The sequence below is a fragment of the Heterodontus francisci genome, chromosome 17 (genome assembly GCF_036365525.1).
Source record: "Heterodontus francisci isolate sHetFra1 chromosome 17, sHetFra1.hap1, whole genome shotgun sequence".
Classification (NCBI taxonomy): Eukaryota; Metazoa; Chordata; class Chondrichthyes; order Heterodontiformes; family Heterodontidae; genus Heterodontus; species Heterodontus francisci.
The window spans coordinates 74332477-74620834 of NC_090387.1; the positions used below are offsets into that span (position 1 = coordinate 74332477).

The 288358-nt window shown below is 45.1% G+C and overlaps 1 protein-coding gene across 3 annotated transcripts; it reads left to right on the top strand.

Moving 5' to 3' along the window:
• Nucleotides 1-14797: 14797 nt before the first annotated feature.
• On the top strand, nt 14798-178232 carry LOC137379064 (matrix metalloproteinase-15-like). Of its 3 annotated transcripts, XR_010976731.1 has the most exons (11): nt 76219-76397; nt 125876-126024; nt 135106-135228; nt 135491-135798; nt 139425-139586; nt 141162-141397; nt 142789-142927; nt 167873-168023; nt 169166-169281; nt 172395-172876; nt 178167-178232. XR_010976731.1 is itself a non-coding variant. In XM_068049687.1 (10 exons), the coding sequence occupies exons 2-10, from the start codon at nt 125921-125923 to the stop codon at nt 172823-172825; spliced, it is 1770 nt and encodes a 589-aa protein (XP_067905788.1). In that variant the 5' UTR covers nt 14798-14836; nt 125876-125920; the 3' UTR covers nt 172826-177076. The 3 variants fall into 3 exon arrangements, 2 of the variants coding, with proteins under 2 accessions (XP_067905788.1, XP_067905787.1); XM_068049687.1 differs by lacking the exons at nt 76219-76397; nt 178167-178232 and adding an exon at nt 14798-14836 and having other exon boundaries at nt 172395-177076; XM_068049686.1 differs by lacking the exon at nt 178167-178232 and having other exon boundaries at nt 172395-177076.
• The last annotated feature ends 110126 nt before the right edge of the window (nt 178233-288358 follow it).

The following is a 288358-nucleotide window of genomic DNA, read 5'->3' on the forward strand; positions in this document are numbered from 1 at the left end:
TTCTCTGAACATTCTCCAATGAATTACACATAGGGCTGGATTTTTTGTGGCCCCATGAAACGGGATCAGAGGTGGGGGGGGGGGGCATGGAGTATTGCAATGGGTGGCAGGAGGGGCGGCAGGGTTCAGGGCCCATTGCCTCCCTGGCACCAAGTGATCTTCCCGAGGCGAGATAGGCCAACAACGGCCTTCCCTCCCAGAGGCCAATTGAGGCCCTTATGTGGCCTATTAGCAGCTAATTAAGGGCCTCTTCCTGCCGCTACTGGTATCTTACATAACATAAGGCGCCCTTGTAACATAAGGCACCTTCCCTGTGGGCTTGGGTGTGTCCCCTCCTCTGTGGGCAATTTGTGGTCCACAGAAGACCCCCACTGGGTACCAATTCACCCACTGAGACCCCCCTCCCCGTGACTGCCAGACCACCTTCCAACCCAACCTGCACCTCCCCCCACTTGCCAGGGCCTTCCGGACTGGCCCCAGTGACCCTGCCTCACCTCCAGGGTGTCAATGCTGGGCCTGGGTCTGAGGCCTCGGCAGTGCCGGCAGTTGGCACTGCTCCTGGTGGCGCAGTCAATACTGCTACCTGCCTGCCCTCTGATTAGTCAGCAGCTCATGGAGGTGGGATCCCCGTTTTTAAAGGGACAAGGATCCTACCTCCTGAAGGTTTCGTTTAAAAAGACCAAAGGATCGCTCCAGGGCTTGCGAAAAGTCAGAGGTGGGGTTCCATTGCCTTTTTGGCCTGGTGCTGGGAACCCCACCTCCAGCACAATTTCCTGCCCATAATGTTCAAATGTGATACTCTATTCATCGACACATATTTGGAATAACTTTGTTTTTACTTATAGGCAGATTTTTAAGATACAACCTTGAATTTGATTGGCCTTAATATTAACATTTTCATATTAGTGGGAAGCTTCCAATAAATAGTCAATAATCACAGCCAGAACTTTTCTTTTTACACCTTTGTTCATGGGCATTTCATGTTTAAGTATACATTATATTTGTTCATATGGATATTAATCTGTTATTGCTTAGCCTAACCCTTTGAATTTAACTATGTTTTCCTCATATTTGACACCTGGCCACACAGTTTCAACAACAAATTTTACGACTATACAATAAGTGATTCATGTGATTAATGAATAATTTAAAAAAAAACAAAGGGCTCAGAACAGACATATGCACAACTCTACTTGTTAGTCCTTTTACCATTTATTATTGCCTTCTAATTTCTATTATCAAGCTTATTTCCAATACAGCTAATAAGCCATTAATTTCTTGAGCCTTATCCTTATTTTGGAGCCTCACATGTGGAACTACATGAGCTGCTTCTGAAAATTCAAGTAGGTTACATTATTGCTCTTGGTTAACCTTCAACCATTAATTCAGTTACATCCTCAAAGAATTCAAGTAACTGGATCTGATCTATTCCTTATGGCTTCCGTGCTCTTAGATAAAACATTGATAGCATCTTGTGCATTTTCCCCTGTTAGTTTGTAATCTCGCCAATTTGTTGTTATCAATCAATCTAATCAATCAATCAGGATCAACTGAAACCAATAAAGGTGAATATGTTGAGTTTAATCCTACTTAAGGTGGAATATAATTAGCACCCTACCAAATTCACAGCTGTGAAAAATGCATCTGTGACATCTCAGCCATTTTGAACTTTGTGCATTTTACTGATTGACACAAGGGGGCTGAACTCACTTATTGCTGGGCATGTTGTCAATATTGCATGTTTTATTGATTGACACAGGCTCAACTTGCTGATTGGTAGATGAGGGAGGGCTTCCAGTGCAGTTTTGAGGGTAGCAATCTCAAGTATTAGGAGACAAGTGAGAATGCCTAAATGAGAAAATCAAAAATGGCCACAACTATTACTGCAGCACGTCAAGTGAAAGAATTAGGAAGACAAATTTTGCATGCCGATGGTGGTATACTGTTTTGTACTAGCTGCAATGTTTTGTTGGATCACACATGCCGGGCAATGGTTCAGCGCCACTTAGAGTCTGAAAGCCATCGCAGCAGAAAGAGAGCATCCAACACTGCATTGCTGGAAAGCAAACACGGAAAAAAACAAGCAATGATTTAATCTTATTAACAAGTTGACAGAGAGCTCAGAAAATTGTCAGTTGGTTACAATGGAATTTCTGGATGCTTTTGCAAGCGCTAACATACCATTGGAAAAACTTGATTACTCAAAGCTGCGGGTATTCATTCAACACAATGTGCAAAATAGTAGTTGCTTGCCAAATGCAAATACATTAAGACAGGACTTCCTACCAAAGGCTTTTGCTACACATCGTGAGGAGATGTAGTCTCAGATTAACGCATGTGAGTCTTTTGCAATTATTTGTGATGAGTTCACAAATGAGCAAGATAATTATGTGCTGCAGGGCAGAGGCAGGGAATGAAGAAAGAGACAGTTGCAGGTTGCTCCATGCTCACATTCAACCACTGACTTCAGTGAGTAAAGAATGTGACCTATTTCTAGTCAAGTTTTTTCAATAGTATTTGAGTATACAATAAATGCCATTTGAAACCAGAAACCCCCTTTGTCTTTTTTTTGTTTCAATTAGATCATTTTCATTGTTTGCTGCAACACCATGAAATCCACGATTTAAATATGTGAAATTGTGAAATTCACAACTTTTAAAATGCCGTGACTATGAAATTTATAAAATTTGACTGTGAATTAGATAGGGCGCTAAATATAACACATGAGTTATACAGCAAAAGCATAAGACTATAACAAGTAATGAATACTGACCCAGATCGGACAGAATGGCTGGCATATGCGAATAACGCTTTTTCCTCTTCTTGGTGCCTTGTTCCTTCTCGAAGACTTCTGAAATACCCAAGAGTGTTAGACAGAAACCATGTATCCACTCTTGAGAGTTTCTCTCCACCGCCTACTGCAATAGCTTCCTTTAAAAACTTATCTATTATACCCTTTTTCAGGGATGGATCTAGGTGTTATATTGACAGGACTTAATTGCCCTATAAAAGTTCTTCTTAGTATAAATTGTCCGATGGTGTGTCAAGTTCTTTGTTTAAACCATGGAGTAAAAGTCTACACTTACACTATCCTGTTTCCTTGAGCTTCTATAGACTCTGCATGTACCTTTTGTCCTTGATCAACCAGGGCTTTACATCATCCTCCCTTATCTCATCCTATGTTGTTCCCCATGATAAATTCCTTACCAGACTATTAAACCATAAGGTGATTCACTAAGGTAATGTCTATTCTATTTCCATCCACTAATTAAATTTCACATTCCAACAAGCATCTTAATTAAGCAAAGCTAACTGAAAATCCTAACATAGCTTTGAAGTATAGTTATTTGTTTTAAGTAGCTATCTAGTTGCTGTACCACTATTGCAGAGGCCTCATCTGACCATGGCTCCTTTTCAGGTTAGCTGCAGCTATCATCACCTCAGGATAATCATTCCACTACCTTTATTTCTAATGAACCAAAACTTTCAGCAGTTTCCAGTAAAAGGAAACTTACAGCACTAACCTAATCTTCTACCTATTTCAATCTGATTATATATGTGTGTGCATATGTACATATGGCTTTTTTTATTCGTTCGTGGAATGTGAGCATCGCTGGCAAGGCCAGCATTTGTTCCCCATCCCTAATTACCTTTGAGAAGGTGGTGGTGAGCTGTCTTCTTGAAACACTGCAGTCCTTGGGATGTAGCTACACCCACAGTGCTGTTAGGGAGGGAGTACCAAGATTTTGACACAGTGACAGTGAAGGAACAGTGATATAGTTCGAAGTCAGGATGGTGTGTGACTTGGAGGGGAACGCACTGGTGGTACGTCTGTTGTCCTTGTCCTTCTAGGTGGTGGATGTTGTGGGTTTGGCTGGTGCTGTTGAAGGAAACATGACAAGCTGCTGCAGTGCATCTTGTAGATGGGACACACGGCTGCCATTGTGTGCCAGTAGTGGAGAGAGTGACTGTTTAAAGTGGTGGATAGAATCAAAGCATTCTAGAAAATTTATGATGCAGAAGGAGGCCATTTGGCTCATCATGTCCATGCCAGTCAATGAAGAGCCATCCAGCCTAATCTTACCTTCCTGCACTAGGTCCATAGCGCTGCAGGTCATGGCTCTTCAAGTAATCATCCAAGTACTTTTTAAATGTGGTGAGAGTTTCTGCCTCTACCACCCTTTCAGGCAATAAGTCCAGGTCCTTACCACCATCTTGGTGAAAAATAGTTTCTCATCTCCCCTCTAATCCTTCTACCAATTACTTCAAATCTATGCCCTCTGGTTTTTGACCCCTCTGCTAAGGTGAATAGGTTGTCCCTAATTACTCTATTTAGTCCCTTCATAATGTTATACACTTTAACTAAGTCACCTCTGTTCTAAGGAAAACAGCCCCAGCCAATCTTTCCTAATAGCGGATGGGGTGGTGAACATGTGGGCTGTTTTGTCCTGGATGATGTCAAGCTTCTTGAGAGTTGTTGTAGCTATACTCATCCAGGCAAGTGGATAGTATTCCAACACACTCTTGACTTCTGCCTTGTAGATGGTGGACAGGCTTTGAGAAGTCAGTTACTCATCGCAGAATTCCCAGCCTCTGACCTGCCCTTGTAGCCACAGTATTTATATTGCTGGACCAGTTAAGTTCCTGGTCAAAGGTAACCCCCAGGATGTCGATGGTGAGAGATTCAGTTATGGTAATGTCATTGAAAGTCAAGGGGAGATGGCTAGCTTCTCTCTTGTTGAAGATGGTTATTTATTGAAGATGGTTATTGCCTGGTGTTTGTGTGGCATGAATGTTACTTGCCACCTATCAGCCAAAGCCTGAATGTTGTCCAGGTCTTGCTGCATGTGGGCATGGACTGCTTCAGTATCTTAGGAGTTGTAAATGGAACTGAGCACTGTGCAATCATCAAAAAACATCTACACTTCTGACCTTAAGATGGAGGGAAGGTCATTGATGAAGCAGCTGAAGATGGTTGGGCCTAGGACACTACCCTGAAGAACTCCTGCAGTGATGTCCTGGGTTTGAGATGAATGGTCTCCAACAATCACAATCATTTCCCTTTGTACTAGGTATGACTCCAACCAGTGGAGTTTTCTCCTGGATTCCCATTGACTTCAAATTTGCCTTGGCTCCTTGATGTCACACTCAGTCAAATGCTGCCTTGATGTCAACAGCAGTCAGTCTCACATTGCCTCTGGAATTCAGCTGTTTTGTACATCTTTGGATCAAGGCTGTAATAAGATCTGGAAGCAAGTGCTCCAGCAGAACCCAAACTGAGCATCGGTGAGCAGGTTATTGGTGAGTAACTGCCCCTATATAGCACTGACAAAGACACCTTTCATATCTGTGCTGATGATTGAGAGTAGACTGATGGGCTGATAGTTGGCTGGATTGGATTTGTCCTGCTTTTTGTGGACAAGATGTGCCTGGGCGAATTTCCACATTGTTGGGTAGATGCCAGTGTTGCAGCTGTACGGAAACAACTTGGATAAGGCGCGATTAGTTCTGGAGCACAAGTCTTCAGTACTACAACTGGGATGTTGTCAGGGCCTGTAGCCTTTGTTGTATCCAATGCCTTCAGCTGCCAGACCTGAGGAGTATTTCCAGCACTTTCTGTTTTTATAACTAGAGAAGTGTTTAGTTAAAAAAACTTAATATTACACCCCTCGTATTGTCAAAAATGACAGGAGACAGTGAAGTGCTTCTTTGTCTCCACTTCAGTAAGCACTATCATTTATCCAAGAACTAATGGCTGTTTGTGATTGTGCTGATGTTGGGTTGCCAAAACCATTGATGCCTGAACTGCAGGCAAATAGTTTACAGGTGGGAGGTGGGGGATTGGGGGGGGGGGGGGGTGGGGATATTTTGTGGAGATTGGAGCCCTAAGTAACACATTGAGCTTTTGTGATAAGAAGTGACAAAATTAACAAATATGTAAACGTTTGATGTAAAAACCTTTGGAAATAACAGTTTCCTGATATTCCACAGACATTGTGCAATGCTTCTACTTTGGAAAAATTCTGCCGTATTTAACCATTGTGTTATTGGCTAAATTCCAGCAATAGCCATTTTTCTACTGATGGAGCCAAAATATGAGAGACAGCCAACAACCAGCAGAAAGCAAAATGTTTAATAGTACCAGAGTGCCCTGATGCATCCCATGTTTAATCTCATGACCAGAAATGTAGATATATGAATTCTGGTATTTATTTGCAATATATGGCATTTAAATAAATAACAGTGAATTTAGATTGTAGTATATGATGTTATTTACAGTCTGGATAGTTCAGACAAGATAAATTCATAATCATGCTTTCACTAATCTTTAAGTAACTGTCCAGTCCAACTGGCCTCATCCATTTACACAGGACCAGCTCAAACCAGATCTTACAGTTGTAGGATCTCTTAGGACTGGTAGCTGACTCTGACCAAAGTATGGTTATTCTAGCTTTGAGTCACATGGCATAGTGGAGTGCTTCTACTTCTTTGAACTCAAAGTTTTTGTCTCTTGCTCAGGTGCTCACCACAATCTTAGCTCTCCTTCCCCAAGGCAGAGGCAAGTATCTAGAAGAGCCCTTGTTCGGCCTGTCCTTGTGATTGATGCAGTGATGGTTTCATAATCAGACTTTGTTAACCACTGCTGAGATCGGAGCACATCAAGGATGTGGTTCAGGCATCCCTCTGTCATAAATTTTATAAGGCACTTCTAACACTCTTTCAAAATTTGAATGAATGGAGTTTCCAACAATTCTAGATATACAATAGGACAAAATCAGATGTCAATCAATGTTGGGAAATAATGACAGGAGGTACAATGCAGTCAGAGCACTCATTGCAATCTGTGGATATTGATTTTTTTTATTTTATGTAAGAGAAATCAAAGGTTTTATTTCAAAATGATTTACTATAGTTTTATCTCAGTTCTCACAGTGAGCAGTGGTGTACACATGTAAAGGTACAGGTAATTGCAGAGCATATGCTTTAAACAGTGCTGTCTCATATAAGATAGCTGCTAATTGCCTCAACTTACATTATATCCCAGTATTATTCTTATAAGGGATCCTGTTATCGTACCACTCTAATGTTCATATTTTCATATTATTTGATATTACTGAGTAAAGAACTTATTACACATTTTTGTGCTGTCGCTCTCAGCCATTAGGAACTGGATGCTGAATGTTGTTGCTTAGCTATTAGCTCTTGGAAAGATATTCTACATTTCTGGTGTCTGATTGGAGCCATGCCTGTAGAGGTAGAAAGTTCAACCATAAAGTGCCATGTTATAAACAAATGAACATCAAAAGATAATTATATTTCTAAAGCATATTTCTTTAAATTTTAAATGCTTATTTGTGAATAATTATTTCTCCATTTCCTTCACTCTGCTAAACACTGGTAAATGGTCCCAAATCTGTAGTATATTAATGAAAATCAGTGTAAACATCTGTTGTTGCTATTAGTGAAATGATTATTTTATTTATATTTGTTCATTTATGGGATGTTGTCGATGGTGCCAAGGCCAGCATTTAATGCCCATCCATAGTTATTCTTGAGAAGATGCTGGTGAACCACCTTCTTGAACCATTGTAGTCCATGTGGCGAAGGTGCTTCCACAGTGCTATTCGGTAGGGAGTTCTAGGATTTTGACTCAGTGACTATGAAGGAATGGCAAATTATGTCCTAGTCAGAATAATATATAACTTGGAGGAACTTTTGGAGACAGTGATGTTCCCATGAGCCAGCTGCTGTCTTCCTTCTGGGTGGGAGAGGTTGCGGGTTTGGAAGTTACTGCCAGGTTGCTGCAGTGCATCTTGTAGATGGTACATATAGCAGCCATGGTGTGCTAGTGGTGGAGGGAGTGAATGTTTAAGGTAGGGAATGGGCTGTCGATCAAACGGGTGACTTTGTCCTGGATCATGTTGAGCTTCTTGAGTGTTGTGGAGTTGCACTCATCCAGGCAAGTGGAGATTGCCTCATGACACTCCTGATTTGTTCCTTGTAGATGGTGGAATGGCTTTAGGGAGTCAGGAGGTGTGTTACTCATTGAGGAATATCCATCCAATAAGCTGATTTTGTAGCCACAATATTTATGTGGCTGCTTGAGATAAATTTCTGGTAAATGGTGACCACCAAGATGTTGATGGTAGGGGATTCAATAATGCTAATGGCATTGAATATCAAGGGGAGGTGGTTAGGCTCTCCCTTGTGGAAATAATTATTGCCTGGTACTTCTGTGGCACAAATATTACTTGCCATTTTGAAATGATTGACCTCCAACAACCACAACCATCTTCCTTTGTACTAGCTTTGACTCCAACCAGTAGAGAGTTTTCCCTGATCCTCTGACTTTTCAGTTCTTTGCCACAGTGGGTCAAATGTTGCCTCGATGTCAAGGGATGTCATTCTCACCTTACCTCTAGAATTAAGCTCTTGTGTCCATCTTTGGAGCAAGGTTGTACTGAAGACTGGCAGAACCCAAACTGAACATCGGTGAGCGGGTTATTGGTGAGTAAGTGCCAGTTGATAGCAGTATTGACAACACCTTCCATCACTTTGCTGATGATTGGGAGTAAGCTGATAGGGCAGTAATTAGCCGGGTTGGATTTGTCCAGACATATCTGGGCAATTCACCACTTTGTCGGATTGATGCCAATGTATCTGTACTGGAATAGATTGTCTAGAGGCACCACTAGTTCTGGCACACAGGTCTTCAGCACTACAGCCAGAATGTTGTCAGGGACCATAGCCTTTGCTGTACGCAGTACACTCAGCAGTTTTTAGATATCATAGAAGGGTCACAGCAAAGAAAGAGGCCATTCGGGCAGGCCCTGGCAAAGGGCAGGTGGGTAGTCATTGAAGGGGGGGATGTTTTTGGAGGTGCGACCTTTGTTACTGGGGGCCCTCCTGCAAGTCCACAGGGAGGCTGCCTTGTTTTACACCCACTCCGCTGCTGGTGCAATTCTAGCAACAGTGGGAAGAGGCCATTAAGTGGCTAATAATTGTCCACTTAAGGGCCTCAATTGGTCTCTGGGTGGGAAGGCCGTTTTCAGCCTTTCCTGCCCCCGATGTCATCGCAGGGTGATGGACACTCCACACCCCGCCTTCCGTCACTATTTTATGGGGCTCCCTGCCTCTCATCCTGTCTCCCTGGGGCCCATAAAATTCTTCCCTAAGTCTAGGTCAACCACTTAACCTCATCAACCCTTTCTGTTATCTCATCAAAAGAATTCAATCAAATTAGTTAAATACAATTTGCCTTTAACAAATCCGTGCTGGCTTTCCCTAATTAATCCACACTTGTCCAAGCGGCTGTTAATTTTGTTCCAGATTATCGTCTCTAAAAGCTTTCCCACCACCGAAGTCAAACTGTCTGGCCTATAGTTTCTGGGTTTATCCTTGCACATTTTTTTGAATAAGGGTGTGACATTTGCAGTTCTCCTGTCCTCTGGCACTGCCCCTGCATCTAAAGCGGATTCAAAGATTATAGCCAGGACCTCTGCATTTTCCACCCTTACTTCCCTCAGCATCCTTGGATGCATCCAACTGGTCCTGGTGACTTATCAACTTTAAGTACAGCCTCCTCTTTATCAATTCTTAGCCCATCCAGTATCTCAACTACCTCCTCTTTCAATATGACTTGGGTAGCATCTTCCTCCTTAGTAAAGACAGAAGCAAAGTACTCATGCCTTCTGCCTCCATGCGTAGATCTCCTTTTTGGTCCCTTATTGGCCCACCCCTCCCCTTACTACCCTTTTACTATTTATATGCTTACAGAAGACTTTAGGATTCCCTTTTATGCTAGCTGCCAGTCTCTTTTCATACTCTTTCTTTGCCTCTCTGATTTCCTTTTCCCCTCTGAACTTTCTATATTTAGCCTGGCTGTCACTTGTATTATCAACCTGACATCTGTCATACGCCACCTTTTTCTGTTTCTCTTTTTCTCTTACTCTCTATCTCTTTTGTCATTCAGCAAGCTGGGGCTTTGGTTGCCTACCTTTTCCCTTCATGAGAATGTACCTCGACTGTACCTCAATTACCTCCTCTTTAGAGACAGCCCATTGTTCTAGCACAGTTTTGCCTGCCAATCTTTGATTCCAATTTACCTGGACCAGATCCATCCTCACTCCACAGAAAATGGCCCTCCTCCAATCCAGTATTTTTACTTTAGATTGTTCCTTGTCTTCTTCTATGTCTAACCTAAACCTTATGATACTAAGATCACTGTTGCATAAAAGTTTCCCAACTGACACTTGATCTACTTGACCCACCTTATTCCCCAGAAACAGATCTAGCAATGCCTTCTTCCTTGTTGGGCTGGAAACTTACTGATCACACTCCTGAATGTGGAGTGAATTAAATTGGCTGAAGACTGGCATCTGTGAGAAAGAGACTGAGATGCATCATCCGCTCAGCACCTCTGCCTAAAGGTGATTGTTTACCGGAAACAATTTTATTGCCAATCAGTGTGTATTACTAATACTGTAAAGGCATACAAAGGCTGAATAAACTAATAAGCAGTTGGACTAAACCAACATAGGAAATGCAGGAATAAAAACAAGAACTGCTGGAACCACTCAGCAGGTCTGGCAGCATCTGTGGAAAGAGAAGCAGAGTTAACGTTTCGGGTCAGTGACCCTTCTTCGGAACTAACAAATATTAGAAATGTCAAAGGTTATAAGCAAGTGAGCTGGGGGTGGGGCAAGTGATAACAAAGGAGAAGGTGTAGATTGGACAAGGCCACATAGCTGGCCAAGAGGACATGGAGCAAAGGCAAACAATATGTTAATGGTGTGTTGAAAGACAAAGCATTAGTACAGATAGGGTGTTAACGAACTGAGGATTGAACAGCAGCAAGTACAAACATGAAAAAAACAGTGGGTAAGCAAACTGAACAACCTACAATGAAATGAAATTAACAAAAGAAAAAACAATTGTAAAAAATGTTAAAAAAAAAAAAAAATAACTAAATAAAAGTAAAATGGGGGGCCCGTCATGCTCTGAAATTATTGAACTCAATGTTCAGTCCGGCAGGCTGTAGTGTGCCTAATCGAAAAATGAGATGCTGTTCCTCGAGCTTGCGTTGATGTTCAGTGGAACATTGCAGCAAGCCCAGGATACAGATGTGAGCATGAGAGCAGGGGGGAGTGTTGAAATGGCAAGCAACTGGAAGCTCGGGGTCCTGCTTGTGGACTGAGCGGAGGTGTTCCACAAAGCGGTCACCCAGTCTGCACTTGGTCTCCCCAATGTAGAGGAGACCACATTGTGAGCAGCGAATACAGTATACTACATTGAAAGAAGTACAAGTAAATCGCTGCTTCACCTGAAAGGAGTGTTGGGGCCTGGGATAGTGAGGAGAGAGGAGGTAAATGGGCAGGTATTACATCTCCTGCGATTGCAGGGGAAGGCGCCATGGGACGGGGACGAGGTGGTGGGGGTAATGGAGGAGTGGACCAGGGTGTCGCGGAGGGAACGATCCCTTCGGAATGCTGACAGGGGAAGGGAGGGGAAGATGCGTTTGGTAGTGGCATCACGCTGGAGGTGGTGGAAATGGCGGAGGATGATCCTTTGGATATGGAGGCAGGATTGTCTTCAAGTAGGATTCTTAATCATCCCTTGCCCCAGCCACCCTAGCAAAAGAACCATGCAACAATTCAACTGACAGGCATTCAGGTTCTACCTTTCCCCGACACTTTTAATTTGTGTTCACAGCAACAAGGTAGTTTCTGTAGTCAGACACAAAATTTAATGCTAACCTTACATCCTGTTTCATCCTGACTTGAAAAACTAATGTTCCAAAGTCTTTTTAGAATCTTTCAACGGAGTCTTTAAATAGTTATGTGGAGTCAGCCTTTGTCTCCAGAGAGTTTTTTTTCATTGCTGTGATGTGAAAAGAGATGGTTGGAATAAGTAAACCCAAGGTTATGAGCTATTGCAGGACCTTTGTGGCATAAAGAGGCCTTTCAACAGCAACTTGCATTTTATATTATCTTTAATGTAGAAAACATTAATTTCATTTGTGTTAATTTTGACAGTAGCTACAATCTTCCTTTCAAAATATTTTTCTGGTGAATCTGCTTTGATAGATAACAACTGTGCCTCTTCTTGCAGTGGTAGATTTGCATATAAATTACATATGAATGACCTGTGTTTGGAAGATCAGCTGGGTTAACAGGCCCAATATCACCAGCTGTTACTTCTCTGTAATGTATATTCACTCTTCAGACCCTAAGATGAAGAAGATCCTTTCAGAGTGGAGCTAATAAACGCTTATTAAAACACAAAGAGCATTTGCCAAGCTTTAGAATTACATATGAATGAGACATATAACAGAAATATTTTATAATAAGATGCAGGCCAGAGTTCTAATGCCTTTTCCTAACAGCGACTAGCTGTTTGGAAGTAAACATGGCATTAATGTTGATTCCAAGTGCTATGCCAAGGGATACTCACCACTTAAGGGATATTCAAATGTTTAGTGAAGGAATCCACAGTTGGATTCAACTGCTCTTCACAGACATCAATAGTTCAGTTTCAATCAATGGGTGGGAATTGGAGAGCTTTCTGAGGAAATCTGGAGTCAGGCAAGGCTCTCCTCTCTCCTCTGTCTTGCTCGTGTGTTGTATTGACCTGTTGCCAAGCCCATCAGGAAGGATGTGGGCATAAGAGGGGTGATGATCCCAGTCAGGGGAAGCACTCAGGTCGAAGCTTCCCTGCACATGGACAATGTTGCTGTCTTCTACTCGGATCTGCAGTCGGTTCACAGACTGATGATCATCTGTGACCAGATCAAACTGGCCTCGGGAGCCAAAGCAAATTGTGGCAAAAGCAAGGCAATGTTCTTTGGGAACTGAGCTGACCGATCCTTTTCCCCCTTCACCGTCAGGTCAGACTATCTGAAGGTGCAGGAGATATGGTTCAGAGGGCCCGGGGCATGCTTCAAAAACTGGAAGGATTGTATAGCCAAGGTCAAACAGAAACTGGGGCAGGTGGGAGCGATGTTCCCTCTCCATTGAGGATAAAAACCTGGTCATCAGGTGTGAGGTGCTGGCAGTATTGCTGTACTTGGCATAGGTCTGGCCCATACCCCGGTCCCGCATTGCAGTGGTCACCTGAGCCAACTTGTGCTTTATCTGGAGATCGGAAGTGGACCTGTCTGCAGGAACACCATGTACAAATCTCTAGATAAAGACATATCCAATGTCATCCTCATTCTGATAGCCATCTGTGTGTGGCTGTATCAAGCTGTGTCTAGACCCTTCAAACACCAAGGCTGGGATTTTATTTTGGTGACGGAGGTCTCGATATCAGGAAAATGTGACGCCAAGATCCCCCTACCCCCAGCCTCTTCTCCGGAAGGCCCACTGAATCTAGTGTCAGTCAGGTATTTAAGTGGACAGCAGCAGGCCTTCCACAGCATAAAGGACCCTGTCACTGGAAGGCACGCCTGGGAGAGCTGCTGGCCAAGCAGAGGCCGGCAGCTGTGGCGCCACCACAGAGGCAGTGGCTGCTGCTGGTAGAGCACCTACCAGAGGCTGTGGAGTGTCACTCAACCCAGGCCACAGGTAGGTCAAGGCAGGAGGGGTCTTGCGGGGTGGGGGTCATTCACAGGCCTTCCCGCCCCAGACTAAATTTTGGCAGAGGTGAGATGGTGGCGGGACCCCCCCCCCACCTCCTTTTATGCTCTCCCCACCTCCAAACTTGCTGCGGGGGAGAACATAAAATTCACCTCAAGTGTCAATATGTGCTGAGATTTTATCTGTCCCCAGAGTTGTGAAGGATGGGTCTGGCCACGTTGCCGTGGAATGCTTCATTCAGTTGGACCATGCCATACCCCCTATCCTTCATGGACAAACACCTTTGACCACAAGTCCATGAGGCAGTGGTCTGCGCGTAATGTCCCTGGGGCCTTGCAGGAAAAGGAAATGGTGGAATCTGTTGATGGTTCCCTGAGAAGACTGCAAAAATTATTTGGCAGAACTCATCACCAGAACTTTCAAACAAACACCAGACATAGCTTGGCTGGTGCTGAAAAGGGCCCTCTCTGTCAGCTCCTTCATGCATGCCCAAAGTCTCAGCGCCACCATACGCTCTCCTCAAAGTGGCTGCGGTGGGGAGGACACTGTCACCTACCTCTTTCTGGAATACACCTTTCCAAAGAAGGTGTGGAAAGAGATGCAGTGGCTTTTGTCAAGGTTCATCTCGAGCAGCTCTATAACGTGCTGTGCTGTTTGCTGTATGGGCTGTTCCCAGCGATGCACACTGAGACAAATATCAACTGCTGCTGGAGGACCATCAACTTGGTGAAAGACACTTTCTGGTCATGGGCATCATTGCTAGGGGTCCCCCTTGGTCTAAGTGGGAAGAGGTCATGAGGCCAGACAAAACAGCACCAGCTATTGCAGGAGAGAGGGACTGGAGGGTGAGGAGGAGGCACGGTGCAGCAAGTTGAAAATCTTTCCCACTTCATCTGTAAAATTGTTGCCAAACAACAAATGAAAAGATGAAATCATTTAATAATAGAGCCAGTTGCCAACATTATTGATAACCTACACTTAGTGCTACCAAGATGGCAATAATGAGCTTCAGGTTGCCCACAGTTTGTGCCTACTTTTATAATTTTTCTGTGCCCTGATTAGACAAATTTTCTTACTTAATATAGTGTGTTCTGATTGGCTTGTGTTGACACTGACATTTTGCTGAATGAGTGGTTTAACCTCTTTTTTAACCCCATTAGGTGGCACAGGTAAAGTTGCAAAAGCATGGATTGAAGTATGGGTGAGATGAGCTGGGAAGAGCCAAACCACAGATATTATGCCTAGGACTCAGAAAAGAGGTAAAATTTTAATAGTGATTATTAATTAAAATAATGGCATATGATTTACAAAATAGGGAAAGATCAAGAAGAGCAAAGTGAAATATCCAACCTTGGGTGAGGTAAATGATGGATAAGGATAAGCAGGGATAAAGGAGCATGTGAGGCTTCACATGATCTAGTTTTTTGTGTATGGAAGGTCTTTTTGCATGCAAGGAATCTTGTTTCTTTGCATGTCAAGAAGGGTCTCAGATTTTAATGTATGTGCTTTATATTTGTATGTAGGTGGGCTGCATTTTTACATTATTTTATGTAACCAACTCACATGCTTTGTGATATGTAACCAATCCTCTGCTTCCAAAGGTTGGAGATGCCTGGAATAATGGTTACCTGAGCTATAAACTGGAATATAATTAAGGGATTCAGATGCTTTATTTACAGAATTACATGGTTAGGATTGATAGACACCCCGGGCACAGTCCATTGTCTCCTGAGGTGGACAGATGCCATCACATGGTTAGGACTGCATTTTGATCTGGAGGGTAAGGAACACTTGGGAGAGAAGGCAGCTCATCTCATTTTGAGTGACAAAACAGAGATGATTGAGCAAGTTAAGGTTAAGAAACATCTTGGAAATAGTGACCATAACATAATTGAGTTGGCATTAGACTTGCCATTAATTAGAAAAATATAATAAAGATTCCTAATTTTAGGACGGTGGCATTTGAGGAAATGAAGAAGCAGTTCATGGAAGTGGACTGGAATAAATTGTTAGAAGGACAAAGCTTCATGGAGAGGTAGTATATCTTTAACTGCACAATTACAAAGTCAGCCCTGGGCATAGTGGTGGAGTGGTAGCATTCTCAGCTTTTGGTCAAAAGGTTGTGGATTCAAGCCCCATTCTAGAGAACTAATCACATCATCTCAGCTGACATTTCAGTGCAGTTTGGAGGGAGTACTGCACTATCAGAAGTGCTGTCTTTTGGATAAGATGTTGAACAAGATATACATGGAAAATCTTATGGCATGATTCAAAGAAAAGCAGGGAAGTTTTTCTGGTGCCCTGACCAACATTTACCCCTCAGCCAACACCACCAAATACATATTATCTGGTAATTTATTTTATTGCCATTTGTGGTACCTTGGTGTGGGCAAATGTACTGCAATGTTTTCCTACAAAACAACCATGACTACAGTTCAAAAGTACTAATAAAGTACATGGGGATATGGTAGTGTAGTGGCTAGGCTACTGGACTAGTAATCCAGAGGCCTGGGCTAATAATTCTGATAATGTAAGTTTGAGAATTTGAGTTCAATTGGTATTAATTTAAATGACCATGAAGCTGTCAGATCGTTGTAAAAACCCAAAAGGTTCACTAATATCCTTTAGGGAAGGAACTTGCTTCCCATAGCTGGTCTGATCTAAATGTGACTCCAGTTCCATACCAAGGACTTTTAACTGTCCTCTGAGTCTGTATAAGGCTAACTATGGATGGGCAATAAATGTTAGCAATTCCCATGTCCTGAGAATGAGAATAACAAAATAACACTTTGGGGTGTCCTGCAGATGTGAAATATGCTATATGACACAAGTCATTTCTTTCGATTTTGCAGAGTCAATTTATATCACTACCTAAGAAACACAACAGGAATAAAAGGAAACCTAACTGGGCAATAAAAGAAATAATGTAAGGAATATGAGCAAAAATGTAATGGTAGATGGGCAGGAGTATAAGGTAGGATGAAAAACTTGGCAGGCAGGCAAAAACAGACAACGAGACTAGGTTTGCATGCAACATAAAGAATGATATAAAGGCTGCTGTAAGTACATCCGTGTAAATCTAGAGTATTAGGGCCTTTGAAATCCATAGATGGGGATGTGGTATCAGAAACCAGGAAAAGGCAGGTATCTCAAACAATTTCTTTGCATCAATGAACACAGAAGAGACTGCTGACTTCAGAAGTGAGAGTTAACTATTCGAAAAATGAGGAGTAAATTTTTAAAGCAAATAGCAAAAAGAGGCAAAAAAAGTGAAGGAAACTTTGAAAGCAGTGAAGGAGGATATAAATCCATGTCTGAATGGCCTGCGTAAAAGGGTACTTAAGAGAGAGGGGCAAAGTTTAGAGGGGATGTGCGAGGCAAGTTCTTTACACAGAGAGTGGTGAGTGCCTGGAACTTGCTGCCGGGGGAGGTGGTGGAAGCAGGTACGATAGCGACGTTTAAGAGGCATCTTGACAAATACATAAATAGGATGGGAATAGAGGGATACGGTCCCCGGAAGTGCAGAAGGTTTTAGTTTAGGCAGGCATCAAGATCGGCGCAGGCTTGGAAGGCCAAATAGCCTGTTTCTGTGCTGTATTGTTCTTTGTTCGTTGTTCTTTGAAATGGCGAAATTAACTGGTTGTAAATTGCAAGGATTTTCATGGAATCATGAGAAATGGGATTTGTATCAAAGGACTGGAGCAAAGAGAACATGACAGCTATCATTTTTTTAAAAAAAAGGCCTGTTCTGGAAATACAAGCTGGGCATCCGCCGTGAATAAAACTTTAGAAGCTATCCTTGGATTGTCATCATGACTTTTGAGAGAGGGAGGAAAGTTCATGCTTGACAAATCTGTCAGGATTTTCTAGGGAGGTAATGAAGCTTGTGAATAAATGGGACTTCATGAACAGAGCCAGCACAGACATGACAGGCAGAATGGCCCCTTTCTGTGCTGTAACCATTCTAAGCCTTTGATATAATCCTGATTCGGAAGTTAATCAATCAAAATTATAGCTCAGTGCTATGGTGACTACTGCTTTACAGGTGCAGTGTGGACTCTGACACATTGTATGTTCTGTCATAATCTGTGATACCTGTTAGATAAACTCAATAATATTTCACATTGCAGGAAAAAATAATGTGATTGCGGATGCTTTCTTTAGAATCCCTTGTAATTTCCTTCTAATGCAGTGTCATACTTTTCTGTTGTGATGCATGTGACGGGAACCATTAACAGTCTAAGATATTTAAAGGTATTGAGGAACATTTTCTCTCGCGGTTCCCAGGGATTGGATTCCCATCAGACTCAACATTCTCTATCTGCAGATAAATCTTCTTATTAAGAGGTAGTTTGTGATAAACAGGCACCTGAAGACAGTACGGTGCGGCATCAGTCTAAGGCAATGAAACCTTGACGATTTCTATTCACAGTACTCTACATGAATGCTAACACTGTGCACTGCACTAAATGTTAATCTTTAACAAGCTTATACAATGATAACTCTATACAATAAATAATATTAAGCAACTATATAGTGTTACGACCGAGGTGGAGGAGTGTACTATCTTTTCTAGTTCCACTTCTCCACTGGTCACAACATATATATAAATGTTTACCCAGTTACTGATACGGTCAATCATAGACTACTCTTTATTCCAGAATAAAATACAACCAGGTTTCTTTAATAAAGAACAAGATTGTAATTTTATTATAAATCAAGACATAACCAGTAATGAAGCAAAGCATTAACTCATAGAGTGAAATATGAAGTTCCCTTTTACCTTAGACACACACACACACACACACACGCACACACAGCGGTTAATCGAAAAAATGGAGATTTTCTCTTTCGAGCTGTTACAAAAAAAGAGACAAAAAAGAATACTTTGACCAAATACTTGCTAATTCTTGAAGAAAAAAAGAGAAGATATGGAAAAATGCCAGTTGTCCCTTTTTGCTTTGGCGTCCCAAATACCCAGAGATGGCTGTCACTGGGATCCTTCTAGAACAATTCTTTTCAGGTGACATTGAAGATGAGTTTGGCAGGCTTTCCAGGAGAAATGTGGTAACCGGGGTTTCTAGCAGGCCTTTCAAGAGGAATGCAGCATCAATTTCTCAATTTCTTACACTTGCTTCTAAGAGCTTCCCAAAGAGATGGAAAAGGCTGAGCTGGGGTTTTGTCTTTGGCAGGTTGATTTAAAACTCCTTTCAAAACACTCCATACCCCAACTGACTGTCCAAAGTGAAACCAAAACAATATCACAAGAGTCAAGCCTCCTGACCCCCATAAATCTTGACCTGTCATTTCTCTGCAAATATCTCCCCCAAGTCTCAAAGCCCTTGCTGGGTGTTTATCTGAAGACAGGTGACTTCCAGTAAATGTTGTTTTCAAACAAGACCTTTCAGTGTCCCTTCAATGACCCCAGTGAAAAAAGCATCCATGGAATCCTTTTCAGTTTTCCCAAATAAAACAATGTCCATCATTCTAAAATGCACGAATCCTCAAAAAAAACTTAACAAAAATTTAGAAGCACCATCAAAACACCTCCATCCTTGGAGGAATGAAACATCATTTTCAAATGCGTTTCATTATAAAAAGTGGGGAAAAAACAGAAGATGAAAAATATTTAAAACACATTTTCACACTCATACTCATTCACTCTTTACCTGTAGCTAATACAGTTTTGCTTTGTACCTTCTTTGTACTCAGATAACTCAAAGCAAAGTTAGATTCTAATGTTGTACTTGCATTGTTCTTGGTAACACTTGTCCTTGCCCTACTATATTCCTGAGGTAGGTTACTCTCGCTTTTGTAAATTCACTTTTGGCAAGGTTTAACACTAAGTCAGGCGATTGCAATTTTCTAAACAGAGCTTCTAGTTGTTCCAAGTGGTCCTTCCAAGTGTCACTGTATACCAGCACATCATCAAGGTAAACCACACAGTTAGGAACACTGCCTACCATTTGATTCATTAGTCTCTGAAAAGTGGCTGGGGCAACTTGTAGCATGAATGGCATCACTAGGCATTGGAAAAGACCGTCTGATGTGATAAAGGCTGATATTTCTTTAGCTCGGGGTGTTAAAGGAACCTGCCAGTATCAAAGAACAAGGAACAAAGAACAGTACAGCACAGGAACAGGCAATTCGGCCCTCCAAGCCTGCGCCGATCTTGATGCCTGCCTAAACTAAAACCTTCTGCAGTTACGGGATCCGTATCCCTCTATTTCCATCCTATTCATGTATTTGTCAAGATGCCTCTTAAACGTCTCTATGGTACCTGCTTCCACCACCTCCCCCGGCAACAAGTTCCAGGCACTCACCACCCTCTGTGTAAAGAACTTGCCTCGCACATCCCCTCTAAACTTTGCCCCACTCACCTTAAACCTATGTCCCCTAGTAACTGACTCTTCCACCCTGGGAAAAAGCTTCTGACTATCCACACTGTCCATGCCGCTTATAACTTTGTAAACCTCTATCATGTCGCCTCTCCACCTTCGTCGTTCCAGTGAAAACAATCCGAGTTTATCCAACCTCTCCTCATAGCTAATGCCCTCCAGACCAGGCAACATCCTGGTAAACCTTTTCTGTACCCTCTCCAAAGCCTCCACGTCCTTCTGGTAGTGTGGCGACCAGAATTGCACGCAATATTCTAAGTGTGGCCTAACTAACGTTCTGTACAGCTGCAGCATGACTTGCCTATTTTTATACTCTATGCCCCGACCGATGAAGGCAAGCATGCCGTATGCCTTCTTGACTACCTTATCCACCTGCGTTGCCACTTTCAGTGACCTGTGCACCTGTACGCCCAGATCTTTCTGCCTGTCAATACTCATAAGGGTTCTGCCATTTACTGTATACTTCCCACCTGCATTAGAACTTCCAAAATGCATTACCTCTCATTTGTCCGGATTAAACTCCATCTGCCATTTCTCCGCCCAAGTCTCCAACCGATTTATATCCTGCTGTATCCTCTGACAATCCTCATCATTATCCGCAATCTTGCCAGCTCCCCTCTGATCCCATGTGACTTCACCTTTTGTACCAGTCTGCCATGAGGCATTTAACAAATCTATTTTTGTAAGGAACATGGCACTGTCCACTCTGTCAATACAGTCTTCCAAGTGAGATATAAGGTAGGAGTCTGCCTTTGTTACTGCATTAACCTTTCTGTAGTCTATGCAGAATCCAGTTGAACCATTAGGTTTAGGCAACAACACCACTGGGGAACTCCAGCTGCTTTGACTGGGTTCAGTTAGGTGGTTTTCCAGCATGTATTGGATTTCTGCTTTCACCTAGGCCAGTTTCTCCAGACTTAAGCAATAAGGAGGCTGTTTTTTAGGAAAGGATTCCCCTACATCTACATCATGTGTGGCTAAGGTTCTACATCCTGGTTTGTCCTTACAGACTCCTTTAAATGCTGTGAGTAGTCTTGTTAGTCTTCTCATTGTTCTGCATCTAAATATGAAAGCATAATGTCCAATCTTCCTAACAATTCAGTATTAGCTAACCTGATAGTAGGAGGTTCAATTTGAGAATTGTCTAGGTTTCCTTCTGCCTCATCCTCACTATCCCTTTCATCCTTCACTACCTACTACCTGACATACCCGTGCTTGCTGATCCTTCTCCTGGCGATGATATTGTTTCAACATATTGATATGACACAGCCGATTCTTTTTCCGGTGATCTGGGGTGCCAATCAAAGAATTTACTTTACCAATTCTTTTGACCATTTTATATGGACGACTGAACCATGCTTTCAGCAGTTCACCCTGTAAAGGCAGTAATACTAACACCTCATCCCCTGGTTGAAATGTTCAGGTCTTGGCATGCTTATCTGCCCATGTCTTCATAGTTGTTTGGGAAGCTTTCAGGTGTTCCACAGCCACTTTGCAGGCTCTTGTGAGGTGTTCCTGTAACATGGATACATAATCTAACACAGTTGATTTGTTCCTCTGTTCTAAAAATCTTTAATTAGTTTTAGAGGACATCTTATCTCATGTCCATAAACTAATTCAAAAAGACTAAAACCGGTAGACTCATTAAATGAATATTTCGTGGCAAACAAAATAAATTCTAGCTCTTTATCCCAATCATGGGGATATTCATGACAGTTTGCCCTGATCATCGTTTTGAGGGTCTGATGGGACCTTTCTAAAGCCCCTTGTATCTGTAGGTGGTATGCTGAAGACTTTAACTGTGTTATACCCAAATTACTCATAACTTCCTGAAAACTTTTAGACATAAAATTGGAATCTTGATCCGATTGAATCTCAATCAGTAATCCATATCTAGTGAAGAACTGGGTTAACCTCTCTACCACTACCTTAGCAAAAATTGTTCTCAAGGGAACGGCCTCTGGGAATCAAGTGGCCATATCCATGATAGTGAGTATATATTGGTGTCCCAGTTTTATTTTTGGTAAAGGTCCTACACTGTATACCAACACCCTGCTAGATGGTTCCCAAGAACTATTATGGGACTTAGACGTGCCAGTTTTAGGTCAGGTTGTGGTTTAACCACAAGCTGGCACGGGCACGTTTTACAAAACTGCACCATGTCCTTGAAAAAACCTGGTCAGTAAAAGTGCTGACCTATACGTGATTGGGTCTACTGGATCCCCACATATCCCACTATAGGAATTTCATGTGCTATCCTTAATATTTCCTGATGATACTTGAGTGTACCACTATCTGGTGAACTACTGTGCATTCTTTGTCCGCAGGTCAGTGAGGAAGTCTTCACTTCCTCTTGAGAATCCTATTTTTAATATAGTAGCCTTCTGGAACTCCCTTTGCCTCAGCTTCAGTTAAAAGCCGATTGTGCTACTTTATTTAACTCTGGATCGGCTTGCTGAGCCTTGATCAGAGAAGATCTATTGAACCTTTCCTTCGGATTTTCCAAATCCCCAAAGAAAGTTTCAGATATTCGACTGTGATGCCAATTTGACTTCCGACAATGGAACTTGCTTAGCCATTGCTTGGGTCATGACACATGAAGGAAAAATTCCTGGAACCTTTTCCTGTAACCGTTCTGTCTCTTTGACACCACTTGTTTTTTCCGTGACTACTGGAGAAGCTACTACCTTCGCTCCAGTCAAATCATTCCCCAGGAGTAGGTCAACTCCGTCTCCTGGCAAACTATAGTCAACTCTTACAGTTACTGTTCAAGACATTAGGTCAGACTCTAGGTACACCCGATACAAAGGTAAGGGTTTATACTCCCCGCCAATACCATTCACTAAAACCTTGGCATTCAGGGTGCTCTCTGGTGGAAAATATATGCCTTTCCCTAACAAAAGAGTTTGGGTGGCTCCTGTATCCCTAAGTATAACTATAGGTTGACCTGCCTCACTTGAGGGATAAGGAGTTACTTTTTCTTTTGACAAGAATTCCCTATAACTCTGAGGTGTCTTATTCACATCCCCTGCGCTCACAGCAGTTTTTGTACTTGACCTTATAGCTGCAGTCAGAGTGACTGCTTGATCTGTTGTACTCTCAGTCAGGGCCCCATTCTCTGCATTGGCTTTGTGCACCCCAATAAGTCCCATGGGTGTCCCTGCAACTTCCAGCATCCTGCATGATGGTGTCCCACCTTGTGGCAATGGTAACACTTAGGCTTGCGGACCTCACTTCCACCCTCAGCATCTTCCTTTCTGGCCTGAGGAGGGGATCCCGGGGCATTCACAGCTGTCTCTTCTTGTCGCTGGCTACTTGCCTTCCTATCATGCTCCCACCTTCTATCATACTTGGGTTTGTGGGGGTAATGGACAAAGGGTTTGGGCTTATAAACAAGCTCGTAATCATCAGTGATTTCCGCTGCCTGTCTGACTGTTGAAACTTTCTGGTTCTCTACATGTGTTCTTATTAATGGAGGGAGTGAATTTTTAAATTCTTCCAGGAGAATTAGTTTCTTAATGTTTTCAAATGTAGCCTCTGCCTTTAGTGCCTGCATCCAACAATCAAAATTAATTTATTTTCCCTCTCAAATTCTATATAAGTCTGCCCAGGCTCTCTCCATACGTTTCAAGATTTCTGCCTGTATGCTTCAGGGACCAATTCATAAGCAGCAAAAATAGCCTTTTTTGCCAGCTCATAATCTGCAGGAGCTTCCTCAGAAAGCATGGCATAAACTTCATAAGCTCTGCCCATCAACCTGCTTTGCATGAGCAGTGTCCAGCTTTCCTTTGGCCACTTCATCTGTTTGGCTATCCTTTCAAAAAAAATGACATGCCTCTATGCCCCTTTCCTCAAATTTTGGGAGGGTTTGTACAAATTTAAACAGTTCTCCACTGGGTCCTGGGCTGGTGACAGGTCTTTCCCCACCCGAATTTTTATCAGGGTCAAGGGCAGCTTCTTTTTTCCCCAGTTCCAGACTTCTAATCTGGTATTCCCTTTCTCTCTCTTTTTCCACTCTTTCTCTTGCCCTTTATCTCTCCTGCCACTCTGTTTGCTCCCTTTGAAATGCTGTCTCTTTTGCCTTTTCCTCAAGTTCAAGTTGCTTCATCTGCAACTGAATTTTAACTAATTCAACTGCACTACCATCTAGTTTGCCACCTTCTTCTTCTTCCAATTGCAAATGCTGTGCTATTGCTTCAATTATATCTGCTTTCTGAGCTCCTGGTTTTAACTCTAAAGCCAACAGGTATGTCAAATTCTTTAGTTAAGGTTAAGTTTCTCAAATCACTGAGGGATACATCCTTCTTTCCAGAAAGGTCGTAGCAACTAACAAAATCATTCTGGTACTGTAAACTTTACTCTAATGCACAAGAAAGCTGCTTTTTCTTATTTTTTTTTTCCCATTATTATAACCCCACGTAAAATTGCATGTTGTCGGTGTTGGGCTATCCCACACAGAGCCCCCAATTATATGTTTTTAAAAATTTGTTCATGGGATGTGGGCATTTCTAGCTAGGACAGCATTTATTGCCCATCCCTAATTGCCCTAGAGAAGATAGTGGTGAGCCATTCTCTTGAACCACTGCAGTCCATGTTGGATAGGTACACCCACAGTGCTGTTAGGAAGGGAGTTCCAGGATTTTGACCCAGCAACAGTGAAGGAACAGCGATATAGTTCCAAGTCAGGAGGTGTGTGACTTGGAGGGGAACTTGCAGGTGATGGTGTTCCCACATATCTGCTGCCCTTGTCCTTCTAGGTTGCAGAGGTCACGGGTTTGGAAGGTGCTATCTAAGGATCCTTGGTGCATTGCTGCAGTGCATCTTGTAGATGGTACACACTACTGCCACTGTGCTTCGATGGTGGAGGGAGTGAATGTCTGTGGATGGGTTGCCAATCAAGTGGGCTGCTTTGTCCTGGATGGTGTAGAGCTTCTTGAGTGCTGTTGGAGCGGCACCCATCCAGGCAAATGGAGAGTATTCCATCGCACTCCTGACTTGTGCCTTGTAGATGGTGGACAGGCCTTGGGGAGACAGGAGGTGAGTTACTCTACGCAGGATTCCCAGCCTCTGACCTGCTCTTGTACCCATGGTATTTATATGGCTATTCAAGTTCAGTTGCTGGTCAATGGTAACCCCCAGGATGTTGATAGTGAGGAATTCAGTGATCGTAATGCAATTGAATGTCAAGGGGAGATGGTTAGATTCTCTCTTGTTTGAGATAGTTATTGCCAGGCACTTGTGTGGCGCAAATGTTACTTGCCACTTACCAGCCCAAGCCTGGATATTGTCCAGGTCTTGCTGCATTTCTACACGGACTGCTTTAGTATCTGAGGAGTCACGAATGGTGCTGAACATTGTGCAATCATGAGCGAACATCCCCACATCTGACCTTATGATTGAAGAAAAGTCATTGATGAAGCAGCTGAAGATGGTTGGGCCTTGAATACTACCCTGAGGAACTCCTGCAGTGACGTTCTGGAGCCGAGATGATTGACCTCCAACAACCACAACCATCTTCCTTTGCAGTAGGTATGACTCCAACCAGTGGAGAGTTTTCCTCCTGACTACCATTTACTGCAGCTTTGTTAGGGCTCCTTGATGCCATATTCGGTCAAATGCTGCCTTGATGTCAAGGACCGTCACTCTCACCTCACCTCTTGAGTTCAGCTCTTTTGTCCATGTTTGAACCAAGGCTGTAATGAGGTCAGGAACTGAATAGTCCTGGCGGAACCAAACTATCACTGAGCAGGCTATTGCTAAGCAATTGCCACTTGATAGCACTGTCGATGACACCTTCCATCACTTTACTGTTGATAAAGAGTAGACTGATGGGGCAGTAATTGGCCAGGTTGAACTTCTTTCTTAACCTGAAGCATTAACTTTGCTTCTCTCTCCATAGATGCTGCCAGACCTGCTGAGTATTTCCAGCACTTTTTTGGTTTTATTTCAGATTTCCAACATCTACAGTATTTTGCTTTTGTTATTATGGCTGAAGACTGGCATCTGTGATGCTGGGCACTTCAGGAGGAGGCTGAGATGGATCATCCACTCGGCACTTCTGGCTGAAGGTTGTTGCAAATGCTTCAGCCTTATCTTTTTTGCTGATATGCTGGGCTCCCCCATCATTGAGAATGGGGATATTTGTGGAGCCACTTCCTCCAGATAGTTGTTTAATTGTCCACCAGCATTCATGACTGAATGTGGCAGGACTGCAGAGCTTAGATCTGATCGGTTAGTTGTGGCATCACTTTATTCTGTCTATCACATGCTGCTTACACTGTTTGGCATGACCCAATAGTCCTGGGTTGTATTTTCACTAGGTTGACACCTCATTTTGGAATATGCCTGGTGCTGCTCCTGGCATGCCCTCCTGCACTCTTCATTGAACCAGGATTGATCCCTGGCTTGATGGTAATGGTAGAATGGAGGATATGCCGGGCCATGAAGTTACAGATTGTGGTTGAGTACAATTCTGGTGCTGCTGATGGCCCACAGCACCTCATGGATGTCCAGTTTTGAATTGCTAGATCTGTTCAAAATCTATCCCATTTAGCATGGTGGTAGTACCACATAACATGATGGAGGGCATCCTTAATGTGAAGACGGGAATTATTCTCCACAAGGGCTGTGTGGTGGTGACTCCTACCAATACTGTTATGGACAGATGCATCTGCGGCAGGCAGATTGGTAAAGACAAGGTCAAGTATGTTTTTCCTTCTTGTTGGTTCCCTCACCACCTACCGCAGACCCAGTCTAGCAAGTATGTCCTTTAGGCCTCAGCCAGAACGGTCAGTAGTGGTGCTATCGAGCCACTCTTGGTGATGGACATTGAAGACCCCATCCAGAGTATATTCTCTGCCATTGCTACCCTTAGTGCTTCCTCCAAGTGGTGTTCAACATGGAAGAGTATTGATTCATCAGCTGTGGGGGGTGGCGCAGGAGGTTTCCTTGCCCATGTTTCACCTGATGCCATGAGACTTCATGGGGTCCACAGTCATTTTTGAGGACTCCCAGGGCAACTCCCTCCTGACTGTATACCATTGTGCCCCCACCTCTGCTGGGTCTGTCCTGCCAGTGGGACAGGACATACCCGGGGAAGGTGATAGCGGTGTCTGGGACATTGTCAGTAAGGTATGATTCGGTGAGTATGACCAGATGTTAGTAAGGCGGACTTTGCAGGATCGACAGGGCTGGGTTTGCCATTGTTGTTTCTGATGTCTTGGTCGATGTCAGGTGGTCCATCCTGTTTCATTCCTTATTGATTTTGTAGCAGTTTGATACAACTGAGTGGCTTGCTAGGCCATTTCAGAGGGCATTTAAGAGTCAACCACATTGCTGTGAGTCTGGAGTCACACTTAGGCCAGGCCAGGTAAAGACAGCAGATATCCTTCCCTAAAGGACATTATTGAACCAGATGGGTTTCTACGACAATTGACAATGGTTTCATGGCCATCATCAGACTCGCTTTTAGTTCTCGATTTATTAATTGAATTCAAATTCCACAATCTGCCATGGTGGGATTCGAACCCATGTACCCAGCAATACCCTGGGTTTCTGGGTTACAAGTCCAGTGACAATAAAACAACACCACTGCCTCCCCTTAATGACCAAGGTGGGAGATGTGCACTGTCTTTTCTAGTTCCACTTCTCCACTGGTCACAGCATTTATATAAATATTTACCCAGTTTTTGATATGGTCAATCATAGACTCTACCCTTTATCCCAGAATAAAATACACCAATAAACAACAAAATTATCAGTTTATTATAAAACAAGACATAACCAGTAACAAAGCAAAGCATTAATACACAGTGAAATATGAAAGTTCTCCTTTACCGTAGTCCCTAACACACACACACACACACACACTGTTCCAAAAAAAAAAGACAAAAAAGAATACTTTGGCCAAATACTTGTTAGTTCTTGAAGAAAAAAAGAGAAGATATGGAAAGATGTCAGTTGTCACTTTTTTGGTTTGATGTCCCAAATACCCATAGACCTTGTCAAAGGCTTTACTAAAGTCCATATAGATAACATCCACTGCCCTTCCTTCATCAATCATCTTCGTCACTCAATCAAATTAGTAAGACACGACCTCCCCTTCATGAAACCATGCTGTCTCTCGCTAATATGTTTGTTTGTTTCAAAATGGGGTAAATCCTGTCCCGAATAATCCTCTCTGATAGTTTCCCTACCGCTGACATAAGGCTCACCGGCCTATAATTTCCTGGATTATCCTTGCTACCCTTCTTAAACAAAGGAACAACATTGGCTATTCTCCAGTCCTCTGGGACCTCACCTGTAACCAATGAGGATGCAAAGATTTCTGTCAAGGCCCCAGCAATTTCTTCCCTTGCCTCCCTCAGTATTCTAGGGTAGATCCCATCAGGCTCTGGGGACTTATCTACCTTAATGCATTGCAAGACACCCAACACCTCCTCCTTATTGATAATGAGATGACTAAGTCTATCTGCACTCCCTTCCCTAGGCTCATCATTCACCAAGTCCTTCTCTTTGGTGAATACTGATGCAAAGTACTCATTTAGCACCTCGCCCATTTCCTCTGGCTCCACACATAGATTCCCATCTCTGTCCTTGAGTTGTCCAACCCTTTCTCTGGTTACCCTCTTGCTCTTTATATATGTATAAAAAGCCTTGGGATTTTCCTTAATCCTGTTTGCCAATGACTTTTCATGACCCCTTTTAGCCCTCCTAACTCCTTGCTTAAGTTCCTTCCTACTGTCTTTATATTCCTCAAGTGCTTCGTCTGGTCCTAGCCTTCCAGCCCTTACAAATGCTTCCTTTTTCTTTTTGACTAGGCTCACAATATCCCGTGTTAGCCAAGCTTCCCGAAACTTGCCAAACTTGTCTTTCTTCCTCACAGGAACATGCTGGTCCTGGATTCTAATCAGCTGACGTTTGAAAGACTCCCACATGTCAGATGTTGATTTATCCTCAAACAGCCACCCCCAATCTAAATTCTTCAGATCCTGCCTAATATTGTTAGAATTAGCCTTCCCCCAATTTAGCACCTTCACCCGAGGATTACTCTTATCCTTAACCACAAGTACCTTAAAACTTGTGGAATTATGGTCACTGTTCCCGAAATGCTCCCCCACTGAAACTTCGTCCACCTGGCCAGGCTCATTCCCCAATACCAGGTCCAGAATGGCCCCATCCCTAGTTGGACTATCTACATACTGTTTCAAGAAGCCCTCCTGGGTGCTCCTCACAAATTCTGCCCCTTCCAAGCCCCTAGCACTAAGCGAGTCCCAGTCAATATAGGGGAAGTTAAAATCACCCACCACCACAACCCTGTTACCTTTACATCTTTCCAAAATATGTCTACATATCTGCTCCTCTACCTCCCGCTGGCTGTTGGGAGGCCTGTAGTAAACCCCCAACATCGTGACTGCACCCTTCCTATTCCTGAGCTCCACCCATATTGCCTCGCTGCATGACCCTTCTGAGTTGTCCTCCCGCAGTACAGCTGTGATATTCTCCTTAACCAGTAATGCAACTCCCCCACCCCTTTCACATCCCCCTCTATCCCGCCTGAAGCTTCTAAAGCCTGGAACATTTAGCTGCCAATCCTGCCCTTCCCTCAACCAAGTCTCTGTAATAGCAACAACATCATATTTCCAAGTACTAATCCAAGCTCTAAGTTCATCTGCCTTACCTGTTATACTTCTCGCATTGAACATTCCGTACTGTCACCGGGCCCAAAACTAGGTCTCACTCCAAGTGCACCTGGTGTACAGGTAGAGGCATACATTGCCCTCCAATACCATTCACCACAATTCTGGTGTTCATTGCACACTCTGGGGGAAACGTCAGGCCTTTTCCCAGTAAAAGGGATCTATTGGCCCCTGTGTCCCTGAGAATTACTATGGGCTTGCTTGCCCCACTTGAGGGGTATGGAGTTACTGTCCCTTCAAACACAAAACCCTGATAGTGTTCAGGAATCCTATTAAATTTTCCTGCACTTGCAGTGGTAGACTTCCTAGGTCTCTCTTACTGCAGTTAAATCCACAACTTATTCTGCTGTCCTTTCCATAAGGGTCACTTCTTCACTGAGCAGGTGTGCCCTGATGAACCCTACAGGTTTTCCCTTTATTTTCCAGCAGTCAGCTTTTAGATGACCTGCCTTATTACAATGGAAGCACACAGGTCTCTGCGTCTCACTCCTGCTCACAGCACATTCCTTTTTGGCTAGAGTAGGGGCCCCCTTAGTCTCCTGCTTTTCTTTCTCTCCCAGGACTGCTTGGGCTTCTAAAACCTTCCCACCCTTTGTCTTTTTCGGATTTGTGGGGGTGATTAGGAAAGGTTTTCCCCTGGGAAACTGACTTATAAATTAAAGCAAAGTCATCAGCCAGAACAGCTGCTTGCCGGGCTCTCTGAACCCGCTGCTCCTCTGCATGGGTCTTTATGGAGAGTGGGAGAGTGTGTTTAAATTCCTCTAACAGAATTACTTCTCTGAGATTCTCATAGCTGAGCTGTACTTTCAGAGCCCTCAGCCACTGGTCAAAAGCCAGCTGCTTACTTCTTTCAAACTGCAGATAAGTTTGATTAGCTTGCTTCTTGAGGGTTCTAAACTTTTGGCGATAGGCTTAGGGTACTAATTCATATGCTCCGAGGATAGCATTTTTTGTCAGTTCATAATTTGGTGACCTTTCATCTGGCAACAGGGAATAAACCTCATCGGCTTTTCCAGTTAGCTTGCTTTGTAATAAAAGAGGCCAGGTCTCAGCTGGCCATTTTAGCTGCCTTGCCAGTTTCTCAAAAGATACAAAAAAACTCTTCCGCATCTTCCTCATTGAAGTTTGGGATTAGTTGAGTTAGTTTTAACAATCCTGTACCTAGCCCTGAATTTCACTCCTCCATATTGGCCATGCTTTCACTGGGCTCAAGCTGCCTTAGCTCTCTTTCTTCCTCTCTTTGTCTTCATGTTTATTTAGAGATACAGCACTGAAACAGGCCCTTTGGCCCACCGAGTCTGTGCCAACCAACAACCACCCATTTATACTAACCCTGCAGTAATCCCATATTCCCTACCACCTACCTAAACTAGGGGCAATTTACAATGGCCAATTTACCTATCAACCTGCAAGTCTTTGGCTGTGGGAGGAAACCGGAGCACCCGGCGAAAACCCACACGGTCACAGGGAGAACTTGCAAACTCTGCACAGGCAGTACCCAGAATTGAACCCGGGTCCCTAGAGCTGTGAGGCTGCGGTGCTAACCACTGCACCACTGTGCCGCCCTTCAGACTAGTTCGCCACTAGTCTTAGGAGTTCAGACTTTCTAGCCTTGCCACGTACAGTGGTCCCACACTGCTCCTTTGACAGTGCTTTTAACTTATCCTGAGTTACTTCACCTTGCCTTGGGGAGCTACTAGCTTCAGTTGCAGACATGTTAATATTCTAACACACACAACCACAAGAAAACTTGTATTGAAATCTTGCTCTTTTTTGATTGGGAACAATTTGGCTTCCCATTTTCAATTCCTCTTGTTTGTCTGTGGGTAAAATCCAGGACAGCAGCCCCAAAATTTCTGTTATGACCTGGTGAGAAAAGGTTCTAGGTTTCCCTCTCAGCCTTCACCTGTTCTTACTGTAACAGGGTTTAATTTTAAACACACTATGTTTTTCAGCTCCCCCTTGGTGAATCCTTGTTCACTGCTTTCCACTTATAAGGCAAAGAAACCAGTCCAAGCAGGTTTTTTTAGGTTTGAAGCGGAAAAGCTTGAAATTTATTAAACTTAAACTCTAATTTGGTTAACGCCCATGGATACATGACGTGCCCATGCTAGCATGCATATACGATAAACACATGCAGATAGAGACAGAAAACAGCAGAAGAAATAAAGTGGAAAAGTTTGAGGCAATATCTGAATAGGGTTTTAGTTACTGTTCTTTGAGCTCATTATAGAGTCCTTGATTGTAGGTAGGTCTTGCTTTTTGTTGGGGCCCAGTACTCTTCTTAAACCTTATTCGATGTAGGAGACTTTTCTCTCTTGGGGTTCACGTGTCTTCAGTGGATTTGGAGTTCCATGAGAAAGAGAGGGAGAGCCAGATAGGAGAGGCTGTGGTGAGCCAGCCAGGAGAGGTCTTTATAATCCAGGAGCAAACAGTCTCTCTGAGTTCAAACTGTTCGTACAATTCAAAAGAACCCTGGTTGCCCAGCAGGTTAGTCATGTGAAATCTTGTCCAATCTACACCTTCTCCTTTGTTATCTCTTGCCCCACCCCCACCTCACTTGCTTATAACCTGTGACATTTTTAATATTTGTCAGTTCCGAGGAAGGGTCACTGACCCGAAACGTTAACTGTGCTTCTCTTTCCACAGATGCTGCCAGACCTGTTGAGTGGTTCCAGCATTTCTTGTTTTTATTTCAGATTTCCAGCATCCGCAGTATTTTGCTTTTATTATAGTCATGTGACTAGCTGGTTTGACCACATCGGTGTTTGTGGATTCTCTTGACTTAGCCGGAATGTCTCTTCTTACACACAATACTTGGTGACCAAAGTCCATTTTAGAATGCGTGGGGAAGAGAATAGCTTTTTGTCTCCACAAGCACTATCTGTTAGTATGCAAATGTTTTTTCAGCCAAGTGTCTGGTGATTTTTTAACAAGTCCTTTTTTCACTCCAGCAACAGTTTAAAATCAATGATCACATGACAAAATTAATATGCCTCATTCTTGGCAGGTGGAGGTCTGCATGACAACCTTTAAAGGTAACCTTTTTTGGGAACAAAGCAAGTCATCAGTCATCAAGTCATCAGAAAATCAGTCTGGGATCTCCAGCCACAAAGTGAACATCGAAAGCCATCTTGAATTCTAGCACAAAGTAGAGAGAGAGAGAGAGAGATCAATTCCAGCCCCGACAGTTGAACCCTGCTGAGACAAGTTGATAACCAACTGCCACAGAGAAATAAGAGAATGCCTTTTAAACAACTTCTCCACCTGTGAAAATTGGATTAAGAAATATCAGCACCGTCTTCAAACTGAAGTGTTGACTGTCAGAAGACTTCAGCACCCCAGCAAGGGCAAGACAAACAGCAAACAGGCCTGCAACTTTAAAAACTTACCTTCCAAGAGGATCCCACAGGTTTTTCCTGAAAACAGCAGACTTTTATACCTTGAACTCTTAACACCTCTTACCCTTTACCTTCTTGTGTGGGCATGAGAGAGTGATGCGTGCCGGGGTGCTGTTGTGAACATGTCAGTGATTATTGTTCAATGAATAGTTAATCTTCTGTTTTAAACTCACAAGAAAACCTGTCACTGTCTGTTTATTTATCCAATCAAACACAGGGGCTGAAACACTAGTTTAAAAAAAGGCTGCGTTTGCTGACAACACAATCACTAGGTGGCGCTGTACTAGCACATGCACAAATGCAGCCTCATCCACTTAAACGTCACTGTCTGCGACATTCAGGCAGCTGCCAGGGTTAAAGATGGCGCTGCTCAATTTATCACTCAAAAACAACTTCAACGTATGGCAGCATGCAATGGACATATTTGAGACACGGAGAACATTGCACTGTATAAAGTCTCATCAGAAGGACAGCACCTCTGATAGTGCTGCATACCCTCTATAATTCTGTGAGGTTTCAGTGCCATCCCACTCTCCAGCCACTTCCACCAAACCCCTGATCACACTCTCCGGCTGCTCACTCCCCGCCTACCGCCAGACACTTGCTCTAGGCCGTACCATTTCCCTCTTCTCAGCCACTCGCTCCTACATCATCGCCATGTCACACCTTGCGGCCCGTTTTGCTTCTTCGGGCGGAGCGAATGGCCGAGAGGAGGGAAGCGGCCCGTGGCCTAGAGCTGGCGTCTGGAGGCATGTGGGGGGGAGCGGTCGGAGAGTGGGATGGGAGGTGGAACGGGGAGCGAGTGGCCTGGAGGGAGTAGCCGAGGGGGGAGAGCGTTTTTCTGCGCATGTGCCATTCAGCATTTTCCTGCGCATGTGCCAGTTAGTCCTGGCAAGGCAAGATGTAGGTTGTGCATGTTCAGCATCTCAGAGCGCAGGAGACCATTTTCGAATGTGCGCAGCCTGGAACGTTCTGATGACATCAGCGGGCCACTGTGTTGTCAGGAGCTACTTTGTTAAAAAAATAATTTGGAGCAGAAATTTGACATTACGAAACACTCAAGACTAGTGCCAAAATTTAATGAGGAGATCGAGTCATATTTTATCTGCTTTGAGAAAATAGTTAATAGACTAAAATGGCCAAAAGAACATTGGGCTATGCTCCTGCAAGACAAATTGGTAGGTAGGGCTTGCAAAGCTGTTTCTCTGTTTAGATTAGATTAGAGATACAGCACTGAAACAGGCCCTTTGGCCCACCGAGTCTGTGCCGAACATCAACCACCCATCTATACTAATCCTATATTCCTACCAAACATCCCCACCTGTCCCTATATTTCCCTACCACCTACCTATACTAGTGACAATTTATAATGGCCAATTTACCTATCAACCTGCAAGTCTTTTGGCTTGTGGGAGGAAACCGGAGCACCCGGAGAAAACCCACGCAGACACAGGGAGAACTTGCAAACTCCACACAGGCAGTACCCGGAATCGAACCCGGGTCCCTGGAGCTGTGAGGCTGCGGTGCTAACCACTGCGCCACTGTGCCGCCCTGAGTACAAACAAACTACAATGGCAATTTTAAATATGTATGAGTTGGCATCTGAAGCCTATCGACAGAAATTTAGAAATGCTAAGAAAAGACCTGCCCAGACTTTTATTGAATTTGAAAGAATTAAACATATGGCTTTTAATCACTGGATACGATCTCTAAAGTTAGACCTCTCATATGACAATTTGAGAGAGATAATTCTATTAGAAGAATTTAAAAATAGCATCACAATTAACATAAGAACTCATACTGAGGAGAATTACAAGGGTGAGAGAAGCTGCCGCCATGGCAGATGACTACGAGCTTACTTATAAACCCTTTTCACAGAGAAAATCCTTCCATAATAATAATTCTCAGAGGTTCGGAAAGGACAAAAATTGAGAAAGTGATAAGAAATGGGGTGTCAGTGACAGGGAATCAAAAGCTGAGAATGCAAGAAGCCCTCCAACAGTAAGGAAGAAAAATGCAGAGGGCAAGAATGTTTTCCACAGACCTGTGTATTCCCATTATGGTAAAACAGGGCATGTGAAAGCTGACTGCTGGAAGTTAAAGAGAAAGCTAATTAATTTTGTAGGAATGTACAAGGCTAGCCAAAAATAGAGTGCCCAAGCAAGTAGTAAAGCAGACCCGTCTGTGGCCCTAACCATGGTAAGGAATTCCGCAAAGAATAACACCATAGGTGCGGCAGAAGTAGAAAAAATTCCTGAGGGCTGGATGTCAGGATTTCATTTTAAAGGGAAAGGTGTCCCCATACCCCTCTAGAAAGACAGGCAAACCCATTGTCCTGCTTTGAGACACAGGGGCCACTCAATCCCTCATGCTGGGTAAAGGAATGACCTTCCCACCAGAGAGCTCACTAAAAGCAAAGGTCCTGGTAAAATGGATTGAGGGAGGATACATGTCTGTACTCCTGTATCAGGTCCACTTGGAGTGCGACCTAGTTTCTGGATCAGTTACTGTAAGGATTGTCCCTAGTCTACCTGCGGCCGAAATAACTTTGCTAATTGACAATGATTTGGCTGGGGGTAAGGTTGTAGCAACCCCAATGGTCTTAGACCAGCCAAATGAGGCCAGGGAGATGGAACAAATACAGGAGGACATCCCTGGAATCTTTTCTGCCTGTGTAGTAACCAGGATCATGGCCAAGCAAGCTCCCCTAGAGAGATGACCCAGAGGTCTGGCTGGCTGAAACAGTTTTTGGAAATATAGAGGAAGAAAAAGAGGTATACAGTAGACCCTCCTTAATTGATGCCCAACAGGCAGACCCTGATTTAAAAAATGATAGCACAGACAACCTATTCTGAGGCAGAGGCAGAGAAGCTGCCTGAGTGTTACTATTTTCAAATGAAATCCTAATGAGAACATGACCACAGCGACCCACAGAGGAGGAGTGGACTGTAATTCACCAAATTGTAGTTCCCCCTAAATATCAGATGGAGATTCTGTGAATTTTCTATGAAATCCCTATGGTTGGGTAGGTGGGTATCCGAAGACCCAGGCCCAGATTACTACTTCTTCTTAGGCAGTCCCTCTGGAACGAGGATAATTTTCTTCCACTCCAGTGCTGTGGGTCCTTAGGTAACTGACTAGTCCAACCCTGGATCCACACATTCTGCCACAGGTGGGGCAGGTGGTGTTTGATGAGGCGAGTGGATGGGATGCTTGAACTTCCAAATGCTGCTTCAGCTGTTTGCGCTTGGTCGGTGCCTGGGCATGTTGACATTTTTTTGAACTGGCTGGCACCTTCGCGGATGCTTCATGGGAGACACCACACATGTCCCCCTGTGGAACCTTGGAATGATCAAATGCGTACAAGTTAAGTGCCACAGTGATTTTCAATGCCACGGGCATAGGGTGCCCACCAAATCCCATAGGTCGTAATTCGTCCTGCAGCCAGGTGTATAAGTCAGTGACAGCCTCCCCGGAGAGGCATAGTCTTCGCTGACAATCCCGCTCAGACATTTGGAGGTAGTTGACTCAAGTCTGGTACATTCTCTAGTATAGGCTGCCCTTCATAGCATGGCCAGTGGCTGTTGCTCTTGGCGTGGTGCTTCACGGCAGGCACAGCTGCCTCATGGCCCTCCCTTGGTCGGAGGTGCTGCATCACACCATGAGGGTCCAAAAAGACAGGGTTTATGAGATCCATGCCAGCTGATCAATAGGCCTCCAGAGTGTTGTCCTTGCAGAGACGAATCTGCCCTGGAAACTTTCCCTTTGCTACTTCTCCTGGAAGACTGTCTAATGGCTCTCAATGCCCACCCTTGCTGATAGATGACCCTCTTACCCAGCAGTACAGGCACCTGATACTGCCACCCAAAACGAAGCCTGTCTTACAGACCACCTGACACCTAGCACCCCCTTGCAGACCACCTGAGACCCTGCCAACCCAGTACTGCCACTCAAGATCCTGCCACTGACTAAATCTGGAACAGATGTCACGATGTCAGATTTCTGGGCGGACTTGTCTGAAGCTTTTCTGTGGCCCCACCTCTGCCTCCATTTCCGCTCTGAATCGTTGCACTAAATTCAACCCTGTGTGTAGAATTTCTCTTGACATCAGTTTGAACTTTTGTCACCTTATCCTACTTTCACAATTCAATTTAAAATAATATTCCAGATCTACCTTTTCTATTCCCATATCTATGTTTTATTCCTCACTTTTCAGATGTCTTTCCAGGCTGAGAAGCCCAAGGTTATCCAGTCTTTCTCATAACTCAGACCTTTCACACTAGGAATCAGCCTTGTGGCACTTCTCTACACTGTCTCTAACGCTTGAATGTCTCCTTTGTATCTCGGTCACCAGAACTGTAGACTATATTTATGGTGCGGTCTGACCAGAGAATTATATAATTTGATCACAACTTCTTCTGACTTGTGTTCTACTGTTTGGCTATGTAGCTCAATTTTCTAAATTACTCTGTTCATTGCTGGTCTGGAATGGTTGGGCATGCTGTGCATCAAGTCAGCTAAGACCCCTTGGTCTTGTTCAACCTCATCCATGGCTACTTCAATACCATTCTTGGTATATGCAGGTTGCTTATTTTTTCTTCCTATTTGCAGTATTTTGCACTTGTCTGCTTTAAATTTCATCTACCATTTCTCTGTCCACTTACATATTTTATCCTATTTATTCTGTTAATTCTGAATTGTCTCCTCCAGTTCCATTGCTTTTGCATTGGGTTTCTGAATCCAAATCATTTAAGTAAATCAGAAACATTAGTGATCCCAACTCTGAGCCCTGGGGCAGCCCACTCTGTACCTTCTCCACCACAACATCACTCCTCTAATGAGTACTCATTGTTCTCTAACCTTCAGCCAATTTATTTTCCATTTTCGGGGTTTACCATGGTTCCCTACAGTTTTGAATTTAGCTAACAACCTGTTGTGTAGAATTTTGTCAAAGACCTTTTGGAAGTTGAGATACACCATATTATAGGGCCTTCCAATGTCCATACGTCCATTTGGGTTGTCTCTTCCTCAAAGAAGTCAAGGCGGTTGAACAGGCAGAATCTTCTTTTTGATTGATTCCAGAGATGAGGGATTTGTCTTATGAAGAGAGATTGAGCAGTTTAGGCCTTTACTCTTTGGAGTTTAGAAGAATGAGAGGTGATCTAATTGAGGTATATAAGATGATTAAGGGGATGGACAAAGTAGACATGGAGAGGATGTTTCCTCTTGTGTGGCAATCTAGAACGAGAGGTCATAGTTTTAGGATAAGGGATAGCAGATTTAAAACATAGATGAGGAGAAATTACTTCTTTCAAAGGGTCGTGAGTCTGAGGAATTCACTACCCCAGAGTGCGGTGGATGCCACGACATTGAGCAAATTTAAGGAGGAGATAGACAGATTTTTAATTAGTAATGGATTGAAGGGTTATGGAGAACGGGCAGGAAAGTGGAGTTGAGGCCAAGATGAGATCAGCCATGATCGTAATGAATGGTGAGGGAGGCTCGAGGGGCTGAATTGCCTACTCCTGCTCCTAGTTCTTATGTTCTTTCTGATTCCATGCTGACTGTTGTTTATTAGTTTGCTATTGTAGAGATGACTTTCATTATTTTACACAGAATGGAAATAAGGCTAATGAGTCTGTAGTTGCCTGAGTCTGTTTGCTGCACCCACATTACCCTAGTTCTAAACTCTAGTACCACCCTAGTGTCCAATGATGCCCTTATAATGGGTGAGTTTGTAAGATTTAACCGTGAATTAATTGCTGTCCTGTCTATGTTTCGTTGATCTTTCACTTATAGGGATGTACGTGTGTCTGAGAGTTTTGTGATAGGACAGCACCAAGTGAAATTATTATGCTGACATAAGACTGACTTGAGGCTGAAGTCCTGGATTTCCCCCTTTCTGTACCATTTCTGTATATAGTGCTGGCCTTGTAATATACAAGCAACAGCACTTTAACAACAGTTAAACTTCCTGTGGAGTGGGGCAGGCCAGAGCTATGTACAGGCACAAGTACTTGGATGGAGCACAATCATTTTTAAAACTGCTTGATAAAGTGGTATTTGCACTGGTGGCAATTATGCTGCCAATGATGTGAAAAGAAAGAACTCATCTATACAGCACCTTACACAACCTCAGGATGTCCCAAAGCTTTACTGGCGATGAAATACTTTTGAATTTTAGTCACTGTTGTAATGGAGGAAACACAGCAGCCAATTTGCACACAGCAAGCTCCCACAAACAGCAAATGAAGCAAATACCAGTTAACAGTGATGTTGGTTGAGTGAAAAATATTGGCCAGCACATGGGGTAGAAATTTGACTGCTCTTCTTCAAAATAGTGCCATAGGATCTTTCAGATCTATCTGAGAGGGTTTAATGTCTCATCATGGACAGCATGAAGCAAAATGAAACCAATATTGGCCCACCCTAGCAGTTTTGTACTGGCTACTGGCCTTGGCACTGCCATTCCAAAAATGTAGATATGCACCAATACTCATGGTGCAACATAAAGACAAAACACACAAATTGACTTGGTGCCAGCTAAGAAAGGTATGTGTTGCAGCACACCTGCTATCTTGCACACAGCTTGCTAAAGTGATTGGCAGTTTTTGTTTTGAAACTGTTTATAAGAAACATCTGCAATTTGATTTAATAGGAAATGATCAATATGGTATTAATGAAAATATCAGGCTCACAATCCAGAGATCTTGTCTGAGGCCATGCAGATAGTTAAGTGAAAATATTCCATCAGTACAAAATTGTATTAAGTTGGTGATGAGAAACATTATATACATTATATATAACAATAATTTTTTTTTATTCGTTCATGGGATGTGGGCATCGCTGGCTAGGACAGCATTTATTGCCCATCCCTGATTGCCCTTGAGAAGGTGGTAGTGAGCTGCCTTCTTGAACCGCTGCAGTCCGTGTGGGGTAGGCACACCCACAGAGCTGTTAGGAAGGGAGTTCCAGGATTTTGACCCAGTGACAGTGAAGGAATGATGAAATAGTTCCAAGTCAGGATGGTGTGTGGCTTGGAGAGGAACTTGTAAGTGGTGCTGTTCCATGGCATCTGCTGCCCTTGTCCTTCTAGGTGGTAGAGGTCACGGGTTTGGAAGGTGCTGCTTCAGGAGCCTTGGTGCGTTGCTGCAGTGCATCTTGTAGATGGTACACACTGCTGCCACTGTGGATCAGTGGTGGAGGGAGTGAATGTTGAAGGTGGTCGATGGGGTGCCAATCAAGCGGGCTGCTTGTCCTGGATGGTGTCAAGCTTCTTGAGTGTTGTTGGAGCTGCACCCATCCAAGCATGTGGAGAGTATTCCATCACACTCCTGACTTGTGCCTTGTAGACAGTGGACAGGCTTTGGGGAGTCAAGGAGTGAATAATTCGCAGCGGAATTTCAAGCCTCTGACCTGCTCTTGTAGCCACAGTATTCATATGGCTACTCCAGTTCAGATTCTGGTCAATGGTAATCCCCAGGATATTGATAGTGGAGAATTCAGCAATTGCAATGCCATTGAATGTCAAGGGGAGATGGCTAGATTCTCTCTTGTTTGAAATAGTCATTGCCTGGCACTCCTGCAGTGCGAATGTTACTTGCCTTTTATCAGCAAAAGCCTGGATATTGTCCAGATCTTGCTGCATTTCTACACAGACTGCTTCAGTATCTGAGGAGTCACGAATGGTGCTGAACATTGTGCAATCATCAGCGAACATCCCCACTCCTGACCTTATGATTAGAGGAAGGTCATTGTTGAAGCAGCTGAAGATGGTTGAGCTGAGGGCACTACCCTGAGGAACTCCTGCAATAATGTCCTGTGACTGAGATGATTGACCTCCAACAACCACAACCATCTTCCTTTGTGCTAGGTATGAGTCCAACCAGCGGAGACTTTTCCCCCTGATTCTCATTGACTCCAGTTTTGCTAGGGCTCCTTGATGCCATACTCAGTCAAATGCTGCCTTGATGTCAAGGGCAGTCACTCTCACCACACTTCTTGTAGAAACAAACAGAGGATCATCATGACCATGGGGCCTGATCCACAGCAGTCCTCCATTTGTCAGGGACCCAGCTGGCACATGCTCCGTCAGCTGCTGGGACATGTCTGTGTCATGCACACAAGCTTGTGACTCAGATTCTAATCTTAAACCCTCTGTGGACCCTGTGGATGTACCTATTCTGGTGGAGGTAGAAGAACAGGCAGGTGACGGTGCACCCTCTGGGACATTAGCTTCTTCTTCCTCCCCAGAAGAGGATACTTGGGCCACATGGTGTTCTGCAACTCGAGTGCAAGCACCTGCTGTGGAGACACAAATGGAGACACTTTAAGCATGTGCTTTACATAAATTCACACAATTTCCTTCAGTTTCCACATATGGCTGCAAGAGCAGAGATGAGACTTCATCCTTACGCCTTGTGGCTCCTGCCTCGCCATCTCTGCTCGCCCTGCCTCCCTCCTTTCGCATGATCTCAGACGCCTCCATCTCAGCCGTGGTCAGCAGCCTTATGTCAGGTAACCCCCCTCCTGTCTTAGCATGCTTACACTGGTTGTGGCTTTAGTTATCCTGCAGCAGACAGTGCAGATTTAATGACATGGCAAATGATGCATCACAACCACTGCATACATGCATCAACATCACTCATTCTGCAATGACTTTTACACTACACATCCAATCACATAAACAATCCAATCTTTACCTTGGCGAAACATCATTTAGTGAATGGCATCAACATTGTTCACATATTCCACTGGATTCCTTGCATACCCCCTGCCTTAAAGACACTGAGCATGGAAGAAAACAATGGAGCAGCTTTGCCAGGACCACTTACCCTCGCTGATCTGAGCAAGTCATTGATGCGCTTGCGGCACTGTACCCATGTTCTATAAGTGACCCACGGTTCAAGAATTCGTCTGCTACCTCCATCCAGGCTGCCTGGGTGAGCCAGAAGGGTCTTTGCACTCTGCAGGGAACGGGACCTTCCACCTTTCCCCAACAGCCTGGAAAAGAACCTGCAGGGAAGCATCACTGAACCACGGGGCAGGACGCAGCCTGTTGTCTGCCATGTGATTCACTTTGGCTGTAGGGAAAATAAATGATATGAAGTTGGTGCTGGTTTTCACAAAATAAGTGAGGCAAAAACATTTTGATTTAAGTAAAAACTTCAGTTTAAGTTATGCGAAGAGAAGCTTTTTATGTTGTCTGATGCAACATAAATGAGATGTGTGGAATTCAGGTTGTTGAAGATCGCAAAAAGGTTTATTAACAGCTAACAAGTATACACAGTGCAGAGCTATCTGTTTGCAGGTGTTGCTTGCTGTTACAGTTACAGAGTGACACTGGCATGCAGTCACATGATTGCATACTGGTACTCAGCTCATTCAGAAATCTTAAAGGGATATTACTCTAAAAGGCAACACAACATCCCCCTTCTTTCCAAAGATAAGTCTTGTATGCTGAAAGTACAAACATATGAAATTGGATAACATCAAAATTATTTACACATGGGTAGAAATGATGAACTTTACAAATATAGAGCTTAGGAGTCCATATATCGTTTCAGTGGTTTGACAACTCTTCCAGTATAACCTTCTGGGGATATGGATTTCACCCTTGGCTGTCCTGGGTTTGCAAGCATGTTGTCAATGCATTGGCTACCATCCTGTTGATCTGTCACACCCCCACCATCGGAGCGTGCTCCCTCGAGTCCACCGTGTGTAATTTGAGTACTGTACACCTTTCTCAGTTGGGCTTTGGTTCCTTCTCAACACTGCTTCTCTAGATGTTGTAATTTCATAGGACCTAGGCTCACCACATACTCCAGACACGTCTGCAGGCAACCATGTTTTTATTGTGGGGTGTGTGACCCTGACCTTTTGTCCTATATGTAGCTGAGGTAGTTCCGCCCCTGCGTGTCAGTTATGCACCATCTTCATTCTCCCCTGTTTTTCAAGCTGTGTCTCCTGCACCTCAGAGAATTTGGATAGATGATGGCTTGGCAGAGTCGTCCACACTTGTCTGCCGAACATGATCTCTGCTGGTGACGGGAAGCTCATATCCATAGGTGTATATCTGAGGTGGAGCATGGCAACACAAAGATCTTGTTTCATTGACCTACACTTTAGGATAAGTGCTTTGACTGAGCAGATCATTCGCTCAGCGAGACCATTAGACCTAGGGTAATGTGGTGAGGATGTCACCTGGTTTATGCCCCACTTAATACATATATCCCTGAAAGGTTTGCCCATAGTGTGGCCCATTGTCAGAAATGATTTCTTCAGGTGCACTGAACAGACTGAATATAGCACTTAATGTGTCTGCGACAACCACACTTGAAATGTCTTTTACCTGTCTGACAATTGGAAATTTGGAGAAATAGTCAGTGACTACTTTAAGTCTTCTCCATTCATGGAAAACAAATCAGTGGTGATTTTGGACCAAGGGAATGACGGAATCTCGTGAGGGTGTAGAGGTTCTTTGCGTTGTTGTGGCTAGTGGCTCTGGCATGCCTCACACATCCTCACTAACCTTTCGATGTCATCATGATCCCTGGCCAATAAATAGTGTCTCGTGCCAGTCGTCTTGTTCGCTCTATGCCCATATGGCCTTGGTGAAGTTGTGACAAGATATCCTCTCAGACAGCTTTGGGCACAATCACTTGTTTTCCCTTGAAGATGACACCTCTCGAGATATTGAGTTCATCTCTGTAAGACCAGAAGCATCTGAGGGTTTCTGGCACCTCTTTTACCATGTCAGGCCAGCCTTCCATGATGTCTCTCCACAGTGCCTTCAGTTGTGGGTCATTTGCTGTTTCTGATTGTAGTTGGTCACGATTGTGCTGACCAAAATCTGACCAAAGGGCAGCACAGTGGCGCAGTGGTTAGCACCGCAGCCTCACAGCTCCAGCGACCTGGGTTCAGTTCTGGGTACTGCCTGTATGGAGTTTGCAAGTTCTTCCTGTGACTGTGTGGGTTTCCACCAGGTGCTCTGGTTTCCTCCCACAGCTAAAGACATGCAGGTTGATAGGTAAATTGGCCATTGTAAATTGCCCCTAGTGTAGGTAGGTGGTAGGAGAATGGTGGGGATGTTGTAGGGAATATGGGATTAATGTAGGATTGGTATAAATGGGTGGTTGTTGGTCGGCACAGACTTGGTGGGCTGAAGGGCCTGTTTCAGTGCTGTATCTCTAAAATAAAAAAAAAATGCAATATGTCGATTTTGAGCACATCTTCCACCTCAATGTGCCTGCTGCTCACTTCTAGATCCAGTGGAACTTCTTCATTCTTGCGTGGGTTTGGCAATCTGAAGTGATCATTTTAGTACCTGGTTTGTAGCAGATGTTGAAGTCGTACCCCTGTACCTTCACTAAAGAGCTGCTGTAGTCAAGGTGGTGTGTTTGTCAATGATTTGAGCCAGATCATCTCCAATGGTTTGTGGTCAGTTTCCACCATGAACTGCTTGCCAAACAGTAGGTATGGAACCTGTGATCCCAAACACCAGAGCAAGTGTTTCACGCTCTATGTTTGAGTAATTGGACTGTGCTGAGGATAAACATTTGGACATGAATGCAATTGATTTGCCATCCAGCATAATGCACACTCTGTAAGGTATCGACTTCCAGGGTGGTCTTTTTCCTTGGGTCACAGTACAGCAGGGAACATGTTTCTGCTGACAATGCTTGTTTGAGAAACTCAAATACATGCTGATGATCCTCCTGCCATAGAAATTGTGCATCTTTTTTTAAGAACTCTCTCAGCGATAATGCTTTGTCAGAAAAATTTGGAATGTATGGTGCCAAAAAGTTGAAAAATCCAAGGCATCTCTGGAAGTTTTCCTTGTCTTGGGAAGTAGGCATATGCCTTACATCTTCAATTTTGCCTGGGTCAGGATGGATTCTGCAACTGGATACTGCCATCAGGGAATGGAAATTTTCATCATGTTCTTCTATGGTTTTGGCCATTACTGCAATGTCATCGGCAATGCAGTTGCAGCCGGGCATGCTTTCTATAATTCTGTCCATATGTTGCTGAAACAGATCTTGACTGACAGAAAAGCTGAAAGGTAGTCTCTGGAAGCAATATCTTCCAAATGGTGTCCTGAATGCGGTTATTTCTTGAGATTCCTTAGCCAGGTGTACCGACCAATATCCATGTTTGGCATCCAACTTGGAGAAGAATTTGGCTCCTGTGAACTTGGGGTTCAATTCCTCAATTGTCGGGATCTTGTGAGTGCATCTCTTTAGTGAGCGGTTTAGATGCCTCGGATCTAGACACACCCTGTTTGCTCCATCCTTCTTCAATACACACATGATTGAGCTGCACCAGTCTGTGTGGTGATGCACACAACAGATGATGCCATTTCATTTCATGTAATCTAACTTGCACTTAAGTTTTTCTTGTTTGTGCACACTGCACTTTCTGGGCAGCTAAATTGACAGAATTGCATCCTCTCTGAAGTGCAGTACGGCATCGCCTTTGAAATTTCCTATTCTGCGAAAATGTCTGGGTGCATTTGTTGTAGGTTGTGAACCAACTCAATGTGGGTACCCTTGGTCTCTTCTGCTGTAATGGGTACCTTGGTGACCTTGTGGATGGTTATTATGTTGAGGTCCTTACACACTGGTAGTCATACCACTGCTGGTCCGCTCATGTCTACTAGATAGAACGTTTGTGGTTTCCACGCCAACTTGCCATATCTACATTGCATTGTTAATGTACCACTGCAAGGGATGGGTGAACCATTGTATGCAGATAACTTGGCAGTTGTCAGTTGTATCATCGATTTTCAACAACTCCGGTACATATCTTTGAGGATTCAGACTGGTAGGATATTTGCACTAGCGCCAGTGTCAATCTTGACCCTGAGTGAATGCTTGCCAGCTTTCTTTGGGCACATGATAATAGTGGTGAAAGCTTCCAGTTGTTGGAACGTATGAACGTGATGTGTCAGGCTCACAGTGTGGAATGCCTGTGTGTCTTCTGTCTGAGAACTACTTCTCTCAGGTCTGTTTTACCATGGATTTCATGCATTGGCTTGCGTTTACGCTGGTCTCTGGCACTTTCCTTGCTGCTCTTGCCCTGCTGTCTGTTCATTTGCATCTGTTCATGACTTCTGGCTGCGTCTTTAGAGCCAGAATTCCTGCATAGGTGGGCCCAGTGTCCTTTTGCACTGTACTTCTTGCACAGGTCACGAAATGCAGGACAGCTTTGCCATGAGTGGAACCAACCATACTTACCGCACAGCTTGCTCGCTCTTTTTGACCTAGTTATGGTGTCGATACTGTTGGCTGCGTCTAGTGCATGTAAGTGCTGTTGACCAGCTATAATGGCTTCATACTTCCTGCCATCTTCCAGCAATATGTCAATGCTGTGACCTTTTTCCCCAAGAGGTCCTTCTGAAATGCTTCAATGGGTGTTGACACAATTACCAGCTCCATTATTCACTCTGACATCTCAGTTTCTGAGAAATCACATTTGTTGCCCTTACTATGGCATCTGCCGATGAACTGGTCTATTGATTCCTGTGGCTGTTGTCTGTAGGGAATCAATTCGAGGTAGTGAATTCTAAAATTCACTTTTATTCTGAATTGATCTTCCAGCACTTTCAATATCTTTGCAGGATCTTTCTGGTCCTCTTCAGATCTGCCTGAGGTATTGATTCTGTGTAATCCCTCATTTCCAATCACTATCATTATTTTTAAGCCTGGTTCTGCAGTTACTTGGTCTGTAAAACATAATTGCATTCTCTGTTGGAACAGTTTGAACTCGGATAGGATATCCAAGGCTTTCCAGTTTATGCTGGGAAAATTGGTATCTATTTTTCTGCTGTTCTTTTGCTTTAAAACTTGCTTTTAGAACTGGTTCTGTGACTCTGTACTGCTTTCCCTTTAAATAAAATCGGTATTCTTTAAACTGGCTGGTTTGATTGACAGGAGCAGCTTGTCTGTTGATCTAGCTTCCAGCACTCTGGTCTGTTTGTTTATACAGATGTACAATAGGCATTCCAAGTGCTTTTTTGCTGCAGTTTGTTTATACAACTGTTCAATAGGCAATTCTTCACAATTTAGTGGTTTTATGAGTTTTTGTAAACACAGGGCTGAGTGAATGAAAGCTCTTGAGTGGTTAGATGATTCTTTTTAAAGCTCTAGCTGTGAGCAGCATGAATGGAGAATCCCTGTGTTTTTGCTGTCAGACACCTCCAGTAATGGCATGGACCTGATCAACCTGGGGGAGCCTTTGAAAACAATCAATCAGACTGAGATAGGAATTGGGTTTTCCCCCTTTTTTTTAATGAGGCTTTAAAAAAAATCATATTTGCAAGCAGCTCAAAGTTTTTTTTACACTGGAGTTTCTGTACCAATGACGCACTGACTCACTCGATCACAGTGATTGATTTAAAAACAGAAAGTGCTGAAAATACTCAGCAGGTCAGGCAGCATCTGTGGAGAGAGAAGCAGAGTTAGTGTTTCAGGTCTGTGACTTTTCTCATGTCACCTTTGGTTCTTTTACCAATCACATTAAATCAGTTCCTCTGGTTCTTGGCCCTAAAGTATTCAATGATTGTTGTAAATAGTTAGATGGTCCTGTCTGGTGTTACGACCAAGGCGGGAGTAACACACTGTTAATTCAGTCCTACTACTCCAAAGGTCACAGCATATCAAGAAAGTGTCCCACCTAGTGAAGAATAGCCAAATTAAACACTCCATTTAGCCCCCCAAATAAAGCACACCAAACCAGGTTTCTCTAAACAACAACAACATTAACTATTTATTAGAAAATAAATAATAAGTCTTAACTACTAATGAGATAAATCTATATATATATATACATGAAAAGCTCCTGTCATGCAGGCCCCCACCTGCCAGGAATGAGGCATACATTATTTCGCCACATGAACATTAAAAGTTAAATTGCTGCTGGGATGAAAAGAAGCCCTATTACAAGGGGTTGCCAAGCCCTTGACTGGAAAGACATTTGCATAGTAACAGACAGTACTTGGAACGGACAAAGGGGACACTCCCTGTTCCAATTTAATCCACAATGGACTTTTGATTACCAGACATTGAAGGTGGAGAGGCTAGCATTCCAGGTTAGCTGCTAAGATGGCCGAATACACAGATGTGGTCAGACTAGTTTAGTCACATGACTAACTGACTGTTGGAGCTTTTTTGAATTTGAACTTGCCACAGAGTTTTGGAACTCAGAAAGCTCTTTGCTCTTTTACTGACAACATCTCTCTCCTGTCTGCTCCCATCTTTTTCTCACGGAACTGAAGACCAATTGAAGACACAGAAACCCCAAGAGAGAAAAGTCTCCTACAGTGAACAAGGTTTACGAAGAATACTGGGCCCCAACAAAAAGCAAGACTACCTACAAAAAGACTACAGTGAGCTCGAAACACAGTAACGAGAAACTCTTCTGATATTGCCTCAAACCTCTCCATTTTATTTTTCTTCTCTTTTCTGTCTCTATTTTCATGTGCAAATCGCGTATGCATGCTAATGTGGGGCATGGCATGTATCCGTAGGCGTTAACCGAGTTTAAGTTTAAGTTTTAATAAATTTCACTTTTCTTCTTTAAACCTAAGAAAATCTTATAATTGGAAAGCGGTGAACAAGGATTCACCAAGGGGAAGCTCAAAACACAGTGTGTTTAAAACATAATCCCTGTTACAATAAGACCAGGTGAAGGCTAAAAGGGACCCCTAGACACCTTCCTCATCTGGTCGTAAGACCACATTCCAGTAGGATGTTTGCAGTATTGTGAGGTGTCCTAGAGTCAAATAGTCTGATGCCACTGGAAGTCTCTCCAGGCGACTTTGATGAACAGTCTGCGATGGGTAGGCGTTCACATAGGTCTTCCATCATGGGTGTAGCAACAGGTCTGCTTAGGTCAGCAGCAGTCTAGCAGTAGAAGAATTCTTCAGATTTCAGGATCTTTTTAGAATACAGGAGGCAGCAGGAAGCACACTGAATGCAGGGATTCTTCGGAGACAGGAGGCAACAGGAATCTGCCACCTTTCAAATACAGGGTTTCTTCTCAAGAGTTGTAGGATTCCTTTACAGAGATAACACTTTTCTGGGTCTTCCTCTCTTGCTCCAGGCAGGTCAAAGCAATGATTTCAAATGCCTGCTCTTTGTCCAACTTACTGACTTTTTAAAGGGTCCAAAATGAAAAAAAACCTTCCTGAACATGGTCACATGTCCAGACATAGTGTCTCCCTTGTCATTCAAAAAAGTTGCTCTGAGGAAGGTCAAACCCCTGTGGTTTCCTTGAAATTGCTTGCTTTCCTGTCCTTGTACAAGTTCAACTTCCTTTCAAAGCACCCATAAAGTTCAGCTTTTTTATGAACTTCCTTTCAAAATATTGCAAAAATTCCAACTATTTCCAGGTGTCTTAAATGTCCACTGAACATCCTTTTTCAGTTTTTAAAAACACACAGAATTCTAAGTTTTTAATACAAAAACAAAACCTTGTAACACTGGATAGCTGTCTTTTCTTAATCTCCAAGATATGGAGGAGGTGCCAGTGCATTGAAAAGTGGCAAATGTGACACCCTTTTTCAAGAAAGGGTGTAGGACATTTCTAGTAACCAGAGGCTGGTCAGTTTAACATCAATGGCGTGTAGGGCTTTCAAAACAATAATCAAGAAAAGAATTAACAAGCACTCAGAGAGGTTTGAGTTAATTAAGGAGAGCCAACATGGATTTGTAAAATGCAGATCTTGTTTGACTAACCTAGTTCTATTTTTTGATGAAGTAATAGAGAAGGTTGATGAGGGGAATGCTGAGGATGTTGTCTATATGGATTTTAAGAAAACATTTGACAAAGTACCACATAACAAAATTGAGACTCATGGAATAGGAGGGCTAATTTCAGCTTGGTTAAAACATTGGCTTAAGGACAGAAAACAATGAATCGCGATAAATCATCATTTTTCAGAGTGGAGGATGGTAGACAATGGTATTCCCCAAGGTTCAGTGCTCAGACCACTGCTTTTTTGATATATATAAATGACTTGGCTATTGGAATACAGAGTAAAATTTCAAAATTCACCATTGATATCAAACTTGAAGTTGTGACAGACAGTGAGGATCCATACAAACTGACTACAACAGGACATAGATAAAATAACAGAATGGGCAGACAAGTGGCAGATGGAATTTAATGCAGAGAAGTGTGAGGCAATGCATTTTGGCAGAAGGGATAGTGGGAGGCAATATAGACTTAATGGCATAGTTCTAAAGTGTGTGCAGGGACAGAAGGATCGAGGGGTTCATGTGCGTAGATCTTTGAAAGTGGCAGGAGATATTGAAAAAGCAGTTTGCAAAGCATATGGGATCTTATGCTTCATAAATAGAGGTATTGAGTACAAAAGCAGGGAAGTTATGGTGAACCTTTATAAAAGCCTGGTTAGGCCACAACTACAGTGTTGCGTCCAGTTTTGGTCACCACACTTTAAGAAAAATGTGAGGGTCCTTGAGAAGGTGCAGAGCAGATTTACCAGAACAGTTCCAGGGATGGGGGATTTTAACTACAAGGTTAGGTTGAGGAAGCTGTGGTTTTTCTCCTTGGAGCAAATCAGATTAAGGGGAGATTTGATAAAGGTGTACAAGATTATGACAAGTTTAGATAAAGTAGACAAAGAAAAGCTGTTCCCATTAGTTGATAGTACAGGGACTATGGGACACAGATTTAAGGTTTTGGGCAAAAGATACAGGGGGAATGGATGGAAGAACCTTTTTTACACAGTGGTGGTATTGACCTGGAACTTGCTGCCTATGAGGGTGGAAGCAGAGATAATGAATGATTTTAAAAGGAAATTGGATGGGTACTTGAAGGAAATAAACTTGCAGGGCTATAGGGATAGAGCAGTGGAACGGGACTGACTGGATTGCTCTACAGATAGCCAGCATGAATGGGCCGAATAGCCTCCTTCTGTGCTGTTATGACTCTATGACTCTAATGAGAAAGTAAGAATACAGTACAAATATCACAGTAAGCTTGGCTGTGAAAGGACAAAGGGGGAGTACAATATGTTAATATCATTTGGCTGTGTTTGTGGTCTTTGTTAATGATGCTTTCAACCATATTTATATTTTAGCATGAGAGGATACCTCAGGTATATGGCTCACCACAACTTTCTCAAGGGCAACTAGGGAGGGCAACAAATGCTTGCCAGAGACACCACATCCCATGAAAGAATAAAAAATATTGGACAATTAGGATTTGTCCAATATTGACTGCTCCGCTTGTTAGTTGTACTTTCTATGCATGGTCACAGACATTGTGCAGCTGCTGTGAACCATGGGTTCTCCTGCAAGTGGCGCTGCAGGATCTGTTAATAGGGAGCCATTGGCAGCTGCAGCCCAGTTTGCTCTGCCAAGTGCCCTTCTTATTTAGTATCAATTAGTATTGTTGAACATCTGCAGGCGTCTGGGAACTTTACACTGCTGGATCCAGCACGGCAGCTGCACATTCTTTAACATCATCGTTAGTAATTCATAAGAATGTAAGAAAATAAATAATATAAGAAATAGGAGCAGCAGTGGGCCATTTGGTCCATCGAGCCTGCTCTGCTATTCCATAAGATCATGGCTGATCTGATCTTGGCCTCAACTCCACTTTTCTGCCTGTTCCCCATAAGCCTTGAGTCCCCTAGTTCAAGAATCTGTCTATCTTAGCCTTGAATATATTCAATGATCCTGCCTCCACGCTCTCTGGGGATAAGCATTCCACAGAGTCAAGACCCTCTGAGACGAAATTCCTCCTCATCTCCATCTTAAATGGGAGATCCCTTATTCTGAAACTGTGCCCCCTGCTTCTACATTCCCCCATGAGGGGAAACATCCTCTCAACATCTACCCTGTCAAGCCCCCTCACAATCTTATATGTCTCAATAGGATCACCTTGCATTCTTCTAAACTCCAATGAGTACAGGTCCAAACTGTTCAACCTTTCCTCATAAGACAATCCCTCCATCCCAGGAAACAACCTAGTGAACCTTCTCTGAACTACTTCCAATGCAAGTATATCCCTGCGTAAATAAGGTGACGAAAACTGTACACAGTAGTTTAGGGGCGGTCTCACCAACTCCCTGCACAGTTGTAGCAAGACTTCCCTACTTTTATACTCCATCCCCCTTGCAATAAAGGTCAACATTACATTTGCCTTCCTAATTACTTGCTGTACCTGCATACTGACTTTTTGTGTTTCATGTACAAGAATACCCAGAACCCTCTGTACAGCAGCATTCTGTAGTCTTTCTCCATTTTAATTCATATTTTGTGGATAACCTCACATTTTCTCACATTACACTCCATCTGCCAAATTTTTGCCCAGTCACTTAACCTGTCAATATCCTTTGCAGACTCTTTAGGCTGGATTTTTAAATCCCGCTGGAGGCGGGAGCAGGTGCAAATGCAATTTGAAGATTGTGTTCTTGGAGATCGGCATCGGCTCCCATTGCCTCCGGAACGCAAAGCTATTTTCAAATGGCCGCCAAGTGGAAGGGCTCGGCATCCCTGCCTGCCTCCAATTAAGTGCCTGTTGAGCTCATCGAAGAGCTAATTAACAGGCTTGTCAGCAGCAGTACACAATTTTTAAGGGCTGGGAACCGGGTAGAAGCCATGTGTGGAAATAACAGGGTTCTGAAGACATAAACAATGCAGACGACCATGAGCTCTATGGGAAGGGCTGATTAACAGAATGCAGAGGCACAAAATAAAGCGCAGCTGCTTCAGAAGTGTGACAGAGTAGCCATTGCTGCAGCTGTAAGGCTTGCTTTTCTCAGTGGTGAGTAGCAGGAATCCAAAAAGAGAAGTGAGCCTGCTGTCATCACTGGGGCAGCTGGAGTTGGCAGGGGAAGGCCCGGTGAACGCATAAAGCTCAGCTGAAGGCGTTCAGATGGGAAACTCTGACATTGGACAGAACAGCCAGGATGAGCTGCAGCAGGTAACCTCCTGGGCAGCAGGAGGGCAGAGGAGCACAGTGAGGAGGGCTACAAGGGGAAGAAAGCACTATGTAGGCATTGTGTCTACCGCCCATAAGTAAGCTACCTGCAAATGACAGAGCGCATGCTGTAGGAGGCTAGGCCTATCCAGGCAGATGGCCATGGACCTGTGCTCTGAACAATGATCTGAGTCCTCGTGACCCCCATGGCAGTTCCTTACCTGCAGGCATCAAGGTCACTTGTCACCCTGTATTTCTGTGCAACCTGGTCATTCCAGGGATTAGCGGTGGACCTAGGAAGCATCTCACAGTCGGCAGCTCATAATGCCATCAGGCAAGTCACAATGCCATATTCTGGAGGGCAGGTGAATACATCCACTTTGATACAGATGAGCCAGCACAGAAGTCTCTGGGCTTTGCTGCCACCAATGGATGCCCACAGGTTCAGGGTGTCATCGATTGCATCTAGTAGCCATCAAGGCACTGATGCACCAGCCAGTCAGATTCATCAACAGAAAGGGCTACCATTGAATGTCCAGCTGGTCTGTGACCACAGGAAGGGTATCTTGCAGGCCTGTGTCCAGTTCCCAGGCAGCTGTCATGACTCCGTGAGAGTCCCAGATGCCACACGTCTTCAGACCAACATTCAGACTCCATGGGGGGTTGCTGGGAGATGAGGGTTATCTCCTAAAGAGATCGCCCTTGACACCCATCTGAAACCTAGACACTGATGGAGAGAGGCACTACATCCAGAGCCATCTGCTAACACGGACCTGCATTGAAAAAAACATTGGCCTCTTGAAGACACACTTCTGTTGCCTTGACCAATCGGGTGGTGCCCTCCAGTATGAGCCAGCCAGAGTCTTCCATATCATGGTTGTCTGCTGCACCCTACACAACATTACACTGGGAAGAGACCTGAAGATGGATGAGGGGGAGGAGCTGAAACGGCATCCCACCTCAGAGGAGGAGTGGGAGGAGGAAGAAGAGAAGGAATGGGAGGGGGAACGACTCGCTCCAAAGGCTGGCAACCAGTCAGCGGAGGACGCCCTGCCGTGCCATTTCAGACCTCAGGGTGAACTGCAGGCTGGCATGGCAGCAAGGAATCCATGCTGAATCAACAGCACTTTACCTGATCTCCAAGTCCTTGCAGCTGATAACCCCATAACTCACCTTCCAGCATACAGAACTATTACACTATGGCCCTTAACTGCGATGTCCCATTGGCAGCCATGAACATGCAGCTGGAGCTTTCCTCCATCCACCATTGTCCAACATAGAAAGGCATTGGCACATTAAAGTCTCAGGTCCCCAGTTCACCGCCACCAGCCCCGATGGGGCATCTACCTTTTGAGAGGAGACGTCAATAACACACCTGTTAAGGTGGTGAAATAAAGAAGTTATATTGTGAGGTACATGAAAAGACAGACAGATTTGCACAATAGCACCCAGGTGATCCAATAAGTGAATTTAGCGCCATGGTGCGTTTCTCTCCCCAGCACTTCTACAAGGTGCTCCCCTGTGACAAAGGATGAGAGCCTTTGCTTCCATCCTCATCTTGGAAGGGCATGTAGGGGCTCCTCTACAGGCTGCCACGCCTGCGTCATGGCAGGAGCTGCCTCTGTCACAGGGCCCTAGCACACAAGCTCCTGAATCGGAGGTTGCGAGGAGCCAAAGGGTGACGCCGGAGCCCCCTGAGGAGTTTCCCCATTGTCTGCCGCTAGGACCGTCTCGATCCTTTCCTGCTGCCCATGGACGCTGGAAGCAGGACGTAGCTGGCATCCATCCAAGCACCTTTGCGCCATTGGTGACACTGAGGAGTCTAGGCTGCAGAAAGTTTCACTCCTTCTGTGCATATCAGCACACTGCTCCTGCACCCATTCAGAATGGTGCTGCATTTGGCTCTTCAAGAGGTTTCCCAGTCTCTCAATGGAGGAACTCATGCGATCGAAGCCCTGGATCATGACAGAGCACAAGCATTGCATGGACTCTTCTATTGCTTGCCCATGGCTGCTCAAGGCCTCAAGGAACTCCAACAAATAGGAACTTATCTGCCTCTGGTTCTCGAGGAAGGCCGTCCATGTCTGTGAGATCCAAGGTCCAGCATCTTCATCCAGCGAAGCATCACTGTGTCTGTCCTCCATCCTCTGGGGGGCACTGCCCCCAGCTCACAATGATTCCTCCTCCTCCTGCTCATGTGTGATGTGAGGTTCACCCAGTGCTTGCTCTCTGCACTAGTCTGGGGCGCAACCGAAGTGAATGTCTCTGCACTGGTGGAAGGTGCAGAGGTAGGATGTAACGGTACAGATTCCATGGACTCCCCCGCCCCGCCCCCACCCGTGGATTGTGGTGCCTATACTGCAAATCCACTTTGGTGCCTCTCTGCAACTGGCCCTGTGGGAGACACAAGAGAATGGTAATGAGAACTGGTCCTACTCAACAAGTGCCCCAGCACAACCAGTCCCTTATATGACAGTGGACTAAGATCCATAGCTCTCCTCCATGCCCTTCACCTCAAGAATAGGCTATCCAATGACCCTGTTGCTCATGGTTTCCCATCTCACTATTCTACACCGAATGCCTTGATAGCACCCTAGCGATCTCCAGCGCCGCCTCCACCACTGCTGTCAGAGCGTGGAGCTGGGCCACTCCACCTCCCGTTCTGGCTATCTCCCATGTATTATGTGCTCTCTTCTTCTGTTGAGTGTTGCCAAGGACAGCAAAAGTGCAGGCCTTGGTAGATTTCTCCATTCCAAAAACTAAGAAGGAAATCTGTGCTTCCAAGGAACGTGCGGATTCTATCACAAATTCTGTTCCCAATTTCGGCACCTTAGCTGTTCCCCTGACAGACCTGCTAAAGGAAAGTGCAAAAGTGGTGTGGTCAGAGCTGTTCCAGCTAGTATTCAAAACACTGAAGGCAATTCTAACAATTGACCCGGTATTGGCAGCCCTGAATTTCAACAAACCTGTTAAAAAGGCCATTGACACCAGTGATGTTGGAGTAGGCACTGTCCTACTCCAGGATGATCATTCAGGTTTGGAAATACCAATTGGCTATTTCTCAAAAAAACTGAACAGACACCAAAAGGAATACTCCACTATAGAAGAGGGAACATTAGGGCTCATCTTAGCTCTTCAACATTTCAACGTCTATGCCAATAACGGGCACAAAGAGATTCAAATTCATACAGACGACAATCCACTCATGTTTTTGGAGAAATTCAAAGTAAAAAATGCCAGACGTTTTCAATGGAGTTTACTCCTCCAACCACTCAACCTAAAAATTTCACACAGAGCGAGAAAAGGTAATGTCCTAGCTGACGCACTGTCCAGAATGTAAAGAACACTGGTGAAAATCAAATTGATATCAGACTCAGGGCTGGAAGCCTAAGGAGTGAATGAAATGAATGTGTACAGTAGTATGACCCTAAACTGTCTTAATGTTTCTTTTTTCCCTCTTTCTAAACCCAAAAAACAAACAACATAAAAATGAAATCCAAGGAATTTCATTTTTCTGCTCTTGGGGGAGGTGTCATGCACACTGGAAGAGTGATGATACAATTATGGACTAACTCTGAAGAGTTATGAAAAACTAACTTTGTCTTTTAAAAAGTGAACAATGGTCTAAAATGGCCACCAAGAACAAGGTGATTGACCTTTTGTGTATTCCAACTGGTTGATAAAGTCAAAGGACAAATAATCAAAGCACAAATGTGTTAATGAAACCCATCTTACACCTATCCTAAAAACATTCCAGAATTGAATGTCTTCTTCTGAAGCAAAGGAGGTGTTAAGTAGCCATGTCCTGGGCCATTGTGCAGTCACCATAGGGGAGAGAAAATGGTCTCCTACCAGGAGGTGAGAGATGACAGCCAGTGAGAGAGACTAACCCAGAAGGTGAAGCTACTTGTAACAGCTTGAGTTCCAGCCAAGCCAGGAAGCACAGTGTCCTGCTGAAAAAATCCAACATCAATAGTATACAGCAGTGAGAGCTAGAAGTAACCCACCATCTTCAACAGAACCTTCAATCAAGAGAGAAATCTACAATCATCTCAGGCCTAAATCCATCTAGAATTTGATTCTCAAGAGAATTCAATAGGTTTATCATTACTTTCCCCCACCCCCACTTAAAACCGCCTTCCTCTTCCCCTTCTGTATATGTTTCGTATTGTATGTGTGCGTGCGAGTGAATGTGTGAGTGGATGCGGTTGTGACAATTTTGGGATAAGGAATATTGCTCAATAAACAGTTGACGTTTTGTTTTTTAAAACCAACAAGAAAACCTGTCATAAATAAAAACAAGAAATGCTGGAACCACTCAGCAGGTCTGGCAGCATCTGTGAAAAGAGAAGCAGAGTTAACGTTTCGGGTCAATGACCCTTCTTCGGAAAACCTGTCACTGTCTGGTTATTTGAAAAATAAAACATCAAGGGGCTAAACTCTAATACAAATACACTTGCTGTGGTCAGGTGGGGAGTTGAACAGAGGGAAACACCCACTTCACACCAAGTGGTCATAACACTTTACTAACCACTCTCACAATATGTCTTGCCACCTTCAAAAATCGATGCACATACACCCCTAGGTCCCTCTGTTCCTGAACACTCTTTAGAACTCTGCCATTAAGTATATATTGCCTCCCCTTTCCCTTCTGCCAAACTACATCACCTCACACTTGTCAGTATTAAATTCCATCTGTGACCTGTCTGCCCATGCTGTTAGCCTATCCATGTCCTGTTGCAGGCAGTTTATATCATCCTTACTGTTTGCCACACCTCCAAATTTGGTGTCATCAGCAAATTTGACATTCTAATCTGTATTCCAAGCTCCAAGTCATTTATATATAGCAAATAAAGCAGTGTTACCAGCACTGATCTATGGGCAACACCACTGTGTACCATCCTCCAGTCTGAAAAACAATGATTTACTAAGACTTGCTGTTTTCTGTCCTTATGCCAATATTTTATCCTTCAGCAAATTTGGCTACAACACACTCGGTCCGTTCCTCCAAGTCATTAATATAGCTTCACAACTCCTTTGCCACCTAAGGTCAAATACTGAAACGAGGGTGGGGTCAGTATTTCTCATGAATGTGTTCCTGATCTCTGTGGCAGTCCACTGGTTATAGTTTGCCAGTCTGAAAAGAACTATTTAACCTGACTCTGTTTCCTGTTAGTTAGTCAATCCTGTATCCATGCTAATATATTACCCCCAACACCATGAGCTCTTATCTTGTGCAGTAACCTTTTATGTGGCACCTTAATGAATGCCTTTTGGAAATCCAAGTACACTACATAGACTGGTTCCCCTTTAACCACCCTGCTCGCTGCATCCTCAAAGAACTGTAATAATATTTTTCAAACACTATTTCCCTTTCATAAAACCAAATTGACTCTGCTTAATTGTATTATGATTTTTTAAATGTCCTGCTATTACTTCCTTAATATTGGATTCCAGCAGTTTCTGAATGTCAGATGTTAGGCTAACTGGCTTATAGTTTCCTGCTTTCTGTCTCCCTCCTTTGTTGAATAGAGGCATTATATTTGCAGTTTTCCAAATCTGCTGGGACGTTTGCAGAATCTAGGAAATTTTGGAAGATTACAACTATCTCTGGAGCCACTTCTTTTAAGATTTTAAGACATAGTCCATGAGGTCCAGGGGACTTGTTAGCCTTTCATCCCATTAATTTGCCTAGTACTTTTTCTCGAGTGATAATGATTGTTTTGAGTTCCTTGTTCCCTTTTGCCCTGATTTTCTATTTTCGGGATGCTTTTAGTGTCCTCTACTGTGAAGACAGATACAAAATATTTGTTCAAAGTCTGTGCCACTTCCTTGTTTTCCATTATTAAATCCCCAGTCTCTTCCTCTAAGGTATTAGTTTAGCTACTGTATCCCTTTTTATATACTTGTTGCATTGTTCCCTGCATTTTTCTTGGATTTGCTGCACAGTGAAGATCATGTCTGTGGTGCTCTCTATGGGCGAAAGATGCATTGTGATTCCGGAAGGAGCCCTTCAGCCACTGGGAAGAGGCGATGAGGAAGATCCTTGCAATGATCCTCCCTGTGGCAGACAGCAGGGAGATTCCTCTGTAGATGCCACAATCGGTCTTCTCTCCCTTCTTGAATACAGTCAAGATCACAGTGCCCTTGAAGTCCCCCCGCAAGCACTCCTCATTCCAGATGAGGGATATTAGGTTGTGCAGTCATGTCCGGAGTGTATCACTGCCATGTTTCAGGATTTTGTCAGGGATTCCATCTGCCCCAGAGGTCTTCTTGTTCTTCAGCTGTTGAATGGATTTTTTGACCTCGATCTAGACTGGGGTAGCACTGAGACTGAGTCGGACGGGGTGTTGAGGGATGTAGTCGAGGACATTAAAGTTGAAGACAGAGTCTTAGTTGAGGAGTTCTTCAAAACGTTTCCTCCAACGAGCACTGCCTGTCTTCCTGTCCGTGATGTGTTCTCCTCCATGCATGGCTCTTAGCAGCATGGGGCATTGAGTGCTTAGGCCATAGATTGCCTTGACAGTGCTGAACAAACAGTGCATTTCATTGGTGCCCGCAAGTTGCTGGATCTCTCGCGCTCTTCTACCCATCTTTATTTTCCAGTCCTGGACCACTGCCTTCAGGAGCCTGTAGAATTGTTACTTTACCTTTGATGTTTGGTTAAGTTTTCAGTCTGCAGAGGTGGTGGCATAGTGGTAATGTTACTGGACTAATAATTCAGAGGCCCAGACTAATGGGACATGGGTTCGAATCCCACCATGGCAGATGGTGCAATTTGAATTCCAGTAATAAGTCTGGAATTAAAAGCTAGTCTGATGGTGACCATGAAACCATTGTCAATTATTGTAAAAACCCATCTGGTTCACTGTTGTCCTTTAGGGAAGGAAATTTACCATCCTTACCTGGTCTGGTCCACATGTGACTCCAGACCCACAGCGATGTGGTTGACTCTTAAATGCCCTCTGAAATGGCCTAGCAAACCACTCAGCTGCATCAAGCTGCTACAAAGTCTAATAAAATGAATGAAACCGAATTGACTACCTGGCATCTACCCAGGCACTTGAAACGACAACAGCCAACCCAGCCCTGTCACCCTGCAAAGTCCTCCTTACTAACATATGGGGGCTTGTGCTAAAATTGGGAGAGCTGTCCTACAGACTAGTCCAGCAACAACCTGACATAGTCATACTCATGGAATTATACTTTACAGACAATGTGCCAGACACCACCATCACCATGGTGATGTTTCCACAGATGCTGCCAGATCTGCTGAGTATTTCCAGTATTTCTTGTTTTTATACCACCATCACCATCCCTGGGTATGTCCTGTCCCACTGGCAGGACAGACTCACCAGAGGTGGCGGCACAGTGGTATACAGTCAGAAGGGAGTTGCCCTGGGAGTCCTCATGGCATCAGGTCAAACATGAGCAAGGAAATCTCCTGCTGATTACCACCTACCACTCCCCCACAGCTGATGAATCAGTACTCCTCCATGTTGAACACCAATTGTAAGAAGTACTGAGGGTAGCAACAGCACAGAATGTACTCTGGGTGGGGGACTTAAATGTCCATCAACAAGAGTGGCTCGATAGCACCACTACTGACTGAACTGGTCGAGTCCGAAAGGGTATAGCTGCTAGACTGGGTATGTGACAGGTGTTGAGGGAACCAACAAAATGGAAAAACCTACTTGACCTCGTCCTTGCCAATCTAGCTGTCGCAGATGCATCTGTCCATGACAGTATTAGTAGGAGTGACCACTGTATAGTCCATGTGGGGACTAAGTCCCAACTTCACATTGAGGATACCCTCCATTGTGTTGTGTGGCACCATCACCGTGCCAAATGGGATAGATTTTGAACAGATCTAGCAATGCAAAACTGGGCATCCATGAGGCACTGTGGGCTATCAGCAGCAGCAGAACTGTATTCAATCACAATCTGTAACCTCATGGTCCGGCATAACCCTCACTCTACCCTTATCATCAAACTGGGGTATGAACCCTGGTTCAATGAAGAGTGCAGGAAAGCATGCCAGAAGCAGCACCAGGCAAATCTAAAAATGAGATGCTAGCCTAGTGAAGCTACAACACAGGACTACTTGCATGCCAAACAGTGGAAGCAGCATGCGATGGACAGGGCTAAGCAATCCCATAACTAACAGATCAGCTCTAAGCTCTGTGCTCCTGCCACATCCAGTCATGAATGGTGGTGGACAATTAAACAACTAACAGGAGGAGGAGGTTCCACAAATATCTCCATCCTTAACAATGGGGGAGCCCAGTACATCAGTGCAAAAACAAAGAACAAAGAACAGTACAGCACAGGAACAGGCCATTCGGCCCCCCAAGCATGCACCGATCTTGATGCCTGCCTAAACTAAAACCTTCTGCACTTCCGGGGACCGTATCCCTCTATTCCCATCCTATTTATCTATTTGACAAGATGCCTCTTAAACGTCGCTATCGTACCTGCTTCCACCACCTCCCCCGGCAGCAAGTTCCAGGCACTCACCACCCTCTGTGTAAAGAACTTGCCTCGCACATCCCCTCCAAACTTTGCCCCTCTCACCTTAAACTTATGTCCCCTAGTAACTGACTCTTCTACCCTGGGAAAAAGCTTCTGACTATCCACTCTGTCCATGCCGCTCATAACTTTGTAAACCTCTATCATGTTGCCCCTCCACCTCCGTCGTTCCAGTGAAAACAATCCGAGTTTATCCAACCTCTCCTCATAGCTAATGCCCTCCAGACTAGGCAACTTCCTGGTAAACCTCTTCTGTACCCTCTCCAAAGCCTCCACATCCTTCTGGTAGTGTGGCGACCAGAATTGCATGCAATATTCTAAGTGTGGCCTAACTAAAGTTCTGTACAGCTGCAGCATGACTTGCCAATTTTTATACTCTATGCCCCGACCAATGAAGGCAAGCATGCCGTATGCCTTCATGACTACCTTATCCACCTGCGTTGCCACTTTCAGTGACCTGTGGACCTGTACGCCCAGATCTCTCTGCCTGTCAATACTCCTAAGGGTTCTGCCATTTACTGTATACCTCCCACCTGCATTAGACCTTCCAAAATGTATTACCTCACATTTGTCCAGATTAAACTCCATCTGCCATTTCTCCGCCCAAGTCTCCAACCAATCTATATCCTGCTGTATCCTCTGACAATCCTCATCACTATCCGCAACTCCACCAACCTTTGTGTCGTCCGCAAACTTACTAATCAGACCAGCTACATTTTCCTCCAAATCATTTATATATACTCCAAACAGCAAAGGTCCCAGCACTGATCCCTGCGGAACACCACTAGTCACAACCCTCCATTCAGAAAAGCACCCTTCCACTGCTACCCTCTGTCTTCTATGACCGAGCCAGTTCTGTATCCATCTTGCCAGCTCACCTCTGATCCCGTATGACTTCACCTTTTGTACCAGTCTTTCATGAGGGACCTTGTCAAAGGCTTTACTGGAAGTCCATATAGATCACATCCACTGCCCTTCCTTCATCAATCATCTTTGTCACTTCCTCAAAAACTCAATCAAGTTAGTGAGACACGACCTCCCCTTCACAAAACCATGCTGCCTCTCGCTAATAAGTTCGTTTGTTTCCAAATGGGAGTAAAGCCTGTCCCCAAGAATCCTCTCTAATAATTTCCCTACCACTGACGTAAGGCTCACCGGCCTATAATTTCCTGGATTATCCTTGCTACCCTTCTTAAACAAAGGAACAACATTGGCTATTCTCCAGTCCTCTGGGACCTCACCTGTAGCCAATGAGGATGCAAAGATTTCTGTCAAGGCCCCAGCAATTTCTTCCCTCGCCTCCCTCAGTATTCTGGGGTAGATCCCATCAGGCCCTGGGGACTTATCTACCTTAATGCTTTGCAAGACGCCCAACACTTCCTCCTTTTTGATAACGACATGACCGAGACTATCTACACTCCCTTCCCTAGGCTCATCATCCACCTAGTCCTTTGGTGAATACTGATGCAAAGTACTCATTTAGTACCTCGCCCATTTCCTCTGGCTCCACACATACGTTCCCTCCTCTGTCCTTGTTTGCATGCATCTTGAGCAAGAAGTGCCGAGTGGATGATCCATCTCGATCTCCTCCTGAACTCCCCAGAATCACAGATGCCAGTCTTCAGCCAATCCGATTCCCTCCACGTGATATCAAGAAACGGCTGAAGGCACTGGACACTGCAAAGGCTATGGGCCCTGACAACATTCTGGAAATAGTACTGAAGACTTGTGCTCCAGAACTAGCCGCACCCTCTAGCCAAGCTGTTCCAGTACAGCTACAATACTGGCATCTACCCGACAATATGGAAAATTGCCCAGGTATATTTGATTCACAAAAAGCAAGACAAATTCAACCCGGCCAATAACCGCTCTATCAGTCTACTCTCACTCATCAGCAAAGGGATTGTCGACAGTGCTTCAAGGTCAGAATGACTGCCCTTGACATCGAGGCAGCAAATGACCAAGTATGGCATCAAGGAGCCCCAGCAAAACTGGAGTCAGGGGGAAAATGCTCCGCTGGTTGGAGTCATACCTAGCACACAGGAAGATAGTTGTGGTTGTTGGAGGTCAATCATCTTAGTCCCAGAACATCACTGCAGGAGTTTCTCAGGGTACTGTCCTAGGCCGAACCATCTTTAACTGTCTCATCAATGACCTATCCTCTATCATAAGGTTCGATGAGGGGATGTTCGCTGAAGATCGCACAATGTTCAGCATCACGACTGCTCAGACACAGTGGCAGATTCAGCAAGACCTGGACAACATCCAGACTTGGGCTGATAAGTGATAAGTAACATTCGTGCCACACAGGTGCCAGGCAATAACCGTCTCCAACTATTAAAATTTCTAACCATCTTCTGTTGATGTTCAATGGCATTACGATCGCTGAATCCTCCACTATCAACATCCTGGGGTTACCATTGATCAGAAACTGAACTGGACCAGCCACATAAATGCTGTGGCTACAACAGCAGGTCAGAGGCTAGGAATACTGCGGTGAGTAACTCACCTCCTGACTCCCCAAATCCTGTCCAACATCTTCAAGGTACAAGTCACAGCTGCGATGGAACACTCTCCACTTGCCCAGATGGGTGCAGTTCCAATAACACACAAGAAACTAGACACCATCCAGGACAAAACAGCCTGCTTGATTGGCACCCCATCTACCACCTTCAATTCCCTCCATTACCGACGCACAGTGGAAGCAGTTTGTACCATCTACAAGATGTACTGCAGCAACTCACCAGGACTCCTTCGACAGCACATTCCAAACCTGTGACCTCTACCACCCAGGAGAAGGGCAGCAGATGCATGGGAACACCACCACCTGCAAGTTCCTCTCCAAGCCACACACCACCCTGACTTCGAAGTATATTGCTATTCCTTCACTATCGCTGGGTCAAAATTCTGGAACTCCCTTCCTAAAGGCACTGTGGGTGTAGTTACATCCCAAGGACTGACTGCAGTGGTTCAAGAAGGGAGCTCACCACCACCTTCTCACGGGCAGTTAGGGCTGGGTGATAAATGCCAGCCTAGCCAGTGATGCCCACACCCATAAACGAATAAAAAAAAGGCATTTTGTCAGGAGGAAGACTCCATTGGAGTTTGTTTTCCCTACTTCCTTGCCAATAACCCCCTTCCAGAGATTTGCATCCTTGCTGGCTCTGGCGTTGAAGTCTCCAAGGAGGATCAGTTTGTCATCTGCTGGGACTCTTGCTCAAAGTCATGTAGAATCTCTCATTTGCCTTGTCTGTTGCCTCAATTGTAGGAGCATATGCACTGATGACAGTGGCAGGCCGGTTTCTTGTTAGGGTGAACTGGGCAGTCATGAGATGCTCCCTTATCCACAGGGGTATCGCTGAGGCACCAGTGGAGCTCGTTTTTGGTGGCAAAGCCCACCTATGGAGGTGTTGTTCCTCTTCAGGGTGACCCTTCCAGAAAAAGGTGTATCCACTGCCTTGCTTTTTCAGTTGGCTCTCTCCTGCACATCGTGTCTCACTTAGGGTGGCAATGTCAATATTGAGGTGACTGAATTCCCAAGCTATGATGGTGGTGTGGCGCTCAGGCCTATTGCTGTTGGGGTTGTTCACGAGTGTCCTGACATTCCAGGTCCCAAATTTCATTTTGGCAAATGGAAGCTGCTATGCGTGTTTTATTTTTAACATGGAGTGGTCATTAAACACCAGACACCACAAAGCCTTGGCAGAGCGGGGCCTGGGTCCCATGGCAAAAGGGTTCCAAGATGATCGGAGGCCAGGATCTACTGTGAGACATTAGCACATTCTGTGCATGGTCCTTTGCAGGTGCGTATGCAGCCGTGGTGACAGACGTTATTTATGTTTCCCCCCACCCCCAGTGTTTCCCTCCCCCAACAGCACCCTCCCTTCAACACACATCCAGCCGAACCCTCCACTGCCCCCAGCCTCCACCCCTCCCCTAGACGTCCTCACGGTCCATAGAGTCAGAGAGCTATACAGCACAGAAACAGGCCCTTCGGCTCATCGTGTCCATGCCAGCCATCAAGCACCTAACTCTTCTAATCCCATTTTCCAGCACTTGGCTTGTATGCTGTGGCATTTCAAATGCTCATCTAAATACTTCTTAAATGTTGTAAGGGTTCCTGCCTCTACCACCCCTTCAGGTGTGCGTTCCAGCTTCCAACCACCCTCTGGGTGAAAATTTTTTTCCTCAAATCCCCTCTAAACCTCCTGCCCCTTACCTTAAATCTATGCCCCCTGATTATTGACCCCTCCGCTAAGGGAGTCCCAATAGGACCCCAGACCGAACCCCAGCTCTCCCCCGGGTTTTCTCCACCCTCAGTTCTTTTTCTCTCAGAGAGGCCTTGGCTATCATCAGGTGAGTGATATTCTGGCCAAGAACAGACTGAAGCTGAAAAACCAGTGTAATCAGTGGCCAGTCACAGGCTCAGCAGGAGACTGAAATCTTCCAGTACAGCAGTGGTGGGACAAAGGCAGTAGACTGATCAAAGATACTTAAAATTCAACAAAAGAGCAGATCAGAGACAGAAGTTAGGTCTTAAAGGATAACCAGTGTAGTTCAGAACAGAAGAGTCTTCTTGATGTTGAGAGAAGTACAGGAATTTGAAGTCAAATCTGAAAGAAGATTTAGATCTAGATTTTTCCAGATCCTTTCCACAGCTTGCAGATCAAAAAATACATGGTCTTTTTCGACCTCACAAAAGCCTTTGACTCTGTCAACTGTGAAGGCTTATGGAGAATCCTGCTCATATTTAACTGCTGTCAGAAGTTTGTCACCATCCTCCATCTACTCCACGATAACATGTAAGCCATGATCCTCACCAATGGAACCAGCACAGTCTCAGTCAAGGCCAGGGTCAAGCAAGCCTGTGTCATTGCACCAACCCTCTTCTCCATTTTCCTCACAGCAATGCTACACCTCACCTCCAGCAAACTACCCACAGGCGTGAAGATGATCTAAAGAACAGATAGGAAACTGTTCAAACTACACCGCCTTCAATCCCAAAGCAAAATCACTCCAACCTCCGTCGTCGAGCTTCAGTATGCAGATGATGTTTGAAACTAAGCTCCAGATCATTGTTGACTCCTTCTCTGAAGCATATAAGAAAATGGGTTCTCTTCCAACCAGCTCCCATAGCACAACACCTCCCCTCCATCAATCAAGATTAATGGCGAGATCCTGGAAAATGTGGACCATTTTCCATATCTTGGGAGCCTCCTCTTGGCGAAGGCAGACATCGATGACGAGGTTCATCATCGCCTCCAATGTACCAACTCAGCATTGAGGATCAGGATCTCAAACCTGAGACTAAAGATCATGGTTTACCGGGCAGCAGTGATCCTTGCGCTCCTACGTGCTTTGGAGACTTGGACAACCTACAGCAGGCACCTCAAAGCACTGGAGACGTACCACCAGAGGTGCCTCCATAAAATTCTCCAAATCCAGTGGCAAGAAAGGCAATCCAACAGCAACGTCTGCTCCCAACCCAGTCCAAGCAAACCTGCCCAGTATTGGAGTGCTAATCACCCAAAACCAGCTCCGTTGAGCATGACATGCCATTCACATGTCTGACACTAGACTCCCTAGGCACTTGTTCCACTAAGAACTTGGTCGCGGCAGGAGACACCCAGGATGACAGTGGAAATGCTTTAGAGATGACCTCAAAGCATCCCTGAAGAGATCAAACATCCCTGTTGACTTGTGGGAGTCCCTGGCTCATGACCGTCCTAGATGGAGAAAGCTCATTCGAGAAGGCATTGTATACTTCAAGGGACTCCATCAGGAACATGCAGAGGTGAAGTCGAGGCATCGGATGGGGTGCACAAACCTCCAAACTACTCATCCCCCCTTCAAGCACCACCCGCTCCTCATGTGGTAGTGTTTGAAGATCATGCATTGGACTTATCAGCCATATCAGAACCTAATGAATTGCAGAGAAAGCAAGCCAACTTCGATCCCGTGGGACTGCCTACTGCTACTACTACTACTACCTGTAGTAGCTCTTACTCTCTGTTTTTACATTTCTTGCTAGTTTACTCTCATAATCTATTTTCTCCCTCTATTTTTGTGAATCATTTTTTGCTGGTTTCTAAACATTTTCCAATCTTCTAGCCTACCACTAATCTTCGCAGCATTTTATGCCTTTTCTTTCAATTTGATGCCATCCTTAACTTCCTTAGTTTGACATGAATAATTTATCCTTCTCATAGAGTCTTTCTTTCTCAATGGAATATATATTTGTTGTGAATTATGAAATATCTCCTTAAATGTCTGCCACTGCTTAACTACTGTCTTATCTTTTAATCTATTTTCCCAGTCCACTTTAACCAACTCTGTCTTCACACGTTTATATTACCTTATTTAAGTTTAAAATGCTAGTTTCAGACCCAAACTTCTCACCCTCAAACTGAATGTACAATTTTATCATGTTATGATCACTCTGCCCTACAGGATCCTTTACTATGAGATCATTAATTAACCCTGTCTCATTACACATTACCAGATTTAAAATAACCTGTTCCTTGATTGGTTTCACAACATATTATTCTTTGAAACTGTCCCAAATACACTCAATGAGCCCATCCTCAAGGCTACCTTTGCCAATTTGATTTGTCCAATCTATATGAAGATTGACATTGCCCATGATTATTGCAGTACTTTTCTTGCAAGCCACTATTATTTCTTGATTTATACTCTGTCCTACAATATAGCTACTGTTAGGGCACCTACAGACTATTCCCACCAATGACTTATTTCCCTTTCTATTTCTTATCTCCACCCAAACTGCTTCTACATCATCCTCAGAGCCAAGATCATTTCTGATCACATCCTTTATTAACAGAGCTACCCAACCTCCTTTTCCTTTCTGATTATCCTTCTGAATTGTCAAGTACACCAGAATATTCAGTTCCCAGCCTTGCTCACCTTGCAACCACGTCAGTGTAATAACTATCAGACCATAATCATTTATTTCTATTTGGGGCCATTAATTCTTTTATCGTGTTACGAATGCTGCATTCGTTCAAATAAAAAGCCTTTAATTTTGCCTTTTTATAATTTTTCCCTACTCTGACCCTATTTGCTGGTGCACTCTTATGTTTGTACACTTTGTCCCTTCCTGTCACACGCTGGTTATCATTACCCATATCACTACCTGCACTATTGCGCTGTCCTTTCTCTTTAACTTTCTAAATTTCCCCTCACTTGAACCCTCTTCCCCACTCTTTAGTTTAGAGCCCTAGTTACAACCCTAGTTATTTGATTCCACAGGACACTGGTCCCAGCATGTGAAGCCTGTCCCAACGGAACAGCTCCCTCTTTCCCCAGTATTGGTCCCAGTGCCCCATGAACTGAAACCTATTTCTCCCACACCAATTTTTGAGCCACCCAATCAACTCTCTGAACTTATTTACCCTCAGCCAATATGTGTTGGCTCAGGTAGTAATCCACAAATTTTTACCTTTGTGGTTCTGCTTTTTAATTTATGTACTCATACTCCTGTAGCAGAACCTCTTTCTTAATCCTACCTATGTCTTAATTTGTGTATATATGCTCAGGCTGACCAACACCTCTGGTGGGACAGTTGAAGGTGAGATTGTGATTTCTCCTCACTTCTGCCTCAGTATTCTTATCTCATGTGTTCATGGACTGCTTCAGGAATTTCTGGTACTTTTGTTTTTCTTTCACTAAAAAACAAGAGAAAGTAGGAGGATGCTATGGTTATAGATTATCCTAACAATCCTAGTGGTAGTGAAAGTCTGCCATTAAAATTTTAGAACTTAGCAATGCTGCAGGAGAAAACACTCCTAAAGCCCACAGCCGGGGAAGTCAAGTAGCAAGGTTGGTATCCTTCCATCTACGAAAGATGGTGGGCACGCAGCAAACAATCCATTTAGGTGAGGTGTCTTCTCTTGGTGCACCTTTGCTGATGGCTGTGAAGACCAGCCCTGAGAGGCAGGTTCTGCCACAAGTGCCACTTGTGAAGCTGCCAAGTGACGCTGTGAGTTGTTCATTAGTAAAGAGATTAAAGAAAAGGAACACGAAACAGAGAAAAGACAGTAAGAGAGAGGAGATAACAAGAATATATTTATGCCACTTGGCAGTACCATGCAGTCCATGTAGGGGAGGCGGTGGCATAGTGCTATTGTCACTGGACTAGTAACCCAGTGACCCAAGGTATTGCTCTGGGGACATGGGTACGAATCCCACCACGGCAGAAGGTGGAATTTGAATTCAATTAATTAATCTGGAATTAATGATGGCCATGAAACAATTGTCATCAAAACCCATCTGGTTCACTAATGTCTTTTAGGGAAGGAAATCTGCTGTCTTTACCTGGTCTGGCCTACATGTGACACCTGACCCACAGCAATGTGGTTGACTCTTAAAACCCCTCTAAGATGGCCTAGTAAACCACTCAGTTGTATCAAACCTCTATAAAGTCTAATAAAATAAATGAAACTGAACAGACCAACAGGCATTGAACCTAGGCACTTGAAATGACAGTGGCCAACCTACCCCAACCCAACCCCCGGCAAGGTCCTCCTTACTAACATCTGGGGCTTGTGCCAACGTTGGGAGAGCTGTCCCACAGACTAGTCAAGCAGCAGCCTGACATGGTCATACTCATGGAATCATAACTTAGAATGTCCCAGATACTGCCATTACCTCCTGGGTATGTCCTGTCCCACCGGCAGAACAGACCCAGCAGAGATGGTAGCACAGTGGTATACAGTCAGGAGGGAGTTGCCCTGGGAGTCGTCAACATCGACTCCAGACCCCATGAAGTCTCATGGCATCAGGTCAAACATGGGCAAGGAAACCTCCAGCTGATTACCAAATACCCAACCGCCACCCACCCCCCTCCCCACACCCCTCAGCTGGTGAATCAGTACGCCTCCATGTTAAACACCACTTGGAGGAAACACTGAGGGTGGCACGGGTGAAGAATGTGCTCTGGATGGGGGACTTCAATGTCCATCACCAAGAGTGGCTCGATAGCACCATTACTGATCGAGCTAGCCGAGTCTTAAAGGACCTAGCTAGGCTAGGTGTGCAGCAGGTGATGAGGGGAACCAACAAGAGGGAAAAACATACACGACCTTGTCCTCACCAATCTGCCTGTTGCAGATGCATCTGTACATGACAGTATTGGTAGGAGTGACCACCGCACAGTTCTTGTGGAGACAAAGCTCAGTCTTCACATTGAGGATACCATCCATCGTGTTGTGTGGCACTACCACCGTGCCAAACGGGATAGAAATTGGAACAGATCTAGCAACTCAAAACTGGGCATCCATGAGTTCTGTGGGCCATCAGCAGCAGCAGAATTATACTCAACCACAATCTGTAACCTCATGACCCGACATATCCCCTACTCTACCATTACCATCAAGCCGGGGGATCAATCCTAGTTCAATAAAGAGTACAGGAGGGCATGCCAGGATCAGCACCAGGCATATCTAAAACTGAGGTGTCAACCTGGTGAAGCTATAACGCAGGACTACCTGCATGCCAAACATTATAAGTATAGAGCAAAGCGATCCCACAACCAACGGATCAGATCTAAGCTCTGCAGTCCTACCACATCCAGTCATGAATGGTGGTGGACAATTAATCAACTAACAGGAGGAGGTGGCTCCACAAATATCCCCATCCTCAATGATGGGGGAGCCCAACACATCAGTGCAAAAGATAAAGCTAAAGCATTTGCAACAATCTTCAGCCAGAAGTGCCTAGTGGATGATCCATCTCAGCCTCGTCCTGAAGTCCCCAGCATAACAGATGCCAGTCTTCAGCCAATTTGATTCACTCCACGTGATATCAAGAAATGATTGAAGGCACTGGATACTGCAAAGGCTATGGACCCTGGCAACAGTCTGGCAATAGTACTGAAGACCTGTGCTCCAGAACTAGCTGCGCCCCTAGCCAAGCTGTTCCAGTACAGCTACAGCACTGGCATCTACCCAGCAATGTGGAAAATTGCCCAGCTATGTCCTGTACACAAAAAGCAGGACAAATCCAACTCGGCCAATTACTGCCCCGTCAGTCTGCTTTCGATCATCAGTAAAGTGATGGAAGGTGTTGTCAACAGTGCTATCAAGCGGCACTTGCATAGCATTAAGCTGCTCAGTGACGCTCAGTTTGGGTCCAGCCAGGGCCACTCACCTCCTGACCTCATTACAGCCTTGGTTCAAACATGGACGAAAGAGCTGAACTCAAGAGGTGAGGTGAGTGTGACTGCCCTTGACATCAAGGCAGCATTTGACCGAGTATGGCATCAAGGAGCCCTAGCAAATCTGGAGTCAATGGGAATCGGGGGAAAGCTCTCCGCTGGTTGGCGTCATACCTAGCGCAAAGGAAGATGGTTGTGGTTGTTGGCAGTCAATCATCTCAGCTTCAGGACATCACTGCAGGAGTTCCTTCGGGTAGTGTCCTAGGCCCAACCATCTTCAGCTGCCACATCAATGACCTTCCTTCAATCACAAGGTCAGAGGTGGGGATGTTTGCTGATGATTGCACAATGCTCAGCACTATTCATGACCCCTCAGATATTGAAGCAGTCCGTGTAGAAATGCAGAAAGACCTAGACAATATCCAGGCTTCTGCTGATAAGTGGCAAGTAACATTATTGCCACAAGTGCCAGGCTATGACTATCTCAAAAAAAAAAAGAATCTAACCATCTCCCCATGACATTCAATGGCATTACCATCGCTGAATCCTCCACGATCAACATCCTGGGGTTACCATTGACTAGATACTGAACTGGAGTAGACATATAAATACCGCAGCTACAAGAGCAGGTCAGAGGCTAGGAATCTTGTGGCAACTCACCTCCTGACTCCCCAAAGCCTGTCCACCATCTACAAGGCACAAGTCAGGAGTGTGACGGAATACTCTCCACTTGCCTGGATGGGTGCAGCTCCAACAACACTCAAGAAGCTCAACACCATCCAGGACAAAGCAGCCCGTTTGATTGGCACCCCACCCACATTCACTCCCTCCACCACTGACACACAGTGGAAGCAGTGTGTCCCATCTACAAGATGCACTGCAGCAACTCACCAAGGCTCCTTAGACAGCACCTTCCAAAACCCACGAAGGACAAGGGCAGCAGTTGCATGGGAACACCACCACCTGCAAGTTCCCCTCCAAGCCACACACCATCCTGACTTGGAACTATATCGCTGTTCCTTCACTGTCGCCGGGTCAAAATCCTGGAACTCTCTTCCGAAAAGCACTGTGGGTGTACCTACACCCCAAGGACTGCAGAGATTCAAAAAGGGAACTCACCATCACCTTCACTTGGGCAATTAGGGATGGGCAATAAAAGCAGTTCGAGCCAGCGATGCCCACATCCCATGAATGAATTTTTAAAATGTAACAAACATAGAGTACCACTTTAATTACATTTATCTTTTTGGTGTGAGGTAATACTTTTTGATATATGGTTCGTGTCCACAAATCACACCCAGGATTCTTTCCATATCGACAGTTCTGTGTACATGTCACCATGTGTCTTTGTGACTATAGGTATTTGTATGAGTCTAGATGTATATGTATGTGTGTGTATTTGCTGTGCATATGTAATACTGTAGATAAGTCCCTCTGTGCATATTACTACTGCACAAAAATGGTCATATGTATCTGTGAATACGTATGTGTTTATGTAAAAATTTGTACAGACATCAATCAATCTATGTGTGTTCTTACGAAAATTGTAGCATACAGGGAAATACTATGGGAAAATTTTGATCGTCATTTCCGAGTGTTCAGGAGACTTAAGAAGGAACAATTGATTGGTTGGCATCCTTCCATCTATGAAAGATGATGGACACGCAGCAAACAATCCACTTAGGTGGAGTGTCTTCTCTTGTGTCATGATCCCTGTCTTTTTTTTTCCTCTGGGAAATATGTGGTGTGTCTTTAAGACAGCAAAGGAGCCGTACTGCTTTAAGAACCAGCAAGACTCAGGAGTTAGAGAAAATGCTTTTTGGTTGCCATTAGATACAAGCATACGGAGAGAGAACCAACCAGCTTCAAAGAATGCATCCTGGTTACCCGGCAATAGCCATTCAGGGACCAAGGACCGGATATACAATGTTGCAATTATCTCTTGAACTGGCTTTTTACTTGAAAACAGACTGTTCTAGCTGGGGAATCAGAGAGACAGCTGTGTGTTAGCACCTGAAAGAAGAGCTCTCAGCCCATTTCAACTGAAGGAGGAGAATTTAGTCTGTTTATTTATCATCTCTCAAAATTCTAAAAAAGTCAAGCCAAAACAGAAATCTCTGATAATTTAAACTGAAGGAAGGGAAGTTAGACTGTGACAATCTTTTATCCCTCAAAAACTCTAAAGTCAGATTGATTCTATTGAAAGTGTTTGCAAGTTGTTAATTGTTGAAATTCATTGCTGGAGAAGGAAAGCATCACTTACTACTGGAATTAGATAATAGACTGTTCTACTGTTGAAGAAAGGTTTTTCCCCATCGGAAGGCTGTGAGGACTTCAAGCAACATTGGACTGTAAATTTGCAAGGACTCTAATTTTTTCTATTTTAAATGTTGTTTATGTCTTAGTAATGTTTAACAATTTAACTTTTCTAATTAAACAGTTAACTTGTTGATTTAAAGACACCTGGTTTGGTTAGCTTCATTCGGTGGTTAATAGATGGTACAATTTGGCTGGGTCTTTCTTTAATTTGGAAAGTTTAAAATATGTTAGGCGATCTGTGGAGGGACGGGATTGAATTAACAGTGCGTTTCTCCCACCACAATCAGAATCGTATAATTTGATTGAGAGCTTTGACCGGAGCGGTCAGTCGTAACACTTGGTGCACCTTTGCTAATGCCTGTAAAGGCCAATCCTTGAGAGACAGGTGCTGGCACAAGTGCTTGCACGTGAAGATGCCAAGTGATGCTGTGAGTTGTTTTTGACGTTGGCGCCTGTTGCCAAACTGCTGTAGCCACTGGTCATTGTGGTAGTGCACACCTAACCCTAACCTTAACCCTAACCCTAACTCAATTTCCCTCTTTCGCCAGCTAGTGATACTCGGGTGCGATAGTTGATATTTAGGGCCTTCATGTCAGGTTTGCAAGTATCCTTGAAGCGGAGCTTTAGGCATCCCATTGATCGTCTTGCCCTAGCTACCTCACCATGCAGAAGGTCCTTGGGTATGCGACCGTCTTTCATCCTGTGTGTCCAATCCACCAAAGCCATCTCTATTTGATTAATGCTAACACACTTGGGAGCTCTGCCTTTGAGAGGACTGTCGCATTTGTGATTTTATCCTGCCAGGATATACCCATAATGTGCCAGAGACAGTGAAGATGGAAACTATTGAGATTCTTTCCCTGGTAGCTGTAAGTTGCCCATATTTCACAGCCATAGAGCAGGGTGCTGAGAACACAGGTCATATAAACCATCAGTTTGGTCCTGAGGGTCAGCTTGGCATTATCCTATGCACGCTTTGCAAGTCAGCCAAAGGTGGTAGCTGCTTTCCCTATGTGTGTCAGACTCTGCACCAAGGGACAGATTGTCTGTCACCATGGAGCCAAGACAGCAGAATTTGCTAACCACTTCCAGCAGGGTGTTATATACTGTGATCAGGGGCAGAGATGCAACACCTTGCCCCGTGACCACGGTTTTCTTGATGCTTATAGTCAAGGAGAACAAGTTACAGGCATGGGAGAGACAGTCCCTGAGTCTTTGTAGCTGAGTTTCCGTGTGAGCAACTAGAGCAGCATCATCAGCGTAGAGGAGTTCTCTGATCAGAACGTGATGTGTTTTTGTCTTTGCTTTCAGCCTTGATAGATTGTAGAGCATGCCGTCTGACCTCATGTACAATAGACTCCTTCCATGTCTGCAGGGAAGGGGAAGGCCAGGAGCATGGAGAAGAAGCCAAAGAGAGTGGAGGGCTAACACACAACCCTGTTTCACTCCATTCTTCACTGTGAAACTGTCAGAAGTGGAGCCATCAAACTATACAGTGCAGTGCATGTTGTCATGGAAGGTTGGATGAGACTGAGGAGCTTCGGTGGACAGCCAATGTTTCCCAAAATCTTGTAAAGCCCTGCTCTGCTGACAGTGTCAAATGCCTTAGTGAGATCTACAAAAGTGAAGTAAAGGGGTAGACTCCGTTCCCTACACTTCTCTTGAAGCTGGCGTATGGAGAAGATTTTGGGTACACTCGGTCAGCAAGTAAATGGAGTCTTTTAAGTATGACCCTAGCAAAGACCTTCCCCATGATGCAAAGGAATGAGATGTAAAGTTACCTGTAGTTGTTGCAGTCTCCTCTGTCGCCTTTGTTGTTGTATAGTGTGATGATTTTGGCCTCACACATCTCCTGTGGAACAGAGCCTACTTTCCAGCAAAGAGGTCATAAAGGTAAGCAATTAAGGAAAGCAAAAAAGAAGATAGGAATTGCTCTTTTAAACAGTGTGGGAATGAAAAACGCAGGGACGGCTTTGCGGGTGGAGGCATAGTCGTGACATAGCATGGCAGGCCAGTTTAATTGCAAATAGGAGAGGAAGTGGAGTGCTGAAGACTGATAATTAGACTTCGGAAAGAGACCGTCCCTCGGCTGTAAGCAATTATGATTTCGTTGCTGTTGAGACTGCAGAGGGCGCTGACTTTCTTGTGAGCGCAGTTTGATCATAGAACGGGAGAGAAAGAACAGGCGAGCAGAAGGGATCACCCGGGCTCTGGATGGTGGAGCCAAAGCACATCGCTAAGAAATGGCCGGGAAGTTGTACTGGAGCCGGGGCTGGACAGTGCCCATTCTCATTCTAGGGCTTTGCGCCATCCTTAGCCGGGCTGAGGAGGACAACTTTAGCGCAGAGGTAAAGAAGACATCCAAACTCCGGTTGGAATCAGTTTCCAAGTCGCGTCGTGCATGTACAGCTGCTACAGCACTCACAGACAGACGTACCTTCATATAGCTGTTGCTAATCTGACTGTACGGTGTTAACACGCACCGGGGAATACAATGTTGATACTCAACGTTATTTCTATACAGTATTAAATATGCATGGTTGGACTCATTGATCAGTATTAAAGCGTGGTAATAAATTGGACAGGATTAATATGCATGGTTTAGTCAATGTTCAGTAATATATTAATAGCTTGACTAATTTTACAGTATTAGTATGCATGCATAGGCGCATTGTTATTAGAGTGGTATTAATATGCATGGTTTAATCACTGTCAAGTGTTACTATGAATGGTTCGACTCACTGAACAGAATTAATATACATACCTAGACTCGTTAAGTATTAAAATATGCGGATAAACTGTATTGTATTAAAATGCATAGATTTATTCATTCTACAATACTGATACGTATTAATAGATTTATTGGCCAGTACTAATATGAATGGTAGTCTGACTGTACTTCATTAATATACATGCGTAGGCCCATTATTCAATATTAAACTGCCCCAATAAATTCACAGTATTAGGTTGCATGGCTGTACAATCCCATAACAAAGTGTACAACTACATTTCTAACATTAAAATGCATTATCTAATATTAAAGTGCACTGATTAATTTGCAATATTAAGATGCATGGGTGTACTCGCTATCCAGTAATAAATTTGCTAATAAAGTTAAAATGCATAGATATACTCATTGTCCAGTATTAATATGATAGGTTGACTTCATATCAATATGTATGGATGGACCAGAGCATGAGAATATAAAGTTTTGGAAGAGAAAACATAATGAGGCCATTCATTTACAGTCAATAGTACTCAACAATTGTGTATATTAATAATGTAACCAAGCTCAATTGGACTGCACCTTATTAGGCAGCAAGGCTAATTGCATGCTACTTAGACATTCATTTTAACTGAACAGTAATGCTGACATCCATTTACATTGCACTGTTTAATGAACTGAGACTGACTGTAGGGTGCGATTATTATGCAGTAATAGGCTCTGTAAAGTATTCTACACTGTTGGTCTTTATACAATAGTAACATTAAATGCTAGACTGTCTCTACCCTGTTGATATGCAGGGAACCACTATAAAACATAAACAAACACTGACTGAGTCCGGTCAGCAGTTACATGCAGAAAGACTCATTATTCAGTATAAATATTCAGGCAGCAGTGAACTCCAAATATGTATGTGCATTAAGGATTTTACTGGTGTTGCTGAGTGTTATGGTTATACACCCTAGGGAACACAATCATTGTGATCAGACCTTCTTGTGTCCTCCTTATGTAAGATATGGTTTAAAAATATTGCTTGCATTGGACTTTAATACTGTGCATGAAGCTTGTGGTACAGAAAACAGAGTGGGGGTGAAGGGTAGTTACTCAGGCTGGCAAGAGGTGGGAAGTTATTTTCCTTATGGATTGCTGCTGGAACCACTGTTGCTCACCATTTACATATACAAATTGGACAGGGGAATCAGAAGTAAAATTTCAAAATTTGTGAATAATACCAAACTGAGGGTCTTGGTTAATACTGAGGAAGACTGTGACAAAATACAAGAAGACATTAATAAACTTGCAGAATGGGCATATAGTTGGCAAATGGATTTCGATATAGTTAAGTGCAAGATGGTGCACTTTTATAAGAAGAATAAGGAGGCCACTGACTCCTGGGAAAATAAGATACAAATGGGGTAGAGGAGCAAAGGGATCTAGGGCTACAGATAAATCTGTCACTAAAAGTAGCGAAATAGATTTATAAAACCATAAAAAAAAGCAAACAAAGGAGGAGAAGGAGAAAAACAACACATCTCCTTTCTGGTCGGGCTGTCCATGATCACCTCACCTGACTGTGGTACCATTGGTCAAACTGAAAAGTAGAGAAGACATGTTAAATATGTATCAGACCTTGGTTAGACCACATTTGGTGCACTGTGCACGTTCTGATCTCCATATTATTAGAAACTAGATAGAGGTACTGGAGAAGGTGCAAAAAAGATTTACAAAGGTGATCCCAGAACTGAGAAGTTATATCTATCAGGAAAGATTGAACAGGCTGGGGTTCTTCCTCTGGAAAAGAGAAGGCTGGTTATGAAATGGTTTGTTTGATTGGGTAGATGTGGAGAAGATGGCTGAAAAATTCGGCTCTGTATTGCCTGTAGTTTCGTGCAATGGATGCCATTTTGGTACCTAAATGGTGTCTGTGCTGTGCACGCACACATCTGCTGTGGTCTGTGGCAGATATAATTTTACTGAGGGTGTTAGCACAGGCATTACAGGCGTGCAACAGAAGTATGCAGAATAGGCAGTTTGGGGCTTCATTCTGTATAACGCTGATTCAACTCCAGCACAACCATTTTCAATCTCGCCATTCCAACTAATGCCACCTTTTAAACACACAGAGCTGAACATGCGCTCAACAATAGGAAGGACTTTAATCTCCCCCCCACCTCACCAACACTATTTAAAGGAATCATCAGCTGCTTTCAGTTTAAATGCTGATTGACTTCTGCTGGCTCTGTCTGAGTTTGTAGAAATGCTATGAGTTTTCTAGTGCTATTTAAAGTTGATGATATTGCAAGTGGTAAAGGCCTTGGTCCTGATTTTAAGGGTTTTGGTCAAACCACTTGCTCCCAGTCGTGGATGCTGTAGTTGTCATCCCCCTGGCCTGCTACATGACAGGGAGATTGAGCAGAGACAACACAAAGGAGGACTAGCTGCCTGCAGGGGGAGAAAGAGAAGGGGACGTATGGCTTTTCGCAGGAGGCCTTATCCACCCAAGTCTTCAGAGACCATTTCTCTTACCTGAAACCTAAGCCAAGAGCAGTGTGTGCAACTTCTCTGTTTTATGAAGGAGGTGCTACCAGACTTCAAAAAGAGCGTGGAGTGTGGGGAGAGGCTTCACTTCAAAAAGAGCACGGAGTGCTGGGAGAGGCTTCAGTTCAAAAAGAGTGCCGAGTGCTGGGAGAGGCTTCAGTTCAAAAAGAATGTGGAGAGCTGGGAAAGGCTTCAGTTCAAAAAGAACGTGGAGAACTGGGAGAGGCTTCAGTTCAAAAAGAGCGTGGAGAGCTGGGAGAGGCTTCAGTTCAAAAAGAGCACGGAGTGCTGGGAGAGGCTTCAGTTCAAAAGTGCCGAGAACAGGGAGTGGCTTCAGTTCAAAAAGAGTGCCGAGTGCTGGGAAAGGCTTCAGTTCAAAAAGAACGTGGAGAACTGGGAGAGGCTTCAGTTCAAAAAGAGCGTGGAGAGCTGGGAGAGGCTTCAGTTCAAAAAGAGCGTGGAGAGCTGGGAGAGGCTTCAGTTCAAAAAGAACGTGGAGAGCTAGGAGAGGCTTCAGTTCAAAAAGAGCGTGGAGAGCTAGGAGAGGCTTCAGTTCAAAAAGAGCGTGGAGAGCTGGGAGAGGCTTCAGTTCAAAAAGAGCGTGGAGAGCTGGGAAAGGCTTCAGTTCAAAAAGAGCGTGGAGAGCTGGGAGAGGCTTCAGTTCAAAAAGAACGTGGAGAGCTGGGAGAGGCTTCAGTTCAAAAAGAGCGTGGAGAGCTAGGAGAGGCTTCAGTTCAAAAAGAGCGTGGAGAGCTAGGAGAGGCTTCAGTTCAAAAAGAGCGTGGAGAGCTGGGAGAGGCTTCAGTTCAAAAAGAGCGTGGAGAGCTGGGAGAGGCTTCAGTTCAAAAAGAGCGTGGAGAGCTGGGAGAGGCTTCAGTTCAAAAAGAGCGTGGAGAGCTGGGAGAGGCTTCAGTTCAAAAAGAGCGCGGAATGCTGGGAGAGGCTGTCCTGTATCCTATCGGATCCTCTATCCGATCCAGTTCAGTGGAACGAGCCTTTCAAAGAAAATCAAGAATGACATCACAGGCAAGCAGGTAGGTGATTGGTTGGGAAAGAAACTAGCTGTTTGGTAAGGTCTATTCCAATCCTAACGTTTAAAATAGTAAAGGAACTAGTGGTAAGCTAAATAAAAAATATAGAAAAGGAAAATAAAATAAATAATTGAATGAAATAATTAAGTAGTTAATTAAAACACATTAAGGATGGCAGGACAGGTGATGTGTCAAGGCTGCATCAGTGGGAGCTCCTGGATGCCAGTGTGATCCAGGACAAACACGTCTGCAATAAGTGCTTGCGGCTCGAAGAGCTTCGGCTCAGTCATTGAACTGGAGGCCGAGCTACAGACGCTGAGACACATCAGGGAGGGGGAAGGTTACCTGGACACTTTGTTCCAGAAGGCAGTCACACCCCTTAGGATAGGGTCTTCTGATATGGTCGGTGGTCAGGGACAGGAGTGTGTGGCCGCAGTCGAGGCAGGTAAGGGGACCCAGAGGGCAGGAATGCTGGAGCCTCAGCTTTTGCGATTGTCCAACAGTTGCTGGGTCAAAATCCTGGAACTCTCTTCCTAACAGTACTGTGGGTGTACCTACCCAACATGGACTGCAGCGGTTCAAGAAGACAGCTCACCTCCACCTTCTCAAGGGCAATTAGGGATGGGCAATAAATGCTGGCCTGGCCAGCGATGCCCACATCCCATGAATGAATAAAAAAAAACAGGTTTGAGGTTTTTTCAGCTTGTTTGAATGAGAGTGGGGGTTGCAGGGTGGATGAGCAACCTGACCATGGCACCATGGTACAGTAAGCCATTCAAGTGGAAGGAGAAAAAATGAATGTGGTGGTAGTAGGTACAGTATAGTTAGGGGAATTGACACTGCTCTCTGCAGCAAAAAGCGAGAGTCCAGAGGCTGTGTTGCTTCCCGCTGCACAGGGCTGGAGAGGAATTTACAGTGGGAGGGGAAGGATCCGGTCGTCGTGGTCCATGTAAGTATCAACGACTTAGGCAGGACAAGGAAAGAGGTTCTGCATAGTCAGTCTGAGGAATTAGGCACTAAATTAAGAAACAGAACCTCAAAAGTAATAATCTCTGGATTATTATCTGAGCCATGTGCAAATTGGCATAGAGCAAATAAGATTAGAGAAATTAATGCGTGGCTCAAAGACTGGTGTGGTAGAAGTGGGTTCCAGTTCGTGGAGCACTGGCAGCAGTACTGGGGAAAGTGGTGGCTGTACCGTTGGGACAGTCTACACTTAAACCATGCTGGGGCCGGTGTTCTAGAGAGCCGCATAACTAGGGAAGTGGAGAGGATTTTAAACTGAATAGTGGGGGCAAGGGATCAAATTTGGGAAGATATGGTAAATCAAGGAGTCGAGACAAGATAAGAGAGGAAGGTATTAATATGGGAAATGATAAACAGACAAATCTAAGAGTAAATTAACAGATAAGGCTAGAGGTTACAAAAATAATAAAAGGACAAAATTAAAAGCTCTGTATCTGAATGCACGTAGCATTCGAAACAAAACAGATGAACTGAGAGCACAAATAGAAATAAATAAGTATGATCTGATAGCCATTACAGAGACATGGCTGCAGGATGACATAGATTGGGACCTGAACATTGATGGTTACATAGCATTTAGGAAGGACAGGAAGCTAGGAAAAGGTGGAGGGGTGGCTCTGTTAATTAATGATGGTATTAGTGCAATAGAGATGGATGACCTAAGTTCAGGAAACCAGGATGTAGAAGCAGATTGGGTAGAGATGATAAATCATAAAGGCAAGAAGTCACTTATGGGAGTGGTCTACAGGCCACCTAACGTTAACCACGTTGTAGGACGGGGTACAAAGGATGAAATGATGGCAGCCTGTCAGAAAGGTACGGCGATAATCATGGGGGATTTTAACCTACATATAGACTCGAAAAATCAGATGGGCAGAGGTAGCCTAGATGAAGAGTCCATTAAATGTTTTCAGGATAATTTCTTGGAACAGTACATCCTGGAGCCAACCAGAGAGCAGGCTATACTAGACCTGGTATTGTGCAATGGGATAGGATTAATTAATGACCTCATAATTAAGGCGCCCCTAGATAGCAGCGATCATAATATGATTGAATTTTACATTCAGTTTGAGGGAGAGAAGAGTAGTATTTTAAACTTAAATAAGGGCAATTATGAAGGCATGAAAGCAGAGCTAGCTAAAATAAACTGGCAAATTAGGTTAAGAGATAGGTCAATAGAGATGCAGTGACAGACATTTAAGGGGATATTTCAGAATACACAGAATAGATACATTCCAATGAGAAAGAAAAATTCCAAAGGGGGGACCCGCCATCCGTGGTTAACTAAAACAGTTAAAGATAGTATCAAACTTAAAGAAAAAGCATATAATTGCGCAAAGATGGGTGGCAGGTCAGAAGATTGGACAGAATATAAAAAACAGAAAAGATTGACTAAAAATTGATAAGGAAGGTAAAATTAGAGTACGAGAGAAAGCTCGCTAGAAATATAAAGACAGATAGTAAAAGTTTCTATTGATATTTAAAAAAGAAAAGAGTTAACAAACTGAGCATTGATCCTATAGAAAGTGAGTCTGGGGAATTAATAATGGATAATAAGGAGATGGCAGATGAATTGAACAGATACTTTGCATTGGTCTTCACTATAGAGGATACAAGTAATATCCCAGAATTAGTTGTGTCAGGAAATTGAAGGGAGGGAGGAATTCAAGAAAATTACAATCACCAGGGAAGTGGTACTGAACAAATTGTTGGAACTGCGGGCTGACAAGTCCTCAGGATCTGATGGACTTCATCCTAGGGTCTATAAAGAAGTGGCTAGTGCGATAGTTGATGCGTTCATTTTAATTTTCCAAAATTCCCTAGATTCAGGGAAGGTTCTGCTAGACTAGAAAATAGCGAATGCAACTCCTTTATTCAAAAAGGGATGGAGACAGAAAGCAGGAAACTACAGGCCAGTTCGCTTAACATCTGTCTCAGGGAAAATGTTAGAGACTATTATTAAAGACGTTATAGCAGGGCACTTAGAAAAATTGAAGGTAATCAGGCAGATTCAACATGATTTTGTTAAAGGGAAATCATGTTTAACCAATTTATTGGAGTTCTTTGAGGGAGTTACATGTGCTGTGGATGAAGGGGAACCGGTGGATGTATTGCACTTAGATTTCCAGAGGGTATTTGATAAGGTGCCACGTCAAAGGTTATTGCAAAAATAAAAGCTCATGGTGCAGGGGGTAACATATTGGCATGGATAGAAGATGGGCGAGCTAACAGGAAACAGAGAGTAGGCATAAATGGGTCATTTTCTGGTTGGCAAGATGTAATGAGTGGTGTGTCATAGGGATGTGTGCTGGGGCCTCAACTTTTGACAATTTATATAAATGACTTAGATGAAGGGACGGAAGTTATGGTTGCTAAATTTGCTGATGACACAAAGATAGATAGGAAAGTAAGTTGTGAAGAGGACATAAGGAGGCTACAAAGGGATATGGACAGGTTAAGTAAGTGGGCAAAAATCTGATAGATGGAGTATTATGTGAGAAAATGCAAAGTTGTCCATTTTGGCAGGAAGAATAACAAAGAAGCATATTATCTAACTGGTGAGAGATTGCAGAGCTCTGAGATGCAGAGGGATCTGGGTATCCTACTGCATGAATCGCAAAAGGTTAGTATGCAGGTACAGCACGTAATTAGGAAAGCTAATAGAATGTAATTGTTTATTGCAAGTTGAATTGAATACAAAAGTAGGGAGGTTATGCTTCAGCTATACAAGGCATTGGTGAGACCACATCTGGAGTACTGTGTACAGTATCGGTCTCCTTATTTAAAGAAGGATGTAAATGCGTTGGAAGCAATTCAAAGAAGGTTTACTCGACTGATACCTGGAATGGGCGGGCTATCTTATGAGGAAAGATTGGACAGGCTAGGCTTGTATCCACTGGAATTTAGAAGAGTAAGAGGTGACTTGATTGAAACATATAAGATCCTGAGGGATCTTGGCAGGGTGGATGTGGAAAGGATGTTTCCCCTTGTGGGAGAATCTAGAACTAGGGGTCACTGTTTAAAAATAAGGGGTCACCCATTTAAGATAGAGATGAGGAGAAATTTTTTCTCACAGAGGGTCGTGAGTCTTTGGAATTCTCTTCCTCAGAAGGCGGTGGAAGCAGAGTCTTTGAATATGTTTAAGGCAAAGGTAGATAGATCCTTGATAAGCAAGAGATTGAAAGGTTATCGGGGATAGGTGGTAATGTGGAGAAATCAGTTTAGCCATGAAGTTATTGAATGGCGGAGCAGGGTCGAGGGACCGAGTGGCCTACTCCTGCTCCTAATTCGTGTGTTCGTATGGAAATCAGCCACCATTGCAGGCAGACATGCAGCCTCAGAGCAGGGCACGAGCGGCACTGCCAGTGGCTGTCCAAGTGACCAAGGCCATGAATTTCTTCACATCAAGATTCTTCCAGGCTGGAGCAGATGATATTTTCCACTGCTCTATAAGGGAGGTGATTGATGCTGTTTATGCCTCATTGTCTTCTCTCTGACCAGAGGGAGGCAGGTGGAATGTGCATATGGCTTCACTAGGATAGCGGGCTTCCTTATGGTGTATGGTGCAATGGTATAATTGACTGTGCACGCATGGTTTTGCAGGCACCACATATAAATGCAGAGATGTACTGCAACCACAACCACAAAGGGTTCCAATCCCTGAATGTGCAGTTGGTGTATGATCACGCTCAGCACATCAGGCAGGTGAATGGCTGGTAACCTGGCAGCAGGCATGATGCCTTTATTCTGTGCCAGTCTGCTGTTCCATCAGTATTTCAGCCACCACGTTAAACCAGAGAGTGGTAGCTAGTCAGCAAGGGCTATCTGCTGTACACTTAGCTCATGACTCCAGTGTGGAACACAACCACATGTGTGTAACACGTATATATTGAGTGCCATGCTGCCACAGGAAATATGATTGAACAACTATTCGGATGCTCAAGCAACGCTTTCACTTCTTGGACCACTTTGGAGGAGACCTGTAGAACTCACTGGAGCTTTTGTCATGATTCATCATGGTCTGTTGTATCTTGCACAACTTTGCCATTGTGAGGGCACAGCCCTTGCCATCAGGTAGACAGTGACTAGATGAGGAGGAGGAGAAGGAGGAAAACAACACATCCCCTTTCTGGTTGGGCTGTCCGTGATCGCCTCATCTGACAATGGTACCATTGAACACAACCCCAATTCCCCAATTCTACAACAGCCCCACCTGTTACCTTTCCCCTGTCACTGCCCATCACAGCATCCTCTTGGCCACAATGCTGAAATAAAAGCCACCACAAAACAACCATTCCAAACCAACTTTATCAAAAAAACCCATCTAATATTACAGCCTTGTGCATTTCTTTAATGCCTTTGCCTGGTCTGGTGCACCAATGTAATGCTACCCCAATGGCTACAGCTTAGCTGGTAGAAGAGTGCTGAATTTCAGTGGGGAAAACTGCATATGGCCTTGCCGGGTGCCCTTAAGCACTTCTGGGCGGCACAGTGGCGCAGTGGTTAGCACCGCAGTCTCACAGCTCCAGGGACCCGGGTTCGATTCCAGGTACTGCCTGTGTGGAGTTTGCAAGTTCTCCCTGTGTCTGCGTAGGTTTTCTCCGGGTGCTCCGGTTTCCTCCCACAAGCCAAAAGACTTGCAGGTTGATAGGTAAATTGGCCATTATAAATTGTCACTAGCGTAGGTAGGTGGTAGGGAAATATAGGGACAGGTGGGGATGTTTGGTAGGAATATGGGATTAGTGTAGGATTAGTATAAATGGGTGGTTGATGTTCAGCACAGACTCGGTGGGCCGAAGGGCCTGTTTCAGTGCTGTATCCATAATCTAATCTAATCTAAGGCTGTCTTCGGACTGCACCACCTTGACATGGGCAGCAGTCTGGGCTGGCTAGCTGACAGGTAACAGCAGGGGCACTGGTGGAGTGACAGTGGTGAAAGGACAAATGCTGTCACCCTGAAAGAGGACAGCAGATTCATGCTCCACGGAGCCTCCGCCACTCTTCATGGGCAGTGCCTCAGAAGTCTAGTAATCTGTTGGAGGATAGATTGCTGGTCCACTGTGAGACCCTACAAGCCCCTTTGAGCATTGGTATCCACAGCCATAATAGCTGCAGTCTAAGACTTTGTGGCAGCAATCTGAGATTGTATGACCTCAGTCTAAGCTTCTACTGCAGAACTCAGACATTGGGTGGCTACTTCTTGAACTGCAATGGAAGCTAACGCATCAACATGAAGATGCTGCATCATGGTTCGTTCAGCAAGTGTTCTCATAGAGTTGGCCACCACTTCCACACTGGAAAGGATGGGCTTTGTGCCAAGTTCATGCCAGACTCCTCCCTGTTCTTGGCAGTGACAGCGGGCTGTCTTGCAGATCTGCCAATGCACCAAGCATTGTGCCTACCCATCAGCCTTTTCTTGTATGCTACCCCACTGAAGTCCTCATCTGAGTCCTCAGGAGCAGAATCATGCGTAATCTCACCTTCCGGGGAGCTGGCACCTATGTGAACCATTCCTCCTGCTCTGGCTGCATGATGGCTCACCATTTGCAGATACCACTTCTATGCTACCCTCTAACCTACGCATAGTGCCAGTATCTGAGCTGGTGGCTGTGAGTGTGGGATTGAGTGATAGTGTTTCATTGTCACCATCTTGCTCCTTTTGGACTCTATGATCCCATGCAACTGTCTAGCCAGGTGGCAGTTCTTGGGTACTTGAAAGGAGATAGGCACATGGGTAAGGTTGCAGTGAGGGAAGAGGGAGAAAGCAAGAGGTACATGCTTACATAATCTGCAGTTTGTAAATCAGAAGAGATACTGGAATGAGGGGGAAATGGAGTGTCGATTGGATCATTAGATGACGTACCATCACCTTCAGTTGTTTCAGCCCTGCTGGTGGTCATAACTGCTCCAATGATAGTTAGCACCATCTCTTCCATCAGGATGAGGACATTCATCCATGTCTATACCCTGTTGGTTAGGTGCTGCTGCCTGTGGTTGTGCACAACCTTGTCCTGAAAGAGAGAGGGAAGTGTGTCAGTGAATGTGGTGCAATATGTTTGGGTGATGTGGCTGTCATAGTTGAATAGCTGGCAATGCGTGCAAGCTGCGAGATGTGGATGTGGGGCTTGCAGCAGTGCTATATTTGTGAAGGTGAGATGAAGCTGTGAATGTGAAGTATGAGTTGTGGTTGATAAAAAATATTGGTAGGTGAGTGAAGTGGGGGAGGGGGGTGCGTGGTTGGTGATGTCAATGGAGCAGTGTGTGAGGCTAGCGGTTCATTTGTAAGGGTATGGCATTTGAAGATGCATTCATTGACCTTGACCATTCATAAGTTCATAGGACTTCTTTTGACGCTGCATCCAGGTCCTTGGGGCTAGACTCCTGACATTGACCAAGATGGCTATCTGCTGCCACTGCCTTCTCTGTTTGTCTGGAGGGCTTCCAAGCCCCCTGTGAGTAGAGGATTCAGTCCTCATAACTACCTCATGCACCACGGCCTCCAGTGCTACACAAAAGAGCATGCTGTGTGTCCTTTTGTGCCATATTCACTCTTCTTACAGATTAAATATTCTTCCCCAGTCACTTCCAGCACCTGCAGGCTGACTTTAAGTAATGCAGGTCACCTTTAAAGTGGTGCTAACTTTGCATGACCTTGGGCCCCCTGGTAAGGTGTGCAGCCACTCAGCAGCAGATTTAACACCGCGCTGCACACTACTATCATTTGAATTAGCAGGCAGCACAAAGTTTGAGTCCTACCTGTAGCGCAACAAATGGGCATGGGTTAATCACGCATCGTAATCCCTGCACCCGTTTTTGGGGTTTATCCAATTTTTTCCTAGGGACCATAAATATAAGGTAGTTGCTTATAAATCCGATAGGGAATTCTGAAGAAGTTGGTTTATTCAAACAATGTGGAAGGAGTAGTTGAGACGAATAGTATAAATGCATTAAGTGTAAGCTAGATAAACACATTATTAGACAAAAGAATATAAGATTCTGCTGATAGGGTTAGATGAAGAGGGATGGGAGGATGCTCATGTGAAGCATAAACACCACCATGGACCAGTTGAGCCAAATGGTCTATTTCTGTGCTGTACATTTTTGGTATTTCTATATATCCATTCTAGCTAATTATGGGGAAGAATTGTTTTGCTTGTTATATAGTGCTAAAGGCCTGCTACCCGACCCAGACCCGACGACACATGTCGGGTTCGGGTCGGGTCGCTCTCCCGGGTCCGGCTTTTGGGCTCGGGTCATGTCAGGCTGGACACACACAGTACTCCACAGATTCTGAGTCTGTGCAGTGAGCGAGTGAGTGTCTCTATGACGTCATCGCGCTCATGCTGCAGCAGTGCAGCTTCCTTCCATTCCATCCATCCAAACGTGGTAAGTACAGTGCATGCACAATGGTCGGGTTGGGCGCGGGTCGGATCAGGCGCAGGAACAAATGGAAGGGCTCGGGCCAAGTTGGGCTCGAATCTGATTGGTTCTGTCGGGTTCGGGTTGGTTTTTTTTTTCCAGACCCGAGCAGGCTTTTATATAGTGCTGCCGTACTGAACAGTCAAACCAAACATATTTCTAATGTCAGCAATTCTTCCGTTAAGAGACTTTACTATGTTTTTGTTATGAGGAAATCCCAAGTGGTAAAGAAACTGTAACAAAATATAGGAATGATGCAGTGCAAATAAACACAAAGATATTGTGCTGTGAGTATACAGAGAAATATGCTGTGTAGAAACGTGAGGATTTTGCTGTAGAGTACTTTTGTAATTAACATTTGTATTGAACTGAATAACTGCTATACAGCATATATATTTTAGTGAATTTTGTGCTGGATGTTAATGCCAGGACACATTAGCTATCAGGCACCCAATATTAGGATGAAGCACTTCCATGTCACAGATAGGATGTTTACATATAATTCTGGTCTAATGCCAACCTCAGAAGACTACTCTTTACTATATCAGTGTAATATTTCTCCATTCTTAGTCATAGTCATAGAGAGATACAGCACTGAAATAGTGCTGAAACCATCACTCACCCATTTATACTAATTCTACATTAACCCCATATTCCCTATCACATCCCCACCATTCTCCTACCACCTACCTACACTAGGGGCAATTTACAATGGCCAATTTACCTATCAACCTGCAAGTCTTTGGCTGTGGGAGGAAACCAGAGCACCCAGTGGATACCCACATGGTCACAGGGAGAACTTGCAAACTCCGCACAGGCAGTACCCAGAACCGAACCCGGGTCCCTGGAGCTGTGAGACTACGGTGCTAACCACTGCACCAATGTGCTGCCCCATTCTGAGATACTGTAGCATCTCTGAGTGAGATTTCTAATTTAGTGGTAATTAATGCAAGTTAGGGGCAGTTTTATGCCTCAGACATTTCACATAATACAATTACTGCTGGCAGATATAGGAGATGTTCATCTGATCAGACTGGGTGTCATTTAAACTCAGGTCCCAGAGGTGAACTAAGTTTACTGTAAATATTGATTTTTATCATATACCCTGCTCCTGATCTTGATTCTCACAACTCTCCTGCTTTCTAATTTTGCTGGTGATGATCCCACTCTGATTCTGGTTTGGATAATATTCCCACTGCTCCTGCTCCCATAGGTTGGGGGTCTCAGACTCCCCTCTCTCTGCTGGTGGCTGGATTTTGCTCGGTGTCTCTATTCCCTATTTTGTTGCTGGTTGTTCCAGGTCTCTGCACTGGTCTGTTGTTCTGACCTGCTGCTTTCTTCTTCCCATCAGTTATATCAATAAATTTATACTTCGACTGCCTCTCTTTAAACTTGTGCTGTTTATATTCTAAAAATTGATGCTGTTGTATTTTGGAAGTGTGAGTTGTGAGGAGGATGCAAAGATGCTTCAAGGAGATTTGGAGAGGCTAAGCGAGTGGGCAAAAATTTGGCAGATGGAATACAATGTGGCGAAATGTGAGGTTATTCACTTTGGTAGGTGCAACGGAAATACAGAGTATTTCTTAAATGAGAAGTGTTGAATTTCAAAGGGACTTGGGTGTCCTTGTCATGAGTCACTGAAAACTCCCGTGCAGGTTCAACAAGCTTAGTTTTAGTTTTAGTTTTTAGTTTTAGAAATACAGCACTGAAACAGGCCCTTCGGCCCACCGAGTCTGTGCCGACCATCAACAACCCATTTATACTAATCCTACACTAATTCCATATTTCTACCACATCCCCACCTGTCCCTATATTTCCCTACCACCTACCTATACTAAGGGCAATTGCTAATGGCCAATTTACCTATCAACCTGCAAGTCTTTGGCTTGTGGGAGGAAACCAGAGCACCCGGAGGAAACCCACGCAGACACAGGGAGAACTTGCAAACTCCACACAGGCAGTACCCAGAATTGAACCCGGGTCACTGGAGCTGTGAGGCTGCGGTGCTAACCACTGCGCCACTGTGCCGCAAATGGTATGTCAGCCTGCATTACAAGATGATTTGAAGAGAGGAGTAAAGAAGTCTTACTGCAATTATATAGAGCCTTGGTGAGACCACACCTGGAGTATTGTGTGTAGTTTTGGTCTCCTTAACTAAGGAAAGATATACTTGCCATAGAGGGAGTGCAACAAAGGTTCACCAAACTAATTCCTGGGATGGAGTGATTCTCCTATGAGGAAAGATTAAATAGTCTAGGCCTTTATTCTCTGGAGTTTAGAAGAATGAGAGGTGATCTCATTCAAACATACAAAATTCTTACAGGATTCAACAGGGTTGATGCAGGAAGGATGTTTCCCCTGGCTGGGGAGTCCAGAACCAGAGGGCACAGTCTCAGAATAAGATGTAGGCCATTTAGGACTGAAACGAGATGGAATTTCTTCATTCAGAGGGTGGTGAATCTTTGGAATTCTCTGCCCCAAGGGGCTGTAGAGGCCCATTCGTTCACTATGTTCAAGACTGAGATCGATAGAGCTCCACATATTAACAACATCAAGGGTTATGAGGACAGTGCAGGAAAATGGTGTTGAAGTAGAAGATCAGCCATGATCTCACTGAATGGCGGAGCGGGCTCGAAGGGCTGAATAGCCTACTCCTGCTCCTATTTCTTATGTTCTTAACCTGGGATCCATTATCTGGATTTCTTTGTTTCGTTTTTATGTGAGATTAATAAGATTATATTTGAAATAATAAGGGTACAGACAGCTTGACTCTTGTGTTAATAAATATTTTGTGATTCTGGAGAAATTCATCCATATGCATTACAAATAACTAACTTTATTCCTCTACTTTGTAACATTTTGTAACAGAAATCAGCTGTAATAAATTTGCTGCAATTTTCTTCCACTGTGTTGGTCACAGTAAATTGGAGGCGATGCTGTTTTATAACAGTAGATTATAATGTAATGTACACATATTATCAAGGCCATGATGATTGAATAAATTATATCTTGTTTTTATTACATAATATTTTGGAAATGCTACTGGTGTTTTGGATAAAATTCCACAATTGGTCTGTTTCTCTAACATCCTCCTTGCTGGTCACCCATCCTCTAATTATATAGGGCCTATTAGGGACCATAAGGGTAACCTATGTGTGGAGGCAGAGGACGTGGGTATGGTTCTTAACAAATACTTTGTGTCTGTTTTCACATTTTGTGGTATGCCTGGCGCTGCTCCTGACATGCTCTCCTGCACTCTTCACTGAACCAGGTTCATCCCCTGGTTTGATGGTAATGGGATATGCCGGGCCATGAGGTTACAGATTGTGGTTGAGTACAATTCTGCTGCTGCTGATGGCGTTGCTAGACCTGTTCAAAATCTATCCCATTTAGCACGGTAATAGTGCCACACAACACAATGGAGGGTATCTTTAATGTGAAAACAGGACGTTGTCTCCACAAGAACTGTGCAGTGGTGACTCCTACCAATACTGTCATGGACGGAGACATCTGCCACAGACAGATTGGTGAGGATGAGGTCAAGTATATTTTTCCCTCTTGTTGGTTCCCTCACCACCCACCGCAGACCCAGTCTAGCAGCTATGTCCTTTAGGACTGAGCCAACAATGGTGCTACCGAGCCACTCTTGGTGATGGACATTGAATTCCCCACCCAGAGTACATTCTGCACACTTGCCACCTTCAGTGCTTCCTCCAAGTGCTGTTCAACATGGAGGAGTACTGATTCATCAGCTGAGGATGGGGGGGGGGGTGGTGGTGGGGATGGTTAGGTGGTAATCAGCAGAAGGTTTCCTTGCCCATGTTTGATCTGATACCATGAGACTTCATGGGGTCCAGTGTCAATGTTGAGGACTTCCAGGACAACTCCCTCCTGACTGTATACCACTGTGCTGTCACCTCTGCCCTGCCAGTGAGACAAGACATACCCAGGGATGGTGGTGTCTGGTCATGATCAGAAAGATATGATTCCATGAGTATGACTGTGTCAGGCTGCTGCTTGACTAGTCTGTGGGACAGCTCTCCCAACTTTGTCACAATCTCCCCAGTGTTAGTAAGGAGGACTTTGCAGGGCTGATAAGGCTGGGTTTGGTGTTGTCATTTCCGATGCCTAGGTCAATGGCAGGTGGTGTGTCTGGTTTCATTCCTTATTGTAGCAGTTTGATACAACTGAGTGGCTTGCTAGGCCATTTCAGAGGGCATTTAAGAGTCAACCACATTGCTGTGGGTCTGGAGTCACATGTAGGCCAGACCAGGTAAGGACAGCAGATATCCTTCCCTAAAGGAGATTAGTGAACTAGATGGGTTTTTACAACAATCATTTCATGGCCATCATTCGACTAGCTTTTAACCCAGATTTATTAATTTAATTTATTCCTTCCCTGGTGGGATTCGAACCCATAGCCTGGGTTACTCAGCCAGTGACAATACCACTACGCCACCCACCTCCACCCAGGCAATTAGCGGGATGTGCAACAAATGCTGGCCTTGCCAACGATGTGCACATCCCATGAACGAATATAAATAAGATTGATACATATTAATGCATGAATATGGTGATGAACTCTCTCCTCTCCCTGATTGGCATCCAGCAGCTGTGAGGCCTGAGTTTTGCATCCAGTGCCTTTTTCTGCAAGCTCATTGGCCTCTGCGAAGAGAATGAGGCATCGGTACCCACGGCCGCAGGTGGGGCCATAATCACACCAGATGTCAGGTCGGATTTTTAAAAAAGTTTTTCATAAAGCTTTCTCGGATGCAGTATTGCAGTTTTTGTAAAGAGCTCTGACCTGTTAGGAATTAAATAAGCCACCAATGAGGTTTATAAATCCATATTGTCAATCTATATTGGTTTATGTTTGAAAAACTAGCAACTCATGATTTTTTACCTAATCTCTTGATTTTGTCTCAATCTAACAGGATTGATTGTTCATCCATTATTGTATGAAATACTTAGAAACTCCTAAGTAGTCATTTTCATTTTGAATGCCGATCGTTAATTTGCAAACTACGATGGCTGTGACCTGTGAACATGAGTACAGTTTATCATAAACTTGAATCTCCATTGGCACTGCACATGCTATGTCATGGATGTGCTGCTTTATGGGGATAGGAATATATTGTGTAAAAGGACAATTGTCTCAACTTCCTATTGGGAGGGGGGTGGGAGTAGGGTGGGGGGAAGGGAAGGCATCTCCGGGGGGATTTCTGCCCACCTGGAGAAGCCCCAATGAATCAAGTCATATCTTCAACCCATATTTGCACGTGGCAGGCAGCCTCCTGATTTCTGCCAGAGAGTTCTGCCAGATAGTCTTAGAGTCTTGCGGGGGTGGGCCTTGTTGCTCCTGCTGCAGTATGAGCAAGAGGCAGCCTCCAAACTCCACTATGCATGCATGCCCATACTATAAGAGCGCTTGCACAGGCCCTGTTCCAAAGAACTCTCCATGCCCCATCCATTGACTTACAACTTTGGACTCCGGGGCCTGAGAGATGGCTCCAGTTCAATCGAGATAAACAGCAGAGGCCATATTTCCCCTATTTTAATTTAATTTGTTTGTGCCTGTGCATGTATTGACAGGTACATTTTAGATTTTGCGGTCTGCCCCCCCCCCCATTGGGAAATGGTAAGGATGCGAAAGAGTCCATCTCCGTGCATCTTCCTGCCCTGACCGCTTCCCATCTGTTGGGGTGGATGGGTAATCTAGACCAGTGTGTTGTACTTCGGCTAAACTTTATGTATGTGTCCCCTTTTCAGGATATAAAATCTAATAAATGTTAAACAAACACTGATTGCTGTCCAATCAGGAACGTACAATCCTGGCTTTGTTTTTGGACAGGTCAAGAGGTGCAGATGTTGTGATTTCAATGGCCTGAAATTCGCTGCGATAGCAATATTAGTGACAAATGTTATAAATTGAACCGTTGTAATCCCATCCTGTGGGGCAAATTGCCTCTTTAGAATATGCCGCAAGGAGAATAACGGCGAGTTGAAAACAAGGAAGCCAACATCCTTAGGTGCCGGTGCCTGAAACAGAACAGGTTATTTAACACTTCAATACTTTAATACTTGTGCAGGTTTCCCAGTTTTATGTGTTCGCATTTTTAACCTTGTGTCTGAGTTTGCAATTAAATCTCATTGCTTATAATCAGCCCGGCGCGAAAACGGGGGCCGCTCATTATTATTGCACATTTAAAAAATAATTCTTGAGATGTGTACAATCTGTCTTCCATTTCCTTTACCCGCTTTCCTTCGCTTTTCTTTTTAAAACTATTATTGGCCTATAGTTGGTTGATATCGGGAACGGACTGAATGTCATTGCTGCCGACGCAAAGTGGGAATCAACTGCTGGGGATATGTGGCTGACCCAGGATTTTGTGAAGCTGACACAAAATGTTCGTTTCAAAACTTCAGTCATCAAATAAATGTTTCTTAAAAGGAAGCTACATCAAACTTAATGCCAGTAGATCGGAGTCACGTAGGATTAGCCGTTGTATCAAGTACACCATGCTGCTGTGGTGTCCTCTGGACTGAGGTTTGACCGACACGACAGTCGCTTGTAATTGCGAACAAAAACACATTCACCCCAAATAAATTCGTACTTTTGAAAAGGGTGAAAGTGGAAATGACTGACTTTTGAGCCAAAAATAATCGATTGATAATCTGATTTGAGCATTTTGCTGCATTTCCTGATTGTGTTGCTTCCTCATCTGTTTCTAAATCCTGAGGAACGGTAGTAACACATGATACTTGCCCTGTAATATCCTGGAGATGCTACAAATCATGAATGAAGTATGGAATTCTCAGCCCCCAGCACCATTCTGTAATGGTCTAAGTAGGAGGGGTGAGAAAAGTTGCATTATTTCAGCGAATGCATGAGCGCTTTTAATTTTGACAGGGCCGGAACTATGGGACATCTAACGGATTCTGCTGTTAGGTTTTTGCATGGCAAGTTGATAACATCACAGTGAAGGAGACAGGGCATCTGGGACCTAAGTGAACAGGGCAAGCAACTGCAACTGTGTATCTCTTTAACCAATCAGATTAAAGGATTGTTAACAGCACAAGGACTGAGAAGGAAGTGTACATTAGAGTGGTTGAACTCAATGTCAAGTCAAGAAAGAGAAATAAAGAGGCAAGGAAATATTGGATTAAGAGATAGAGAAAAAAAGTCCGAGAGGAAAAGTTTTTTTAAATTTTACCTTTTTAAAATCTCCAATAACAATTAAAACCTGAAGAAATGAGATGGCGCACTTGTAATAGTTATTAATTTTCAGTCCCACAGAGGTTAATTGGCAGTAATTAACACTTATCATGTCATTAAAGGCTACTTATACTTGAAATAACAAAATGTAATTTCCTTTGGTAAGTTTATTTCATATCTTCCATGCAAATACAGCAACTTCACACCATTCAATGCATTTCCATGGTAAGACAGACAGCAAGATGCTCTTTTCATTAAGCTAATGTTGGAGTGGTGCAACTTGGACAGAAAAATATCCAACAATAAGTGCGAGATGTTCATGAACTTTTTTGTCACCAAGACTGAGATGATTCAATCAGCTGCCTCTGCTGCTTCCCTCCTCTCGCTAGCTCACTGGGCCGAACGTTCTCTAAAGCTACCCCCCCCCCCCCCCCCCGCTCTAGTTCTGAATGCGTATCTTTCTTAAGTTTTTCTCCTATCTCCCCATATAACATCTCTAAGCTCATCTTGTCCACGAGACCCACCTCCTGCTCCTGCAATCCTATTCCCACTAAACTGCTGGCTACCCTACTTCCCTTCCTGGTCCCCATGTTAGCTGATATTGATAACAGTTCTCTCCTCAGGTACTGTCCTTCTCTCCTTTAAACCTGCCATCATTACCCCTTTTCTCAAAACAATAACCCTTGACTCTATCATCTTTGCAAACTTCCGCCTCATCTCCAACCTCTTTCCTCTCCAAAGTCCTTGAATGTGCTGTCACCTCCCAAATCCATGCGCATCTTTCCCGGAACTCTGTGTTTTAATCCTTCCAATCAGGTTTCTGCCACTGCCACAGTACTGAAACAGCTCTTATCAAAGTCACAAATGACATCCTATGTGACTGTAACTCTGGTAACTGTGGTACTCTTCATCCTTCTCGATCTGTCTGCAGTCTTTGACACAGTTGACCACACCATCCCCCTCCAATGCCTTTCCACTGTCGTCCAGTTGGGGGGCATTGCATTCGCCTGGTTCCAATCTTATCCATCGAATCGTAGCCAGAGAATCACCTGCAATAGCTTCTCTTTCCACTCTTGCATTGTTACCTCTGGTGTTCCCAAAGGATCTATCCTTGGTCCCCTCCTATTTCTCATCTATATTCTGCCATTCGGTGACATCAGCTCATCTGCTGCTGAAACCCTCATCCATGCCTTTTTTACCTCCAGATTTGACTATTCCAATGCACTGCTGGCCGTCATCCTTTTTACCCTTCTTAAACTTAAGGTCATCCAAAACTCTGCTGGCCGTGTCCTTACTTGTATCAAGTCCCATTCATCCATCACCCTTGTGCATGCTGACCTACATTGGCTCCTGATCAAACAGGACCTCGATTTATAAATTCTTATTTTTGTTTTCATATCCGTCCATTGCCTTGCCCCTCTCTATCTCTGTAATCTCCTCCAAACCCACAATCCTTGAGATATCTAATTTTAATTCTAATTCTGTTTTCTTAAGTATTGCAATTTTAATTTCTGCACCATTGGTGGAAGTGCCTTCAGCTTGTGAAGGCAAAAATATTTGGAATTCCCTCTCCATCTCTCTTTTCCTTTAAGATGCTCCTTAAAGCCTATCTCTTAGACCATCTACCTTAATATTGGCTGATGTGGCTCAGTGTCAAATCTTACTTTGTAAAGCTCCTGTGAAACGCCTTGGGACTTTTATTACATTTATGTCGGATTACATAGGATATACGGCACAGATACAGGCCATTTGGCCCAACCAGTCCATGCTGGTGTTTACTGCCTCCTCATCTTTCCTCATGAGGCACATTAATTTTGTCATGAGCATTGATTTTAAACTGTTACTGGAGTGAGGGGAGGATTTGTTGAACAGATCAGCCATGGCTGGAAAAGACGAGGTTTGGAAGGACAAAGCAGCCATTCCCTGACATTCAACCCACAGTGGACTTTTGATCACCAGACATTGAAGGTGGGGGAGCTCGCATTCCAGGTTGAGTGCTAAGATGGGCGAATACACAAACAGACCTGTTCAAACCAGCTAGTCACATGACTAATCTGCTGGGCAACCTGAATTTTTTGAATTTGTACAAATAGTTTGGGCAGAAGGCAGAATTCTCCTGGACGGAGAAGATCTCTTCTGGCTGGCTCACCACAGCCTCGCCTGTCTGCCTGCTCTCATCTCTTTCTCACAAGCCTCTGAATCCACTGAAGACACATGAACTCGAAGAGAGAAAAGTTTCCAACAGCGAACAAGGTTTAAGAAGATTACTGGGCCCCAATGAAAAGCAAGATCTACCTACAATTAAGGACTCTACAGTGAGCTCAAAGAACTTTAACAAAAACTCTTCAGATTGTTTTTTCTGTTTTCTTTCAGTCTCTATTTGCATGTGTGTATCACGTATGCATGTTAGTGTGGGTGCGTCGTGTATCTGTAGGCATCAACCGAATTAGAGTTTAAGTTTAATAAATTTCAACTTTTCTTCTTTAAACATAAGAAAGCCTATTTGTGCTGGTTTCTTTGCCTTATAATTAGAAAGCAGTGAACAAGGATTCACCAAGGGGGAGCTATAAACACAGTGTGTTAAAATTTAAACCCTGTTACGGTAAGACCAGGTGAAGGCTGAAAGGGAACCCTAGACTTCTTTCTCACCTGATCATAGTCATAGAATTAAATAGAACAGAAACAGGTCCTCTGCCCACCATATCCGCGCTGGCCATCAAGCACATTTTCCAGCACTTGGCCCGTAGCCTTGTACGCTATGCCGTTTCAAGTGCTCATCTAAATACTTGTTAAATGTTATGACGATTCCTGCCTCTACCGCCCCTTCAAACAGTGTGTTCCAGATTCTAACCACCCTCTGGGTGAAATTTTTTTTTTACCTAACCTTAAATCTATGCCCCCTGGTTATTGACACCTTCACTAAAGGAAACAATTTCTTCCTATTTGCCCTATCTATGCCTCTCATAATTTTGTATAGCTCAATCAGGTCCCCCCCTCAGCCTTCTGTGCTCTAAGAAAAACAATCCTAGCCTATCCAGTCTCTCTTCATAGCGGAAATGCCCCAGGTCGTAACAATACTATTTGCTTTAACCATACGGACATACAAATTAGGAGCAGGAGTACACCACTTGGCCCCTCGAGTCTGCTCCACCAATCAGGCTGACCTGATTGTAACCTCAACTCCACATTTCCGCCTTTCCCAATAACCTTTCATCCCCCTTGCTTACCAAGAATCTATCTACCTCTGCCTTAAAAGTATTCAAAGTCTCTGTTTCCACCGCCTTTTGAGGAAGAGAATTCCAAAGACTCACAACCCTCTGAGAGAAAAAAATTCTCCTTGCCTGTCTCTTAAATGGGCGACTCATTATTTTTAAACAGTGACCCCTGGTTCTAGATTCTCCCACAAGAGGAAACGTCCTTTCCACATCCACCCTGTCAAGACCCCTCAGAATCTTACATGTTTCAATCAAGTTGCCTCTTACCCTTCTAAACTCCAGTGTACACAAGCCTAGCCTGTCCAACCTTTCCTCAGCAGACAACCCCATTAGTATTTATGTAGTATACTTCTCTGAACTGCTTCCAATGCATTTACATCCTTCCTTAAGTAAGGAGACCAAAACTGTACACAGTACTCCAGATGTGGTCTCACCAATGCCCTGTATAACTGAAGCATAACCTCCCTACTTTTGCATTCAATTCCCCTCGCAATAAATTATAACATTATATTAGTTTTCCTAATTACTTGCTATACCTGCATTCTAAACTTTTGCAATTCATGGACTAGGCCAGCCAGATCCCTCTGCATTTCAGAGCTTTGCAATCTCTCACCATTTGAATAAATGCTTCTTTTCTTATTCTTCCTGCCCAAATGGACAATTTCAGATTTTCCCACAGTTTACTCCATTTGCCAGATCTTTGCCCACTCACTTAACCTATCTATATCCCTTTGTTGCCTCTCTATGTCTTCTTCACAACCTACCTTTGTGTCATCAGAAAATGTAGTAACCATACCTTTGGTCCTTTCATCCAAGTCATTTATATAAATTGTTAAAAAGTTGAGGCCTCAGCACTGATCCCTGTGGCACACCACTCATTACATCTTGCCAATCAGAAAATGACCCATTTATGCCTACTCTCTGTTTCCTGTTAGCTAGCCAATCTTCTATCCATGCCAATATGTTACCCTCTACACCATGAGCTTTTATTTTTTGCAATAACCTTTGATGTGGCACCTTATCAAATGCCTTCTGGAAATCTAAGTACAATACATCCACCGGTTCACCTTCATCCACAGCACATGTAACTCCCTCAATGAACTCCAATAAATTGGTTAAACATGATTTCCCTTTCACAAAACCATGTTGACTCTACCTGATTACCTTGAATTTTTCTAAGTACCCTGCTATAACGTCCTTAATAATAGCTTCTAACATTTTCACTATCGCAAATGTTAAGCTAATTGGCCTGTAGTTTCCTGCTTTCTGTGTCTCTCTCTTTGTGAATAAAGGAGTTACATTCGCTATTTTCCAATCTAATGGAACCTTCCTCGAATCTAGGGAATTTTGGAAAATCAAAACCAATGCATCAACTATCTCACTAGTCACTTCTTTTAAGACCCTAGGATGAAGTCCATCAGGACCCGGGAACTTGTCAGCCTGCAGCTCTAAAAATTTGCTCAGTACCACTTCCCTGGTGATTGTAATTTTGTTGTGTTTCTCACTCCCTTCCATTTCCTGATTTACAGCTATGTCTGGGATGTTACTTATATTCTCTAAGGTGATGGCTAACAGAGGGACGGCCGGGGGGTCGGGGTGGAGGTGGTTTGAGTAAAAGGAAATTTAGAAATCCAAAGAGAGAGGTCAGGGCAACAGAGCAGGATAGTGATGTGGGTAACTCCCAACAGAATGGATCAGGAAGGGACAGCGAGTTTAACAAAAACTGTACATCTGCAAATAAGGTAATTGCAGGGAATAGAGGTAAAAAATGAAATTAAAGTTCCTTTATCTGAATGCGCAAAGCATCTGTAATAAGATGGATGAACTAGTGGCACAAATAGAGGTAATTAATGTAGATCTAATTGCCATTACCGCAACATGGTTACAAGGAGATCAAGGTTAGGAAATGAATATTACAGGGTACACAGTATTTCGGAGAGACAAACAGAATGGCAAAGGAGGAGGGATAGCCCTGCTAGTAAAGGATGACATAAGGACATGAATAAGAAGGGATCATGAAGTAGAGTCAGTTTGGGTGGAAATTAGGAATAGCAGGAGTCAGAAAACACCGGTGGGAGTAGTTTACAGTAGTTATATTATTGGACAGAACATTAAATGGGAAATTATTAGAGCATGTAAAAAAGGTAATGTATTATTTGTGGGGGACTTTAATCGGCATATAGGCTGGGACAATCAAATTGGCAACAGTGGTCTAGAAGATGAGTTTGTAGAATGTTTTCATGACAGCTTTAGGACCAATACATTGTAGAACCGACTAGGGATAAAGCTGTCTTAGATTTTGTACTGTCTAATGAAGCAGAGTTAATAAGCAATATCATAGGAGAAGATCCGCTGGGAAATAGTGATCATAATATCATTGAATTTCATGTTAAGTTTAAAAGTGACACAGTTCAAACAAGAATCTTAAACTTAAACAAAGCCAATTCTGAAGATACGAGGGGAGAACTGGCTAAGGTTAATTGGGTAAATAGACTGGAAGGTATGGCGGTAAATGAACAGTGGGAAACATTTAACGAAACAATTCAAAGGGTTCAACAAAAGTAAATTCTGTTCAAGAACAAAAACTCATCACAAAAGACCCATCCGTGCCTCACTCAGGAAGTTAAGGAGAGTATTAGACTAAAAGAAGAGGCTTACAATGTTGCAAAAAATAGTAGCAAGTTTGAGGATTGGGAGTGTTTTAGAAACCAGCAAAGGGCCACCAAAAAGTTAGAGGCAGAGACAGGAGACATCATCATGGGGAATAAGGAAATGGCTGAGGCACTGACCAAATATTTTGTGTCTGTCTTCACAGTAGAAGGCACTAGTTCCATACCAGAAATAGGCAGTAACCTAGGGGCGAAAAAGAGTGAGGAAATTAAGGATACTGATATCAGCTGAGAAAAAGTATTGGAGAAACTAAAATCTGACAAGTCCCCGGGACCAGCTGGGCTACACCCTAGGGTTCTAAAAGAGATAGCGACAGAGATAGTGGATGCGCTGGCTACGATTTTCCAGAATTCCTTAGATTCAGGAATGGTCCCATCAGATTGGAAGTTGGCAAATGTTACACCGCTTTTCAAGAAAGGAGGCAGAGGGAAAACAAGGAGCTACAGGCCAGTTAGCCTAACATCAGTCATTGGGAAGATGCTGGAAACTATTATTAAAGAAGTCTTAGTGTTGCACTTGGAAAAGTATAGTATGATTAGAACAAGCCAGCATGGTTTTACTAAAGGGAGATCCTGTTTGACAAATTTATTAGAGTTTTTTGAGGATGTAGCTAGTAGGGTAGATAAAGGGAAACCCAGTATACCTGGATTTCCAAAAGGTATTCAATAAGGTGCCATGTAAAAGATGAATAGGTGTTGGGGGTAATATATTAGCGAAGATAGAGGATTGGTTAACAGATAGGAAGCAGAGAGTGGGCATAAATGGGCATTTTCAAATTGGCAGGCAGTGACTAGTGGGGTGCTGCAAGGATCAGTGTTGGGGCCTCAGCCATTTATACTCAATATTAATGACCTGGATGAAGAGACAGAGAGTAATGTATCTAAATTTGCTGGTGATACAAAGCTCAGTGGAAAGGTAAGCTGTGGGGAGGACACAGAGAGGCTGCAAAGAGATAGCAACGGGCTAAGTGAGTGGGCAACAAGATGGCAAATGGAGTATAATGTAGGGAAGTGTGAAGTTGTTCACTTTGGTCATAAAACAGAAAAGTAGAATATTTTTTAAAAGATGTGAAACTGCTAAGTGTTGATGTTCAGTGAGACTTGGGGGTACTTGTACAAGGAACACACAAAGTTAACATGCAGGTGCAGCAGGCTTTTAGGAAGGCAGATGTCATGTTGGCCTTTATTGCAAGGGGATTGGAATACAGGAATAAAGAAGTCTTACTAAAACTGTCCAGGGCTTTGGTGAGACTGCACCTGGAACACTGTGTGCAGTTTTGATATGTTTAAGAAAGGTATACTTGCACTGGAGGCTGTGCAGTGAAGATTTACTAAATTGGTTCCGGGGATGAGCGGGTTGACCTATGATGTGAGGCTGAGTAAATTGGGCCTATATTCTCTGGAGTTTAGAAGAATGAGAGGTAATCTAATTGAGACATACAAGATTCTGAAAGGACTTGATATGGTAGAAGCTGAGAGATTGTTTCCACTGGTCGGGGAGTCTAGAATGCAGGGGCACAGTCTCACGATCAGGGGCCAATCATTCAGGACTGATAAATTATTATACTCAAAGGGTTGTGAATCTTTGAAATTCTCTACCCCAGAGCGTTGTGGATGCTCCATTGAATACATTTAAGGCTGGGATAGATAGATTTTTGGTCTCACAGAGAATCAAGGGATATGGGGAGCGGGCAGGAAAATGGAATTGAAGGCCAAGATCAGCCATGATTGTATGGAATGGTGGCGCAGGCTCGATGGGCCATATGGTCTATTTCTGCTCCTATTTCTTGTGTTCTTGTGAAGACAGATGCAAAATACCAGTTCAACTCATCTGCCGTCTCCTTATTTTCCCTTATTAATTCCCCAGACTCACTTTCTATAGGACCAGCTCTCACTTTGTTAACTCTTTTCTTTTGTAAATATCTCTAGAAACTCTTACTATATGTTTTTATATCTCTAGTTGCTTTCTCTCATACTCTAATTTTTCCCTCCTTATTAATTTTTGAGTCATTCTTTGCTTTTTTTAAAATTCTGTTCAATTTTCTGACTTGCCACCCATCTTTGCACAATTATATGCTTTTTCTTTAAGTTTGATACTATCTTTAATTTTTTTAGTTAACCACAGATGGTGGGTCCTCCCGTTGGAATTTTTCTTTTTCGTTGGAATGTATTCAATGTATTCTGAAATATCCCCTTAAATGTCTACCACTGCATTTCTATTGACCTATCCCTTAACCAACTTTGCCAGTTCACTTTAGCTAGCTCTGCTTTCATGCCCTTATAATTGCCCCTATTTAAGTTTAAAATACTAGTCTTAGACCCTCTCCTCTCCTTCAACCTGAATGTAAAATTCAATAATATTATGATCGCTGCTGCCTTGGGGCGCCTTCACTGTAAAGGCATTAATTAATCCTATCTCGTTGCACAATATCAGGTCTAGTATAGCCTGCTCACTGGTTGGCTCCAGAATGTGCAGTTCTAAGAAACTATCCCGAAAACATTCTATGAACTTCTCATCTAGGCTACCTTTGCTCATCTGATTTTTCCAGTCTGTATGTAGATTAAAATCCCCATGATTGTCACTGTACCTTTCTAACAAGCATCCATTATTTCCTCCTTTATACCGCATCCTACCATGTGGGTACTGTTAGGGGTCTGTACACCACTCCCAAAAGTAACTTCTTGCCTTCATCATTTCTCATCTCTACCCAATCCGCTTCTACATCCTGGTTTCCTGAACTTAGGTCATCCCTGTGGTAATGAGTTCCACGTTCTCACCATCCTTTGGGTGAAGAAATTTATTTTTGATTCCTTATTGGCTTTCTTGGTGACTATCTTATATTGATGTAATACTCTTCCCAAAAGTGGAAATATTCTGTCTGTATCCGCTCTACCAAAACCTATTAATACTTTTAAAGACCTCATTAGATCACCCCTCAGCCTTCTTTTTTTAAGAGAACAGAGCCCGAGCCTGTTCATACTTTCCTGACATGTATAGCCACACATTTCTGGTATCATTCTTATAAATCTTATAAACCCACTCCAGCGCCTCTAGATCCTTTTCATAATAGGGCAACCAGAAATGCACGCAGTGTTCTTAAGTGTGGGCTAATCAAGGTTCAATACAGGTTTAGCATAACTTCCCTACCTTTCAGTTATATCCCTCTAGAAATAAAGCCTTGTGCTTGGTTTGATTTTTTTATGGCCTTGCTAACCTGTGGTGCAGTTTTTAGCAATCAAAAAAGATAACTGTTAAAGGTTCTATCTAAGTGCAAGTTGCTGTTATTGTTGTATCCGCAGTTAAACATGTACTTGTTCCTTAAATAAAAAGAAAAAGTGCTGGAAATACTCAACAGGTCTGGTAGCATCTGTGGAGAGAGAAGCAAAGTTAACGTTTCAGGTCTGTGACCTTTCATCATGCTGCCCGACTTGCTGAATATTTCCAGCACTTTTTGTTTTTATTTGATTTCCAGCATCTGCAGTATTTTGCTTTTATTTTTATGTACCTGTTCCTTGCCTGAAGTTGCTATACCGTTTACACATAAATAACGAAGAGTACCATCAGCCTCACTGTTATTCTGACAGCAAAATCTGTCCCTATGTTTTAACAGTTCCAGTGATGCTATTGCCGGAGCGATGGAAAAATCCTAGGAATCTATGGCATAAGTCACTTTCAGTATTATTTCCTAGAATTACTGCACTGTAATAATAGCATATGCTGTAAATGAGCCATTATTATGGTGTAAGTTCTTAGCAAATTAAGACTCATTATTTTATGTTCCTGTTTTTCTAAAAAGTGGAAATGATTACCTTTATTTCTTTATAGTTTTCTAAAAATTTGAGTATGTGACTTTTGAAGTGGGACAGACAGAAAGCGCATACTAGAATTATTTTATATTTATAATATATCAGATCTCCTGTGGCATTATCACTTTGAGACATCTGGATGTATTGTTTGTATACTCTTATTACAGTGTGTATATTTGTTGAGTATTTTCTAAACACACTAAGAAACTCTGCCGACTGCCAATGTGGAAGCTGAAATCCAGGTTTCTGTTTTGGGCTGTGAGCAGATACGTAGGCTATTCTGACAGAATCAGAAACAAGGTTTGGTTGAGGAAGAACATTTGATCTCATCCTTACAGAAAACTAAATGTCTTTTTCTCATTACAGTAATTCAGTGTTTCTTAAGTATGTCTGATGTTCTGGCCTCAACTATTCTTCCTTCGTCAAGTTGATAAGGTGGTTAAGTAGTCATATGGGATACTTTGTTTTATTAGCTGAGGCATGGAATATAAGAACAGTGAGGTTATGCTAGAACTGTATTAAACACTAGTTGGGCCACAGTTAGAGTACTGCATACAGTTCTGGTAATCCCATTACAACAAGGATGTGATCGCACTAGAGAGGTTACAGACGAGATTTACGAGGATATTCCCAGGACTGAAGAATTTTAGCTATGAGAAAAAATTGAATGGTCTGAGTTTGCTTTCTTTGGAACAGAGGAGGCTGAGGTATAAAATTATGAGGAGCCTAGATAGAGTTGATAGGAAGGACCGGTTTCTCTTAGCAGAGAGGTGAATAACCAGGGGCATAGATTTAAAGTAATTGACAGAAGTACTAGAGAGGATTTGAGTATATTTTTCATCCTAAGGGTGGTGAGTGTCTGGAACTCACTATCTGAAAGGATGGTAGAGGTGAAAACCCTCATTGCATTTAAAAAAATACTTGGATATGCACTTGAAGTGCCGTTACCTACAAGGCTACAGACCAAGACCTAAAAAGTGGGATTAGGCTGCATAGCTCTTTATTGGCTGGCACATACACAATGGGCTGAATGGAAAGACATTTGTGCCATACATTTCCATGTTTGTATGATTCCTGGCAACCCATTCAAACTGTTAGTTTTCCTCTGTGTTAATAAATACTTTGTCTTGTGTGCTCTTAACTTGCTGTCTTGTACTGCTAGCTTGGCAAATCTGAAAGTATTGTTCCAGGTTTATCCTTTCTATTTCATTAAGTATCTTATATGCCTCTATTACGGCCTTTCAGAGAAACTGAAGAGCCCTAATTTTGCAAGTCATTTCAAATGGTTGTTTGTTCTGACACCAGTGATCAGCTTGTTGCTGTTCTCTGCATTGCCTTTAGGCCATGCATTGTTCCCATCCTGAGATGACCAGATTTGGACATAGGATTGTGGAATTGTTTAGCACAGAACAGCATATTTTGCCTGTGAGGGCGCTATGAAAGATCTATTGGCCTAGTCTCATTCTGCTGCCCTTTGAAGCAGTTCAGGTGTGGTCTGACAGCTTTAGTGTGATTTCTGGAGCTGGTTTGGCAATATAGCCCAGTATCCTGTTCACTTTGTTTTTGTTCATTGTTTTCTCATATTGTTTGGACATAATGAATGGCAAGTGGACTAACATTCCTGTTCCCATTTAGCTTCCTCTTCGGCAGGCTCTATCCGATGCATGAAACAGGCATGCCCCTGTTTTCTTCCAGAATGCAATACCTTGCATTTTTGTAATTGAACTTAATTTGCCACTGATCAGCTCAGGTCAATTTCTTGTTGAGGTCTTTTTATAAGAACGTGGTTGTCTCCTTTGGCTTCATACTCCTCTCTGACTCGAAATTGAAATACTTTTCACCGAGACTATGAATCCAGGTCGTTTATAAGAACGTGGTTGTCTCCTTTGGCTTCACACTCCTCTCTGACTCGAAATTGAAGTAATTTTCACTGAGACTATGAATCCAGGTCATTTATATATACTAGAAAAAGGCAGTGCCCCAGCATGGACCCCTGTGGTATACCCCTTAACATCCTTCAATCTAGTTTCACTCACAACCACCATCTGCTTTCTTTCCTCTGGCTACTTACTAATACATGTTTGGGATGTAGCTTGATATATACTGACTTTAGTTTTTAAAAATCTCTGTCATACAGTACATTATAAAACACCTTTTGATGGTCAAGGTACACAGTGTCATTTGGCTTTCCCTGGGTTCATTACCATTTCACAAAATGTCCTTATGCAAAAGTGAAGCCTCTAATTAATTTAGTAGGTAAACCTGATGACCTAATATAATCTCATGTCCCAGTGGAATCTGTTTGCAGATGGAAAGGAAGAGTAACAATAATACATGGGTCCCAAATTAGGATGTACGCTAAGGTGTACCTCTGATTGTGTTGTTTAATAGTCTGAAACTGATGAAGGGCTCCTGGTACAGGCCTAGTGTTGTGGATGGCTTTATATATTGCACTGATGTACCATAACTTCATGAAGCAAGTATTTATGTCCCTATCCCATATGCAATTTCAAACACTTCAGCTGAGGTTTTCCTCTTCAGTGCCTGTGCAAGTAGTAGATTCTCTTTTGGCATTGGGGTTCAGGAAGGGTGATGGACAGAATAGAGGGAACGTTACTCAGCTTCTAACCCATGCTCCAGCTGAGCTGGGAAAGTTAGATCACTGAAGTGGAAAGATGTTCTTTTCTTGAAGCCTGATATCCTCATCTTTATGAATACAAAAATGCATCAAAAATATCAGTAATACCTTGGATTTCACAAGTCTGGGCTTCTGGACGCAAATGCTGGACTGGCCTAGTCTCAACACTTAAAGTGTGGAGAGGTTTGTCTGTACACTGAAATGTAGACCTTGTGATTGGTGTTACTTTAATGCCAGTGTTTACCTGTTTAAAATAAATGGGTTAATATTGGTGATAATGTAACAAAGATCAGAAAATTTAGGGTTAATAGTCTGTATGTTTAGCAGATTAATAACCTGTATTTGTGTGTATCACTGTATTGTATTGCAGAAGTTAGCTGCCTGTATTTCAATCTTTTACAGTGTCTGGTCAGAGTTGGATACAGTCTAGCTCTGTTCTGCATATTTGCAGAAGCAGACGCAAGGAGAATATTACTAGAACTGTTCAGTAACAAACTATGGTCTCCATTGTTCAGATGAATTTGCAGTGATGCATTGTGAGTGAGCATTTAATGACACAGCTCACTGCTTCACTTCCTGCCAAGTGGCTTATCTTTGCTAGTCTTTGCAGCTCTTTGTGAAGGTTCTGTGCAAAGAACGTCTTTGAAGTGGAAATCCTATGGCAAGCTGCCACTCAGCAAGCTGGCTGCTAGTTCCAGGTCCACAGCCAGTTTCTACACAAGAAGTATCTGTGGAAAGACCTTAGCATTATGAATCCTTGAAAAACAATAGAATTCTGCATTTTCCACAAGACATTGACATCCACAGGGGAATAAATTTCCAATCTGGGAATGGTATTCTGGGGAACACACAGAAATGGTGGCAGTACCACATCCTAGATTAGCAAGTAACCTTAACAATAGAGTAGCTTTTAGTAATGATCAATATGTGCCTGTTGAGTGCAATTTCTTCTCATAGGTTGGCTATTCTGATGCTGGGGGTGGGCAGTTATTAACCCTGATTCCAGTCTTTGGTGAGGATGTGGATGACAAAGAATTCTGTATGGCTACAGAATCAGCATTGTGATGGAGGATGGTGAAGACCCTCTGCGTAAAGTGCTGCTAATTAGAAAAGCTGCATTGGCTTAAAGATTTCTTTATGTTTCCATGTAACCCTGTCAGCAGCTGAGACACTGCAAGGACTCTATTGATAGGAAAAGCAAAAACTGAGTGAAACAAAACTACGGAGGAAATTCAGTCAGAAAGGTTATATTTAATCAGCGATACACAGAATCACAGTATCAGAAGACCTTTAGCTGTTTAGGTTCAAGTGGGTGATTCAAGTTAGCCACTCAGGTTATGTCATAGGGAGAAACAAAAACAGAGAATGCTGGAAACACTCACCAGGTTGAGCAGCATATGTGGAGAAAGCGGACAAGACATTTTGCAAATGTAGAGTCCCATTTTGAATCTGCAAGCTGTTGCATCTGTGATGAAAGAATACTGCTCAAAATAATTGACATTCAGTTATCACAATCCCTGTATATTTGCAGCCAAATGTACCATTGCTTGGAGTTTCATCAGTCAGATGAAATGATGACTGTCATCAGATTTGGGTACAGAATAGTCTCACTCATGTTCCCCTTCCAATGATCTACAAGCTTTTAAAACTCAAGCATAACATGATAAAATTTTACATTCTGTTTGAGGGTGAGAAACCTGGGTCTGAAACTAGTATCTTAAACTTAAATAAAGCAATTACAAAGGTATGAAGTTAGAGTTGGCGAAAGTGGACTGGGAAAACAGATTAAAAGGTAAGACAGTAGATAAGCAATGGCAGATATTTAAGGAGATATTTGATAATTCTCAACAAAGACATATTCTATTAAGAAAGAAAGACTCTAAGAGAAGGATGAACCATCTGTGGCTAACTAAAGGAGTTAAGGATGGTAACAAATTGAAAGAAAAGGCAATACAATATTGGGAAGATTAGTAGTAGGCCAGAAGATTGGGAAAATTTTAGAAACCAGCAAAGGATAACGAGAAAAAAGAGGGAGAAAATAGATTATGAGAGTAAACTAGCAATGAATTGTAAAACAGCCAATGAGAGCTTCTGCAAGTATATAAAATGAAGAGAGTAGCGAAAGTAAACATTGGTCCATTGGCCCCTTAAAGGACGAGACTGGGGAATTAATAGTGGGAAACAAAGAAATGGCAGAGACTTTGAATAAATATTTTGTATCTGTCTTCATCACGGTAAAGAAACAAAAACATTCCCAATAACAGTGTGGGGAGACAGTGGCATAGTGGTAATGTCACTGAGCTAGCAATCCAGACGCCCAGGCAATGCCATGGAGATATGGGTAACAATCCCAACACGGCAACTGGTGGAATTTAAAAGTCAATTAATTAATAAATTCAATTAATTAATACAAAATCTGGAATTGAAAGCTACTCTCAGTAATGGTGACATGAAACTATCATCAATTGTCATAAAAAACCCATCTGGTTCACCATTGGCCTTCAGGAGATCTACCATCCTTACCTGAACTTGCCTGCACTAAAATAAAAGCAAAATGCAGCGGATGCTGGAAATCTGAAATAAAAACAAGAAATGCTGGAACCACTCAGCAGGTCTGGCAGCATCTGTGAAAAGAGGAGCAGAGTTAACGTTGCGGGTCAGTGACCCTTCTTCGGAACTGACAAACATTAGAAAAGTCACAGGTTATAAGCAAGTGAGGTGGGGGTGGGGCAAGAGATAACAAAGGAGAAGGTGTAGATTGGACAGGGCCACATAGCTGACCAAAAGGTCATGGAGCAAAGGCAAACAATATGTTAATGGTGTATTGAAAGACAAAGCATTAGTACAGATTAGGTGTTAACGGACTGAATATTGAACAGCATCAAGTGCAAACCTGAATAAAAAAACAGTGGGTAAGCAAACTGAACAAACTAAGATGAAGTTAAATAAATGCAAAAAAAAAGATTGTAAAAAAGAAAAAATAACTAAAAATGAAAGTAAAATGGGGGGGCTGTCATGCTCTGAAATTATTGAACTCAATGATCAGTCCGGCAGGCTGTAGTGTGTCTAATCGGTAGATGAGATGCTGTTCCTCGAGCTTGTGTTGATGTTCACTGGAACACTGCAGCAATCCGAGGACAGAGATGTGAGCATGAGAGCAGGGGGGAGTGTTGAAATGGCAAGCAACCGGAAGCTCAGGGTCCTGCTTGCGGACTGAGCGGAGATGTTCCACAAAGCGATCACCCAGTCAGCGCTTGGTCTCCCCAATGTAGAGGAGACCACATTGTGAGCAGCGAATACAGTATACTACATTGAAAGAAGTACAAGTAAATCGCTGCTTCATCTGAAAGGAGTGTTTGGGGCCTGGGATAGTGAGGAGAGAGGAGGTAAATGGGTAGGTATTACACCTCCTGCGATTGCAGGGGAAGGTGCCATGGGACGGGGACGAGGTGGTGGGGGTAATGGAGGAGTGGACCAGGGTGTCGCGGAGGGAACGATCCCTTCGGAATGCTGACAGGGGAAGGGAGGGGAAGATGCGACTGGTAGTGACATCACGCTGGAGGTGGCAGAAATGGCGGCGGATGATCCTTTGGATATGGAGGCTGATGGGGTGGAAAGTGAGGACAAGGGGAACCCTGTCACGGTTCTGGGAGGGAGGGGAAGGGGTGAGGGTAGAGGTGCGGGAAATGGGCCGGACACGGTTGAGGGCCCTGTCAACCACAGTGGGGTGAAATCCTCGGTTGAAGAAAAAGGAGGTCATATCAGAAGCACTGTCATGGAAGGTAGCATCATCAGAGCAGATGCGTCGGAGACGGAGAAACTGGGAGAATGGAATGGAGTCCTTACAGGAGGTAGGGTGTGAAGAAGTGTAGTTGAGGTAGCTGTGGGAGTCGGTGGGCTTATAATGGATATTAGTAGACAACCTATCCCCAGAGATGGAGACAGAGAAGTCGAGGAAGGGAAGGGAAGTGTCAGAGATGCACCATGTAAAGGTGAGAGAAAGGTGGAAATTGCAAGCAAAGTTGATAAAGTTTTCCAGTTTGGGGTGGGAGCAGGAAACGGCACCGATACAGTCATCAATGTACCGGAAAAAGAGTTGCGGGAGGGGGCCTGAGTAGGACTGGAACAAAGAATGCTCGACATATCCCACAAAAAGACAGGCATAACTAGGACCCATGCGGGTACCCATAGTGACACCTTTGACTTGAAGGAAGTGCGTGGAGTTGAAGGAGAAGTTGTTCAATGTGAGAACAAGTTCAGCCAGGCAGAGGAGGGTGGTGGTGGATGGGGACTGATTGGGTCTCTGTTCCAGGAAGAAGCGGAGAGCCCTCAAACCATCCTGGTGGGGGATGGAGGTGTAGAGCGATTGGACGTCCATAGTGAAGAGGAGGCGGTTGGGACCAGGATACTGGAAATTGTCAAAATGACGTAGGGTGTCAGAAGAGTCACGGATGTAGGTGGGAAGAGACTGGACCAGCGGAGAAAAGATAGAGTCAAGATAGAAAGAAATAAGTTCAGTGGGGCAGGAGCAGGCTGACACAATGGGTCTGCCAGGACAGACCCGTTTGTGGATTTTGGGAAGGAGGTAGAAGCGGGCTGTCCGGGGTTGCGGGACTATGAGGTTGGAAGCTGTAGAGGGAAGATCTCCAGAGGAGATGAGGTCAGTGACAGTCCTTTGGACGGTGGCTTGATGTTCAGTGGTGGGGTCATGGTCCAGAGGGAGGTAGGAGGAAGATGGAATTGCCTGCATGTGACTCCAGTCCCACAGCAACGTGCTTGACTCTTAACTGCCCTCTGAAATGGTCTAGCAAGCCAGTCAGTTGTCAAGGGCAATTACAAATGGGCAACACATGCTGGCCTTGCCAGTGACGCCCACATCCCATGAAAGAATAATTTGAAAAATCAAAAGAGAGAGAGGAACTTAAAACAATCATTTTTGCTCGAGGAAAAAGTACTAGAGAAACTAATGGGACTAAAGGCTGACAAGTCCCCTGGACCTGAAGGCCTGCATCCTAGGATCTTAAAAGAAGTGACTGCAGAGGTAGTGGATGTATTGGTTTTAATCTTCCAAAAGTCTGTAGATTCTGAAAAGGTCTTAGCAGATTGGAAAAGCACAAATTTAATGCCCCTATTCAAGAAAGGAGGGAGACAGAAAGCAGGAAACTATAGGCCAGTTAGCCATCTGTCATTGGGAAATGCATTATTAAGGAAGTAGTAGCAGAACATTTAGAAAATCATACAACAATCAAGCAGAGTCAACTTGGTTTTATGAGAGGGAAATTGTATTTGACAAATTTATTAGAGTTCTTGGAGAATGTAATGAGCAGGGTGGTTAAAGGGGAACAAGTGGACATTGTGTATTTGGATTTCCAAAGGGATTCGATAAATTGCCACATAAAAGGTTACTACAGAAGATAAGAGCTCATGGTGTTGGAGGTAATATATAGCATGGATAGAGGATTGACTAACAGAAAACAAGTAAGTGAGGATAAATGGGTCATTTTCAGGTTGGCAAACTGTAACTTGTGGTTTGCCACAGGGATCAGTGCTGGGGCCTCAACTATTTACAGTTGAAGGGACCAAATATATTGTAATCAAATTTGCTGATGATGCAAAGGCAGATGGAAAAGCAGGTTGTGCGGAGAACACAGGGAGATGGGCTTGGAGGCAGTGGGGGGCAAGGAAAATGGCAGGGAGCACCATTACCGATGTTGCCTGAGCCCCCGTCATATTATCTGGGGCGGGGAAGGCCGAGGATGACCTTCCCACCCCAGGCAAATTGAGGCCCTTAAGTGGCCAATTAAGGGCCTGTTGCCACCTCCACCTCAATTTCGAGGGAGGCAGAGGGGCCTGCACCACTGCCAGGAGACACAGCCAAGTAAAACCAGGTGGCTTTCTTTCAGGGATGGGGAAGGGCCCTCCTTTGGGATCAATCCGGGGCTCCCCGGAGGCCCCTGCCTCTCCCGGCGGTGATCACTACCACCCCTCCACCCCACTCCCAGGAACACTCGCCTCACCCTTACCAACCCACCCCCACCCCATCACTGGGGCCTGCCTGAATGGCCGTGGCGACCCTGACCCCACTCACCTGTCCCTGGGTCTCCTTCTTTGATGCTGCAGGGCCTCCTGCAGTACTGGCGGTGGTCACCATTCCCAGTGGCGCTGTCGGTACTGCAGAGCTGCTGGACTTCTGATTGGCCAGCAGTTTTGGAGGCAGGAGCTTGTCCCTTAAAGGGATGGTGGGCAGTTAATTGTCTGCCCACCATCGAATGGCTTCGGGGATCCGATAGAGGGCCGAAGGGCCGAGGCGGGACCTCCGTCACAAGAATAATATTCTGCCCAAAGTGTTGCAAAGGAATAAAGATATGTTAAATAAGTGGGCAAAAATTTGGCAGATGGAATATAAAGTAGGAAAATGTGAGGTTATCCACTTTGGTGGGAAGAATAGAAAAGCAAAATATTATTTAAATGGAGAGAGACTACAGAATGCTGCAGTAAAGGGGGATTTAGGTGACCATGTACATAAAACACAGAAGTTAGCCTGCAGGTACAGCAAGTAATTAGGAAGGCAAATGAAATGTTGGCCTTTATTGCAAGGGGTATGGAGTATAAAAGTAGGGCAGTCTTACTACAGCTGTACAGGGAGTTGGTGAGTCCTCACCTAGAGTACCGCGTACAGTTTTGGGCTCCATATTTGAGAAGGGATATAATTGTATTAGGGGCAGTTCAGAGAAGGTTCACTAGGTTGATCCCTGTGATAAGGGGGTTGTCTTATGAGGAAAGGTTGAGCAAGTTGATCTTATGCTCATTGGAGTTTAGAAGAATGAGAGGTGTAATGATTGAAATGTATAAGATTCTGAGGGGGGCGTGACAGAGTAGATGCTGAAAGCATGTTTCCCCTCATGGGGGAGTCTAGAACTATGGGGCATAGTTTCAGAATAAGGGATCTCTCATTCAGGACAGCGATGAGGAGGAATTTCTTCTCTCCAGAGGGTTGTGAATGTTTTAAATTCTCTTCTGCAGAGAACTGTGGAGGCTGGGTTATTGAATGTATTCAAGGCTGAGTTAGACAGATTTTCGAACTATAGGGGTGTCAAGGCTCATGGGCAATAGGTGGGAAAGTGGAGTTAAGGCCATGATCAGATCAGCCATGATCTTATTGAATGGTGGAGCAGGCCTACACCAGCTCCTATTTCTTAAGTTTTTAAGCTTGGCATTATCTAATTACTACTTCCTGATTTATCTCAGCTCAGTTTCTTTTTTCAAACTTGGGGTGCTCTACTTTGTAGGTCTGAGTCCTATCCTAGCTTTCTCAATATTAAAGTATCTGGATGGACCACCATGTCACCAGAGTCTTTTTCGGTCCATTAAAAGTGAGATTTGGCAATGCAGTGCTCAAGCCTGTGACTACTTTGTTTTTTATTTTATGATTAAGGAAATGTTACAGAAATATTAGGAATACAACTACATAGGAATTAAGATTTAGAGATACATTGGCCTTGGCTCCCAGAACCTTCCATCAATCGTTGCCTACAATGCTGCTGACAGCTTTAGTCTGAGCAAAGAAAGGTCAAATCTGATTCCTCGGTACCACACTTCCATTGATAGCCATACACACAAGGACAAGATCTTGACTTTGTGCAATAGTATGAAATAGATGATAGTAAGTCAACAACACCTCAGTAGAAATTAAAATCAAGAGAGATGTAAAACAGGCTGCCAATTCGCTATCACCCATTTTATTCTATTGCACAAAGTCAAGATCTATACCAAGGGTCGTGATTTGGAAAATTGTAGTTGCAGTGTTGTAGCCCTATCTCTGACACACACTTCAGGCTGGGAGTGCAGAATACCTCCTTCATTTCAGGGCCCAGTCTTGGAAATACCATGAAGTTGAAAACCAGCTCAAGTGATCGGCAAGTGTTTAATTTGTTTTAATACCTAATACTCTCTGTTTCATATATTTCCCATGAACATTCAGAAAAAGGTCATTGGACGGATTCAGGAGTATTCCTCTAAAGTGACAATTTTAACTCCCGCATATGAGTTTTGTATGGAATTGTTGTTGCCAGGTCTTATATCTATTGGGGTTATGTCATTTGAATGACTTTTCCTTTGTCCATGCTTCAGACATTTTCTTCATACTAAACCCACATCCCAAAGCCATGCAGTCATCTGTCCTTGGTGTACTCAAACTGAGTCACAAAAGAATAGAACTATTAAACTTTCTTTATTACCTCTTCATTAGTGTTTTAACTTCTGATACAAACAGGATGTTGAATGAAAATCTGCAGGTTATAACTCATAGCTCACTTGTAGTGCTGACCATAACTCATTTATGATTTTGGTGCAGGTACCAGATGAACCCATTCACAACATATAATCATATCTTACAACTCCTCTTCTAGATCTTTCACTTACTATTGTTATAGAACTGGTCATTGCTATTTTAGTGAAGTCTGGTTTTAGCCGTTAACTTCAGTCATAGAATATTATAGAAGTATTCTCCAGTAGCAATTGCCAACTAGCCACATCTATTGCTGCGATGACATTGTTTTAGCCACAGGTATTAATTTAATGGAAAATACTTACAGGTAAGTCTGCGTCAGTGTGTACACTTACTTAACAAACATCTACCAACATTCCGTAACCCAGGAAGTAAAGCACTCACGGTCATAAAACACTTGGACACTCTGCTTTTCACTTTTCCATTTTGCCATCAAACTCACAAAAATGGTTAAAGCACACATGCACATGTCAAGGGGCTGAGCATTGCGATCTCATATGCAATGGCAGTGTATATTACTCCTTCTTTATTTGCTAATCAGAAATGCATTTAGCCACATTTGGATTCCCAATTAGCCACATTCAGATTCTAGATAGCTTGGGCATTCCCAAATGATATTAGGCTGATTAAAGTTCATTAGTATGACCTTTCTGTTTGCACCCACTTTGCTTATCTCTTTGCAGTGTAACCTGTCCATTTTTATTTTGACCTGATAGTCTGTAGAAAATTCCAAAAATTACCTTTGCAGTATATACTATTCCATTGGAAAACCTATCTTGTAAGATGGATTTACTTTCTTTCCTTCCCAGGTGTACCTGACATATAGACTTACTCCACCTCCTTTCCTGTCTGGTCTGTCCTTCCTGAACACTAAACCCTTGTTTGTTCTACTCCGGTCTATCAGTAGGGGTTTAACCCATGTTTCTCAGATCCCTGTTACATCATAGTTCCCAATTGCCGCACCAGTCTTGAGTTCAGTCATCTTGTTGCAAATGCTTTTAGCGTTCATAATTAAACACTTTTATAGGCCCCTCTCTCTTTTTGTAGTAGTTAGCAATCTCTTTTCTCTCCCTTCTTAATAACTGCTGAATGCATGATTCATAGTGACCACTAACCCATATCTGCTCTCTCTTATGATTACTGGCTACTCTGCTGTGCTCCCTTGATGCCAACTTGTGCAATTTTATTTTGTAAAATGGGAAATGGAAGTAAATATTGGAGAGATTGACACCCATGATATTTGCCCCAGCCGATACAAAACATTTGAGAATTTGACATTTTAATCAGCTAGAATAGCTGCAAAATTGCAGCAATTAAAAAGTATGAGTTTTCCTGACATAAACATTTTGCTATGTTCCTACAGAGAATGATCTACGTTTAGTTGTTGCAAGTTTTCAGATTTGTGGGGGAAAGCAAGCAAATTGAATTCCTTAGCTTTTTTTGGTGCTGCTTTCTTGTGCTCCTCAATATTGTGGCTGTAGACAGTTGTGTGTGGGTTTTCTATCTGTGCTTTATTATTTTGGCAAGGAATAATGGCCAAGAGCCAGTCTTTCAATAAGTAAGTGTGAGAAAGAAAGTGTGAGAAAGAGTTGATTTTTTTGATGGGCTGTATTTGGGGTTGGACAGGGTGGAGTGGGTGGGGTTGTTGAAGGTTGTCAATGATCTCACAATTTGGCTGAGAGTTCCTGGGGACTAAAATTTCAATCTGCAACAATAAGAAATTCTGAGCAAGTTGTAGACCATGGAAAAATAACAATCCAACATGCACCAATCCCTCCACAAGGAGCACAGCTGGCTGTCTCAATGGCACAGTAAATGTAATAGACAATCTCAGAAATTGTATGAAATGAATACTATGCTACTTATGCTAAATAACATAAAAAGAAAATGGATAAATATTTATTCCTAAAAGTTCAGACTTTAGGTACATGCTGATAAATCTTATCTGGGAGCATCCTTATTTTTTAACATGTTTCTGTTCTGAAGACCAGAATAGATTTGTTGATGTCTTATTTACTTTCCAGATTTGAATTCATCAAAACAGCCCGGGCTAAAAATTTGATAGGGCTGCTTTTTGGATGTAGGGATCCCCCTGCAATTACCCCATGCCTGATCAAAGTGATGCATGCAGCATGCAAACTTCTTGCTGCTTGCTCATCACCATGATTTCGGCGTGCAGGCCAGCGCTAAATGCGCTGCTGACTGATATGGGGCCAGGTGCGTGCGTGGGTAGCATGAAGTACAGTTAGCCTGCACTTCTTGAAGACAACCTGCAACTCCTCAAAGGAAGGCACATTCTGGCTGCAGCTGGTGGTGGAACTGTATCAAACATGTTTCTGAGAAGAAGTAAAGATTACCAATGGGGCAATGGGTCAGAGAGAGGGCTCCAAGGTTCTCAGATGCGATTCTGGACAGCAGGAATGAACTCATCTTTCCCTAAGGGGCCAGGATGCCCTCAAAGCTCCATGTTTCTGCAGGGGTCCAGGAGGCTTTCAAGATATACACTGCGAAGGGAATGGGAACAGGTAGCCACAGGGGTCAATTCAAGGATGGTGGCCCCGAAGACTTGGCTGCAAAAGTTCAATGCTGTCACATGACTGGTGTCATGCTAGACCCCTACCTGCCAGGAATGAGGCACATTAATTTTGTCATGAACATTGATTTTAAACTGTTGTTGAAGTGAAGAAAGGGCTTGCTTTAAAAAATTGCCAGATCTTGGCTGGAAAGATATTTGCATATTAACAGCCAGTGCTTGGAAAGGCCAAAGGACCATTCCCTGACACATTCAACCCACGATGGACTTTTGATCACCAGACATTGAAGATGGGGGAGCTCGCATTCCAGGTTGATTGCTAAGATGGCCGAATACACAAACGGACATGGTCAAACCAGCTAGTCACATGATTAACCTGCTGAGCAACTTGAGTTTTTTGAATTTGTACAAACAGTTTGGGCAGAAAGCAGAATGCTCCTGGACTTAGAAGATCTTTCCTGGCTGGCTTGCCACAGCCTCTCCAGTCTGTCTGCTCCCATCTCTTTCCCACGGAACTCCAAATCCACTGAAAACACATGAACCCCTACAGCGAACAAGGTTTAAGAATAATACTGGGCCCCAACAAAAAGCAAGATCCACTTACAATAAAGGACACTACAGTGAGCTCGAAGAACCATAACACAAAAAATCTCTTTAGAGAGTGCTTCAAAATTTTCCACTTTATTTCTTCTGTTTTCTTTCTGTCTCTATCTGCATGTGTGTATCGCGTGTGCATGCTTGCATGGGCATTAACCGAATAAGTTTAATAAAATTTCACTTTTCTTCTTTAAACCTGAGAAAACCTGTTGTGCTGGTTTCTTTGCTTTATAATTGGAAAGCGGTGAAAAATAATTCACCAAGGGGGAACTGAAAACACTGTGTGTTTAAAATTAAACCCTGTTACGGTAAGGCCAAGTGAAGGCTGAAAGGGAAACATAGACCTCTTTCTCACCTGATCGTAAAAATGGTCAAGGTTAATGAATGCATCTTCAAATGCCACATCCTACCCACTACACCATGAACCTCACATGCCACTCAATGCACCACAACTCCATCACTCACCCATCAGCAATCTCTAGCAATCAGGACTCAAGCCTAACATTCATAGGCTCCACCTCACCTTCACACACGTACCATTAATGCAAACCTCACACCTACATCTTGTATCTTCCACATACTTCCAGCTATTCAGCTATGACAGATGCGTTGCCCACGTTGCAACACACTCACTGATACTCTTCCCTTTCTCGTGCAGGACAAGGTGGCACATAACTGGAGTAAGTAGCAGAGAACTAGTAGGGGTCAGGCATACCTGCATCTCCTGCGTCCCTTGGAGGAGACGATACTGTGAATTAATGGGCTGGCAGGGACTGAGGCCATTGCTACCAATGCCACAATGCCACCAAGAATATTTAGGATGATGGTATGTTCCTGCCTTAGGGACCTTTCAAATCCCACTTCTCCCTAAACCTGCTGTCTGGCATGATGATGTGACCATGGACCTCTTGGTTTCCACCCAATTTCCCTTCTCCCACCCCAACCCTCCCCTTCTGCATTGCTTTCAGATTGCCAAGAACAGCTGCCTAGCCATCCAGTGCAGCCTCAGGATAAAGGGTGTGAGCTAGAGCACACGACTAATGAAGAAGCACCATCACTTGATGTGACACTTGCAGCTACCAGCTCAGTTACTGGTACTGGGCATACTTTAGAGGGTAGTATAGTTCGGGATAAGTACATCATGAGTAACTTGGCATGAGTGGGTTGCAGCCAGGGCAAGGGGAAAGGATAGCAGCTGTGTCAGCTCTCTGGAGGGCGAGGTCGCAGAGGAGTTCTGCTGCAGAGGGTTCAGATGAGGATTTTGATGTGCTGGCATACAGGAAAAGGCTGATGGTATGCACACAGAGATACTTGATGCACTGGCAGACCTGCCACAGAACCTGTTGTCACTGTCAAGGATCAAGGTGGGATCCGGCTCCAACTTGGGACAGAGCTTCGCACAGAGCTTGGAGCCCATCATTTCCAGCATGGAAGTGGTGGCTAATTCCATTTCAGCCTTAATGCAGGGTCTGGTGGCCGATGTCTCAACTTCTATTGTAGCACAGGCAGAAGTCAACCAACATCTGAATGCTGCAGTTGAGCTCAGGTTGAGGTCATGACAACTGTTTATGTTGCCTCGCAAGCCCAGCTTGGTGTCATGCAGGCTCAGACTACTGCCTTCATGGCTGTGGATACTAGTCCTCAAAGGGGTATGCCGGCTCTCACAGCAGTCCAGCAATCTAGGCTCCATCAGATTACTAGGATTGCTGAGGCACCATCCCGGGGGAGTGGCATTGGCTCTGTGGTGCACAAACCTTCAGTCCTCTCTCATGAAGACCACATTCATACTTCCAGTACTATCACTCCACCAGTGCCACTGCTGATGCCTCTCAGCCAGCCAGTCTAGACTGCTTCCACCCCCCATGCTGAGGTGATGCAGTTCAAGGCTGGGCCCTCAAGGCCCAGAGCTGCTCAAGGATTCCCTGCAAGGCCATCTGCAGTCTCCCCCATTGGAAGACAGCAGCCTTCTACCAGCCATGTTGCAGCTACTAGAGTAGCACTGCGTAGGAGCACTAGGCCAGACAAGGAACCTGCAAGACAGACACAAAGGGAATACACAAGTGTGAATAGTTCCGTTTTGTATGTGTTGCTGGATAAAGTTGTTATGGAATGGTTGGTTTGTGGTGTTATTCACTTTAGGAGTTTGGCCAAGAGAACGCTGTGATGATCTGTAGCAGAGGAATAGAAAGGTGGGAGTTGTGGAGCAATGGTGATGTGGGAATGTTTTCAGGGAAGTCAGAGTTTGATGGATCACTCATGAACAGCCCATCCAGAGCAATGCTGTCCTGAATGCCCGCTCGCTTCTTCCTACTCTTCCCTTTCCTCTTTCTCATCCTCCTCCCTCCTCCTGAGGCACTTGTCAAATACCTGGTGAGAAGGGCTACACCTTCATGAGAGCCAGGTTGTGTAGAACGCAGTAGACCACCATGAATTTGGAGACTGGCTCTGGTATTGTAGGGCTGACCTTAATTGGTCCAGGCAGTGGAACCATTGTTTCATAATATTGATGGTTTGCTCCATGATGTTCCTGGCCACAGATGGCTCTCATTTTACGTGTGCTATCCACGTGTGGTTGGGTGGTGGAGGGGTGCCATGTGTAGAGAGGGTAGGCCTTGTCCTAAGTAGCCAACCTCTGGTTCATCATGGTGGCTTGACTACAGTGGGAACGCTGACTGGCACCAGATAAAAGCCTTGTGGCTCCAGCCAGGATAGTGGGCATTCACCAACATGATGCCCTGGGCATGGTTGTTAAGGGAGTGGAAACCTTTGTGGTGCCAGTACATCTCCCCATTGAGGTACGGCGTCCGCAGAGCCATGTGCATGCACTCGATAGTTCTCTGCACCATTGGCAGTCCCATGACCCTGGCAAAGCCACGTATCTGCTTCTTTTGCTTCTCTCTGCTCAAAGAGAAGACAATGGAGTCCTGTTCCCTCGCATACAGAGCCTTAGTGTCCTCCCTGATGCAGCGATGCACAGCGAACTGTGAGATGTTTTCAATGTTGCCAGCTCCAGTCTGGAAGGATCCTGAGGCATAGAAATTGAGAGCCACAGTAACCTTGACAGCCAATGGTAGCACCATCCTCGCCTCAGTGACCAGCTCCTCGGTGAATTGCAGCCGTTTCAGACACTGCTCCTGGATTAGGTGGAGGTAGAAGAAGTGCTTTTCGAGTACCCTAAGTGGGTCAGGTCGTCTGTTGAAAGCCCTCTTCCTCCCCCCCCGCACATGGCTTCCTCACTGTGCCTTAGTTCCATATCCCTGTCGTGCTGCAGCCCAAGAGGGACTGCAACTGTAGTTCTCCATGAATGACGGCAGACTTTCTGCTCAGAGGCCTTCAAACCTTACTGAATTCCTTGTAGTCCTGCGCTACTCCCTTCTAACTCCAACAAGTTTTGAGAGCTCCTCCAACAACTCCAACGACAGTACTTTCACTAACTCTGTAGCAGCAAAACAAAGTCAAAGGAACCTCACCTGAAAGTCCCATGCTGATACCTTTAAATAGTCTTAGTTCGGTGGGGGGGCTTTCGTGCACCTGAACACATATTCAACTGGGAATTCTTAACAGAGGGCATTAAAATGACCAGTGAGATCCAAAATGGCAGGTTTGATGCCCAATCAGCATTAGACGCTGAGTGATATCACAATTTTCTCACGCTGTGTGCTTCTGGCACGGTTGCCCTTCCAAGCATGGCAACCCACGTGACCTTGACAGAAGTGGCCAGAAGGGGATCGGACACCATTTTCAGCACCTCTGGGCTCCTGTAGCACTGACACCAAAAGCACTATGGAGCATGATTTTGCGGCTCCTATGTTTTACATTTACCACTTTTAAAATTAATTTTTTAAAGCAGTTTTACCAAACAAATCCGTTATATTATTCCCTCAAATTCCAATTAGTTTGATATTTTAATGAAGAGATTTTAGTCATCCTCTGGACCAAAGTATTCTCAGGGAACTATCACTGATACAGTTGGGGAGATGTGACGACAAATACATTTTCATGCCAGACTTTGTGAAATGGTGTAGAGTAGAGAGTGGCAGAGATGCTTGCTGGAAGTTTTGAGGTTGTGATTACCTTAGCCTTTAATTTGCAGTTATCTTTACAGACATGGAAGCACTTGCCCCTGTGTTTTCCTGCCATTTTAACTTACTCCCACATGTAAGTGATCTACAGAAAAGTAGTTCTCATTCAAAGCTTTACCCCACGATTGCTGTCTATTTTAAGAGCCACTTGTACTGAAATGTTGGCTCAATAAAAATAGGAAATAATGTGTGAAATTTGGTCAAAGACCCTGTCAAGATGTGAAGGAATCTGGCCATGATGAGGGATTATAAGGTTAAAAGAGTTATTTTCCTATGAATGAGGGAATAAAAAATTTAAAAAGGGTTCATCTTCTTAAAAGGTTAAAAAAGTTCATCTCCATAATACTAAATGGACATGACCCTCTGAGTGAAAAAGCTTGTCTCTTCTTAGAAGCATAAGGGCAAATTCTGGTGAGAGGGATTCGCTCCAAAAGTCACGAACCCCCTCACCGGGTAAAACATTGATAACATAGTTTTGCAAACTGTCACAAAAGCTATCACAGTGTAATATTTGATAAGATGTTTTTATGCTGATAGCCCTAAACCACAGTCAACTGAATTTTTGACAAAGCTAACCAAACCCAAACACTGAATTATAATCTTGAAACACAGTTAGATGACTAATGAAAAATTGACCATCACGAGACTCGCAGCTTGCTACTAGCCTGGCTTTCTTATAAATCAAGCAGGCCTGGACCTTACCTAGAAATTAACAGTTATATGACCTTTTTTAGGAATCAAAGAGGACGGACCTTACCTAGAAATTAGGTTATACAGCCTTATTTGGGAAATAAAGGGGGGAACGAATTTAATTACAGTTGAGGTAACACCACCATATGCAAGAAATTAGTTTTGTAACTTGATAAACAGTATAAATATTGGGAGCACACATTGAATTTTCAGATTCGTTGGACTCGCTCCAGCATCACTCATGGTGAAGGTACGACTGTTGGAGTGAGGCGATGATAGTTCTCCCTTTAACTGGGACAGAGGTATCTCACTATCTCTGTAGTCTTCTGCTTGGAAATGTAAGGTAAATGTAAGGTTCTATATAATTTAGAATTTATATTGTCTCACATTGTCTTCTCTATCGTTAACTCATGAATCCATCTCGTACACTCGTTGGTGCAGAAGAACATTACTGAGGAGAGATTCCCGGGCCCGCATAATATCTGGGTTATTATAATCTGGTTGAAACTTATTAAAAAGGCTATCTGGCGGACGGTAATATTCTCAGCTGGTTCCTTTCCATTAGGGAGAGTTAGATCAGTCCTTCAGACCCATTCAGTGTCTTTAGGAACTGTCTTTCTCAACCTTAAGTTGAGAATGATCATCTGAGAAGTACGTCTGATCCAGGGCGGTTCCAAAAAGCAGCTAGAATTACAATCCTCCACAACAGTTGTTATTGTTTCTCAAGTGCTATAATGGCAGAGAATAAATCTGAGAGTTTTCAGCTCAAAGAGGTGAATGGACCTCTAAGTCAAACTGGCCAGCCTTGCTGAAGGATCTTCTCTCTCTCAAAGTATGCCAGTCATAAGATAACCGAGGCAACTGCTGTTGTGCCCTAATGACCCTTTTTCTTCTCCCTTCCTTTCCTACACACCTGGTAGTTCTCAGTTGAAATCATGTTTGTTTTTCCAGCAGTGCTTGTTCTAATGTTATTTTGCCCTTTCCAGCATGTTATGATTATACTCCAAAATTTATTTTTAGGTGGAGATTTGCTGATATCTGTCGTCTGTGAATGCACAGTGAGCATCGGAGACACAGGCAGACCTGAACTATGGCATCAGCAAATGGACTTATTTTTGTGAGACATGATTGACACTGATCATGATGGTATTGGTGGAAACACTGCTGTAAGGTTCAAGGTTGACACTTCTATTGTGTTGATCGTAATGAACATCTGTAGAGATGATAGTAAGGCTCATTTGTGATCGGTCCATCATTCTAATTTGACAACTGATTTTTATTGTTAGTTGTGTTACAAATACATACATAACTGAATTAATTGGATGGTACTCTCTCTTTTTGTTTATATTTCAGTCTTGGCTTCAGTCATATGGATACATCCCTCAAGGTGGCTTACGAATGTCCACAATGAGATCAGCGCAGACACTCTCCAATGCCATCGCTAACATGCAGAGGTTCTATGGAATTCAAGTAACTGGGGAACTGGATGAAAACACAAAACTGTAAGAGCTTACTTAAAAATGATTCAGTCTTACAGCAGCCTGCACACAACACTCACACGCTCACGAGCCTCAACCAAGCATGACAACATAAGAGACTTGATCAATGATAATGAATTGGCCACTGTCTCAGTACAGTACCTCCACCGTAGTATGCTTTCACTTTATGACATACTTGACATTCTCCAGCACCACAGGACATCAGTAAGATAAGAACACAAGAAAGAATGGCCCATCAAGCTAATTACTTCAAAAGGCCAAGTACAATTTATTGTAACATGAACTCTGCACCACCCATTCCAGTCTCCTCAAGGAAAATTCTGGATAAATTCTTCCTAATCCTCAAAGTTACTCAAACAAAATTTAAGGACACAAAATTCCAGGGGCTGGAGAGGTTATGTCACAGTTACATTGTTACATAGGGAGGGAAGGGAGGATAGAATGTGTGCCAGATCCAGGAACTGCCTGGTTTCTACTCCTTCTGGACCAGATCTTTAAATTCCACTCGGGAAGGGGGCTGTGGGAAGATCTTATGCCTGTTCCCCTACATCAAGAGGATGTGTTGTATGGAAATCTTGGGCATCCCAGGAAATTCCTCTCTTTGCATCTTTGAAATGTCTCAGTGGAACTGCAGCCAGTTGAAATCTTGTGTGAGACATTTTGAGGCCTTTTAAAACCCCAAGACCTTCACTAGTGTAAGCTAATTGATCCCAGAGATGGTTGATCACTTTCTCCAGTTGAATTGGCTCCAGTGGGAGCTGAGGAGTTTAAAATAAAAATACAGTAGTTTTACCTTAGAAGGACAGATCAGCTTGTTTTGGGGCAGCTGTTGCTGATGCATTTTGAAATGTAGAATGGGACCTTTGGGCGAGAGTGGGCAGGGGTCCCTTAACCCCATTGAGTGAGCTAAAAACAAGGAATTTTCTAGATCTAAATATTCATCTACTTTCCACTATTCAAACCTGGTCTTCTGTTTTACAGATAAATTGTATCCCTTCGCCCCATCAGCCTGGGAGCTGTTGTGTCCCATGAAGAATTTGATCATTTCAACCTATAGCTTTCCTGAGAACTTCCAATCGTCCAGTAGATATTTTTCCAGCTTTGTTTTAAAATAATTAATTACCATTGCCTCAGTTTCCCATTGCATATATTCACTATTTTGTCGGGGGAGAAGGTTCCTTACAATCTTACTTGAACTTTGGTCATTTTGAACCTGTGTCCTCTAGTTTTTCCCTTACAGACCACGTGAAATAGCCTGCTTACACCTACATTATTTATGTTTCTCAACATGTTAAAAAACTTAGATTGCATCCATACTTAATCTTTTCTTGAGTGAATATGTTTAAATTCTGCTTGTCACTCCTTATAAGCTAGAGCCTTAAGCCCTCAAATGATTCTTGTCACTCTCCAATACATAAATGCCTTTTTGGAGCAGGATTCACTGTCCATCTTCAGTGCATTCAGCACTTCCTGTTCCTTCAATAATAAAAACAGAAAATATTGAAAATACTCAGCAGATCTGGTAGCATCTGTGGAGAGAGAAACAGGGTTAACATTTCAGGTCTGGAACCTTTTATCAGAACATAGTTCAGCTATTTTTCATCAGTTCTGATGAAAGGTCACAGACCTGAAATGTTGGGCTGAATTTTAAGGAACCGATGGAAATGGGAACAGAGGCGGTGGAGAGGGGACATAAAACAGGATGGAAGACATTGGACAGGAAGTCCAACGTCCATGTCCCTTCTGAATTTTACAGTCGATGGCTGACATGGAGGGTGGACTTTGCACATCCACATGGTGGGAGGGCAATTAAGGTATTTAAGAGCCCAATTGACAACAATTGTACTCACTGGGTCTAATTTAACTAATAGTGAATGGCAACCATGGGGCTTCAGAGTCCCGCTTGGTTAAAGGAGGTGACAAGGAGACGGAAGCTTAGTGTTGGCTTCACTGGGAAGCCATCGGGAGCGGTAAAGGCAATTGACAGCGAGGGAGGAGGTGGGAAGGCATAGGGAACCGCTGTCAGGAGTAGGGGAAAAGTACCGTGGGGGAGCCATATTAGGGTGCGTTGGGGCAATGCCACCTCCGCAAACGTGGGAAGTGAGGGGAATGGGAGTGCAGTTTGCCGTGAGGGCCTTGCACTGAGGGAGAGCCAACCTGTCATGGGTCTCATTCACCCTGGCCTTGGGGCCCATGTTAAGGAGCAGCAAAGAGGGAGGGAGGTTCAGGCATGGACAGGAGCATGCCAGCAACCTGGGGGCACACAGGAAGGCCAGCCTCAGGAATAGGAGGCTGGAGAAGGTTGCAGAGGGGAACACCAACAGCTTCCTGTGGGCAGAAGAAGCTACCCAGCAGGGAGGGTCTACTGGTCGTGGTTCAGCTACTTGCAGATGTCTGAGCGACAGTGTCTCTGAAGAGTCCGCCTCTCTAGGCAGGCTATCACTGACCTGTGTGCCATGATGCAGGATGAGCTGAGCCCCATGGGACTTGGTGAGCACCCGATGCCAGTGTCGCTGAAGGTCACTGTCACACTGAACTTCTACACCACTGGATCATTCCAGAGATCAACTGGAGATATGTGTGAAATCTCGCAGTCTGCGGCATATCTCTGCGTCAAGGGGATCACCAATGCCCTGTTCAGTAGGGCTAGTTATGTGTGCTTTTGCATGGATCCAAACAATCAAGCTAACAGGGCTATAGGATCCGGGGCCATTGCTGGATTCCCCCAGGTACATGGTGTCATCAACTGCACGCATGTGGCCATCAAGGTTCCCACAGATCAGCCAGTGGCCTTCAACAACAGGAAGGGCTTCCATTCTCTCAATGTACAATTGATCTGCGACCACCACAGAAGGATCCTGCAATTCTGTGCAAGGTTCCTGGGAAGCAGCCATGACACCTACATACTTTGCCGATCCCAGGTGTCAGAACTCTTTTGTGCCCCTGCGTGCTTTCAGGATTGGGTACTTGGAGACAAGGGCTACCCACTGAGGATATAGCTACTGACGCCTGTGAGGAACCCATGGACGAATGTAGAGGAGAGGTTCAACACCTGCCACAGGTCAACCCTAGCAACCATCGAGCAGGCCACTGGTCTGCACAAGATGAGAATCCACTGCTTGGATCGGTCTGGCAAAGGCCTTTAGTGCATCCCATCGAGGGGCCTGCGTGTCACAGTGAACTGCTGTGCACTGCACAACCTGGTGCTACAGAGGAGGGAGGTGTTGACCACTGAGGATATTGTGGAGCACGAAGCCTACTCTGATGAGGAGGATGCAGAGGAGGATGCTGCCCAGGCATTGCAAGATGAAGGACCCAGGAACAACAGGAAAGGCGCCATGCGATACGCGCACGGAAGACTCGAGATGCCCTTATATATTCACGTTTCCTATGACCCTTACCACCTTCTGGAACTGCACCAATAAAGCTTTACCTCTAAGCAGCCCTGTTGTCGCCTCCTTCCTTCTGCACTCCAATGCCCAGGAGCATATTGCACAGTGGCAAGGCCAAAGTGTGGAGCACTCACACCTTGGACACTTGCGTCCAACCCCTTGAGAAGCAGGATCTACATGAAGTCACCATGGGCATCAACAATAGGAAGGAGATGTAGTGAAAACAATACATATCTTTATTCTGCGTGACACTAAACGTAACCCTTGTCCTCTGGAATGTACCTTCACTCGTGAACCCCTCAGTACATCTAGGTGCTCTTTTTAAATCTTCTCTAGGTGCTTCTGCGGGGTGCTCCCCCTGCACTGTCAGCTGAGGTGGAAGCAGGCTGCTGACCTTCCTGATCCACGGCTTGGGATGACCTTGGAGGCTGTACTCTAGCTGCCTGAGGCCTGGAGGGCCCAGCATACTGAAGGGCTCCTGTACAGGTCCTGCACCTTCCTCTGCCATTGGGGAAGATGGCAGCAGTGGCATCACTGGCAGATGGGCTGAGGAGCTGCTGGCCACACCAGGAGCGCCCTGCGAGGAGCCCCCAGATGTGGGAGGCAGTTGCTCCTCCTCCTTTGCAAGGCACATTTGCACCTCTCTGCTGACCTGAGAGGGACAAGGAGCTGGTGGAGAGTCCAGGTGCCTTGTCGCCTTGCCATGACTGCATTGAGCTCATGGACAAGGCACAGCTGACCAGATCTGTGTGCATCTCCTGCAGCCACTGGAGCAGGTTATCCATGAGAATGGCCAGTCTCTTGATGGAGAAAGCCAGGCATGCACCAGTCAGAGACATGGCAGCACTCAAGGCCTGGGATGGACTCCTCCATCATCTGTGCCTGGACACACATAGCCTCTGGCATCTCTGCCAGATGTTGCTTTACCTCTCACAGCAGCTGCAGTATCTCCCATGTTGCCAATGACTTCATAGGCACAGCACAGCATCAGCCTAGGGCTCAGCATGAGCCTGGCCCTCCACAATCCTCCAACTGTCTGTGCCTCAGCTGTCACAACCTCCGTCAACTGCTTGCGCACATCTGTAACGTGCTCACCACGTTGTGTGCCCAAAACTAGCCCCGACTGGATACCCAGTGATGTGAAATTTTCTGCACTGGTTTAAAGTGTAGGGGAATGATGTGACAGTGCACCCTCTGAGACTCCCTGTTCCTCCTCAGGGACAGCCAGGTGCCTCCCCCCCACCCCCCCCAATCCCCCACCCCCATCTGTCCAGCTCTTTGTCGATGTTCATGGGCATGGCATGGATGAGAGAACAGATATGGGTTTCCCATCGTGACATTCCAACCACCCCTACTGTGGAGCTTCATGTCTCCAGTGGTGGACACAGTAGCACCATGGCTTGTTTATGCCACATACACCCTTGTGCGCCAGGACATCCACACTCACTCTCTTGGGTGGGCAGCCCTGTCTCGCCATCTGCTATGGAGCGTCTGCCTTGCTGCCCTGCCAGTTCCATTGCTTCCTCTTCCATTGGGCTCAGAACATGGAGATAAGGCACACCACCACCGGTCTTAGAACCATAGAAAAGTTACAGCACAGAAAGAGGCCATTCAACCCATTGTGTCTGCGCAGCTGAAAAAACTAACCGCCCATTCTAATCCCACCTTCCAGCACCCGGTCCGTATCCTTGCAGGTTACAGCACTTCAGGTGCATGTCCAGGTACATTTTAAATGAATTGAGGGTTTCTGCCTCCACTACCTTTCTGGGCAGTGAATTCCAGACACCCACCACCTCTGGGTGAAAAAGATTTTCCTCATGTCCCCGCTAATCCTTCTAGCAATCATCTTAAATCTGTGCCCCCTGGTAATTGACCTTGCCGCTACGGGAAACAAGTCCTCCCTGTCTATCTAGGCCCCTCATAATTTTGTACACATCAATTACGTCACCCCCTCAGTCGCTTCTTTCTGTTGTGTGCTATCTTCTCCGGCAAACGCAAAGAGATGCAATGTTATTCCGCCAGTGGGGACAGGCACAGCATCTATGCTGTAGTATTTTATGATGGGGGCATGATGAATGCCTCTTGTGTGCGTCCACTCTCAAGGGACTATGCAAGGGAATGCACTGACAAACAGTCACCTCTCACTGAGATGCAGCCATGCCTCTGGCAGCAATTCCAACTCCCTAACCCCATTTCTCGTGGCTGGGTGGTCACTCCCTCTCCACCAAACACACCCTCTTGTTCTGCCTTAAGCTAGGCCCAAAGGGTGGGAAGTGTGTGAAGCACTCAGCTTGGCAGATCAGACCAGGTGCTTGACGCTTTTCTGGCACTGTATCCAGGTCCTGGGTGTGACCACACAGCTGCTGACCTTCCCCTGCCCAGGCTTGCTTGGTCAGGCAGGCTGGTCTCTTCCTCCCATCCCTAGGGAAGAGGACGCCCACCTTTCCTTTGCAGCCTGGAGGAGAGTCTGGAGGGAGGCATCGCTGGACTGTGGGGCCACCCAGGGTCTTCCTTCTGCCATTCTGCCTGCAGGATTCTGATCAGATCCTTGGCAGTACTGAATGCAGGAGCCCTGGAACAGCAGGCAGCAGTCAGGCAGGAGCTGTGTTACACCAGGCAGCAGTCAGGCAGGAGCTGTGTTACACCAGGCAGGAGCAGTCAGGCAGGAGCTGTGTTACCCCAGGCAGCAGTCAGGCAGGAGCTGTGTTACACCAGGCAGCGGTCAGGCAGGAGCTGTGTTACACCAGGCGGCAGTCAGGCAGGAGCTGTGTTACACCAGGCGGCAGTCAGGCAGGAGCTGTGTTACACCAGGCGGCAGTCAGGCAGGAGCTGTGTTACACCAGGCAGCAGTCAGGCAGGAGCTGTGTTACACCAGGCGGCAGTCAGGCAGGAGCTGTGTTACACCAGGCGGCAGTCAGGCAGGGGCTGTGTTACACCAGGCGGCAGTCAGGCAGGAGCTGTGTTACACCAGGCAGCAGTCAGGCAGGAGCTGTGTTACACCAGGCAGCAGTCAGGCAGGAGCTGTGTTACACCAGGCAGCAGTCAAGCTAGAGCTCTGGAACAGCAGAGAGACTGAGTACAGGGCTGTCAGCCCTTTAAATATAGCGCTGTGAGCTTCCGTGACATCATCTGATGTCGCATTTGCTGCTGCCTCTATCCTCTCACTAGATGGCCTCCATGCCTTCCGACTCTTACTTGGCCAGCCACTGCTTAATTGCATTCAGCTGGCCGCTCATTGCCCCAGTGGAAGTCGCACCCACTTCCGGTCCCGAATCGGGATGTGCGGGCTACAAGTAAAATTCTTCCCATTAATTCTGTTTCTGTCTCCACAGATGCTGCCTGGCCTGCTGAGTATTTCCAGCCTTTTTGGTTTTTATTTCAATTTTCCAGCATCCGCAGTATTTTGCATTCCTGTTCCTTCTGTATGCTAGTATGACAAAATCAATGCCCTCTGCCCTTGCTACCTTTTTGTAGGATATTGTTACTGTTATTGCTAGATTGGGTGTTGTCGTTCACTTACAGAAGATGTTCCCTTATCCAACAGTGACTAAGTGAGATGGAGTGGGGCTGGGATTGCTGAACAGTCTTATAGCTGGTATGGGCTATATTTACTGCAGACAGATTGCAGTGGGTGGTGGCTGAAACATGCACTGGTTCTCCAGTTACCATGGTGCAATGTGTTGCTGTGGTAACATAGAGCTCTCGGGTGAAATATCATCACAAAGGGCTAATTGCTACGCAGGAAAAGACGGACCTAGAGAGGCTTCTGGACATTGTCTTGGTGATTGAAACACAAACTAACTTTGGGAAAATCTTTGGCATCTTCCAGTCATCCTGTTCTCCTAGCATGCTGTGAAGTAATTTGTTTGCTTACCTTTACTTGCTGTGCATGGACATGTCACAAGTGTTTTGTCAGAACAATTTATGTTGAAATGTCCACTTTGACCTTTTGTATTTAGTATGAAAGTCTGCAGACAATGCAATTATTTGCTTCATCATTATGAATAATGCAGACTCTTGCTGATCCTTATACTGTTCATATCAGTGGTTTAGTCTGTATCCAGTTAGCTGCTGAGTTTTTATTTTAAACTTTAAATGTTAGGTGAATTTATGAGCTCATCAGATAAATGTCATTGAGGAATGCAACATTTTCCAATATCATCCACCCAACATTCGCATCAAGGACTCCCAGGTCAAAGCATAACATAGCTTTTTTTTATGCATTCTGGGGATGTGGGCGTCGCTGGCCAGGCCAGTGTTTATTGCCCATCCCTAATTGCCCTTGAGAAGCTGATGGTGAGCTGCCTTCTTGAACCACTGCAGTCCGTGTGGTTTAGGTACACCCACAGTGCTGTTAAGGAAGGAGTTCTAGCAATTTGACCCAGTGACAGTGAAGGAACAGCGATATAGTTCCAAGTCAGGATGGTGAGTGACTTGGAGGGGAACTTGGAGGTGGTGGTTTTTCCATGCATCTGCTGCCTTTTAGGTGATCTGGAAGATGCTGTCGAAGAAGCTTGGCCAGTTGCTTAGATACAGTGTAAAGCACTTTCTGTTCCCAACCTCAGAAGATTACACCTACTGAAACAATGTGGATTTTTCATTTCTCTGATAAATGTCATTTTGGTCGTTTGAATGTGATTGCCAATTGTGTTGAATTTGAGGAGGTTTTGTGTTATGTATACACACACGCATTCACTCGCTCTCTCTCTCAGCTCTTGAGATGCAAGGCTAGTGTGCTAACCACTATATCAGCCTGTTCCCTCAGTCAGTAGTTTTAACAATTATTTAGAGAGCAGCCAGCCTACAATGCGCAGGCTGTGGGATAATGTGTCCAACAGTATCGGACATTATCATGGCCAAAAATTAGGGAAGTCAAGCAGGAAGGCTTACCACTGCATCATCACCTCTGACAGCACTGCCACACATTTCCCTCCACTTCTCCCCCCCGCCCCCCCATAAACACCCTTGCCCTCCCCTCCCCATCACAGTCGTAGGGATCTTGGTTGCCCAATTCTTGCCTGCTTCACCATATTTGATTGCCTGCGGAAGGATGGGCCCTGGGGCAGCAGTAGCTAGTTAACTCTGGAGAATATTGGAGGGAGAGGGCTTAGTAATGCAATTATCTCCCTCTATTCAGGCCCCTTTAACTCTTGTCAGAGGACCCTTGGCCCATGTACAGTCTGCCTTGAAAGTGGAAAAAGATTTCTCAGGCACTTCAGCTCCTTTTAAGGTCCCTCCTTCTACTAATACTGTAGCAAGTATCCCGTGCAGTATCACTGACCTTTTGCACCCATGCAGCTGTCGGCTCCCTCTTTGTGATAATGGATCCTGCCAGAAAACCATTCTGCATGCCTTATGAGCCCCCACCCAGGTAAATAGGTCAGGGCATTGGCTGGAGGTCCCATCCCGACTCTCTCCAGTGGTGAATTCAGGCCATTGGAGATCTCAGCAGTGAATCCAGCCCAGAGGAAAATGCAATCCAATGTGTTTAAGCACCAGCTGTCAGACGATCCAGCTGCTGTCAGTTTTTCAAGAAAGCTTTAACGTTGTCAGTGTGAGCAAACCCAGACCAGACTCTACAGTCAGGAAAGGAAGACATGTTCAGGGTGACATGAACAAACAAACAGTATCGTCGATAATGAGAACAGGATGGAGGTTTCACTTCAACTTTTTGTTTGTTAACCTGTTCCAGGTGGATGAAGAAACCCCGATGTGGTGTTCCTGACAACTTTGGTACAGAAATCAAGACAAATCTGCGTCGTAAGCGATATGCCCTCACAGGACAAAAGTGGAATCGGGAACGTATCACATTCAGGTAAGGAACTCAGACCAAACCTTAAAACATCATTTAAATGTTATTATCCTCTGTGTGCTTGTATATTGCTGTGTCTGTATGTTTCTGTGGGTGTGTCTGTACACTCAACCTTTCTAAAATCTTGTGTGCTTCCTCTGAGTAGGAAGCATCATATTATAAAGTTTGGCTTATGAGTACAATATCATGAGTACAATATCCTTCTCCAAAACTTATGCAAAGATCTGAGGTCCCTGATTAATAACGTTACAATTTCTTCTTGCAGTATCCAGAACTATACACCCAAAGTGGGGGAATATAGTTCACACCAGGCCATCAGGCAGGCTTTTGCAGTCTGGCAGAAAGCTACACCGTTAGTCTTTGAAGAGATTCCTTATTACGATATTCGATATGGCCGCAGGAAAAATGCAGACATCATGGTCTTCTTTGCTTCGGGTTTCCATGGAGACAGTTCCCCATTTGATGGCGAGGGTGGCTTCCTGGCTCATGCCTACTTCCCTGGACCTGGAATGGGTGGAGACACACATTTTGATTCAGATGAGCCATGGACACTGGAAAACATTGACCTTCAGGGTAAGAGCGAATTTTTGTTTTGTTCCTCTTGGATATGAAAGCAAAGAGGGAACAGAAAACCTGCTTGGGTTTATATCATCCTTTTGTCCCTCAACTTCTGCACTGTGTGACTCCTCATCCTCAGTGATTTCAATCTCTATTTTAGCTTCTCCAGCCCTCTCCCTCTGAATTAACTGTCCTTCTTGTCCTCCCCAAATCTTTCCTTCTGCATAAACTCTCCTACTCATATTCATGGCCAGCCGCTCGACCCTCCAATCTCCTGTGACCTCTCTATCAGTCTCCATCACTAGCAGGGCCATCTCCAACCACTTCTTCGTATCCCTTACCACCCTCTACCCCATTCTACCCTGGGCTTGCCAACTCTGGTTTGCTATATTACTACAAAGTGCATGGGTCCACTTGAGATGCCAAGAAGCTGGTTGATTTTTTTTTAAAAGCCCCCTTTCTAGGAGGGCAGGATCTATTTACTCTGGCAGGGTCAGTGCTCGAGAGCATTGATGGCTATAATTCTGATGTAACTGCTGGAATTATTGCTCATACTCATTAAGAGCCTTGATGTCTGACGCACAGACATTTTTATTATGCTATTAAATAGCACAAAACTCACAATGTACAGGTGTCACAGATAGCTCAGGAGCATCTGCTCAGATGTCTCCCAGCACTGTTGAGAACAGGAACTTACCATGTGGAGGATCATGAGTGCAAACCCACACCTCATCTCGCCATACTATTGCGTGCTTGACTCCCAAAGTGTACCACCTCTATTGCTTATGACAAGATTGGAGACACCGAGGGCTGGGTTTTTAAAGTCCACTGAGTGCAGATGCGGAGGCGCGTGTGATTTGAAGATCACGTTTTTGAAGGTTGGCACTGGGACCCGCACGCCTCCAGAACACAACGCCATATTTAAAGGGACGCTGGGAGGGAGGGAACAAGTTGGGCACGTGCCTCCAATTAAGTGCCTGTTGAACTCATTGAAGAGCTCATTAATGGCTTGTCAGCAGCAGTTTTTAATTTTCAAAGGCTGGGAATGTGGAGGACGCCATGCGGAGAACACGACAGGGTGTTCAAGTCACAAACACAGTGGGAGCCATGAGGGCTATGGGAAGGGCTGATTAAAATATTGCAGAGGCACAAAATAAAATGCAGCTACTTCAAAAGTGCCACAGAGTGGCCATTGCTGCAGCTGTAAGACTTGCTTTTCTCAGTGGTGAATGGCAGGAATCTGGAGAGGGGCGTGAGGCCGCTGACATCACTTGGGCACCTGGTGTTGGCAGGGGATAACCTCGTAAATGCACACAGCCCAACTGAAAGAGTTCAGTTGGGAACAGGCCACTCTGACATTGGACAGAGCAGCCAAGATGAGCTGCGGCAAATGCAACCTGCTGGACAGCAGGAGGCCAGAGGAGCACAGCAGGGGTTTGCAAGGGGAGGAAGGTGCTACCCAAGACATCGGGTGCACAGTCCAAAAGTAAGCTACCTGCAAATGACAGAGTGCCAGTGCCCTAGGGGGCTGCGCCTATCCAGGCAGATGGTCTCAGACCTGTATGCTCTGATCCACAATGACCTGAGGCATCAAAGCCCCTGTGGCAGTCCCCTGTCTGCAGCTGTCAAGATCACCATCATCCCAAACATCTATGCAACCGGGTCATTCCAGAAATCAGCTGTGGACCTCGGTGGCATCTCGCAGTCTGCAGACCATCAGGAGGCCACTTTCAGGAGGGCAGGGCAGTACATCCACTTTGACACAGATGGGCCTGTGCTGTCACCGAGGGCATTAGCTTTCCCTTCCATTGCTGCATTCTGCCAGGTGCAGGGCATCATCAATTGCACCCTTGTATCCATCATGGCATCCAGCGACCAGCCAGTGAGATCCATCAACAGGAAGGGCTTCCACTGCCTCAATGTCCAACTGGTCGGTGACCACAACAAGAGCTTCCTCCATGTGTGCACATGTTTTTCTGGCAGCTGCCATGACTCCTTCATCCTCCGCCAGTTCAGGCTGCCTCAGTACTTCACTCCATCCCCCAAAGTGGGTGGTTCCAAGGGGACAGGGAAATCCTTTGAAGAGATGGCTACTAACCCCTCTATAGGAGCCCCAGACAGAGGCAAGAAGTGAAAGAACCAATGCCATCTGCTCAGCAGGCCGACTATTGAGCAGGCCATCGGATTTCTGAAGATGCGATTCCAGTGCATGGACAAGTCGGCTCCGCTACTCTCCTGCAAGGGTCTCGGTCATTGTGGTGGTCTGTTGCACCATCCATAACATGGCCTTCCAGAGAGATGTGGACCTTGAGGACAGTGAGGCCCTGGAAGGAGATAGCTCACTGGGGGAGGAGGAAGAAGAGGGGTGGAGGGCGATAACACTGAACAGGGAGGTGCCCCTGCTGCACAAGGAGGTGGTCTCTTCCTGCCACCCTCCCTGAAGAGGACCTCACTCCTCTCCCTTACGGCCGGCAGCATTAGATCTAGGTGGACATCGATGAAGTGAGAGTCTGCCCTGCTTCTAGTGCCAGGACTCCAGCTCCCTTGCAACATCTCGCTTCCCTCTGGTGAAGTGGAAGGCTTTGTCCCTCAAGACAACCAGCAACCGCAGTGATGGCTGGAATGTCAACATGAGCTCCAGACTTGATCCGACCCACCTCCATTTTCAATACCACTGGCTCTAATTGGCAGGAAACCCATCTCCATCCCAATTAAGGGCTTACTAATTTGAACATTGCAATCTGAATTAGTTTCCCACAGGAGGCAGGTTTCTGACCCAAAACCAGACCTGGTTCCTGTTCCCTGCCTCCATAACAAAAATCCAGCCCCTAATTTCAACATCCTGAAGCTCTGGCAGAAAGATTATGTTTTATTTTTATGTATTTTAAGCTTGCCCTTGGTTGTGGCATGCTGAGGTGACATGTTCATCCCTGAGAATTAATAAAACTAAATCATGCATGCTCTGTGTTAATTGATGATGCTAATGAGCAAACAAAGCATTAACACCCATGTTAGAAATATATGTCTATATATATAGAAGGTAGGTTACCTTAACGCAAAATCAGCACACGGGTGAGCTCTAATGCACTAAGGAAATGAGATCTTGTGTTGCCAGTCATTAATTTAATATGTAACCACTTTCATTCAGATGATCGTCACTGCCTGCTTTGACCTCATCCCTTCACAGGAGAGTGATTTTTTATCAGAAAGCATCATGAAGTACGTGCAGCATTGATTAGATTCATTTGAAGAAGTTTGAGTGGGAGATAAATTAATTATCTTTAACAAATGGCTACTTTCTGAGTGTCTGTAACATTGCCCCAATTCTCCTGCTGCAGGCTGGCAATTTTCTGAATTATCAGTCCTACGTTTATTTTGTTGCGTGTTTATAAGAGGCCAGTGATATCAGTGCATTGTTCTAACTGTACCTTTGAAGTACAAATTATGCTGATCCCAATTGATACTGTGATAATCAGTATAACAGTATGTTATTCATTGGTTTCCCTTGTGTCTTCTATCCTTTAGCCATGTACCGCTATCTGACATGAAGTGAAAGGTGCATCTTACACTGGTTTTAAGGATTACTGTAGTAGGTTACCATTTAACTAGTTTTGGTTCCAATCTACTATTTTTGTCCAAAGGGAATGATCTGTTCCTGGTTGCAGTACATGAGCTGGGCCATGCTCTGGGCCTAGAACACTCCAACAATCCAAATGCCATCATGGCACCTTTTTACCAGTGGATGGATACAGAGAAGTTTGAGCTTCCAGAAGATGACCTTAGGGGGATCCAGCAGATTTATGGTGAGCTTGAGAGATATTACTTTATTTATTCTCTATTTTTATATTTTGAAGTGAAGTTCATTTGTAATTCCAAGCTCTGTTCATATACCGAAGGGTTTCCACTGGAGGTACAAGGTAACTCTAGCACCCAATTGTATTATATTGTAGCAACGTCCATTTGCAATATATTGTAGGCCAACAGGAGTGTTGACAAATACACAGGAGTTGTTGCAGTCATTGGACACATTCCTAATACAGAAAGGACGAAACCATCGGGTTTCTGAAGATGTGATTCCAGTGCGTGGACAAGTCGGCTCCACTAATCTCCTGCAACGGTCTCGGTCATATGGTGGTCTGTTGCACCATATGGGGCGGCACAGTGGCGCAGTGGTTAGCACCGTAACCTCACAGCTCCAGCGACCCGGGTTCAATTCCGGGTACTGCCTGTGTGGAGTTTGCAAGTTCTCCCTGTGTCTGCGTGGGTTTCCTCCGGGTGCTCTGGTTTCCTCCCACACGCCAAAGACTTGCAGGTTGATAGGTTAATTGGCCATTATAAATTGCCCCTAGTATAGGGAGGTGGTAGGGAAATATAGGGAAGGTGGGGATGTGGTAGGAATATGGAATTAGTGTAGGATTAGTATAAATGGGTGGTTGATGGTCGGCACAGACTCGGTGGGCCGAAGGGCCTGTTTCAGTGCTGTATCTCTAAACTAAACTAAACATCCATAACATGGCCTTCCAGAGAGGTGTGGACCTTGAGGACAGTGAGGCCCTGGAAGGAGACAGCTCACCGGGGGAGGAGGAGGAAGAGGGGTGGAGGGAGATAACACTGAACAGGGAGGTGCCCCTGCTGCATAAAACTAGCAGTCCTAGTTTGTGCTAGGTATTTGCTTTCATTGAGTTTTGACTTTCAGTCACATGTCATACACTTTCCTGAAAGCATGGCTCATGTTGAAATGTGGTTTCATGGATGCCGACAGCCTTATGGACTCATTCAAATGACTGCTATCCATATGTAGTGGGCATCAGTGCCAATGCTGACCCACTCCTGTCATTTATACCATGGTGTTTTTCCACCAGGAATCTATGGTTAGTAATTGGAAGCAGGAACCTTGGTTATTTTCTGTCCTTTTCCTCTTCTGGCTTGGAAGCACAGAGGTCAATTGCAGTGCTCTCACAACCACCCTAGGTGAGATTAGCCACCTCAGCACAGAACAGTGACTGAACCTGGGTCTTTATGGCTGAGTACCACACCATAATATCTATTTAACCACTGAGCTGTTAAGTGACTCCCATGCGATCTAGTACAAATAATAGATCAAAAACAGATGCTAGAAATCTGAAAGAGTAACAGAAAATGCTGGAAGCACTCAGCAGGTTTGGCAGCATAAGCAGAGAGAGAAACAGAGTTAACGGTTCAGGTCGATTGCCTTTCATACATTTAATAGACATGTACCTCACCCCCAGTGTGTGTGTTTGATTACTTGTACCTTTCCCTCAGGGTAAATGTCCATCTCTCCTGCCTGCCTTCTTCCCTTTGAGTGTGTAATGGACTGACTGCTGCATTTTTATGATCATTCATTGCTTTGTCTCTAGGTCCACCAGATATCAAACCCAAACCTACAAATTCACTGCCAACTGTGACACCACGGAAACCAAAGAAACCAGGACGTGTGCCCCCCAAAACGCCTACAGAGAGAAAGCCAGCTCCCAGGGACCCTGGTCCAGACAATCCCAGGACTACAGATGGACCCACCCAATATGGTCCTAATATATGTGATGGCAATTTTGATTGTATGGCTATGTTGCGGGGAGAAATGTTTGTGTTTAAGGTAAAGATTGATTGCAAGCTGAGTTACTGGGTTTTGTTATTTAGTTATCAGTCAAGCATACCTCAATAGGTCTGTGTAGCAACATTGTAAAGACTCGTACACAAGTCACTGAAGGTAAGCATGCAGGTGCAACAGGTGATAAGAAAGGCAAATGGTATGTTGGCCTTCATAGTGAGAGGATTTGAGTACAGGAGCAGGGATGTCTTGCTGCAATTATACAGGGCCTTGGTGAGGCCACACCTGGGATATTGTGTGCAGTTTTGGTCTCCTTATCTGAGGAAGGATGTTCTTGGTATAGAGGGAGTGCAGCGAAGGCTTACCAGACTGATTCCTGGGATGGTGGGACTGACGTATGAGGAGAGAGTGAGTCGGTTAGGATTATATTTGCTGGAGTTCAGAAGAGTGAGGGGGGATCTCATAGAAACCTATAAAATTCTAACAGGACTTGACAGGGTAGATGCAGGAAGGATGTTCCCGATGGTGGGGGGAGTCCAGAACCAGAGGTCATAGTCTAAGGATACGGGATAAACCTTTCAGGACTGAGATGAGGAGAAATTTCTTCACCCAGAGAGTGGTGAGCCTGTGGAAAGCAGTTGAGGCCAAAACATTGTATGTTTTCAAGAAGGAGTTAGGTACAGCTCTTGGGTTTAAAGGGATCAAAGGATATGGGGCGAAAGTGGGAACAGGTTACTGAGCTGGATGAGCAGCCATGATCATAATGAATGGCGGAGCAGACTCGAAGGGCGGAATGGCCTACTCCTGCTCCTATTTTCTATGTTAAGATCGAACACATGGCAGAAAATGTCAAGAAACCTGAAGCTGTCTTTGCAATGGCGCGTTTGGCACTGCCCTTATTGCAGTACGCTGTTGGAAGTAACAAAATCATTTAATTTTAATTCTTTCTGTTAGTGTTCCCTGTATGTGATGCAAAGACAAAGTGGAGTAATTATTTACAAAGGTGTGTCCCTTAACAATGCACCAGAGGGGTGGTAACTGCAGCAGCAGGGATGGGATTGCCTTTTCCTACCCAAGCCCACCGTGCCTTGTAATAGCGTCAGCAACGGGAGGAAGCAATAAGGGCATAGCCAACTCTGTGCCCACAGCACCTTGCAACAATAAGTGATCCAGCAGCAAGGAAGATATTACTAACCCAAAGTGTACTGAACTGTAGTTCTACAATAATACCACCACACACAGACCCATTGCAGTACACAAATTGTACTATAACCTTTAGCCTTGTTTGTTCCTTACGACCAATGTTAGTTTTGATAATCAGAAGAGATCAAAAAGAACAATCTAAAATTTATATATGGATGAGGGATCTTAAGCTTGTGCAGATCCAAAATTCTATGTGACTGTGTGACCTGAGCTTGCTCTTCTTTTCCAAATAGGGCCTCTGGTTCTGGAGGGTTCGAAATAACCGAGTACTGGACAACTACCCAATGCCTATTGGCCATTTCTGGAGAGGACTGCCAGCCAATATTGATGCAGCATATGAACGGCATGATGGAAAGTTTGTGTTTTTTAAAGGTAAGGGCAGGATTTGCTTTCAAATTCAGACTGACTATTTCTGCTAGGGAAGGAGGAACCCTCTGGCTGAAACAGTGGGCTGGATTTTGTTCTGAGTGTGACTTCAGGTTCCGTGGTAAGGTGGGGGTCGCGGGGGGAGGGTGGGACAGAGAGTCGGAGCGGAAGCAGCCGCCAAAGAACCCGACGCCAGGATTGTCGGACCCAATCTTCCCAGGGGCGGGATAGGCCTACATCAGCCTTCCTGCCCAGAGGCCAATTGAGGCCCTTAAGTGGCCTATTGACGGCCACAGCGTGAGGAGGACACCTTGGAAAACGAGGCACCCTCCCTGTGGGCTTGGGGGGGTGGGGGTGGGTGCTTGTCCTCCTTCATGAGAAATTTGTGGCCCATGGAAGACCTGCCCCCGGGAACCACTGTATCCCCCGGGACCCCCCATCCCCCCGGACCAAACACCCACCCTCCCACCCACCCCCGTTGCCGGGGCCTTCCAGATTGGCTCCAGCAACCCCACCTTACCTACCTCAGGTCCAGTTTTCCAGTGCTGGGCCTGGGTCCAAGTACAGGCATTGACCACTGCCCCGAATGGCGCTGCTGATACTGTTGAGCTGCCAGCCCTGTGATTGGCCAGCAGCTCTTGGGGGCAGGATCCCCGTTCCTACTAAGTGTTTAAAGGGACGGGGATCCCACCTGCTTCAACTTTGACGGCCAAAGACCGGAGGATCACTCTGGGGGCCTGAAAAAGTGCAGAGGCAGGGTTCCCCCCAACTTTTTGGCCTGGTGCCAGGACCCCCACCTCGTGCACAAAATCCAGCCCATTAGCTGTATATTTTCTTAATGTACAGATTAGTATCCTATTTATTTTAGGACGATACTGCTTCAAGTTGTGCAGCCATTCAACCAGTGAAAATAGAAGGTTCTGCCATTTTAGAGGTTGTAAACCATATAGAAGCAGGTGGCTTCATAGCACCTCCAATGATGAGACTGCCTCCAGATTCCAGTGTAAGCAAGAAGTGATGGAACATCTTGGAAATGGTCAAACATCTTCACCAGCTGTGGACTGAGTAGCTAAGGCACTGTTGTCCATCTCCATATTGACAATGAATTTGCTACAGTTGTCTGTATTAACTTGTACCTGCCATTGGAGGAGGCTCTGCTGGATGGTGTTGAGTTTCTTGAGTGTTGTTGGAGCTGCACCCATCCAGGCAAGTGTAGAGTATTCCATCACACTCCTGACTTGTGCCTTGTAGATGGTGGACAGGCTTTGGGGAGTCACGAGGTGAGTTACTCGCCGCAGGATTCCTAGCTTCTGACCTGCTCTTGTAGCCATCGTATTTATATGGCTACTCCAATTCAGTTCCTGGTCAATGGTAACCCCTAGGGTGTTAATAGTGGGGGATTCAGCGATGGTAATGCCATCGAATGTCAAGGGGAGATGGTTAGATTCTCTCCAGTTGGAGATGGTCATTGCCTAGCACTTGTGTGGCGCAAATGTTACTTAGCACTTATCAGCCCAAGACTGGATATTGTCCAAGTCTTGCTGCATTTCTACACGGACTGCTTCAGTATCTGAGGAGTCACGAATGGTGCTGAACATTGTGCAATCATCAGCGAACATCCCCACTTCTGATTATGATTGAAGGAAGGTCATTGATGAAGCAGCTGAAGATGGTTGGGCCTAGGACACTACCCTGAGGAACTCCTGCAGTGATGTCCTGGAGCTCAGATGATTGACCTCCAACAACCACAACCATCTTTCTTTGCACTAGGTATGACTCCATCCAGCAGAGGGTTTTCCCCCTGATTCCCATTGACCTCAGTTTTGCTAGGGCTCCTTGATGCCATACTTGGTCAAATGCTGTTTTGATGTCAAGGGCAGTCACTCTCACCTCACCTCTTGAGTTCAGCTCTTTTGTCCATGTTTGAACCAAGGCTGTAATGAGGTCAGGAGCTGAGTGGCCCTGGCGGAACCCAAACTGAGCGTCACTGAGCAGGTTATTGCTAAGCAAGTGCTGCTTGATGGCACTGTTGATGACACCTTCCATCACTTTACTGATGATTGAGAGTAGGCTGATGGGGCGGTGATCGGCCGGGTTGAACTTGTCCTGCTTTTTGTGTACAGGACATACCTGGCCAATTTTCCACATTGCTGGGTAGATGCCAGTGTTGTAGCTGTACTGGAACAGCTTGACTAGGGGCGCGGCAAGTTCTGGAGCACAGGTCTTCAGTACTATTGCCAGAATATTGTCAGGGCCCATAGCTTTTGCAGTATCCAGTGCCTTCAGTCGTTTCTTGATATCACGTGGAGTGAATCGAATTGGCTGAAGTCTGGCATCTGTGATGCTGGGGACTTCAGGAGGAGGCCGAGATGGATTATCAACTCGGCACTTCTGGGCAAAGATTGCTGGAAATACTTCAGCCTTATCTTTCGCACTGATGTGCTGGGCTCCCCCATCATTGAAGATGGGGATATTTGTGGAGCCGCCACCTCCCGTTAGTTGTTGAATTGTTCACCACCATTCACGGCTGGATGTGGCAGGACTGCAGAGCTTAGATCTGATCCAGCAACCTTAGGACAACTGCACAAACACTAAGCTTCCACTTGAGTTTAAAGTTAATTTAACATTTATAAAACTGCACTGCAATATATATTTGATGATTTAATTCGAGCGGTAACAGGACTGGGAACTGGTATCACAGGAAATCTGCTTTTGAGATATATTTGCAGACATTTCTCAGAGTTGGGGCCTTTAGGACATACGTGACACTGAACTGTTTCAGGCAGGAGGCCACTTTTAATATGCAGTTCGGGGCCTTATGACATACATTTGAAATTTTGAATTACAAATAGGTGGAGCCTGCAGAAACATGCTGTGCCAAATTGTACCAGCATGGAGCAGCCTTACCAGCTGTCCTTAAAGGGACCACTGGAGGACACTCAAAAATCATCTCAAGACCATTTTAATATTTTATTTTTGTGATACCAGGAGGAGCAGGAATGGTGCTCCTGACCCAATAAAAATACTGTACCCCATCTGCAGCTCCAGGCACCCTCCCCCCGCACACCCCCCCTCCCCCCCCCCGACCCCGATGCAAAGTGGGTGATTTCCCACTCTTCCCAACAAGCAAGATCTGACAAGCTGGACTTACTTCTGTGATGATGTGGTAGCAAGCGTTTAATACTCCGGAGTAATGTCAGTGTAGATTTATTACTCAGCCAATGTTGTTGAAACTGGTTGATTACTGTGGCAGGGTTGGTTTATTGCTTTTCAGGTATGCCAGGCTGGGTTTATTGCTCTGGAGATATGGTTTTGACAATCTGTAGGTGTGACAGTAGTTATTTATTGTTCAAGCTATGACAATTTGGGGTTATTTCAAGGTGTGACAGGGTGGTTTGAATTCTGGAAATGAAAAAGATGATACAAAAAGGTGTGGTAGGGTGGGTAAATTACTTTGGAAGTGTCGCAGTATGGCATTGATGTTCTGAGGGTGTAGAAGGATGTGTTTATATCACTGTTAACTTCTGAGTTTCCCCCATGCAATTCAGTTCCCCCACATGGAAGCCGCCTTCAGATTAATACTTCTGCAGCTATTGATTTGCTCAACACTGGCTTGGCTCTATTTTCAATGCCTTCATCCCTAGTAAAGCCTTCATTGTCTCCTATCCCTGTCACTCCTCTTGGTTCAGTCTCCCCCTTTGCTTTCTGATGTCTATGAGGCACAAAATTGAGTACACAACTGGCTTGGGTCATCCATGGCCAGATCTGCTTTTACCCTATTATATTCCACTGAGCCTCGGCAGCCTCTGCCAAAATTGTGAACTAGTGTGCAATCATTCCAGAAGGTAAAGGCAACCCTAGAATCCTTCTCTGTACTACCAACTGCCTCCTTAAATCCCTCTCCCTTGTCTCTTCCAATGACAAGTGCAAAGAGTTCCTGCGTTTCTTTGTCACCAAGCATCCAATTGGGTGTCTGCCACTTTCCCTTTATTCCCTGAGTCAGACCAACCACCCCATTCTAGCCCAGAGGTCACCCACCAGACCCAAGTTAAATGCAGGGATGGAGAGAGGGAAACATGAGTGGTCAGCAGTTAGCATGGAAGATGGGGGCAGTTCAGGGCTAGGGAGACCTACCAGGACATTTCAAACTTCAGATCTGTTTGTAGCTATGGGGGTAGCCACTGCCTCAACCCACTGTCTTCCGTGTTAAGCTGGCATTGGAGGGGGCCTGTTGTATTATTGGATGAGCCTCCGACTGAATTCAGGTGTGCGCTTCCTACATCTGAATAATCAGGCAACCCCTCCACCCTCTCTGATTTGCCAAACTGCTTCATGCTGGTTGAGTAGAAATTTCTTCAACTAAATATTGGGAAAACACAAGGCATTTTGTCCTTAGTCCCCACCATAAACTCTGTTTCCTAGCCACTGATTTCATCCTTGTCTCTGGTCACTGTCAGAGGCTGTACCAAACTGCCTTTATGTTCTATTTGAACCTGAGGTGAGCTTCCAAACACATATCTGCTCCCATTACCAAGACTGCCAGCTTCCATCTTTGTAACATTGCCTGGCTTTGCCCCAGCTCAGCTCACTTGCTGGTGAAAATCATCCATGCTTTTGTTACTTTTTAAAAATTAATTCATGGGATGTGAGTGTCATTGGCAAGGCCGACATTTATTGCCCATCCCTAATTACTGTTGAGAAGGTGGTGGCGTGCTGTGGTCCACGTGATTTAGAAACACCCACATTGCTGATAGGGAGGGAGTTCCAGGAATTTGACCCAGCGACAGTGAAGGAACGGTGATATAGTTCCAAATCAGGATGGTATGTGACTTGGAGGGGAACTTGTAGATGGTGGTGTTTACAAGCATCTGCTGCCTTTGTTCTCCTAGGTGTTAGAGGTTGTGGTTGGGAAGGAGCATTGGCGAGTTGCTGCAGTGCATCTTGTAGAAGGTACACACTGATGCCATTGTGCACCAGTGGTGGAGGGGGGTGAATGCTTAATGTAGTGGAATGGTTGCTGATCAAGTGGGCTGCTTTGTCCTTGATGGTGTCGAGCTTCTTGAGTGTTGCTGGAGTTGCACTCATCCAGGCAAGTGGAGAGTATTCCATCAGATACCTGATTTGTGCCTTGTAGATGGTGGACAGACTTTGTTCTTCGCTGTAGAATTGCCAGCTTCTAATCTGCTCTTGTATCCACAGTATTTAAACGCCTGGTCCAGTTAAGTATCTGGTCAATGGTGACTCCAAAGATGTGAAAATGGGGAATTCAGCAATGGTAATTCCGTTGAACACCAAGGGAAGATGGTTAAATTCTGTCTTGTTGGAGATAGTTATTGCCTGGCCCTTGTGTGGCACATATGTTACTTGCCACTTATCAGCCTAAGACTGAATGTTGCCCTGATCTTGCTGTATGCTGTTTCAGTATCTGAGGAGTTGCAAATAGTACTGAGTACTGTAACCATCAATAAGCATCCCCATTTCTGACCTAATGATGCAGGAAAGGTCATTGATGAAGCAGTTGAAGGTGGTTAGGCTTAGGACACTAACCTGAGGAACTCCTGCAGTGATGTCCTGGGGCTGAAATGATTGGCCTTTAACAACCATCTTCCTTTGTGCTAGATATGACTCCAACCAGTGGAGTTTTCCTTCTGATTCCCATTGACTTCAATTTTTCTAAGCCTCCTTGATGCCACACTCGGCCAAATGCTGCCTTGATGTTAAGGGTAATCACTCTCACCTCACGTACCGAATTCAGCTGCTGTGTCCCTGTTTGGATCAAGGCTGTAATGAGGTCTGGAGATGAATGGCCCTAGCAGAACCCAAACTGAACATCGGCGAGCAGGTTATTGCTGAGTAAGTGTCACTTGATAGCACTGTCAACAACACCTTCCATCACTTTGCTTATGATTGAGAGTAGACTGATGGAGCGGTAATTGGCTGGATTTCATTTGTCGTGCTATTTGTGGATAGGACATACTTGGGCAATTTTTCACATTGTTGGGTAGATGCCAGTGTTATAGCTGTACTGGAACAGCTTGGCTACAGGTACGGTTAGCACAAGTCTTCAGCAATACAGCTGGGACGTTGTCAGGGCCAATAGCCTTTGCTGTTTCCAATACGTTCAGCCATTTCTTGATATCAAGTGGAGTGAATCGAATTGACTGGAGACTGGCATCTGTGATGCTGGGGACTTAAGGAGGAGGCCGAGATGGATCATCCACTTGGCACTTCTGGCTGAAGATAGTTGCAAATGCTTCAGCCTTGCCTTTTGAACTGAGGTGCTGGGCTCCCCCATCATTGAGGATGGGGATATTTGTGGAGCCTCCTCCTCCCTTTAGTTGTTTATGTGTCCACCACCATTCACAACTGGATGTGGCAGGAATGCAGAGCTTAGATCTGATCATTGGTTGTGGGATCAATTAGCTCTGTCTATAGCATTCTGCTTCCACTTTTTAGCATGCAAGTAGTCCTGTGTTGCAGTTTCAGCAGTTTGACACATCATTTTCTGGTATGCCTGGTGCTGCTCCTGGCATGCTCTCCTACACTCCTCATTGAACCCTTACTTGATGATAATGGTAAAGTGAGGGATATGCTGGACCATGTGGTTACAAATTGTGGTCGAATAGAATTCTACTTCTGCTGATGTCTCACTGCCCAGTTTTGAGCTGCTACATCTATTCGGAATCTATTCCATTTCCATTTAGCACAATTTAGTGCCACACAACAAGATGGAGTGTGTCCTCAGTGTGAAGATGCAACTTTGTCTCCACAAGGACTGTACAGTGGTAACTCCTACTAATACTGTCATGGACAGGTGGCAAGTAGATTGGTGAGGACGAGGTCAAGTAGGATTTCCTTCTTGTTGGTTCTCTCACCACCTGCTGCAGGCCCAATCTGACAGATATGTCCTTCAGGACTCAGCCAGCCTGGTCAGAAGCGATGCTACCGAGCGACTCTGGTGATGGACATTGAAGTTCCTCACCCAGAGCACATTCTAGGCCTTTGCTACTCTCAGTGTTTCTTCCAAGTGTGTTCAACATGGAGGAGCACTGATTTATTAGCTGACAGAGGGAGGTAAGTGTTAATCGGAAGGAGGTTTCCTTGCCCATATTTGATCGGATGCCAAGAGACTTGACGTGATCTGAGGTCAATGTTGAAGACTCCCAAGGCCACTCCCTCCCGACTGCATACCATTGTGCCACCACCTCTAGCGGGTCGGGTCTGTCCTGACAGTGGAATAGGACACACCCATGGATAGTGATGGAGAAGACTGGGACATTGGCTGCAAGGCATGATTTGGTGAGTGTGACTGCATCAGGCTGTTGCATGACTAATCTGTGGGATAGCTCTCCGAATGTCCCCAGATGTTAGAGTCATAGAGTCGTACAGCATAGAAACAGGCCCTTGGGCCCACCGCGACCATGCCAACCATAATGCCTATCTATACTAATCCCACCTGCCTGCATTAATTCCATATCCCTCTGTGCCTTGCTCATTCAAGTACCTGTCCAGATGCCTCTTAAATTTTGCTACTGTTCCTGCCTCCACCACCTCCTCAGGCAGCTCATTCCAGATACCCACTATTCTTTGTGTGAAAAATTTACCCCTTTGATCCCCTTTAACCCTCCTCCCTCTCACCTTAAATCTATGCCCTCTAGTTTTAGTCACCCCTACCATGGGAAACAGACTCTGGCTATCTACCCTATCTATGCTTCTCATAATTTTATATACCTCTATCATGTCCCCTCTCAGCCTCCTTCGCTGCAGGGAAAACAGACCCAGCCTATCCAATCTCTCTTTATAACTCAAGCCCTCCAAACCAGGCAACATCCTTGTGAATCTTTTCTGCACCCTCTCTAGCTTAATCACATCTTTCCTGTAGTGCAGCGACCAGAACTGCACACAGTATTCCAAATGCGGCCTAACCAATGTTATGTACAACTGTAACATGACGTCCGAACTCTTGTACTCAATGCCTCGGCCGGTGAAGGCAAACATGCGATACGCCTTCTTCACCACCCTGTCTACCTGTGTTGCCACTTTCAGGGAACTATGTACTTGCACCCCAAGGTCTCTCTGCTCAACAACACTCCCCAGGGCCCTGCCATTCACTGTATATGTCCTGCCCTGGTTTAACTACCCAAAATGCATCACTTCGCACTTGTCTCCATTAAATTCCATTTGCCAATCCCTTGCCCACTTTCCCAGTTTATCTATATCCTGTTGTCACCTTAGACAACCTTCTTCACTGTCCACTATACCACCAATTTTGGTTTCATCTGCAAACTTACTAATCATGCCCCCTACATTCACATCCAAGTCATTAATATATATGACAAACAACAGAGGGCCCAGCACCGATCCCTGTGGCACACCACTGGTCACCGGCCTCCAATCTGAAAAACAACCCTCCACTACCACCCTCTGCCTTCTATCACCAAGCCAATTTTGTATCCAATTTGCTAGCTCACCCTGGATCCCATGTGTATGAACCTTCAGGACCAGTCTACCATGCGGGACCTTGTCAAAGGCCTTGCTAAAGTTCATGTAGACAATGTCCATCGCCCTGCCCTCGTCAATCCTCTTGGTCACCTCCTCAAAAAATTCAATCAAATTCGTGAGACATGATTTCCCACGCACAAAGCCATGCTGACTATCCCTAATCAGACCTTGCCTTTCCAAATGCATATAAATCCTGTCTCTCAGAATCCCTTCCAATAACTTTCCCACTACTGATGTAAGGCTCACCGGCCTGTAGGTCCCTGGCTTATCCCTGTTGCCCTTTTTAAATAAAGGCACAACATTAGCTATCCTCCAGTCTTCCGGTACCTCACCCGTGGCTAACGATGATACAAAAATCTCTGCCAGGGCCCCAGCAATCTCCTCCTTTGCTTCTCATAGCATCCTAGGATACACCTGGTCAGGCCTTGAGGATTTATCCACCTTAATGCGCTTCAAAACCTCCAACACCACCTCCTTTGTAATGTTGATATGCTCCAGGATATCGCTGTTCCCTCCCTTGAACTCAATAGCTTCCATGACCTTCTCCACGGTAAATACAGACAAGAAGTATTCATTTAAGACCTCGCCTATTTCCCGTGGCTCCACACATAGATTACCACACTGATCCTTAAGGGGACCTACTCTCTCCCTAGCTACCCTTTTACTCTTAATATACTGATAGAATTTTTTAGGATTCTCCTTTATCTTATCTGCCAGGGAAATCTCATGGCCCCTTTTCGCCCTCCTAATTTCCTTCTTAAGTGTAGTCCTACATCCCCTTTACTCCTTGAGGGACTCGCTTGATCCCAGCTGCCTATACCTGACATATGCCCTTCCATCTAACAGGAACATGCCGGCCCTGAACTCTTCCAACTCACTTTTAAAAGCCTCCCACTTGCCAGACGTCCCTTTACCTGTAAGCAGCCCCTCCCATTCAACTTTTGAGAGTTCCTGTCTGACGCCATCAAAATTAGCCTTCCCCCAATTTAGGAAATCAACCTGAGGACCAGTCCTATCCTTTTCCATAACTATCTTGAAGCTAATAGAGTTATGGTCACTGGTCCCAAAGTGCTCCCCCACTGACACATCAACCACCTGCCCAGCCTCATTTCCTAAGAGAAGGTCGAGTGTAGCCCCTTCTCTAGTAGGGCCATCCACATACTGCTTCAGAAAACTATCCTGGACACACTTAATAAATTCTTCCCCATCTGATCCCTTGGCACTAAGGCAGTCTCAGTCAATATTAGGGAAGTTAAAATCACCACTATTACAACCCTATAATTCCTACACCTATCTGTGATTCCCCTACATATATGCTCCTCCAATTCCCTATGACTATTGGGGGGCCTATAGTATAATCCCATCAAAGTGATCACCCCTTTCTTATTTCTAAGTTCTACCCATATGACCTCGCTGGATGTTCCCCCCCGGGATATCCTCTCTAACTACTGCCGTGATGTCCTCACTCATCAATAATGCAACTCCCCCTCCTCTCTTAACTCCACCTCTGTCACGCTGGAAGCATCGGTGCCCTGAAATATTGAGCTGCCAGTCCTGCCCATCCCTCAACCTCGTTTCCGTAATAGCTATAATATCACAATCCCACATACCGATCCATGCTCTGAGTTCATCTGCCTTACCTGTAAGGCTTCTTGCATTAAAGTAAATGCAGTTTAGCCTACCAGACCTTCCACGCTCCCTGTCCTGCCCCTGCCCGGCCTGCCTACTGGACTTGCTTTAACACCTACATTTGCCTCATCTATCTCATCGGAGAGACTACTATTTTGGGTCCCACCCCCCCCGCAAGACTAGTTTAAACCCTCCCGAGTAGTACTAGCAAACCTCCTCGCAAGTATATTGGTCCCCTTCCAGTTCAGATGCAACCTGTCCTTCTTGTACAGGTCACCTCTGCACTAGAAGAGATCCCAATGATCCAAGTTAGTGAGGAGTTCTTTGCAGGATCAACTGGGCAGGTGTGTCTTTGTCGTTTCCAGTGCCTAAGTCGATGCCGGGTGGTCTGTTTGGTTTTATTCTTATTTAACTTTTCTATCGTGTTTTGATACAACTGAGTGGCTTGCTAGACCATTTCGGAGGGCAATTAAGAGTCAACCACATTGCTATGGGTCTGCAGTCACATGTAGGCCAGACTGGGTCAGGATGGCAAATTTCCTTCCCTAAAGGACATTAGTGAACCAGATGGGTTTTTACAAAGATCCAGTAGTTTCATGATCATCAATACTGAGAATAGCTTTTTATTCCAAATTTATTAATTAATTGAATTTGAATTCCCCCAGCTATCATGGTGGGATTTGAACTCATGTCCCTGGAGCATTAGTCCCAGCCTCTGCATCACTAGTCCAGCAACATTACCACTTTGTTACCGTCCCCCTAGACTTGATACCTTCCTGTTTAAATGCTCTCCTGTCTGGCCTCCCATCTTCCTCCCTTCATAAGCTTGAGCTCATCCACAACTCTTCTGCTTGCATCCTAACTCGCACCAAGTTCTGTTCTCACATAACCCCTGTGCTCACTGGCCTACATTGACTCCTGATCCAGAAGTGCCTCGATCTTAAAATTTTTGTTTTCAAATCCCATCATACCCTCGCCCCTCCCTATCTCTGTAACCTTCTCTGGCCCTACAACCCTCTGGACTCTTGCACATGCCCGATTTTCATCACTCCATCAGTGACAGCCATGCCTTCAGCTGCCTTGGCCATGAGCTCTGAATTCCCTCCCTAAACCTATTTGCCTCTCTACCTCTCTGTCCTCCTGTAAGACGTTCCTTCAACTGCCTCTTTGACCAAGTTTTGATCATCTGCCCTAATATCTCCTTATGTGGCTCTTTGTCAAATGTTGTTTTATAATGCTCCTGTGAAGTGCCTTGGAACATTTTACTGTCTTAAAGATGCTATGTAAATGCAAGTTTTTGTTGTTGGCATTTCATTCACTCCATTTTATCTGCCCGGTTTTCACCTGGTGGGGGGAATTAAAGTTCGCCTCTGTGTGTTTGTGTCCCTTTGCCTCTGTGTGCCCTGCAGAGCAGATGAGAGGACAGTGGTGGAACTAACTGACAATGCAAACTGTATAAGAAAGCTTCTTTAAAAAAAAATTTAGGACACCTTAACCTTTGACCTTCAACCTTTTTCTGTTTTCTCTATTTGTCCAACAATAGATTATTCCATAGGTAGGGAGTGGCAGGGATCCTTATCTGCTATTTCAGGAGGTTTTGGTGTAAAATGCAGGAAAATATGTGTTTGTTGTGTAATTTACCGTTGTTTCCTGGCAGGATGAGACAGCAACATTTTGCATAGAGGGTCAGGACTGAACATACAGATTTCCCAGTCATAAGCATAGAGCAGCTGTGGGTGATGCAGCCTCTGCATCACATGAGCACTCCCAGATGGCTGTTTATAGATTCCATTTCCTTACAAGCACACATACTGTGAGTGAAACTACACAGCGTATGGATAATACTGTTGCCCTTTGCCAAATCCAAAATTGGACAGAGGCAAGCTGTGGAAAGGGAACAGGGCGTAAAAGTTTCAGAGGTCCAGAAGTAATGTTTTAGCAAAGTCTCTAGTACTGAAAATGATCAACAGTAAATGTTTTCAGTCAAAGAATAGCAATAGTGAGATATTATTTTAGGATTGTATCTTAGTCCAGCAATCAATACTGTGTGTCTTAGCTTAGAAAAGTCTTAAATAATATACTGACTGAATGGGATTCAGTTTCTTTTCACGCCATTTAAAGAGCTCACACAGCATGTGTGGAAGTCTCTGCATGTGCAGCAAGAGTATTTTGCCTGTACAATCTATTCCCATTCTCCAAGACCAAATTTTTTATATCCAGTTTTAAAATGAACTTTTTGGGCTTGGAACTACTGGTGCCCTGCTCTAATGACAGAGGTTCAGTGGAGCAGAACTTCCATCTACCAGTCTGCCTTCGTCCTGACGATGACAACAACAACTGCTTGTATTTATGTTAGCACCTTTAACGTAATAAAATGTCTCAAGGTGCTCCACAGGAGCTTTATAAAACAAAATTTGACACCAAACCACATGAAGAGATATTAGAGTCATAAAGTCATTTATGTCACTTCATAAAGTCGCTTTATGGGCCATTTGGCCCATCAGGTCCATGCTGGCTCTTGACTGAGCTATTCAGTCAGTTCCACTCCCCCGCTCAATCCCCATGGCCCTGCAAGTCTAATTCCTTCAAGTGCCCATCCAATTTCCTTTTGAAGTCATTGATTAGGAAGGCAAGTAGTCTGTTGGCCTTTATTGCAAGAGGATTTGAGTACAGGAGTAAAGAAGCCTTGCTGCAATTGTATAGAACCTTGGTGAGACCGCAGCTGGAGTATTTTGTACAGTTTTCCTTTCCTGACCTAAGGAAGGATATACTTGCCATAGAGAGAGTGCAACGAAGGTTCACCAGACTGATCCCTGGGATGGTGGGATTGTCCTATGAGGAGAGATTGAGGAGACTGGACCTAAATTCTCTACATTTTGGAAGAATGAGAGATGATCTCATTGAAGCATACAAAATTCTTACAGGGATTGACAGGGTAGGTGCAGAAAGGATGTTTCCCCTGGCTGGTGAGTCTAGAACCAGGGGACACAGTCTCAGAATAAGAGGTAGGCCATTTAAGACTGAGCTGAGGAGAAATTTCTTCACTCAGAGGGTGGTGAATTTTTGGAATCCTCTATCCCAGAGGGCTGTGGAAGCTCAGTCATTGAGTATCTTCGAGACAGAGATCGATAGATTTCTAGATATTAAAGATATCAAGGAATATGGGGAGAGTGTGGGAAAATGGCGATGAGGTAGAAGAGCAGCCATGATCTAGTTGAATGGCGGAGCAGGCTCGAAGGGCTGAATAGATTACTCCTGGTCCTATTTCCTATGTTCCTACTTCCCTATGATTGTCTCCGCTTCCACCACTCTTGTGGGCAGCGAGTTCCAGGTCATTGCCACCTGCTGCGTAAAAAAGTTCTTCCTCATATTCACTTGCATCTTTTGCCCAAAACTTTCAATCTGTGTTCCCTAGTCCTCGTACCATTTGTTAATGGGAATAGTTTTTCCTTGTATAACTTATCTAAGCCTGTCATAATCTTGTACACTTCTATCAAATCTCCCTTCGATCTCCTTTGTTCTAAGGAGAATAACCCCAGTTTTTCCAACCTTACCTTGTAACTAAAATCCCCCAGCCCTGGAATCATTCTGCTATATCTCCTCTGTACCCTCTCAAGGACTTTCACATCCTTCCTAAAGTGTGATGACCAGAACTGGATGCAATACTCCAGTTGGGGCCTAACCAGAGCTTTATAAAGGTTCAGCATAACTTCCCTGTTTTTGTACTCAGTGCCTCTGTTTATGAAGCCCAAGATCCCATATGCTTTACTAACCACTCTCTCAATATGTCCTGCCATGTTCAAAGATTGATGCACCTGCACCCCCAGGTCCCTCTCTTCCAGCGCACTGTTTAGAACTGTGCCATTAAGTGTATATTGCCTCTCCCTATTCCTTCTGCCAAAATGCATCACCTCACACTTATCTGTATTAAATTCCATCTGCCAGCTCTCTGCTCATTCTGCTAGCAGGCCGTTCATATCATCCTCACTGTTTGCCACTCCTTCAAGTTCGGTGTCATCGGCAAGTTTTGAGATTCTACCCTGTATTACAAAATCCAAGTCATTTATCTAGAGCAAAAAAAGCAGTGTTTCCAGCACTGGCCCTTGGGGAACACCACTGTCTACCATCCTGCAGTCTGGAAAAACAACCATTCACCACAACTCGCTGTTTTCGGTCCTTAAGCCAATTTTTGGTATCCAACTGGACAATGACCCTCCTATTCCATGATCCTCAATTTTATTAACCAGCATTTTATGTGGTACCTTATCAAACACTGTCGTAGAATCCATATAAACAACTTCTACCGCATTCCCTTCATCAACCTTCTCTGTTACTTCATCAAAATATTCAATGAGATTAGTCAAGCAGGATCTGCCTTTTACAAATCCGTGCTGGCTGTCCTTAATTAACTCAAACAGTTTTTTTTATTCATTCATGGGATGTGGGCATCGCTGGCTAGGCCAGCATTTATTGCCCATCCCTAATTGCCCTTGAAAGGTAGTGGTGAGCTGCCTTCTTGAACCACTGCAGCGCAAGTGGGTATTTGGCTTGGAGGGGAACTTGCAGGTGGTGGTGTTCCCATGCATTTGCTGACCTTGTCCTTCGAGGTGGTAGAGGTCGCGGGTTTGGAAGGTGCTGTCTAAGGAGCCTTGGTGCATTGCTGCAGTGCATCTTGTAGATGGTACACACTGCTGCCACTGTGCATCGATGGTGGAGGGAGTGAATGTTTGTGGATTGGGTGCCAATCAAGTGGGCTGCTTTGCCCGGGATGGTGTCGAGCTTCTTGAGTGTTGTTGGAGCTGCATCCAGGCAAGTGGAGAGTATTCCATCACACTCCTGACTTGTGCCTTGTAGATGGTGGACAGGCTTTGGGGAGTCAGGAGGTGAGTCACTTGCCACAGGATTCCTAGTTTCTGACCTAGCCACGCTAGTTATATGGATACTCTAGTTCAGTTTCTGGTCAATGATAACCCCGAGGATTTTGATAGTGGGGGAATTCAGCGATGGCAATGCCATTGAATGACAAGGGGAGATGGTCATTGCCTGGCACTTGTGTTACTTGCCACTTATTAGCCCAAGCCTGGATATTGTCCAGATCTTGCTGCATTTCTACATGGACTGCTTCAGTATCTAAGGAGTCGCAAATGGTGCTGAACATTGTGCAATCATCTTCACTTCTAACCTTATGATTGAAGGAAGGTCATTAATGAAGCAGCTGAAGATAGAGTCATAGAGAGATACAGCACTGAAACAGGCCCTCCTGCCCACTGAGTCTGTGTCGACCATCAACCACCCATTTATACTAATCCTATATTAATCCCATATTCCCTACCACATCCCCACAATTCTCCTACCACCTACCTACACTAGGGGCAATTTACAATGGCCAATTTACCTATCAACCTGCAGTCTTTGGCTGTGGGAGGAAACCGGAGCACCCGGCGGAAACCCACGCAGTCTCAGGGAGAACTTGCAAACTCCACACAGGCAGTACCCAGAACCGAACCCGGGTCGCTGGAGCTGTGGGGCTGCGGTGCTAACCACTGTGCCGCCCCTAGTTTTCCTCTTCACCTCCCATCTCAACTTATTGTATATGGCCTGGTTCTCACTTGAAGAATTCACCTGGCATGTATCATACACCCTCATTTTTGTTTTATCATAATGTCTTTCTCCCTCATCATCCAAGGAGCCCTGTTATTGGTTCCTTTACCTTTCGCCCTCGTGGGAGTGTACGTAGCCTGTACCTGAAAAATCTCTTACTTAAAGATAATCCATTGTTCTGATACAGCTCTTCCTGTCAGTCTTTGGTTCCATTCTACCCTGGCTAGATCACTTCTCATTGCATTGAAATTAGCCCTCTTCCAATCTAGGCGTTCTACCCTACTTTTCTCCGGTTTTTCTGCATTGCGAGTCTAAACCTTATGATATGATGCTCACTCTTATCCAAGTGCTCCCCAACAGACACTTAGTCCACCTTGCCCACCTCATTTCCTAGTACCAGATCCAGCAATGCCTCCTTTCTAGTTGGGCCGTGAACATACTGAACAAGGAAGTTCTCCTGAACACATTTCAGAAATTCCTGCCCCTCCTTACCCTTTGCTCTAGAATTATTCCAGTTGATATTTGGTAATTAAAGAGGTAGGTTTTAAGAAGTGAAAACAAGGATGAGAATTTTAAAATTGAGGCATTAACAAGGAGCCAATGTAAGTTGGCAGGCACAGGGGCTGATTGCTGAATAGGGCTTGGTGCGAGTTAGGACATATGCAGCAGAGTTTTGGATGACCCCAAGTTTACAAAGAATAGAATGTGGGAGCCCAGCCACGAGTGTGTTGGAATAGTTGGCTAGAGGCACCGAAAGCAGGGATGAGGGTTTCAGCAGCAGATGAGCTGAAGCAAGGACAGAGTCAGGCAATGTTATGGAGGTGAAAATAGGTGGTCCTAATGATGGCGTGGATATGTGGTTAGAAATTCACCTCGGGGTCAAATATGACAGCAAGGTTGTGGGCAGTCTGGTTCAGCCTCAGACAGTGCCAGGGAGATGGATGTAATCTTTGGCTCGGGAACTGAGTTTGTAGCGGGGATCGAAGACGATATCTTCTATCTTCCCAATATTTCATTGAAGGACATCCACTGGATGTTGGACAAGCAGTGTGAGAATTTGGAGACAGTGGAGAAGTCAAGTGAAGTGCTGGGGAGGTAGAGCTGGGTGTTGTCAGTGTGGATGTGGAAACTGATGCTTTTTTTTGGGATCATTTCACTGAGGGGCAGCTTGTAAATGAGAAAAAGGAGGGAGCCAAGAATAGATCCTTGGGGGACACCAGAGGTAACAGTCAGGACTGGAAAGAGAAGTCATTGCAGATGATTTTTTGGCTATAATTAGATGGATAAGCATGGAACCAGGCGAATGCAGTTCCACTAATGTTCCCACTGAGCTGCATGGGTGCTTGGCCACACAGTAGCCCAAAAGGTACCGTGCAGGTCTTGTTTTGTGAGAAATAACATGTGTGCGTGTGCGTGTGCGTGGCCGTGTATAAAAATTTAAAAGGACTGCACATTGAAAAAATGGGCCACACACAACAACTAAATTTTAAAGTGAATATTGAGTCCCACCCAGTTGGACGCCAGTGGAGAGGTGCTGGTGGCGGATGGTGTGGTATTGTGTCAAAGGCTGCAGACAGGCAGAGAAGGACGAGAAATGATAATTTGTCTTTGTCACAGCCCCATCTCAAATCATTCAGCCAACTCATGTCACCCAGCTGGCGGGGATAGTAGTGAAACTGTCACCTGCATTTGTTCAATGTGATAGTTCATCCTGTATTCTAACAGCAAAATAGATATTTAGCCATAACAAGTGCACTGCACCCCAAATCCAGCTGTTTAATATGGTTTGTGTGGGTACAAGATGCTTGGCTGAGGACAGGCTTACATACTTACAAATGACAAGAGTTGTGATATTATTATTTGGAACCATATTCACCATAGAGAAAATCATAACAGTAACTTTTCAGCAGAAATATGGTTACCTTGTTTGACATATGTGGTTGACTCATTCATATGTGAATTGGTTTACTTAAATAATGTTTGAGTAGTAGCATCGACACAGGATTTGAACATGAAGAAGTGTTTTGGCAGGGATAGTAGGTAGCCACAGCGATTTTAATTGTCCGGTCTCATTTAAATCCTGCCAGTCCACTTCCCACCTGGACTGTATGGCAAGAGGGTACATGGTGGCTACTGGCTGTGGAAATCCATATCCACCCATCAGCTGTCAGGTATGTGACAGGAAGGAGGTGTCAGAAAGGTATGCCTGCTTCTCATAGCAGAGGACATTTTTTTGATTTACCTGGAGGGCTTCTTTGTTCTTCCCATCAGCTGTCAACGGACTTCAGCCTGATGGGGAAATCCCTACCGTGGCCTAGATAAAATTCCCATTAGGTTCCTAATAATGTTATAGGACCCTGATTCGTATAAGTTCTTGCCTGCATTTTCCTGCAGAACTTGGCAGGTTTATATCTGAGATGACAGGAAAGAGTGAAGTTCCAAGCAGGTAAGAAATCTGCTTATTTTTAACTGCTCACCTGCAGATGTCTGCTGTGTGGGTAAAATTAAAGACAACCTCAATGTGTTTGACTGGAAAATTACAGGTTTGTTTCTGGGTACTGTGACAGAAACCCCACATGCCAAATGGAAAATATTAATTTTGTCGTATGGAACGCTGCTTGAGACTTTTTACTGGACATTACAAATAACTTTTAAAAAGCAGAACAGAAAAGCTAAAGATGGAATTTGCATATGAGAAGCCAAAGGCCGGCTGAGAGACAGAGGTCAATTACCCGGTCTAGCTGGAACAATGGGGGTGCTCCCTGATTCAGTTAACAAGAATGGATTTGTCAATAGTGGTCATCAAAAGCCATTGACACTCTTTGACTTTGAAAGAGCCAACACCGCCCCCCCCCCCACCCACCCCACCAAGTATGTCGGAAGAACTTTGAATTTCAAACAACCTTCCAGAAACTTCTGCTTTCAAACAAAGAGGTGGTCACATGACATACCTGCTGGTGTAACACTGAATTTGTGAATTGTGCCTCGGAAAAGAAAGGAAAGAGACTGTAACTGTACTCCAAGAAGAAAACACTTCTCACCCTCTCTGTCTGTCTCTTCAGCAAGGTCCCAGGGGAATCTCGGCTCCAGCTGAATCTCAAATCTACAGATACAGTCTACAATCTACAGTTCTGATGAAAGGTCACTGACCTGAAACATTAAATCTGCTTCTCTCTCCACAGATGCTGCCAGACCTGCTGAGTATTTCCAGCACTTTTTGTTTTTATTTCAGATTTCCAGCATCTGTAGTATTTTGCTTTTACTCAAATCCACAGACCCTGTCAGGCAACAACCAAGAGGATGGATAAAACCTCTCCATAGCCTTCTGGAACCAGAGAAGCAAGCCGGAATTGTGCATGAGGCCCCAGCGAGGACTTCAAGACTTTAACTTAAACTAAGAACACTGCAACTCAGTATTCAAATTCCATTTATTATGGACTTTACTTCAACTTCCTAACTCTACTTTTCCCCTCTGTATCTATTTGTGTGTGGGTGTACCTCTTGTATGAATGTGAGCGTGGATGCTTCATGTATTTTAGTAATTTTAACTGGTTTAGAGTGATAAGGTTAATAAACTTCCATCTTTCTTGTTTAAACTCAAGAAAACCTATCTGATTGGTTCATTTGCAATTGTAATTAGAGTAACAGGAACAAGGGTTCACTGAGGTGTGTTAAAAGATAAATCCCGTTGCGATCAAACCAGAGAAGGGGCGAAAGGGATGCCTGAGACCCTTTCCTCACCCGGTTGTAACAGTACAATGATGCTTGGCTTTACCTTCATGTTTGTCCTTTGCACAGGGAGCATTAGAACCAATGCTTGTAATGTAGCAGTATAAGGATCCTCTTGATGTTGACAGTGTGTGTATGTGTAGGAGAAAGGAATGAAATACATCTCAAAAGTGGCTTTTTGTTTATGGTGAGACTGATTTGGAATAGTTCCACCCCTGTAGTAAATGGAATAAAACTGTAATGATTGAGTTTCTTTAGGAAGTGATCTACAGGGAGGTAACACTTCTGATTGGATATGTGAAAAACAGATCCCCACAATTGTTACCAGGTAGGTGCAGAACTGACTGTAGATATGGTTGTTGACATTTTGGCAGGTACAGCCAATTGGGCTTTTCTGCCTACTGATCACCTTGGTATGTCTTCTTTTATGCAGCATCCTGATAGCATAGCATGCTTCTGAAGAAACATGAAGCAGAATGTTAACTCAGGCTTTCACTTGCATCTGTGCCATCAGAACTGCTGACACAACCTAACTGAAAAATTTGAATCTCCCTAGGCTCTGATAATCTGCTATCCGAGGCCCTTTGACTTCAGTCTACAGATATAAGTGTGCAAATATCACCAGATAGGCATGGAGTCTTTCATACAGCCCGACTTGCCTGGCACACTCCTCCACTTTTCCCAAACACTTCAGAAAGAAGATTCCCTTTGGAAAACCAATTGGTTTCAGTAATGGTGCTGGCAGAAAAAGATAAACTATTTGCGCAAAAGTTCATGAAAGCCTAAGTGGGGAGGCAGTTTCGTAATGATATTGCACTGGACTAGTAACCCAGAGACCCAGGGTATTACTCTGGGGATATGGGTGCAAATCCCACCATGTCAGAAGGTGGAATTTGAATTCAATTAATAAAAAATCTGGAATTAAACCATGAAACCATTGTCGATTGTTGTAAAAACCCATCTGTTTCACTAATGTTCCTTAGGGAAGGAAATCTGCCGTCCTTACCTGGTCTGGCCTACATGTGACTCCAGACCCACAGCAATGTGGTTGACTCTTAAATGCTCTCTGAAATGGCCTAGCAAGCCACTCAGTTGTACCTACTTGCTAAAAAGTCGATAAGGAATGAAACCAGACGGACTACCCAGTTTTGACCTAGGCACCGGAAATGACAACAGCAAACCCAGCCCTGATGACCCGACAAAGTCCTCCTTACTGACATCTGGGGGCTTGTGCCAAAGTTGGGAGAGCTGTCCCACAGCTGTTCTAACAGCCTGACATAGTCATACTCACCAAATCATATCTTACAGACAATGTCTCAGACACAACCATCACCATCCCTGGGTATGTCCTGTCCCATCGGCAGGACAGAGGTGGTGGCACAGTGGTATACAGTCGGGAGGGAGTTGCCCTGTGAGTCCCCAACATCAACTCCAGATCCCATGAAGTCTCATGGCATCAGGTCAAACATGGGCAAGGAAACCTCTTGCTGATTACAACTACCAGCACTGCCACCCCGCCCCCCGCCCTCAGCAGATGAATCAGTACTCCTCCATGTTGAACACCACTGGGAGGAAGCACTGAGGGTGGCAAGGGCTCAGAATGTACTCTGGGTAGGGGACTTCAATGTCTATCACCAAGAGTGGCTCGGTAGCAATACTACTGATGGAGCTGGCCGAGTCCTAAAAGACATAGCAGCTAGACTGGGTCTGCAGCAGGTGGGGAGGGAACCAACAACTGGGAAAAACATACTTGACCTCATCCTCACCAATCTGCCTACTGCAGATGCATCTATCCGTGACAGTATTGGTAGGAGTGACCACGGCACAGTCCTTATGGAGACGAAGTCCCGTCTTCACATTGAGGATACCTTCCATCGTGTTGTGTGGCACTACCACCGTGCTAAATGGAATAGGTTTCAAACAGATTTAGCAATACAAAACTGGGCATCCATGAGGCATTGTGGACCATCAGCAGCAGCAGAATAGTACTCAACCACAATCTGTAACTTCATGGCCTGGCATCAAGCTGGGAGAGCAACCCTGGTTCAATGAAGAGTGCAGGAGGGCATGCCAGGAGCAGCACCAGGCATACCTCAAAGTGAGGTGTCAACCTGGTGAAGCTACAACCCAGGACTACTTCCATACCAAACATCAGAAGCAGCATGTGATGGACAGAGCTAAGCGATACCAACGGATCAGATCTAAGCTCTGCAGTCCTGCCACATCCAGTCGTGAATGTTGGTAGATTAAACAACTAACAGGAGGAGGTGGCTCCACAAATAGCCCCATCCTCAATGATGGGGGAGCCCAGCACATCAGTGCGAAAGATAAGGCTGAAGCATTTGCAACAACCTTCAGCCAGAAGTGCCGAGTTGATGATCCATCTCGGCCTCCTTCTGAAGTCCCCAGCATCACAGATGTCAGTCTTCATCCAATTCGATTCACTCCACGTGACATCAAGAAATGACTGAAGGCACTGGATGCTGGAAAGGCTATGGGCCCTGGCAACATTCCGGCAATAATACTAAAGACCTGTGCTCCAGAATGTGCTGCGCCCCTAGCCAAGCTGTTCCAGTATAGCTACAACACTGGCATCTACCCGGCAATATGGAAAATTGCCCAGGTATATCCTGTACACAAAATGCAGGACAAATCCAACCCGGCAAATTATCGCTCCATCAGTATTCTCTCGATCATCAGTAAAGTGACGGAAGGTGTCATTGACAGTGCTATCAAGCGGCATTTACTTAGCAATAACCTGCTCAGTGACACTCAGTTTGGGTTCCGCCAGGGCCACTCAGCTCCTGACCTCATTACAGCCTTGGTTCAAACATGGACAAAACAGCTGAACTCAAGAGGTGAGGTGAGTGTGACTGCCCTTGACATCAATGCAGCATTTGACCGAGTATGGCATCAAGGAGCCCTAGCAAAACTGAGGACAATGGGAATCAGGGGGAAAACTCTCCGCTGGTTGCAACCGTACCTAGTGCAAAGGAAGATGGTTGTGGTTGTTGGAGGTCAATCATCTGAGCTCCAGGACATCATTGCAGGAGTTCTTCAGGGTTGTGTCCTAGACCCAATCATCTTCAGCTGCTTCATCAATGACCTTCCTTCTATCATAAGGTCAGAAGTGGGGATGTTTACTGACGATCGCACAATGTTCAGCACCATTCGTGACTCCTCAGATACTGAAACAGTCTGTGTAGAAATGCAGCAAGACATGGACAATATCCAGGCTTGGGCTGACAAGTGGCAAGTAACATTCACGCCACACAAGTGCCAGGCAATGACCATCTTCAACAAGAGAGGATCTAACCATCTCCCCTTGACATTCAATGGCATTATGATCGCTGAATCCCCTACTATCAATATCCTGGAGATTACCATTGACCAGAACCTGAAATAGAGTAGCCATATAAATACCCTGGCTGCAAGAGCAGGTCAGAGACTAGGAATCCTGCAGCGAGTAACTCACCTCCTGACTCCCCAAAGCCTGCCACCATCTAAAAGGCACAAGTCAGAAGTGTGATGGAATACTCTCCACTTGCCTAGATGGATGCAGCTCCAACAACACTCAAGAAGCTCAACATCATCCAGGACAAAGCTTGATTGGCACCCCGTCCACAAACATTCACTCCCGCCATCATTGACGCAAAGTGGCAGCAGTGTGTACCATCTACAAGATGCACTGCAGCTATGCACCAAGGCAGCACCTTCCAAACCTGTGACCTCTACCACCCAGAAGAACAAGGGCAGTAGATGCATGGGAACACCACCACATGCAATTTCCCCTCCAAGCCACACACCATCCTGACTGGGAACTATATTGCCGTTCCTTCACTGTCGCAGGCTAACAGCACTGTGGTGTACCTACCCCACATGGACTGCAGCAGTTCACGAAGGCAGCTTATCACCATCTTCTCAAGGGCAATGCGGGATGGACAATAAATGCTGGCCTGGCCAGCGATGTCCATCTCCCATGAAATTAATTTTTAAAAAGTGCCAGAAGAAACAAATGGGCCATAAATTGCTTCAACGTTGTTGCATTAATCTTTTCGCACTTGTACTCCTCATTGGCTAGAAACCCATTTATACCAAATCCTTTTAGCAGCGTGGAGGGCTTGTGCAGGGAACTTCCTCAGGATTTCTCCTGCTCAGTTGGAATTGCCATCAAAGTTAAGGTTGCAGAGTACTTGCCACTTATCAGCCCAAGCCTGGATATTGTCCAGGTCTTGCTGCATTTCTGCACGGACTGCTTCAGTATCTGAGGAGTCACGAATGGTGCTGAACATTGTGCAATCATCAGCGAACATCCCCACTTCTGACCTTATGATTGAAGGAAGGTCATTGATGAAGCAGCTGAAGATGGTTGGGCCCAAGACACTACCCTGAGGAACTCCTGCAGTGATGTGGTGGAGGTGAGATGATTGACCTCCAACAACCACAAGCCCCAAGGAAATTCCCGGGATTAGGGTGTTAAGGGAGGAGCTCATTCCTCTACCTCAGTCGAAGTGTACATCTTGTGGAAAACCAGTTCATAGTATAGTCAGGACACAAGGGGCTGAATTTTACCAGTAGTAAGCTTCAAAGATGGCGGCAGCATGCCCGGGATTTACTCCGCGGAGTAGCTGCAATATTAAATGCGGCAGCTGATTTACATGGCCAGGGCAGACCATGCCCCCCAATGACATGGGAGGGAGCGGGCGGTTCATCCCCGGCAATGGCATCCGACACCATTGCGTAGGCGCAGGCGCTGACGCCATTTTTAAAGGGCTTCCAGTCTTTCAACGTAATTTAAATTTTTAAAGTTACATGAGTGTTTAAAATTAAATAAAGTTATCCCTACCCTCTCACATGCCCCCAATTACCATCAACTTTATTACTTGCCCTCTCCCGCTCCAAAAAAACTTATCTTGTGCTCCTGACCTTCCCCTCCGCTCAAAGTTAACAAACCATGAACTTTACCCCTTCCCTCCACCCCCTGGACCAATCAAAAGCATTTAACCACGCTCGCCAGCCCCATCCCCACTGGCCCTGAAAACTTACCTGCTCCCCCTTCCCAACCAGTGTTCCGAATGGAGATCCAAAGCCGCAGGATTGCCGGCCACCACTGCCAATATGGAAGCGGGACTGACGGCGGGAGCGGGTAAGTATTTAATTCATTAGTTTAAATACATTCACATAATCAGATTGTGACACTGTCAGGCAGTGGCGGGGGGTGTGGGGAGCCGCCATAAAGCCTCACCCCCACCATCGAGGCCCATGGCGGGCCTCTCCCGGAGCCATTCTCTGGGCCCCCCCCACCACGACCCCTGACATTGCGGGGCCGGTAAAATCCAGCCCAAGATCTTCCCCAATGCAACTGATTTTCTGAATTTGGAAATAAAGTCTTTGTGGCCGTAACAATAGAAACAAAAAATCTCATGTTTCAGAGGTGACGAGAATTCAGTTTAGGTTCAAAGGTGAATAGAATTCTTTCTTCATTTCCAGGTAATAAATTCTGGCTGTTCCAAGAAGCAATGTTGGAGCGAGGGTACCCTCGCCACCTGATGGAGCTTGGTGCTGGAATGCCTCATGACAGGATTGATGCAGCCATCTGGTGGGAAATCACTGGTCAGACATACTTCTTCAGAGGGGACAGGTCTGCTTTGAGTTATATTAACATCTTCGCTTTAAATATTGTGGGACAGCTTAGGTTTGGTTTCTTACTGATTTAGAATCTGTATATCGAGGAAAAATCTGGGCTCTTTCTGATCTGAAAGGCTCAATGCTGGCCCAAAGGGCATCTTTATCCATGTCCCTTGAAAACCTGCAGACAATATTAGATGGATCGCTGTATTTGATGGACATTACTAGATGCAGTTCTCAACAGATGGTACATATTCAAATTAGATACTACAGAAGGATCCATAGTGTCCAGCCTAGACAGCCTGTCATGCAATAAAAACAAGGGGAGCCTAGCAGTATGCAGGTGGAAAAATCCCAATGGTGGTCCTGCAATGCAACACCAGAAGAGGTGGTAAGGGACCATTAAAGGAACTTCGGGCCTATACCTCTGCTTCCTGGGGCCAAAATCACCTGTGTAGCAGCCTGGGAAGGGATAAGTGTGGTGGATGGGAGGGAAATCTTCCAGAGACGTAGACCTGCTCTCTGTTCCCTTCACTGCCATGTGTGCATGACAAGCAATGAAGAAGCAGTGCCTGCAGGGGTGGGTTTAGGGGAAGAAATCCTGGTAGGGGTGCTAAGTGTAGCAGTAGGACTCACCACCTGAATTCTTCCTTATTCTGTGCTGCGATCTTGTGATGTTTCAGGTGGAATTGTGGAGGAGAGTCCTGGATTCAGAGTCAGAAATGCATGACTACAACAACCTTCATTTCTCTAATTACTCTGCAGGAACATTTACTTTTAAAGTACTCACTAAAACCTTGCATAAACTATAATTCTGATCTGAACTGAGGGCAACCTCAAAGAGCACAGAGAATCTGCTCTACGCATTTTATGCACTGAGAGGTATTCAGTTAGCTGCCCCTGCCAATGCACTTCAAATAGTGCTTTCTATAAATTTATTTATTCATATGTCATTTGGCTTGTTTGTTACTTTGTATTGATTTATCTGACCTGGTTCCATTCCCCTTTTGGGGTGTTTGACATAGATTTAACTACCCTAACTTGATTCCCCTTGTGTAGAGAATAGTGTGAAGTTGGAAGGGCTGGTTTGCAAAACACTTACTGTAGTGCTGCAGTAACACTGAATACTAAAAAAAGACTTTCTGATGATTTCAGATACTGGCGCTTCAGTGAGGAAAGGAGAGCAGTAGATAGTGGCTATCCAAAGCCTATCAGCGTTTGGAAAGGAATCCCACCGTCACCAAAGGGGGCTTTCCTCACTGACGATGGAGGTAAGCAAGGATCCATTGGGCAATTATGAAAAAATAGCCAGCCTGGTTTAGCTGAAACTGATGAGCTTGTATTGTTGAATGCTGGAACCTGATTCTGTTCATTAAATGAAAAGAAACTGAATTTAACTTCAGGTAATGGTGATTTCATTGTATGATGTAAGCGTGAAGGCATCATATTTTAAAGCCAAGAGTGTGAAGGTCAACAATAGCATGACATGCAGTGGTATTACTACAGTAAAAATTTTCATGTAGTTACTGCTTTACATTAACAGTTATGTTGTAAATCCATGCCCAAGTACATACAGGACTCCTCTGTTGCAGTGAACATAGTATGTTTCAGGGACCAGCTGATTCCCAGTTTTGTACAAACATAGGGCAGAATTTTCTTCTGGCCTTGGAGGCAGGCATGGAGGCAAGGTGTCAAACAAAATGGCAGATGGCGCCATTCGCGATGTTGCCCAGGCCCTCTGCCAATTTTTTCCAGGACGGGGAAGGCCGAGAACAGCCTTCCTGACCCAGGCCAATTGAAGCCCTTACGAGGCCGAGTTAGATTAGATTAGATTAGAGATACAGCACTGAAACAGGCCCTTCGGCCCACCGAGTCTGTGCCGACCAGCAACCACCCATTTATACTAATCCTACACTAATCCCATATTCCTACCAAACATCCCCATCTGTCCCTATATTTCCCTACCACCTACCTATACTGGTGACAATTTATAATGGCCAATTTACCTACTAACCTGCAAGTCTTTTGGCTTGTGGGAGGAAACCGGAGCACCCGGAGAAAACCCACGCAGACACAGGGAGAACTTGCAAACTCCACACAGGCAGTGCCCAGAATCGAACCCGGGTCCCTGGAGCTGTGAGGCTGCAGTGCTAACCACTGCGCCACTGTGCCGCCCGTAAGTGACCGTAAGTTAAGTGACCTCCTAGCGGTGTCGGGTGGGGGGGAGGGTCTCTCCTTTGGGGGCAATCCAGGGCCCCCAGTGGGCTCCCCAGCACGATCGCTACCCCCTCTGGGAAGATATCCCCCACCCTCACCAACCCTTCCTCCCACCCCGTTTCTGAGGCATGCATGAATAGCCCTGGCGACCTCAACCCCATTCACCTGTGCCAGGGTCTTCTCCAGCCTTTGGTGCGCCAGGGCCTTCTGCAGTACCAGCAGTCACCACTGCACCTGGTGGTACTGCTGGTACTGCAGAGCTGCCAGCCATCCAATTGGCCGACAGTTCTGGAGGCAAGAGCTCGTCCCTTGAAGCGACAGCGACCCGACGGCAGGCTGTTAATTGCCTGCCCACCATCAAATGGCTTCTGGGTCTGATGGAAGGCCAAAGCAGGGTCTCACTCCACTTTTCTCCCCCCTGCCCTCTGGCCCGCCACTGGAACCCCCGTCACCTGAATAAAATGTAGCTCATAGAATTGAATCGAATATACAGCACAGAAACAGAGCATTTGTCCCAACCAATCCATGCTGGTGTTTATGCTCCACTCAATCCTCCTTTCATCTTTCTTCATCTAATTCTATCAGCATAACCCTCTTATTCCCTTCTCTCTTATATTCCTATTTAGCTTTGCCTTAAATGAATCTGTACCATTGGCGTCAACTATTCTTTGTGGTAGCAAGTTCCATATTCTCACCACCCTCTGGGTAAAGAAAGTTCTTCTGAGTTCCCTGTTTGATTTCTTGGTGACTACCTTATATTGATGGCGTCTAGTTTGGCTCCTCCGAAAAAGTGGAAAGATGTTCTCTATAGCTACTCAATCAAAAAATTTCCTAATTTTAAAGACCACTAATAGGTCACCCCACAGCCTTCTCTTTTCGAGAGAAAAGAGACTCAGCCTGTTCATTCTTTCCTGAAGGGTAAAACCTTGCAGTTCTGGTATGATTCTTGTAAATCTTTTTTACTCTCCAGTGCCTCTATACCCACAATACTCCAAGTGTGGTCTAACCAAGGTTCAATACATGTTTAGCACAATATCTCCATTTTTCAATACTATCCCTCTGGAAATAAACTCTAGTGCTTGGTGTGCTTTCATAATGGCCTATTTGTACTCACAGATCCCTTTGCTCTTCCACCCCATTTAAATTTTCATTTTCTAATATGTGACCTCCTTATTTTTATTACCAAAATGTAATACCTCACAATTATTTATGTTGAAATTTATTTGCCAGTTATATACCCATTCTTCAAATTTCTTTATGTCTTCTTGTATTTTGATGTAGTCTTCCTCAGTGTTGACTAACCACTCTCTCCCCCCCATCCCCCAATTTGGTATCATCTGCAAATTTAGAAATTGTGGATTTCCATTCTGGGTTTGGGAACCCGGCATGGGGACTAGTTGCGGGTTTGACCCCGCACAACGTGTTCCTGACACGCCCACCTCAATTTTTAAAGTGTCAGCCAAGTAATGGCCAGGGAGTGGGCCCGCTATCCAGTTGAGGACGGTGGGCAGGCATCACATGGCAGTGCCCTCTGAAGAAAATGTCAGATTTTAAAAAATTTTAAATGGCCACAGCTGCCTGGCCGTGATCGTGGAGGAGCAACCCCTCCATGGGACAGCCAGTGGCCACAGCTGTGGCCCGGCGGCCATGACAGGTGTGACGGTCATGACAGGTGCAGGTGGGGGGGGGGGGTTCATCACAGGATTAATCACGGACCCGACTCCCACCCGCCCTGAGGCTGCCTTGACACGGCTGTGTTTCGGCCTGATGTGCAAATCCCGCGTGGAAAGGACCTTAATAGGCCCCTTAATTTCCCTTAGTTGGCTACCTGCCACTTGCGAATGGGTAGCCATTCTGACCCCAACCCAACCTCTCTAAAAATGGTTCGGGATTGGGATTGTGGCACCAAACTGGTACAATGGTCGGCGGTGTGAGATTGTGGGCCTGCCAGCTTCTGATCCTGACCCCACAGCTGACTGAAAATTCCACTCTGTGCTTTTGACCCGAGATCTAAATTGTGAACAATGTGTAGTGATCAATGTACAAAATAACTCTGTCTGATAAAAATGCTGAATGAAATAATTATACAGCATTTCTGACTACTGTTGTCTAACTTTCAAATCTGTTGAGATGCCCTCTCTAAACCGATTTTTATTTTGATTGGCAGCTTACACACATTTTTACAAAGGTATCAAATACTGGAAGTTTAACAACCAGTTGCTGAGAACAGAGCCTGGTTATCCAAAATCCATCCTCCGCGACTGGATGGGATGCCATCTGAATGTTGAACCTGATTTTGATGAGAAGGAGCCTAATTTGGATATTGATGATTTTGATGAGGCTAATGATATTGATGATGAAAATGATGAAGATGGGACAAAGGAAGAGAAGGAAAAAGAGAGGGAAGAAGAAGTGGATATCCATATTAACATCCCTGTGGATGACTATACTAGAACCATGAATATAGTGATTGTCATAGTCCCACTAATTTTACTGCTCTGCATTCTGGGATTGATCTATGCCATCCTCCAACTGCAGAAAAAAGGAACACCAAGGCTCCTGCTGTACTGTAAACGCTCCATGCAGGAATGGGTTTGACGTTCACATTGATGCTGTTACTAGATGGCTCACCATTGGGTCAGAGTCCAGGTGACACTGCTTCTCAATTTTATTTGTTTTATTTTATACGGTCCTGCTCAATGATGTTAAGTGAGCCATTGAACATAAAAACATAGAGAATTTGGGGTATTTTGAGTTGGTCCCTGTGTAATCGGGCTGAAAGAATTTGTGATGTGGTTCCAAGGAATGCCTCCATGCTTCTTTACCTCCCTCCCTTTAACTGTGTTGAGTGAGATGGTACAAAAATGAAGCCTGGCCTGAGAAATGATTCCTACTGGGCTTTCAAAAGGAGTTTTATTGACTACAGATGATGAACCACAATGGACAAAACACTTGAAATCATTAATGTTGTTTGAGCACATCATTCATGAGGATTAATTCATAAATAATTTCTATTCAACCCCGCTGCCTTTAGTCCACTGAATAATTTCCACTTCTGAATTGAAGATTTTCTGAATGGCTAGGACCATCATGTGATGGTGCCTGAACAAATGCTGACAGCTACAATAAGTCATAGAAAAATTGGACAGTTATTGAGCAGCCATAAAAAAATCCTTGTTTCTCTATACATTAGGATTATTGCAGTTACACTAATTATACCTAGAAAACTGTAATAAAATCACTGTATCATTGGGAGATAGCTGCTATTCTATTGTATCACTGAAAGATAATTACTATAACTTATTATAAACACGGGGAGATTGTCATTTGCTCTCCTATAACTCAGAGTTAGTTGACTCTGTGAGATGTTCTTATCAACATTATGATTTTGTTGTGGTTAAACCTGTTCTACTAAAAGGAAATCATTCCATTTCACCAGATTTTAGTATAGGACCAAAGAACTTTGTTGATTTCTTTCTTAAAGCACTCGTGCCTTTCCTACAGTTTGGGTTGTTGCTGCCATAAAGCATCACAACAATAGTTTACCAGAAGTCCTGGCTTACCTTCTCAGGCTGAAAGCAGGGTCTCCTTGATTGTAGTCAAACTCTGGACTGCAAGCTGAAGGCTCATTCCTGCTGATTGCAGATTTGTCTCTCCAGGCTGAAGACCAAAGCCTGCTGATTACAGATCTCTCATCATGCTACAGGCAGAGTTCTAACTGGATCGAGGTAATTCTTAAAGGAAGGATTCCCTTTGTGGATAATTTACATTCTGATTGCTTTTTCATCAGAAGAATATATTATATATAAATAGTGGAGATGTCCTTGTTGGCACTTTGGCTCTGTTAACATCATAGGCCTGTCTCCATATTGGAGGCAGAAATCTAACTGAATGGAAATAATCAATTAATAGAAGGATTTCTCATGGTGATATTCTGTTGTCTGATGGTTCTGACTTAAAAAGAATATTGTATATAAAAACTTACAGTGGATGCATCAAAAATAGGGTTGTCATTTTTTGCCAAGTTCAAAACTTGACTTTGATAGAATTCTCATTTGCAGCCTTTCTTTTAACACAAAGAGGTCATCAAGGTTGCCACAAAATACAGCAAAGATTAGCCTCCACCTTGAACTTTTTATGAACTGCAGGAAATCTTATGATGTGTTGTATCTTCATTATTTATTCACATTCCCCTCAATGATATTATGCATAAGTATAGGGGTCATGTTTTACATGTATATCAACAAAATTAAACTCTACTTCTTTGTCTCCTCCAAAAGCAATTGATAAACTTTCCAACTGCCTGTCCAACATTAAGAGTTGGATAATCCAAAATTTCCTGCATTTCTTTTCCTGAAAACTTCCTTTTCAGCAGCAGCCAGTATTGTGGCACCATTGGCCTCTCTAGATGCACTTCAGTCTAAATCAGCCTGTGTAGAATGTTGGTGTATTCCTCAACCTCCATTTGAACAACTTCTCCCCCTTCTGTTCCATTACTAAGGCCACCTCCACATTTGCACCATTGCCAACCTCTCCCCCACCTCTCCTGCCTCATACTCAATATTTAATCCCTAACTTTATCACCTGTAATTCTCTCCTAGCCAGCCTTCTTGCTTCCAACTTGTACAAAGCCACAACTCACTCAGAACTCAACCCTATCACCCATACAAGAATTCTACATTCTTATCATTCCAGTCTTTTCTAATTGGCTTTCAAAGCCCCAAGGAAATTGACTTCAAGATTCTAATCCATAGCCTTCTCCCACATTTCCTCCATAAATTCATCCCCAAGCACACTCTTCACCCCCCTTTGGGCTTCTCCTTGTTCCCTGTGCCTTCTCGTACATCATTGGTGGCCACACTTTCAGCTGCTACAGTCTCTCCCTGTTTTCTTACCACCTCCCTTCTTGCCTTCCAAAAGTTTCTAACATCTGTCTCTTTGACCATGCTATTTTTACCCCAAATGCTTGTTGTTTTTCCTTCTTCTTCCTATTCATCATTTTTCTTTTCAATGTCAGGTGCTTTGGGACATTTTCTCGTACATGAGGAGTATTATAGAAATGTAAATGATAGTAGTTGTGCGCCCAGAGTTCCAGAAAACCTTTGACAAAGTGCTGTACAAGAGACTACAACAAACTGGTGAAAATTCGATGTAAATCCTGGAAATGGTTAAGAAATTGCTGATGGTTAGGAAGCAGTGGGTACTTGTTAGGGGATTGATGTTCGGTACCGGGGTGGAGGAAACAATTACTGTGTGGTATAGTCAATATTTTCTGTATTGGAATCCCTTCTGTTTCAAGTACACCACAGCATCGTTTTTCAAAATTTAAATGCTAATTCATCAAATTTGCAAAAATGCTAAATCAGGTGATGCAATCAAGTCTAGTGAGGCAGCCAAGAAACTTCAAAATGAGCTAGGTAAAATCTATGAGTGGCCAAGACATTGGTAGATGAAACTGTATGCAGATTAGTGTAAAGTATTGCACATCGGAAGGGAAAATGGGTGATACACCATGAATAAAGTGTAAAGCATTGAATATCGAAAGGAAATATGGGTGATATACAATGAATAATATTGAAATACCTAAGGGTGAAATTGGAAGGGACCTATGGTTGTTTGTGGACAAGTTCAGTCATTGTAAAGCAAATGGAAGGCTGAGCTATAGTCCAGATGGTAGAGTATAAGTCAGAAAAAATTCATGTTTAAACCATACAGCACACTGGTCAGACTCCAGTGTTGCTCAAAGAGATATTCAAATCCCACAGATGGTGCAGCAAAGAGCCATAAGGCTGACACTTATTGCCAGAGAACGGAGTTATAAGGAAAGCCTCAAGAAACTTGACTTCTTCAGCCTTGACAGGAGATGACTGAATGGTGAGTTTATAGAGAATATAAAATGATAAGCAGTAAAAAAAACTTTGGAACCTCACCAAGTTAATTTGACAACAGGAAAAGGAAACACAGGTTCAATCTGGTGAAAGGTAAATTTAGGAGTAATGTCTGGAAGTTCTTTAGAGTAATCGATACGTGGAATGGACTTCCAGGCAAGGTAGGCAAAACTTTGGAATTATTACGAGACAGTCGAAAGCTGTGATTGGGACTGTAGATGGATGAGTTAGATCTAGCCAATGGCCTTCCTCATCTGTAGTCCCTTTGTAATTCCATAAAAGTTCACACATTTCAATTCTGGGGCAGCCAGTCACATGTTGCACCTCTGTAGGGTGTAGGAAGATCAAAATGAGCTTCATTATCTTCTGGATGATGGCTGGATTGCCATGATAGCCCTCAAATTACTACAGTTTCACAAAATAAGATAAAAAGACGAGCTTAAATTTGAGCAACAGCTTTTCATGTCCAGTTTACATTTTAGAATTGCCCAGACAGTCCACTGGAAAACTGGATTGTCTGATCCAAAACAGAATGGGGATCAATTCTGATCAGAAATCCCCACCAGACACTTGGAGAGGATACTGGGCCCATATCTCACACTGCATGTGTCTTTATATTAAGCATTTATCAAAACTGGGAGCATCTAACAGCCTTTCTTAGTGGTGCTCTACTTTCTAACCTAACTGTTATGGGGTGCAGAAATTGTCCCAAAATTCAAAACTTTCAGAATCACAATTCTGTGATGCTCAATTAGAATTATTTTACTGTAGCATAGCACTGTCATCAGTCATGAGGATGCAGTGATTTCAAGGTACCTTTTGAATTTGGTGCTAATTTGTAGTAATAGGAAGGTATCCAACAGTGACATCACTAGGGTATTACAATGTGATCTGGGCAGCTAACTGTTTATATTGTGCATAGAACAGCCAGGTGATCGCATTTGTTAGATTTGTATTGTGGGTATTTACAAAATAATAATAAATAATTAAATCTGGGAGCATCACTACTGAACTCTTTTGCTGTCTGATACCAGTTTCTGCACCTTTTATCTAAATCACCCACCACAGTAATGGTATCCAAGCATTGCTAAGCTGCGATAATCACTGTCACTCAATGTTCCTAGAAATCATGCAGTTTGGTTTTATTTTTAAAATAACTTTTTTCATGTATTTAGAGTTTCTGATGTTTTTTTTTTCTAAATTGGTTCATGCTGGACGTGTATTACGATTAAATACCACAAATGAAACTCCCTGCTTCTGCAGTGACTGGTCAGTGGCTTCTTTCATGCTTTGTGAGGATGCACATTGACACAACATGTGTCTGCACATTCGCGACACCAGGATGAGAAATCATTCTTATCTATAATGAAATGTGAATTGGACAATATATTACAATTGTGGTTCACAGCAAAAAAAAAACAGTATCCAAAAGCAGGAATGTGTGCCCTCTGATCTGAAATTTAAAATCTTATGCCTGTCATAGGATAGCATGCCCTAGGACAAACTTTAACTTTTTACCAAGGTGTTAAACACTTGAGACTCACATGAATAGCCCATATTACTCTCCCACCTGCTCTGAAAGGCAGAAAATACCATACTCACACCATATTGTTCAGGCTAAAACTAGCACAAGAAATATAACATCTCAGAAGTAAGGCAAGATAGTAAATAAATAGTATTACAATGCTTGGCTTTCACTATATGTTAAACTGTCCCAAAAATACTAAGTTCAAAAACACTCTACTCTTGCCAGGATCTTTCAATTGAGTTTTTGATAACTGTCACATGTGTACATCAGCTCAATGGAGACTCTCCCACCACTGTAATAGGAAAATTCAATGGACAGGACACTGAAAGTACAGGGAGGTCTACACCTACCATATCATTCTTCTAGGACAGGGGATCTCAACGTTTTTATTACTGAGGCCCCCTCCTATGTTTTAAAAAATCCACGGGTCACCTGTAACATAACACAAGTACTTTTTTTATGTAAAAATTAGTTACACAATGAAACATACAAATATATTATTATTTTTGTTTTACTTACTTAGTGTGACTAGAAGATTGATCACATAATCTCCAGTGTAGCACTGCGGGAGTGCTGCATTAAGCGAAGTTAGAAACTAAAGGTAAGAAGTGAATAATGAACTTTTGTGTCCTGTCAACAGGCTGAAGGACCTCGCACACAATTATTAAGTATATTTATTACACAGATGATATAAAACCAATCGTATATTAACCCCACACCCTTTAATTGATAGCTGGAAATTAGGTGCAATTTTATTTTTTCACTACCATCAAGTCATACTAACACAGGATATGACCTGAAGCAGGCTTTAAACCCGAGCACTACTGGCACCCACCAGAGTGAGTGGGTGTAAAGAGGAAGCTCTCTTTTTGTGAATCTATTGTTAATGCTGGTTACTTATTATTCACTGGCTGCTGCTTCTTACCGAATAAATTCAGGAAATCCGCCATCTTTTTGATGTTGCTGGTGATAAACTCAATGTACTCCTGTTGGCTCAGTCCTGACGTATTGCTCACTGCACTGGATCACCCTGCCCCACCATGTCTGAAGCACAACATCCCTTGACCCCCATCAACCCCACCTGTAATTGCTGCACAGATTGCTTTGCATTGCCTGTCCAAAGTGACGAATAAGCCAAACAACCAGATTGGACACACCTAACCTAGAAGTGTGAGTTAGGCAAAGATTATTAGTCAGGAGGTTGATAGATTGAGACAATAGATGAATCAAGAGTTTCTATTGGTTATTTTTGACTAACTCCTTGAAACCTTCTCGCGAATCCCAAGGAGACCACAGGCTCAGTTGAGAACTCTTGTTCTACGATTCCAAGGCAGCATATATAATCAATGAGGTACTTTCCCAATGAGTAGGCAATCATGTTAATGAATTTTAGATAGACAGCGTGTGGGACAGCAGATAATTCAAACAATTACCAAAGCGACAGGCCAGTAAGATTCCAGCCGAGGGTATATTAATTTATTTATTTCATTAATTTACATATTTAATTGCAGGTCAGGAGCCCAGTGATGTGGGGCCATCACGGAGCCTTGCTGCTGCTGGGAGGATCAGTCTGGGCCCTGCTGGCGTCGAGGTTCATGGCGGGCCTCATCGGGACGAATCTACAGGCCCCCCCCCCACACACCCCACCACGGATCACAACACCGAGGGATTGGTAAAATCCAGCCCCATGTGTGGAGAGAGGAACAGATTTAATGGCAGGATTTTTAGCCCCCGATGGGGGCAAGCACAGAGGCGGAATTGGGAGGCAGCCGTGCTACCTGTTCGCAAGCGGTGGATAGCCAATTGATGGTATTTAAAGGCCAATTAAGGCCTATTGTCAGAGGTCTCTGGGCTCCAGGAGGCATCAGGCCCTCGGCCAGCTGTCTGGAAGCAGCCTTGCATTGGCAGACTGGGGGGCCAATGCTCCAGGCATGCTTTGAGGTTGCCCCCCGCCTGCCTGGCCGCAGCTGCAGCCCACAGGCCGGCCTGTGGAGGGGATCCCTTCCACAATCGTGGCCCGATAGCTGAATTTATTTTTTATTTAACATTGTAAAAAGTTAGAGAGGGGGCGCCTCCATCATGAGGTGCCCTTTCTCTTAATCTGAAAAGGCAGTCTGCTGCTTCTTCAGATCTGGAAGGCCTCCTATGGGCCCTCCAGCTTCGAGATCCTGCCCATCCTTGATTGGACAGTGAGGATGCATCTGGCCACTAATTGGCCAATTTGGGAAAAATCAATGCCGGGTGACTGTTTTCCACAGTGCAGAGTCATGGCCCCCTTTGACCCTGACGTTGGGGTCCTGAAGCCTGTTTCTGGTCAATGACCTTTTATCAAACTCAAGCAATTAGGTGGACTTCTATTGCATTTCACAGCTGACTAGCTTCTCCATTATAGCTTGACTCCAGGAGCAACCCCTGGGTACCTGACAAGTGTTTGCAAGTTTTGTTTGCATTTAATATTTGAAAGACATGCTGGGTTTTTGTTTATCATTATAATTATTAGGATGTGAGCATTGCTACCAACACTGTCATTTATTGTCCATACCTAGTTGCCCTGAGAAAGTGGTGATGGGCCTCCTTTTTGAATCGCTGATAGCAGAATTCAACTACTTTGGTGTAGGACAGGAATCACATCTCGGACAGACCGGATAATGATGGGAGATTTCCTTCCCTAAAGGACGTAGTGAACTATGCGGGTTTTAATTACATTCTGACACCTTTACAGTCTCTTTTACTGATAGCTGCTTTTTAAAAATATTTCAACAGTTTTTTAAACTGAATTCAAATTCTGAAATAGCCATGGTGGAATTTGCACCCACATTCTTTGGAGTATTGATCAAGGCCTCTGGATTACTAGGTTTGTAACATAATTTCTGATGCACCTTACTAATAGACACATGTAACAACTAGTGCCTGGGAAACTGGGATTGGTATGGATCGCCTCTCATAGAAATGTAGATGTCCTATTTCTGCCTACCTAAAGTTTTATTTGAAAATGTTTTCGGTCGTTTACTCTGTGGTTTCCGTTGGTCTCATATTGAAGTTATGGTGGAAGATTACTGATAGTCCTGAAAATTTCAGAGCTTTATTAAATAACTTGGTGGAGCTCAGCTTCCACTCACTCCCCTGAACCATATCCATAGGAATGCATTACTTGAAAGCACTTACATGGTGCTTGCTCAAGTGAACTACCTAGTGAGAGGCTAACCAGGCCACATTGGAGAGGGGCATGAAAGATTGATACCACAAGACTACGAAGCTGATAAGAGAGTGACATGGTCAAATTGAGCTTGTGTGTGTGTGTGCAGTGTTATTATTAGGTGAGGTGGGTCGGTGGAGTGGGGAGGGTGCGTGGAACAGGTGTTCTCTATCTTATTGTACAACAAAAAAAAACCCTTAAAAAGAAACTACAAATGCTGGGTATCTGAAATAAAACAGGAAGTGTTAGAACTATACAGGAGCTATATTAGCATCTGTAAAAACACAGGTTAATGTTTCATGTGTGGACTCTCAACTGGTAGGTAAAGAGTCCACATTCGAAATGTTAATATAGTTTTTCTCTTTATAGCTGCTGCCGGATTTTCCATCATATTCTGTTATCATTTCTTACTTCTTAAATTCTGTTTCGACTTTACTGTTGATCATATATGCATATATGTGTATGTAAGGGGTTATTTATGAAGAGCAGAATGCAATTTTATGGAATCAGAGCAATGCACAAATCAGTGATGTCCTAACACATGATGGAAAAACAATCAGATTGAACACAGGCTTGCTGAGCTGTGGCCAAGGAGACAACTTATATGGAGAGGGGCTGGATCAGGAAGCATCTTAACTTCCTAGATGTATTACCTATCTTGAGCACTTGAAGCGGGGGAGGGAGGACCGAACAACTGAATGGGGACGTGCTTGTTAACATATATTACCCTAGGAAGCATTTGCTATTGTATTTCCTCTCCATTAGAGCCAGGAACTAAGACTGAGATCCCAGTTATATTTTTAATATTTAAATCAGTGAAGCAAGAATTATCAATTCACAGAGTTCCCTGCAGCATTCTCTGGACATTGAAAAATAATGAAGGTAACAGGCTCTCCACCCCCACCTACTGAAGTTTAAAGAGACAGCAGATCAGTGAATTACAGATGTTGGGCTGGATTTTGTGCAGGAGGCAGGGGTCCTGGCACTGGGCCAAAAAGTCAGGGGGATCCCTGCCTCTGCACTTTTTCAGGCCTCCAGAGCGATCCTCTGATCTTTGGCCATCAAAGTTGAAGGAGGCGGGATCCCCGTCCCTTTATACACTTAATAGGGATGGGGATTCCGCCCCCAAGAGCTGCCAGCCAACCACACGGCTGGCAGCTCGACAGTATCGGCAGCAGCACTGGGAGCAGTGGCCTCTGCCAGTATTGCAGGGGCCTCGGATTTAGGCCCAGCATTGGAACCCTGGACCCAAGGTAGGTGAGACGGGTTTGCCGGGGCCAGTTTGGAAGACCCCGGCGACGGGGGCACGGTGGGAGGGTTTGTGTTCGGTCCAAGGGAGGGGGGTCCCGGGGTGGCACAGTGGTTCCCAGGAGGAGGTCTTCCATGGGCCACAAATTGCCCATGAAGGAGGGACCCCCTCAAGCCCGCAGGGATGGCATTTTGTTTTCCAAGGTGTCCTCCCCGCGCAGCAGAAACCCCCCCACCATTGGTAAGATCCCAGCGGCGGTGGGAAGAGGCCCTTATTTGGCCGTCGGTAGGTCACTTAAAGGCCTTAATTGGCCTTTGGGTGGGAAGGCTAACGTAGGCCTATCCTGCCCCTGGGAAGATTGGGTCCGGATATCCCGGCGTCGGGTCCAGTGGCGGCCACTGTCGCTCCAATTCCTCAGCAGCCCCCGCCATGGAACCCTATGCCAGGCTGGGAACAAAATCCAGCCCGTTGATGGCCCACCACGTCACTACAGGGGTGTATGGGAAGGTAGGTTTGGACAGTAAAACATTATTGACAGCAGCATCATCTAAGAAAGAAGGCAAACAGCGAGCTTCGATTATTAGTTAATGATTATTTTCAAAACATAGATGCTTATTTGATTTTTACAAGTTGTAGTACATTTACTATAACAGGATGATTTATGACTCACTCTTCAGTTTCTTTTCAGATAATTTATTCTGGAGTCTTAATTTCTTGGTAGAGCTCCATGATAATTCGCCTTCACCTCTGGGTCCATTTGACTTTGAATTATATGAACAAAGGAACAGTGAGAGCACTACATACATAATTTCATTTTTATAGCTCAGTTTTGTCCTTCATCATTGTACAGGTTGAACACAGCAAATAAACATGTCACTGTCAGAAGGCAATGCACCACAGAAGTTGCAATTACAATCATTAGATGTATTAGCTGCAGTGTTCTTCACTCTTGGTTGCCCTTCAGATCGGGCCTAAATGAATTTATCTGTGCTGTCATTTATTCTTTGAGTATCAGATCCCCCTTTGATTTGTTGCCTGTTTACCTAATCCTTTCTTGGGCTGTCATGATCCTTTACCACATTGGTTACGGCCTTGCTTTATACAGCCATGCTGCTACTTAAATTCTGACTGGTGCTTATCAAGCCTCAGCTCATAGAGTTGACTTGCTGCAATCCTCCTAGTAACCTTCACTTCCCCACATGGGACTACTAAGTTACCTCAGGAATTGTGTTACCCGTTTGACCTCCTATCAAGCCTTGGGACTCAGCCATGCTTGATTTAATGTTTAACCTGGGCCTAACACTCTACCTTTGTCTGGATAAAAGTGTTCTGAGATTCTGCAGGGTGTCTCCCAGGTTCCTGCCATAACTTTGCTAGGAGACCAAGAGAATAACCAGAGCTAAGACATAAATGACTGAAAATGGCCATTTATCTGGGGCTTCTGCTGGAAGATTGGGAGAAACCTTGGGGAATTTCAGGGCTAATCACTCTTAAATGCAGCTGTTCGTCAAACATGAAGAGTTATGACCATCAATGCAAACTTCAACACCATTTTAGAGACCTATTGCTGATAATGTATTTCACTAGTAAAACAATTTTACCTGGTCTGGATTTCCGGAGGCTATCCTATTAGGGCAAATGACTTAGTTTCCCTTCCTCAATCCAGCATTCTTTTACCTTGGACTTTACTGTCTATACCATGGCTACAAGAGCAGGTCAGAGGCTAGGAATTCTGCAGCGAGTAACTCACCTCCTGACTCCCCAAAGCCTGTCCACCATCCACAAGGCACAAGTCAGGAGTGTGATGGAATACTCTCCACTTGCCTGGATGGGTGCAGCTCCAACAGCACTCAAGAAGCTCGACACCATCCAGGACAAAGCAGCCCGCTTGATTGGCACCCCATCTACAAACATTCAATCCCTCCACCACCGACGCACCGTAACAGCAGTAAGTACCATATACAAGATACAAACATATGAATTAGGAGCAGGAGTAGGCCACTCGACCCCTCGAGCCTGCTCCGCCACTCAATAGGTCCATGGCTGAACTCCACATTTCTACCTACCCCCAATAACCTTCCAGCCCCTTGATTATCAAGAATCTATCTACCTCTGCCTTAAAAATATTAAAAGACTCTGCTTCCACTGCCTTTTGAGGAAGAGAATTCCAAAGACTCACAACCCTCTGAGAAAAGATTTCTCCTCATCTCTTAAATGGGTGACCCCTTATTTTTAAACAGTGACCCCTAGTTTGAGATTCTCCCACAAGAGGAAACATCCTTTCCACATCCACCCTGTCAAGACCCATCAGGATCTTATATGTTTCAATCAGGTCGCCTCTTACTCTTCTAAATTCTAGCGGATACAAGCCTAGCCTGTCCAGTCTTTCCTTGTAAGACAGGCCACCCATTCCACGTAGTAGTCTAGTAAACCTTCTCTGTACTGCCTCCAACACATTTACATCCTTCCTTAAATGAGGAGACCAGTACTGTACACAGTACTCCAGATGTGGTCTCACCAATGCCTTGGATGGCTGAAGCATAACCTCCCTACTTTTGTATTCAATTCCCCTCGTGATAAACGATAACATTCTATTAGCTTTCCTAATTACGTGCTGTACCTGCATACTGAATAAAGAAATGGCTGACCAACTAAATGCATACTTTGGTTCAGTCTTCACAAAGGAGGACACAAATATCATACCAGAAATGTTGGGGAACACAGGGCTTAGTGAGAGAGAGGAACTGAAAGAATTAGTAGAGAAATGGTGTTGGGGAAATTGATGGGATTGAAGGCCAATAAATCCCCAGGGCCTGATGGTATGCATCCCAGAGTACTTAAGGAAGTGACCCTAGAAATAGTGGATGCATTGGTGGTCATCTTCCAAGATTCTATAGACTCTGGAACAGTTCCTTCAGATTGGAGGGTAGCTAATGTCACCCTACTATTTAAAAAGGGAGGTAGAGAGAAAGCAGGGAATTATAGACCAGTCAACCTGACGTCAGTTGTGGGGAAAATTTTCGAGTCCATTATCAAAGATTTTATAGCAGAGCACTTGGAGAACAGTGGTAGAATCGGGCAGAGTCAGCATGGATTTACGAAAGGGAAATGACGCTTGACAAATCTACGAGAATTCTTCGAGAATGTAACGAGTAGAGTTGATGAGGGGGAGCCAGTGGATGTGGTTTATTTGGACTTTCAGAAGGCTTTCGACAAAGTCCCACATAAGAGATTAGCATGCAAAAGGGGTAGTGCATTGCGATGGATAGAAAATTGGTTGGCGGACAGGAAACAAAGAGTAGGGATAAATGGGTCTTTTTCCGAATGGCAGGCAGTGACGAGTGCGGTACCGCAGGGATCGATGCTAGACCCCAGCTATTCACAATATATATTAATGATTTAGATGAGAGAACTAAATGTAATATCTTCAAATTTGCAGATGAAATAAAATTGGGTGGGAGGGTGAGTTGTGAGGAGGATGCAGAGAGCCTTCAGGGTGATTTGGACAAGTTGAGTGAGTGGGCTAATGCATGGCAGATGCAGTATAATGTGGATAAATGTGAGGTTATCCACTTTGGTAGCAAAAGCAGGAAGGCAAATTATTATCTGAACAGCTATGAACTGAGAGAGGGGAATATGCAGTGAGACCAGGGTGTTCTCGTACACCAGCCGCTGAAGGTGAGCATGCAGGTGCAACAGGCAGTAAAAAAGGCAAATGGTATGTTGACCTTCATAGCGAGAGGATTCGAGTACAGGAGCAGGGATGTCTTGCTGCAATTATACAGGGCCTTGATGAGGCCACACCTGGAATATTGTGTGCAGTTTTGATCACCTTATCTGAGGAAGGATGTTCTTGCTATAGAGGGAGTGCAGCGAAGGTTTACCAGTCTGATTCCTGGGATTGCGGGACTGACGTATGAGGAGAGATTGATTCGGTTAGGATTATATTCACTGGAGTTCAGAAGAGTAAGGGGGGATCTCATAGAAACCTATAAAATTCTAACAGGACTTGACAGGGTAAATGCAAGAAGGATGTTCCCGATGGTGGGGGCGTCCAGAATCAGGGGTCATAGTCTAAGGACACAGGGTAAACCTTTCAGAACTGAAATGAGGAGAAATTTCTTCACCCAGAGAGTGGTGAGCCTGTGGAATTTGCTATCACAGAAAGCAGTTGAGGCCAAAACATTGTATGTTTTCAAGAAGGAGTTACATTGTATGTTTTCAAGAAGGAGTTAGATATAGCTCTTGGGTCTAAAGGGATCAAAGGGTATGGGGCGAAAGCGGGAACAGGCTACTGAGTTGGATGATCAGCCATGATCAAAATGAATGCCGGAGCAGGCTCGAAGGACCGAATAGCCTACTCCTGCTCCTATTTTCTTTGTTTTTTTCTATGATACTAACCTTTTGCAATTCATGCACTAGGACACCCAGATCCCTCTGCATCTCAGAGCTCTGCAATCTCTCACCATTTAGATAATATGCTTCTTTTTTATTCTTCCTGCCAAAGTATACAATTTCACACTTTCCCACATTATACTCCATTTGCCAGGTCTTTGCCCACTCACTTAACCTATCTATATCCCTTTGTAGCCTCCTTATGTCCTCTTCATAAGTTACTTTCCTACCTATCTTTGTGTCATCAGCAAATTTAGCAACCATACCTTCGGTCCCTTCATCCAAGTCATTTATATAAATTGTAAAAAGTTGAGGCCCCAGCACAGATCCCTGTGGCACACCACTCGTTACATCTTTCCAACCAGAAAACCATTTATGCCTATTCTCTGTTTCCTGCAGCAATGCACTAAGACTCTTTAGACAGCACCTTCCAAAGTCACGACCTCTACCACCTAGAAGGACAAGGGCAGTATACGCATGGGAACATCACCACCTGCAAATTCGATTCCAAGCCACACACCATCCTGACTTGGAATTATGGCGCTTCTTTCCTTCACTGTCAAAATCCTGGAACTTCCTTCCTAGCAACACTGTGGGTGTACCTACCCCACATAGACTGCAGCGGTTCAAGAAGGCAGCTCGTCACCATCTTCTCAAGGGCAATTAGGGATGGGCAATAAATGCTGTCCTAGCCAGTGACGCCCACATCCCATGAATGAGTTCAAAAAAAAGTCTTTGTCTGCCTGACATACACTTTCAGTTAAAAAAAGAATTTGTGCAATCTTCTCATTGGCTTGAATAAATCACAGTAATTTATTTTCCCTGGGCCACACCATGACCTTCAATATTTACAAGGACAAGTTTGCGGCATTGGGCCAAAGGTGATTCAATCAATTTCATAAATAACATGTTTAATAAGCCGTGTACAATCTAGTTTCCTTCAGGCCTTCAGACATAATTTGATACGCTAATATATTACATAGTTGTCTTCAATTCTCGCTGAGGTTTCATTTGTACATCAGTTCTACTCTGTACATCTGCTGTGAATGCATTTCATTATTACACCAGGCTACTTAAGACCATGACTGCTGCCTCTTAAGAATCTTGCTATGTTTCATGCTTTTATTCAGGCTCTGAATGCCTCCTCTTTCCGTGATCTGTACATCAACTGATAGCTATCCCAGTATTTGCACTTACTGTGGCATTGCCCATTCTACTATTGTCCTCATTGGCACATCTGCTGACTACCACCTACTTATGGTTTATGTCACTTTGTCATATGACATGCTTCCATCATTTCCCACAAGAGTCACCAGTCAGTGTTACTACCTTATTCCTAAGGGTTTTCTTTCAGAATGCTTATTTCCCTTCTCCCTTCTTGGGCTTCAGTTTTGGCACTGTTGTCAACATTTCTCTGCTTCTCCTGGTTTTATTGGATCTATTCGTGCTGGTATTATTTATATATTATAGAATCGTACAGCACAGAAGGAGGCCATTCAATAAATCAGACCTACGTCTCTTTGGAACAGCTAACCACTTAGTCCCACACCCTTGCTCTTTATTGCTGCATAATAAAAATTCCCCTCACTTCTGCTTCAGTTCTTTTGTCCATTACCTTAAATCTTCTCTTTACAGATCCTCCAATGAAAACAATTTCTCCCTATGCACTCTATCAAAACCCTTTGTAATTTTGAACACTGTTATTAAATCTCCCCTTAACTTTGTCTGCTCTAAGGAGGACAATCCCAGTTTCTCTAATCTCTCCAGAAGTCGATCATCTCTGCTACATTTCTGGTAAATCTCTCTGCACCCTTTCCAAGGCCTTTATATCCCTCTTAAAGTGTAGTAACCAGAACTGAGAATCTAAATGGAGTAGAGGAACAGGGGAATCTGGGAGTACAAATACACAAATTGCTACAAGTTATGACAAAAGTCAATAAGGCCATAACAAAAACACACCAAGTTTATTTCTAAAGCAATACAACTGAAAAATAAAGAAGTTGTGCCAAACTTGCATCAAACTTTGATTAGACCACACTTGTATGTGAACAGTCAGAAGTGGGGATGTTCATTGATGATTGCACAGTGTTCAGTATCATTCACAATTCTTCAGATACTGAAACAGTCCGTGCCCATATGCAGCAAGACTTGGACAACATTCAGGCTTGGGCTGATAAGTGGCAAGTAACATTCGCACCACACAAGTGCCAGGCAATGACCATCTCCAACAAGAGAGAATCTAACCATCTCTCCTTGATGTTCAATGACATTACCATCGCTCAATACACCACTATCAACATCTTGGGGGTTACCATTGACTAGAAACATAACTGAACTAGTCATATAAATAGTTTGATTACAAAAGCAGGTTAGAGCGAGTAATTCATCTCCTGACTCCCCAAAGCCTGTCCACCATCTGCAAGTCAGGAGCATGATGGAATATCTCCACTTGCCTGGATGAGTGCAGCACCCACAACACTCAAGAAGCTTGGCATCATCCAGGACAAATCCCTCCACCACAGGCGCACAGTGGTGGCAGTGTGTCTCATCTACAATATGTACTGCAGCAACTCACCAAGCCTCCTTCGACAGCACCTTCCAAACCTGAAAACTCTACCACCTAGCAGGACAAGGGCAGCAGATGCATAGGAACACCACCACCTGAAAGTTCCCCTCCAAGCCACACACCATCCTGACCTGGAACTATATTGCTGTTCCTTCACTGTCGCTGAGTCAAAAATCAGGAACTCCCTCCCCCAAAAGCACTGTGGGCTCACCACCACCTTCTCAAGGGCAATCAGGGAAGGGCAACAAATGCTGACCTTACCAGCGATGCTCATATCCCATGAAAGAATAAAAAAAGTCACTGTGGCACTCATGCTGTCCCTAAAATCTCACTCAGCCAGCTGACATGCAAATTTAAGAACCTTTGTTTGGCCTACAGTAGGTGGTTGCATCTATGTGTTAACAATTGCTATCAATCTGAGCAATTGTGGGGTTTGTGAACTCAGTTAAAGGTTTAATGGATTCCAAAATCCTTATCTGAAAGGAGTCCAGTTATGGATAAGCACAGCATGTAATATAACATTCTAGCAATAAGAATAAAGCAGCATTCTGATCTCATCCAAGGTTCCTCCCTGCCCTTGTATCGAGTTGTTCATGCCTTGGGAATAAATATTCCATGCTCCATATACCTTTGGAGGAGGTACCTCTTCCCTTAGTGTACATCACATCAATTATTATATTAAAAATCTTGGTCATGTACACATTTCCTGTCCATAGACAGCATTTCCATAGTCATGGTTTTTGGTTATGCTTTACATAACAACATTTATCATTAAAAATGCCAATGTCATCAGTTACAATGGGAATTTCCTATGTAAACAGGTCCCAATGATAATGTAGTTGCAGGCCGCAGCCACAGAGTGGAGTTATAACTCTACTGTATCCTCTGACATAATGTGAGCAATGCCACAGGAGATCTACTAGCATAATCAAATGCATTTACTTCAGCTTAAATTACTTTGTGCCAGTTATGTGGCTGTATACAAGGAGAGGGCCTGTCAGCTGAAAACTAATAGGACCAAGTCTACTGGTAGAGACTTGCAACTATGACACTAAATTCTTTTAAAATTTAGCAGTATTTTAAAAAGAGTATGTTCCTCTGCTTCTACATGCATTCCTATGTTTAGGTATGCATTTATTGTGGGAGTGGGGTGGCAGTGGGACAATATTTGCACTGTGTTATTCACAAAGGCTCCGACTTTCACATTCCAGGCCTTACTGCTAGGAAAAAGGTAATGAAAAGCCCTATCTCCCACTAAATAATCTACTTCATATCATACCTATCAACTGGGTACCTTTTTAGGAACATAAGAGCAGGAGTAGGGAATTCAGCCCATCGAGCCTGCTCTGCCATTCAATACGATCGTGGCTGATCATCCACTTCAATGCCTTTTTCCCACACTAACCCCATATCCCTTCATGTCATTGGTATTTAGAAATCTGTCAATCTCTGCTTTAAACATACTCAATGACTGAGCTTCCACAGCCCTCAGGGGTACAGAATTCCAAAGATTCACAACCTTCTGAGTAAAGAAATTTCTCCTCATCTCAGCCCTAAGGTCCTTATTTTGAATTTGTGTCCCATGGTTCTAGACTCCCCAACCAAGGGAAACATCTTACCTGCATCTACCCTGTCAATCCCTTTAAATATTTTGTAGGTTTCAATGAGATCATCTTTCATTCTTCAAAACTCTAGAGAATACAGGCCCAGTTTCCCCAATCTCTCTCATAGGACAGTCCTACCATCCCAGGAGCAAGTCTGGTGAAACTTTGTTGCACTGGCCCTATGGCAATAATGTCCTTCCTAAAGTAAGGGGGCCAAAACTGCACACAGTATTCCAGGTGCAGTCTAAACAAGGTTCCATACAATTGAAGCAAAACTTCACTACTCCTGTACTCAAATCCTCTTACGATAAAGGCTAACATACTATTTGCCTTCCTAATTGCTTGCTGCACCTGTATGTTAGTTTTTAGTGACTTATTGATGAGGACACCCAGGTCCCTTTGAACATCTACACTTTCTAATCTCATACCCATTTATGAAATACTCTGTACATCTATTCCTCCTACCAAAGTGGATAACCTCACATTTTCCCACATTATATTCCATCTGCCTTGTTCTTGCCCATTCACTTAGCCTGTCCAAATCCCTTGAAGTTGTTTTGCATCTTCCTCACAACACACATTCCCACCTAGTTTTGTGTCATCCGCAAACTTGGAAATATTACATTTGGTCCCCACATCCAAATCATTGATACACATTGTGAATAGCTGGGGCCCAAGTACTGATCCGTGCGGTACTCCACTAGTCACAGCCTGTCAATGCGAGAATGACCCGTTTATTCCTATTCTGTTTTCTGCCTGTTAACCAATCCTTAATCCATGCCAGTATATTACTTCCTATCCCATGCACTTTAATTTTGCTAACCAACCTCCTGTGGGGTACTTTATCAAAAGCCTTCTGAAAATCCAAGTATACTACGTCCACTGACTCTCCTTTATCAATTCTGTTAGTAACATCCTTAAAAAACTCCAACAGATTCGTCAAAAATGATTTCCCATTCATAAATCCATGTTGACAATGCCCAATCAGATCATTATTATCCAAGTGTCCATTTATCACATCCTTTAGAATAGATTCAAGCATTTTCCCTGCTACTAATGTAAGGCTAACAGGTCTGTAGTTCCCTGTTTTCTCTCTCCCTTTCTTGTTAAATAGTGGGTGACATTTGCTACCTTCCAATCTGCAGGAACCATTCCAGAATCTATAGAATTTTGGAAGATGATCATCAATTCATCCACTATCTCCATAGCTACCTCTTTCAACACTCTGGAATGTAGAATATTAGGTCCTAGGGACTTATCAACCTTCAGCCCCATTAATTTCTCCAATACAACCTTCTTACTAATACTAATTTCCTTCAATTCCTGATTCCCCCTAATCCTTTGGATCTGTAATTCTGGGAGATTTCTTGTATCTTCCTCAGTGAAGACAGACACAAAGTAATCATTTAGCTTCTCTGCCATTTCTCTATTCCCCATTATAAATTCTCCTGCGTCTGCCTGTAATGGACCCACATTTGTCTTAGCCAAGCGTTTCCTTTTTACGTTTGGATAACATGTTTAGGATAGAATTGTCTACTGTCTTTAACAGCATATTGTGACAACATCCTCTCTCACTTTTGCATTTTTCTTTGTTCATCAAAGAAAGGCTCATCAGTGCTGGATAATGGAACAATTTTCTACTTCAGACATGAGGGGGACGATTTTTGCCCCGCTATGGGGATGTGAACAGAGGCAGGCGGGCACATAATTTTGTGCTGCCGGCCATTGTGCCAGTTTGCCAATGCAGTTCTGACAGTCTGCAATTTTGCTCAGGTAGTGGGGAGGCAGGACCAAGCAACCCACTAGATTCAGAGCAATGGGCAATTAAGCTTGTTAATTAGCTTGTTGTCAGCTCGTTAAGAGCCTGTTTGCAATTTTTATGGGAAGGCAGGGGTTACACGATGAATCTGGAACAGTCCAGGTAGAAGGAGGTGGCAATACAACAGGGAGCCCAACATAGCCATGCCATTCAATTACATGGGCCCATAAAAGGGTGTACAGCTGAGAGGGGTACTTTTCCCTTGGCACATAGTTGCCATCGGGTGAGTGGAGTTAGTGGAGCAAGTGGTCTATGCACAGTCAGTGGAGGGAGTTGTGGGCCTCCAGGGATCATGGGGTCAAGTAAGCATCGTGAGTGCACCTGACCACAAGCATGGCAACAGCTGGATGTGGGTTTACAGTACTCAGAGATAGGAACCAGTAGCGATGAGGAACAACATCCTCAGAAGCAGATGCAGAGCCCTGGGTATGAGGAGAGGAACAAGGGGCAGGAAGGCAATTAAAGCCATGCTCTCATCATCGAGTGTACCACCGAAGAAGAAACTACCTGGACATGTCAGAGAATCGGTGCCGCAGGAGACTGCGCCAATTCAGGCAGATGGTAACTCAGATCTATGCCTTCATTGAGGAAGACTCCAGACCTCGCAGTTCTGTTTGCCATGCCCTGCCAGTAGCCATTAAAGGCATTGTGGCTTTGAACATCTTTGCTTCTGGCTTGTTTCAAGAATCAGCAGCAGACTTTGATGGTACCTTGCAAGTGCCAGCACACCATTGCATCTTGTAGGTCACTGATGCCCTATTTGCCAGAGCTGGGCAGTACATACAATTTCAAACAGATGGGGCCTCACAGGCACAAAGGGCAGTGGGATTCTGCTCCATCGCTGGATTCCTGCAGTTGCTGGGCATCATCGATTGCAGCCTCGTGGCCATCATGGTACTAAGTGAGGGGGCCGGAGAGATTCATCAACTGGAAGGGCTTCTACACCCTACACATTCAGCTGATATGCAACCACAACAAGAGCTTTATGCATGTGTGCACTTGCTATCCTGGCAGCTGCCATGATGACATCGTCCTCCGGCAGTCCAGGGTTCCACAGATCTTCATGTCACCATCGAAACTCCATAGTTGGCTTCTGGGGGACAAGGATATCCCTTGAAGAGGTGGCTACTCAATCCTTCATGGAGGCCCGGAGGCACTACAACCAAAGCCATCTGCTCACAAGGACCGTCACTGAGCAGGTCATCGAGATGCTGAAGATGCGGTCTGGTGTGTGGACTGGTCAATTGGTGACCTGCAGTACACTACTGCAAGGGGATCACTCTCCATAACATGGCTTTCTTGAGAGGTGTGGACCTTGAAGAGCATGAAGCCCTAGATTGACACAGTTCATTGGAGGAGGAAGAGAAGGAGGAAGATGCAGAGCAGAAAGGTGCAAGGAGGTGGCCGGGGCCGTCTCAGGAGTCAAAGCTCTTATCAGGATGGTGTGAGTGCCAGGGCACATCTGATCCAGCATTTCTGGTCACCTCATTACAGGAAGGATGTAATTGCACTAGAGAGGGTACAGAGGAGATTTATGAGGATGCTGCCAGAACTGGAAAATTGCAGCTATGAGGAAAGATTGGATAGGCTGGGGTTGTTCTCCTTGGAACAGAGAAGGCTGAGGGGAGATCTGATTGAAATGTACAAAATGTTGAGGGGCCTGGATAGAGTGGAGGTGAAGGGTCTATTCATCTTAACAGAGAGGTCAATGACGAGGGGGCACAGATTTAAAGTGATTGGTAGAAAAATTAGAGGGGAGATGAGGAAAAACTTTTTCACCCAGAGGGTGGTGATGGTCTGGAACTCACTGCCTGAAAGGGTAGTTGAGGCAGAAACCCTCAACTCATTCAAAAGGAGTCTTGGTATGCACCTCAAGTGCCGTAAGCTGCAGGGCTACAGACCAAAAGCTAGAAGGTGGGATTAGAATGGGTGAATCATTTTTCAGCTGACACAGACACGATGGGCCAAGTGGCCTCTTTTTGTGCCTTAAACTTCCTATGATTTTATGATTCTATGGATTTATGAAAATAAAATGGTGTTTGACAAATTTATTAGAATGTTTGAGGAATTAATGAGCAGAGTGGATAAAGGGGAACCAGTACATGTAGTGTATTTGAATTTCCAAAAGGCGTTCGATAAAGTGCCACATAAAACCTTACGGGACAAGATAAGAGCTCCTGGTGTTGGGGGTAAAATATTAGCATGGATAGAGGATTGGCTAACTAACAGGAAACAGAACGTTGGGACAAATGGGTCATTTTTCAGGTTGGCAAACTGTAACTAGTGGGGTGCCACAGGGATCAGTGGCAGAGCCTCGCCTATTTACAATCTATATTAATGACTTGGATGAAGGAACCGAGTATATATTGTAGCCAAATTTGTTGATGATACAAAGATACGTGGGAAATCAAGTTATGAAGAGGACACAAAGTCATGAATTTTACCCCGCCCTAGCGGGTCGGATGGTGGCGTGGGGGTGGCACAAAATTGAGCAGGAGGCTCCGGGAGGCCTACCCGCCCCGGTCCTGCCTCAGGTGAACTTTACGGTGGTCAGGCGGTGGGGGCGAAACGGCCCACCTGCCCGAGACCAATCAAGGCCCTTAAGTGGCCACTTAACTGCCACTTAAGGGCCCTTGCCTGCCTCCATGGGTATTTTACCTGTGGCAAGCGGGCATGTTGGGGACGTGAAAGGCCGCCCATCAATAGCTGCTGCCCTTTCCACACCCCGGGGGGAGGCCATGGCAGTCGGGCACAGGGTGCCCGATTGAGGGCCACCCCCACCTCCCAACCCACCTATGGGACCCAAGACGCCCCCTCCCCCCAAACGACCACTCCAGCCTTACCAGGGAAGTACCGATCCCCCTGGTGAGGCAAGCCCAACTTACCTCATCGCCAGGCTCCATGGCATCGGTTGGCCTGCAGTCCCAGCAGTGGCCACCGATCCTGGTGGCGCTGCTGGGACTAAGAGCTGCCGGCCCGCTGATTGGCTGGCAGCTCACTGAGGCAGGACCGCCTCAGGACAATTAAAGCCCGGGGACCCATAAAATACGGGACGGATCCCCGGACTAGGCAGAAGTAGGTTTGCCACCGACCTTTACGTCAGTGGTGAATTACCATCTGCCTAAAGTGAAATCCAGCCCAAAAAGTCTGCAAAGGGATAAAGCTAGTTTAAGTGACTGGGCAAAAATTTGGTAAATGGAGTATAATGTGGGAAAATTTGAGGTTATCCACTTTAGTAGGAAGAGTAGAAAAGCAGAATATTATTTAAATGGAGAGAGATTAGAAAATGCTCCAGTACAGAGGGATCTGGGTATGTTCATACATGAATCACAAAAACGTTAGCATGCAGATACAGCAAGTAATTAGGAAGGCAAATGGAATGTTGGCCTTTATTGCAAGAGTGATGGAGTGTAAAAGTAAGGAAGTCTTGCTACAACTGTACAGGGTGTTGTTGAGACCACACCTATAATATGCAGACAATTTTTATCTCCTTACTTAAGGAGAAATATACTTGCATTGGAAGCAGTTCAGAGAAGGTTCACTAGGTTGATTCCTGGTGTGGAGGAGTTGTCTTATGAGGAAAGATTGAGCAGGTTGCCCCTATACTCATTGGAGTTTAGAAGAATGAGAGGCAATCTTATTGAAACATATAAGAATCTGAGGGGGCTTGATAGGGTATATGTTGAGAAGTTGTTGCCCTCATGGGGGAATCTAGAACTAGGACGCACAGTTTCAGAATAAGGTGTCACGCATTTACGATGGAGGTGAGATTTGATCAGATCAGCCATGATCTTATTGAATGGCGAAGCAGGCTCGAGAGGCTGAATGGCCTACTCTTGCTGCTATTTCTTATGTTTTTATCTGTCTATGAGAAGACATCCATTAAGCATATTCCATTCTTACAAACAATGCATAGTACACATCTCTCCAGCAGTCTCGGTGTCCCCATTCAAAGACCATTGTTTCCCTTCACCACTTCTTCCCTCTTTTCCTGTCTTGCCATTAAAGAATGGAAGCTCACACATCTGGGATCAAGGCTCAACATCTCCAATGTTATTAATAAATTACAATGTGCTGTCATGAACATGCTGAATGATGATTTTTTAAACCATCGGTTGGAAACCTGAATTAAACTTTCAAAAAACAGGGAAAAAATGATAAAAGATGACTGCTAGCAACTAAAATGGCCATCACAATTTGCATCAAAGTATCCTACATTCCAATGTATCGAGGTTAGACGTAAGTTCTGGTCAATCCCCAACCAGAACAATGGCTTGGGAATTGTGAATGGGCTTCCAGTCCTGCCATTAACAAGACATTAAAGGCAACCTTAAAACATTAACACTGGTGGAGATGGACCACTCAAAAGGTAATTACTGGAACAATGGGACCCTGAGAGAGATTGGAATTCTTAGACATGATCTAATTAAGTTGCAAGAGAGAGAATACACTGGGCCATCATGTGACTGATCCACCATCTGTGTGAAACCAGCTCTCTTTCTCTCTGCAGGCAGACAAGCAACAGAGACTGACCAGGAAGGACCCAGATGGGGTCCCACTCTCTCCCTCTCTCTCCAGACCACCTTGCAAGTTTGAACTCCGCCTGCTGGCTGTAACCATCCAAGCCTATCATTGCCACAGACAGAGACCCCATGACGAAATCCATCTGCATCACTGTCTCCAAGAAAACCCTGAACCAGCCGGCCACATCTACAAGCTGGAACCCTCAGGACCACTGAGTTAGTCCAGAAGACAACTGAGTTACCAAACTCCACAGACCATATATTATTTTTTTTTATTGCTCCGGACTTTAGTCTAACCAGTCTATTCTTCCACTCTGTAACCTATTTGTTTGTGTGATTCTCGTGTGTGTGGTGTGTGTGTGTGTGTGTCTGTGTGTGTGAAAGTTGGAGTGTAGTTTATTATTTTACTTAAATCGGTTTTACGTACAATAAAACTAACCTCTTGTTTAAACTCAAGAAATCCTGTCTGTTCTGTTATGACCATAGCATGCAAATGGTTAAACACTCACTGAATTGGTAAGCATCCACTTTTTAAAAGAGATAAACCCTCTTGTGGTCAAACAAGGAGAGGGACAAGAGGGGATCCTTTTGATCCCTCCTCACCTGGTCATACCAATAAATAATCACAAATGAAATTAACCAAGTGAACCACTCAGTGCAAGGATTGACGTGGTGGTTTTTGCTCTTGGCCATTTCTGTGTGGTGGTATCCTTGAGGCCTCAGATGAGGTGGATGCAGCCTGCACGCGTGTTTGCTTGCGGCTGAAATGCACGTGGTGGTCGTCCTTCTCATGGAGGTACCAGTGGGGGCAGCTCCAGACGCTGCTGCACCGGCATCAGTGCAGGGGCAGCCTCTATTACAGGACCCTGCTGCATGGATCGTCCTTCAGAGGGGCCAAGGGGGCCAATGATGATGATGGTGATGATGCCCCTTGAGGGGTGGCACCCTCATCCTCTTTGGTGACTGCCTCAGATCTTTGATGCCACTTAGATCACTGGAGGGGAACCACCAGCTGGGGTGGAACTGGCCTCCACTCCATGCATCCTTACTCCATCAGTGCCACTGACCAGTCAATGCTACAGAGCGTTGCATGAATTCGGTGCATGTCAGTGTGCTGTTCCTGCATCCACTCAGAGTGATGTCGCAGTTGACTCCCATGAGATTGGCAACTCTCTCAATGGAGGTGCTCATGCCTTCAGAACCCTGAACCAGGGTGGTGCACATGAAAGTCATGGAAGGTGTTGTCGATAGTGCTGTCAAGCGCCACTTAAACAGCAATAACCTGCTCATTGATGCTCAGTTTGGATTCTGCAAGGGCCACTCGGTTCCTGACCTCATTACAGCCTTGGTCCAAACATGGACAAAAGAGCTGAACTCAAGAGGTGAGGTGAGAGTGTTTGCCCTGGATGTTAAGGCAGCATTTGACTGAGTGTGGTATCAAGGCGCCTGAACCAAACTAAAGTCAATGAGAATCAAGACGAAAACTCTCTACTGATTACAGTCATTCCTAGCAGAAAGGAAGATGATTGTGGTTTAAAAACAGAAAGTGCTGGAAATACTCAGCAGGTCTGGCGGTATCTGTGGAGAGAAAAACAGAGTTAATGTTTCTGGTCTGTGACCTTTCATCAGAGTTTGATGAAAAGTCACAGACCTGAAACGGTAACTCTATTTATCGCTCCACAGGTACTGTCAGACCTGCTGAGTATTTCCAGCACTTTTTGTTTTTATTTCAGATTTCCAGGATCTGCAGTATTTTGCTTTTATATAAGATGGTTGTGGTTGTTGGAGGTCAATCATCTCAACCCAAGGACATTGCTGGAGTTCCTCAGGGTAGTGTCCTAGGCCTAACCATCTTCAGCTGCTTCATCAATGACCTTCCTTCCATCATAAGTTCAGAAGTGGGGATGTTCACTAATGATTGTATGGTGTTCAGTACCATTCACAACTCCTCAGATACTGAAGCAGTCCGTGTCCATATGCAGCAAGACTTGAACAACATTCAGGCTTGGACTGCTAAGTGGCAAGTAACATTCGTGCCACACAAGTGCCGGACAATGAGTGTCTCCAATAAAAAAGAACCTAACGGTCTCCCCTTGACATTCAACAGCATTACCATTGCTGAATCCCTCAGTATCAACATCCTGGGGGTTACCATTGACCAGAAACTGAACTGGAGCAGTCATATAAATACCGTGGCTACAAAAAACAGGTCAGAGGCTGGGAATTCTGCAGCGACTAACCCACCTCCTGACTCCCCAAAGCCCATCCACCATCTACAAGGCACAAGTCAGGAGTGTGATGGAATACTCTCCACTTGCTTGGATGAATGTGGCTCCAACAACACTCAGGAAGCTCGGCACCATCCAGGACAAAGCAGCCCGCTTGATCAGCACCCCATCTACCACCTTAAACATTCACTCCCTCCACCACCAATGCACAATGGCAGCAGTGTGTACTATCTACAAGATGCAATGCAGCAACTCACCATGTCTCCTTCAACAGCACCTTCCAATCCCATGACCTCTTCCTCCTAGAAGGACAAGGGTAGAAGATGGATGGGAACATCACCAGCTGCAAGTTCCCCTCCAAGTCACACACCATCCTGACTTGGAAATATTGGGCCATTCCTTTACTGTCGTTGGATAAAAATCTTGGAACTTCCCTTTTAACAGCACTGTGGGTGTACCTGCACCAGAGGGACTGCAGTGGTTCAAGAAGGCAGCTCACCACCACCTTCTCAAGGGCAATAGGAATGGGCAACAAATGCTGACCTTGCCAGCGATGCCCACATCCCATGAAAGAATTTTTTTTAAATGAGCTGAATGGACTCCTCCATTTTCAGCCCATTACTCTGTATCGCCTCAGGGAACTCCAACGTGTGGGCACACATCTCACCCTGCTGGTCAAATTAGAGCCACCTTGCTTGTGACCCCCAAGGCCCTGCATCTGTGCCCAATTGAGGATGGCTGTGTCTGTCCTCCATCCTTTGAAGGGGATTGCCCATAGCTGCCTCTTCCTCCGTCATCTCTTCCTGCTCACTCGTGATGTACTGCTCACCCAGTTCCACCTTTTCTAATCGCACATGAGGACCCACCATTGTGTGTGTATCTGCACTGGTGGATGGTGCGCTTGAATGATGTGATGGTGTGAGTCTGTTGGTTCGTCTTTCTCAAGGCCGCCGGTGAAGCTGAAGCAACATAGGCATAATCCCCCCCCCCACAACTAGCCCTGTGGGAGACATCAGAAGGGGATCATGAGAACACGCCTATGACAGCAGATGCCTCTGCAGAGCTTAGGCTTCCCAAAACAGTTAAAGTTTTGGCATGCTGTTGCAATGAGAAGTTTATTTATGCTGTCTGATGCAACATAAATTATATGTGTGGAATTCAGGTAGTTGAAGACCTCAAACTGGTTTATTAAACAGCTAACAACTATATCCAGTTCAGAGCTATCTATTTGCAGGTCTTGCCTCTTGGTGTTACAGTAGCAGAATGAGACTGGCATGTAGTCACATGACCACATCCTGGTACTCAGCTCATTAGCATACTAAGATCTTAAAGGTACATTACTCTTAAAGGCAATCACACAACATCCCCCTTCTTTCCAAAGATAAGTCTCATATGCTAAAAGCAAAAAGATATAAAATTAGATGACATCAAAATTATTTACACTTGGGTAGAAATGATGAACTTTACAAATATAGAGACTCAAAAGTCCACAGATCATCTTGGTGGTTTGACAACTCTTGCACGGGGACCTTGCGTCTCATCTGTTTCAATTCTTTCTGATGTTTCTCCCTCTCTGTACTCAGTTTCTGTTGCTCTGCCTTCAGCCTGCTAACATACTCTGTTGCTTTTCTCAAGATGACCACTTTGGAGGTCTTGTCATTCTTGGAAAGCTTCAACACCTCATCTCGAAGAGCCAATAGACATTGCTTCAACTCATTCCTCCTCTGCCTGTTCCGGACATCGTGTGCCATTGCCTCTCCTTACCTCTGTGTCTGAAGGCTTGGGGCTCAAGGTTGAGGACTTGTTGGGGTAAGAGTACTTTGTCTCCTGAAGACACCTATCCATTCTGGCTTGTGGTGGTGCTGGCGGTTCTCTTTAGAGCAGAAGTGAAGGCATAGCCTAGTTGTGCTGTTGCTGGGTTTCCAGAGTGCACAGTGTCATACAGGCCCCCACCTGCCTAGCATGAGGCATATTAATTTTGCCACATGGACATTAAATTTCAAACTGTTGTTGAACTTGCTTTAAAAAAATTGCCAGATCTTGGCTGGAAAGATATTTGCATATTAACAGACAGTGTTTGAAAGGATAAAGCAGCCATTCCCTGACACATTCAACCTACAATGGACTTTTGATCACCAGACGTTAAAGGTGGGGGAGCTCGCATTCCAGGTTGACTGCTAAGATGGCCGAATACACAAACGAACATGGTCAAACCATCTAGTCACATGACTAACCTGCTGGGCAACCTGAGTTTCTTGAATTTGTTCAAACAGTTTGGGCAGAAAGCAGAATGCTCCTGGACTGAGAAGATCCACAGCCTCTCCTGCCTGTCTGCTCCCATCTATTTCTCACAAAACTCCAAATCTACTGAAGACACATGAACCCCAAGACAGAAGAGTCTCCTACAGTGAACAAGGTTTAAGAAAAATACTAGGCCCCAACGAAAAGCAAGATCTACCTACAATCAAGGATACTACAGTGAGCTTGAAGAACTGTAACACAAAAAACCGCCTCAGATATTACCTCAAACTTTTCCACTTTGTTTCTTCTGTTTTCTTTTTGAATCTATCTGCATGTGTGTATTGCGTGTGCATACTACCATGGGCATATCATGTAGCCATTGGCGTTAACTGAATAAGAGTTTAAGTTTCATAAAATTTCACTTTTCTTCTTTAAACCTGAGAAAACCTGTTGTGCTGGTTTCTTTGCCTTATAATTGGAAAGCGGTGAAAAAGAATTCACCAAGGGGGAGCTGAAAACATGGTGTGTTTAAAATTAAACCCTGTTATGGTAAGACCAGGTGAAGGCTGAAAGGGAAACCTAGACCTCTTTCTCACCGGGTCGTAACAACCGTTTGATGCTGGTTAGAGTCTGCAAGCGAGTTCCGGTCCTCTCATGGATAGTTATGATGCTAAGATCCTTGCACACTGGTTGTCCTATCACTGCTGGTCCACTTGTGTCTACTAGGTAGAGTGTTTGTGGTTTCCACGCCAACTTGCTGTATTTACATTGCATTGTTAATATGCCACTCCAAGCGATGGGTGACCCGTTGTATGCAGATCGTTTGGCAGTTGTCGGTTGTATCATCGATCTCCAATGACTGTGGTACATATCTTTGAGGATTCGGACTGGTAGAGTATTTGCACTGGCGCCAGTCTCAATCTTCACCTTGAGTATGTTTTTGCCAGCTTTCTTTGGGCACGTGATGTTAATAGTGGTGAAAGTTTCCAGTTGTTGGACTTCATCAACATGGAGTGTCAGGATCACAATGTTGAATGCTTGCTCGTCTTCTGACTGAGACTTGCTCCTACCTGAGTCTTGCCTCAGGTCTGTTTTGCTGCAGACTTCATGTATCAGCTTGCATTCACACAGGTCTCTGGCGCTTTCGTTGCTGCTGTCATTTTCTATTGGCTCGTGACCGACCATTACTTCTGGGTGTGTCTTTGGACCCAGAATTCCTGCATAGGTGGACCCAGTGTCCTTTTATACCACACGCCTTGCACAGCTCTTGAAATGCAGGGCAATTTCGCCATGGTTTGGACCAACCACACTTACCACACAGCTTGCTTGCTCTTTTTGACCTGGTTATTATACCAATACTTTTGGATGCACCTGTGCTTGCAGGTGCTGTCATCTAGCTACAGTGGCTTTGTATTTCCTGCCATCATCCAGCAGTGCATCGATGCTGTGGCCTTTCGTTTTCCCCAAGAGGTCTTTCTGAAATGCTTCAATGGGTGTTGATATGATCACCAGCTCCATTATTTGGTCTGACAGCTCAATTTCTGAGAAATCACATTCGTTGCCCTTATTATGGCATCTGCTGACGAACTGGTCTATTGATTCCTGTGGCTGTTGCCTGTAGGACATCAATTCGAGGCGGTGAATTCTGAAATTCACTCGTAATCGGAGCTGATCTTCCAGCACTTTCCATATCTTTGAGGGATCTTTCAGGTCCTCTTCAGATATGCCTGAGATATTGGTTCTGTGTAATCCCTCATTTCCAATCACTATCATTATTTTTAGAGCTTGCTTTTCTGGTTCTGTTATTACTTGGTCTGTGAAGCATAACTGCATTCTCTGTTGGAACAGTTTGAAGTCGGATAGGATATTCAAAGCTTTCCAGTTCATGCTAGGAAACTTAGTATCCATGTTTTTGCTGTTCTTTTGCTTTAACCTTGCTTTAAGAACCTGCTTCTCTGTGACCCTGTACTGCTTCCCTTAAAAAAAAATCCTCTTGGCTGTTTGATTGACAGGAGCACTTGGCTGTTTGTCAGCTTCCAATACTCTAGTCTGTTTGTTTACACAGCTAAGCAATAGGCATTTCAAGTGCTTTTTGTCCTGCCAGTGTTTGTTTATGCAGCCGTTCAATTGGCAATTCTTCACGCTTATGGGTTTATTTTTAAACTCTGGCTGCCAGCTTCGTAAATGGAGGATTCCCTCGCTTTTCACTGTCGAGCACCTCCAGTAATGGTGCAAACCTTGATCAGCCTAAGGAAGGGTTCAGGTCTTCCCCATATTTTTTACTCTCCCAGGGAGCCTTTGAGAGAAAAAGAAATCAATCTTTTAAGAACTTCAAGGCTTCACTCTTTTTTTTAAACTGGGATTCCTATACCTATGGCAGACTGACTCACTGAATCACAGTGATTGATTTGCAACCTGTTGTTCAGAGCTCTGCCTCTGCAGCTGGAGGGAAGTGTTTTGTTCTTTCCTTGTTTAGGCCAGTATTTTTATTTAACTTTCCTTTTCCAGCTGTAGGTAATTTTTTTAAAGCTGTTTTCCTGTGGTCTTCAAACTTGGATTCTGTCTTCTCACCACAGCTGCTACCATGAAATGAGAAGCTGTTTTTTTATGTTATCCCACCACTGCTACCATGCGATGAGAAGCCTCTTTATGTTATCTGATGCAACATAAATGAGATGCGTGGAGTTCAGGTAGTTGAAAATCTCAACGGGTTTATTAAACAGCTGTATACAGTACAGAGCTATCTATTTGCAGGTCTTGCCTCTTGGTGTTACAGTAGCAGAGTGAAACTGGCACATAGTCACATGACCATGCCCTGGTACTCAGCTCATTAGCAAATTAAGATCTTAAAGGTACATTACTCTTAAAGGCAATCACATATCAGCTGTCACTCGAGGAGGAGTTCACTCCATCCCTTTCATTTACTGAATTCAATGTCTTTTCACTGCTCCTACAGGTATTCCCATCTCTCCATCATCCACTTCTTCATGCAGCACCACCTTCACGATATCCAGTGCTGCCTCCATACCAGTCAGTATAGTAAATTGGGGCACTCCTCCTCCTGTGCACGCCCTCACCCTGGCATTGTGCACCCTATGATCCTGCAAGGACAAAATAGAGAGAGATAAGGCAATGTTGGCCTCTCTCACCAATGACAGTCATTGATTTAAATAAGCTGCATGTAACAGTGCTGCCAGGTCCTCAACAGTTCTAGGGCTTTGAGCCTTGCTGATGGGTCAGTGGTCACCCTGGGCATGTGTCTCTCCCACGTTCAGGAGCATCAATGCACCCTCAGGCTGCTCAGCTGATGTGTTTGAAGACCTGTAGGCCTGTCATCTGGGTGTTGCATTGCACTCACCTTGCCAGAACGAAGAAGGTCATTAAACCTTTTGCGGCATTGCACCCAGGTCCTCTGGATGACACTGTGACTGCTTATATAGAAACATAGAAAATAGGAGCAGGAGTAGGCCATTCGGCCCTTCGAGCCTCCTCCACCATTCGTTATGATCATGGCTGATCATCTAACTCAGTAACCTGCTCCCGCTTTCTCCCCAAAACCTTTGATCCCTTTCACCCCAACAGCTATATCTAACTCTTTCTTGAAAACATACAATGTTTTGGCCTCAACTGCTTTCGGTGGTAGCGAATTCCACAGGCTCACCATTCTCTGGGTGAAGTAATTTCTCTTCATCTCAGTCCTGAAAGGTTTACCCCGTATCCTTAGACTATGACCCCTGGTTCTGGACTCCCCCACCATCGGGAACATCCTTCCTACATATGCCCTGTCTAGTCCTGTTAGAATTTTATTCGTTTCTATGAGATCCCCCCTCACTCTTCTGAACTCCAGCGAATATAATCCTAACCGACTCAAGCTCTCCTCATACGTCAGTCCCGCCATCCCAGGAATCAGTCTGGTAAACCTTTGCTGCACTCCCTCTATAGCAAGAACATCCTTCCTCAGATAAGGAGACCAAAACTGCACACAATATTCCAGATGTGGCCCTGTATAATTGCAGCAAGACATCCCTGCTCCTGTACTCAAATCCTCTCACTATGAAGGCCAACATATCATTTGCCTTTTTTACCTCCTGTTGCACCTGCATGCTTACCTTCAGCAACTGGTGTACGAGAACACCCAGGTCTCGTTGCATATTCCCCTCTCTCAGTTTATAGCCGTTCAGATAATAATCTGCCTTCCTGTTTTTGCTACCAAAGTGGATAACCTCACATTTTTCCACATTATACTGCATCTGCCATGCATTTGCCCACTCAACTTGTCCAAATTACCCTGAAACCTCTCTGCATCCTCCTCACAACTCACCCGCCCACCCAGTTTTGTGTCATCTGCAAATTTGGAGATATTACATTTAGTTCCCTCATCTAAATCATTAATGTATATTGTGAATAGCTGGGGACCTAGCACCGATCCCTGCGGTACCCCACTAGTCACTGCCTGCCATTCGGAGAAAGATCCGTTTATTCCTACTCTTTGTTTCCTGTCTGCCAACCAATTTTCTATTCATCGCAATACACTACCCCCAATCCCATGTGCTTTACTTTTACACACTAATCTTTCATGTGGGACTTTGTCGAAAGCCTTCTGAAAGTCCAAATAAACCACATCCACTGACTCCCCCTCATCAACTCTACTCGTTACATCCTCAAAGAATTCTAGTAGATTTGTCAAGCATGATTTCCCTTCCGTAAATCCATGCTGACTCTGTCTGATTCTACCACTGTTCTCCAAGTGCTCTGCTATAAAATCTTTGATAATGGACTCTAGAATTTTCCCCACCACCGACGTCAGGCTGACTGGTCTATAATTCCCTGCTTTCTCTCTACCTCCCTTTTTAAATAGTGGGGTTACATTAGCTACCCTCCAATCTGTAGGAACTGTTCCAGAGTCCAAAGAATATTGGAAGATGACCACCAATGCATCCACTATTTCTAGGGCCACTTCCTTAAGTACTCTGAGATGTAGATTATCAGGCCTTGGGGATTTATCGGCCTTCAATCCCATCAATTTCCCTAACACCATTTCTCTACTAATACTGATTTCCTTCAGTTCCTCCCTCTCACTAAACCTTGTGTTCCCCAACATTTCTGTTATGATATTTGTGTCCTCCTTTGTGAAGACAGACCAAAGTATGCATTTAGTTGGGCCAGCCATTTCTTTGCTCCCCATAATAAATTCCCCTGTTTCTGACTGTAAAGGACCTACATTTGTCTTCACCAATCTTTTTCTCTTCACATACCTAGAGAAACTTTTGCAGTCAGTTTTTATGTTCCCTGCAAGCTTACTCTCATACTCTATTTTCCCTTTCTTAATCAAAGCCCAATCTATATGAAGATTAAATTCACCCATAATGACAGATGTTCCTTTATCGCATGCGTCTCTAATTTTCTGTTTAATGCCATTCCCAACATCACCACTACAGTTTGGGGGTCTTTATACAATCCCCACTAACATTTTTTGCACCTTAGTGTTTCTCAGCTCTACCCATACAGATTCCACATCGTCAGAGCTAATATCCTTCCTCACTATTGTGTTAATTTCCTCTTTAGCCAGCAATGCAACTCCACCGCCTTTTGCTTTTTGTCTGTCCTTCCTAAATACTGAATACCCCTGGATATTCATTTCCCATCCCTGGTCACCCTGCAAACATGTCTCCTTATTCCCAACTATATATTACCCGTTTACATCTATTTGCGCGATTAATTCATCCATTTTATTGTGAATGTTCCGCGCGTTAAGGCACAAAGCCTTAAGGATTGTCTTTTTAACATTACTTGTCCCCTTCCCCTTATTTTTCACTGTGGCCCTATTTGATTCTGGCCCTTGATTTCTCTGCCTATCACTTTTCTTATTCCCCTTACTGTCTTTTGTTCTTGTCTTTGATCCCCCCTCCTCTGACTCCTTGCAACGGTTCCCATCCCCCTGCCATTTTAGTTTAAACCCTCCCCCACCACTCTAGCAAATACTCCCCCTAGGACATCAGTCCCGGTCCTGCCCACGTGTAACCCGTCCAGTTTGTGCTGGTCCCACCTCCCCCAGAACCGGCCCCAATGTCCCAGGAATCTAAAACACTCCCCCTCACACCATCTCTTCAGCCACTTATTCATCTGATATATCTTGCTATTTCTACTCTGACTAGCACGAGGCACTGGTAGTAATCCTGAGATCACTACCTTTGAGGTCCTACTTTTCAACTTACTTCCTAACTCCCTATATTCTGCTTTTAGGACCTCATCTTTTTTTTACTTATGTCGTTTGTACCAATGTGTACCACGACCACTGCTGTTCGCCCTCCCCCTTCAGAATGTCCTGTAACGGCTATGAGACATCCTTGACCCTAGCACCAGGGAGGCAACATATCATCCTGGAGTCTCATTTGCGGCCACAGAAACACCTATCTATTCCCCTTACAATTGAATCCCCTATAGCTATTGCATTCCCACACTTTTTACTCCTCCCCTGTGCAGCAGAGCCAACCGTGGTGCAACAAATTGGGCTGTTGCTGCTGCTGCTTTCCCCTGAGAGGCCATTCCCCCAACAGTCTCCAAAGCAGTATATCTGTTTTGCAGGGGAATAGCCACAGGAGACTCCTGCACTGCCTGCCTAGTCCTCTTGCTCTGCCTGGTGGTCACCCATTCCCCTCCTGCCTGTGGAGTCTGAGCCTGCAGTGTGACCACCTCTCTATACGTGCTATCCACAATACTTTCTGCCTCGCGGATGCTCCACAGTGTCCCAACCACTATTCTGCCACCTACAGCCAGGCCTGTTTAATTTGGCTGGGTGGCTTTCTCCTGCCACCCTCCAGGAAGAAGACCCCTCGCCTTTCATGCACTGCCTCCAGCATTACCTCAAGGGCGGCATCAATAAACCTTGGAGCAGCCCTGCCACAGGTGCCCGGCCTCTGCCTCCTGCTGACTTCTGCCTTCCTTTAATTTGCAAGACGGCTGCCACACTAATGGAGACAGCAATATTCATGTCGTCCTCCTGTTAAAGTAAGTTTTACAACTTGAAAACCTGCGAACTAATGCTGTCAAGAAGGCAACCAAACCCTGGTCACTGGGCTCCTGGTCCAAGCAGTAAAAACCCACTGGAAAATGGATTCATCTGACCTAAAATCTCATTATGTGGCTCAGTGTCAAATTTTGTCTAATAACGCTCTTTTAAAGCACCTTTGGACGTTTTATTGCATTAAAGGCACTATATAAATAAAAGTTGTTGTTATGGTGACTTTGATTGACAGCTGTTTCTGAGACCTTTTGAGAGGAGGATGGGTCATTTATTGGCTGGAGCCTCCTGTGATAGACAGTTGATGGAAGGAAACTTATTCTTACAGAATCACATTGGCAGTCTATTGGCAACTTCATTCAGCAATCACTGAGTGATTCTTACCAAAGGATAACTAGGCTAGATACGGCTACTGCAAGTAAGCCGCTGTTTACAATGTCCCCAAAATTCCTGGAGGTCTGCTCGACTGATGCAAATGTGGTGCAGTGGAACCTTCAGTCACCCTTGTCCAAAGCCTGAGTCACTGTGTCAAATCCTGGGATTGGGGTAATTTGCGTAACTAGGATGGATATATTACACCTGCAAGAATCATTCTTTGAAACTGACCTAAGTTCTGATAAGTGTGCCAGAAAATGGTGCAGTCCACTGCTTCTTGACTGAATTTTCTAAGGTGCTACTGGAAGGAAGAAAAAGAATCAGAAAAAAATTCTTCATTTGCAGCAGAGCCTTTTACAGAGTAAGGTCATCTCTCGGTGTTTTTAGTGTAGGCATGAGTTCTGCTGAGGCCTACTAAGAGCATAATGGGCAGAATTCCCAAGGAAGCCTGGAAACTCCCCAAATTCACCCCCTTTATAGAGAGGGGACACGTGGAAGATCTGTCCTTGGTTCCAAACACAAGAATTTAAAAGGGACAGAATCTTGCCAGAACTAGGATCTGCACCACATTCCTGGAAACGCAGGTAAAGATCAAACTATCCACCATCTGTGGTGCCAGGAGATAGGCCGAGAGAGAAAGTGAGTTGCACCTTTGCCTTTGTTAATCATGTGCATTGAAGAGCATAAAGAAATAGATATTTTGATGTGTTATGCCAGTTACTGTTGATTCATCCACTGTACTTTTTTTAAATTCATTCATGGGATGTAGGCGTCACTGGCCAAGCCAGCATTTATTGCCCATCCCTAATTGCCCTTGAGAAGGTGGTGGTGAGCTGCCTTCTTGAACCGCTGTAGTTCATTTGGGGTAGGTATACCCACAGTGCTGTTAGGAAGGGAGTTCCCGGATTTTGACCCAGCGACAGTGAAGGAACGGCGATACAGTTCCAAGTCAGGATGGTGTGTGACTTGGAGGGGAACTTGCAGGTGGTGGTATTCCCATGTATTTGCTACCCTTGTCTTTCTAGTTGGTAGATGTCGTGGGTTTGGAAGGTGCTGTCTAAGGAGCCTTGGTGCATTGCTGCAGTGCATCTTGTAGATGGTACACACTGCTGCCACTGTGCATCGGTAGTGGAGGGAGTGAATGTTTGTAGATGGGGTGCCAATCAAGCGGGCTGCTTTGTTCTGGATGGTGTCGAGCTTCTTGAGTGTTGTTGGAGCTGCACCCATCCAGGCAAGTGGAGAGTATTCCATCACACTCCTGACTTGTACCTTGTAGATGGTGGACAGGCTTTGGGGAGTCAGGTGGTGAGTTACTCGCCTCAGGATTCCTAGCCTCTGACCTGCTCTTGTAGCCACGGTATTTATATGGCTACTCCAGTTCAGTTTCTGGTCAATGGTAACCCCTAGAATGTTGATAGTGGGGGATTCAGCGATGGTAATGCCGTTGAATGTCAAGGGGAGATGGTGAGATTCTCTCTTGTTGGAGATGGTCATTGCCTGGCACTTGTGTGGAGCGAATGTTACTTGCCACTTATCAGCCCAAGCCTGGATATTGTCCAGGTCCTGCTGCATTTCTACACGGACTGCTTCAGTATCTGAGGAGTCACGAATGGTGCTGAACATTGTGCAATCATCAGCGAACATCCCCACTTCTGACCTTATGATTGAAGGAAGGTCATTGATGAAGCAACTGAAGATGGTTGGGCCTAGGACACCACTCTGAGGAACTCTTGCAGTGATGTCCTGGAGCTCAGATGATTGACCTCCAACAACCACAACCATCTTCCTTTGCGCTAGGTATGACTCCAGCCAGCGGAGGGTTTTCCCCCTGATTCCCATTGACCTCAGTTTTGCTAGGGCTCCTTGATGTCATACTCAGTCAAATGCTGCCTTGATGTCAAGGGCAATCACTCTCACCTCACCTCTTGAGTTCAGCCCTTTTGTCAATGTTTGAACCAAGGCTGTAATGCGGTCTGAGTGGCCCTGACGGAACCCAAACTGAGCGTCACTGATCAGGTTATTGATAAGCAAATGCTACTTGATGGCACTGTTGATGACACCTTCCATCACTTTACTGATGATTTAGAGTAGACTGATGGGGCGGTAATTGGCCGTGTTGGATTTGTCCTGCTTTTTGTGTACAGGACATACCTGGGCAATTTTCCACATTGCAGGGTAGATGCCAGTTTTGTCGCTGTACTGGAACAGCTAGCACAGGTCTTCAGTACTATTGCCGGAATATTGTCAGGGCCCATAGCTTTTGCAGTATCCAGTGCCTTCAGTCATTTCTTGATATCACGCGGAGTGAATCGAATTGGCTGAAGTCTGGCATCTGTGATGCTGGGGACTTCAGGAGGAGGCCGAGAGGGATCATCAACTCGGCACTTCTGGCTGAAGATTGTTGCAAATGCTTCAGCCTTATCTTTCGCACTGGTGTGCTGGGCTCCCCCATCATTGAGGATGGGGATATTTGTGGAGCCACCTCCTCCAGTTAGTTGTTTAATTATCCACCACCATTCACGGCTGGATGTGGCAGGACTGCAGAGCTTAGATCTGATCCGTTGGTTATGGGATCGCTTTGCTCTGTCTATTGCATGCTGCTTATGCAGTTTGGCATGCAAGTAGTCCTGTGTTGTAGCTTCACCAGGTTGACACCTCATTTTGAGGTATGCCTGTTGCTGCTCCTGGCGTGCCTTCCTGCACTCTTCATTGAACCAGGGTTGGTCCCCTGGCTTGATGGTAATGGTAGAGTGGGGGATATGCCGGGCCATGAGGTTACAGATTGTGGTTGAGTACAATTCTGCTGCTGTTGATGGCCCACAGCACCTCATGGATGCTCAGTTTTGCATTGCTAGATCTGTTCGAAATCTATCCCATTTAGTATGGTGATAGTGCCACACAACACGATGGACGGTATCCTCAATGTGAAGGTGGGACTTCGTCTCCACACGGACTGTGCGGTGGTCACTCCTACCAATACAGTCATGGACAGAAGCATGTGCAGCAGGCAGATTGGTGAGGACGAGGTCAAGTATGTTTTCCTCTCGTGTTGATTCCCCCACCACCTGCCGCAGACCCAGTCTAGCAACTATGTCCTTTAGGACTCGGCCAGCTCGGTCAGTAGTGATGCTACCGAGCCACTCTTGGTGATGGACTTTGAAGTCCCCCACCCAGAGTACATTTTGTGCCCTTGCCACCCTCAGTGCTTCCTCCATGTGGTGTTCAACATGATGGAGTACTGACTCATCAGCTGAGGGAGGGCAGTAGGTGGTAATCAGTAGGAGGTTACCTTGCCCATGTTTGACCTGATGCCATGAGACTTCATGCGGTCCGGAGTCGATGTTGAGGACTCCCAGGGCAACTCCCTCCATACTGTATACCACTGTGCCACCACCTCTGCTGGGTCTGTCCTGCCGGTGGGACAGGACATACCCCGGGATGGTGATTGTAGTGTCTGGGACATTGTCTGTAAGGTATGATTCCGTGTGTATGACTATGTCAGGCTGTTGCTTGACTAGTCTGTGGGAGAACTCTCCCAACTTTGGCACAAGCCCCCAGATGTTAGTAAGGAGGACTTTGCAGGGTCGACAAGGCTGGGTTTGCCGTTGTCGTTTCCAGTGCCATGTATGTAAGCAAATAAACCACTTATTGAAAACTTGTGTCTCAATTTGGCATGACTATATATTTAGTGGGAAAGGGGGAGGTGCAACTAAACCTGGATGTCCTTGTACACCAGTCGCTGAAAGCAAGCATTCAGGTGCAGCAAGCAGTAACTATGCTGGATCTTTCCTGAGATTAAAAAGGTTAAAAAAAACAGGAAAGGGTAACTTCCCCCATACTGCAAAATGGCAGCTCTTGCAAATATTAGTGCATTAAATTGTCAATAATGCTGAAGCAAAACTAAATCTGACTGACAAAACTCCCAATCTATGTGCTTGGTTCAGAATGTTCAATCAATCCACTGTCACCTTGCCAGAGTAATGTAAGAACCCAACCCATGCAACATATGGACAGCTGGCATGTTCTCACTACCAGATTTAACAGCAGTAGAAAGGGTAGGCAGGAGGCAGGATAGTCTTACTCACAATCAAGCAAATATCATGTGAGATTTTATAGAAGTCGGCAGTGAGTTTGAAAGTGTTAAATGATCATTGCAACACTAACTAGAGCCGTTTTTCTAAAAGTGGAGGAAGTCTTGGAGCAGGAATAGTTACTGACATCTGAGATATGGCTGCTGCCCAAATCAAGATCTCTTTTGTGAAGTTCGTGAATCCACAGAATGAATTGCATCATAGACTATTTATTATCACAAGTGGTTACGGACCAGGCAGCAGATTGGTTAGTGATGATCTGCCAAGAGTTGACCCCTTTTGTAAGGCTAACAACAGCCTCCTAACGCATGGACACTATATCATTGTTCTCAAGGAGTCACAGTTTCAGACTTTAAATAAGGATCTTTGTGGTTTGCTACACTGAAAGTCTTTGTGCTCACTGTCATTATTGCAGATGCCCTCAGCAATCATTAACCATTTAAGGCCAAAATTGAGTGGCAGTGCTGAACAGGCTCACCACATCACAGCATCGGTCAAGGAAAGGCTATCAGTACAAATATTACAAGCATTTGTCACATAAACTTAAAGCAGCACTTGTGTACTAGGCATGGGAATTTGCTAGATTGCAGAACAGAGAATTCCCCAGTTCCGATTAATAGGGTGGGAGAGTAGCAAATCAGGGGCACACCACTGTTTGTGTCCATTCTTAGCAAGGTTTCTAGGAAGATGATTGCTTGGGAAAAAAGCTGAAGCTATTTCAGTATAAAATTCTTCTGGGAGAAACAGCAGTTTACTTGTACTTCTTCCAACTTAGTGTACTGTATTCCCTGCTCATGATACGGTCTCCTTTGTATTGGGTAGATCAAATGCAGATTGGGTCATCGATTTGCTGAACACCTCCATTCAGTCGTCAAGCCTGACTCTGAGTTCCGGTTGCTTGCCAGTTTAATTCTCCATCTCACTCCCACTCTGACCTCTCTGACCTTGACCTGCTACACTGTTTCAATGAGGTTCATCGCAACCTTGAGAACAGCACCTCAGCTATTTAACCTAACATTCTGTTTAGATGTTTACCACCACTCCCATTTTCACTCAGGCAGCAATATTGGAGAATGGCTACACCAGAGCCACAGGGATTGGAAGCTGTGTGGGCTGGTGTTTGGAGTGGGGATCCCCTATGAGAACAGAGTTGATGCGGTGGGCCACACCCTGGGTTCTACCTGCTTTTTGTCCACCATATTCCTCGGACACGGGTGTCATATCCTCTTTGTCAGATTTTCTATGCTTGTCTTTCCTATTATTCTGCTGTAATCATTTCTACCTCCTCTAGACCCATCTTTTCTTTCTTTACTCATCTCACTACCACCTCCTTTTCCTTGCACTATCATCTCTTTTATCATTTCATCACTCCTGCCCTCCATCCTATCAAAGACCTTTCCTTTTGACTTTACCTCTCCAAATCCTTCCCATTTACTGTGGCTCTGTATTTGCTTAAAAACTGTTAATCTCTAATTCTAATTAAATAAGAGAAGGAAAGTATCCCATCAAGATAGCCCTTTTACAGTAGGTGTGGGTCATATTCAAAGTGATCATCAACCCCCGCCATGCCAGTAAACCTGACAAAATGGGAGAACTATAAATGGTTCTGAACTGTACAGTGCTGAAAAGTAAAATTCTGACCTACCGGTCATTCATGTTTTCTAAGTGGATTGAAAGTTTTGGGCAAATGATGCAGGGGGAATATGAGGAAACACTTTAGCACTTTTTTATGCAGCATTTGGTAATGACCTGGAACTCTCTGCCCACAAGGGTGGTGCAGGCAAAGACAATCAATGACTTCAATAGGAAGTTGAATGGCTACCTGAGAGAAATAGACTTTCAGGGCTATGGGGATCGAGGCGGAGAGTGGGACTGACAGCACAGCTCCGTGGAGAGCCGGCATGGGCCTGATGGGCAGAATGGCCTCCTTCTCTGCCATAAATGACACTATGACTCTATGTAGTCTCTTGATGCTGAACTGAACCTATTAATTGGTATAGTGCCACCAATGGCAACCCGGCTCATTAAGCGGGCATGTCTAGAATGTAATATCTCACGAAAGTAATACCTCCTGAAAGACAAAAGTGATGAAATTGGGCTCTGTAGCACCTGTTTTGGGTGCTTTGAGGCCTTTTAAATTGCCAAAATGGCATCTGCCATGTGTGCGCGCACCTCTGATGGGATGTGCGCCAGACGCCATATTTGTAAGGAGGATAGCATGCACACACCTAAAGTCCACCAGCAACAGCAGTCATTGCCAATCAGCGTGTAACACTGATTTAATGCAAGTGCTGCCATTTTGAGTTCCAGGTTACACCTGTACAACTGAACACAAGGTCAACAGCATGAAGAACCCACTGCCAGCGCTATTTAAAGGGATCATCAACTACTTACAGTTTAGTTGCTGGATTATTTCTCCTGGCTGTTGCTGCAATTCTACTTGTTTTGGATGCTTTTCCATGCTAGTTAAAAATTTCAATCGCTAACAGGAAGTGATTGGGCTGGAGCTGAAGTTTTTTTTGGTGATTTAAGTGCTAGTGCTGAAACAAGTTGCTTCCAGATATAGTGGCCTGATAGGCCTTCCTCTTCAAATTGAACATGACTGGGCGAATGAACAGAGGCCACACAGAGCAAGACAAGCTGGTAGAAGAGGGAGGAAGAGAAAGAAAAGGGCACTCAGTAGGAGACCATAGCCACAGGGGATCTTTAGGGAGCAGATTTGTTGAAGAACCTATTGCTGGTGTGCTGTGATGCCCTGGAAACCACTTCGCACATTGATATCTAGAATTAGATGGCAGCAGTCTGAGGTTCCATGGTAGCAAGCTACAATTGAATGACAACAGTCTGAGCTTCCACTGCAACACTCAGATGATGGCCAGATTCTGCTTGTGCTGTAATGGAAGCTGAGACATCAACCATCAGATACTGCATCATGATTGGATCCATGAGTGTGCTGGCGGAGGTAGCCACCTGCACCACATTGGAAAGAATGGGCTCCAAGCTCTGTGCAAAACCCTGTGCCAAATTGGAGTCTGCCACCCTCCTTGACTTTGAAAGCAGGCTTTCTGGCTGGCTTTTCAGTGCACCAAGCATTTGGGTGTACACCCTGGCCCATTGAAATCATCAACTAAGTCCTCTGCAGCAGAACTAGTCCATGACCTTTCCTTCTGGCGAGCTGGCACCTGCACTATCCTTTCTCCCTGCCCTGGCTCCAGTGTACTTGTGCCTGGTAGCTCACCACATGCAGATCCCAACTCTTTGCTATCCTCTAAATTATGCACTGTATAAGAATCTGAGCTGGTGACTGTGACTGTGAAATCAAGTTACAGTGTCTCTTCAACTTCACAGTCTTGTTGCTGTTCCTCCACTGCCTGGGCACGTTCCAGTTCTTGAATATTTGAAATGAAAAATGGACAAAGGTTGGGTTGTGGTGAGGGGAAAGGAGAGTGTAAGACGTCCATGCTTACACAATCTGCAGCTTTTGTCAAAGAGATTGAGGAATGAGGGAGAAATGGAATGAGAGAAGGATGATTCGGTATGTGGGTATCCTCATCTTCAATGGTTTCAGCACTGCTGGTGGCCAGCCTCAGCAAAGGCCCTTCCCATAATGGCTAGCACAGCCTCCTCCGTGGTGGTTAAAATATGCAGGTGTGCCTCTCCCCCACCACCCACCTCCCCCCCTCACCCCAATAATTCTTGCCTCTTGTGTGCCACATCCTCCTGCAGTCAGTGTCATGCGATATGTTTGGGTGATGTGGCTGTCTTGGTTGAATAGCTGTCAGTGTGTGCAAGCTGTGAGATGTACGTAAGGCATGCAATAGTGCTAAGCATGTGAGGGTGTGGAAAAGCATATGAATGTTAGGTATGAGTCTGATTAATAGAGATTGCTGGTAAGTGAGTGGTGGGGGGGGGGCGGGGGGTGTATTAAGGCTATTATGTGTGTGAGGTTAGTGGTGCAGTTGGTACGATATGCCATTTGAAAATGCACTTACTGATTCATGAAATTTCTTCCTGCGCTGAGTACAGGTCCTTAGAGCTACACTGCTGGCATTGGCCTCCATTAGTATCTCTTGTTACTGCTTTTAGAGCATGTGTCTGGAGAGCTTCCATATCCTCTGAGGATATAGAACAGCTCTCCTTCTCTCCACTTCTTCCACCAAGACTTCTAGTTCTGTGTCCAAAAACCTTGGTGCACATTCTATCCCATGGTCAAGCATTGTTGATTCTTCCACAGCGCAATATTCAGAATGATCACCGCACCACCAGTAGTCACAATGAACCGCCCCTTTAGGGTTGCAGGCTACCTTTAAGTAGTGCTAAGCACTAATCTTATTGCCCCTTCCCCCCCCCCCCCCCACCCCCAATCCCGCTGATGCGTTCAGTCAATGAACAGCATGAGGATCACTGGCTGCCTGCAGAAATCATGGAAGTAAGCAGGCAGTCTGCCTGCACAAAGTTGGCATCCTATCTACAGTGCAACCAACGGGTGTGGGTTATCGCGATTACTCCGCCTGTTATTCAATTTAACCTCCGAAAGTGTTTGTGATTAATGGAAGTCTCAAAGCATTGGCTTGTTGGCTTTTCAACAGAAAGTGGCAGCTTTTAGTTTGGATTATCTTTCCACAAACACTGCTGCATTCAAAATATGTTTATTCCTCTTTGACAACTTCCCTCACATCACACAACATTTCCTCGGCATCTGCAATCAGGTACTGAAAAATGCACAGCAGTGAGGTGGAATAATATGCTTTCTGATTCTTCTTTCTTTCCTGGGCAGGAGGATATCATGATTTCATCTGCGGTTTGAAAGCTGGCACAGGAAGCTGCAATACTGAAAACTTTTACCATTAAGCTATTATCAGTATTTAGTCTTGGGAAATCTTATTGATAGGAGTCAGAAAGCAAAGCAAGGAATGATTTAATACTAATTCACTGCAGATAACATAAAAATGTACACAAAATTTATATTACCGGTGAAAATGGCAATTACTTTACAACTTTCGTTACAAAGTTCTTGCATTACTAGTCAGGTGGTCGTGGGAGAGTGTAATTTGTGGAGTCAAGTTGACCATGGCTAATAGTGAAAATGAATAGATATTTTGTAGTTTAATTTAATTCCAGTTTTATTAGACAGTACAGTATTTATATAAAACATTCCCATGGCAGATTAAATAAGAGGAGTAGAGTCCCTGATAAGGTAAATCATCCCATGATCTGCAGAATGGGCAGGCTTGCTGGGATAAATGGCATTCTCTTTCTCATGTGTCTTTAAATTTCTTATAAGATAATGGAGAGTATACCATGGTGTCGAACACTATAACATGGAGTAATGGGTCACTACAAAAGCAGGAGAGGAACCGTATAAAGTAGGGCAATAGGCCAACGTGTGTAAAAAAGACAATATGATACTAGGTAATAAGACAGTTTTACATTGGATAATGGGGCAGTATGATGTTGGGGAAAGGAAGTGCATAACATGGGACAATAGATCACAATAATAAGACTGGGACATTGTACTATGAGTTTAGGATATTATAACATAGGGTAATGGGACATCGAATTACATAGAACATACACCACAGAAACAGACCATTCAGCCCAACTTATCCATGCTGATATTTATGCTGCATATCAGCCTCCCCCCCAGCCCACATGACAGTATAATATGGGACACTACTATGTTGGGTAATGGGACATAACATGGATTAGTATGTCACTATAACATTTGGTAATAGGGCAGTAAGGCATAAGATTATATAACAGTATAAATGATGGAAGAGACATACCAAGAGACATCTGTTATAACCAGGTGAGAAATGTATCTAGGGGTCCCTCTCAGCCTTCACCTGGTCTTACTGTAACAGGGTTTAATTTTTAAATACACTGTTTTTAGATCCCCTGGTAAATTATTATTCACCGCTTTCCAATTATGAAGCAAAGAAACCAGAACAAGCAGGCTTTCTTAGGTTTAAAGAAGAAAAGTTTAAATTTATTAAATTTGAACTTAAACTCTAATTCGGTTAACGCCGACAGATACACAATGCATCCACTCTAGCATGCATATGCGATGAACGCATGCAAATAGAGACAGGAAAGAGCAGAAGAAAAATAAAGTGGAAAAGTTTGAGGCAATATCTGAAGAGTTGTTCGGACGGTTCTTTGAGCTCACTGTAGAGTCCTTGATTGTAGGTAGATCTTGCTTTTCACTGGAGCCCAGTATTATTCTTAAACCTTGTTCAGTGTAGGAGTCTTTTCTCTCTTCGAGTGCATGTGTCTTCAGTGAATTTGGAGTTCTGTGAGAAAGAGATGGGAGCAGGCAGAAAGGAGAACCTGTGGCAAATCAGCCAGGAGAGATCTTCTCAGTCCAGGAGCATTCTGCTTTCTGCCCAAACTGTTTTGTACAAATTCAAAAAAATCAGGTTGCCCAGCAGGTTATTCATGTGACTAACTGGTTTGACCAAGTCCGTTTGTGTATTCGGCCATCTTAGCAGTCAACCTGGAATGCGAGCTCCCCCACCTTCAACGTTTGGTAATCAAAAGTCCATTGTGGGTTGAATGTGTCAGGAAATGGCTGCTTTGTCCTTCCAAACACTGTCTGTTAATATGCAAATGTCTTTCCAGCCAAGATCTGGCAATTTTTAAAAAGCAAGTCCTTTCTTTATTTCAACAACAGTTTGAAATGTAATGTCCATGTGGCAAAATTAATATGCCTCATTCTAGGCAGGTGGGGGCCTGCATGACACATGTGATACATGTTAGCACTGCGTAGGTGTGTCTGTTCAGCAATTGCACAGTCTTTCCAATAGTTTGTGATGAGCAGCACAGCAGTTTCAGTACCCGAACAAATTCTACTGAACTTCTGCCTGTTGCTGTAAAAAGTGCCTCTGGATGTTTTTGCTGTAGCCATGCTGTAGAGATACTTCTGTGCCTCCTGCCAGCATTGAATCAAAAGCACTTAAAGCTTTCTCAGATGCAAAAGGAAAGACCCTTTACCCTTTATTTTATTTACAATTGTCATCTATCATATTGAAGGAGAATACCAATCTTCAGGAAAAATGACTCTGATTAAGTAACTGTTCATTACAATGCAGAACAAGAACTGGTACATATAGCACTAGGCTGTTGTTTGAAATAATTCTGCTGTCCTAAGCAAAAACTGAAATGCCACCTGCTCCCAAGGGCAATTTGATGTTGCCATGGAAACCAGTCAAAGATATTCTGGAGTTTGGGAGGAAGTGAGGTCAGGGGTCATGTCCTGTCGATGTCCAAATTTTCTGACAAAAACATGCTTGTTTTGGATTGTGTCTCAATTGTGAATTAAGAAATGATGTATGTATATCTTAGCATCCTGATGACGATATCGTTGGAGTTCTTCATCAAGAATAAGTGATGCTATACAAAGTCAATAATTGTTCTAAGAACACATAAATAATTATCGTTTCTGCTGAGAGTAGGTATTCTCTTCATTATCTTAAACAGGATTCAAAAGCTATCAGTCTACCTTGAACAATCTCTAAACATCTCATACACCTCAGAAGAGAGCATATTTGATGTCCACTGACAACAGAGCTACAGTGTCAGGCTCATAACTAAGAGACCAGGGGCTGGATCTGTGTTAAGCAAGGGAATCAAAGGTTATCAGGGGTAGATGGGAGTGTGGAATTCGAGACACAAACACACAAACAGATCAGCCATGATCTTATTGAATGGTGGAGCAGGCTCGAGGGGCTGAATGGCCTACTTCTGCTCCTAATTTGTATATTCTCCTCCCATTGATGGGCTTGCTGTCAGGTGGCACCTGTCAGGTGGCATAACAAATGTAATTTTTTATGCCTCACTTTTAAAAGCCTCCAATCCAGCCTGTTCCATTTCCTCATCCTCTCCTTCATCAACACATAGGGATAGAGAAATTCCCACTGGGAAATCCATTTCCCTAGTTCAAAAGTCTTGACAGAATCCCCAGTGTACCAAACTACTAAGATCAATAGAAGGCAAAGTAAAACAAACAACCATTTCCAGCAAACAAACTGTCATCCTCAATGCAGTATTCACCTCTGGGATACTGCTGTGCTGCTTAGTCTGTCATTTATATAGTGGCAATAATAATTTAGTTCTGGTTTTAGGGGAAGTTGGAGTAAATGGGGCACTTCACCCCATTTAAAAGCTTCAGGACAAGCTGACGAGTAAAGAGGAATGATTTTATTTATTTAGAGATGCAGCACTGAAACAGGTCCTTCGGCCCACCGAGTCTGTGCTGACCATCAACCACCCATTTATACTAATCCTACACTAATCCCATATTCCTACCGTATCCCCACCTGTCCCTATATTCCCCTACCAATACTAGGGGCGATATATAATGGCCAATTTACCTATCAACCTGTGTGTCTTTGGCTGTGGGAGGAAACCGGAGCACCCGGCAAAAACCCACGCAGACACAGGGAGAGCTTGCAAACTCCACACAGGCAGTACCCAGAATTGAACCCGGGTCGCTAGAGCTGTGAGGCTGCAGTGCTAACCACTGCGCCACTGTGCTACCCTATGATGTTGTTCTTTTGGAGGACATTTGCATTCAACTTTTTTTAGCAGCAGATTTAAGGTCTCAAGTCTTACTGGCCCATTTTTATAGCTTTGCAGCCCAACAATGCCTGGAAATAGGCAGTAAATCAAAGGAAATCAGCTGTCAAACTCAGACTGATTTCAATGGACACGGGAAATGAAATTTCCCTTATAAGGTGAATATAATAAAAAAAAATAACCAATTTTGTCTGTGATGTATGACATTATCGGCTTCTTTCTTCCTGTCGTAAAACATGCAGGGTTAAATGGAAAATTATAATCATCTCTCTGCTGAGAAAATCAATTTTCCAGATAAGTAACAGTGAACGAACAGATTAAACAAGAATTTATTACAATGCAGAAAATGGTTCAGCTTGCTTTGGAACACAACAACCCCAGAAAGGTTCATGGCTATATTGTTGCCCTGACTGACCCCTGCTGATATTTTGGCAGATCAGGGACAGACAGAGCTGGAAAATTGCTCTGAGATGAAGCTGCCATATGTCCACCTCCTCCAGCACTCCCATTTCCTGCTCCATTCATGTATTTCCTGTGATTCCCCTGGTTTAAGTACTGGATGTAAGGGATGCCTGATAGGCCAGGCATCCAGCATTCTCCTGGCAGAGATGCAAATGCTGAAACCTTTTTTGGCGGAGCCTCTGTGGGTATACACAGACTCTGGCCTGGTACTGACCAAACAGGAGGGCAAAGAATTATTTTTTAGAAAATGTTTCTGTTTTTGCAGGTAGCTTGCATCCCTTCTGAGGCTTGTCGCATCAAAGCTTGAACCCCAGTATGGCACAACTCCCTGACAAAGGCAACAGGTTTCTGAGGGAGGGAGCAAGTCATTTACAACAACAACAACTTGTATTTATATATCGCCTTTAACATAATAAAACATCCCAAGGCACTTTGCAGGGGAACTATAAAACAAAATATGACACCAAGTTCAAGAGAGAATGCTAGACTTCGTATCTGGAGAACTAGAATTGAAGGGGGTAGATGTTATGCTTCAGCTATACAAAGCCCTGGCTCGACCACACCTGGAGAACTTTGTGCAGTTTTGGGCAGCACATCTTAGGGAGGATATATTGGCCTTGGAGGGAGTATAATATTGGTTTACCAGAATGATACCTAGACTCCAGGGGTTAAATTATGAGGAAAAGTTACACAAACAAGGTTGTATTCCCTGGAATTTAGAAGATTAAGGGGTGATTTGATTGAAGTTTTCAAGATATTAAAGGGAATAGATAGGGTGGATAGAAATAAATTATTTCTGCTAGTTGGGGAGTCTAGGACTAGGGGGCCTAGCCCTAGAGAATTAGAGAAAAACCTTTCAGGAGTGAAATTAGGAAACACTTCTACACACAAAGGTAGAAGTTTGGAACTCTCTTCTGCAAACAAAAATCGATGCTAGATGAATTGTTAACTTTAAATCTGAGACTGATAGGTTTTTGCTACCCAAAGGTATTAAGGGATATGGGACAAAGGAAGCTATATAGAGTTAGGTTGAAGAGCAGCAATGTTCTCATTGAATGCGGAACAGGCTTGAGGGGCTCCTGTTCCAATGCTTCGCAGCCTGAACTTTAAGAAATACATGCTTAAATGTTTTTATCCTGGACAGAGTTTGAAAGTATACCTCACTGTTTTGATGCAGACGAAGGGTCGAATTTTGAAATCCCGGTGGGTACAGGAGTGAGTGCATACGCAATTTGAAAATCACATTCTTGGAGGTCAGTATTGGCTCTCGCCCCTTCCGGAACGCGAAACAATTTTTAAGGGGATGCCAGGAGAGAAGGAACAGGAAGTACAGATGCCTCCAATGAATTAGCAGTTTGTAATTTTCAATAGAAGGGCATGGGGAAAACACCATGTCTGGGACACAGTAGGGTCTAGAAGTCACGAGCACTGTGGGGTGGAGGACCAAGAGGTCTATGGAAGGGCTGTCTAACGTATTGTAGAAGCCAGAATAAAGTTCAGATGCTGATAAAGTCCCACAGAGTAGCTATTGCTGGAGCTGAAAGACTTGCATTCGGCAGTGGTGAGTGGTAGAATTATGGAGAGGGATGTGAGGCACTTGCATTACTTGGGCACCTGGGGTTGGCAGGGGAAGACCTCATAAGCGAATGTGCGTCAACTGAGGGAGTTCAAATGGGAACAGGCTACTCTGACATTGGACAGAGCAGCCATGATGAGCTTCAGCAGATATAACCTCCAGGACAGGAGGAGGCCAGAGGAGCACAGCAAGGTTCTGCAAGGGGAAGAAGGTGCTTTACCAACACATTGGGTTTACCGCCCAAAAGTCAGCTACCTGCAAATGACAGAGCGCCAATGCCGTAAGAGGCTATGCCTATCCAGGCAGGTTGTCGCAGACATTTGTATTCTGACCCACAATGATCTGAGGCCTCATGCCCCCATGGCAGTCTCTTGGTCACCCTCACCCTGAATTTCTATGTAACTAGGCCATTTCAGGGATCAGCTGCAGACCTAGGTGGCATCTTGCAGTTGGCAGCTCATCACGCCATCAGGCAGGCTAAGAAATGTCATATTCCGGAGGGCGGGGAACTACATCTACTTTAACACAGATAGGCCAGCGCAGGCACAGAGAGCATTGGCCTTTGCTGCCATCGATAGATTCCCTCAGGTCCAGCAGTCATCGATTGCACCAACATGGCCATTAAGGCACTGACACACTCAGCCAGTCAGGACCCTAAAACATATTAACACAGCAATTCACCAACCCTGGAATTGTTTAATAAATCTTTTTGGTATTTTATTTTCTTAGTCACCATCTACACCACCACTTTCCCAAGTCTGGAAGATCATGTGAAGTTACGTGTCATACCATGAAATGAACCCTATAATAAGGGTTTTCTGTCCGATCTCTGTGTTCACTAAATTACCTGGATAGTGGGGAAGTAAAGGCATATTCTGAATTGTAGGGAGTGAGGGGAAGCCTATGGGAGTGGCCTGAGATGCTGAACCTGGCTTCCAGGAAGACAGAGGGAACACTGACAAGAATGTGCCCTCCCAGAGTGCTTAAGTACAATCTGGGCAAGCCTACCTTTCTTGCCAGTCGTGAGCTTCTGGTTTCCTCCAATTTAATCACCTGCTCCCTAGTGTGCAATCACTATGTTTTTGTAATGTAATGTCTGTGCCTACTCGTAGCTTTGTGCCTGTACACAAGCCCTGTGTGTATGATGGCAGTACAGAGTTTGACAGAGTTTGGAGGTTACAGGCAGAAAGTGCAGTGGATTCCTAGAGCTGTGGGTTTTCAGGTGGGCAGTGCAGTAATTCCAGCAGTTTGGAATTTTAAGGCTGCTTAATTAAAGCTGCAGTGATTTTTTCAGGCACAGTGCATTCAGTCTATTCTTGAATACACAGGAATGGCGCGGTAGAATTTTTAAAAATGCAACTTTTATGATGTTAAATGACATTTAATTGCCTGCAGGTGGAGCCTGCTGTTCTTTTGGGATCAGGCTGCAGAACCATTGCATCTCTAATTATTGTGGGTCTTCATATTTTCTAACAAGGATAATCCAATTACTGGCTGGGTATGGTTGCAAGAGCTGTTGGATTAATCCTAAAGAATTTGGCGACATCTCAGGGACAAACATTGTTGAGCTGTGAGAATGCATCTGCCTTCTCTCTCCTGACAAGAACACGAGGCCTTGGCACTGAAGCACTGTCTGTATTACTGTGCATTTGGTTGCCTTTTTAGGAAACCACTCCAGCCCTAGGGTAACAAGCTGATCTTTAGGTTACAGAACATAAAGAACAGTTCTGTCTTTGATCATGAATTAAAATTGGAATCAGCAATGCTGCCCTAACGGCCAGCTGGATAAGATAGTGAGTATTTGAAGAAGGAAGACCAAAGGGATAATCTGATTTTGTGTAATAGTGTAAAACGGGTGACAGTAAATCGGCAGCTCATTTTACATCTCTCCTGAGTTTTATTTCTGTTCAAGTCAAAGGAAATTTTGAGCAATATAAAACAAGCTGCCAAGTCGCTATCGTCCATTTAATTACCACCAGGTGTGATGCCAGTCAATTCTCAATTAACTGATCGCAGGGTGGTAATAGTGATCATTAAAGTAGGCCGCTGTGCCCGAGTTTGGGAAGGTACAATTGTTACCACTTCTGATGACGATCCAATGGCAGACTTACCAGTCTCATTGTTTGTAAAACTGCCTGTTCAAGTCAGGGGCTGATTTTTCAGCTTAGATTCTCAAGTGGTAGGAGGAATGTGGCTGTTTTAAAATCCATATAGTTAGTAGCCCAGTCCTCATTTGCCAATGCATCAAACTAGTTCTCCAAAGATGCTTGCTGACTGGGGAGAACGGGAAAATAACCAGCTCCACAAACTGAACCTGAGGGAGAAGTGGTGTTTTTTTGGGGGGGGTGGACTGGAGATGGAGGTGTGTGGGGGGCAATGTGCTGCACTAGTTTTGCAGACCAAGGAGAATTTGCATGCTTCTCCGGGCCCCACGAAGGTAAGATACCTTTGGCTGTTTTTTGAGTGGTAATGGTAGCATAGTGGGGATGTTACTAGACAAGTAACCCAGAGGCCCAGAATAATGCTACAGAGACAGGAGTTCAGTTCCCACCACAGCAGCTGCTGGAATTTAAATTCACTTAATTAATTAAATCTGGAATAAGATGCTCGTCTCAGTAATGATGATCATGAAACTACCAGATTGTCATTAAAAACCCATTTGGTTCCCTAATGCCCTTTAGGAAATCTTCCATCCTTACCTGGTCTGGCCTACATGTGACTCCAGACCCACAGTAATGTGGTTGACTCTTAACTGTCCTCTGAAATGGCCTAGCAAGCCATTCCGTTGTATCAAACCAGACAAACTACCCAGCATTGACCAAGGCACTGGAAATGACAAAAACCGTGCCTAGTTGGTTCTGCAAAGTCCTTCTCATAGTGTCAGACCAATGGGAGGCATTCAAAGGGAAGGTTGAAGGGGTTCAGAGTAAACATGTTGCCACAAAGAAAAAGGGTGAGATGGCCAAAACTAGAGCCCCATGGATGTCAAGGAACCTACAGGGCAAGATAAGGCAGAAAAGGAAAGCTTATGTCTGACACCGAGAACTCAATACTACAGAAAGCCGAGAGGAGTATAGAAAGTGGAGGGGTAAAATCAAAAAGAAATTAGGAAAGTCAAGAGAGGGCATGAAAGCATATTGGCAAGAAAAAGCAAGGTGAACTCATAGATGTTTTAGCAACACATTAAGAGTAAGAGGATAACTAAGGAGAGAGTCTTCTTCTTCTTTGGCCTCCTTATCTCGGGAGACAATGGGTAAGCGCCTGCAGGTGGTCAGTGGTTTGTGGAGCAGCTCCTGGAGTGGCTATAAACGCCAATTCTAGAGTGACAGACTCTTCCGCAGGTGCTGCAGATAAAATTGGTTGTCAGGGCTGTTTCACAGTTGGCTCTCCCCTTGCGCTTCTGTCTTTTTTCCTGCCAACTGCTAAGTCTCTTCGACTCGCCACACTTTAGCCCCGCCTTTATGGCTGCCCGCCAGCTCTGGCGATCGCTGGCAACTGACTCCCACGACTTGTGATCAATGTCACAGGACTTCATGTCACGTTTGCAGACGTCTTTAAAGCGGAGACATGGACAGCTGATGGGTCTGATGCCAGTGACGAGCTCGCTGTACAATGTGTCCTTGGGGATCCTGCCATCTTCCATGCAGCTCACATGGCCAAGCCATCTCAAGCGCCACTGACTCAGTAGGGTGTATAAGCTGGGGGTGTTGGCTGCCTCGAGGACTTCTGTGTTGGAGATACGGTCCTGCCACCTGATGCCAAGGATTCTCCGGATGCAGCGAAGATGGAATGAATTGAGACGTTGCTCTTGGCTGACATACGTTGTCCAGGCCTCGCTGCCGTAGAGCAAGGTACTGAGGACACAAGTTTGATACACGTGGACTTTGGTGTTCCGTGTCAGTGCGCCATTTTCCCACACTCTCTTGGCCAGTCTGGACATAGCAGTGGAAGCCTTTCCCATGCGCTTGTTGATTTCTGCATCGAGAGACAGGTTACTGGTGATAGTTGAGCCTAGGTAGGTGAACTCTTGAACCACTTCCAGAGCGTGGTCGCCGATATTGATGGATGGAGCATTTCTGACGTCCTGTCCCATGATGTTCATTTTCTTGAGGCTGATGGTTAGGCCAAATTCGTTGCAGGCAGCCGCAAACCTGTCGATGAGATTCTGCAGACACTCTTTAGTGTGAGATGTTAAAGCAGCATCATCAGCAAAGAGGAGCTCCCTGATGAGGACTTTCTGTACTTTGGACTTCGCTCTTAGATGGGCAAGGTTGAATAACTTGCCACCTGATCTTGCGTGGAGGAAAATTCCTTCTTCAGAAGACTTGAACGCATGTGAGAGCAGCAGGGAGAAGAAAATCCCAAACAGTGTAGGTGCGAGAACACAGCCCTGTTTCACGCCACTCAGGATAGGAAAGGGGTCTGATGAGGTGCCGCTATGCTGAATTGTGCCTTTCATATTGTCATGGAATGAGGTGATGATACTTAGCAGCTTTGGTGGACATCCGATCTTTTCTAATAGTCTGAAGAGACCACGTCTGCTGACGAGGTCAAACGCTTTGGTGAGATCAACGAAAGCAACGTAGAGGGGCATCTGTTGTTCGCAGCATTTCTCCTGTATCTGACGAAGGGAGAATAGCATGTCAATGGTTGATCTCTCTGCTCGAAAGCCACATTGTGCCTCAGGGTAGACACGCTCGGCCAGCTTCTGGAGCCTGTTTAAAGCGACTCGAGCGAAGACTTTCCCCACTATGCTGAGCAGGGAGATTCCACGGTAGTTGTTGCAGTCACTGCGGTCACCTTTGTTTTTATGGAGGGTGATGATATTGGCATCGCGCATGTCCTGTGGTACTGCTCCCTCATCCCAGCACAGGCAAAGCAGTTCGTAGAGTGCTGAGAGTATAGCAGGCTTGGCACTCTTAATTATTTCAGGGGTAATGCCGTCCTTCCCAGGGGCTTTTCTGCTGGCTAGAGAATCAATGGTATTAAGGAGAGAGTAGGGCCCATAAAAGACCAGAAAGGTAACCTATGTGTCACAGCGGAAGATATTTCTATGGTCCTTAACAAATACTTTGCATCTGTCTTCTCAAAAGGGGAGGATGATGCAGATATTGTAATTAAGGAGCAAGAGTGTGAAGTATTGGATGTGATATACATAGGGAGAGAGGAAGTATAAATGGAATTAGCATCCTTGAAAGTTGATAAATCACCAGGGCCAGATGAAATGTATCCTAGGCTGTTAAAAGAAGCAAGAGAGGAAATAGCAGAGGGTCTGACCATCATTTTCCAGTCCTCAGTGGATACAGGTGTGGTGCCGAAGGATTGAAGGATTGCTAACGTTGTACCTCTGTTGAAAAAAGGGAGCGAAGAATAGACCGAATAATTACAGGCCAGTCAGTCTAACCTCAGCTGTGGAAAAATTATTGGAATCTATTCTGAGACAGGATGAACTGTCACTTAGAAAGGCGCAGGTTCATCAAGGATAGTCAGCATGGATTTGTTAAGGGAAGATCTTGTTTGACCAACTTTTGATTGAATTTTTTGAAACAGTAACAAGGAAGATAGATGAGGGTAATGCAGTTGATGTGGTCTACATGGATTTTAGCATGGCTTTTGACATGGACCCACATGGCAGACTGGTTAAAAAAATAAACTCCCATGGGATCCAGGGAAATGCAGCAAGGTGGATACAAAATTGGCTCAGTGGCTGGAAACAAAGGATAATTGTTGATGGCTGTTTAGGACTGGAAGGCTGTTTCCAGTCGCATTCCGCAGGGCTCAGTATAGGATCCACTGCTTTTTGTGGTGTATATTAACGATTTGGACGTAAATGTAGGGGGCATGATCAAGAATTTTGTGGACGACACAAAGATTGGCCATGTGGTAGATAGCGAGGAGGATAGCTGAAGGCTGCAGGAAGATATTGATGGTCTGGTTAGATGGGCAGAAAAGTGGCAAATGGAATTCAACTTGGAGAAGTGTGAGGTGATGTATTTGGGGAGGTTAAACAAGACAATACACGATTAATGGGAAAATACTGAGAGGTGTAGAGGAAGTAAGGGACCTTGGAGTGAATGTCCACAGATCCCTGAAGGGCAGGTCAATAAGGTGGTTAAGAAGGTATATGGAATCCTTTCCTTTATTAGCCGAGATATAGAATATGAGCAGGGAGGTTATGCTGGAACTGTATAACTCATTGGTTAGGCCACAACTTGAGTACTGTGTGCATTTCTGGTCACCTCATTACAGGAAGGATGTAATTGCACGAGAGAGGGTACAGAGGAGATTTACGAGGATGTTGCCAGGACTAGAAAAATGCAGCTATGAGGAAAGATTGGATAGGCTGGGGCTGTTCTCCTTGGAACACTGATTGAAATGTGCAAAATTTTGAGGGGCCTGAATAAAGTGGAGGTGAAAGGTCTATTCATCTTAGCAGAGAGGTCAGTGACGAGGGGGCATAGATTTAAAGTGATTGGTAGAAAAATTAGAGGGGAGATGAGGAAAAACCTTTTCACCCAGAGGCTAGTGATGGTCTGGACCTCACTGCCTGAAAGGGTAGGTGAGGCAGAGACCCTCAACTCACTCAAAAGGAGTCTGGATATGTACCTCAAGTGCCGTAAGTTGCAGGGCTACAGACCATATGCTGAAAGGTGGGATTAGAATAGGTGGATCGTTTTGCGGCTGGCACATACATGATTCGCCAAGTGGCCTCTTTCTGTGCCTTAAACTTTCTATGATTCTATGGATTTACATCTGGGGACTTGTGCCAAAATTGCTAGAGCTGTCCCAGAAACTAGTCAAGCAACAGCCTGACATGGCCATACTTACTAAACCATACCTTACTCCTCCATGTTGAAGACCACTTTTAAGAAGCACTGAAGGTAGAAAGGGCACTGAATATATTATGGGTGGAGGACTTCAATGTCCATCACCAAAAGTGGCTCAGTAGCACCACTACTGACCAAGCTGGCCACATCCTGAAGGACATATCTGCCAGACTGGACCGATGGCAGGTGGTGAGAGAACCAACAAGAGGAAAAAACCTTCTTGACCTCGCCCTTACCAATCTACCTGTCGCAGATGCATCTGTCCATGACAGTGTTATGACCAGGTAAGAAAGTGGTCTAGGGTTCCCTCTCAGCCTTCACCTGGCCTTACCATAACAGGGTTTAATTTCAAACACACTGTGTTCTTAGCTCCTCCTTGGTGAATCCTTGTTCATTGCTTTCCAATTATAAGGCAAATAAACTAGCCAAACAGGTTTTCTTAAGTTTAAAGAAGAAAGATTGAATTTTATTAAACTTAAACTCTAATTCAGTTAACGCCTATGGATACGCAACGTGCCCATGCTAGCACATATACGTGATACGCACATGCAGATAGAGACAGAAAAGAGCAGAAGAAATAAAGTGGAAAAGTTTGAGGCAATATCTGAAGATGGTTTTAGTTACTGTTCTTAGAGTTCGTTGTAGAGTCATTGATTGTAGGTAGGTCATGCTTTTCATTGGGGCCCAGTATTCTTCTTAAACGTTGTTCGATGTAAGAGACTTTTCTCTCTTGAGGTTCACGTGTCTTCCGTGGGTCCAGAGGCATTTGAGAAAGAGATGGGAGCAGACAGGAGAGGTCTTCTCAGTCCAGGAGCAAAAAGTCTTTTTGAGGTCAAACTCTCTGTGGCTAGTTCAAAAAAAATCTTGGACCAGCCAATTAGTCATGTGACCATGTGCTTAACTAGTCCTGGCTTTTGTGGATTGTATCTCCTTAGCAGTCTCTGGAACACTCTTCCTTACACCTTCAATGTCCGGTGATCAAAATCCATTGTGGACCAGGGACTAGGCCTTTGTCTCCACAAACACTGTCTGTTAGTATGCAAATGTCCTACCAGCCAAGTGTCTGGTGATTTTTTTTAACAAGTCCTTTCTTCACTCCAGCAACAGTTTAAAATCAATGTTCATGTGACAACATTAATATGTCTCATTCTTGGCAGGTGGGGGCCTGCATAACAACAGTATTGGTAGCAATGATCACTGCATGGTGGAGACGTAATCTTGACTTCACACTGAGGGCTCTACCATATTGTGTGGCACTACACTGTGTTAAATGGGTTAGATTCAGAACAGATCTAGCATCTCAAAACTGGGCATCCTTGAGGCATTGTGGACCATCAGCAGCAGAATTGTATGCAGCCACAATCTTTAATCTCATGACCTGGCATATCCCTCACTGTATGATTACCATCCAGCCAGGGGATCAACCCTGGTTCACTGAACCAGGCATACCTAAAAATCTAAAAACCCAAAAACTTTTTAAAATCACCAACCAGGTGAAGCTACAACACAGGACTACATGCATGCTAAACAACGGAAGCAGCATGCGATAGACAGAGCTCAGCGATCCCACAACCAACGGATCAGATCAAAGCTCAGAACAAAGTCCTGGCACATCCAGCCATAATGCTGGTGGACAACTAAGCAGCTAACTTGAGGAGGAGGCTCTACAAATGATCAATCCCCAATAATGAGGGAGCCCAGCACATCAGTGCAAAAGAAAAGGCCCAAGCATTTTGTTGTGTATGTAGCTATCACTTTAAAAGTCTATATCATGTGGTTAACAGTTCCCTACATTGCAACAGTGTATGTATTTCGTGGAGCACTGTTCTTGCTCCAGGGGATCTTTGTGTGTGTGTCCGGTTGGAATCCGTTATGTTTTTAGTTTTATGGTTCCCACGGTAAACTGTCCTGGAAGCCACCTACAATTGGTGTCCTGTGTCATTCTTGGTCAGATATGAACCCAACAAATTGGGAACAAATCAGGATTCAAAATAGACGTATAATGAATTGGACAAAATGCAGGGCACAGCAGCTTCAAATCCGGTGCAGATTCGTCAATTTTTGCCACCATTTTCAGCAAATTACGATGATAGTGAAGACTGGGATTTTTACATTGAACAGTTTGAGATGTAGCTTGTTGTGAATGGCCTGAAGGGGCCTAGTGCAGATGATAATGCAAACAGCCCACAGGTAGTGGCTATTCTTTTGAATTCAATAGGAGCACACTACTATGGAATAGCGCAAGATTTGGTTTTGCCTGACAACCCCAGCAATAAATTGCATGCCGATTTGAAGACGGTGCTACGGACATTCCTGAAAAAAAATCCAGTGGTGGAGATGAAAATTTATTCATTAAGATCAAAGGCAGGCAGAGTCTACCAGTTGTGTGGTTCAATCACATCGCTAAATTGCGACTACGGGGAAGATTTGATGAAAATCTGCGGGAACGTTTTATTAGTAGTCTACGGAGTGAATCCACGTTACTCAAGCTTATGGACAAAGTGAGTGAGGACTCAAGGCTAATGTTTCGAGTGGCAGTGGACCTTGCACTCAAAGGTGAAGTAACAGCAGAGGAGACACAGGTGGTGAGAACTGAACCGCCGCCAACAGGAGTTGTGCAAGTGTAGGGAGGATCAGACGCTATAGTAAACATCACGTATAGAAAGCCATGAAGGGATTCGCAGAGCAAGGCAAACAACAGTGACAAGCAAAACTCACGCTTTTGATGTTGGAAGAATCACCATCCTGACGTCTGTTGGTTTAAATCTGCTACTTGCAGATGGTGCTCAAAAACAAAACACATTGGGCAGGATTTTAAATCCTTTTCACCGCTGGGAACAGTGGTGGGGAGGGGGGGGGGGTGGCAATGAAGATCGTACGGAGCAGCCCTGCCACCGACCCCGGCGGCGGCAGACCCCATACCAATCTCGGTGGCGGCGGGAGGCCTTGTGACAGCCGCCACGCCGTTCGGCAACGGGACCCACATTAAAATATATTAATGCCTACTTACCATGCAGGCTCCAGCAATTCAGCCACCACATTCCAATCTTTATTGCGGCAGCTGGCACTGCTGCACCTGCGAATCCCCGCTCAAGGAACAAGGCATGACATCTGTGGGGAGACGGGTGGAGGTGATTTTCTCTGTGCAGAAGTGAGGCAGTGCGGTTACAACATTACAGTTTGGTCGGGGGGATAATGGGAAGGGGTAAAGGACAAAGGTTCCGAACTTTGTGGGGGAAGGTCAAAGTTTCAAGGCAGGTATTCCAGGGGAAGGGGGGAATGTGCAGGAATGTTGTGATATGCCATTGGGAGGTTGGGAGAGTGCCTGGAAAGGTCATATTATTCATTTTTGCAAAACTTTACATTAACTGGCCCTTTAAATTTTAAATGTACATTGAGGGCTGAAAGCCCTTTAAAAATGGCACCGGTACCTGCAAATTGGCACCAGACACCATTGCCGGCGATGGCTCACCCGCCCCCTCCACGTCATCATGGGGGGCGGACGCAAATGACCACTGCATTTGAAATCATGGCAGCTCTGCGGTATGGTTCCCATGTGTGCGAGCCGCGTTTATTTATACCCGCCGCCTATTTTGGCTACAGAGTCTTAAAATGCAGCCCATTGAGAGGAAATGCCAAAGATACAGCTAAAGCACACAGCTAATCAGAGGCAAAGTCAGGAAACAAAGGCACAGTATAAATAAAGACATTCACAAATTGGATGAAGGTACCTGTAGTAGTGAGAGTGAGAACAATGGTACAGATGCCTATGCTATGTTAAAGTTGTATGATGATATAAGTGTCATGCAGGCCCCCACCTGCCGAGAATGAGGCATATTAATTTCGCCACATGAACATTGATTTGAAACTGTTCCTGGAGTAAAGAAAGAACTTGCTTTTAAAAAAAAACACCAGACCCTTGACTGGAAAGACATTTGCATACAGACAGTGCTTAAAAGGGATAAAATAGCCTTCCCTGACATTTTCAATCCACAATGGACTTTTGATTACCAGATGTTGAAGGTGGAGGATTAGCATTCCGGATTGACTGCTAAGATGGCCAAATGCACAGACAGATGCGGTCACACCAGCTAGTCACTTGATTAGCGTGCTGGGCCACTTTGAGTTTTTTGAATTTGAACTTGCACAGTGTTTGAATGGGCAGAAAAGCTCCTGGCTCCTGGATTGAGAACATCTCTCTCCTATCAGCTCTCATCTCATTCTCACCAGCTTTGGAATTAATTGAAGACACAGGATCCCCAAGAGAGAAAAGTCTCCTACAGTGAACAAGGTTTAAGAAGAATACTGGGCCCCAACGAAAAGCAAGAATTACCTACAAGCAAGAACTACCTACAAAAGGACTCTACAGTGAGCTTGAAGCACAGTAACAAGAAGCTCTTCAGATATTGCCTCAAACCTCACCACTTTATTTTTCTTCGGCTCTTTTCTGTCTCTATTTGCATGTGCGTATCGCATACGCGTGCTAGCGTGGGGCACAGTGTGTATCCATAGGTGTTAACCGAATTAGTGTTTAAGTTTTTTTCATAAATTTCACTTTTCTTCTTTAAACCTAAGAAAGCCTGTTTGTGCTCATTTATTTGCCTTATAATTGGAAAGCAGTGAAGAAGGATTCACCAAGGGGGAGCTCAAAACAGTGTGTTTAAAATTAAATCCTGTTACAGTAAGACCAGGTGAAGGCTGAAAGGGACCCCGAGACACCTTTCTCATCTGGTCGTATCATAAGTTTTAGCAAAGGGGCAATAGGAGCTTCAATAGAGATAGAGGGTAAGGTTGTTACCACGGAAGTTGTTACGGGGTCCAGTTTAACAATGGTACCTTTGGCCTTCTATGAAGCCAACATAGCTCATTTACCTGTGTTGAAGGCAGATAAATCATTTGTCAGCTTCACAGGGAAAAGTATTAACCCCACTGGAAAGGTGATGGTGAAGGTTAGATTATGCTAACTTCAAAGATGAGCTGAGCTTGTATGTTGTAGAGTGTACAAAGTGCTTTGTACCGGGTCGAGATTGGGTGGAAGTAATTACTAAAAAGTGGGAGTTTCCGTTCAAGTCAGTAAATCAGAAGTCTAGGACGAAGGGAGATGCACATAGGTTAAGTGAGTATGTGTTGGGGGAAAACACTCAAAGTTGTTCAATGGGAAGTTAGGTAAGCTCTCGTATATCAAGGTAAGATGACTGTGAATGAGGATGTTCCTCCAGTCAGAACGAAGCCATACAAAGTTCCTTATGCAATGAAAGGGCAAGTGGAACAGAAATTGGATCGCCTGCAAAAATGTGATGTCTGGACACCAGTCCCACACAATGAGTTGCATTCAGGCTTTGTTGTGGTCCCAAAAAAAGAATGGTATGGTTCGATTGTGTGGCAATTACAAGAATACCATTCACCTGGTATTGACCCAGCGGCAGTCCCGAACATAGATGTTGAAGACATACTGTCAAGTTTGAATGGATGAGTAGTATTTTCCAAGTTAAACTTAGCACATGCCTACAATCAGTCAGAACTAGATGAAAAGTCAAAGAAGTACTTGATCCTTTCCACCCATAAAGGTCTGTTCCAACAGAATAGATTGGTATTTAGCATTATTACTGCACTAGCTATTTGACAGAATGCAATAAAACAGGTTCTTCAAGGACTACTTGGGGTACAAGTATGGCTGGATGATTTTTTGGTCACAGGTCAGATCCAAGAGGAGCACATGACAAGCTAGATTGAGTGCTAACACACTTAGAGGAGCGAGGCCTCAAGCTCAAGAAAGAGAAGTGTGAATTTATGCATGACTCAGTAAGAGTTCATAGGACACAGAAAGATGCAAAAAGGGTACACCAGTCAGAAGAGAAAGTACAGCAAATTGAAAGCATGCCTAGACCCACCGATGTATCCCAGTTGAGGTCCTACCTGTGTACGTACTAAATCTAGCACACAAAACTACACCAAAGACTCAGAAATATAAGTGGTCACAAGAAGCAGAGAATACATTCATGCAACTGAAGCAGTTACTTAAAGCCTCACTGCTGTCCCCACCTCTGCCGCGTCTATTGGACAGCAATGGTGCCGCCTGGCTACAAATTGACCTGATCATTTACAATCATGCCGCGCATCAGGCACTGGCCCGATGTGGGGCCGGGATCCGGAAATGGGCTTGAGATCGGGATCCCAACCCCAGCTAAAAACTCTGCCCCATATCATTCCCAGTGTCCCAGTTCCAGAGTCTATAACATTGTCACTCTCCCAGTTCCAGAGTCTATAACATTCTCACTTTCCCAGTCCCAAGAGTCCATAACATTCTCACTTTCCCAGTCCCCAAGTCTATAACATTCTCACTCTCCCAGTGCCAGAGACTATAAGATTCTCACTCTCGCAGTCCCAGAGTCTATAACATTCTCATTCTCCCAGTCCCCGAGTCTATAGCATTCTCACTCTCCCAGTCCCAGAGACTATAAGATTCACACTCTCGCAGTCCCAGAGTCTATAACATTCTCACTCTCCCAGTCCCAGAGTCTATAACATTCTCACTCTCCCAGTCCCAGAGTCTATAACATTCTCACTCTCCCAGTCCCCGAGTCTATAACATTCTCACTCTCCCAGTCCCCGAGTCTATAGCATTCTCACTCTCCCAGTCCCAGAGACTATAAGATTCTCACTCTCGCAGTCCCAGAGTCTATAACATTCTCACTCTCCCAGTCCCAGAGTCTATAACATTCTCACTCTCACAGTCCCCGAGTCTATAACATTCTCACTCTCCCAGTCCCAGAGTCTATAACATTCTCGCTCTCCCAGTCCTCGAGTCTATAAGATTCTCACTCTCCCAGTCCCCGAGTCTATAAGATTCTCACTCTCCCAGTCCCAGAGTCTATAACATTCTCACTCTCCCAGTCCCAGAGTCTATAACATTCTCACTCTCCCAGTCACCGAGTCTATAACATTCTCACTCTCCCAGTCCCAGAGTCTATAACATTCTCAATCTCCCCGTCCCAGAGTCTATAACATTCTCTCTCTCCCAGTCGCCGAGTCTATAACATTCTCACTCTCCCAGTCCCCGAGTCTATAACATTCTCACTCTCCCAGTCCCCGAGTCTATAACATTCTCACTCTCCCAGTCCCAGAGTCTATAACATTCTCAATCTCCCCGTCCCAGAGTCTATAAGATTCTCACTCTCCCAGACCCCGAGTCAATAACATTCTCACTCTCCCAGTCCCCGAGTCTATAACATTCTCACTCTCCCAGTCACAGACTCTACAACATTCTCACTCTCCCAGTCCCCGAGTCTATAACATTCTCACTCTCCCAGTCCCAGAGTCTATAACATTCACACTCTCCCAGTCCCCGAGTCTATAACATTCACACTCTCCCAGTCCCCGAGTCTATAAGATTCTCACTCTCCCAGTCCCAGAGTCTATAACATTCCCACTCTCCCAGTCCCAGAGTCTATAACATTCCCACTCTCCCAGTCCCAGAGTCTATAACATTCCCACTCTCCCAGTCCCCGAGTCTATAACATTCTAACTCTCCCAGTCCCAGAGTCTATAATATTCTCACTCTCCCAGTCCCCGATTCTATAACATTCTCACTCTCCCAGTCCCCGGGTCTATAACATTCTCACTCTCCCAGTCGCAGACTCTATAACATTCTCACACTCCCAGTCCCAGACTCCATAACATTCTCACTCTCCCAGTCCCAGAGTCAATAACATTCTCACTCTCCCAGTCCCCGGGTCCATAACATTCTCACTCTCCCAGTCCCCGGGTCTATAACATTCTCACTCTCCCAGTCCCAGAGTCTATAACATTCTCAATCTCCCCATCCCAGAGTCTATAAGATTCTCACTCTCCTAGTCCTCGAGTCTATAAGATTCTCACTCTCCCAGACCCCGAGTCAATAACATTCTCACTCTCCCAGTCCCCGAGTCTATAACATTCTCACTCTCCCAGTCACAGACTCTACAACATTCTCACTCTCCCAGTCCCCGAGTCTATAACATTCTCACTCTCCCAGTCCCAGAGTCTATAACATTCACACTCTCCCAGTCCCCGAGTCTATAACATTCACACTCTCCCAGTCCCCGAGTCTATAAGATTCTCAATCTCCCAGTCCCAGAGTCTATAACATTCCCACTCTCCCAGTCCCAGAGTCTATAACATTCCCACTCTCCCAGTCCCCGAGTCTATAACATTCTAACTCTCCCAGTCCCAGAGTCTATAATATTCTCACTCTCCCAGTCCCCGATTCTATAACATTCTCACTCTCCCAGTCCCCGGGTCTATAACATTCTCACTCTCCCAGTCGCAGACTCTATAACATTCTCACTCTCCCAGTCCCAGACTCCATAACATTCTCACTCTCCCAGTCCCAGAGTCAATAACATTCTCACTCTCCCAGTCCCCGGGTCCATAACATTCTCACTCTCCCAGTCCCCGGGTCTATAACATTCTCACTCTCCCAGTCCCAGAGTCTATAACATTCTCAATCTCCCCATCCCAGAGTCTATAAGATTCTCACTCTCCTAGTCCTCGAGTCTATAAGATTCTCACTCTCCAAGTCCTCGAGTCTATAAGATTCTCACTCTCCCAGACCGCGAGTCAATAACATTCTCACTCTCCCAGTCCCCGAGTCTATAACATTCTCACTCTCCCAGTCACAGACTCTACAACATTCTCACTCTCCCAGTCCCCGAGTCTATAACATTCACACTCTCCCAGTCCCCGAGTCTATAACATTCACACTCTCCCAGTCCCCGAGTCTATAAGATTCTCACTCTCCCAGTCACAGACTCTACAACATTCTCACTCTCCCAGTCCCAGAGTCTATAACATTCTCACTCTCCCAGTCACAGACTCTACAACATTCTCACTCTCCCAGTCCCAGAGTCTATAACATTCACACTCTCCCAGTCCCCGAGTCTATAACATTCACACTCTCCCAGTCCCCGAGTCTATAAGATTCTCACTCTCCCAGTCACAGACTCTACAACATTCTCACTCTCCCAGTCCCAGAGTCTATAACATTCTCACTCTCCCAGTCACAGACTCTACAACATTCTCACTCTCCCAGTCCCAGAGTCTATAAGATTCTCACTCTCCCAGTCCCCGAGTCTATAAGATTCTCAATCTCCCAGTCCCAGAGTCTATAACATTCCCACTCTCCCAGTCCCAGAGTCTATAACATTCCCACTCTCCCAGTCCCCGAGTCTATAACATTCTAACTCTCCCAGTCCCAGAGTCTATAATATTCTCACTCTCCCAGTCCCCGATTCTATAACATTCTCACTTTCCCAGTCCCCGGGTCTATAACATTCTCACTCTCCCAGTCGCAGACTCTATAACATTCTCACTCTCCCAGTCCCAGACTCCATAACATTCTCACTCTCCCAGTCCCAGAGTCAATAACATTCTCACTCTCCCAGTCCCCGGGTCCATAACATTCTCACTCTCCCAGTCCCCGGGTCTATAACATTCTCACTCTCCCAGTCCCCGAGTCCATAACATTCTCACTCTCCCAGTCCCCGGGTCTATAACATTCTCACTCTCCCAGTCCCCGGGTCCATAACATTCTCACTCTCCCAGTCCCCGGGTCTATAACATTCTCACTCTCCCAGTCCCCGAGTCTATAACATTCTCACCTTCCCAGTCCCAGAGTCTATAACATTCTCACTCTCCCAGTCCCCGAGTCTATAACATTCTCACTCTCCCAGTCCCCGAGTCTATAACATTCTCACCTTCCCAGTCCCAGAGTCTATAACATTCTCACTCTCCCAGTCCCAGAGTCTATAATATTCTCACTCTCCCAGTCCCAGAGTCTATAACATTCTCACTCCCTCTGTCCCCGAGTCTATAACATTCTCACTCTCCCAGTCCCAGACTCCATAACATTCTCACTCTCCCAGTCCCAAAGTCTATAACATTCTCACTCTCCCAGTCCCCGAGTCTATAACATTCTCACCTTCCCAGTCCCCGAGTCTATAACATTCTCACTCTCCCAGTCCCCGAGTCTATAACATTCTCACCTTCCCAGTCCCAGAGTCTATAACATTCTCACTCTCCCAGTCCCAGAGTCTATAATATTCTCACTCTCCCAGTCCCAGAGTCTATAACATTCTCACTCCCTCTGTCCCCGAGTCCATAACATTCTCACTCTCCCAGTCCCAGACTCCATAACATTCTCACTCTCCCAGTCCCAGAGTCTATAACATTCTCACTCTCCCAGTCCCCGAGTCTATAACATTCTCACTCTCCCAGTCCCCGAGTCTATAACATTCTCACCTTCCCAGTCCCAGACTCCATAACATTCTCACTCTCCCAGTCCCAAAGTCTATAACATTCTCACTCTCCCAGTCCCCGAGTCCATAACATTCTCACTCTCCCAGTCCCAGAGTCTATAACATTCTCACTCTCCCAGTCCCCGAGTCTATAACATTCTCACTCTCCCAGTCCCCGAGTCCATAACATTCTCACTCTCCCAGTCCCCGAGTCTATAACATTCTCACTCTCCCAGTCCCCGAGTCTATAACATTCTCACTCTCCCAGTCCCAGAGTCTATAACATTCTCACTCTCCCAGTCCCCGAGTCCATAACATTCTCACTCTCCCAGTCCCCGAGTCTATAACATTCTCACTCTCCCAGTCCCAGAGTCTATAACATTCTCACTCTCCCAGTCCCAGAGTCTATAACATTCTCACTCTCCCAGTCCCAGAGTCTATAACATTCTCACTCTCCCAGTCCCAGACTCCATAACATTCTCACTCTCCCAGTCCAAAAGTCTATAACATTCTCACTCTCCCAGTCCCCGAGTCCATAACATTCTCACTCTCCCAGTCCCAGAGTCTATAACATTCTCACTCTCCCAGTCCCAGAGTCTATAACATTCTCACTCTCCCAGTCCCCGAGTCCATAACATTCTCACTCTCCCAGTCCCCGACACTATAATGTTCTCAATCTCCCAGTCCCAGAGTCTATAACATTCTCACTCTCCCAGTCCCCGAGTCCATAACATTCTCACTCTCCCAGTCCCAGAGTCTACAACATTCTCACTCTCCCAGTCCCAGACTCCATAACATTCTCACTCTCCCAGTCCCAGAATCTATAACATTCTCACTCTCCCAGTCCCCGAGTCCATAACATTCTCACTCTCCCAGTCCCAGAGTCTACAACATTCTCACTCTCCCAGTCCCAGACTCCATAACATTCTCACTCTCCCAGTCCCAGAGTCTACAACATTCTCACTCTCCCAGTCCCAGACTCCATAACATTCTCACTCTCCCAGTCCCCGAGTCAATAACATTCTCACTCTCCCAGTCCCAGAGTCTATAACATTCTCACTCTCCCAGTCCCCGACACTATAATGTTCTCAATCTCCCAGTCCCAGAGTCTATAACATTCTCACTCTCCCAGTCCCCGAGTCCATAACATTCTCACTCTCCCAGTCCCAGAGTCTACAACATTCTCACTCTCCCAGTCCCCGAGTCCATAACATTCTCACTCTCCCAGTCCCCGAGTCCATAACATTCTCACTCTCCCAGTCCCAGACTCCATAACATTCTCACTCTCCCAGTCCCCGAGTCCATAACATTCTCACTCTCCCAGTCTCCGAGTCCATAACATTCTCACTCTCCCAGTCCCCGACACTATAATGTTCTCAATCTCCCAGTCCCAGAGTCTATAACATTCTCACTCTCCCAGTCCCCGAGTCCATAACATTCTCACTCTCCCAGTCCCAGAGTCTACAACATTCTCACTCTCCCAGTCCCAGACTCCATAACATTCTCACTCTCCCAGTCCCAGAGTCTATAACATTCTCACTCTCCCAGTCCCCGAGTCCATAACATTCTCACTCTCCCAGTCCCAGAGTCTACAACATTCTCACTCTCCCAGTCCCAGACTCCATAACATTCTCACTCTCCCAGTCCCAGAGTCTACAACATTCTCACTCTCCCAGTCCCAGACTCCATAACATTCTCACTCTCCCAGTCCCCGAGTCAATAACATTCTCACTCTCCCAGTCCCAGAGTCTATAACATTCTCACTCTCCCAGTCCCCGACACTATAATGTTCTCAATCTCCCAGTCCCAGAGTCTATAACATTCTCACTCTCCCAGTCCCCGAGTCCATAACATTCTCACTCTCCCAGTCCCAGAGTCTACAACATTCTCACTCTCCCAGTCCCCGAGTCCATAACATTCTCACTCTCCCAGTCCCCGAGTCCATAACATTCTCACTCTCCCAGTCCCAGACTCCATAACATTCTCACTCTCCCAGTCCCCGAGTCCATAACATTCTCACTCTCCCAGTCTCCGAGTCCATAAGATTCTCACTCTCCCAGTCCCAGAGTCTATAACATTCTCACTCTCCCAGTCCCAGACTCCATAACATTCTCACTCTCCCATTCCCCGAGTCCATAACATTCTCACTCTCCCAGTCCCAGAGTCTACAACATTCTCACTCTCCCAGTCCCAGACTCCATAACATTCTCACTCTCCCAGTCCCCGAGTCCATAACATTCTCACTCTCCCAGTCCCAAAGTCTATAACATTCTCACTCTCCCAGTCCCCGAGTCCATAACATTCTCACTCTCCCAGTCCCCGAGTCTATAACATTCTCACTCTCCCAGTCCCAGAGTCTATAACATTCTCACTCTCCCAGTCGCAGACTCTATAACATTCTCACTCTCCCAGTCGCAGACTCTATAACATTCTCACTCTCCCAGTCCCCGAGACTATAATATTCTCAATCTCCCACTCCCAGACTCTATAACATTCTCACTCTCCCAGTCGCAGACTCTATAACATTCTCACTCTCCCAGTCGCAGACTCTATAACATTCTCACTCTCCCAGTCCCCGAGACTATAATATTCTCAACCTCCCAGTCCCAGAGTCTATAACATTCTCACTCTCCCAGTCCCCGAGTCTATAACATTCTCAATCTCCCAGTCCCCGAGTCTATAACATTCTCACTCTCCCAGTCCCCGAGACTATAATATTCTCAATCTCCCAGTCCCAGAGTCTATAACATTCTCACTCTCCCAGTCCCAGAGTCTATAACATTCTCACTCTCCCAGTCGCAGACTCTATAACATTCTCAATCTCCCAGTCCCAGACTCTATAACATTCTCACTCTCCCAGTCGCAGACTCTATAACATTCTCACTCTCCCAGTCCCCGAGTCTATAACATTCTCACTCTCCCAGTCCCAGAGTCTATAACATTCTCACTCTCCCAGTCGCAGACTCTATAACATTCTCAATCTCCCAGTCCCAGACTCTATAACATTCTCACTCTCCCAGTCGCAGACTCTATAACATTCTCACTCTCCCAGTCCCAGAGTCTATAACATTCTCACTCTCCGAGTCCACGAGTCTATAACATTCTCACTCTCCCAGTCCCAGAGTCTATAACATTCTCACTCTCCCAGTCCCCGAGTCTATAACATTCTCACTCTCCCAGTCCCAGACTCCATAAAATTCTCACTCTCCCAGTCCCAAAGTCTATAACATTCTCACTCTCCCAGTCCCCTAGTCCATAACATTCTCACTCTCCCAGTCCCAGAGTCCATAACATTCTCACTCTCCCAGTCCCAGAGTCTATAACATTCTCACTCTACCAGTCCCCGAGTCTATAACATTCTCACTCTCCCAGTCCCAGAGTCTGTAACATTCTCACTCTCCCAGACCCCGAGTCAATAACATTCTCACTCTCCCAGTCCCCGAGTCTATAACATTCTCACTCTCCCAGTCACAGACTCTACAACATTCTCACTCTCCCAGTCCCCGAGTCTATAACATTCTCACTCTCCCAGTCCCAGAGTCTATAACATTCACACTCTCCCAGTCCCCGAGTCTATAACATTCACACTCTCCCAGTCCCCGAGTCTATAAGATTCTCAATCTCCCAGTCCCAGAGTCTATAACATTCCCACTCTCCCAGTCCCAGAGTCTATAACATTCCCACTCTCCCAGTCCCCGAGTCTATAACATTCTAACTCTCCCAGTCCCAGAGTCTATAATATTCTCACTCTCCCAGTCCCCGATTCTATAACATTCTCACTCTCCCAGTCCCCGGGTCTATAACATTCTCACTCTCCCAGTCGCAGACTCTATAACATTCTCACTCTCCCAGTCCCAGACTCCATAACATTCTCACTCTCCCAGTCCCAGAGTCAATAACATTCTCACTCTCCCAGTCCCCGGGTCCATAACATTCTCACTCTCCCAGTCCCCGGGTCTATAACATTCTCACTCTCCCAGTCCCAGAGTCTATAACATTCTCAATCTCCCCATCCCAGAGTCTATAAGATTCTCACTCTCCTAGTCCTCGAGTCTATAAGATTCTCACTCTCCTAGTCCTCGAGTCTATAAGATTCTCACTCTCCCAGACCGCGAGTCAATAACATTCTCACTCTCCCAGTCCCCGAGTCTATAACATTCTCACTCTCCCAGTCACAGACTCTACAACATTCTCACTCTCCCAGTCCCCGAGTCTATAACATTCACACTCTCCCAGTCCCCGAGTCTATAACATTCACACTCTCCCAGTCCCCGAGTCTATAAGATTCTCACTCTCCCAGTCACAGACTCTACAACATTCTCACTCTCCCAGTCCCAGAGTCTATAACATTCTCACTCTCCCAGTCACAGACTCTACAACATTCTCACTCTCCCAGTCCCAGAGTCTATAACATTCACACTCTCCCAGTCCCCGAGTCTATAACATTCACACTCTCCCAGTCCCCGAGTCTATAAGATTCTCACTCTCCCAGTCACAGACTCTACAACATTCTCACTCTCCCAGTCCCAGAGTCTATAACATTCTCACTCTCCCAGTCACAGACTCTACAACATTCTCACTCTCCCAGTCCCAGAGTCTATAAGATTCTCACTCTCCCAGTCCCCGAGTCTATAAGATTCTCAATCTCCCAGTCCCAGAGTCTATAACATTCCCACTCTCCCAGTCCCAGAGTCTATAACATTCCCACTCTCCCAGTCCCCGAGTCTATAACATTCTAACTCTCCCAGTCCCAGAGTCTATAATATTCTCACTCTCCCAGTCCCCGATTCTATAACATTCTCACTTTCCCAGTCCCCGGGTCTATAACATTCTCACTCTCCCAGTCGCAGACTCTATAACATTCTCACTCTCCCAGTCCCAGACTCCATAACATTCTCACTCTCCCAGTCCCAGAGTCAATAACATTCTCACTCTCCCAGTCCCCGGGTCCATAACATTCTCACTCTCCCAGTCCCCGGGTCTATAACATTCTCACTCTCCCAGTCCCCGAGTCCATAACATTCTCACTCTCCCAGTCCCCGGGTCTATAACATTCTCACTCTCCCAGTCCCCGGGTCCATAACATTCTCACTCTCCCAGTCCCCGGGTCTATAACATTCTCACTCTCCCAGTCCCCGAGTCTATAACATTCTCACCTTCCCAGTCCCAGAGTCTATAACATTCTCACTCTCCCAGTCCCCGAGTCTATAACATTCTCACTCTCCCAGTCCCCGAGTCTATAACATTCTCACCTTCCCAGTCCCAGAGTCTATAACATTCTCACTCTCCCAGTCCCAGAGTCTATAATATTCTCACTCTCCCAGTCCCAGAGTCTATAACATTCTCACTCCCTCTGTCCCCGAGTCTATAACATTCTCACTCTCCCAGTCCCAGACTCCATAACATTCTCACTCTCCCAGTCCCAAAGTCTATAACATTCTCACTCTCCCAGTCCCCGAGTCTATAACATTCTCACCTTCCCAGTCCCCGAGTCTATAACATTCTCACTCTCCCAGTCCCCGAGTCTATAACATTCTCACCTTCCCAGTCCCAGAGTCTATAACATTCTCACTCTCCCAGTCCCAGAGTCTATAATATTCTCACTCTCCCAGTCCCAGAGTCTATAACATTCTCACTCCCTCTGTCCCCGAGTCCATAACATTCTCACTCTCCCAGTCCCAGACTCCATAACATTCTCACTCTCCCAGTCCCAGAGTCTATAACATTCTCACTCTCCCAGTCCCCGAGTCTATAACATTCTCACTCTCCCAGTCCCCGAGTCTATAACATTCTCACCTTCCCAGTCCCAGACTCCATAACATTCTCACTCTCCCAGTCCCAAAGTCTATAACATTCTCACTCTCCCAGTCCCCGAGTCCATAACATTCTCACTCTCCCAGTCCCAGAGTCTATAACATTCTCACTCTCCCAGTCCCCGAGTCTATAACATTCTCACTCTCCCAGTCCCCGAGTCCATAACATTCTCACTCTCCCAGTCCCCGAGTCTATAACATTCTCACTCTCCCAGTCCCCGAGTCTATAACATTCTCACTCTCCCAGTCCCAGAGTCTATAACATTCTCACTCTCCCAGTCCCCGAGTCCATAACATTCTCACTCTCCCAGTCCCCGAGTCTATAACATTCTCACTCTCCCAGTCCCAGAGTCTATAACATTCTCACTCTCCCAGTCCCAGAGTCTATAACATTCTCACTCTCCCAGTCCCAGAGTCTATAACATTCTCACTCTCCCAGTCCCAGACTCCATAACATTCTCACTCTCCCAGTCCAAAAGTCTATAACATTCTCACTCTCCCAGTCCCCGAGTCCATAACATTCTCACTCTCCCAGTCCCAGAGTCTATAACATTCTCACTCTCCCAGTCCCAGAGTCTATAACATTCTCACTCTCCCAGTCCCCGAGTCCATAACATTCTCACTCTCCCAGTCCCCGACACTATAATGTTCTCAATCTCCCAGTCCCAGAGTCTATAACATTCTCACTCTCCCAGTCCCCGAGTCCATAACATTCTCACTCTCCCAGTCCCAGAGTCTACAACATTCTCACTCTCCCAGTCCCAGACTCCATAACATTCTCACTCTCCCAGTCCCAGAGTCTATAACATTCTCACTCTCCCAGTCCCCGAGTCCATAACATTCTCACTCTCCCAGTCCCAGAGTCTACAACATTCTCACTCTCCCAGTCCCAGACTCCATAACATTCTCACTCTCCCAGTCCCAGAGTCTACAACATTCTCACTCTCCCAGTCCCAGACTCCATAACATTCTCACTCTCCCAGTCCCCGAGTCAATAACATTCTCACTCTCCCAGTCCCAGAGTCTATAACATTCTCACTCTCCCAGTCCCCGACACTATAATGTTCTCAATCTGCCAGTCCCAGAGTCTATAACATTCTCACTCTCCCAGTCCCCGAGTCCATAACATTCTCACTCTCCCAGTCCCAGAGTCTACAACATTCTCACTCTCCCAGTCCCCGAGTCCATAACATTCTCACTCTCCCAGTCCCCGAGTCCATAACATTCTCACTCTCCCAGTCCCAGACTCCATAACATTCTCACTCTCCCAGTCCCCGAGTCCATAACATTCTCACTCTCCCAGTCTCCGAGTCCATAACATTCTCACTCTCCCAGTCCCCGACACTATAATGTTCTCAATCTCCCAGTCCCAGAGTCTATAACATTCTCACTCTCCCAGTCCCCGAGTCCATAACATTCTCACTCTCCCAGTCCCAGAGTCTACAACATTCTCACTCTCCCAGTCCCAGACTCCATAACATTCTCACTCTCCCAGTCCCAGAGTCTATAACATTCTCACTCTCCCAGTCCCCGAGTCCATAACATTCTCACTCTCCCAGTCCCAGAGTCTACAACATTCTCACTCTCCCAGTCCCAGACTCCATAACATTCTCACTCTCCCAGTCCCAGAGTCTACAACATTCTCACTCTCCCAGTCCCAGACTCCATAACATTCTCACTCTCCCAGTCCCCGAGTCAATAACATTCTCACTCTCCCAGTCCCAGAGTCTATAACATTCTCACTCTCCCAGTCCCCGACACTATAATGTTCTCAATCTCCCAGTCCCAGAGTCTATAACATTCTCACTCTCCCAGTCCCCGAGTCCATAACATTCTCACTCTCCCAGTCCCAGAGTCTACAACATTCTCACTCTCCCAGTCCCCGAGTCCATAACATTCTCACTCTCCCAGTCCCCGAGTCCATAACATTCTCACTCTCCCAGTCCCAGACTCCATAACATTCTCACTCTCCCAGTCCCCGAGTCCATAACATTCTCACTCTCCCAGTCTCCGAGTCCATAAGATTCTCACTCTCCCAGTCCCAGAGTCTATAACATTCTCACTCTCCCAGTCCCAGACTCCATAACATTCTCACTCTCCCATTCCCCGAGTCCATAACATTCTCACTCTCCCAGTCCCAGAGTCTACAACATTCTCACTCTCCCAGTCCCAGACTCCATAACATTCTCACTCTCCCAGTCCCCGAGTCCATAACATTCTCACTCTCCCAGTCCCAAAGTCTATAACATTCTCACTCTCCCAGTCCCCGAGTCCATAACATTCTCACTCTCCCAGTCCCCGAGTCTATAACATTCTCACTCTCCCAGTCCCAGAGTCTATAACATTCTCACTCTCCCAGTCGCAGACTCTATAACATTCTCACTCTCCCAGTCGCAGACTCTATAACATTCTCACTCTCCCAGTCCCCGAGACTATAATATTCTCAATCTCCCACTCCCAGACTCTATAACATTCTCACTCTCCCAGTCGCAGACTCTATAACATTCTCACTCTCCCAGTCGCAGACTCTATAACATTCTCACTCTCCCAGTCCCCGAGACTATAATATTCTCAACCTCCCAGTCCCAGAGTCTATAACATTCTCACTCTCCCAGTCCCCGAGTCTATAACATTCTCAATCTCCCAGTCCCCGAGTCTATAACATTCTCACTCTCCCAGTCCCCGAGACTATAATATTCTCAATCTCCCAGTCCCAGAGTCTATAACATTCTCACTCTCCCAGTCCCAGAGTCTATAACATTCTCACTCTCCCAGTCGCAGACTCTATAACATTCTCAATCTCCCAGTCCCAGACTCTATAACATTCTCACTCTCCCAGTCGCAGACTCTATAACATTCTCACTCTCCCAGTCCCCGAGTCTATAACATTCTCACTCTCCCAGTCCCAGAGTCTATAACATTCTCACTCTCCCAGTCGCAGACTCTATAACATTCTCAATCTCCCAGTCCCAGACTCTATAACATTCTCACTCTCCCAGTCGCAGACTCTATAACATTCTCACTCTCCCAGTCCCAGAGTCTATAACATTCTCACTCTCCGAGTCCACGAGTCTATAACATTCTCACTCTCCCAGTCCCTGAGTCTATAACATTCTCACTCTCCCAGTCCCCGAGTCTATAACATTCTCACTCTCCCAGTCCCAGACTCCATAAAATTCTCACTCTCCCAGTCCCAAAGTCTATAACATTCTCACTCTCCCAGTCCCCTAGTCCATAACATTCTCACTCTCCCAGTCCCAGAGTCCATAACATTCTCACTCTCCCAGTCCCAGAGTCTATAACATTCTCACTCTACCAGTCCCCGAGTCTATAACATTCTCACTCTCCCAGTCCCAGAGTCTGTAACATTCTCACTCTCCCAGTCCCCGAGTCCATAACATTCACACTCTCCCAGTCCCCGAGTCTATAAGATTCTCACTCGCCCAGTCCCAGAGTCTATAACATTCCCACTCTCCCAGTCCCCGGGACTATAACATTCACACTCTCCCAGTCCCCGAGTCTATAACATTCACACTCTCCCAGTCCCCGAGTCTATAAGATTCTCACTCTCCCAGTCCCAGAATCTATAACATTCTAACTCTCCCAGTCCCAGAGTCTATAACATTCTCACTCTCCCAGTCCCCGATTCTATAACATTCTCACTCTCCCAGTCCCCGGGTCTATAACATTCTCACTCTCCCAGTCCCCGAGTCTATAACATTCTCACTCTCCCAGTCCCAGACTCCATAACATTCTCACTCTCCCAGTCCCAGAGTCAATAACATTCACACTCTCCCAGTCCCCGAGTCTATAACATTCTCACTCTCCCAGTCCCCGGGTCTATAACATTCTCACTCTCCCAGTCCCCGGGTCTATAACATTCTCACTCTCCCAGTCCCCGAGTCCATAACATTCTCACTCTCCCAGTCCCCGGGTCGATAACATTCTCACTCTCCCAGTCCCCGAGTCCATAACATTCTCACTCTCCCAGTCCCAAAGTCTATAACATTCTCACTCTCCCAGTCCCCGAGTCCATAACATTCTCACTCTCCCAGTCCCCGAGTCTATAACATTCTCACTCTCCCAGTCCCAGAGTCTATAACATTCTCACTCTCCCAGTCGCAGACTCTATAACATTCTCACTCTCCCAGTCGCAGACTCTATAACATTCTCACTCTCCCAGTCCCCGAGACTATAATATTCTCAATCTCCCACTCCCAGACTCTATAACATTCTCACTCTCCCAGTCGCAGACTCTATAACATTCTCACTCTCCCAGTCGCAGACTCTATAACATTCTCACTCTCCCAGTCCCCGAGACTATAATATTCTCAACCTCCCAGTCCCAGAGTCTATAACATTCTCACTCTCCCAGTCCCCGAGTCTATAACATTCTCAATCTCCCAGTCCCCGAGTCTATAACATTCTCACTCTCCCAGTCCCCGAGACTATAATATTCTCAATCTCCCAGTCCCAGAGTCTATAACATTCTCACTCTCCCAGTCCCAGAGTCTATAACATTCTCACTCTCCCAGTCGCAGACTCTATAACATTCTCAATCTCCCAGTCCCAGACTCTATAACATTCTCACTCTCCCAGTCGCAGACTCTATAACATTCTCACTCTCCCAGTCCCCGAGTCTATAACATTCTCACTCTCCCAGTCCCAGAGTCTATAACATTCTCACTCTCCCAGTCGCAGACTCTATAACATTCTCAATCTCCCAGTCCCAGACTCTATAACATTCTCACTCTCCCAGTCGCAGACTCTATAACATTCTCACTCTCCCAGTCCCAGAGTCTATAACATTCTCACTCTCCGAGTCCACGAGTCTATAACATTCTCACTCTCCCAGTCCCTGAGTCTATAACATTCTCACTCTCCCAGTCCCCGAGTCTATAACATTCTCACTCTCCCAGTCCCAGACTCCATAAAATTCTCACTCTCCCAGTCCCAAAGTCTATAACATTCTCACTCTCCCAGTCCCCTAGTCCATAACATTCTCACTCTCCCAGTCCCAGAGTCCATAACATTCTCACTCTCCCAGTCCCAGAGTCTATAACATTCTCACTCTACCAGTCCCCGAGTCTATAACATTCTCACTCTCCCAGTCCCTGAGTCTGTAACATTCTCACTCTCCCAGTCCCCGAGTCCATAACATTCACACTCTCCCAGTCCCCGAGTCTATAAGATTCTCACTCGCCCAGTCCCAGAGTCTATAACATTCCCACTCTCCCAGTCCCCGGGACTATAACATTCACACTCTCCCAGTCCCCGAGTCTATAACATTCACACTCTCCCAGTCCCCGAGTCTATAAGATTCTCACTCTCCCAGTCCCAGAATCTATAACATTCTAACTCTCCCAGTCCCAGAGTCTATAACATTCTCACTCTCCCAGTCCCCGATTCTATAACATTCTCACTCTCCCAGTCCCCGGGTCTATAACATTCTCACTCTCCCAGTCCCCGAGTCTATAACATTCTCACTCTCCCAGTCCCAGACTCCATAACATTCTCACTCTCCCAGTCCCAGAGTCAATAACATTCACACTCTCCCAGTCCCCGAGTCTATAACATTCTCACTCTCCCAGTCCCCGGGTCTATAACATTCTCACTCTCCCAGTCCCCGGGTCTATAACATTCTCACTCTCCCAGTCCCCGAGTCCATAACATTCTCACTCTCCCAGTCCCCGGGTCGATAACATTCTCACTCTCCCAGTCCCCGAGTCCATAACATTCTCACTCTCCCAGTCCCAAAGTCTATAACATTCTCACTCTCCCAGTCCCCGGGTCTATAACATTCTCACTCTCCCAGTCCCCGGGTCTATAACATTCTCACTCTCACAGTCCCCGAGTCTATAACATTCTCACTCTCCCAGTCCCCGGGTCTATAACATTCTCACTCTCCCAGTCCCCGGGTCTATAACATTCTCACTCTCACAGTCCCCGAGTCTATAACATTCTCACTCTCCCAGTCCCAAAGTCTATAACATTCTCACTCTCCCAGTCCCTGAGCCGATAACATTCTCACTCTCCCAGTCCCCGAGTCTATAACATTCTCACTCTCGCAGTCCCAGAGTCTATAACATTCTCACTCTCCCAGTCTCCGAGTCTATAACATTCTCACTCTCCCAGTCCCAGAGTCTATAACATTCTCACTCTCCCAGTCCCTGAGTCGATAAAATTCTCACTCTCGCAGTCCCAGAGTCTATAACTTTCTCACTCTCCCAGTCCCCGAGTCTCTAACATTCTCACTCTCGCAGTCCCAGAGTCTATAACATTCTCGCTCTCCCAGTCCCCGAGTCTGTAACCTTCTCACTCTCCCAGTCCCAGAGTCTATAACATTCTCATTCTCCCAGTCCCAGTGTCTATAACATTCTCACTCTCCCATTCTCAGAGTCTATAACATTCTCACTCTCCCAGTCCCCGAGTCTGTAACATTCTCACTCTCCCAGTCCCAGTGTCTATAACATTCTCACTCTCCCAGTCCCCGAGTCTGTAACATTCTCACTCTCCCAGTCCCTGAGTCTATAACATTCTCACTCTCCCAGTCCCAGAGTCTATAACATTCTCACTCTCCCAGTCCCAGTGTCTATAACATTCTCACTCTCCCAGTCCCCGAATCTGTAACATTCTCACTCTCCCAGTCCCCGAGTCTATAACATTCTCACTCTCCCAGTCCCAGAGTCTATAACATTCTCACTCTCCCAGTCCCAGTGTCTATAACATTCTCACTCTCCCAGTCTCAGAGTCTATAACATTCTCACTCTCCCAGTCCCCGAGTCTGTAACATTCTCACTCTCCCAGTCCCTGAGTCTATAACATTCTCACTCTCCCAGTCCCAGAGTCTATAACATTCTCACTGTCCCAGTGCATGAGTCTATAACTTTCTCACTCTCCCAGTCCCTGAGTCGATAACATTCTCACTCTCGCAGTCCCAGAGTCTATAACATTCTCACTCTCCCAGTCCCCGAGTCTGTAACATTCTCACTCACCCAGTCCCAGAGTCTATAACATTCTCACTCTCCCAGTCCCAGAGTCTGTAACATTCTCATTCTCCCGGTCCCTGAGTCTATAACATTCTTACTCTCCCAGTCCCAGTGTCTATAACATTCTCACTCTCGCTTTCCCAGAGTCTATAACATTCTCACTCTCCCAGTCCCCGAGTCTATAACATTCTCATTCTCCCAGTCCCTGAGTCTATAACATTCTCACTCACCCAGTCCCAGAGTCTATAACATTCTCACTCTCCCAGTCCCAGTCCCAAAGTCTATAACATTCTCACTCTCCCAGTCCCCGAGTCTATAACATTCTCATTCTGCTTGTCCCCGAGTCTATAACATTCTCACTCTCCCAGTCCCAGAGTCTATAACATTCTCACTCTCCCAGTCCCCGAGTCTATAACATTCTCATTCTCCTTGTCCCCGAGTCTATAACATTCTCACTCTCCCAGTCCCAGAGTCTATTACATTCTCACTCTCCCAGTTCCAGAGTCTATAACATTCTCACTCTCCCAGTCCCAGAGTCTATAACATTCTCACTCTCCCAGTCTCCGAGTCTATAACATTCTCACTCTCCCAGTCCCAGAGTCTATTACATTCTCACTCTCCCAATCGCAGAGTCTATAACATTCTCACTCTCCCAGTCCCAGAGTCTATAACATTCTCACTCTCCCAGTCCCAGAGTCTATAACATTCTCACTCTCCCAGTCTCCGAGTCTATAACATTCTCACTCTCCCAGTCTCCGAGTCTATAACATTCTCACTCTCCCAGTCCCCGAGTCTATAACATTCTCACTCTCCCAGTCCCAGAGTCTATAACATTCTCACTCTCCCAGTCCCAGAGTCTATAACATTCTCACTCTCCCAGTCCCAGACTCCATAACATTCTCACTCTCCCAGTCCCTGAGTCTATAACATTCTCACTCTCCCAGTCCCAGAGTCTATAACATTCTCACTCTCCCAGTCCCAGACTCCATAACATTCTCACTCTCCCAGTCCCAAAGTCTATAACATTCTCACTCTCCCAGTCCCCGAGTCCATAACATTCTCACTCTCCCAGTCCCAGAGTCTATAACATTCTCACTCTCCCAGTCCCAGAGTCTATAACATTCTCACTCTCCCAGTCCCCGAGTCTATAACATTCTCACTCTCCCAGTCCCCGACTCTATAATGTTCTCAATCTCCCAGTCCCAGAGTCTATAACATTCTCACTCTCCCAGTCCCCGAGTCCATAACATTCTCACTCTCCCAGTCCCAGAGTCTACAACATTCTCACTCTCCCAGTCCCAGAGTCTATAACATTCTCACTCTCCCAGTCCCCGAGTCTATAACATTCTCACTCTCCCAGTCCCCGACACTATAATGTTCTCAATCTCCCAGTCCCAGAGTCTATAACATTCTCACTCTCCCAGTCCCCGAGTCCATAACATTCTCACTCTCCCAGTCCCAGAGTCTACAACATTCTCACTCTCCCAGTCCCAGACTCCATAACATTCTCACTCTCCCAGTTCCCGAGTCCATAACATTCTCACTCTCCCAGTCCCAGACTCCATAACATTCTCACTCTCCCAGTCCCCGAGTCCATAACATTCTCACTCTCCCAGTCCCCGAGTCCATAACATTCTCACTCTCCCAGTCCCCGAGTCCATAACATTCTCACTCTCCCAGTCCCCGAGTCTATAACATTCTCACTCTCCCAGTCCCCGAGTCTATAACATTCTCACTCTCCCAGTCCCAGACTCCATAACATTCTCACTCTCCCAGTCCCCGAGTCCATAACATTCTCACTCTCCCAGTCCCAGACTCCATAACATTCTCGCTCTCCCAGTCTCCGAGTCTATAACATTCTCGCTCTCCCAGTCTCCGAGTCTATAACATTCTCATTCTCCCAGTCCCCGAGTCCATAACATTCTCACTCTCCCAGTCCCAGAGTCTATAACATTCTCACTCTCCCAGTCCCAGACTCCATAACATTCTCGCTCTCCCAGTCTCCGAGTCTATAACATTCTCACTCTCCCAGTCCCAGAGTCCATAACATTCTCACTCTCCCAGTCTCCGAGTCTATAACATTCTCACTCTCCCAGTCCCAGAGTCTATTACATTCTCACTCTCCCAATCGCAGAGTCTATAACATTCTCACTCTCCCAGTCCCAGAGTCTATAACATTCTCACTCTCCCAGTCCCAGAGTCTATAACATTCTCACTCTCCCAGTCTCCGAGTCTATAACATTCTCACTCTCCCAGTCTCCGAGTCTATAACATTCTCACTCTCCCAGTCCCCGAGTCTATAACATTCTCACTCTCCCAGTCCCAGAGTCTATAACATTCTCACTCTCCCAGTCCCAGAGTCTATAACATTCTCACTCTCCCAGTCCCAGACTCCATAACATTCTCACTCTCCCAGTCCCTGAGTCTATAACATTCTCACTCTCCCAGTCCCAGAGTCTATAACATTCTCACTCTCCCAGTCCCAGACTCCATAACATTCTCACTCTCCCAGTCCCAAAGTCTATAACATTCTCACTCTCCCAGTCCCCGAGTCCATAACATTCTCACTCTCCCAGTCCCAGAGTCTATAACATTCTCACTCTCCCAGTCCCAGAGTCTATAACATTCTCACTCTCCCAGTCCCCGAGTCTATAACATTCTCACTCTCCCAGTCCCCGACTCTATAATGTTCTCAATCTCCCAGTCCCAGAGTCTATAACATTCTCACTCTCCCAGTCCCCGAGTCCATAACATTCTCACTCTCCCAGTCCCAGAGTCTACAACATTCTCACTCTCCCAGTCCCAGAGTCTATAACATTCTCACTCTCCCAGTCCCCGAGTCTATAACATTCTCACTCTCCCAGTCCCCGACACTATAATGTTCTCAATCTCCCAGTCCCAGAGTCTATAACATTCTCACTCTCCCAGTCCCCGAGTCCATAACATTCTCACTCTCCCAGTCCCAGAGTCTACAACATTCTCACTCTCCCAGTCCCAGACTCCATAACATTCTCACTCTCCCAGTCCCCGAGTCCATAACATTCTCACTCTCCCAGTCCCAGTCTCCATAACATTCTCACTCTCCCAGTCCCCGAATCCATAACATTCTCACTCTCCCAGTCCCCGAGTCCATAACATTCTCACTCTCCCAGTCCCCGAGTCCATAACATTCTCACTCTCCCAGTCCCCGAGTCTATAACATTCTCACTCTCCCAGTCCCCGAGTCTATAACATTCTCACTCTCCCAGTCCCAGACTCCATAACATTCTCACTCTCCCAGTCCCCGAGTCCATAACATTCTCACTCTCCCAGTCCCAGACTCCATAACATTCTCGCTCTCCCAGTCTCCGAGTCTATAACATTCTCGCTCTCCCAGTCTCCGAGTCTATAACATTCTCATTCTCCCAGTCCCCGAGTCCATAACATTCTCACTCTCCCAGTCCCAGAGTCCATAACATTCTCACTCTCCCAGTCCCAGACTCCATAACATTCTCGCTCTCCCAGTCTCCGAGTCTACAACATTCTCACTCTCCCAGTCCCAGAGTCCATAACATTCTCACTCTCCCAGTCTCCGAGTCTATAACATTCTCACTCTCCCAGTCCCAAAGTCTATAACATTCTCACTCTCCCAGTCTCCGAGTCCATAACATTCTCACTCTCCCAGTCCCAAAGTCTATAACATTCTCACTCTCCCAGTCCCCGAGTCCATAACATTCTCACTCTCCCAGTCCCAGACTCCATAACATTCTCGCTCTCCCAGTCTCCGAGTCTATAACATTCTCACTCTCCCAGTCCCAGAGTCCATAACATTCTCACTCTCCCAGTCTCCGAGTCTATAACATTCTCACTCTCCCAGTCCCAAAGACTATAACATTCTCACTCTCCCAGTCTCCGAGTCCATAACATTCTCACTCTCCCAGTCCCAAAGTCTATAACATTCTCACTCTCCCAGTCCCCGAGTCCATAACATTCTCACTCTCCCAGTCCCAGAGTCTATAACATTCTCATTCTCCCAGTCCCCGAGTCCATAACATTCTCACTCTCCCAGTCCCAGAGTCCATAACATTCTCACTCTCCCAGTCTCCGAGTCTATAACATTCTCACTCTCCCAGTCCCAAAGTCTATAACATTCTCACTCTCCCAGTCTCCGAGTCCATAACATTCTCACTCTCCCAGTCCCAAAGTCTATAACATTCTCACTCTCCCAGTCCCCGAGTCCATAACATTCTCACTCTCCCAGTCCCAGAGTCTATAACATTCTCACTCTCCCAGTCCCAAAGTCTATAACATTCTCACTCTCCCAGTCCCCGAGTCCATAACATTCTCACTCTCCCAGTCCCCGAGTCCATAACATTCTCACTCTCCCAGTCCCCGAGTCCATAACATTCTCACTCTCCCAGTCCCAAAGTCTATAACATTCTCACTCTCCCAGTCCCCGAGTCCATAACATTCTCACTCTCCCAGTCCCCGAGTCTGTAACATTCTCACTCACCCAGTCCCAGAGTCTATAACATTCTCACTCTCCCAGTCCCAGAGTCTGTAACATTCTCATTCTCCCGGTCCCTGAGTCTATAACATTCTTACTCTCCCAGTCCCAGTGTCTATAACATTCTCACTCTCGCTTTCCCAGAGTCTATAACATTCTCACTCTCCCAGTCCCCGAGTCTATAACATTCTCATTCTCCCAGTCCCTGAGTCTATAACATTCTCACTCACCCAGTCCCAGAGTCTATAACATTCTCACTCTCCCAGTCCCAGTCCCAAAGTCTATAACATTCTCACTCTCCCAGTCCCCGAGTCTATAACATTCTCATTCTGCTTGTCCCCGAGTCTATAACATTCTCACTCTCCCAGTCCCAGAGTCTATAACATTCTCACTCTCCCAGTCCCCGAGTCTATAACATTCTCATTCTCCTTGTCCCCGAGTCTATAACATTCTCACTCTCCCAGTCCCAGAGTCTATTACATTCTCACTCTCCCAGTTCCAGAGTCTATAACATTCTCACTCTCCCAGTCCCAGAGTCTATAACATTCTCACTCTCCCAGTCTCCGAGTCTATAACATTCTCACTCTCCCAGTCCCAGAGTCTATTACATTCTCACTCTCCCAATCGCAGAGTCTATAACATTCTCACTCTCCCAGTCCCAGAGTCTATAACATTCTCACTCTCCCAGTCCCAGAGTCTATAACATTCTCACTCTCCCAGTCTCCGAGTCTATAACATTCTCACTCTCCCAGTCTCCGAGTCTATAACATTCTCACTCTCCCAGTCCCCGAGTCTATAACATTCTCACTCTCCCAGTCCCAGAGTCTATAACATTCTCACTCTCCCAGTCCCAGAGTCTATAACATTCTCACTCTCCCAGTCCCAGACTCCATAACATTCTCACTCTCCCAGTCCCTGAGTCTATAACATTCTCACTCTCCCAGTCCCAGAGTCTATAACATTCTCACTCTCCCAGTCCCAGACTCCATAACATTCTCACTCTCCCAGTCCCAAAGTCTATAACATTCTCACTCTCCCAGTCCCCGAGTCCATAACATTCTCACTCTCCCAGTCCCAGAGTCTATAACATTCTCACTCTCCCAGTCCCAGAGTCTATAACATTCTCACTCTCCCAGTCCCCGAGTCTATAACATTCTCACTCTCCCAGTCCCCGACTCTATAATGTTCTCAATCTCCCAGTCCCAGAGTCTATAACATTCTCACTCTCCCAGTCCCCGAGTCCATAACATTCTCACTCTCCCAGTCCCAGAGTCTACAACATTCTCACTCTCCCAGTCCCAGAGTCTATAACATTCTCACTCTCCCAGTCCCCGAGTCTATAACATTCTCACTCTCCCAGTCCCCGACACTATAATGTTCTCAATCTCCCAGTCCCAGAGTCTATAACATTCTCACTCTCCCAGTCCCCGAGTCCATAACATTCTCACTCTCCCAGTCCCAGAGTCTACAACATTCTCACTCTCCCAGTCCCAGACTCCATAACATTCTCACTCTCCCAGTTCCCGAGTCCATAACATTCTCACTCTCCCAGTCCCAGACTCCATAACATTCTCACTCTCCCAGTCCCCGAGTCCATAACATTCTCACTCTCCCAGTCCCCGAGTCCATAACATTCTCACTCTCCCAGTCCCCGAGTCCATAACATTCTCACTCTCCCAGTCCCCGAGTCTATAACATTCTCACTCTCCCAGTCCCCGAGTCTATAACATTCTCACTCTCCCAGTCCCAGACTCCATAACATTCTCACTCTCCCAGTCCCCGAGTCCATAACATTCTCACTCTCCCAGTCCCAGACTCCATAACATTCTCGCTCTCCCAGTCTCCGAGTCTATAACATTCTCGCTCTCCCAGTCTCCGAGTCTATAACATTCTCATTCTCCCAGTCCCCGAGTCCATAACATTCTCACTCTCCCAGTCCCAGAGTCTATAACATTCTCACTCTCCCAGTCCCAGACTCCATAACATTCTCGCTCTCCCAGTCTCCGAGTCTATAACATTCTCACTCTCCCAGTCCCAGAGTCCATAACATTCTCACTCTCCCAGTCTCCGAGTCTATAACATTCTCACTCTCCCAGTCCCAGAGTCTATTACATTCTCACTCTCCCAATCGCAGAGTCTATAACATTCTCACTCTCCCAGTCCCAGAGTCTATAACATTCTCACTCTCCCAGTCCCAGAGTCTATAACATTCTCACTCTCCCAGTCTCCGAGTCTATAACATTCTCACTCTCCCAGTCTCCGAGTCTATAACATTCTCACTCTCCCAGTCCCCGAGTCTATAACATTCTCACTCTCCCAGTCCCAGAGTCTATAACATTCTCACTCTCCCAGTCCCAGAGTCTATAACATTCTCACTCTCCCAGTCCCAGACTCCATAACATTCTCACTCTCCCAGTCCCTGAGTCTATAACATTCTCACTCTCCCAGTCCCAGAGTCTATAACATTCTCACTCTCCCAGTCCCAGACTCCATAACATTCTCACTCTCCCAGTCCCAAAGTCTATAACATTCTCACTCTCCCAGTCCCCGAGTCCATAACATTCTCACTCTCCCAGTCCCAGAGTCTATAACATTCTCACTCTCCCAGTCCCAGAGTCTATAACATTCTCACTCTCCCAGTCCCCGAGTCTATAACATTCTCACTCTCCCAGTCCCCGACTCTATAATGTTCTCAATCTCCCAGTCCCAGAGTCTATAACATTCTCACTCTCCCAGTCCCCGAGTCCATAACATTCTCACTCTCCCAGTCCCAGAGTCTACAACATTCTCACTCTCCCAGTCCCAGAGTCTATAACATTCTCACTCTCCCAGTCCCCGAGTCTATAACATTCTCACTCTCCCAGTCCCCGACACTATAATGTTCTCAATCTCCCAGTCCCAGAGTCTATAACATTCTCACTCTCCCAGTCCCCGAGTCCATAACATTCTCACTCTCCCAGTCCCAGAGTCTACAACATTCTCACTCTCCCAGTCCCAGACTCCATAACATTCTCACTCTCCCAGTCCCCGAGTCCATAACATTCTCACTCTCCCAGTCCCAGACTCCATAACATTCTCACTCTCCCAGTCCCCGAGTCCATAACATTCTCACTCTCCCAGTCCCCGAGTCCATAACATTCTCACTCTCCCAGTCCCCGAGTCCATAACATTCTCACTCTCCCAGTCCCCGAGTCTATAACATTCTCACTCTCCCAGTCCCCGAGTCTATAACATTCTCACTCTCCCAGTCCCAGACTCCATAACATTCTCACTCTCCCAGTCCCCGAGTCCATAACATTCTCACTCTCCCAGTCCCAGACTCCATAACATTCTCGCTCTCCCAGTCTCCGAGTCTATAACATTCTCGCTCTCCCAGTCTCCGAGTCTATAACATTCTCATTCTCCCAGTCCCCGAGTCCATAACATTCTCACTCTCCCAGTCCCAGAGTCCATAACATTCTCACTCTCCCAGTCCCAGACTCCATAACATTCTCGCTCTCCCAGTCTCCGAGTCTATAACATTCTCACTCTCCCAGTCCCAGAGTCCATAACATTCTCACTCTCCCAGTCTCCGAGTCTATAACATTCTCACTCTCCCAGTCCCAAAGTCTATAACATTCTCACTCTCCCAGTCTCCGAGTCCATAACATTCTCACTCTCCCAGTCCCAAAGTCTATAACATTCTCACTCTCCCAGTCCCCGAGTCCATAACATTCTCACTCTCCCAGTCCCAGACTCCATAACATTCTCGCTCTCCCAGTCTCCGAGTCTATAACATTCTCACTCTCCCAGTCCCAGAGTCCATAACATTCTCACTCTCCCAGTCTCCGAGTCTATAACATTCTCACTCTCCCAGTCCCAAAGTCTATAACATTCTCACTCTCCCAGTCTCCGAGTCCATAACATTCTCACTCTCCCAGTCCCAAAGTCTATAACATTCTCACTCTCCCAGTCCCCGAGTCCATAACATTCTCACTCTCCCAGTCCCAGAGTCTATAACATTCTCATTCTCCCAGTCCCCGAGTCCATAACATTCTCACTCTCCCAGTCCCAGAGTCCATAACATTCTCACTCTCCCAGTCTCCGAGTCTATAACATTCTCACTCTCCCAGTCCCAAAGTCTATAACATTCTCACTCTCCCAGTCTCCGAGTCCATAACATTCTCACTCTCCCAGTCCCAAAGTCTATAACATTCTCACTCTCCCAGTCCCCGAGTCCATAACATTCTCACTCTCCCAGTCCCAGAGTCTATAACATTCTCACTCTCCCAGTCCCAAAGTCTATAACATTCTCACTCTCCCAGTCCCCGAGTCCATAACATTCTCACTCTCCCAGTCCCCGAGTCCATAACATTCTCACTCTCCAAGTCCCCGAGTCCATAACATTCTCACTCTCCCAGTCCCAAAGTCTATAACATTCTCACTCTCCCAGTCCCCGAGTCCATAACATTCTCACTCTCCCAGTCCCCGAGTCTATAACATTCTCACTCTCCCAGTCCCAGAGCCTATAACATTCTCACTCTCCCAGTCGCAGACTCTATAACATTCTCACTCTCCCAGTCGCAGACTCTATAACATTCTCACTCTCCCAGTCGCAGACTCTATAACATTCTCACTCTCCCAGTCGCAGACTCTATAACGTTCTCACTCTCCCAGTTCCAAAGTCTATAACATTCTCACTCTCCCAGTCCCCGAGTCTATAACATTCTCACTCTCCCAGTCCCCGAGTCTATAACATTCTCACTCTCCCAGTCCCCGAGACTATAATATTCTCACTCTCCCAGTCCCAGAGTCTATAACATTCTCACTCTCCCAGTCCCCGAGTCTATAACATTCTCACTCTCCCAGTCCCCGAGTCTATAACATTCTCACTCTCCCAGTCGCAGACTCTATAACATTCTCAATCTCCCAGTCCCAGACTCTATAACATTCTCACTCTCCCAGTCGCAGACTCTATAACATTCTCACTCTCCCAGTCCCAGAGTCTATAACATTCTCACTCTCCGAGTCCACGAGTCTATAACATTCTCACTCTCCCAGTCCCAGAGTCTATAACATTCTCACTCTCCCAGTCCCCGAGTCTATAACATTCTCACTCTCCCAGTCCCCGAGACTATAATATTCTCACTCTCCCAGTCCCAGAGTCTATAACATTCTCACTCTCCCAGTCCCCGAGTCTATAACATTCTCACTCTCCCAGTCCCCGAGTCTATAACATTCTCACTCTCCCAGTCGCAGACTCTATAACATTCTCACTCTCCCAGTCCCAGAGTCTATAACATTCTCACTCTCCGAGTCCACGAGTCTATAACATTCTCACTCTCCCAGTCCCAGAGTCTATAACATTCTCACTCTCCCAGTCCCCGAGTCTATAACATTCTCACTCTCCCAGTCCCAGACTCCATAAAATTCTCACTCTCCCAGTCCCAAAGTCTATAACATTCTCACTCTCCCAGTCCCCGAGTCCATAACATTCTCACTCTCCCAGTCCCAGAGTCCATAACATTCTCACTCTCCCAGTCCCAGAGTCTATAACATTCTCACTCTCCCAGTCCCCGAGTCTATAACATTCTCACTCTCCCAGTCCCAGAGTCTATAACATTCTCACTCTCCCAGTCCCCGAGTCCATAACATTCACACTCTCCCAGTCCCCGAGTCTATAAGATTCTCACTCGCCCAGTCCCAGAGTCCATAACATTCCCACTCTCCCAGACCCCGGGACTATAACATTCACACTCTCCCAGTCCCCGAGTCTATAACATTCACACTCTCCCAGTCCCCGAGTCTATAAGATTCTCACTCTCCCAGTCCCAGAGTCTATAACATTCTAACTCTCCCAGTCCCAGAGTCTATAACATTCTCACTCTCCCAGTCCCCGATTCTATAACATTCTCACTCTCCCAGTCCCCGGGCCTATAACATTCTCACTCTCCCAGTCCCCGAGTCTATAACATTCTCACTCTCCCAGTCCCAGACTCCATAACATTCTCACTCTCCCAGTCCCAGAGTCAATAACATTCACACTCTCCCAGTCCCCGAGTCTATAACATTCTCACTCTCCCAGTCGCAGACTCTATAACATTCTCACTCTCCCAGTCCCCGAGTCCATAACATTCTCACTCTCCCAGTCCCCGGGTCTATAACATTCTCACTCTCCCAGTCCCCGAGTCCATAACATTCTCACTCTCCCAGTCCCCGGGTCGATAACATTCTCACTCTCCCAGTCCCCGAGTCCATAACATTCTCACTCTCCCAGTCCCAAAGTCTATAACATTCTCACTCTCCCAGTCCCCGGGTCTATAACATTCTCACTCTCCCAGTCCCCGGGTCTATAAAATTCTCACTCTCACAGTCCCCGAGTCCATAACATTCTCACTCTCCCAGTCCCAAAGTCTATAACATTCTCACTCTGCCAGTCTCCGAGTCCATAACATTCTCACTCTCCCAGTCCCAAAGTCTATAACATTCTCACTCTCCCAGTCCCTGAGCCGATAACATTCTCACTCTCGCAGTCCCAGAGTCTATAACATTCTCACTCTCCCAGTCCCCGAGTCTATAACATTCTCACTCTCGCAGTCCCAGAGTCTATAACATTCTCACTCTCCCAGTCTCCGAGTCTATAACATTCTCACTCTCCCAGTCCCAGAGTCTATAACATTCTCACTCTCCCAGTCCCTGAGTCGATAAAATTCTCACTCTCGCAGTCCCAGAGTCTATAACTTTCTCACTCTCCCAGTCCCCGAGTCTCTAACATTCTCACTCTCGCAGTCCCAGAGTCTATAACATTCTCACTCTCCCAGTCCCCGAGTCTGTAACCTTCTCACTCTCCCAGTCCCAGAGTCTATAACATTCTCATTCTCCCAGTCCCAGTGTCTATAACATTCTCACTCTCCCATTCTCAGAGTCTATAACATTCTCACTCTCCCAGTCCCCGAGTCTGTAACATTCTCACTCTCCCAGTCCCAGTGTCTATAACATTCTCACTCTCCCAGTCTCAGAGTCTATAACATTCTCACTCTCCCAGTCCCAGAGTCTATAACATTCTCACTCTCCCAGTCCCCGACACTATAATGTTCTCAATCTCCCAGTCCCAGAGTCTATAACATTCTCACTCTCCCAGTCCCCGAGTCCATAACATTCTCACTCTCCCAGTCCCAGAGTCTACAACATTCTCACTCTCCCAGTCCCAGACTCCATAACATTCTCACTCTCCCAGTCCCCGAGTCCATAACATTCTCACTCTCCCAGTCCCAGACTCCATAACATTCTCACTCTGCCAGTCCCCGAGTCCATAACATTCTCACTCTCCCAGTCCCCGAGTCCATAACATTCTCACTCTCCCAGTCCCCGACACTATAATGTTCTCAATCTCCCAGTCCCAGAGTCTATAACATTCTCACTCTCCCAGTCCCAGAGTCCATAACATTCTCACTCTCCCAGTCTCCGAGTCTATAACATTCTCACTCTCCCAGTCCCAAAGTCTATAACATTCTCACTCTCCCAGTCCCCGAGTCCATAACATTCTCACTCTCCCAGTCCCAGAGTCTATAACATTCTCACTCTCCCAGTCCCAAAGTCTATAACATTCTCACTCTCCCAGTCCCCGAGTCCATAACATTCTCACTCTCCCAGTCCCCGAGTCCATAACATTCTCACTCTCCCAGTCCCCGAGTCCATAACATTCTCACTCTCCCAGTCCCAAAGTCTATAACATTCTCACTCTCCCAGTCCCCGAGTCCATAACATTCTCACTCTCCCAGTCCCCGAGTCTATAACATTCTCACTCTCCCAGTCCCAGAGTCTATAACATTCTCACTCTCCCAGTCGCAGACTCTATAACATTCTCACTCTCCCAGTCGCAGACTCTATAACATTCTCACTCTCCCAGTCGCAGACTCTATAACATTCCCACTCTCCCAGTCGCAGACTCTATAACATTCTCACTCTCCCAGTCCCCGAGTCTATAACATTCTCACTCACCCAGTCCCCGAGTCCATAACATTCTAACTCTCCCAGTCCCCGAGACTATAATATTCTCAATCTCCCAGTCCCAGAGTCTATAACATTCTCACTCTCCCAGTCCCCGAGTCTATAACATTCTAACTCTCCCATTCCCCGAGACTATAATATTCTCAATCTCCCAGTCCCAGAGTCTATAACATTCTCACTCTCCCAGTCCCAGAGTCTATAACATTCTCACTCTCCCAGTCCCCGAGTCTATAACATTCTCACTCTCCCAGTCTCCGAGTCTATAACATTCTCACTCTCCCAGTCTCCGAGTCTATAACATTCTCACTCTCCCAGTCCCCGAGTCTATAACATTCTCACTCTCCCAGTCCCAAAGTCTATAACATTCTCAATCTCCCAGTCTCCGAGTCTATAACATTCTCACTCTCCCAGTCTCCGATTCTATAACATTCTCACTCTCCCAGTCCCAAATTCTATAACATTCTCACTCTCCCAGTCTCCGCGTCTATAACATTCTCACTCTCCCAGTCTCCGAGTCTATAATATTCTCACTCTCCCAGTCCCAGAGTCTATAACATTCTCACTCTCCCAGTCTCCGAGTCTATAACATTCTCACTCTCTCAGTCCCTGAGTCTATAACATTCTCACTCTCCCAGTCCCAGAGTCTATTACATTCTCACTCTCCCAATCGCAGAGTCTATAACATTCTCACTCTCCCAGTCCCAGAGTCTATAACATTCTCACTCTCCCAGTCCCAGAGTCTATAACATTCTCACTCTCCCAGTCTCCGAGTCTATAACATTCTCACTCTCCCAGTCCCCGAGTCTATAACATTCTCACTCTCCCGGTCCCAAAGTCTATAACATTCTCACTCTCCCAGTCTCCGAGTCTATAACATTCTCACTCTCCCAGTCTCCGATTCTATAACATTCTCACTCTCCCAGTCCCAAATTCTATAACATTCTCACTCTCCCAGTCTCCGAGTCTATAACATTCTCACTCTCCCAGTCTCCGATTCTATAACATTCTCACTCTCCCAGTCTCCGAGTCTATAATATTCTCACTCTCCCAGTCCCAGAGTCTATAACATTCTCACTCTCCCAGTCTCCGAGTCTATAACATTCTCACTCTCCCAGTCTCCGAGTCTATAATATTCTCACTCTCCCAGTCCCAGAGTCTATAACATTCTCACTCTCCCAGTCTCCGAGTCTATAACATTCTCACTCTCCCAGTCCCAGAGTCCATAACATTCTCACTCTCCCAGTCCCAGAGTCTATAACATTCTCACTCTCCCAGTCCCCGAGTCCATAACATTCACACTCTCCCAGTCCCCGAGTCTATAAGATTCTCACTCGCCCAGTCCCAGAGTCTATAACATTCTCACTCTCCCAGTCCCCGAGTCTATAACATTCTCACTCTCCCAGTCCCAGAGTCTATAACATTCTGACTCTCCCAGTCCCCGAGTCCATAACATTCACACTCTCCCAGTCCCCGAGTCTATAAGATTCTCACTCGCGCAGTCCCAGAGTCTATAACATTCCCACTCTCCCAGTCCCCGGGACTATAACATTCACACTCTCCCAGTCCCCGAGTCTATAACATTCACACTCTCCCAGTCCCCGAGTCTATAAGATTCTCACTCTCCCAGTCCCAGAGTCTATAACATTCTAACTCTCCCAGTCCCAGAGTCTATAACATTCTCACTCTCCCAGTCCCCGATTCTATAACATTCTCACTCTCCCAGTCCCCGGGTCTACAACATTCTCACTCTCCCAGTCCCCGAGTCTATAACATTCTCACTCTCCCAGTCCCAGACTCCATAACATTCTCACTCTCCCAGTCCCAGAGTCTATAACATTCTCACTCTCCCAGTCCCCGAGTCTATAACATTCTCACTCTCCCAGTCCCCGGGTCTATAACATTCTCACTCTCCCAGTCCCCGGGTCTATAACATTCTCACTCTCCCAGTCCCCGAGTCCATAACATTCTCACTCTCCCAGTCCCAGACTCCATAACATTCTCACTCTCCCAGTCCCAGAGTCTATAACATTCTCACTCTCCCAGTCCCCGAGTCTATAACATTCTCACTCTCCCAGTCCCCGGGTCTATAACATTCTCACTCTCCCAGTCCCCGGGTCGATAACATTCTCACTCTCCCAGTCCCCGAGTCCATAACATTCTCACTCTCCCAGTCCCAGAGTCTACAACATTCTCACTCTCCCAGTCCCAGACTCCATAACATTCTCACTCTCCCAGTCCCCGAGTCCATAACATTCTCACTCTCCCAGTCCCAGACTCCATAACATTCTCACTCTCCCAGTCCCCGAGTCCATAACATTCTCACTCTCCCAGTCCCCGAGTCCATAACATTCTCGCTCTCCCAGTCCCAAAGTCTATAACATTCTCACTCTCCCAGTCCCCGAATCCATAACATTCTCACTCTCCCAGTCCCAAAGTCTATAACATTCTCACTCTCCCAGTCCCCGAATCCATAACATTCTCACTCTCCCAGTCTCCGAGTCTATAACATTCTCACTCTCCCAGTCCCAGAGTCCATAACATTCTCACTCTCCCAGTCTCCGAGTCTATAACATTCTCACTCTCCCAGTCCCAAAGTCTATAACATTCTCACTCTCCCAGTCCCCGAGTCCATAACATTCTCACTCTCCCAGTCCCAGAGTCTATAACATTCTCACTCTCCCAGTCCCAAAGTCTATAACATTCTCACTCTCCCAGTCCCCGAGTCCATAACATTCTCACTCTCCCAGTCCCCGAGTCCATAACATTCTCACTCTCCCAGTCCCCGAGTCCATAACATTCTCACTCTCCCAGTCCCAAAGTCTATAACATTCTCACTCTCCCAGTCCCAGAGTCTATAACATTCTCACTCTCCCAGTCCCAAAGTCTATAACATTCTCACTCTCCCAGTCCCAAAGTCTATAACATTCTCACTCTCCCAGTCCCAAAGTCTATAACATTCTCACTCTCCCAGTCCCAAAGTCTATAACATTCTCACTCTCCCAGTCCCCGAGTCCATAACATTCTCACTCTCCCAATCCCCGAGTCCATAACATTCTCACTCTCCCAGTCCCCGAGTCTATAACATTCTCACTCTCCCAGTCCCCGAGTCTATAACATTCTCACTCTCCCAGTCGCAGACTCTATAACATTCTCACTCTCCCAGTCGCAGACTCTATAACATTCTCACTCTCCCAGTCGCAGACTCTATAACATTCTCACTCTCCCAGTCGCAGACTCTATAACATTCTCACTCTCCCAGTCCCAGAGTCTATAACATTCTCACTCTCCCAGTCGCAGACTCTATAACATTCTCACTCTCCCAGTCGCAGACTCTATAACATTCTCACTCTCCCAGTCGCAGACTCTATAACATTCTCACTCTCCCAGTCGCAGACTCTATAACATTCTCACTCTCCCAGTCCCCGAGTCTATAACATTCTCACTCACCCAGTCCCCGAGTCCATAACATTCTAACTCTCCCAGTCCCCGAGACTATAATATTCTCAATCTCCCAGTCCCAGAGTCTATAACATTCTCACTCTCCCAGTCCCCGAGTCTATAACATTCTCACTCTCCCAGTCCCCGAGACTATAATATTCTCACTCTCCCAGTCCCAGAGTCTATAACATTCTCACTCTCCCAGTCCCCGAGTCTATAACATTCTCACTCTCCCAGTCCCCGAGTCTATAACATTCTCAATCTCCCAGTCCCAGACTCTATAACATTCTCACTCTCCCAGTCGCAGACTCTATAACATTCTCACTCTCCCAGTCCCAGAGTCTATAACATTCTCACTCTCCGAGTCCACGAGTCTATAACATTCTCACTCTCCCAGTCCCAGAGTCAATAACATTCTCACTCTCCCAGTCCCCGAGTCTATAACATTCTCACTCTCCCAGTCACAGACTCCATAAAATTCTCACTCTCCCAGTCCCAAAGTCTGTAACATTCTCACTCTCCCAGTCCCCGAGTCCATAACATTCTCACTCTCCCAGTCCCAGAGTCCATAACATTCTCACTCTCCCAGTCCCCGAGTCCATAACATTCACACTCTCCCAGTCCCCGAGTCTATAAGATTCTCACTCGCCCAGTCCCAGAGTCTATAACACTCCCACTCTCCCAGTCCCCGGGACTATAACATTCACACTCTCCCAGTCCCCGAGTCTATAACATTCTCACTCTCCCAGTCCCCGGGTCTATAAGATTCTCACTCTCCCAGTCCCAGAGTCTATAACATTCTCACTCTCCCAGTCCCAGAGTCTATAACATTCTCACTCTCCCAGTCCCCGATTCTATAACATTCTCACTCTCCCAGTCCCCGGGTCTATAACATTCTCACTCTCCCAGTCCCCGAGTCTATAACATTCTCACTCTCCCAGTCCCAGACTCCATAACATTCTCACTCTCCCAGTCCCCGGGTCTATAACATTCTCACTCTCCCAGTCCCCGGGTCTATAACATTCTCACTCTCCCAGTCCCCGAGTCAATAACATTCTCACTCTCCCAGTCCCCGGGTCTATAACATTCTCACTCTCCCAGTCCCCGAGTCCATAACATTCTCACTCTCCCAGTCCCCGGGTCGATAACATTCTCACTCTCCCAGTCCCCGAGTCCATAACATTCTCACTCTCCCAGTCCCAAAGTCTATAACATTCTCACTCTCCCAGTCCCCGGGTCTATAACATTCTCACTCTCCCAGTCCCCGGGTCTATAACATTCTCACTCTCACAGTCCCCGAGTCCATAACATTCTCACTCTCCCAGTCCCAAAGTCTATAACATTCTCACTCTCCCAGTCTCCGAGTCCATAACATTCTCACTCTCCCAGTCCCAAAGTCTATAACATTCTCACTCTCCCAGTCCCTGAGCCGATAACATTCTCACTCTCGCAGTCCCAGAGTCTATAACATTCTCACTCTCCCAGTCCCCGAGTCTATAACATTCTCACTCTCGCAGTCCCAGAGTCAATAACATTCTCACTCTCCCAGTCTCCGAGTCTATAACATTCTCACTCTCCCAGTCCCAGAGTCTATAACATTCTCACTCTCCCAGTCCCTGAGTCGATAAAATTCTCACTCTCGCAGTCCCAGAGTCTATAACTTTCTCACTCTCCCAGTCCCCGAGTCTCTAACATTCTCACTCTCGCAGTCCCAGAGTCTATAAAATTCTCACTCTCCCATTCTCAGAGTCTATAACATTCTCACTCTCCCAGTCCCCGAGTCTGTAACATTCTCACTCTCCCAGTCCCAGTGTCTATAACATTCTCACTCTCCCAGTCTCAGAGTCTATAACATTCTCACTCTCCCAGTCCCCGAGTCTGTAACCTTCTCACTCTCCCAGTCCCAGAGTCTATAACATTCTCATTCTCCCAGTCCCAGTGTCTATAACATTCTCACTGTCCCATTCTCAGAGTCTATAACATTCTCACTCTCCCAGTCCCCGAGTCTGTAACATTCTCACTCTCCCAGTCCCAGTGTCTATAACATTCTCACTCTCCCAGTCTCAGAGTCTATAACATTCTCACTCTCCCAGTCCCCGAGTCTGTAACATTCTCACTCTCCCAGTCCCTGAGTCTATAACATTCTCACTCTCCCAGTCCCAGAGTCTATAACATTCTCACTCTCCCAGTCCCAGAGTCTATAACATTCTCACTCTCCCAGTCCCAGTGTCTATAACATTCTCACTCTCCCAGTCTCAGAGTCTATAACATTCTCACTCTCCCAGTCCCCGAGTCTGTAACATTCTCACTCTCCCAGTCCCAGAGTCTATAACATTCTCACTCTGCCAGTCCCCGAGTCTGTAACATTCTCACTCACCCAGTCCCAGAGTCTATAACATTCTCACTCTCCCAGTCCCAGAGTCTGTAACATTCTCATTCTCCCGGTCCCTGAATCTATAACATTCTTACTCTCCCAGTCCCAGTGTCTATAACATTCTCACTCTCGCAGTCCCAGAGTCTATAACATTCTCACTCTCCCAGTCCCCGAGTCTATAACATTCTCATTCTCCCAGTCCCTGAGTCTATAACATTCTCACTCTCCCAGTCCCAGAGTCTATAACATTCTCACTCTCCCAGTCCCAGTCCCAAAGTCTATAACATTCTCACTCTCCCAGTCCCCGAGTCTATAACATTCTCATTCTCCTTGTCCCCGAGTCTATAACATTCTCACTCTCCCAGTCCCAGAGTCTATAACATTCTCACTCTCCCAGTCCCCGAGTCTATAACATTCTCATTCTCCTTGTCCCCGAGTCTATAACATTCTCACTCTCCCAGTCTCCGAGTCTATAACATTCTCACTCTCCCAGTCCCTGAGTCTATAACATTCTCACTCTCCCAGTCCCAGAGTCTATTACATTCTCACTCTCCCAATCGCAGAGTCTATAACATTCTCACTCTCCCAGTCCCAGAGTCTATAACATTCTCACTCTCCCAGTCCCAGAGTCTATAACATTCTCACTCTCCCAGTCTCCGAGTCTATAACATTCTCACTCTCCCAGTCTCCGAGTCTATAACATTCTCACTCTCCCAGTCCCCGAGTCTATAACATTCTCACTCTCCCAGTCCCAAAGTCTATAACATTCTCACTCTCCCAGTCCCAGAGTCTATAACATTCTCACTCTCCCAGTCTCCGAGTCTATAACATTCTCACTCTCCCAGTCTCCGAGTCTATAACATTCTCACTCTCCCAGTCTCCGAGTCTATAACATTCTCACTCTCCCAGTCCCCGAGTCTATAACATTCTCACTCTCCCAGTCCCAAAGTCTATAACATTCTCACTCTCCCAGTCCCAGAGTCTATAACATTCTCACTCTCCCAGTCCCAGAGTCTATAACATTCTCACTCTCCCAGTCTCTGAGTCTATAACATTCTCACTCTCCCAGTCCCCGAGTCTATAACATTCTCACTCTCCCAGTCCCAAAGTCTATAACATTCTCACTCTCCCAGTCTCCGAGTCTATAACATTCTCACTCTCCCAGTCTCCGATTCTATAACATTCTCACTCACCCAGTCCCAAATTCTATAACATTCTCACTCTCCCAGTCTCCGCGTCTATAACATTCTCACTCTCCCAGTCTCCGAGTCTATAACATTCTCACTCTCCCAGTCCCAGAGTCTATAACATTCTCACTCTCCCAGTCTCCGCGTCTATAACATTCTCACTCTCCCAGTCTCCGAGTCTATAATATTCTCACTCTCCCAGTCCCAGAGTCTATAACATTCTCACTCTCCCAGTCTCCGAGTCTATAACATTCTCACTCTCCCAGTCTCCGATTCTATAACATTCTCACTCTCCCAGTCCCAAATTCTATAACATTCTCACTCTCCCAGTCTCCGCGTCTATAACATTCTCACTCTCCCAGTCTCCGAGTCTATAATATTCTCACTCTCCCAGTCCCAGAGTCTATAACATTCTCACTCTCCCAGTCTCCGAGTCTATAACATTCTCACTCTCCCAGTCCCAGAGTCTATTACATTCTCACTCTCCCAATCGCAGAGTCTATAACATTCTCACTCTCCCAGTCCCAGAGTCTATAACATTCTCACTCTCCCAGTCCCAGAGTCTATAACATTCTCACTCTCCCAGTCTCCGAGTCTATAACATTCTCACTCTCCCAGTCTCCGAGTCTATAACATTCTCACTCTCCCAGTCTCCGAGTCTATAACATTCTCATTCTCCCAGTCCCAAAGTCTATAACATTCTCACTCTCCCAGTCTCCGAGTCTATAACATTCTCACTCTCCCAGTCTCCGATTCTATAACATTCTCACTCTCCCAGTCCCAAATTCTATAACATTCTCACTCTCCCAGTCTCCGCGTCTATATCATTCTCACTCTCCCAGTCCCCGAGTCTATAACATTCTCACTCTCCCAGTCCCAAAGTCTATAACATTCTCACTCTCCCAGTCTCCGAGTCTATAACATTCTCACTCTCCCAGTCTCCGATTCTATAACATTCTCACTCTCCCAGTCCCAAATTCTATAACATTCTCACTCTCCCAGTCTCCGCGTCTATAACATTCTCACTCTCCCAGTCTCCGCGTCTATAACATTCTCATTCTCCCAGTCTCCGAGTCTATAACATTCTCACTCTCCCAGTCTCCGAGTCTATAACATTCTCACTCTCCCAGTCCCCGAGTCTATAACATTCTCACTCTCCCAGTCCCAAAGTCTATAACATTCTCACTCTCCCAGTCCCAGAGTCTATAACATTCTCACTCTCCCAGTCTCCGAGTCTATAACATTCTCACTCTCCCAGTCTCCGAGTCTATAATATTCTCACTCTTCCAGTCCCTGAGTCGATAACATTCTCACTCTCCCAGTCCCAGAGTCTATAACATTCTCACTCTCCCAGTCCCCGAGTCTATAACATTCTCACTCTCGCAGTCCCAGAGTCTTTAACATTCTCACTCTCCCAGTCTCCGAGGCTATAATATTCTCACTCTTCCAGTCCCTGAGTCGATAACATTCTCACTCTCCCAGTCCCAGAGTCTATAACATTCTCACTCTCGCAGTCCCAGAGTCTTTAACATTCTCACTCTCCCAGTCTCCGAGTCTATAATATTCTCACTCTTCCAGTCCCTGAGTCGATAACATTCTCACTCTCCCAGTCCCAGAGTCTATAACATTCTCACTCTCGCAGTCCCAGAGTCTATAACATTCTCACTCTCCCAGTCCCTGAGTCGATAACATTCTCACTCTCGCAGTCCCAGAGTCTATAACTTTCTCACTCTCCCAGTCCCCGAGTCTATAACATTCTCTCTCTCCCAGTCCCCGAGTCTATAACATTCTCTCCCTCGCAGTCCCAGAGTCTATAACATTCTCACTCTCCCAGTCCCCGAGTCTGTAACATTCTCACTCTCCCAGTCCCAGAGTCTATAACATTCTCACTCTCCCAGTCTCCGAGTCTATAACATTCTCACTCTCCCAGTCTCCGAGTCTATAACATTCTCACTCTCCCAGTCCCCGAGTCTATAACATTCTCTCTCTCGCAGTCCCAGAGTCTATAACATTCTCACTCTCCCAGTCCCCGAGTCTGTAACATTCTCACTCTCCCAGTCCCAGAGTCTATAACATTCTCATTCTCCCAGTCCCTGAGTCTATAACATTCTCACTCTCCCAGTCCCAGTGTCTATAACATTCTCATTCTCCCAGTCTCAGAGTCTATAACATTCTCACTCTCCCAGTCCCCGAGTCTGTAACATTCTCACTCTCCCAGTCCCAGAGTCTATAACATTCTCACTCTCCCAGTCCCAGAGTCTATAACATTCTCACTCTCCCAGTGTATGAGTCTATAACTTTCTCACTCTCCCAGTCCCTGAGTCGATAACATTCTCACTCTCCCAGTCCCAGAGTCTATAACATTCTCACTCTCCCAGTGTATGAGTCTATAACTTTCTCACTCTCCCAGTCCCTGAGTCTATAACATTCTCACTCTCCCAGTCCCAGAGTCTATAACATTCTCACTCTCCCAGTGTATGAGTCTATAACTTTCTCACTCTCCCAGTCCCTGAGTCGATAACATTCTCACTCTCGCAGTCCCAGAGTCTATAACATTCTCACTCTCCCAGTCCCAGAGTCTATAACATTCTCATTCTCCCAGTCTCAGAGTCTATAACATTCTCACTCTCCCAGTCCCAGAGTCTATAACATTCTCACTCTCCCAGTGTATGAGTCTATAACTTTCTCACTCTCCCAGTCCCTGAGTCGATAACATTCTCACTCTCGCAGTCCCAGAGTCTATAACATTCTCACTCTCCCAGTCCCAGAGTCTATAACATTCTCATTCTCCCAGTCCCTGAGTCTTTAATATTCTTACTCTCCCAGTCCCAGTGTCTATAACATTCGCACCCTCGCAGTCCCAGAGTCTATAACATTCTCACTCTCCCAGTCCCCGAGTCTATAACATTCTCATTCTCCCAGTCCCTGAGTCTATAACGTTCTCACTCTCCCAGTCCCAGAGTCGATAACATTCTCACTCTCCCAGTCCCAGTCCCAAAGTCTATAACATTCTCACTCTCCCAGTCCCCGAGTCTATAACATTCTCATTCTCCTTGTCCCCGAGTCTATAACATTCTCACTCTCCCAGTCCCAAAAACTATAACATTCTCACTCTCCCAGTCCCAGAGTCTATAACATTCTCATTCTCCTTGTCCCCGAGTCTATAACATTCTCACTCTCCCAGTCCCAGTCCCAAAGTCTATAACATTCTCACTCTCTCAGTCCCCGATTCTATAACATTCTCATTCTCCTTGTCCCCGAGTCTATAACATTCTCACTCTCCAATCCCAAAGTCTATAACATTCTCACTCTCCCAGTCCCAGAGTCTATAACCTTCTCATTCTCCTTGTCCCCGAGTCTATAACATTCTCACTCTCCCAGTCCCAAAGTCTATAACATTCTCACTCTCCCAGTCCCAGAGTCTATAACATTCTCATTCTCCTTGTCCCCGAGTCTATAACATTCTCACTCTCCCAGTCCCAGAGTCTATAACATTCTCACTCTCCCAGTCCCCGAGTCTGTAACATTCTCACTCTCGCAGTCCCAGTGTCTATAACATTCTTACCCTCGCAGTCCCAGATTCTATAACATTCTCACTCTCCCAGTCCCAGAGTCTATAACATTCTCACTCTCCCAGTCCCAGAGTCTATAACATTCTCACTCTCCCAGTCCCAGTCCCAAAGTCTATAACATTCTCACTCTCCCAGTCCCCGGGTCTATAACATTCTCACTCTCACAGTCCCCGAGTCCATAACATTCTCACTCTCCCAGTCCCAAAGTCTATAACATTCTCACTCTCCCAGTCTCCGAGTCCATAACATTCTCACTCTCCCAGTCCCAAAGTCTATGACATTCTCACTCTCCCAGTCCCTGAGCCGATAACATTCTCACTCTCGCAGTCCCAGAGTCTATAACATTCTCACTCTCCCAGTCCCCGAGTCTATAACATTCTCACTCTCGCAGTCCCAGAGTCTATAACATTCTCACTCTCCCAGTCTCCGAGTCTATAACATTCTCACTCTCCCAGTCCCAGAGTCTATAACATTCTCACTCTCCCAGTCCCTGAGTCGATAAAATTCTCACTCTCGCAGTCCCAGAGTCTATAACTTTCTCACTCTCCCAGTCCCCGAGTCTCTAACATTCTCACTCTCGCAGTCCCCGAGTCTGTAACCTTCTCACTCTCCCAGTCCCAGAGTCTATAACATTCTCACTCTCCCATTCTCAGAGTCTATAACATTCTCACTCTCCCAGTCCCCGAGTCTGTAACATTCTCACTCTCCCAGTCCCAGTGTCTATAACATTCTCACTCTCCCAGTCTCAGAGTCTATAACATTCTCACTCTCCCAGTCCCCGAGTCTGTAACATTCTCACTCTCCCAGTCCCTGAGTCTATAACATTCTCACTCTCCCAGTCCCAGAGTCTATAACATTCTCACTCTCCCAGTCCCAGAGTCTATAACATTCTCACTCTCCCAGTCCCAGTGTCTATAACATTCTCACTCTCCCAGTCTCAGAGTCTATAACATTCTCACTCTCCCAGTCCCCGAGTCTGTAACATTCTCACTCTCCCAGTCCCTGAGTCTATAACATTCTCACTCTCCCAGTCCCAGAGTCTATAACATTCTCACTCTCCCAGTGCATGAGTCTATAACTTTCTCACTCTCCCAGTCCCTGAGTCGATAACATTCTCACTCTCGCAGTCCCAGAGTCTATTACATTCTCACTCTCCCAGTCCCCGAGTCTGTAACATTCTCACTCACCCAGTCCCAGAGTCTATAACATTCTCACTCTCCCAGTCCCAGAGTCTGTAACATTCTCATTCTCCCGGTCCCTGAGTCTATAACATTCTTACTCTCCCAGTCCCAGTGTCTATAACATTCTCACTCTCGCAGTCCCAGAGTCTATAACATTCTCACTCTCCCAGTCCCCGAGTCTATAACATTCTCATTCTCCCAGTCCCTGAGTCTATAACATTCTCACTCTCCCAGTCCCAGAGTCTATAACATTCTCACTCTCCCAGTCCCAGTCCCAAAGTCTATAACATTCTCACTCTCCCAGTCCCCGAGTCTATAACATTCTCACTCTCCCAGTCCCAGAGTCTATAACATTCTCACTCTCCCAGTCCCCGAGTCTATAACATTCTCATTCTCCTTGTCCCCGAGTCTATAACATTCTCACTCTCCCAGTCCCAGAGTCTATAACATTCTCATTCTCCTTGTCCCCGAGTCTATAACATTCTCACTCTCCCAGTCCCAGAGTCTATTACATTCTCACTCTCCCAGTCCCAGAGTCTATAACATTCTCACTCTCCCAGTCTCCGAGTCTATAACATTCTCACTCTCCCAGTCCCTGAGTCTATAACATTCTCACTCTCCCAGTCCCAGAGTCTATTACATTCTCACTCTCCCAATCGCAGAGTCTATAACATTCTCACTCTCCCAGTCCCAGAGTCTATAACATTCTCACTCTCCCAGTCCCAGAGTCTATAACATTCTCACTCTCCCAGTCTCCGAGTCTATAACATTCTCACTCTCCCAGTCCCAAAGTCTATAACATTCTCACTCTCCCAGTCCCAGAGTCTATAACATTCTCACTCTCCCAGTCCCAAAGTCTATAACATTCTCACTCTCCCAGTCTCCGAGTCTATAACATTCTCACTCTCCCAGTCCCCGAGTCTATAACATTCTCACTCTCCGAGTCCCAAAGTCTATAACATTCTCACTCTCCCAGTCCCAGAGTCTATAACATTCTCACTCTCCCAGTCTCCGAGTCTATAACATTCTCACTCTCCCAGTCCCCGAGTCTATAACATTCTCACTCTCCCAGTCCCAAAGTCTATAACATTCTCACTCTCCCAGTCTCCGAGTCTATAACATTCTCACTCTCCCAGTCTCCGATTCTATAACATTCTCACTCTCCCAGTCCCAAATTCTATAACATTCTCACTCTCCCAGTCTCCGCGTCTATAACATTCTCACTCTCCCAGTCTCCGAGTCTATAATATTCTCACTCTCCCAGTCCCAGAGTCTATAACATTCTCACTCTCCCAGTCTCCGAGTCTATAACATTCTCACTCTCTCAGTCCCTGAGTCTATAACATTCTCACTCTCCCAGTCCCAAATTCTATAACATTCTCACTCTCCCAGTCTCCGCGTCTATAACATTCTCACTCTCCCAGTCTCCGAGTCTATAATATTCTCACTCTCCCAGTCCCAGAGTCTATTACATTCTCACTCTCCCAATCGCAGAGTCTATAACATTCTCACTCTCCCAGTCCCAGAGTCTATAACATTCTCACTCTCCCAGTCCCAAATTCTATAACATTCTCACTCTCCCAGTCTCCGCGTCTATAACATTCTCACTCTCCCAGTCTCCGAGTCTATAATATTCTCACTCTCCCAGTCCCAGAGTCTATAACATTCTCACTCTCCCAGTCTCCGAGTCTATAACATTCTCACTCTCCCAGTCCCAGAGTCTATAACATTCTCACTCTCCCAGTCCCAAAGTCTATAACATTCTCACTCTCCCAGTCTCCGAGTCTATAACATTCTCACTCTCCCAGTCTCCGAGTCTATAACATTCTCACTCTTCCAGTCCCTGAGTCGATAACATTCTCACTCTCCCAGTCCCAGAGTCTGTAACATTCTCACTCTCCCAGTCCCCGAGTCTATAACATTCTCACTCTCCCAGTCCCAGAGTCTATAACATTCTCACTCTTCCAGTCCCTGAGTCGATAACATTCTCACTCTCCCAGTCCCAGACTCTGTAACATTCTCACTCTCCCAGTCCCCGAGTCTATAACATTCTCACTCTCCCAGTCTCCGAGTCTATAACATTCTCACTCTTCCAGTCCCTGAGTCGATAACATTCTCACTCTCCCAGTCCCAGAGTCTGTAACATTCTCACTCTCCCAGTCCCCGAGTCTATAACATTCTCACTCTCCCAGTCCCTGAGTCGATAACATTCTCACTCTTCCAGTCCCAGAGTCTATAACATTCTCACTCTCCCAGTCTCCGAGTCTATAACATTCTCACTCTCGCAGTCCCAGAGTCTATAACTTTCTCACTCTCCCAGTCCCCGAGTCTATAACATTCTCACTCTCGCAGTCCCAGAGTCTATAACTTTCTCACTCTCCCAGTCCCCGAGTCTATAACATTCTCTCTCTCGCAGTCCCAGAGTCTATAACATTCTCACTCTCCCAGTCTCCGAGTCTGTAACATTCTCACTCTCCCAGTCCCAGAGTCTATAACATTCTCATTCTCCCAGTCCCTGAGTCTATAACATTCTCACTCTCCCAGTCCCAGTGTCTATAACATTCTCATTCTCCCAGTCTCAGAGTCTATAACATTCTCACTCTCCCAGTGTATGAGTCTATAACTTTCTCACTCTCCCAGTCCCTGAGTCGATAACATTCTCACTCTCGCAGTCCCAGAGTCTATAACATTCTCACTCTCCCAGTCCCAGAGTCTATAACATTCTCATTCTCCCAGTCCCTGAGTCTATAATATTCTTACTCTCCCAGTCCCAGTGTCTATAACATTCGCACCCTCGCAGTCCCAGAGTCTATAACATTCTCACTCTCCCAGTCCCCGAGTCTATAACATTCTCATTCTCCCAGTCCCTGAGTCTATAACATTCTCACTCTCCCAGTCCCAGAGTCTATAACATTCTCACTCTCCCAGTCCCTGTCCCAAAGTCTATAACATTCTCATTCTCCTTGTCCCCGAGTCTATAACATTCTCACTCTCCCAGTCCCAAAGTCTATAACATTCTCACTCTCCCAGTCCCAGAGTCTATAACATTCTCATTCTCCTTGTCCCCGAGTCTATAACATTCTCACTCTCCCAGTCCCAGTCCCAAAGTCTATAACATTCTCATTCTCCTTGTCCCCGAGTCTATAACATTCTCATTCTCCTTGTCCCCGAGTCTATAACATTCTCACTCTCCCAGTCCCCGAGTCTGTAACATTCTCACTCTCGCAGTCCCAGTGTCTATAACATTCTTACCCTCGCAGTCCCAGAGTCTATAACATTCTCACTCTCCCAGTCCCAGAGTCTATAACATTCTCACTCTCCCAGTCCCAGAGTCTATAACATTCTCACTCTCCCAGTCCCAGTCCCAAAGTCTATAACATTCTCACTCTCCCAGTCCCCTTGTCTATAACATTCTCATTCTCCTTGTCCCCGAGTCTATAACATTCTCACTCTCCCAGTCCCAGAATCTATAACATTCTCACTCTCCCAGTCCCAGAGTCTATTACATTCTCACTCTCCCAATCGCAGAGTCTATAACATTCACACTCTCCCAGTTCCAGAGTCTATAACATTCTCACTTTCCCAGTCCCAGAGTCTATAACATTCTCACTCTCCCAGTCTCCGAGTCTATAACATTCTCACTGTCCCAGTCCCTGAGTCTATAACATTCTCACTCTCCCAGTCCCAGAGTCTATAACATTCTCACTCTCCCAGTCCCAGAGTCCATAACATTCTCACTCTCCCAGTCTCCGAGTCTATAACATTCTCACTCTCCCAGTCCCCGAGTCTATAACATTCTCACTCTCCCAGTCCCAAAGTCTATAACATTCTCACTCTCCCAGTCTCCGAGTCTATAACATTCTCACTCTCCCAGTCTCCGAGTCTATAACATTCTCACTCTCCAGTCCCAAATTCTATAACATTCTCACTCTCCCAGTCTCCGCGTCTACAACATTCTCACTCTCCCAGTCTCCGAGTCTATAATATTCTCACTCTCCCAGTCTCCGAGTCTATAACATTCTCACTCTCCCAGTCCCCGAGTCTATAACATTCTCACTCTCCCAGTCCCAAAGTCTATAACATTCTCACTCTCCCAGTCTCCGAGTCTATAACATTCTCACTCTTCCAGTCCCTGAGTCGATAACATTCTCACTCTCCCAGTCCCCGGGTCTATAACATTCTCACTCTCCCAGTCCCAGAGTCTATAACATTCTCACTCTCCCAGTCCCCGAGTCTATAACATTCTCACTCTCGCAGTCCCAGAGTCTATAACATTCTCACTCTCCCAGTCTCCGAGTCTATAACATTCTCACTCTCCCAGTCCCTGAGTCGATAACATTCTCACTCTCGCAGTCCCAGAGTCTATAACTTTCTCACTCTCCCAGTCCCCGAGTCTATAACATCCTCTCACTCGCAGTCCCAGAGTCTATAACATTCTCACTCTCCCAGTCCCAGAGTCTGTAACATTCTCACTCTCCCAGTCCCAGAGTCTATAACATTCTCACTCTCCCAGTCCCAGTGTCTATAACATTCTCACTCTCCCAGTCCCCGAGTCTGTAACATTCTCATTCTCCCAGTCCCTGAGTCTATAACATTCTCACTCTCCCAGTCCCAGTGTCTATAACATTCTCACTCTCCCAGTCTCAGAGTCTATAACATTCTCACTCTCCCAGTCCCCGAGTCTGTAACATTCTCACTCTCCCAGTCCCTGAGTCTATAACATTCTCACTCTCCCAGTCCCAGAGTCTATAACATTCTCATTCTCCCAGTCCCTGAGTCTATAACATTCTCACTCTCCCAGTCCCAGTGTCTATAACATTCTCACTCTCCCAGTCTCAGAGTCTATAACATTCTCATTCTCCCAGTCCCTGAGTCTATAACATTCTCACTCTCCCAGTCCCAGTGTCTATAACATTCTCACTCTCCCAGTCTCAGAGTCTATAACATTCTCACTCTCCCAGTCCCTGAGTCTATAACATTCTCACTCTCCCAGTCCCAGTGTCTATAACATTCTCACTCTCCCAGTCCCAGTGTCTATAACATTCTCACTCTCCCAGTCTCAGAGTCTATAACATTCTCACTCTCCCAGTCCCCGAGTCTATAACTTTCTCACTCTCCCAGTCCCTGAGTCGATAACATTCTCACTCTCGCAGTCCCAGAGTCTATAACATTCTCACTCTCCCAGTCCCAGAGTCTATAACATTTTCACTCTCTCAGTCCCCGAGTCTGTAACATTCTCACTCTCCCAGTCCCAGAGTCTATAACATTCTCACTCTCCCAGTCCCAGAGTCTATAACATTCTCATTCTCCCAGTCCCTGAGTCTATAACATTCTCACTCTCCCAGTCCCAGAGTCTATAACATTCTCACTCTCCCAGTCCCCGAGTCTGTAACATTCTCACTCTCCCAGTCCCAGAGTCTATAACATTCTCACTCTCCCAGTCCCAGAGTCTATAACATTCTCATTCTCCCAGTCCCTGAGTCTATAACATTCTCACTCTCCCAGTCCCAGAGTCTATAACATTCTTACTCTCCCAGTCCCAGTGTCTATAACATTCTCACCCTCGCAGTCCCAGAGTCTATAACATTCTCACTCTCCCAGTCCCCGAGTCTATAACATTCTCATTCTCCCAGTCCCTGAGTCTATAACATTCTCACTCTCCCAGTCCCAGAGTCTATAACATTCTCACTCTCCCAGTCCCAGTCCCAAAGTCTATAACATTCTCACTCTCCCAGTCCCCGAGTCTATAACATTCTCATTCTCCTTGTCCCCGAGTCTATAACATTCTCACTCTCCCAGTCCCAGAGTCTATAACATTCTCACTCTCCCAGTCCCAGAGTCTATTACATTCTCACTCTCCCAATCGCAGAGTCTATAACATTCTCACTCTCCCAGTCCCAGAGTCTATAACATTCTCACTCTCCCAGTCCCAGAGTCTATAACATTCTCACTCTCCCAATCGCAGAGTCTATAACATTATCACTCTCCCAGTCCCAGAGTCTATAACATTCTCACTCTCCCCGTCCCAGAGTCTATAACATTCTCATGGTCCCAGTTTCAGTGGCTGCTCCATTTTCCGTTGAGCTTCTTCCAGCAGCCTTGATCCTGTGCCAGTGTTGTTTGATATTTGATTAGTTATTAAGTGTTCCTTAAATAGTAATTCAGGGTGGTCACAATTTCATCATAATGTATTGAGGTGTGGTCGGAAAGCCTATTCTTTTAGATCCTTCGTAGTTTTGCCTAAGGACGCAATAAGCAAGGTGTTTGTTCCATTGTCAGATGTATATCAAGCTTTTATACTATGGAAAATCTCTGTTCAACTTGTGAACAAGATTGGGCCAACAGGAAACTCACCAATGAGGAGTGCATTTTCCAACAGGAAGGTGAAGGTTCATAAAATCACATTCTTTCACAGAAAGCTGATGAGAATCTCATTCTCCATTCATATATTCAATTCCATTATTATACAGAGCACCCACCCAGCTGGAGCTCAGCCATTTTGACCAGTGGAACCATGGTAACTATATTTAACATAGTTTTTAACAGCATTTAAACTTGCAACATTTTTAGTTCACAAAACTAACTGGGAAAAGAAAGACCAGGGGGAGAATTTTATGCTCTCCCCCATGGTGGGTTTGGAGGTAGGGAGAGCATAAAATCAGATTGTATGGTGGCGAAGGGGGGTACATACGAACATACAAATTAGGAGCAGGAGTAGGCCACTCGACCCCTAGAGCCTGCTCGGCCATTCAATAAGTTCATGACTGAACTGATTAATTCACATTTCCACCTATCCCCGATAACCTTCCAGCCCCTTGCTTGTCAAGAATCTATCTATTTCTGCCTTAAAAATATTCAAAGACTTTGCTTCCACTGCTTTTTGAGGAAGAGAATTGCAAAGACTCATGACCCTCTGAGAGAAACAATTTCTCCTCATCTCTGTCTTAAATGAGCGACCCCTTATTTTTAAACAGTGACCCCTGGTTCTAGATTCTCCCACAAGGGGAAACGTCCTTTCCACATCCACCCTGTCAAGACCCATCAGGATCTTATATGTTTCAATCAAGTCGCCTCTTCATCTTCTAAATTCCAGTGGATACAAGCCTAGCCTGTCCAATCTTTCCTCGTAAGCCAGGCCACCCATTCCAGGTATTAGTCTAGTAAACCTTCTTTATACTGCCTCCAACGCATTTACATCCTTCCTTAAATAAGGAGACCAATACTATACACAGTACTCCAGATGTGGTCTCACCAATGCCCTGTATAGCTGAAGCATAACTTCCCTACTTTTGTTTTCAATTCCCCTTGTGATAAACGATAACATTCTATTAGCTTTCCTAATTACTTGCTATACCTGCATACTAACCTTTTGCGAATTCATGCACTGGGACACCCAGATCCCTCTGCATCTCAGAGCTCTGCAATCTCTCACCATTTTGATAATACGCTTCTTTTTTATTCTTCCTGCCAAAGTGGACAATTTCGCACTTTTGCATATTATACTCCATTTGCCAGGTCTTTGCCCACTCACTTAACCTATTTATAGCCCTTTGTAGCCTCCATATGTCCTATTCACAAGTTACTTTCCTACCTATCTTTGTGTCATCAGCAAATTTAGCAACTGAAACTTTGGTCCCTTCATCTAAGTCATTTATATAAATTGTAAAAAGTTGAGGCCCCAGCACAGATCCGTGTGGCACACCACTCGTTACATCTTGCCAACCAGAAAATGACCCATTTATGCCTACTCTCTGATCCTGTTAGCTAACCAATCTTCTATCCATGCCAATATGTTACCCACTACACCATGAGCTTTTATTTTATTTAGAGGTACAGTACTGAAACAGGCCCTTCGGCCCACCAAGTCTGTGCCAACCATCAACCACCCATTTATACTAATCCTATATTCCTACCACATCCCCACCTGTCCCTATATTCCCCTATCTATACTAGGGGCAATTTATAATGGCCAATTTACTTATCAACCTGCAGGTTTTTGGCTGTGGGAGGAAATCAGAGCACCCGGCGAAAACCCACACAGTCATAGGGAGAACTGGCAAACTCTGCACAGGCAGTACCCAGAATTGAACCTGGGTTGTTAGAGCTGTGAGGCTGCAGTGCTAACCACTGCGCCACCTTACCAAATCTAAGTACAATACATCCACCGGTTCCCCTTTATCCACAGCACCTGTAACTTCCTCAAAGAACTGCAATAAATTGGTTAAACATGATTTCCCTTTCACAAAACTATATTGACTCTGCCTGATTACCTTGAATTTTTCTAAATGCCCTGCTATAACATCTTTAATAATAGCTTCAAATATTTTCCCTAAGACAGACGTTAAGCTAACTGGCCTGTAGTTTCCTGCTTTCTGTCTCCCTCCCTTTTTGATAAAGGAGTTACATTTGCTATTTTCCAATCTAAAGGAACCTTCCCCGAATCTTGGAAATTTCAGAAAATTAAAACTAATGCATCAACTATCTCACTAGCCACTTCTTTTAACACCCTAGGATGAAGTTCATCAGGACCTGGGGACTTGTCAGCACACAGCTCCAACAATTTGTTCAGTACCACTTTCCTGGTGATTTTAATTTTCTTGTGTTCCTCCCTTCCATTTCTTGACTTACAGCTAATACTGGGATGTTACTCGTATCCTCAATAGTGAAGATCAATGCAAAATATCTGTTCAATTCATCTGCCATCTCCTTATTATCCATTATTAATTCCCCAGACTCACTTTTTATAGGATCCACGCTCACTTTGTTAATTCTTTTCTTTTTTAAATATCTATAGAAACTCTTACTATCTGTGTTTATATTTCTAACTAACTTTCTCTTGTACTCTAATTTTACCTTCCTTATCAATTTTTTAGCCCTTCATTGCTGGTTTTATATTCTGTCCAATCTTCTAACCTGCCTCCCATCTTTGCACAATTATATGCTTTCTCCTTAAGTTTGATACTATCTTTTTTTTAATCTATGGGGTTCTCGCGTCCATCTTGCCTCCACCGCAATTTAGTTCCGGACGGGAAGCCATTTGAGGCCCTTAACTGGGCAATTAAGCCCTAATTAAGAGCCCCTTCCTGCCGCTGCCCCAGTTAGCCCTGTTGCTCCATGGGAAGCACGGTGCAAAAAACCATGCGGGCTGCTTCCCAGCTCCGGGTGGGGGAGGGGTCGGGTAGAGTCCCTCGTTAAAAGGCACTTAGTGCCTGGACGAGAGACCCAGAATCGAGAAAGGGCAGGGCGCCACTGAAGGCCACCCACTGCCCTTGCTGCTGGCCCTCCTCCCCCCCTCTCCTCCATGACCCCCCCCCCACCCCCCTGCGAGACCCCTCTTGCCTTGTCCTACCAGAGGCCTGGTTCCAGCAACGTTCCTTGGCCTCCAGAAGGAGCACCTACAGCAGCAGCCTCCATGGTGGCATTACATCCACCTAAGTGCCTAATTGGCACTAAATTCGGAGGGGCTTCTGGAGAAGAGATGACACGAAGATCTCGGCATTGGTTTCTCTGGACATTAAGACCCCTGCTACCAGGCTAAAATTCCACCCCCCTCGTCCCCTCCCAAGTATTGTGGAAATCTATTTGAATGGGGTTTCAATTTAAATTGTGCAATTAGCTCAATCAACCTTACCTTCTCACCACCTGTATCCCACACAAGTCCGAAGATCGTATCAGAAACTAATACATAGCAAAATCAGAAAATTAGTCAATTACTCAGTAACAACATTTCTTACTGTAACTGTCAGTGTGAAGCACCTGGACCACGAGGACCTGATTTTAAACTAACCTACCTGGTGGGAAGAGGGCATGTTCAGGTTAGGTGCTCATTTTACTTTACACCCCACCTGGTTTTACGTTCCATTGAAATCATTACTGCGAGTGTCCAGTTAGTCGGCTTAGTAAATTTGCCACCGTGCTGTTTATATGAGTGATATAGTCCAGGATATATTGCCAGTATTCAATGGGTATAATCATTATTGGGTGAAGAAGGAAGAAAACATTTGCATTTATATAGTGCGCGATGGAATCTGTGGTTGCAAAGCTTGTTTTTATAGACCATAACTGAGAGGGAAACTAGAATTGAAACAGATAAATAAAAGCAAAATACTGCAGATGCTGGAAGTCTGAAATAAAAACAGAAAGTGACAGAAATTCAAACATAAACTGAAACCAAAACTGAAACAGAAGCTGGAAAAAAATGACTTCAGGTTTCCAGGGAAACTAACACTGGTTAGAACCAGATAAAAGAAGACAGAATTTACCCCAGATCAGGCAGACCAGGCAGGAGTGGAGTGCCGGCAAGCAGCAGAAAGTGAAGACTGAATCCAGGAGCTGTTTCTGTTATTTAAAGTAGCCGACAAACCAGACCCGGCCAGACAGTGCGCAGGTTGTCACTGAAGGACTCAGATAAAGGGAAGACTGGCAAATCCACGCCATCCAGACTGTTGTGAACAGAGCTGAGGCGGTTCTGGAGAAGTGAACCTTATGGTGAAGATCGCACCCGTGGAGTTTGGATTGAGAGGGAGTTGCTGTTGGAAGAAGAACAGTGGCTAAATCCTTGAAGAAAGAAGCTGAAAATCTACCCGAGGAACTTCAGAGTTGTGAAGAATTGTGTGATTGTAATTGTCACCATACATGCTGGGTGGACCGTTCAGTGAAGCC

Bases quoted from the DNA above. Each gene is read 5' to 3' on its own strand.
- LOC137379064 (XM_068049686.1), top strand. From the start codon at position 76,293: ATGGCCGGGAAGTTGTACTGGAGCCGGGGCTGGACAGTGCCCATTCTC. The intron at 126,025-135,105 runs GTAAGAGCTTAC...AACCTGTTCCAG, and splicing joins CTGGATGAAAACACAAAACT to GTGGATGAAGAAACCCCGAT. The intron at 139,587-141,161 runs GTGAGCTTGAGA...CTTTGTCTCTAG, and splicing joins GGGGATCCAGCAGATTTATG to GTCCACCAGATATCAAACCC.